At 35.4% G+C, this 243,793-nt stretch overlaps 1 pseudogene across 1 annotated transcript; it reads right to left on the bottom strand.

Moving 5' to 3' along the window:
- Positions 1–113,841: 113,841 nt before the first annotated feature.
- On the bottom strand, positions 113,842–243,454 carry LOC308501871 (serine/threonine-protein phosphatase 4 catalytic subunit-like; annotated as a pseudogene). The gene is made up of 3 exons: positions 243,396–243,454; positions 242,525–242,720; positions 113,842–114,687 (listed from the first exon to the last, which is right to left on the bottom strand). The product of its transcript is annotated as a serine/threonine-protein phosphatase 4 catalytic subunit-like (transcript).
- Between the last annotated feature and the right edge of the window lie 339 nt (positions 243,455–243,793).

A 243,793-nucleotide genomic window follows, 5' to 3' on the forward strand; every position in this document is an offset into this window, starting at 1 on the left:
TGCAGTCAGTGGAAAATTGAGTGGTTGGCACTAAGGGAACAGAGCAGGTGGCCATTTAAAAAGCACTTCACAAATAGGCCTTCATTCAACCTGAAGTGAAACATATAGAGTATCCAAACTCCTGTCTGTGGATCACGTTGCTGAAAAAGTCAAAACTGAGGGTTGGGATCTGCAGGTGTTTCCTTTTAGTTTTTTGCCTTCAGGAAGAAACCAAAAGTAAGAAAAAATATGGTTATTTCACTGGCAACAGAATAACATGTATATATTTTTAGATTGCTGCATTTTAGTTAAAGCAATAAAGGATAAAGGTAGGAGTGAAGAGACCTATCCTTTCTGCATTTCCTGATTATTTTAATAGCTATCACCAATGTGAATTTAATATTCAGAATTCTAATTCTTTTAACAGAAATTCAGTAAAGGGAGAGTGGACTCTCGTATTTCAAATAGCTTTGGGGTAGCTGGTCTTGAAATTTTGTTAGCTTTCTTTTTCAAGGTAAGGGATCTGTTTTTGTTCTGTTTATTTTGTTTTAGTCATGCCATGAGGAAACGACATATATAAGTTAATTATTTTAATCCCAATAAAATGATAACAAACTGTAACTACATAATACCCTCCCCAACTGGTCAATTTATTTAAACAGTATGTAAATTAGAATTTCTTTTTGGTGATCTGTAAACAAAGGGTTTCAATGTTCCTCCTGGAAATGCTATCCTAGAAAATCATGCTATCCTAGAAAAAAAATCTGGAAATGAATAAGATAAAAAAAATCTCATTCTATTTTATCCCAGAAATCTTGTCTACATTAGTATAATTTCAAAAGATTTAAAACAGTTGTTGAGACCCACAAAAAACTATGCTAAGTTATTATGGCATTACCATTTTTACCCCTCAGGGACAATTTTCTTCATGAGCCTAAGATTTGGTGTAAAATCTCACAATTTTTCGAGAACCTCTTATGAAATAATTGTCATTGCTAGAGAACATGGGTTTCCAAATTAGTATCATGTATGTATCACAAAGAACATATTTATTTTTCCAAGTGTAAAATTAATAAATCAAATAAGCAAGGAAGCAAACAAACAAAAATTACTTTGCCTGTTTATTACTGTACTGGGTAGTGTCCCCCCAAAAGTCATGTCTATGGCAACCTAAGAATGAGACCTTACTTGGAAAAAGGGTCTTTGCAAATGTAATTAGTTAGGTTCAAATGAGGTCGTAATAGATGTTATGGGCTAAATGTTTGTGTCCCCCTCCCCAAATTCATATGTTGAAACCTAATTCCCAGTTTGATGGTATTTCAAGGTGGGCTTTTGGTCATCGGGGGAGACATCAAGAGGGGACAATTAGGTCATCAAGGGAGAGCCGACATGAATGGGATCAGTGCCCTTGTAAGAAAAGGCCAGAGAGCTAGCTCACTCTCGTTCCACCATGTGAGGATACAAGGAGAACTGGCGGTCCACAACCCAGAAGAGGGCTCTCACCATAACACAACAAAGTTGGCACTGGATCTCAGGCTGTCAGCCTCTATAACTGTAAGAAGTAAATTTCTGTTGTTTAAGCCACCCACTTTATGGTATTTTGTTATGGCATCCTGAACTGACTAAGATACTGGATTAGATTGGACCCTAAATCCAATGACTGATGTTTTTACAAGAGAAACAAGAGGAAGACTCAGACACAGAGACACAGTACAGAGGGAAGAAGGACTTTTGAAGACAAAAGTAGAGATTGAATTGCCTCAGTTACTCGGCAAGGAATGCCAATCGTTGCCAGGAACCCCCAGAAGCTAGAGAGGCAAAGAAGGTTTCTTTCTTAGAATCTTCAGAAGGTCACTGGCCTTGTCAACACCTTGATTTCTGACTTCAAGCTTCCAGAACTGTGAGAGAATTAATGTCTTTTGTTTTAAGCCACCTAGTATGTAGTAATTTGTTACAGCAGCACTGGGAAACTAACACAATTTCTCAAACTCTTTTCCTATCTTCTGTACTTCTTGGTTAAATTTATTGAAAGACTGCCTTACGATTGCTGTTTCCTTTTCATGGCATGGCCGTAGCATGGCATTCACTCCTTGAGCACTGCCATCTGGGGTCTACCCACATCATTGCACAGAAATTACTTTTACGAAGTCTACCAATAGACCCTTGTGGCTGTATTCAGTGGATTATTTAGTCTTTGCATTATTTCCTCCTTATCAGCATTAGGTTCTCTTCATCACTTCTTCCCTGAGCTTCGTAAAGGCATACACAAAATTTTATTACTACCTTTATGGCCACTCTGTCTCAGTGATTGCTCAACCTCCTGTTCTCGTAGTTGTCTCTTACATGTTGGTGTTTCTCAGGATTCTGCAATGGATACTCTTTTCCCTCTAAGTACTCTGGGTCGTTTGATTCACATGCATCTAATTGCTAACGTTTACTCAATCTGTCTTCAGACCAGATCTCCCTCCTGAGCTTAGGACTGTTATCAGCTTCACAATATAAGTGGGACATCACAAGTTAAGTGCATCATGAGCCCCCCAAAATCAATGTGTTCACACCTGAAATTACCATTTTCTCACTCAAACCTGATTGTCCTCTTTTTTCTGTGCCTCAGATCATGGTACCTCCTTTCTCCCAGTTATTAAAGTCAGATCCCTGGGAGATATCCTTGATTCTCTCTGCCACTGTCACGCAGGGGACCCTGCTCGCTGCGCCATTTGTCGTGCAGGGTCTCAGCTCCCACTCCCCGCCCAAGAACGCAGGACACGGTAAGGCCAAAAAGGAACACCCATGGAGCCATAAGTAGGGGAGTCAAACCAATATATTCTCGCTGGCGGCTGGGCTGAAGACACAGGAAGCAGGATCTACATAATCTGCCTAACAGCAGTCCGTGCTTGCCAGCCACCATCTTCTTGCTAGCCCCCATTCCTTTCCTGCTAGCGTAGCCACAGCCGTTATATTAGTGGCCAATGGCCTACGGGTTACAGCTGACGGCCAACTAGCCACAGCTGCTGGCATCTGATCACAGTTGATGGCCATTTACTACCCGAGCCAGCACCTTTCTATGTGAGGCCGAGAGCCTGGAAACTGTTTTTTGGGGTTTTGTCCCCACACTCCACTCCTACAGGGTCTCGCCTCACAATCTACGCGACAAGCGTCTTCTGCGAGGGGCCCTGTGCAAGGAGCCTGGAGGTGAATGCACTATCCTGAACACAGCCAGGCTCTCTGGGCACAGCCAGGGTTTCTCAGGGCACCACCAGTACTTCTGGGCACAGCCAGACATCCTGGGCTTCTTAGGGTACCACCGGTCTCCCCGGGCACAGCCAGGTTTTCTCAGGGGACCACCACAGTACTTCTGGTCACAGCCAGACTTCCTGGGCTTCTTAGGGTACCACCTGTCTCCCCGGGCACAGCCAGAGTTTCTCAGGGCACTGCCACTCTCTCTGGACACAGCCAGACTTCCTGGACTCAGCCAGGGCCTCTCAGGGCACTGCCACTCTCTCTGGGCACAGCCAGACTTCCTGGACACAGCCAGGGCTCTCAGGGCACTGCCACTCTCTCTGGGCCTCTTGGGGTACTGTGCTGGAACAACAGCGGCTCACATCAAGGTGCTTACATATTATCAATGGCGGCCAGTCAAGATACAAAAGCAAACATTCTCGCCAGTCCCACTACATGGTGGTATGTTCCCAAACAGTCAAGTGTCCAATAAATTAGGGATGGAAGGCAATTCCCCATAGTCCATAGTCATTCGCCAGGGCTGTCCTGGGGGTGAGGGATGACCTTGACCTCAGCCTCATCTCCCATGGAGGACTCAGCAAGCGTTTCCTCCTGGGACTAAAAGTCCTGCATCCGGGCTGCCTCAGCAAGCAGTTCCCAGCCCACAGGGCGGCAACAACCTTCGCTTTCTCCGCTTTCTCCGGCCTCTGCTGGTTGGGGAACCATCCACGTCTTTCCACTCCTCCACGGGAATTGAGCTCTCCAGCAGCTGCTCCTCCTGGTCTTCCTCAGACTGAGCTTTCATAGGCACAAACTGCTCCACTGCCCTTCGGAAAGCTTTGGCCAGCACTGTATCCTGCCGACTACGCCATGTGTCACGCAGGGGACCCTGCTCGCTGCGCCATTTGTCGTGCAGGGTCTCAGCTCCCACTCCCCGCCCAAGAACGCAGGACACGGTAAGGCCAAAAAGGAACACCCATGGAGCCATAAGTAGGGGAGTCAAACCAATATATTCTCGCTGGCGGCTGGGCTGAAGACACAGGAAGCAGGATCTACATAATCTGCCTAACAGCAGTCCGTGCTTGCCAGCCACCATCTTCTTGCTAGCCCCCATTCCTTTCCTGCTAGCGTAGCCACAGCCGTTATATTAGTGGCCAATGGCCTACGGGTTACAGCTGACGGCCAACTAGCCACAGCTGCTGGCATCTGATCACAGTTGATGGCCATTTACTACCCGAGCCAGCACCTTTCTATGTGAGGCCGAGAGCCTGGAAACTGTTTTTTGGGGTTTTGTCCCCACAGCCACTCATAACCTGAATCTCGTCTCTCTTTTCATCTTCACAGACAAAACTTTATGTCCATCTGCTGGCATCTTTCCCCTGACTTTCTGCAAGAGTGCACTGGTTGGTCCTCTCTCATATGCTTCGAGTGATCTTTGTAAAAATATGAATTCGATTGTATGACCCTCTTGCGTAACAGCCTGCAATGTCTTCTCAATCCTTATAGGATAAAGTTCAGAATGGCTGTCAAGGCTCACATGACATGTCCCTCTATGCTCAGGAGAAACAAAAAACCCTCCTCTCTGTCCTTCAGATGTGCCCAAGTGTTCTTTGGTGGTGAATGAGATGCCACTCTTGGGACGCTTCTTAACCCTTTGTGGCACTTGTCCCACTGCTTTGTAATTCTCTGCTTCCCCCCATGGTCCTCTGAATGTGAGGCGCTCATCCATCTATTTGTCCCCCCATGGTCCTCTGAATGTGAGGAGCTCATCCATCTATTTGTTTCCATATATTTTAATTTTATATCTATTTGTCATGTATCTCTGATGCCAGCTACAGTGTCTGGAATAGAGAGGTGCAATAAATACTGACTGAATGAACTACCCAGTAAAATTACCCATAAAAAGGAAACCAAGTCTCGTAATAATTAACCCATTCGGCCAAGCCAGGGTCAGATTTTTCTAGTGCCTTTTCCATTGTTGTTTACTTCCTAAAAAGAAGAGAAGAAGGAAGAGGAGGGAAGAAAACAGCTTGCATTATGTAAAATTAAGTCATAGTTGTTAGGAAAAAAAATCACTTTTAAATTACAACACACAAAATTGTGAACCAATAATAAAAACGAAGAAAGGCTTTGTTGTACATGCTATCCCCAGTTACCAATTTCAATTCTTCCTTCTAACCACTGCCCTGTATCCTTTGCCTTTTCATTGGCTAATAGAGCCACTTTCGCAGCTTTGAACTTTTCTCCTTTAGCTTGTACTCCGCTGCAGGTTAGTCCACAGGTGTCAAATGCCATATTCTCGTGAGCACTGGTAGTGCCCTTAAGATGCCTCCCATGCATTTTTAGCTTAATCCACCCATTTGGAAACTCTGACTTTGCTCTGAACTCTCGCTCACCTTGCTTGCCTCTGAGCTGTCTTTGAAGGGGGCATGGATGTCATGGTTCTGAATCTGCCCCAGCTGTTCCTAATTCTTTCATTCCTAAAGCTCTCCTGCCTCAGAGCTGTGTTTGCTTCTCAAAGGAGGGGCTATGCTGGGGAGAAGTAAGGGGGCACATGAGCTCCACTCTGCTCAGGAGTCTTCCCCTCAGAAAATTGTACGTGATGCAAATTTGTTGCCTTTGTTTGGCTTTTGTTTTGTTTCATTGCAAATAAAATTTTTCATGTTCATTAAAGAAAACTATGACAATAGAAAAAATGAGAAAATAATTCCACATTACATGTAGTTTCATCAACCAATCATCACTGTCATTAAGATTTTGATATATTCCTTTTCAGTCTTTTTATCTAGGTATAAATCTTTAATTTTGACATAGTTATTCTATTGTGCATGTAGTTTTATTTTTTAATTTTCACTTAACATGATTACAGTCTATTTTGCATAATATTTTGCTGAGTGCATATGCCAGAAAATAATTGTTCTCCTAGGGTTACACTTTTAAAGTGTTTCCAGTGTCACTGAAAAATAACAGAATGCATCTGATTTAAGCATAGAGAAGGAAAAAAAAACAATAACCTCGAGAAGAACCTCTTCATGCCTAACACCTTGTCTCTATTTAAAATGTTTTCCTTAAGATTTATATCCAGAAGTGAAATTACTGGGTAAAAGGGAATGCATATTTCCAAAGATCATATTTCATTTGCTCAAATTGCTTTTCAAACATGTACCAATTTCTACTGTAACTGAGTATATATGAGTGGCCATTTCATTCACCCTTGCCAGACTGTTATACATTTTTTTTCTCACTAATTTCATAGATCAGTAATGAAACCATTTCTTTGATTCCTAAAGAACTGAACATTTTCGCAAATGTTAGTTATATTAATTGTATTTCTTCTGCAAATTTCTTTTAAATCCTTTGTTCATTAATGTATTTGAGACTCTGTACTTATCTTTCATATAGCTCTCTATTTAATAACAAAATTAACTGTCATGTTTGGTGCATTGCATATATGTTTACCCTTCAGTTGTTTATGTATTGAATGTTTACCTATATATTTTAAAAATTTTATGTAATCAAATCCATTTATCTGTTTAATTTATAATTTTATTAAAGTTAAAAAAATACTTCTCATTCCCTGTCTGCTTCCCTATTCCACCCAAATATTAAATAATATTTACTTTCATATTATCATCTAAGATTTTGTTTTAATATTTTTTTGCATATAACTCTTTAATTCATATGGGATTTTATTTTAGTTTGTGAAGTAAAGGGCAAAATCTGTATACTTCTTCTTCTACATTTTTAACCAAATATCCCCAAGCCATTTCTGAAACATTTCTTTTTTGTCCATTGTATTATGATTCTTTGTTAATCATACTTTCAATTCTCCAATCTACTGGGGCTTATCATTGGGCAGTTTACTATGTTTCATTCACCTGTGGCCATTTTTATGCCAGTAGTCAATCTTTAATATACTTAAACTTTATAATATGTTTAACATTTTGGGTAAAGTTTATATTTATTTTACAAAGTTTGCAAAAAGCTCCTCTTTAGTTTGCAATAGAATTAAATCTATGTGTTTATTGGAGATGGTGAAGTTACCATGTTTAAAATAGTTTGTCTTTTCTTTCAGAGCATAAAAAGTCTTATGGTTTCATTTCTGTTAATGTCATTACTGGATTTTTACTATGTATTTTTTGTGGATAGTGTAAATGTAGCCTCTTTTTGACATTATATTTTAAATAGTTATATCAGTTTTCTACAAAGACCATAAAATTTTATGTATTTATTTTGAATTGGCCTCACTTCACAAAATTAATTTTAGAAGTTTTTCTCATTGATTCTTTATCCAGATATACAATCATGTCACCTGAAAACGACAACTTTGTCTCTCTCTACTAGTATTTTTCCTTTTTTTTCTTTGCATCTAATAGCATTTTCCAGGTCTTTCATATTAAAAATGACAATAATAGCATTACTTCATTTCTCATTTTAGTAAAATGACTGTACATTTTTATAACTAGTATTTTATTGACTAGTGGTTTAAATTAAATACTACTTATCATTTTAAGAGAATATCCATCTACTTTAATATTTTTAATTTTAAATGAGGGATAGATTTTAAAACTAAGTTTTAGGATTCATTAAATAATATTAGTTTAGAAATTGTTCATATATTTAATGTTTTAATTGCTATGTACTTTAGTTTACATATAATTTAATTTTATTTGTTTGCTTTTTTCTATTTTCTCTCTAGATTTGCTATTTAGCTACTTGAAAAAAATCATTTATTTTGTTTAATTATTCCACATTTACTCATTTCAATATAGTCATTTCTCTTTTTTACACACTGTCATTTATTTCTGCTTTCCTTAGGATTGTTAATTCTAACAGCTTGATTAAATGTTTATTTCATTTATTTCTTCCTTATCTCTTTTGAGATAAAAGATTATCTTTGAATTGCAATTGTTGTCGAAGTGTGCCATTCTACTTTTTATTTCTTATGTGAATCAATTATTAATTGAATCTTCTCCATAGTTTTGATTAGAATTTTTGTTATTGTTAGTTTGAATTTTTATTTATAATTTCTACTTTTTCTTGCATTGTGGTCAGAACATGTAAAGTTCAAATTTTCCTGTTTTCTGGAATTACTTTATAGTTGTTCATAAACATAAACCTGATTTTAAATGAAGATTGCATAGTTTTTTTTTAAATTCGTAATTTTTTATTTATATTTTACATCAAATTTTAGATTAAATACATTTAATCATGTTCTGTATCTTTAAATCATTTATATTGTCTCTGGTTCTACCATAAACTGACTAGCAAGATAGAGCTGAACTTCCTACAATTACTTTTTGTCAATTTCTTATTGACTTTGAAACTCATTTCACCAGTTATTGGTGCCTTAAAGTTCTCCATTGTTATGCTTTTTTTGTACATTTTATCTCTATAAAATGATTTTATTCATTCCATTTAATATTTTCCCCTGTAAATTCTTCCTTTCCAAGTATCTCTCTAGACATTCTTGCTTTTTTATATATGTTTTACATATCTTATATTTTGCTAATAATTTAACTTTTTACCTTTCTGTTTGTATATATATATACCCTTGACCTTATATTTATCCCCTAATATGCAATCTGTTTCATTGACTTTTATCTTTAAAAATTTACAAAGCAGATAGCTTTAGTTTAAAGCTATTTTAGTGTAATTATGATTCTTAAAACTATGAAAATTAAACTATGAAAATAGAAAAACTTTAACACTCCATTCAGAAAAACTGTGACATTAATTGCATGATTATTTAAACTAAGATAAAACTATTTGCAGAACTAGTTGAATGCTCCATATTAGGTTATTTTCTACCCCAAATTTACCATTCCCACAGACCCAGTTCCTTCAAGGTTCCTCCTATCCTCTGGCCACTTCTCAGTTTCCATTGCCAGCTCCTTCTTGGCTCCAGAACCTTGAAGCGAGTGGAATTCCTAAGGGCTCAGTCTTGGCTCCTTTCCTTGTAAGAATTAGGTTGTGCGTATTCCCTTACCATCCACTAGATTGCTAGTGAGATTAAAAAGTCTTCCAGCATATTTATTAGTTAGTTAACATTTTTGCGTTCATTTTTAAATACTGTTTTTCTATTTCTATGCTCATTATTCCTTATTGACTATCTAGAGCTCTTTGTATATTAAAAGAAAAAATTAACTTTTCAAAAAATTGTCATTGTATACGATTGAATTATATCTGGTGTTTAGAGTCCCTGTTAAATTTGTTACTTCTCATTTAGATATCTACTATAGTCAAGAAACTTGTTTCAAGGACAGACAGCTCATTTGGGACAATGAGATTTGCATTTTATTCTGGTAACATTATTACTGTAGTGCATTTCTAAAAAGGCCAGCGTGTATGTAAATGTAATCGTTAGAGTGGGATAATAAAGTCATTAGTGTAGTTCTCTTATTACTTGCTTCTACACAGCATTATAACTTACTTGAAGATAAATATTAAGCTTGGAAATAAAATTTTGGACTGTGGAATTCTTACTAGTAGCTTGATTCTTTAGAATTGCAAACTTCAGAAAATCACATTTGATGAATAATTATAAAAATTGTATTCTAGTTTTTATACTTTTTTTCTACTTGTCTTTGAATATTATTTCTCCCTGGTGACATTCATCTATTGTTAGAATGATAACCAAGAAAATAATCCCATAGAATAAACAGATTAAATCAAGATAATGTAGAATATACTAGCTCACCCCCCATTCTTTTTTCAGGGGTCTGTAATGAGCACAAATTGTATACAGTGTGAGTTGGGCTCCTTTTACCTTTGAGATTTTTTTTTCATAGAGACAGTCTTAGTGATTACAGTATCTTTTAGTGACATTGAACTAGTAGTAAATCCCAATATTAAATTGCAAGAATCCGAAAGACAAGATACGTGAAATCTAGGCTTCACTTGCAAAATTTGCATTACCTATTCCTTAAAAGGAGCCATTTATACACTCTGTTCTCAATTTTCTATCTGTGGAAGTAGTAACTACCTCACAAGTTGGTGCCAGATCAAATGTGCAGACCTCTAGAAAATATTAAAACCAGTCAAATGTAAACTTTGTTGCTGTCATTATTTTAAAATTATAGGGATATATTTGAAATCTGTACCATAAAAATTAAGCACTTTAGAAAAAAATGAGTTAAATAAATCCAAGGCACAGCTATTCCCCAATCATCCCATTTTCCAATAGGAAACCAGAAGTGAAACCTTTATGCTTGGACTAGGCCCAAAGTTCCATTTTGATTCTTTCTGGAATCAAGAGATCTGGTGGCAAGGGATCACTTGAGCATCTTTGGCAGGTCAGCCTTTCCTTTGTATTCTGCCTGTTTCCCAACTTTGTAAAGTCCTATGAGCATAACAATGATAATAATAATAATAATAATAATAATAATAATAATAATAATAGTAATAATAATGATAATACAAAAAATAGATGATTATATTCTCTTTTTAAAATTTTGTGTCCTTTGAAGGGAATGAGAAAATGACTAGCGGCATGTATGTTCTGTGTGAGGCTAAGACTATACATCCTCCAGCAATCTTACTGGCCCACAAATCCCTCATTGTTAAAGCCAAATTTTCTGCCTAAGAAAGTCCCTTGTTATTTAGTTCAGGCTGGAGTATTCAGCAGAACCTTGCCATAATTATTAATTAACTTTTGTAATCTGACTAAGTGAGAAGATGAAATAATATAATCTTTCAAATTGGGTTAGTCTTTACTGTAGCTGAAGCCACATTTTTAGTTCTAACATACCTTGTATGAAATAACTGTTAACACAGACACATAAGGGAAAACAAATCATAGTAATCACAGCTTGAGATGCATTATGCTTAAAATAAGAAACTTAATGGCATAGGTTTGACATCAGTGGGTTTGGATGTAGATGGGCATATGACAATAATTCTGATGTTTATATTAACAAAGAATGTTCTGATCAACAATTAATTTATATAGTATATTTTCATTGATAAAAGTGATTTTCTCTGTGTTCACCCTGGCTGGAAAGACTATAATTGTTTTTCTGGAAACATATATAAAGCAAAATGCTGTTTGGAACAGAAATGAATTTTCCAGGGAAATTCATCTAGAAATGCATAGATAATTTTCAAATGAAAAAAGTTAAACCTATCAAATTAAAGGGTCATTAGGCAATGTTTTCTTGTGTTGTTTTTGCTTGCTTATTTTTACAATTTTGAGGTAAATGCTCCATTTCAAGTCATAGGTCCATTTCAGTGTGAGGCATGGTACAAAACACGATAGAGAGTGCAAAGACAAAGACCAAGCATTTGTTATATTCTATTGCATTTGCAGCTTATTGCACACTTTAATATTTATAATTCATTCTGACCTTTCAACTGCCCTGATAGGTACACCTAACAGGTATATTTATCATCTCTTTTGGATACAGAAGAAGAAACAAGACCAGACAAAGCAATGACCTTGACCAAGGTCAAACAGCTATTTTGTCAGTGTCTTAAGTGAATAATGCTTGCTGTAAATGGTTTTTAAGGGGACCCTGACAAAAGAAAGACCAGTTCCTGTTGGAGAAAATGAAGAAACCAGTTCCAGGTGGGAGAAATAATATGGGCCTTGTCAATGGTTTAAGTGTCAAAGATTTGACATTTTAGACAGGGGAAATGGTGTGAAATAAAAGCATGGATTTGCAAAACTGAGGAGACTGGATAATGGAGGGTCTGCTGCAGAATTGTTAGAGGAGGTGGAGCCATCAAGTATTTTTGAGATAGCTTCTTGTTTATGCAATGAGACTCAGTCTGCCAGGGTTCAAATCTTAGGTCTACCACTTAGAAATTGTTTCATCTTGGGCTTTGTCTAAACCTTAGTTTCCTCAATAGTAAGATAAGTGTAAGACTTATTATTTTAAAGGATGGATATGGGGATTTAAGTGGGTAACGGGCATATACCTGAAACATAGCAACTGAAAATAATTATTAGTCATAGATATGACATCATAAGAGGTGTACTTTAGGAAAGCTATTATGGTGTGGACTGAGAAGCAAGGACAGGGTGGAGGACTGTGTAACACCTGGAGGCATGGGAGTCAAGTTGAAGTTCAAACAGGAAGTAGGAGCCTATAGCATGGGTCCAAGTGAGATGCCGTGAGGGCTTGACTTGGGATGCCAGCATTGGGAATGTCAGGTGGAAAGCATTTTCAAACCTTCTACTGGTGAGAAATAAAAGGTGAAATATGTTTTTTAACTGTACGAAAATTAAAACTCCCCCCTGTTGACTGGCTAGGTTTAAAAGTTTGATGACGCAATTTATAATGGTTTGTTCCAGGTCAAATAACCCTATAACTGCATCAGATAATTCTGTTTTTCACACCTTTTTAAACAGCAACAAAGATAAAATAAACTACCGGAAAGACCAACCCCTTCCTTTCCTTGGTTAGGCTCTATTGATATTTTGGAAACAAATGAAAGGCAATAAATTACCCCAAATGTCTCTCTCTTTTTTTGTTTTTTGTTTTTTCCAATCCCGACCTATAGGACTGATTTGGGTGTTCCTAGTGGACTCAAGGCTATAAGGTCTCACCGCTGGACCATAAAATGCTTTTGCAGCTCTGAGGATATTCCCTAAGTCCCTTTGTCCCCACCAGAGCATTAGGCATTTGGGAGTATATCCTGTTGGTCCCAAGACTAATTTTTTTGTTTGTTTGTTTCACAGATCAATGACCAAAACCTCTAAATAGTCACAAAGAAAAAGTCCACAAGGAGTTCAGAGGCTGCCTGAAAGGCATTTGGTTTCTGCCCCAGGAACTCAGTACAGACTTGTGATCTGTCTTAGCAACTCATCATTACCTATAAGAATAGTGAGTTGGCTTCCTTCCAGTGGCTTCTGTTTTATATATTCGGTTCTGCCCAGAAGACTGAGGTCTTCTGCTGTTCAGTGTGGAAGCCATGAGCTACATGTAGCTACTGAGCATTCGAAAAGTGGCTAGAATTGAAATGTGCTATAAGTATAAATTACACACCAGATTTCAGAGACTTATTAAAAATGATAAAAAAAAATATCTCAATATTATTGATTATATTTTCAAGTGATAACATTATAAAATTAATTTCCCTGCTTTCTTTTTTACTTTTCCTAATGTGGCTACTAGACAACTTACAATTACATATGTAACTCACACCGCAGGTCTATTGGAAAATGCCACTATAAAGGTAGGATGCCATTAGTCTCCGAGATTATTTTAATCAATTTAAAACATTTAGTAATTCAAAACATTTAGTGACTATTTTGTTAACTCCCTTTGGTTGGACATAAAACTTTACTGTTATAGGAGCTGATTTTTTTTCTCTCTATTTACATTTGTCTTATATTAATAATTTGTGTTTGTCTTGTAAATCTGACGTAAGTGCAAAACAACTTTTATTTTTGTCTTAATAAAAGCTGAAGGGGCCAAATTATTTACAGGATAAATAAATAAAGGTAGATGGAAAAAAAGAAGGAAAGAAAATGCACTATATTGGGAAATTTCTACTCAAAACACCTCTGCAGGATGTGCGTTATTTTCTCTGGTTTTACAGAGGAAGAACAGTGCGTAAGAGAGGTTAAGTAACTTTCCCAAAGTAATACAGTTCATACCTGTCAGAGGGTTCAAAAGATCTAACAAACTCCAAAGTACCAACTCTTTCTATATCATAATGCCTCTCCACTACTGCTAACTTTTGAGAAAATTAAACAGTAATAAATGATTTTGGAGATATTTCTTTCATTAATCACAGATGTCCTTATTTAAGCTTGTGCCGTGCTTGTCAAATTATTTTAACATCGACTGATTTGAGTATGTAGAAAAAACATTCTTCATGGGAGTTTTTATTCATGAGAAGTCAGTAAGCATTACATGTGCCCTCTTCTTTCTCTTCTGGTTGTATCACCTTAAATAGCTATTTAAGCAATATGGGGTTAACAACACCAAACTCGTAGGGCTGTTGAGGGACTCAGAGAAGGCTGGAGGCAGAAAGTGCTCTGTAGAACATAAACCTGCCAGAGTGAACGTCTCCAAATCCTCCGCTCACCCCTGGAATGGAGATAAGATAATGTTTTCACCTTGTTCTGCTACATTTATATTATATTGCCAGACATTTGGGGCCACTTTTCCTCTCTGAAAATGAGATACAATATGAAAAAGCTAGACATTATCAGGACCTTATGGGTCACCTCCTTGATCCCTCTCTTAACATAAGAGTGTTTTTCAGAAACCACAGGCAAGTCTCATAAAGTTTTCTTCCAATAATCCATTCTAGCCCGTTTGATCTTTTCACTCAAGAAGTGTTTCCCCCCACCTCACCCCCCCACCCCCACCCCTGTTAACTTAAAGTTTCCTTGTTAATTACCTCGGATGTAAATGAGAAAGGTATTGAAAGATTCATGTCACCTCATAACTTCCTCTTCTCTAGAGTTAAGTTATTCTAAGGTCTTTAACTTTTCTTCTTTTCTTCATATTCACTACTATCTCCTGAAACCCATTGACAAGAATTTTCATTCAACTGGTTCTTATTTGTTAAGTATATAGAAATCCTGCTTATAAAATGATGCATTGCTACTATTATTTTAGAAAGGTTTCCTCTAAAGTTAGTATTTGTTTTCTTGCTTAAGCTAGATTCTAGGAGAATGGTTTAAGGATTTCAGGGACAATAATCAATGGTTTGTTGTTTGCTGCTCTTCACTTGATTAGTTTCCTATTTTAAGAATTGAGACTAAAAGTAAGATAATGGAGAGTGGAGCAAAAGGATCAACAGAAAAGATGCCATTATTTGTTCTTCAGGACTTGACATGGAGTCAATGCACTGTAGAGGTAGTTGTGGAACCAAACCGAGGCAAAGTGCAGCATCAGGTCCCTTAGGCTAAAAGTGTTGTGCCCATGCAAATTTCCTCTCATTACAGGAGTTGGAAGCATTGCCAAGGTGTTAATAACCAAAGAGAACAACATGTGGAAAAAAATGAGAGTGACTCCTCAATATTTATCTTATTGATATACTATCACGACACTTCATCTGTTCTTTTTAAAAAAAATTATTTTCAGTTGAATGAAGGATAGTTGCAATAGATTATGTAGAAAGATAATGTTTTTGTCTTTAGAAGTTAAATATGGGTAAAGGAATGTTTTTGGATGTTGAGTTGACCCAACCACCAAAACTTCTAAGGCTAGTAACTATATTTCTAAGAATTTGCTTCCCTGCATGGTTCTGGCATAGAGTTTGACAATGAAAAGTTCAACTGAGGGATTTTGAAGTTGGAAATAATGCAGAGGCCACTATTGTTGGTGGCAGGATGTTGGGCAGATGTGGTAGCTCAATAGACCAGTCCAGGAGCTTGACTTTACAGCTGTGATTGCCAGACATGGTAGCATCACAGATCTCTCCACGATCCCTTCCTCCACAGTTATGGCAGCCAGATGTGGTGACTCCTTGACTTTCTCAATGACTCTGATTTGACTACCTCCTCTAGTGCTGTGGGCTGAAGTCACAAATTAATTGTTTCTCTGATGTTCTAGCTGCAGCCTTTCAGGTGTTTACTGCTCAGTTCTTTCCACATTCATAAAACCTCTAATTCCTATGTTATTTATATCACTTCATTTTCAACATATGTAATGGCTCCATTTCCCTAACTGAACCCAGACAAAGATAGTGTATGATCAAGTGATCATTGGGCTGTATAACCCATTATTATTGCCTTATTTTGATTCCTTCAATTTTAATTACCATGAATCTTGGGACCTAATATTTTCTCATAATCATTATGCTTATAATTTATGGATGTTATATATTTGTAAACAAGTAGACAAATGCAACTTTGGTTGCTAGAACATTGAACTGGAGATATTTTAAAACAGGCTGATTAGCATTTAGCTCTTTATGCATCTGAATGAGTTATTAAAAAATGGTAATGGGACAAAAACCATATTTTATACTCATAGCTTGCTTCCAGGTAAAATAATGTTCAGTAGGCAGTAGTTCTGCTGATGTTGACACCAAAACATCTAGATAAATACTGAAGAAATCAACCATAATCTGATGTTTGGGTACATCATGTCCAACATTTTGATGTTTTACTATTTTAGAGTTTTGACATTTTGTAGGTAAAATGCAGAAATCGTTCATTTAGCTTTTAACTTTTGATCCAGAGATTTGTCATAGCACTCTTAGAGTAGAATAGGAAAAACTTAACTGTCATGTGTTTTAATTCCCACATTAATGCAAAAGAAATATAACTAAACAGTCAAAATACTGAGCCACTGAATTAAGCACTACTTCTGTAATTCAGAAGTTTCATCAAATGCTCTTGCATTTGACTCACATCAAATCACTTTGGTTTAATGCCAGTTTCATGAATTTCATGGCAAGAGAATGACTAGTTAAAATGTAATTAAACATGAATTATTTCCCATTGCAATTTTGCAAGCTAAAACATATTTAGGTGTGAGTTGGTAATAAATCATAAACAAATATGTTTTCAAACACAAACCTCTCCCAAATCAACCAAGAACATTCTGGCTTTGCTAAATATGTCTATTTCAGTTGCAAGTGACTACATATCTAATTGAACCTGGCTTAAACAATGAAGATAATTTAGTATTTTACAAAATATGGATTCTGAAGTCTCCATAAACCAAATTATGCTAATTTTTAGCCATGTTTAGAAAATATATGGGCAAAGCCTCAAAAACAAACATTTTAAACTACGTGGTAGGAATAATTTGACAATGAATTGATCTGTTTGAGGTATCTTTGAACTTTTTAAAAGCAAATCATAAGATTCTTTAAATCACAGTGATTTCTGGAACTGTGTTCACATATATTCAATAAAAATAGATTTTTACAGCAAAACTTCTGTTGCAATTATTCTGAATATTCTAGTTAAAATAGATTTATCATATGTCAAATATGATAAATTCTTACACTGATAGAATCTCAAGATTGGAGTAGATCTTAACATTCATCTATTGAATGAAATATACAGAGAGTACCAAAAAAATGTACATACATTTAAAGAAAAGAAAAAACTGTATTAAAATTACACTGATGGCAACTACTCTGAGCACCTCCTGTAATTCCAGAAGTTAAATGTGACTTGTATTCATCTTTTGTTATTAGTATATATTATTACAATTTTAATACAGTTTTTTTCTTTAAAATGTGTATATATTTTTTTGTCTCTCTCTCTCTCTTTCTTTCTCTCTCTCTTTCTCTCTCTCTCTCTCTCTCTACACACACACACAGACACACATATTCAGAGAATCAAAGTTTAGTAAACTATAGGTAACAAACTGTATCAGGCATTATTTAATTTTTGTTGTTGGCAATAGAGTAGTTAAGGATATTGTTGCATGGTCTTACTGTGATTACCAATTATACTCTAAAAATGCAAAAGTTTCAGTTAATTCAGTGTGTAGATAGTAGAACGTCATATAAACCAACTCCATCCATAAATCTAAATTATTTTTAAACGATCGATAAAATAAAATAATTATCATTATATCTGGAACTGTGTTCACATATATTCAATAAAAATAGATTTTTACAGCAAAACCTCTGTCGCAATTATTCTGAATATTCTAGTTAAAATAGATTTATCATATGTCAAATATGATAAAATAATATTTGATAAATATGATAAAAATAATAATTATTTTTAAAGTATTTCAGTGATATCATAACCCTAGACCTTTGCTGGCAATATTAATCTACCAAATGTTAAATTTCCAAAGGAATTTGCTGAATTGCTAATTTAGTCATAATGATGCTCTAATATGTGTAGTGTTAGTAAATTACATTAAATATTTAGTAAACATCAAGACAAGCTGAGTGAGAGTACTAAATCACTTTATGCCAAATCTTAGAACAAGAGAATAAGCCTTTCAGTTGTATGATATACAACATCCAGAACAGTATTAAACTTTAGGAAAATGTTTTGAAAAAAATGAGTTATCTAACTTTAATAATAAATAATAATAATAATAATAATAATAATATATTTCTGATTATAAAAGCAATGCATGCTCATTATTATATAAAATTTTGAAAACACGAACAGCCTAAAGTATGAAGAAAAAATGTTTCTTAATCTCACAATCCATAATCACTGTTTTTTATTTTTTAAATATTTATGTATATAAATTTATATAAATTCAGAGGTTACATACAGCTTTGTATATTACATTCTAACATTTTTCTATTTCTAAATATTTTTTAAAAGTATGATCTTTAATTCTTCAATGTTGTTAAATCATTTGGATGTATTATAATAATAATTTAACCAATTTCATGTAGCTGAAAAATTAGGTTGTTTATATTTTTGTTACTACAAATAATTATTTGATGACAATCTCTGTACATAATTTTTGAGAGTATAACAGATTTTTTTCTTAGATTAATTCCTCAAATGAGGCATTGCTAAGTCAAATGGTATGAACATTTTTAAGATTTCAGATTTATATTTCCTATTGTCTTTACTCAGATTCTCGGAGATTAGCCTCTGCAACTTCTAGTATGATAAGATTGTTCCATGGTGGCTGGTTCTCAGCCCTCAGCCTCTTGATATTTCTTGATCATTTCTGCCGGCTCAGGTCCCTTGAACCTGTTTGGGGACATTCTTAAAGCACTCGAGATTGACCCTCTGGGGCTAGCTTCTATTGGTCCATGAGGCTCTTCTGACCTTGAGTATCTGTTTCTGCTTATTCCTCACTTTGCTGTCCTTGTTTTAGAAATCTGCTTCACCTCACATTCTTTTCTCAGGTTATTTTCTTGCCTAAATCTGATGGACCCTAAATCACTGTAAGCTACTTGCCAAGAGATTGGAGTCTGATTTTTGGATTCCAGACTAATGGCTAAGGGCCTATTATTGATAACTTCCTGGAAGTAAGCCTTAACAGTGACCACTAAGATGATCATGTAATTTATTGTCCAAATAATAATGCATTTGAAAGTGGTAGGGGACACTATCAATAGTTATGCCAGTAGGACAGGCATAAACTGGGATTGCCCAAGGCAACTCAGGATGTCTGGTTACTCCTGGATTCCTTATCTCCATGTATGCCCACCAACTGGGACATCCATGACTGATTGACTGCTTAGGAGAATTAAGTTTGTGAACTTGCCACCATGAGCTTACAAACAGCTTGGTAAGTTTTCGTAACCTTGGTATATCAGTGTCTCGCAGCTGTGTTCGTGTCAACGAATGGGGGTGTCTTGCTGAGTGGCATTCATTATTGTTGTTGCATATTTTTGTGTGCCGTCTCAAGAATGTCTGAGCTTGAATTAGAACAATGAACAAACATCAAATTTCTTGTTAAATTTGGAAAGAGTGGAAGTGAAATCAGGGACATGTTAGTTCGAGTTTATGGGGATAATGCCATGAAGAAAACGGGAGTGTACAAGTGGATTAAACATTTTTCTCAGGGGAAAGAACACGTCACTGATGAAGAGAGTTCAAGTGGCCAGTAACGACCAGCATTGATGAAATCATTGCAAAAACTCATTGAATTGTGTGTCAGAATCATCGGCTGACTGTGAGGAGCATAGCAGACAAAGTAAACATCAATAGAGAAACAGTTAGGAAAATCTTAACTGAAAATCTTGGCATGAGAAAGGTGTGTGCAAAAATGGTCCCGAAGCTTCTGGTGTACAATGCCATGATCAGGTATCCACAGTATCCCTGAGGTGGTCTCCCAAATAGGACGCATGTCCATCGGATACCCAACAAAATCTTTGGAGGGATATAAATGATGAACGTCTAAGTATTACCTTGTCTTGTACACCTGAAACTAATAAATAAATAAATTAATTAAAAAAATGATCCCGAAGGAGGTTACTGCCTGATGAACAAAAGCAAAGGAGAGTGGAAGTTTGCCAAGACCTTTTGGAGAGGCAAGATGATGTTTTGGGCCATGTTATCACTGGTGGTGAAACATGGGTGTAACAATATGATCCTGAAACAAAGCATCAAAGTGCACAATGGAAGTCAGCCAATTCTCCACGACCAAAACAATTCTGTCAGTCTAAATCTAGAGTCAAAATGATGTTGCTAACCTTTTTTGATATCAGAGGGATTATTCTTCATGAATTTGTACCAACTGGACAAACAGTTAACCAAGTTTACTCTTTGAAAGTGATGAAAAGGCTTCATGAAAAAGTTAGACAAAAATGACCTGAACTTTTGGCCAACAGTTCATGGCTCTTGCATCATGACAATGCACCAGCTCACACAGCACTGTCTGTGAGGGAGTTTTTAGCCAGTAAACAAATAAATGCATTTGCACACCCTCCCTACTCACCTAATCTGGCCCCCGATGATTTCTTTCTTTACTCGAAGATAAAGGAAATATTGAAATGAAGACATTTTGATGATATTCAGGCCATCAAGGGTAATAATGACGACAGCTCTGATGGCCATTCCAGAAAAAGAGTTCCAAAATGGCTTTGAAGGGTGGACTAGGTGCTGGTATTGGTGCATAGCCTCCCAAAGGGAGTACTTCGAAGGTGACTGTAGTGATATTCAGCAAAGAGGTATGAAGCACTTTTATCTAGGATGAGTTTGCAAACTTAATTGTCTGACCTTCATACATTTGTGGTCGGGCTCAAGGTTCTTGCCATAAAATCAAACATTAAATTCTCTGCTGTATAAACCTTATTATAATCTTAGTTGAGAGAAATGCTATTTAATAATATTTATGAATGAATAGTTGCAGGGTATGCAGCCTTTTTATTCCTCTAAGATATTCTAAATTAGGCCATCTATCAAACCAGGTGTTAGAGTTCTGCATTCTTAGAACCCAAACTAATTGCCATCTGGTATCATTCTCTTTAGGATATATTGGGGCACATTTTAAGAAACAGGTGTTAGAAATTCGTTGCTTTATCAGTTGTGGACATGTTGTAAGGAAGGCATTTTTTTCCCCCTCACTGTGTTATCTTTGTGAGAACGAGAACAAATAAACTATTCTCTGGGCTTAATTTAAGAAGCAGCAGCTATGTCTCTTCTGGGCCACTGGTTTGTCTTTATTTTTCAGACCCTAAACCTTGTAACATTTTATGTTACTCTCTTTGCTTTGGTCACTAGTAAACTCAGGGCCAAGTTTTGCCACGTTTCTAGCAAACGTACAAGACTTTGTATACATTTCTTAAACCTGGTTTTATTATGTTTTCACCCTTATTCCTCCTAGCCCAAATCTTTACATGTGGTTTGTAATTTTGTAATATGCGTGGTCTGATAATTAAGTTTGAGAATTCATCGTAGAAAAAGTGCTACATACCTCGTTGCTGAATATCAGTAGTGTCACCTTTGAAGTACTCCCTTTGGGAAGCTATGCACCGATGCCAGCGCCTAGTCCATCCTACAAAGCAATTTGGAACTCTTTTTCTGGAAGGATCATCAGAGCTGTCGTCGTATTACCCGTGATGTCCTGAATGTCATCAACATGTCTTCCTTTCAATATTTCCTTTCTCTTCAGGTAAAGAAAGAAGTCATTGGGGGCCAGATAAGGTGAGTAGGGAGGGTGTTCCAATACAGTTATTTGTTTACTGGCTAAAAACTCCCTCACAGACAGTGCCATGTGAGCTGGTGCATTGTCGTGATGCAAGAGCCATGAACTTCTGGTGAAAAGTTCAGGTCGTCTAACTTTTTCACGCAGCCTTTTCAGCACTTCCAAATAGTAAACTTGGTTAATTGTTTGTGAAGTTAGTACAAATTCATAATGAATAATGCCTCTGATGTCAAAAATGATTAGCAAATCGGTGCAACAAGTTCACGAACTTAATTGTCAGACCGTGTGGTTTTAATTTTGTTATTGTTTTGTTTGCTACCTCAAGCACTTTGGGGAAAGAGGTGGTACTTAAGTATACAGTTGACCCTTGAACAATGACCTGTTAGGGGTGCAGAACTATGCCCTTTGTTTCCAAATGAAAAACAGTATTTTCCACCCGTTTGGGAATCCACAGTTGGGAAATTGCAGTTGGGAGTGCAAAAATACTGTTTCAATCCATGGTTGGTTGTTTGAATCTTTGCATGCAAAACCCATGCATCGGAAAAACCAACTGTATTGACAAAAAAATCCACATGTAATTGGACCCGCACATTCCAAACCCGTGTTTCTCAAAGGTCAATTGTATTAGTAAGTAAATAATTGACTAGAAAGTAGTAGTTATACAGAGAGACAGTAATGCAGATTTGGGGGTTTTAAAAAAATTATTTATAAGTAAATCTTATCCAAGTTATTTCTGGAAATATTTCTTTTTTTATGTGAGGTCAGTGATACCATCTCTTTCATGCTTTTATCTCTATGTTCTTCTTTTCCACAGTTTCCTTTCCAAGTACAATTAAATAGTTTCAAGTCTGACATTCCTTTTTTTTTAATTGAATTAATGTTGGTTTATAACGTTACACAAGTCTCAGGATTACCTTATACTTTGATATCTGTGTACACTATAGAGTACTCACTACCAAAAGTCTAGTTTCAATCTATCATCATACATCTGACACTTTTTGCATTTTTGCCTTCCTCCCAGTCTCCTTCTCCTCTGGTAACCACCAATCTGTTGTTTGTATCTATGAATTTGTTTTGTTTTGTTTTGTTTTGTTTGTTTCTGTCTCTTTAATATTTCCATGTGAGTGAAGTCATATAATTTTGTTCCTTTTCCATCTGACTTATTTCACTTATAATAATACACTCAAGGTCCATCCATACTATTGCAAATGGCAATAGTTCATCTTTTCTAATGACCTGGTAGTATTCTATTTTATATAATATATACTGCTTCTTTATCCATTCATTTGTCGATGAGCATTTAGGTCATTTCCATATATTGGCTGTTGTAACTTTTGTACAAAACTCAAATCCTTCCTCTAGGGTTTTAAAACTAAAACATCAGATATTCACTATTCTCTGCTGTCTCTTTCTCTCCTCGTTTAAACTAGGGTCTGCAGTCAGTCTCCATTACTTCCCTTTCACTTCCCTACCCACTGAAGCTGTCCATTTGAAAGTCAGCCCACTTTCCTCAATGTTCAGTGTAAGCAATGTGTCTCAGTACTGGACTTACTCAGCTCTTAATTTCTTTTTTTCTCAGAATGTGCTGTTCCCATGGAGTCCCTGACAGCATGTGCTTCAGGAAAATTTTTTTCTCACTTTTTCTGGCCACTCCTTCCTCAGCCCCTTTTTCAGGCTCCTCTAACTCCATCTTCCCCTTAAAAAGTTAGTGTTTCTCCTCTTTTCACTCTGCCCACATACCCTGAGCAGTCTCATTAATCTCCTATCTTTTATCTTTAGCCTGATAACTTTCCTGTTCTCAGTTGCCTATTAGACACAGATGTCTGGATATCTTGCATGCACGTCACACTCAGCAGCTTTTCATCTTGGTTCTTCTCTCCTAGACCTATTCCTTTTTCTGTTTTTCCTAGCTTTGAGAATGGAACCAGATGCCTTCTTGTCAGCTGTGAAAGTCTAGGTGTCTTCTTTGACTCCTCTGTGTCCCTGCCCCCACCCAAGCTATAACCAAGAGCTGATGATGTATTTCCTAAACATCTCTTAAATCATCACTATTACAGCCTGACCCCGCCACAGGCTTTCTATTCTCATGCTCACCTTAATGTCTCCTGCGCTTTACATGGTGCCAGGGACATAATAAGTGCTCAAAATATTTCTTGAATGGATAATTAATTTTAGAAAACTAAGAAATATTAAGAATAACAGAAGTGGAGTAATGAATTTTTAAAAATACTCTTCATGTTATTAGCACGCAATTTGTTTTAACAAGCCAAATGAGTCCAATATTTTTTACACTGAATTGCTTTTTGGAGCATCTATATCAAAAATATATACTTAGAAATGCATTTTTAATGACTTCCAGGAGGTTGTTTCTCCACATTTTAAGTAGGAAAACGCTATACAGTGAGTAATTTAGTCATATGAGCCTTTGGCTGAGATTTAACATATAAACATTTAATGTAAGAAATGAAGAAATGAAGAAGCAGTATATAAATGGAAAGTTGCTACAATGAAATTTCATGTATTATTTGTTTTTAGGGAAGCAAGCACCACATTTCTAACTGTCTTTGAAAACTACTTATAAAATTCATGCTGAGAGAGGCTTTTTCATGTAGTCTAATTCATAAAAGTAAGTTCAGCTTCGGTTTGGTGATAAAATTCTAATTGTTCAACATACATGTGTTCATAATGAGGTTGCAAAGAGTTTGGGTAATTGGGTAGCTCTTTCGAAAATTGAATTCTGGTAATTTATCTGGTAATTAGTAACTGGATGCTTCAATTTTTCATGGCACTACTTTTAAAGATTTTGCTGAAACCTTCTGCAAAGCAATATTCACATCTAATATTCCATCTTTCTGGGCATCAAACACTACAGATATTTGAGGAACGAGAAAAGAAAAAGATGACTTATGAGAGGCTGTACATGGAGGAGCAGAATTGCTTCTTGAAATTGTGCTGACACTACAGGTGGGTCCAGTTTCACCTGATTGGCACGAGAATCTTGGAGGTTCTTTTCTGCTACTCTGGATGCATTATGCTCTGGAAGAGCATTATGTTGAGAAGCTCTATCGTCAGGAGGGTAGGGTGTGTTGGAGGCGAATTAGAGACTCTTTAACCTGGATGCTGTGTAGAAATCAATGTTTAGAGATTGCTCACCCCATATGATGGTCACCCCTGTGCTATCCCTGGAGACCGAACGAAAAGGAGATACCTTAGCTAAAGTCATCACAGTTCATAACATCTTTAATAAATCATGGTCTTGCTCTTCACCATTAGAATTTTGATGTTGACTTGGTAGTACTAAATGAACTCGTTCCCTTTAAAGTTAGGGTTGCTGAGACACTGGATGGGCAGATTTCCAGTACACGACTGGACGCTTGCATTTTTTATTTGCTGGAGATTCCTTTGACCTTGGTGAAAGCCAAAAGAGAGGAAATAACATTCAAGGAGGCAGAACTTAAAATGAAAAACACATGAAATAAGAGCTCTCTGTGGAATTGAAGCATGGAACACTGATTAGGAATGTGGTGGTGTTTGCCCTTGCACAGTTTGGCCTGATCACTCAGAGGAATGCCTGACATTAGATTGTCCACATGCAACAGGCACAATGAAAAAGGGGTAATGATCAGGCAGTGGAATTTCTTATATAGTTTCTCCAAAATATCAGCATTTTTTGAACACATATGTAAGTCTGAAGTGTTCTGTGAATTTGTGAAGTTCACGTGTCTTTCACTTTGTTCACTTCAAGATATCAAATTGAAGGGAGTTCTATGATCCTTCCATATTATATAAAGGAGCTTGCATAATAAAAGGCATGTATTTACAATCTAAACATGGAAGATTTGTTACAGGTGGCTCTGACTGCCTTGTAGCAGATGCTATTCTGTATTAGAATTACTTACATTGTTAACTAACATTTAATGTCTCATATAATGATAGCATTGGCATTTAAAAAGGAAAACACTTACATACACAAAAATTAACTGCTGAAATTAGATTTAAAATGTAAATCCAACAACAAATTTCTGGAACTCTGCAGGTGGAACTGAGCATTGAATCTCACACACATTTCTAAAAATTTCATTATATAATAGCAAATTTTTTTCTTTCAGTGTGCATGTATTATGATCTTTTCCATTAACATTTTTTACCATAAAGCTTTTAATCAAAGAATATGATTTTTATAATAATAAACTTAATAAGTTAGATTCATTGCCCTTTATAAAGTATATATAAATGAACAAATGAACTGCTGGGTTCTTATTAAAGGATGAGTCAGGTCTGTGTATAAAAGGAAATTCTAGTTCTTTTATCTCTTGCCTCCTCCTCCAGTCAAAAATGATGATGAGATTTTAAAAACTGTACTTCACATGTCCTTATCCTGTTTTCAATGTTGATTGCTCTTTCCCTCTATTCTGTTTGGTGAAACCCTACCCATCCATCAAAGACAGTAGAAATGTCATTTTCCCCAGGACTCTTCACAGAAGGAATTAACTTGTCTTCCTCTGATTTCCCTTTGCCCTGGGCCATTGGGCCGGGCAGCACCTATGACAAAGATACATTGTCTGCTGTGGTTTTCAATGAAGATGAGGATGGTGTTTCATATTTGTGGCCCACTTGGTGGCATGACACCTGTTACACAATAATGTTTGACTTAAATGACAAAGTATAAAATAAATTGATGGTCTTTAGATATATTAAATAAAAGTACAGTTATTTCTGACTAACTCAAGGAAATAAAAATTTTACATCAAAGAAATAAACATTTATTATCTTTATGTCCTGAGTGATGGGATTTAGACTTAAAGTCTTTTATTTTTTTTTCTCTTGCTGTACTGGTTTTGGGAATAGATAAAAGATCAAATAGCTAAATAACAGCAATGTTTATGAAAAAAATTACCTACTTAATTTGCCTAAAATGGCTCTATTGTCTCCAATTTTGCTTAAGAATCATCTCTTATTACGTGGCTCCAGATATACTACAGCTCAAGGCAATTGTAACAATTAACAGTAAAATATCTGTTACCTGTAGCATGATATAACAACTGTTAAGATTAGCTTTGCAAAGTTTCATGAAAGGCTTTTATTGTGCTATTTGTCCTTATTTTACTTTTGATGTAAAAGATGATATAACACATGAATAAAATTTTGAAAATAATGATAAGTATAATATAATAAATCCTAGTACGGCTATTTTTATTTTTTGCCAGTGAATTTTTATACGCGCACATGCACGTACACACACAGACACACACACATTTTATATACCTGTAATTGTATTGAAACTACCATTTTGTGTTATACTTTTTTAACTGAACGCCATATCATAATATTTCCTCATGTTTCAGCATGGTCTTTATTATAATTTTAAGAAAAGTATATTTTTTATTACGTCATTGTGCCATAATGTATTCATCAATATATAAATACCATATACTACATAATGCATATATACATACTTTATAATATGAATGTAAATTAAGTTTATTATTTATATAACATACATTTAAATAAATTTATATATTTGCCTAGCTCTGTATCTATCACCTAGCTAGCTAGCTAAATATCTGTCCAAAATCCAATGTCTTTCAGGCAACCTAAATGAAATATAAAATCCTCTCTATTTTCTTCTGATGATTTTGTTTAATTTTCCTGAAGATCTGTGTCAAAATTCAAAATATTTTTGTCGGAGAAATGGGCTGTTGGTCTAGTGACATAAAGAATAGTAGGATAAGAGCTTGAAGCTAAGGAACCTTCTTTATTTAGATAAATGGAACAATTTCCTCTAAAATAAAGTTTTGAATGTTTACTATGTTTCAGGAATTGGAATTTTGCTGGTATCACAGGAATGAACATAGTTGACATATCCATCAACAAAAAGAACTTATATTCCAGTAGAGGTAAAAATCTAAAAACAGATAAGTGGACAAGTAAGTAAAAATATTTACAATTTGTAATACATCAAGGAAGGAATTTTTTTTTTTAATGCATCTTAGAAAATGTCTGTTTAGGGTGAAAGGTTGGTGAACTCTTTATTGGACTTCTGATTAAATGACAGTTAAAGGAGTCAGGATGTATGGGGGAAACTTTCAGCATCAGATAAAGCTTATTTTGAAAACAACCCGTTTGAAAAACTAGGGGTATGGGAAGGTGAGCCTCAGATAGTAAGCAGAGGGTAAGTGGCATGAGACAAGATTGAAAAGATAGACATGATCAGACTGAGGGACAAGACAGAGTTGGACGTGTCTGGCATTAGTAATGTGGACTTTGTATGTAATTTGGACTTTGTATATAATGTGGACATTGAATATAATTTGAATCCTTTAAATAATAAATACATACAGTAACATTGTTCAATTTCCATATTAAGAAGTTGACTTCTCACACAATGTGGATAATGAATGGAGGGGCAAGAATGGCAAAGGAAACTATGTAGGAGGCAGTTGCAATTGCCCAGGTCAGATATATTGGCATCACCCAGTAGGGTGATAACAGAGGAAATGGAGAGTAATGGACAAAAAAAGAGGTGTTTTTCGGGGAGGAACAAGGTATAAGGTGATGTTCGGATGTGGGAAATAAAAGAGAACTCAAAACGACTGAAATTTTTGGCTTAAGCAACCAAGTCACTGGTGGTAATATTCACTGAGATGTGGGAGACATACAGGTTGGCAGGGTGGGTAGCAGTAGTGATGTTAGTCAGTTGGATACAATGTATCCAAGAAGTGACCAGGCTGGAGAGGCAGTTAGACAGACTTCTTTGGTGGTGGGGCGAGGCCCTATGACTGAGACCCTCTGACAATGTGTGGGTCTTCATCTTAACTATACCCTAAAGACTAAGAAAATTATATATTCCTAAAGACTAAGGAAATGGATGAAATCATATAGAGAGAAAGAGTAGTGAAGGAAGAAAAGTCATCTGGAGACCAAGCTTGGGAATACCAACATTTAAAGTTTGTGTAAAGTTGGAGAAACCGGCAAAGAAGATTTGACAGGTGAAACTTTAGCTGTATCTGTGTTTTATCTCTAAACAGTCTTGAGAAAAAAATTACAATATGCATTAATAAATCTGGATGACAGGTACTTAGATATCTGTTTATTATATTCTGCAATTTTTAAAATGCATTTGAAATAGTGTTTAATTGAAAACATTTAAATTAAATTATGGAATGCTTTGCAAAAGTTATTCATAACATGGTAACATTAGGTAATACAAATCTCACAAACTCACTCATTTCTTTATTAGTTAATGACTTTAATAAGCTACCACTATAAATCTTGGAATTAACTAGAACACTGAGGTTCTTGTGATGTTAAATGATATAGATAATACAACATAATATGTAGGGTCACTTATTAGAGAAGTTTTAAAGTGAGCTGAAAAGGTAAGTCTCTGAAATGAAATTGTCTTCAATCCACATTCTCCATCTGCTATGAACCACTGGTCCCAAAGCAGGAAAGGATTATAAAGTCATCTAACCCATCACATCATTTTCTTTTTTTTTTTTTTTTTTTTTTTAATTAATTTTATTGGGGTGACAATTGTTAGTAAATTTACATAGATTTCAGGTGTACAATTCTGTATTACATCGTCTATAAATCCCATTGTGTGTTCACCACCCAGAGTCAGTTCTGCTTCCATCACCATATATTTGATCCCCTTTACCCTCATCACCCACCCCCCACCCCCTTACCCTCTGGTAACCACTAAATTATTGTCTGTGTCTATGAGTTTTTGTTTCTCATTTGTTTGTCTTGTTCTTTTTGGTTTATATACCACATATCAGTGAAATCATAGGGTTCTCTGCTTTTTCTGTCTGACTTGTTTCACTTAGCATTATTCTCTCGAGATCCATCCATGTTGTCACAAATGTTCCTATATCATCTTTCCTTAACGCCGAATAGTATTCCATTGTGTATATGTACCACAACTTCTTTATCCATTCATCTATCGAAGGACATTTTGGTTGTTTCCATGTCTTGGCCACCGTAAACAAAGCTGCAATGAACATTGGCGTACACGTGTCTCTATAGAGAAATGCTTTTATATTTTTGGGGTAGATACCCAGGAGAGCGATTGCTGGGTCATATGGTAATTCTATTCGTAATTTCTTGAGGAACCTCCACACTGCCTTCCATAGCGGCTGCACCAGTCTGCATTCCCACCAACAGTGTATGAGAGTTCCTTTTTCTCCACAGCCTCTCCAACACTTGTTACTATTTGTTTTGTTGATGAAAGCCATTCTGACTGGGGTGAGGTGATATCTCATTGTGGTTTTCATTTGCATTTCTCTGATGATTAGCGATGTTGAGCATTTTTTCATATGTCTATTTGCCATTTGTATATCCTCTTTGGAGAAATGTCTCTTCAGGTCCTCTGTCCATTTTTCAATTGGGTTGTTTGTTTTTTTGTTGTTGAGTTTCATGAGTTCCTTGTATATTTTGGATATTAGCCCCTTATCAGAGGAACTGTTTGCGAAAATCTTCTCCCATTCAGTTGGTTGCCTCATTATTTTGTCAATAGTTTCTTTTGCTGTGCAGAAGCTTTTCAGTTTCATATAATCCCATTTGTTTATTTTAGTTTTTACTTCCATTGCCTTTGGAGTCAAATTCATAAAATGCTCTTTGAACCCAAGGTCCATAAGTTTAGTACCTATGTTTTCTTCAATGCAGTTTATTGTGTCAGGTCTTATGCTTAAGTCTTTGATCCATTTTGAATTAATTTTGGTACATGGTGACAGATAGCAGTCCAGTTTCATTCTTTTGCACGTAGCTATCCAATTCTGCCAGCACCATTTATTGAAGAGGCTGTCTTTCCTCCATTGTATGTTTTTAGCTTCTTTGTCAAAAATTATCTGTCCATATTTATGTGGTTTTATTTCTGGGTTCTCAATTCTATTCCATTGGTCTATGTGTCTGTTTTTCCGCCAATACCAAGCTGTTTTGATTATTGTAGCCCTGTAGTACAAGGAAAAATCAGGGAGTGTGATACCTCCAGTATTGTTCTTTTTTTTTAATATTGCTTTGGCTATTCGGGGTCTTTTGTGGTTCCAAACAAATCTGATGATTTTTTGTTCTATTTCTTTAAAAAATGCCATTGGGATTTTAATGGGGATTGCATTAAATCTGTATATGGCTTTGGGTAATATGGCCATTTTAACTATGTTGATTCTTCCAATCCATGAGCACGGAATGTCTTTCCATTTCTTTGTGTCTTCTTCAATTTCTTTCAAAAATGTCTTATAGTTTTCAGCATATAAATCCTTCACATCCTTGGTTAAGTTTATTCCTAGGTATTTTATTCTTTTTGCTGCAATTGCAAAAGGAATCGTTTTTTCTATCTCTTTTTCTGAGATTTCATTGTTGGTATATAGGAAAGCAATGGACTTTTGTACATTGATTTTGTAGCCAGCAACTTTACTATATTCATTGATTGTTTCTAATAGCTTTTTGGTGGAGTCTTTAGGGTTTTCTATGTATAGCATCATGTCATCTGCAAAGAGTGACAATTTAACTTCTTCATTCCCAATTTGGATGCCTTTTATTTCTTTCTCTTGCCTGATAGCTCTGGCGAGGACTTCCAACACTATGTTGAAAAGCAGAGGTGATAGGGGACAACCTTGTCGTGTTCCTGAACGTAGAGCAAAGGGCTTCAGCTTTTCACCATTAATTATGAGGTTAGCTGAGGGCTTGTCGTATATGGCCTTTATTATGTTGAGGTATTTTCCTTCTATACCAATTTTAGTAAGTGTTTTAATCATAAATGGATGTTGTATCTTATCAAATGCTTTTTCTGCATCAATTGATATAATCATATGATTTTTGTCCTTTATTTTGTTTATGTGATGTATCACATTGATGGATTTGCGAATGTTGAACCATCCTTGTGCCCCGGGGATGAACCCCACTTGGTCGTGATGAATAATCTTTTTAATGCATTGTTGTATTCGATTTGCTAGAATTTTGTTTAGGATTTTAGCATCTGTATTCATCAGAGATATAGGTCTGTAGTTTTCTTTTTTTGTGTTGTCCTTACCAGGTTTTGGTATCAGGGTAATGTTGGCCTCATAAAATGAGTTAGGGAGTACTGACTCTTCCTCAATTTTTTGGAAGAGTTTGAGCAGGATTGGTATTAGATCCTCTTTGAAGGTTTGGTAGAATTCACTGGTGAAGCCATCTGGTCCAGGACTTTTGATTTTGGGAAGGTTTTTGATGACTGATTCAATTTCGTTACTGGTGATCGGCCTGTTAAGATTTTCCAGTTCTTCATGATTCAGCCTTGGAAGGCTATATGTTTCTAAGAACTTGTCCATTTCTTCTAAGTTATTAAATTTGGTGGCATATAGTCCTTCATAGTATTCTTGGATAATCCTTTGTATTTCTGTGGTGTCCGTGATAACTTCCCCTTTTTCATTTCTGATTTTGTTAATTAGTGTCTTCTCTCTTTTTATCTTAGTGAGTCTAGCCAAGGGTTTGTCGATTTTGTTAATCTTTTCAAAGAACCAGCTTTTTGTCACATTAATTTTTTCTATTGTCTTTTTGTTCTCTATTTCATTTAGTTCTGCTCTGATTTTTGTTATTTCCTTTCTTCTGCTGACCTTGGGTTTCGCTTGTTCTTCTTTTTCTAGTTTTTTAAGGTGTAACATGAGGTTATTTATTTGGGATTTTTCTTGTTTCTTGAGATAGGCCTGTAATGATATAAATTTCCCTCTTAAAACTGCTTTCGCGGCATCCCAAAAATTTTGGTAGGATGTATTTTCATTGTCATTTGTTTCTATGTATCTTTTGAGCTCTCCTCTAATTTCTTCTTTGATCCAGTCGTTCTTTAAAAGTATGTTGTTTAATGTCCATGTATTTGTGTTTTTTCCTGCTTTCTTTTTGCAGTTGATATCCAATTTCAAAGCTTTGTGATCAGAGAATATGCTTGGTATGATTTCAATCTTCTTAAATTTGCTGAGGCTGATTTTGTGTCCCAATATATGGTCTATCCTTGAGAATGTTCCATGTACACTAGAAAAGAATGTATAGTCTGATGTTTTAGGATGAAGTGCTCTATATATGTCAATTATGTCCAATTCATCTAATGTGTCATTTAGGGCTGCGATTTCGTTATTTATCTTCTGTTTGGATGATCTATCCATAGCTGTCAATGATGTATTTAAGTCCCCTAGTATAATTGTGTTTTGGTCAATTTCTCCCTTTAGTTCTGTTAGTAGTTGCTTGGTATATTTCGGTGCTCCCTGATTGGGGGCATAAATATTGATGACTGTTATGTCTTCTTGTTGTATAGTCCCCTTTACCATTATGAAGTGTCCATCTTTGTCTCTTGTTATCTTTTTCACCCTGAAGTCTGTTTCATCGGAAATCATTATGGCTACACCTGATTTTTTCTGGGTACCATTTGCTTGAAGTGTCAGTTTCCACCCTTTCACTTTGAGTCTATGCTTGTCCTTGTAGCTGAGATGTGTCTCTTGTAGGCAGCATATGGTTGGGTTTAGTTTTTTGATCCAATCTGCTACTCTGTGTCTCTTTATTGGTGAGTTCAGTCCATTTACATTCAGGGTGATTATTGATATGTGAGGATTTCCTGTCATTCTGTCTTTAGTTTTCTGGTAAGGCTGTGTCTCCATTGTTTCTTTGCCTTTTTGTTGTTGTCTGTTATTTCTGTGTGGTAGTATTCTATGATGTTTCCCTCTGTTTCTTCTTTTATTACAGTATATATTTCAGATTTGGATGTTTTTTGAGTGGTTACCCTTAAGTTTATGTAAAAGAAAGTTTGATATTTAGAGTATTCCAGTTTTTTCAGTACGCTTACTTTCTCTATTCCCATATTCCAGTTCAGGCCTTTACGCTCCCCCTTTTTATGTTTCGGTTGCCACAAGTTGTCCCTGTTGATGGTGGTCTAATAGCCTCCTTTAGTATTTCTTGTAGTGCAGGTCGTGTATTAGAAAATTCCCTCAGCTTCTGGATGTCTGGAAAGATCTTTATTCCTCCTTCATATCTAAAGGAGATCTTTGCTGGATATATTATTCTTGGCTCATGATTTCTCTCTTTCAAGAGTTTGAATATTTGGTTCCATTCCCTCCTAGCTTGTAGAGTTTCTGCTGAAAAATCTGATGATAATCTAATGGGCTTTCCTTTGTAAGTTACCGTCTTCTTTTCCCTGGCTGCCTTGAGGATTCTTTCTTTATCATTGATTTTAGACAGCTTCAATACAATGTGCCTTGGTGAAGGCCTGTTGGGATTGAGGTAATTAGGTGTTCTATTTGCTTCTTGGATTCGAGGATCCAGTTCTGTCCACAAGTTTGGGAAGTTCTCATCAACGATTTGTTTGAATATATTCTCTGTTCCCTTCCCTCTTTCTTCTCCTTCTGGTATGCCCATTATTCTTATATTGCTCTTTCTGATGGAGTCAGAAAGTTCTTGTAGAGTTCTTTCATTTCTTTTAAGTCTCAAGTCTCTTTCTTCTTCCCTCTGTGTAAATTCCAGGTTCCTATCTTCGATGTCACTGATTCTTTCCTCCATCTGGTCAACTCTACTACCTAAGCTGGATATTTTATTGTTAATTTCTTCTATTGAGTTCTTAATCTCCAGAAATTCTATTTGGTTCTTTTTCAAGATTTCAATCTCTTTTGTAAAATGCTCATGGTGTTCTTTGATTGTGTTTCTGAGTTCATTAAACTGCCTTTCTGTGTTTTCTTGCATCTCGTTCAGTTTTTTCAGAATTGCGATCTTGAATTCTCTGTCATTTAAATCACAAAGGTCCATATCTCTAAGTTCCTTTTCTGGAGACTTTTCACTTTCTTTCTGAGCTATCTTGTTGCCTTGGTTATTCATGGCAATCACTGATTTACTATTTCTCTTCCTAGACATCTACAGGAGTGTCTTCTGCAACAGGTTGATAGGTATGCGAAGAGCTTTTGGAGTTCCAAAGCTCTTTCTGCACCAGATTCAGAGCCCGTTTGTTTCAGCAGTTCTGTTTACTCCTGCAGGGATCCGCCCAGATAGGTGGGGCCAGGGGCGGGGTGAGTTGTGAGAGGTGGCCCAGAGCAATGGCGGCGACCACCGCCACAGCCAGTCCTGCTTCCACAGCTCCCTCCCCTTTGCCGGAACTAGTTGAGCTGCGAATCTGTGTCTGCGGTCCACAGTTCTCAGAGCAGCAAATATTCTGTCCTTTGATCCGACACTGCTACTTTATCGCTTCTAGCACCGGGCAGGTGGGGGCGGGGCGAGCTCTGGGAGGGTAGGGAGGGGGCGGCTAGTCTCCGTGCCTAGGGCTTCCGTTCTCCGCTCGGCAGTGAGGGCTTAAACCACCGATTTCAGCCCTCTTCCCTCAGTCTTTGCTCCGAGGTCTGCCGTGAGCGAGCGTTGGGTTCAGCGGTTTTGTATGCTGCCCCCTCAGCCCTGTGGGCCGTAAGCGGAGCCCTAGCAGTCCGAGTCCTTCCCTCTCCCGCAGTTGCGGAAGATCCGGGTGCAGCGGGCTCCGAGCACTGAGCTAGGTCTGTGTCCTGCGCCCGCGGGGCTCCGTCTCCTCACTTCTCTCCCTCCTCCCCTGCTCGCGCGATTCACCCACCTGGAGGTGAATTCCGTAGTCGGCCTCTTCGTCTTGCCTGTCTGCTGTGCAAGGAGTCCTTTGTGGAGTTATTGTTGTCCGATTCGTTGTAAATTTCAGGGGAGCGTTACAGAGGCTCACCTCACGCCGCCATTTTTTTTTCCAACATCACATCATTTTCAAAAGAAGAAACTGACTCTCAGATGCTGAAGGGCTTGCTCACAGTCCCAACCACGTCTTCCAAATTCTCACCCAAGACTTGTGACATGGTTCCATGTAAAGACACATTTAGATGACATGTATCCAGGGACGGCTTTATGCTATAATAGAAATACACATTTTAGACTATATGTTTAGCTTACATGAAGTTTGGAAAAGCTCAAGTAGATTGTTTATAATACAAACTTTAGTTTTAACCCCTCTCTGTGCTTTTTGTCCTTACTGGTAAGCTGTGAGAAACTTTTCTACACTATGGGAATGACAAAGAGCTGTGAGATATTTTGAATTAAGCAAGATGATTAAAAATAACAAATAAAATATAACTAAAAAACAAAGGTTCTTAAACACATTGAAAAAAGAATTTTTACTTTAAACTAGTATTCCTTGTGCTGTTTCCCTAAATATCAAGATCACCTAATATAGAAATGGTAAATAGATTTACTTAAGTGTGTCATCTCTAACTGACTAGTCAGTGGTGGCTGCCTAGAGCAAATGTCAGAAAAAACCATGACTGGAATTACTGGGTATATTAGTCAGAGTTCTCTAGAATCAATAAGATATTATATATGTTGTATATATAATATATCATATATTTTATATATATGATATATATCAGAGATATATGAGATGTATATATATTCATCTTAAGGAATTGGCTCATGTGATTGTGGGGGATGAGAAGAAGTGTAGAATTTGTACGTCAGGCCTGCAGGCTAGAAATTCAGGTAAGAGTTGATGCTGCAGTCTTGAGGCAGAATTGCTTCTTCTTACAGAAATCTCAGTCTTTCCTCTTAGGTCTTCAACTCTTTGGATGAGTATCACAAGAATGAACACGATCGACATATCCATCAACTACAAGAACTTATATTTCAGTAGAGGTAAGAAATACCGAAATATAAGTTCTTGTAGTTGGATGAGGCCTACTCATATTATGAAAGATAATCTGCTTTACTCGAAGTCTACTGGTTGTAAATGTTAATCACATCTAAACAATATCTTCACAGCAACAGCTAGACTGTTGTTTGACCAAACAACTGTGCTCCGTAGCCTAGCCAAGTTGACATATGAAATGAGCCATCACACTGGGGAGGAGTGCAGTGAGCTCCTCACTTTGCGGGGAGTGAGGACAGGCATCATTCCAACCATGTTTGTCACCATTATCCTGGTTGTAGTTAAATGTTCTTGTAGTGTAAGAAAATCTCCTTTATTGGCAAAATTTCAAGAATATTATTGTAGTAAATGAAATAACTTAAGTCCTAACGATTTTTTAATTTGAAAGTCAGGAGGTTAAAGACTTTATGTCTCATAACAGAGTTTTCAATAAATGTACCTTTTATTTTATTGTTGCTTCATTTTCTAAAGAAGGTGTTTCAAGTCTATCCCATCCCTTTCCATCATATTATAAAATCCAGAGTTTCAGCCCACATTCACTATGTATCCCTCACTCACCCATCTATGCTGTAGAGAGGTCTTCAGTGATTACACTTTTACATAGAGAAGTGACTGTCTGGATTTTCAGTAACTAACCACTATGTACAGTCTCAAGATTAAAATACGAACTGTCAAAAATATTTAATAATCATTTGATGGATCTCCTTCAGTCTGTTATCTTAGTTTTAATCCTCTGAATGATGTGACGCGTCGTAAACTTCTGGTGACTTCATCAGTGTCTCATCTAATGTGATGTGCTGCAGCTCACACAATTGTACTATTGTATCAAATAATTCTTATAGTTTCAGAAAATGGTGGGGGGAAATCTCATTTGAGGAGTGACTTCAGCTATACATTTTTGTTAGAGGAGATCTGAAATAAGACTTAAAACAATAACCTTTGTTGTAAAAAAATCTTAATATAAAAGCATTCAAAGAATGTCTCAGAAAAAATAAATCCTTAGAAGTGAAACAATGATTACCAAAGGAACAATACTTGGATAATATTTGAGTTAAACCAAATCCAACAAGTATTTTTATTAGAGTGTTCTTTGTTCCCCTTGAAAATGTTTTATTGAATATCACATGTCTCTCTGAATTTCTGTTTTCAGGCACGTTTCCTGCTAGGAACATATGGGAAGGGTAAATGTCTAGAGTAAAATTTGAATGATATTATAAACTATGAGAGGATTTTGAAGGATTAATGCAGTTAAAAGAGCTAAAAGTATGTCTGCAGTTAGATTTAGACAACCATTTTGCTTATCCTATACTCTTTTTTATAGAATACGAAAAAGAAAATGTGAAAAACAGATCTTTTAAAATCCTTTTACTTTATCTGTTTACATTTTGATGTTGGTATTGATTTACCCTCCTACAGGTGCTTAGTACTATTATGTTATGAACACAGGGAAATTTCATGTGTGTAAAACTGCAGAGAATTCTAGAGATAGACATTTATAAACCAGGAAAATGTCTTTTTCCATGGAGAACCTCACTCAGAACTCAGTGCTGACACAAGCCTAGGGCTTGTGTCCTGAATAACCTGAAGTATTGTGATTCTTAGATGTTAGAGGTGAAGTTAAGAGTCATGGCCCACAGTAATGGTAGATATGGGCAATTAATTTAGTAAACCAAGCGTAAAATGTGCTGTTAGTATTTGGCTCGTTTAGTCTTCAGTTCTCTTCTTTGCTGTGGTTGTAAAGACATGGCCTTTCTTTCCTGTCACATTTTATAATTTGGACCTCCAGAGAAGTGTGCACCAATCTATTGCCTTTCTGTGACTGCTCTCGTCTCAGAACCGTGGTTGAGGCACAGTAAGTGAATCAGCCAATGCAGGACTTCGAGGCCAGGGCAGATTGCACACTGGCATGCCCTGGCCATGCTGGGGAGGTAATGACATTGGCTGCACATTTTGTCACATGCCAGACCAATGCCAGACCAATACATGCTTTCAGGGGGCCTCCCAACAAATCTAGAAGGTAGGCTTATTACTCCTATTTTACAAATAAGTCAGCTCATTTACGATTTACTTGCTGAAGACTTCAGAAGTTCAGACCTAGGATTAGACTATGGCTGTTTCCAAACCCTCCTTTATTTTTGTTGTACTTTTGTTCTTATTTTCATGACTGAACCCAGTCTTATACATTTTGAGCTTACTCATCCAATTTGTTAGTGACTTGCTCCATAAAAAATATGACCAATAATACTGATTCATGCTAGGAGACATTTAATATTTTACAAGATTTCAAAAGCAGATCATCAAAGCATTTGAATTCTTGTCATAGCATTATCTCGCAAAGCTGAAATAGATAGGGTATGCTGATAGTGGAATTGAGCAGTCCTTTAAGTAAGAACCCACAATGCTCTAAATTGATGTGGTTGTCATGTAGGCCTGAAATTGGTAGTCATTTAAAATTCAGGGCAGATGGTCTGTGGTGCTTTTGTGTACTCCTGGGTATTTATCAATTAGGATTCAGCAGCATTTTGCCTGTTCTCATTAGGTAATTACATAAAAATATGCCTTATCACAGGAAAGAAAAACCCAATTACTAAATCTTGATTAAACCTTGTGCCAGAGGCTAACCTCTTGACCAGTGACATATGACCATGATAAAAGAAAGGCAAGTCAGAAAATCCCTTAGGGGCACTAACGATGACCAGCAATACCCAGGAACTGATTTAGGAAATGTGCTTGCTCACTCTTTGTTTTGCTCTTTCCTAGTATCAATGATTGTAAATAATGTTAGTATCATTGAAACCACATGTATTGTTGACAACTACAACATTTTTTTCCTACACATGTATCTTGATTTTGCCATAAATCCAAAACTCTTCAAACTGCATTCTTGAAGAAAGGCTTTGGTGGCCCACAAATGGGTACCAACACATTATCTTTCTTCTGGTTCCTCTTCATAGGTAGAGGGCATAAGATTGCACTGATAGAGAATAAGAGCGTAACTTGCATTTCCATTTTTATTGAATCATACTCGTATATAACAAACTGAAACCTGGACTCTTAGTTTTTGACACTTTTATATTTTAAATTCTGTCATTCTCAGGCTAATATCACCAGGCTAGATATTGCTCACATTTTTTTTTTAAAGTTTATTATTAGGCATTTTGTACTAGTGTGCCATGGTTACATTTATAATGATAACTCTGGGATTTAATGTGGTAGATATTTTTATTATCTTTACTACCTTTAGAAGGATTTGAGACCTAGGGAGGGAAGGGGAGTTTTCCAGTTTTTTTAACCGTCCAGTATCTAAACCTTTGTCCCTTTTTGCTGTTGATAATGTATACTTTTGGGGAATCAAGTTTGGTAAACAACATCATTCCTATAACAATTCCTGTTGTTAGCGCACATTCAAATAAATTAAAAAACAAATTGGTTACAAGAAACTGTGATCCACCTGACCCTAATGTGTTTTTCTTCCACGTGAAAGTACACAACTTCCTCTCCTAGGGATGTACTTAAGTTGAAAGGTCCTTTCTAGTTTCAGCTCTTGTGAAGGCACATGGGACTAAGACTCCTGTACTGAAAGTCTTTTGGTGACCATCTCCCCTCCCTGCTCTGACAGTTCTTTTGTTTACTTATTTTGGCTTGTGTTTCATCCCACAAGAAAGAAAACTCTACAAGACTACGGGTCATGTCTGTCTTATTTACCATTGCTTCCTCAGTGATCATGTTCAATGCCTGGCACAGAGTGGGCGATTGAGAAATATTTGAAGATGGAATGAATGCATGAGTGAGATGTATACATGAATCCTGACTGAGGAGGAAGTGGTAGAATAATGTGAACAGTAGTGTATTTCACCTGTTTCACTTCCGATGGGATTCCAGCCTATTTAATTCTGTAACCATCAGCAGCTGCAGGCTGAGTGATAGTCAAAATCAACAACAAAAATCCAACAAGCAGATTTGCTAGCGCTACTATAGCTACTTCTATTTATTAAACTTGTACTCTATGCCAGATATTTTTATTGCCTTTACTATCTTTAGAAAGATCTGAGGCCTAGGAAGGTAAAGGAAGTTTTTCATTCAGTATCTAAAACTTTGCCCCTTTTTGCCATTTGTAATGTATACTTTTGGGGAATCAACTTTGCTAAACAATATCATTTCTATAACAATATCATTTCTGTGCTGCATTTCATTTTTCAGTCTTCTCTATAGCACTTGAACGGTCAGCACAGGCCTCACTATGGAGGTGATGTCTGAATAGGGGAGGAGGCAGAGAAGGAAAAGGAGAGGGGGAGAGCTCTCATGCAGGGAATTCAGGCATAAATTATGCGATCACCATTTGGAAGATTTAGACCTATCATTGTGTTTATTTGACTGTGGAGAAGTAGTGTTCTTTATCTTTTTTCCTATTTTGAATTTGGTCCCTAAGAGGATAAAAGGCACAAAGTCACTGTCCTATGTTGAATCTCTTTCTACAAAGCTATCCTGCTGCCATCATCCATGTGAGTGGTATTGGGAGATGGCACTCATGCTCACAGTTTAACTGGCAGAGGAAAGGGGCAGGTCAACGACATCCATGCATGTCTACAAGGTGGACCAGGCCAATCGCAACTTGTGTTAATCAGCTGGCAGCCCTGTGTGGTGTGTACTATTAGTCAATGTGATGAGAATCAGTGTTCACAGAGAATATCCAAAAGGGTAAAAATGTATGCAACTTACAGGCAAAAGCCACTGCAAAGAGCCTTGTCAGAAAGAACTTTACCACTTCCCTTCCCTCTCCCCCCCCTCATACACCACCATGTATAAGGGCAGGAGAAAATTCAGAGGTAAATTACTTGTGATGGGAAGTAAGTGCAAATAGATGGGTTTTGAAATGCTAGATAAAGTGACTCTATCCTTTTGATTGTGTAACAAACCGTAAGAACCAGATGCGCCTTAGCATGCAATTCTGACATTTGAAGTATATTGATACATTTTTTTTCCCCCATCAAGTAGTATAAAGACCAGAGACAAATACTGATTGTACTCTGTTTCTTAGCTAATTACTTTTGTTTGAACGCAGTAGATTAACAGGCGACTTTTATATCCTGAATTAATTTACCTATAGTTCCCGGTACTAGTTTGAAGAAAGGTGGATATTGAGATTAAGACTAAGAGACTTATAATATTTCATCTTGCTGTCAAAACCAATTATTTAAATAATTGGAAACTTCTGAAATGTTAAAATAAAAGTAGTCCTAGAGGGAATAGAAAGGACTTAAAAAAAAAAAAAGGAGGAAGAGAGACAGAAAAAGAAGAAGGAAATTGGACTTCGGGTGATAATGACGTGTCAATGTATGTTCATTCCTTGTCACACATGTACAGCTGTGCTGGGGGTTTGTAAGGTGGAGGAGGCTGCACATGTGTGGGAAAAGGGAGTGCGTGGGTATACTTTTTGCTTAATTTTGCTGCGAACTTAAAACTGCTCTAAAAAATAAAGTCTATTTAAAAATATAAATGGGTAAGGTTAAAAAGATCTCTGCATTCAGTTGTGATACTGCAGTTTGCAGGACTTAAGTGTTCCCATCGATGACCACACTCATGTTAATGACCATGCAGAGTGGGGAAGCCTGAACATTCAGTTATATCTGCTTCCTCCTTGGGCTTCCTCCCTCACGAGGCAGGGACCTTATCACTTCTTCTATGATCTATATTCCCATATCAAAATTTCATTTTGCTTGTATATATATAAATATACTACTTTTGAGAGACATCTGAAAGCCTTATGCTTGTGAGTTCTGAAAGAATTTCTCCCAGACCAAAAAAAAAGTATGTTACATACAGAAGGTGCCCAAAAAATGTATACACATTTTAAGAAAGAAAAAAACTATATCAAGATTATGCTGATGGTAACCACTTTGAGCACCCCTTGTGATTGCAGAAGTCAAACGTGACTTGTATTCATCTTTGTTATTGGTATATATTATTACAATTTTAATACACTTTTTTCCTTTCATAAAATATGTATAAATTTTTTTGGCTCTGTATATACATATATATATATGAAAATCCAAAGGTCTAAAGATCACAGTGAATTCAAAGCTAAGTAAGCTGGACCACCATCATGGGGAACTCTGACGCAAGCCTTGGGAAGCTCGATTCCTGGGTTGCCATAATTGGTGGGATATTCTCACCAATTATGGCGATTCTATCGCCATAATCTAGAGGAAACTTTCAAGGCCTCATTGCCTTGGTTCCACGGAATTTAGAGAGTAGGACTATGTTTGCTGTATTAACTTGTAAAGTTCTTGCTTTGTCTGAGTTTTCTCTGAATGAGTTTGGTAAGGTGAGAAAATTTATTGTCTTCTTATCAATTGATTTTAATGCTTGTTTCCAACTATATATCTTACAACCACTGCTTTCCTTTTTCTATAAATTCTACACTCCTCACTGCTTGTTACCATGAAGAAATCTTCTGTCCATTGGGCAGAGTTTGGAATGACATTCACTAGATGTAAAATTGCAAATCAGGAGGTACAATAGTTTTACCCTTTTAAATTGGCCAAGGTTTCTGGAAAAGGATATAACAAATGGCTACAAAACATTACAACCATAACTTTAGATCTGGAATATTTAAAAAAGGGGGAAAGAAGATGAATGAATATGTGCCACCCTATGGAAACTACATAACTCATACTTGGGGAATTGTGATGTACAGCTCTTCATGTGAGTTCAGAAATCCAGTTACTGTACATATTGTTAAATAATTCCATTCCTGGTATTTTTAAGAACTCTTTAAACATTTATCAGTGAATAGTTTTTCAAATATATGAGGATACCTTTCTAAATTATCTGTTCTTTATGAATTTGAAAATTATATGCTAGTCTGTTGAATATATATATTGTAGGATATATTAAAATTGCTTTGGGAACTCTTTCTTGGATACCAGGAAACATTAGTGTAATAAAAAACCCAACTCTGTACTAAAGGCACTGATTAATACAGTTTTTTATTCCTTAGCTACTGAATGATTCATCAACAACTTATCAGGCTTCAGAAAGAAGTTCATAAAAATGGAAAATGACAATTAAAACCTCCTGAGGGTTATTAATTATGATCTGACTTTCTTGAACCCATTACCTTACATAATAAAAATGATTTCTACACAGTAGGTATGTCTCTTTGTAATCTGTGTGAATGCACACACTTAAACATCATTATCTTTTCTAAGTAACGGTCTTGTGGGTGTGGAACAAACTTTCCTCTGTCTTCAGGGTTCTTCTGGCTGGTCTAATAATCAAATAGACATGAGACAGATTAGCAAGAGAAAATAACCAAATTTAATACATACGTATGCATGTGAAGCCCACATACTTGAGAAAGTCAGAGACCCCTCATGCAAGAGAGGTTCAGAGATAGGGGGATTGAGGTATGTAAGATATCCTGAGCTAGGGATGAGGTAATGCACCTTGGGGCCTTCAGTGGGTCATTTCAGGGTAAAAATAAACATTTAGTTTAGTAAATAGAAGGCCAAAGACCTTTTTACTTAGCTATATATAGATAGGTCAAAAGGAGTTAGTCTGATAATCTCTTATGGGCAAGGTCCCTAATTCCAATTCTCCTAGGTAGTTAAAAGGAGGGGCAGAAGTTCCTCTTTAGCCTGAGGCTAAAGTTGCCTTTAGTTCAAAATAATCTGCATACCCCTGAGGCACTAGTTGGGGTGGTTTGTCCTGAACCCCCACAGTTTCATGTTATGTTTTTATTCTACTATTATTCTCAAAAATAGAGCTGAGAGCAGGAAGCTTCCAATTCTGAATCTGTTATTACATAGAACCATTTATAAGCCTTTTTCAGTTAATGCTGTTTTTATTTAATTAATAGTAAGTATTTCCTATGGAAAATGTTAACTAAATATTACAAACATTCAGATAACATTATTTTAATTCCCTTATATTTGGGTTAAATCTTTGTAAAACAGTCTTTTCAGCATAGCTTCTAGTGGGAGATATACAATTTCAACACAGTGAGATCTGTATAAAATTGTCTTCCTGTAATGTTTTCCTATGTAATTTTTATCCTTTGGAAATCCATTTTCATGCATATACCTGACACTTCTTCCTGGTTTCAAGCTTAAGATATTCTTTGTTTTAATTGGAAAACATTATGAGAAAATTTCCTCTTATTTTAATTCTTTTGTTCAACAACAGTAAAACTCGCTTATATCTGGTGTTCATGAAATGAGTCTAGAAAGCAATATTCTGAAACTTAGAATATTTATTACGGTTTTAAAGTTCCTGTCACTTAAACGGAGTGACACCTAGGCATCAGGGTGCTTACAATTACAACAAGACCACTTCTTTAAGCAAAATAATCTGTAATAACAAAGTAAATAATCTATTGAGGCAGAAAATCAAATCATTTGATTTTGTGTCTAGAATCAAGTTTTCCTCCACTCAGGTTTGCAAAAATAGTTCAAGGTATTATTGTTCAGTGTTCTCTGAAGTCATCCTGCATGCAAATCACCTGAGGTTCTTGTTAAAGATCCAGATGCTTGGACCCAGAACTCGGTTGAAATAGCTCTCACCAAATTTCACAATGACTCCTGTCTTGTCGAACACAATTATCATCTGACTACTCACTAGCACTCAGCCACCGTTGCCCATTTCTCCTCTTGACGCACTTTCTTTTCTAGGCATTTGTGAAAAGGCTTTCTTTCTACGTCATAGCAACAGCTTAATATCCTTGCCTAGTTTTTCCTCTTTTGAGAATCTGCTGTACTAACAGGCATCGCATACAACATCCCTGCAAGATATGGCACAATAAACTCTCTGATTTCTTTGTTATTTTAATTGCTTATTATTAGGACATTTCACCTTCCAGATGAGCTGATGTATCATGACTGCATTCATTCTTTCTTTGAAAAATTATGTCTGCGTATTCAAAGAAGCAAAATATATAGTCACTGCTTTTTGGGAGATAGGCCCACATCATAGCAAAAAGTGCATCTCAATTAAGAGGTATGAATTCAGAGGAAAAATGGGTCTCTGTAAATTTCTTGGAGAAGGTAAGGATTGAGTTGGGTCCTTATGGGTAGGTTCTGTTTTACAAGTAGGGAACCATAATGGCAAAAGAAATCTCAGGTCTTGGATTCAGTCTAGAAGTCCAAGCTGTATTATGTTTTAATTTATAGCTATTGAATGAATAGGACACATTAGATTTAGAAACTACATTGAATTTAGATGTAAATGGCTTTTCAAGGGGATTCCCATTCATAAGTAAAATTCATATGAAGTTATCAGTTTAGGAAAGTAAGTAAAAAGCTCTAAGCAGACTGAAAAAATCATCAAGGCAAAAGCAAATAGCAAGCCATTAACAATTTACAAAAGGCAATAGGGATTTCACCCACCAAAGAGAATAAAGAATTACATATGTGATTGATAAAATTATACAACTATCACAGCAAAGCAGTTTGGATGCTCCATAGGGCTGGCTCTGATTCTTTGATCTTATTACATTAATCACAAATAATGTTCTTTATTAAGTAGTTCATGTTGCATTTTATTATGATGGCCATGACTATTGTATAGCAGTACAAGGGAGAAAATTGAGTGAGAATATGAAAAGAGGAGGAGAAAATTCTGGAGCAAAAAGAAGCTTGATAGGCTTAAAAACCATCATTCATCTTTCCAGGAAACAATAATCATTTCAGTAAATCATCTTGGGATTGGAAGATTTTTTTTATAACATTTATGCAATATATATATATATGTGTGTTTTTTTTCAGCACCTATTTTATATACAGAAGGTAAACAGTTCAGAACTCCTAAGACACTGCAGGTGCAAATATAAATCAGACCTAGACTCTGCCTCAGGAATCCTACAATCTAATAGGGGAAATCTGACAAGAATATGGGTACTTACGATCATGGTTCAGTTAAATACTATGGGAGTTCAGAAAGGGCAGTCATCTTCCTAATAGTTTTATATTGGCAAGAAATAAGTGACCTTTTAAGAGCAACAACATGATTAAGTGTCTCTCATCCCAAAATATAGTGATATTTTGCAACAAATACTTGGTCTTTCTGTTACAAAACTTTTCACAACAAACCCAATAATACACCCCTTCACTTAACTCTGTGTATTTTTCAAGATTGTTCTACATCCTTATCTAAAACCCATGTGTTCCACAGTCAACTTCAAACTGACTTCCGTACTCACCACTTCACTTCATGGGCTATCAATGCCAAATACAACAAACTATTTTAAGTCCCTTTATTACCTTACACATCTTTTGCATTTAGCTCTTGATTTCTTTTTCCTTAAAACTGTGTCCTTCCAGAGCATCTTAGATTTTGCATTCCGGTTGATGATTCCAAGTCGTTTTCCCAAGGTTATCTTCCTCAGCCGGTCTCTTAAATGTTGGTTTGCTCTAGAGATTCATCCTTGGCTCTTTCAATTATTTCTCTCCTCACATTTCTTCTGGCTGAAATCCTCCATCCTTATGGCTTTTTTTCTACAAATAACTTATGTCTTCTACAAAATATTCATGTTCTGTCTTCTATAATGTAGAGAGAGACTTCCCTATCAGGGACTATATTTTCCAGACAAAACCCCCTTGTATCCAGGAGATGGCAAAAGACCAATTCATGACAATAGAATATAAGGAGAAATGACAAGTCATTTCTAGGCCAAGCAGCATACAAAAAAAACTATTAATAGTCTTCTGACTTTTCCCATCTGTTTGCCCTGGGAGAAAGGGGAACAACACAATGATAATAGCCTGGGACCCATCATTAGGATGTGACGAACCACCAGCCAGGAACATTTATAATTGATGTTTATGTGAGTCAAAAATAAATTTAGATTACACTAAGCTACTAGATTTGGGGATTTACTTGTCACAGTAGCTAACATTAATATAGAAATTGGTAATTTGAAGTATGATGCTGTAATTAAGAAATACCTTGAAATATGTGGAATTGGATTAGTATTTGGGTAGCAGGCAATATGGATATCAATATCAAAGAGTGGAAAGACGATGACAAGGTGACACAGTGGTAAAATATTTGGTAAACTATTGCCTGTAATAATTTGGAAGGCATCCAAGACTCCTGTCTGTAGTTGAAGGAGCAAAAATGGAAAAACAGAATTTTAGTACTGTTTGTTGATTGTTACTGGTTAAGTTTAACAAGGTTTGAGAAGAAAAAGATGAAGTCAGGCAAGAAAGAAACATTATACAAGCAATAAATGAAAGAAGTAGAGAGAGTTCTGAAATATGAAACCTCTCAAGGTGATAAAACTTTACAACTTTTAGAGCCAAATCTAATAGAAATGAGACTTAAAAAGACTTTGAGGACATGCAACACCAAAGGCACAATCCATGAAAGAAATAATTGATAAGGTGGACTTTGTTAAAATTAAAAACTTATGCTCTTTGAAAGACAGTTAAGCAAATAAGAAGACAAATCACAAATTGGGAAAAAATATTTGCAAAAGATATAGCTGATAAAGGACTGTTAACCAAAATATACGAAAAAAATCCTTAAAAACTCAACAATAAGAAAATGAACACCCTGATTAAAAAGTGGGCAAAAGATCCGAAAGACATCTCACCAAAGATATGCAGATGGAAAATAAACATATAAAAAGATGCTCGACATCATACATTATTAGGGAATTGTAAATGAAAATGATGAGATGACACTACACACCTATTTAAATGGTGAAAATCCAAAATACTGACAACACCAAATGCTGGAGACGATGTGGAGCAGTGGGGGCTGTCATTAAGTGCTGGCGGGAATGAAAATGGGTACAGCCACTTCGGAGGATAGTTTGGCAGTCTCTCACAAAACTAAACATACTCTTACCATATAATCCACTAATATTACTCCTTGGTATTTACCCACATGAACTGAAAACTTCCTGAATGCAATGTTTATAGCAGCTTTATTTATAACTGCCAAAACTTAAAAGCAACCAAAATGTCTTTCAGCAGGGGAATGGGTAAATAAATTGTGGTACAGACAGTGGAATATTATTCAATGCTAAAAAGGAATGTGCTATCTAGCTATGAAAAGATATGGAGGTGAAAGTGGAGACATTGTAAGTGATACCACAGAAATACAAAGAATCATAACAGAATGCTACCAACAATTATACACCAATGCATTGGATACTCTAGAAAAAATTTAATAGAGTCCTAGAAACATACAACCTACCAAAACTGAATCTTGAGGAAATAGAAACTATGACAGACTAATAACAAGTAAGGAGATTGAGCAATAATAAAAAAATCTTCCAACAAAGAAATGCCCAAGACTGTATAGCTTCATGGGGGTGGATTCTTCCAAACATTTACAGAAGAATTAATGCCAATCCTTCTCAAATGCTTCCAAACAATTGAACAGGAGGACATACTTCCAAACTCATTTTATAAGGCCATCATTATCCTCATACTAAAGCCAGATAAGGACACTACAAGAAAATTACATGGCACTATCCCCCATGAATATTGATGCAAAAAAATCCTCAACAGAATAATGGGAAACTCAATTCAACAGCACAGTCAAAGGGTCACAAACCACAGTCAAGTAGATTTCATCCCTGAAATTTGTTATAGGCTACAAAATCCATATACAAAATCAATTGTTTGTATAGACAGAAGATGGCACCTGACCATGTTTTTTATCTTTAGTAGCAGTCAAGTCAATGGTTGTGTGATTGTTTCTCCTGAGAGGGAGGGAGCAAAGTAGAGAGGGGAGGGATAGAGTGAGAGAAGATACTGTGGTTGGCTAAGCACTATACTGCAGTGGTCAAAGGGATGGCTAACGGTCAATTTTAACTTGATTGCACTTCTGCAATGCAAAGGTCCTCTGTCACCCAGGTCATCAGTCGCTTCTACGCTCACAGGACTTTTCATGGGTGTTTCCTGTCGATTTACTTGTTTCTGTGTATGCATGTCTATTTTTGATGAAAATTGAGTAAAGGTGCTGAGTTTAGGGAATGCCTTCAAGTCATAGAGTAGAAAACAAAAATTCAGTGGAAGCTGTAAGAGGCAGCTGGAAGGTACCATGAGACTCCCCAGCCTTTCTCTCTCCCATGACAAATTTGGATTCTACTATCAATGTTATAACCATTTGATACCTTTTAACTATGTGCAAAGTTGGATTATATTCATTAGAGGGGTTGAAGAAGATTTGGAAGATTTGATTTTAATCTAACTGAGGACAGGGATTACATATCTTTGTAGCTTTGTATTTTATGAATTAAAAGTTTAACAAATAGAGGATGTAACTTGACAGGCTTAATGAAATTAAGGAAAACACTAGATCTGCCTCCAAGATATTGATAAAGAAGGTACTTAAAATTGAGCTGAATAAAACCTAATAAATTTTTTATTGTATTATGAGCACTTTGTTAAAATGTACCTATGCTTTCCAAGGTCAAAACCACCGACTGTGCAAAGGTCTTGATGTCAGCAGTTCTTGTCAAAGCCAGATGGGTCGCTTTAAAGAACTTATCTACTCTCTCTTGTATTAAGCATTGTGGGCTGCTTATGACATATTTTAAGTTCTGTAGTTATTTTTCAGGGCATCCATATACACAAGATACATTTTAAATCCTTTAACACATTTTCCTCATATGGATGTTACTGTTACAGTCCCTTGTGAGAACATGTGTTGGTTATGTTAGAATAAGATTTAAAGTAACAAATTTACTTCCTTTCAAATGCGTTAGACAATTTTTACCCTCAGGAATAAATCCCTAATTAGGTGGTTAAGACTTAGGGAATAAGTGAAAATAGACCAGGGAAACTTTTCTAGCAGGTCTTCCCCTCTGAAAGCCCGTCCTGGGGAGTGTCAGGAAAGCACTGTTGTCCTCTCACACTCCTCCCAGTTCCCTGCCACCAACTGGTGGCTGTGCTTAGGTAAGCAGATTCTTAGATGAGTTGTAAAGGAAAGAGGGCAGTGGGCCAATAATTCCGGGAAGCAGAGTGTAGAAGTAAATGTAGGATTGCCTGTTTGTAAGAAGGAGACATTTAGAGGAGACAAACTCTACAGCCATTGTAAGCAAGGGCAAAGAATTAGCTTACTCAAAATACATTTTCTTTTTTTGGAACTGAAAGATATCATAAACTCAGATTCATTTTCTACTCTTGCTCTGTCCCTCTTCAAACTGGACTCTCTTTGACCTACTCCAGGGCATGCTTCTATATTCATAACATACTTTTATATGTGTAATTTCTCATGCATTCTTTGATTTTATCCTGACACTAGCCATGTAAGTAGGAGATATCATCAGTTTATATATCAGGAGAGTGAGGTTCAGAGGGCTTCTAGGTATATTTTGAATGTCTTACAACTGGAACGTCTCAAGTTTGGGTTATTTATTTCTAAACCTTATGATGATTCATAGTATGTTCTCTACTAGCCTACAAGTCTTTTCATAATCTGGTTCTCCTTTCCTTCTCAAGCTCCGTGTCTTATCGCTTTCTCATTTTGCAATCTGTAATTCAGTATGGTTGAACATCTTTAAGTTCCTCACTTTTGCCATAGCCTTTTTCACGCCGGAATATTTACTTGTGTCTTCTGCTTCTGCCTTTAATGTTATGGTCACGATTTTGTCTGATTCACTCTTAGTCAGTCTTCACATTGCATCACATATCTCATCACACTCAGGAAATCATTATTGACCAGTCTACGCTGTAATATCCTTCATAGTACCTTGCTTGCCCTCCATCTTCATATTTTTTATGCCTAACATATTGTAATTGTACCACCCAGTGGTCCGTCAACTATGTGAGAGGAGCAGACCACATCTGTTTTATTCAGTGGCTGGCTCATAGTAGGTGCTCAGTATTTATTCGTTCACTGACTGAAAGGATGAATGAATGAATAAATATTCCTTATTCAAGTTTACCCTTTCTTCCAGCCACTTTCCAAGTCTCCCTTATTATTTTCTCAAATGTTCTAGTATACTAAGAATAACAGTTAATTATTGTTAAAGGCTACATTTACAAATATCAAGCCTCTCTAGTCATTCTAAGGCCTACTGAGAGTAGTAGAAAACCAGACATCATTTTGAGAAGAAAGAATATATCAAAAATCCTACTTTCCTACTTTTCTGTTTCCCTTTTTCCCACCACCTACTTTCCAGGGGAGGATTCCAGTAAGTTCTATTTTTAGCCCATCCATCAAAATTTTCTGTGAGTCATTTGCTACCTATACAGAGATAAATCATAGGTCAAAATGACAATAAAAATGCAAATTTATAGGAGTTTCCCATTATGCAGGACATATTGTACTCTTAGACCTTGGTGAAATCAATTCCCTTGAGATTTTCTATCCATAAGTTTAGTAATTGCCTTCTTGCAATTCTTTGTTAGATTTCTCAGTTCTGTCTTACAACTTTGAAAGCTTGGGCATACTCTGGTAGGGGATTTTTAATCTAAAGGCATAGAAGCTTCTCAGACGTTATGTGTATTGAATTATGTCCAAGTTTTCCACGAACGAACTACATAAAATCTTGCCATATGTTCCTCTTCATATTGGTACATCTGAATAGATATTTATGAAATGATCTAGGTATATTCAGTGATTGTTGAAAGTCATTAGTTTCTGAATATTTAGATAATTCAATATTTGGTGTTGTTTGATTTACCTAGACAAGTGAAATGTGGTTAAAACTAACCTTTGGGTTTTATACCATGGGGCCTCCCCTTTCTTGCATGGAAAAGGTCTGGGGAGCAGCTGGCTACCAGCTGGAACCTCATGCTGTTTTATTGAAGTGGAATTGGGGCTTTAACAAGCTTAATTATAACAAGACTTCACCTGCATCACAGAACCCATTACCATCCCCCCCTTTTCTTCTTCCTTTTTTTTTTTTTTTAACACATTGCTGGTTGTTTTGAAGCCTGTTTTCAATATTTTCATCCAAACCTTATTTGATCTGAAAGCTTTTTAGTGATACTCTTGATTTAGTTACAATAGCATAAAAGGGTAAATTAAATGTAGCTACTTTTGAGTAGGTAAGATCAGGAATGGGGTGAAGGAAGTTGGAGATAATGGTGTTATCTATGAACTTGATTTAAGTGATAGATCTGGCTAGATCATCTGTTTCAATGAGTTGATGAGGGCACCATGTGCTCATATCATTAGTACATGTATCCTGAAGGGTTACCTTTATTTTGCTTTATGATCCCCTTAAGCACATTCTATAATGTAAGCCTCACATGTGATTGTAAGCACTTCGAAGTGCTTCCTACTGTAGCTGATAATAGTTCCCAGCACGAAACTGACACTTAGGAAATACCATCAATAGCTTGATTTATTGGAAGTCTATATGAATTTGCAAAAGAGATTAATGATCATGTATTTAAATATTATGTTATAAACTCTTGTGTTTTCTTTTAGCATGAACTGCTAAATGATGATTAACAGCTGCTATTTCCTTTGTGTCCTGTTTTTCCTACACGAAAAAATGATTGTTAACCTCTCTAAGATGATGGCTTGGGGGAGGGATTAGGGAGATTTGAAATTACCTTTTCAACGTGAAGAGAAAAAAAGTGATGAGAATCTCTGTTTGGTGACAATAGTAATAATACAAAGTGAAAATGTTGGTTAAAAGCACTAATCCCTGTTGCTTTTTGTGCTAAGGGATTTCTAGATCCTGGCAACCTCCAAAGGCACAAGGCTACATCAATAAATTAAACGTTAGAATGAAATAACTGGGGTTGATCCTTTTGGGCTTATATTTATAGTTTTCTTGTCTTCAATAAGGTAATTACATTTCTATGTCTTGTAACACTTGGGATTAGAGGTACTAATCGGTCTTGGAAATGGAATTGGACACAGTTGGTTCATTGGAAAACAACAATTTTCCAATAGACAGGGTTTTCTAAACTGAAAATTGGATGAAAGAATCACCTATGATATTTCCTATGTATCCTATTTTAGAGGTTTAGCTGATGCGTGATATTTAATGGGAGACAGGGAAATGACACATTATTTAGAAAATCTTATGGGGGAACAGGGTCCTGTAAATAGAAGAAAAGAAACTATGCTTCTTAAAATTATTATAGGTATTATATTATTTAGTCTGTTGTTCAAATATTTTAATGGTTAAATTCAATTTCTCTCAAGCCCTAGGCTGAAACATGATCTCTTCCTTGTAATCTTTTCTAACTTTCTTTCTTACTCACCCCCACCGGGCCCCTCCAGCAGGATTACCATGTCCTTCATCTCTGCTAACAGTGCATTCCTCTTCTCTTATAGCACTTCTCAAATTTCATTGTAATTATTTGTTTACATATCTCTCATCTCTCACCAGACGTGAGCTCTTCAAGGACTGAGACAGCATTTTATTTAATTCACTTGGTATACTCACAGTCTGTCAGTGCCTGGCACATAACAGGCACATAATAAATGGTGAAAGAAATGAAAAAAAGGGTGGGGATAAATGGATGAATGTAAATTATTGTCATCTCTGATGTATCTGGCAGTCATATCATAGTGTGCAAAAAAGAAACGCCCATCTTATTACTCCTTCGATGTCGTGTAGTCTTTTCAAGAAAACTGCAGAGTGCTTAACAGGTCCTCTCAACTCATGTTGCATGAGTTGAGAAAGCCTATTGGATTGTGTTACCACAATAGTGATAACAGTGCTACAATTAAAGTGTAATTGCTACCAAATCATTCAAATTATACTGAGTCGCAGTCCTAGAATATACAGATGTGGATTTTTTGTTTCAATTGTAATTCACTCATCAAAAAAACAAAAACAAAAGCACATGATGTTTGGTTTGGTCTATAAAACTTGATAACTAATCGTCAGACTTTTAAAATTCATTTGTATTTACAAATAGTTTAAATTAGAATTTATTCTTAGGACAATAAATAGAGGTTTTATTAAGCAGTCATTGACACAATCCAATAGGCTAACTGGTAAATGGTACTCTTGCTTAAAGACCAAAGTTAACATGCTTGCTGAGTAAGTAGGATGGTAGCTGAAAAGCCTGCTGGGTATTGAGTTCATCTTTTGCACAAATGTTTTGGTTTCATTAAAAATGAAAATGCATTCCACCCAGATTTTCCTGTTATTATGTAAATTTATGTGTATTTAAGAGAATTGTAATTATTCTATTTCATTCATTTACACTCGCATCATTAAAAAGACACTTGGTAATGAATAAGAGGGTCTTCATTCTTGGCTTTACTTTTTATTATTTTAAACCCCCTAAGACTTATTTCCCCTCACATCAACAAACAACCAGTTAGCTGATCTAACAGTAGCACAATCACCTCCAGTACCAATTTTGGCTGAAGAAACGGAAAAAAAATAATTCATTCACTATCCTTATTAAATGATGCCTGATAGGTTGGTTATGTTGTTTTTATAAACAAACTTATGTAAAATTAAACAAACACATAAAATTGCAGCCTGAACATTTATAGATCTTTAAGAACAGGGCTTATGATTTCTTATTCATATATCCATAAATTATCAGGTCCCAGAAGAATGCCTGGGAGAAAACAGAAAGTCAATACATATTGAATATAGGTTAATTAATGAATGCATCAACAAATGTTATAGGATAATATACATTTCTGTGTTTCTCACAAAGGTCATTTTTGTATTTGAGGCATGTGAAGAATTTCAGTTATGGTGGGAGGCTTGCAGAGAGAGAAAACTTGATTTATATGCAATGCATATCTTGTACCCTGGAGAGCAAATAGGAGGGTTGGTCTTAAACAGAACAAAGCAAAGATTTAATTAAACTGACAAAGTTTCTGATTAGCCAATATAGGGACCAGACAAAGGCTGGCATGGGACGATGAGAAATGCTTGCTCTTTTCCTTGTCCCAGTATTCCTGAAATGACTAACACGATTGTGGTCCCTAAGGCGTGGGCAACAGCTAGTTTCTATATTCCCTGAATCAGCATCCTGCGCCCCTCCACCCCTGGGCTAGAATTTTTTTAACTCTCTAGAACTAGATGGGATGGAATCTGTTTACTTACCATGCTCTGGCTGCAGACTGGTGGTGTCCAAAGGGTTGTGCATGCTCCACTGTAACTCACTGAATCATTGAGTAGTGTGTGAAGAGACAAAACTGTAATTTATTTTTATCTAAAAAGTAAGAAGGTGAGTTAAATTTTATTTGTTCTTTGGGTTTTTTAAATTGTTTAAGTATAACATACATACAGAAAAGTGAACAAAAGGGGAAGGGGATTAAGAAGTACAAACTTCCAGTTATAAAAGAAATGATGGGGTTGTAATGTACGGCATAGGCAATAGAGAAAAAAAAAGTGAACAATGGAAAATGTACAGTTAAGTTGATTTTCATAAAATGAACACATGCATGTAACACCAACACAGGTCAAAAAACAGGCTTTATCAACACCACAGACGACCCCCTCATGTTTCCATCCCATGACTACCCCTCAAGGAAAATCACTACCTTGACTTCTAATACCATGTGCTAGCTTTGCCTTTAAGTTTTTTTCATATAAATGGAATCGTTTGTGTATCATTGTGTATCTGACATTATTCTACTTATCAGTATGTTTATGAGATTTATCTCTGTTGTTACTTGTAGTTGTAGTTCATTTATTTTCAATGTTGCATATTACTCCATTACAGGAATGTACCACAATTTATCCATTTTAGTATTGTAGTATTGATGAACATTTGGATGGTTTCATTGTTGCCAGTTTTGGGCTTTCATATGTAGTGCTATATAGCATATAATCTACCAACATTTCTGTTGAATGAATACCTAGGAGTGGAATTCCTGGTTTTAAGGGTATGAATATATTAGGCATGAATAGATAGTGCAAAATATTAATAGTTTTCCAATATAATTATACCAATTTATACTCCCAACAGCCATTGTATGAGAATTCTATTTGCTTCATATCCTGACCAACACATGATATAGTTAATTTTTACAGCAATTCTTTTGTATGTATAGTGACACTGTACTGCAGTTTTAATTTCTAATTCCCCCATAACTAATGACTTTTAGCATTTTTCTTTTAAATGCTTAATGACCATTTAGGCATTCTCTTCTGATCTAAGTCATTGGCCCAAGTTTTGCTAGGTTGTTGGCCCCTCTTCTTACTGATTTGTAAGATTTCTTTACACCAGTTTTTGGCTGGTATACGTATTACAAATGTCTTCTCCATGTCTGGGGCTTATCTTTTCACCCTCTTACTGGTGTAACTACTAATTTGTTATATGGAATAACACTGGTATCCTTATTGCACATGTGTCTCAGATGGTCACTTACCACATACAGATCACGTGAGTGTGTGTGTGTAGGGGGATTGGGAGGAGGAGTTGGATGGTATGGTTCCCAGGGGTGCACTCACTTGAACCTTTTCTTTCAAAATATTGTTATGCATTATAGTTTAATATGTGCATGATTAAATTGGTTGAATGGTTTATTACCCAGTTTTCACTAAATTAATCTTAACAAAATGGATAAATGGCTTTAAAATATTCTTGCAAAGCTAATGTAAAGTGAAGATAATCTTAAGAGAAGCACTCAGTAAAGCACTGAGCAAGCAAGCACTCAGGCACCACAAGAAAATGTTGACCTGATACTTCTTCCCCAAATAAGAGCTATTCTTCAGCTTGATAAAGAACCTAATAATATCCGGAAAGCTAGTCAAAAAAAAAAATAAAATGATCAGAAAAGCTGTTTAAAATAAAGAGTTATGTCTACTTTAGTTAACAATCAGCCTTGTCCTAATATATTTTACCTTGGTATATTAATGTATAAAGCCACTACAATTAACAAAACATTAAGTATGTTTATTTCAATCTCCTCCAAATTCGCTAGCTTTTGTATATGCACATATAATTTATAAACAAATTAATAAACATCTATGTGGGTCATAATCAAAATAGTTTGGAGCACTGCTCTAGAAAATTTAAAACTATCGAGGCACTGCTAAGTAGAAGCACTACCATACAAACTTCTAGGCAACTTTTGAAATGGAAATGTACAAAGCACCTTTTCCATCTTAATTTAGACCTGGCTATTTGAAAACCAGGGCAGAGTGCTATATAGTAGTACACGCGGGAGAGTGGAGGTGCCTGGAACAAAATTCTGCTAGGTTTGTAAATAATAGAAGCCTTTGTTCTGAGCACTCAATTTTCAATGAAAGCAGTCCTGGACCTCCTCGTATTGTCAGATAAGGGCTGATTCCTGAAAATGGAATATGCCTACTGAGGATGGTAGATTTCGCTTCAGTATGTGGGATTCAGAGCCCACGTCTGGATGCCTGGGGGTATCTACCAGTGCCTTAACTATGGCAGCAAATCAGCAGGTAGAAGCAGTTGCTGCAGTAGCAGGTGCAGCTTCTTGGGAAGAAGCCAGCTTCTTCAAAGCCACCTTAACGGCTTAAGTAAGCTAAGACAGTCAGATAAGTATTTATTTTCTACTAAAGAGTCTAAATATAAATAATGTAAAGAGAAAATGATAATGGATATACATTTATTATTTTCCTCATATTCTAGAGATTTTGTAAGATTTGGTGACACGGACTGGGCGAACAGTTTTGTTTGTGGGTATTCATTACAAATGTCTCCTTTCACCCGATGAATGAAAATAGCCTCAAGAATCACCTCATCCATTGTGCGTGTCGTTGGCAAGCCTGAGAGAAGCCACCCTGGGTGGACGAGTCTTCAGGCTCTCCAGGAGAGGCGTTCCCAGATCCTGTCAACAACCCACTGCCGTTGTTTTTGGCTGCACTCAGTGGACACTTTTCTTTCAGCTGAGTCTCACATCATATACTTGGAATGATATGCCCTCCCCCAACACCCACCTCAAATGCTGTGAACACGTTGGAAGAAAAAAGCTGTGGAAATGCGAAGCATTATTTTAGGAAAAGAATCTGTTGTTGTGAAGCTTTATGCAAAGCACTGTATTTATCTGCGATGTATCTGCCACATCTGTTTTTGTGTGTAGGAGACACACTATATTTATCATCTGAGATGAGTCACCTCGTAAAGGAGCATAATCTACTTGAGCTTTTGTGTTGAAGCTGCTCTCTGGTCGAGTGAGCTGTAATGTTTAAGCTTTAAGTGGTACATATCTCGGCCTTCTGGTAGCACCCTGCCAAAAGCAACAATAGCTACAGAGGAGAAAAATCTCCTTCCTTCCATTTCCTCTCCATCTGTCATCCTTTTAATAATATTCCTGCGGAGGAAAGGCAGTAAGGATCCTCAAGGGGTGCTGCCGTGAACCACCAAGCCTTCCCACACCTGTTCTGGAATTAGAACCGCTGAATTTTGGCAAGGCAAGAAGACACAAAAACAAGGGATACAAAGAACCAAAAGTATCATGAAAGAGCAGTGAAATATCTCTAACCAATCATGAAACATCCATAGTAGTCGACAACAGGGTTTCTGAGATGGGGTTCTCAGATAGGGTCTTCAGTATGTAACCCTCCGTATATATTATTGACTACCTAAAGATTTTTCTTTAGTTTCCCAAAGTCTAAACAAAAAACAGGGGCTTTAACCTTCTTTGCAGTTCTCCCTTGGGGCCTCTCAAACAAATTCTTTTTAATTGTAGATCTTTCACTTGTACAACGAATAGTGTTTTCTTTAACTCTAAAATATGAGTAATGTATTTCAGTAGCTATTGATAAATTGTATCTATAAGGTTTGCTCATCTTTCATGAGAAAACATGTAGCTTGATAATTTTAGTGGAACATCTACTGGCTTCCATTCTGTAGAGTATGTCTCAGGTTTGCCTTCTCTGTCCCAATACTTGGGTAAGACTCATCACCTAGACAAACATAGCTACATGACCTACATCATTAATCAGATAATGATGGGTCTGGGAGTGCAACAGAACATGTAACATTGCCTCACATATTAACTCACTGTTTTACCCCCAGGACCAACCTTTGTATCTGGTTCAAAAAGAGAAAGAGATGGAATGCAAGTGAGAAGCATGTCTGCTTCTCTTTAGACAGAGTTGCACAGTCAGTATACAGACACAGGATTTAGCTGACACCTTGTTATAGCTTTTATTTTTTGTCATTAAAATTGAATGCTAAAGAGGTCTGAGTCATTTGTTTAGTCCTTACTGTTGTCCAGTTATTTTTAATAATGTGGAGATAAATTTTTTTCATAGCCTTATTGGCTTTATGATGAGGTAATTGTATGACCCTGTCTAGTTGATTTGAGAGGCAAAGAAATGTTCTCTCTATTTCATCCCAAGAAATGAATAAGCAACATTGTCTTTATTCTTGTTCTATTCTTGTTTCTGACAGTCTCACCTCAGTCTTGCCTCTGGGTTTAAGTAATAGAGTTCCTCCTAAATTGTGAACATAATTTGGAAGACATCATATTTTAGAGTACCACCAACACACAGAGTTTTCTACCAGACTTTTTTTCCATGGTATGGAAAAGTGAGGGAATGCGACTCTGGAGAGGCAAGTTGTGGGAAAAAGGGAGCATGCCAGGAACAAAGAAATATAGTACAGTCTCTAAAGAGAAAAACAGCGGTTCTCTTACAAGGCCCAGGGAAGCAAATGGGCACTTGGTTTCTGATGGCAGGAAGGTACAAATAATGAAAAAAAGAGCACAGAAGAGTGTAAAGAAGAAGGACGCCTACTTCCCAGTTGCGCTCACCCTTTCTTTTATTTATTATTCTTGTGAGTGGGTGGTGCTGGGTGTAAAGGGGGCCAATGAAAAGATTATGGATATCTCAACGAATAATATCACCACTAGTGAAAAAATGCTGAAGAATGTCTGATTGTAGGTCAAGAAACTTAAGATGAAAGTGTTCAGAACATGTCACACATATTATAGATTATATAATACACGCAGCATTTTTTTTTCTAGAGCAAGTAGTATATATAAGTGATATATATACATCAGTCAATATAAGTTCTCCTCTCTCCTCTACTTCCTCTTCCTTCTTGGTCATCATATTCCTTGTCTTCTTTTTTCCTTCTGCTTCTTCCTTTTCCTTTTTGTCTGTTCCTTTGTGTTCTTATTGTTTTCATTGTTGTGTTTGTTACTTATTTTCATCACCTTCTTCTGGCTTCACTTCTAATCCAGACTATACTGGTCTTTCCCAACCATGAAGATCATTTCTCTAGTATGTAAGTTCTATCTCCTTTATTAAGCTTTCTGTGACTTAATCCTAACCCACACTGACTTTCCATTTGGGGGTTAGTACTTAGTTTCACACTGTTTTAAATTATTCTTTGTTATTTCAAGTATTATTTAATCTTTTTAGCTGAACAAAGTGAAAAATACTTTGAAGTTTAAAATCATATCCCTGTTTATTTTTTTGTACTCACCACAATAATTAGAACAACGTTGAGCATATAGAATGTTCTAAATAGCTGTCAAATAAATTATAGGTATTTAATAACTACTCTTTGATTGACTGACTGACTCTCTTTCCTCTGCGTGTTCAGAAAAGCATACGCATGTTCCTGTACTGTGAGGAGAAGGGAGAAAAGGATTTATTAATGCTCACAATTTACTTGGCATACTCATTTTTCTATCATGCCAGGTTAAAATCTATCCTTTACTCACCACTCTGGCCAAAAGAAACAAAAATACAGGAACAAAGAACAGTTCTCAAGAGAAAAACATGAAACAATAAAAAATACAAATACAAAGCCAAAAAAACAACAACAAACAAATCCAAATACTCATGAAATGAATAAAAATAATACATTTATAAGGTCAACATAGGTAATTAGAGTACAGATTACAACTGGGAAAGAATTACTCAGTCAAGATTATGTTTATTATCCTGGAATTGAAGCAAATATTTGAAATGAATTTAATAATGGATAGTGCAGCATCTGATTTTTTTCCACATAATCCATTTTAGATCAAGAGTACTTTGTGGCAAGAACATGAAATCAGTCGAGACCAGCTGACCTTTGCAAAGAATTGTGGCTGGTTAACTTCATAGTTCACTTCATATTGTATTTGAGACATGAAAGAAAAATCTTCCAGTCTCCATCTGCTGAATGATTTCCCTCCCCTCCTTCAAAGCCCAAGCAGAAAACCACCTCTACCACAAAGCCTTCAAATGGAAGACGCATGTGAATACCCTGCTCTGTCGCATTAGAGCAGTGAAACAGCCATTTTAACTCTTGATTAATTCAAGCAAACACAACAGTTCAGTTAAATATGACGAAATATGCAGCAGGACTCTTTTCCCCCGCCTTTTCTTTAAAAAAAAATTTTGCTCTCATACTTTGTCAAGTCAGCTTGGCCTTAGATATACGATAAACAGCGATTGATTTTTTTTCTTTTTTTTTTTTAGTCATGTTTAAATTTTATGGGTTACGGATATAAACTCCACACAGTGTCTGCTAAGATTACAACATATTCAGCCAGATTCTTTTTTAATTATAGCTTCTCTTTGGCTAAAGCTAAAACTTTTTCCAAATGCTTGATAGCAGAATGCTTCCAAGCACTGCTATAGTCATAACTCCGTGCAGGCTGAGTCGTACAGACTTCTCGAAAGCTGAAAAAAGGATTGTTAAGAGAGCCATTTCTCCTTCCACCAGGTCCTGTTTCTCAATGCTAACCAGGCAGGCTGTAGCTGGATGAACAGCAACACCATATACTCCAAATACTTGGCTAAATGAGATAGTTTATGGAAATTCCACCACAGAGACATTCCATTTGCATGGTGGAGTTTGGGCTTGGCACTGTGGGTTGTGTTTTTATTTCTGCATCTGCGCCTACTTCTTTGCATCTGTGAATTTGAACTGTTCTTCCTTCAACTGTTCTGCTCCAATGTGCCTAGTAGGATATTACCTCCTCTCTATTTAAGACAAAAAGTAACCTTTTTGCAAACCTTTTTCTAATCTAAGGGAAACATTCCTCTCTCACTAAGAATCTGAATTCCCATTATTCTTTTCCATAGAGGTCTTACCTCCCACTGGCTCTCATTAAATGGGTTGAAGTGAGAATCGACTTTTTCCGTGTACACCATTTCTCATCAATGACCCAGCTGGGTAAGCAAGTAGGGTGTAAACCAAAAAGACATTATTTTATTTTACTTTATTTTCACATGTTCTGCTTTCACATGTTAATAGTTGGAGTGATAGAATCTTGCCTTCTGAAGCACCTCACATTTCCATCACTTTAAGTTCATTATTTCTTTCTGTGTGACCTTCCTTAAAACATCACTGCTGTTGTTTACCACACCCTTGAATTTATTTCAGGTTATGTAAGTGATTTGGCGCAAAACCTTCCTTCGTGTGTTTCCTGCAAGTTTCCTCAGCAAGTTCAATACTTAACTTTCGACCCTGATGAATCCTTGATCTGATTGCTTTCCATTTCTGACCCTGTGGACTCGTAACTCAGCGCTTCCTGAGACACACAGCCTGAAATTTGTCATCATGGGTCAATATTTTTTCTTCTGAGATCTTTAATTCAGCACTTCCCTGCCTCTTGTCTCTCCTTTCTGACCCAGCCTTATATGCACAGCCAAGTTTTTCAGTTGGCCTCTCTGATCCCTCTCTCTGCCTAACTCATCAACTCTCAACCCTCTACCAGTTGTGGTCCCTGCCTTTTTTTTTTTTTTTTTCCTGAGACTGCAGAATGTTTTTGGAGAAAGAGGAAACAGTATACGAAGTCTTGCCTGACTATTAAAGACACTCTACTTTCATTTCCAATGTTCCCTAATGTTCCAAATTCATTAGTTCAGCTTTCCCATCCAATTTAGTAGTATTGTTTCCTTTCACCTTCCAACACCATCATGATACCCCACTATTTTGGGGAGAAAACATCGGGTTGGCCCACTTTTGCCTACTCCAGTCTTCATTCCCCCATGTCCCTCTCTCTTTCACTCTTTTCCAGTTTAGATTCATACCTCTCTCAATATTCTGGCTCCAAACATTACCAGTGTTTTCAGGCTATTATCGCAAGTATCTAATTGGTATCTAACATCTTTGTGCTGTCGCAATCTGTAGACACATGCATTTTAAATAATCAAAGCAAGAGCAGAGCTCATTTATTCAACAAATATTTGTTGGACACCTGCTCTGTATGGGCACTTTTGAAGGCATATGGGATACAAGAAAATAAAAATCAATAAACACAGACTTTCGTGTACTCGGTACCTTTTCTGTATACCAGCTAAATACTTTCTTCAGACACTATTCTTAAACTCACTTTCTCTACTTTATTCTAACCATTTCCTTCAGAAGTCTCTTACTTGGATTTTGCCCCAATTGATACTATTCTCTCATGAATTTTTTTTTAAAAAGATGTTTTTTTCTGTCTTTTTAGAAGATCTTTTCTGTGTCCTTATTCTCCTTGTTCCCTTCACTTTGTCTTATTTTCTGTTTTTGACTTTTCAGGTTCTTCTCTCATGTCTCAGACTTTTTCTTCTTTACTTCCTCTCACACCTTAAGTCTGATTGTCCTTTAAATTGTTGTCATAAACCCTATAATATTTTCTCTTTAGTCACTTTATCAAGGAGCACTTGTATTGTAAGTATTTCTCATTGTCATCCCTTTGTACCTCTCCCACAATTATAGATCAACTCTGGCCTTGTACCTCCTCTGCAGCCCATATTTAAAATGGCATATCCAATACATCTATTTGAATACCCTGCTACACCTCAAATTCAACATGATCATAGCTATGATGTAGGGTCTGGGACATGTTGAATGATAGAAGGGCAGGAACTCTAACTGGGATGAGGGCACACAGAGAGTCCATTTTTCTGTAAAGTCAGCCCCAGACAGATCAGCTAGAAACATCCCAAGGCATGAGTCCAATGATATGGCCATTTTTCATATAGCTCAGGCAAAGCCAAATCAGTAGGTTCAACACATCATTAGGGACATGGTTTCATGGATTTGGAGGCAAGGGTAGAAGTCAGGGAGCTGTTTATACTTAGCAAGCCCTTAATTCATGGTTGGACATATGGAAAATATAAAACATATATAGAGAAATGGACAAGACACATGAAAGTTATTTGGAATGCAATCATTGGGCGAAATTCATGGGAGGGTTCTAGAACAAAAAGCATTGTCACAAAACAGACTACATAGAGACTGAAAGGGAAAAACCTACCTAGTTACATGGATGGTGATAATCACATTCTATGGTGCTGAAAAGAAAGAGAAAAGATCAAGGAAAAAATGTCTTTTAACAGAATGACAGCGTAGGCTACTAGGTTAGTTTATGATACCTGTATGGCGAAGGCCAAATTGTTGATAAATTTCCTGCCCAATTATTGCAATTTCTGTCTTACTGGACATCTCTTCAACACTGCCAATATCAACCAGGCATTGGTTCTTTAAAATCTGTACTGTGCTAATATCTTTGAAGTTGTTCTTTTTTTTGATTCTTTTCATTTCCCTGAATATTTCTTGTTAACAATCCTTAAGTGCCCCTCCTTTTTTTGCACTCTCCAATATTGGTTGTTCCCTTGGATTCTGTCTTTCGCCCTCTTCCATTCTCTCTTCACTTTCCTTGGGCAAACTCATTTAATGTCTTGATTTTAACTACCACTCTACTCTTTTGCTTTGTAATCCAGGTCTACAGTTTTGGTATCTCCCTGGAGTTTCAAATGCATGTATTTAACTGCCTTCAAGTTAAATCCATTTAGATGTCTTACTCATCATGTTCAAACACAACATGTTCAAAGTGAATCTGAATTTTTTTTTCTCTCTCTTCAAACCCACTCTTCCTTCTGCTGTTTCTTATATAAATTAATTGCAACATTATTCACCTTGTCCCTGGAGCCAGAAATTTGGAGTCATCCTAAACCACTTCCTTTCCCTCATCCCCCACATACAATCAACCAGCCAATCCTACCAATTTTACCTCATGATCATTTCTCAATCTCTTCTTATATACTCTCCTGGTCCAGTTCGTCATAATTATTCACCTGGAATGCTTCACTAACCAAGTCCCTGCACTCCTTAATTGCTGACTGGTTTCTCAACATTACATTGCTCTTCAGACAGTCTGGGTGCTGTATCTGAAATTCAAATCTGGCCAGATCTCTTTCCTGCTTCTACCTTTGCCAAGGTTCTTCATTGTTTATTGACTAAACAGAAGCTTCTTTAGTACAACCTAAAGATCCTTCAGGTTCTGACCCCTAACTGGACCCTTAGGATCACCTCCTATTATACCTGCCTTTAATCTACTTGCCTAAAACTGGACTCATGATATATATTTACCTACTTTTCATCCCCCAAACATATCCCTCCTCCTCGATTATCATTTTATTCAATCTTCTACACTAAAAAGAAGTCAACATATAGCCTTTGCCTTTCTCATTAATAATTCCAAAATACTGATGATCAAATTTGATTAATTTTATGCCACAAAGTATCTCTCAAATCTGGACCCTCCATTCTATTCCTCTTTTAGTATTTCTTCTCTGCACTACAAAAGCATCTTGATACCACAGAGATCAGCTTTCTTAACATTTGATGGCCCCATTCTGTGTTGTGGGTTTGGGCATTCCTGAAAATGTTCTAAAATTATTGAACATTTCTGAAGGAAAAAACATATTACACATGTATCATATACGCCACCACTAGGTCCAAAGTAGGTACTTGATTAACATATAATTAGCAGAAATTACCTAGACAGATAGATAAGTGGTCAAAATCAGTCAACCATTGTTAATGGATACAGGGTGACATGCATTTCCCAGGGTTTTTTTGTTTTGTTTTGTTTTATGTTTCGTTTTGTTTTTTAATTTTTTTGGTAGTAGAAGGCAACATAAAAATGAAACAATTTGTTTTTCCTTCTAAGAGAAAATCATAAGAATTTATTATAAAACAGAGGTACATGGCAAAATATTCATCATCTAAATAATCTCAATGTCATTTACACTCACCTTGCCCTCACAGTAGTGTGAATATGTAGAAAACGTTTTGAAGACATCTAGACTTTTAGAAAAAATACAAACAGTTGACTCTACAACATTTAGGAGAAAACTCATTCAAGAGACTCTTTCTTTCTGGAGATTTGGTGCTGCCTATTTTTGATTTGACCAAAAATAGTATTAAAAAACAACTTTCTGGGAAATAGTTTCCATGAAAATTCTTTTGCTTTCCTTTTCCTCCTGCCAATTCAGTAACAACAGCTACAAATTCAAGTCTTAAATTGAGTCCTGCTGAAAAACTACATGCTTTTAATAATTCAATAGCTTCACAAATGGTCCCTCAAGGCATGAACCTAAGTTCAATATATACTGTTAATGAGAAGGGGAAACTTAGAAATAGAGTGGAGAAGTAAGTCTGCTTAGAAATTGAAGATGGTATAAAGATGCCCTCTGCTTCACTGTTTTAAGTAACAATTATAAAAAGTGACCGCCTGCAACGTTCAGAAGAACGTTTTCTGGTTATGTTGTTCCAAGGTACAGATAATTCACACCTTTCACCAGTTCATTTTGGGGGTCCTGCTTTTCACCACACCTCTTACTGGACATTTAATCATAAAGACTCATGTTTCACGTTTCACCAACCATAGCTACTCATTTGGTGGCTTCCACTCACATCTGACAGCACATGCATAATCAAGATGTAATACAAGACCAGCCAGGCTTGGTCTTGCAGTAATCTTCTTTAAGTTGCATTTGCATCCAACACTGTGTCTAAAAGTGGGGGCAGCCTTTAATGTTGGCAAGTTGATGATGGGGAAGAAAAAAGTGTCTGAGTTCTCTGTGACGATAAGCTTATCTTGAGTGTAAGTTTGTTTGGAATGTCAGTAGCCAATCTGAACAAAGAATTCCTTGTATGGTGAAGACGCCTTTCAAATTTATTTTTCCATTGAAGAACTGAATTGAAGACAATAGTCTCTGGGGAGAAAACAGAGTGAAACCACACTTTAGAGCACTGACATTTACAATTAATATGATTTGTATTTTTCCTGGCAACTCAAATGGCAGGTATATGCCATTTTGATTCAATTATCTTCTTTCAGCATTTTTCCCATACCACCAATTTAGGCAGTCTAGACAGTGTGGTTGCTCTCTGGTAAGTGGGCTTCTTTCTGGGAATTGATTTCTTTTGGATCATTGAGGAAGTCTCAGCAGACCTAGATAAGTCTTTCCACACACTTCCTTTGCCAATATATTTCAATATCTAGGAGGCCATAATAAATTAATACATCTGTATCATATTAATACTACATTAGAGCAATGCAACAGTAACATGATACAATAGAAACATTGCTAACCCCCTAAGACTTTCACATGGCTCTGCTGGGCTAAAACCATTACTGTCATTTCCAGCTCACAGACCTTCTATCTGTGAAAAGGCAAAATAGACAGTGTCCTGGGTGCCTTTGAGTAGTATAAACTGTCTTGTTATCAACACTAACACTGCTGTCCAGAGATAAGGAAAGCAGACACTCAGACTAGTTACTCTGTGAGCTCTGCATGTTTTATAACCCTAGGCACTCTCCTCTTTAGCATTGTTGGTTTGTCATTCTCTGGGTAATTGTTCATAAATCATTGCTTAAATTACTCATGTCTCCATAATTTTTCTTGCCAAAAAGTATTTCACTGAATATTTGATAGATTTTCCAAAATAATTTACTTGTAAAATGCTTGGATTTCAAATTTTCAAAAGCTAGGGAGAAAAAAACAGAGAAAAAAATTAAGACTTTTTCTAAAAGCCAAATTTGCTGGATGGATATAATTTTTATTTCCAAAGTGTAGAACACAGATGCATTCATCTTAGCTAGATCCTTTCTTTCCAACCACATTCCTAAATATTTATCTCTTCTTTCTAGTCATGTCTAGGTACAGTACATTTCTTTTCTATGGAAGAGGTCTCTTTTCATGAAAATTCCCAAAGAAGGAAATACCATAACCTTTTGGGTTAATTAAGTCTATTGTTTTATAAGGACTTGATAAAGACTAACCTGAACCTTTATGCTGCATTTAAAGTCCATTGTCCTCTACTTTTACCATCATAAATAAAAATCAAAAACAGCTGCTTACCTCTCCTTATTCCTTTTCACGTCCCTGAAATATGTTGATAGTTCTGCCGCTTCATATTTCTACACTAAATAGGCCCAGTTCCAGTGACCTTTCTTCAGAGAGACAATTTTCCAACCATTTAATCACTTTCATTGCTCTTCTTTGGACCTGCTCCAAATTCTCTTTCCTTGGGTGGGCCCCCAGATATCACAGTGTTGTGGTGCTGACTAAATGGAAAGTTACTTTATTGGAGGCACATAGCGTAAAACTGATGTCATTCTATCCACGTCACTACATATTATTTGGGGCTCTTCCACTCTGTGAAAATCTAGAAACAGTTTAAAAATAAACTTCACAAGAAGATTCCCCATGGGAGAAGTTCTAGAAAAATAATCTAATATATTTAAAAAATATAAAATATATATATATATATATACCGATTTATTTTCCAAAATTTATGTATGTGCATCTTTTCAGAGAATACCTATCATGTGAGAGGAAGTAATAATATCCATCTATTTATTCACTCATCCCTTCATTTATTCAAGAACATACGTCAAATATCCAATATATTGTGATAGCCATGTGAGATATAAAAATACCTTATCCCACTTATTTTGGCTCCTTATCTTGAGGCGTGTGTAGCCCAGAGAGGTAGTGTGTAACTAGTTTGGCCTTTGGAATAGGTCAAATCTGTGTGAAAGCTCCGGTCCCACCATTCACTAGCTGCAAATCATTTGCACGTACTTTCTCCAAATCTAATTTCCTCATCTTTAAAGTGAACATTGCAACAATTTCTATCCATGGGGAGTGGTAAAGTTTAAATAAGAAATACATGTGTATGTGTGATAGACAGCTTGTCTTTATTATATTTCAAGACTATCACCCTGTCACTTCTAGTGTTCCTGAAATCAAAATATATTCCAAACCCACCTCCTTTGTCTTCTGAGCCCTAGTGAAGTTATCCTACTTAATTTGTGAGTGTTGGAATGCCTGTCCGGTTGTCGTCCTCTGCCACAAATCCTTTCTTTAGCAGTCATATGACTGTGCAGCCAAAGAAACTCAGAGCCATTATAAGCTGTTGACTTCTGTTAATCACTTATAATCATGCATCGAATTCTTCAAATGACACCAGTTCTCAATTATCAATACTGAATGTTTAGAATGTTAATTTTAAAATTTTATACATTTTCTTGCATTTCTCAAATTTAAATAAATATGCTTTCTAAGACTTTCTGGAATTAAAGATATATTTTAATTGTGATTGGAGTCCTTTCACAGAATAAGAGAACTTCTTATTTATATCTCACTTCTACTTTTTTCTAGCCACTGGGTAGAGAACAAGAAAAAAAACTTTTCTGCAATTAGAGATAAAGTTCTAAGGCTATGTCTAAAAATTATAATTAAAAAAAATTAAAACTAAAGATTGGTCTCATCAGGCAAGACTCTGAAGAAAGGATGTTTTTATAGTTCTAAACTTTCTTCCTAATATCCTGTTGCCCCCATACTCTACACATTCACAATACTTTCACAACAAGGTATGAACACTTATTTGTACCTTTCTCTAATTAAAAAAAACTCAATCTCTATAAAGATAATCCTTTTCATAGTAAGTAGTATGTGAGTTGTTTACTTCTTGAGTGACACTTATTGTTTGAAAATAATTTCTCACATTAAAATATTTTTATTTCTCTGGCTTTTCTTTTTCCAGTAGTCCAATTACTCTTTTCTGCTAGCCTCATTCTCAGCAAGTAAGAGCTAAAATCACCAAACTTATGTAAATGTGTATGGATGCCCGTGCACAAACATGAGAAAGAAAATGATTTCACACAAAAGAGGGATATCAAAAGTGCAAGTGTCATGCCACTTAGCTCATTTACAATAAAGCTAATTCATGAGATGAAGGATCATTGATCAGCTTTTCAATCAGATCACAGTGGTGCACACTAATAGGTATAATTGTTCATTGACCAATGCAGCATGGCTGTAATCAGGCATGCTGAAGATCCAGTCTTCTCTCATAGCTTCCTTTCATTTTGTACTTTTCTACCATTTCTTTTTCTAAAGCAAATCAGTTTGGACAGTTTTTATGAAAATATTCTTTTTGAATGGTATTTTCAGAAATAAGTACACAATGAAACAAAAGAAAAAGGAAAACAAAATGGTTTTTTTCTACCACAAATAAGGGCCTGTAATTTCTCTTTTACTAGACTTCTCATTTCACAGAAAACCCAAACTTTTATTTCACTGGAGGTATTTCTAATAAAGGTAGAGCTATTTGAAGGTTTTAAATAAATTGACATATTCCATCTTTTTGGTAATTATACATATATTCCTCATTGCAGGTCTTCTTCAATCTCTAACAACAATCTCTGCACAATTATTTATTAACTTCAAGTATATTCTTTGTAGAGAACAGATACCAAATAGTCATTTAAATTTTATGTTTGTAAAATCTTACTATTTGTCCGAGTTTAGTAACCTAATTATTCAGCTCATGATGCTTCCGTGGATTAACTCACATGTATTTTCATAAATCTAGAAAGTTTCCTGAGGATTATTCAATATTTTTATGGAAATACATAATAGACTAAGCCCAAGTCTTTTCTTGTATACATGTATTTGCATGATACATACAGGAATACCTCCAAGATATTGCGGGTTTTGTTCCAGACCACAGCAATAAAGTGAGTACTGTGAGGCACATACATTTTTTGGTTTTCCTGTGCATATAAAAGTTACCTTTACACTACACTGTAGTCTATTAAGTGTGAAATAGCATTGTGTCTAAAAGCGTACTATACAGACGTTAATTAAAAGTACTTTATTGCTAAGAATGCTAACCATCATCTGAGCCTTCAGCGAAGTGTAAACTTTTTGCCAGTGGAGGGTCTTGCCTCAATGGTGATGGCTGCAGACTGATCAGGGTACTGGTTGCTGATAGTGGAGGTGTCTGTGGCAATTTGTTAAAGTAAGAAAAATGAAGTTTGCTGCATCAATTGATGCATCCTTTCACAAATGATTTCTCTGTAGTATGCAATTTTGTTTGATAGCATTTTACCCACAGAATTTCTTTCAAAATTGAGGTCTGTCCTCTCAACCCCTGCTGCTGCTTTATCTGTTTATGTAATATGCTAAATGCTTTGCTGTCATTTCAGTAATCTTCATAGCATCTTCACTGGAAGAAGATTCCATCTCAAGAAGCAGCTCATCCATAAAAAGGAACTTCTCATTTGTTAAGCTTTTATCATGGGACTGTAGCCGTTCAGTCACACCTTCAGGCTCCATTTCTAATTCTAATTCTCTTGCTAGTTCCACTGCACCTGCAATTACTTCCTCCACTGAAGTCTTGAACCCCTCAAAGTCATCCACCAGGGTTAGAACCATATTGTTCCAAACTCCTGTTAAGGTTGGTATTTTGACTTCCCATGAGTCACAAGTGTTCTGAATGGCATCTAGAATGGTGAATCCTTTCCAGAAGTTTTTCAATTTATTTTGGCCAGATCCATCAGAGAAATCACTATCTATGGCAGCGATAGCCTTACAAAATGTGTTTCTTAAATAATGAGGCTGGAAAGTCAAAGGGCTGCAGAATAGATGTTGTGTTAGCAGGCATGAAAACAACGTGAATCTCATTGTACGTCTCCATCAGAGCTCTTGGGTAACCAGGTGCATTATCATTGAGCAGTCATATTTTGAGAGCAATCTATTTTACTGAGCAGGAGGTATTAACAGTGAGTTTAAAATACTCAGTAAACCATGTTATAAACAGATGTTCTGTCATCCAGGCTTTGTTGTTCCATTTATAGGGCACAGGCAGAGTAGATTGAGCATCATTCTTAAGGGCCCTCGGATTTTCAGAATGGTAAATGAGCACTGGCTTCAACTGAAAGTCACCAGCCGCATAGTAAGCATATACAGAGGGTGCCAAAAAAATGTGTACCTATTTAAGAAAGGAAAACTGTATTAAAATTGTAATACTCAATATATACCAATAACAAAAGATGAATACAAGTCACGTTTGACTTCTGCAATTGCAAGAGGTGCTCAAAGTGGCGACCATCAGCATTTGAAGCCAGGCATTGACTTCTCATCTTTAGCTATGAAAAAATCCTAGCTGGCATCTTCTGCTACTAGAAAGCTGTTTTGTCTATATTGAAAATGTGTTGTTTGGTGTAGCTACCTTCATTGATGATCTTACCTCGACCTTCTGGATAACTTGCTGCAACTGCTATGTCAGCACTTGCTTCTTTACCTTGCATTTTTATATTATGGAGACAGATTCTTTCCTTACACCTCATGAACCAACCTCTGCTAGCTTCAAACTTCTCTTCTGCAGCTTCTTCCCCTCTCTCAGACTTCATAGAATTGAAGACAGTTAGGACCTTGCTCTGGATTAGGCTTTGGCTTAAGGGAATGTTGTGGATGGTTTGATCTATCTAGACCACTAAAACTTTCTCCAGATCAGCAATAAGGCTGTTTCACTTCTTATCATTCATGTGTTAATGGGAGTAGCACTTTTAATGTCCTTCAAGAACTTTTCCTCTGCACTCACAGCTCGGCTAACTGTTTGGCGTAAGAGGACTAGACTTTTGCCTATTGTGGCTTTCAGCATGTCTTCCTCAGTAAGTTTGCTCATTTCTAGCATTTGATTTAAAATGAGAAAATTCTTCCTTTCGCTTGAACACTTAGAGGCCATTTTAGGGTTACTAATTGGCCTAACTTCAGTATTGTTGTGGCTCAGGGAATAAGGAAGCCCAAGGAGAGGAAGAGAGATAAGAGAACAGTGGAGTAGTGTGAACACATACAACATTTATTAACTAAGTTTGCCCCCTTATATGGGCATGGTTCGTGATGCCCCAAAACAATTATAATACTGTATTTCCCCGAAAATAAGACCAGCTCTTATATTAATTTTTGCTCCAAAAGACGCATTAGGGCTTATTTTCAGGGGAGGTCTTATTTTTTTCATGTACAACAATCTACATTTATTTATTCATGTACAAAAAATCTACATTTATTCAAATACAGTCATGTCATCTTCTTCTGGAACATCGTCATAACTCTCCAAACCCCAAATTTCGGCTTGAATTTCTTGAGACTCCATTTCCTGTAGAACTATTGGCCCCAATCTCTCATGTCCAGAAGTAGAGCTCTCCTTAAACGAGAATTTCTGGTCCATGTAGCCTGCTCCTAGTGCATTGGCAACACAGCTGTCAGTGATTTTATCCCATGAATTCTTCTCCCAAATCATGACCTCTTGCAGGCTAGGCTTCACAAAGTTTCCATGCTGATTTCTCTCCATTCTATTTTCAATGTAGTCATTGATTTCCATGTTCAAATGGTCCTTGAATGGCTTTATTACAATCTCAAGAGTCTGGAGATAGGCAGTCATTCCTGTGGGAATCATTACTTGATCTATTCTTCTCTCTGCAAGGAAGTTCTTCATGTCTTTAGCGCATTGAGTGCTGGCTGAATCCCAGACTAGCAGACTTCTTTGGCCACCTCGCAAAACAATGGCAGCATTAAATCGACCCACTTCCTTATAACTGCTTGTGTGCATCAGGCTTTTTCGCTGTTAAGAACATAAATGCCTGAAACATGTTCAACCTTATTTTTCTTGCCCTTAGTGATGATTAGAGGTGGGGTTTTCTTTCCATCCAGATGAATTGCCGAAATACACGTAACACGTGCACTTTTATAACCAGTGGAGGGAATGTAGATTGACGAGGCACCCCTCTGATCAATTGTCGTTTGAGATCCTTGGCCCATAAACACTGCAGTTTCATCCATAGCAATCATGTTGGAGACTTGATATTTAGAAAAGTTGATCCCATCAACAAAGGACTTGAATGCAAGTGCACGTTTAATAACTTCAGCATCTTCCAGCTTGAACAGTGTTGTGGATCTTAGAGACAGTTCATATCGCTGAAGGAAACCATCCAACTAGTGTTGTGCTGCTTGGAATTCTTCTGGGGATATTTCTAACTGTGGAGCCACTGCAAGGGCAAATGCTTGAATATCAGCCCCTGCGCACAACCAAAGCCTTTGCTCTCCTGTCAGCAATCCATTCACAGATGATGTCTTTCAGCTCAGGAAATCATGGTTGCCAACCTAATCAACAATTGCACTTCTTAACATTTCTCTCGTCCACCTGTTGACTGAGATTATCATACTCTGCTCACCATTTTCAGACCATTCAGAGATCCAACTTCTCTTTACAGAAAGCCATAAGATTCTTGCCCAGGGAGTGCTTCACGATTCCTTTCTTGTACTCGACGGAATAGCTCTTTCTTTTTGCATTCATCTGGTCTGGGGTTAAAAATATTATTCCCTTTAAATCTACCATTAAATCAAGTGTTAACTGAAGACTTACAAGACAGGAGTGGCAACAAAAATGATGACAGTTAAGAATGATGGTCCACACAAAAGCGACAAGAATTGTAGTCACCAAAATTCAGAAAACGTTTCTTTATTTCACATGAGTGTGTTAAGTACATCTGTTACAACACACAATGTATTGAATTATGAAGATTCATATTAGACGCAACCATGTTCATTCGTTATCAAGTGCGCACGTTATTCATGCGTTATGTCTGTCCTCCAATTGGTCATTCGGCAGTAAGTCTAGAGTTCATCTGTTTACATAGGTGTTTACCTCTTGTCCAAAGGCACCCACTTGGGTATTTACAAATTCTTAATTATAATTTATATTATCATTTATTTTAAGTATTAATGTTAATAATATTATTTATATTTAATTATATATTAATATTATTATTTTATAATTCAATACATCTGTTATGTGTTGCAACAGGTGTACTAAATGTGTCCGTCTGGCCGAGGATCTTAACTGGGGCTTCTTTTTGGGGTAGGGCTTATATTACGAGCATCCTGAAAAATCGTAAGGGTTTATTTTCTGGTTAGGTCTTATTTTCGGGCAAATACGGTAGTAATATCAAAAACGACTGATCACAGGTCAGTCATTGTGGGAATTAGCTAAATGTGACACAAAGACATGAAGTGAGCAAATGCTATTGGAAAAATGGCACCGGTAGACTTGCTCAACACAGGGTTGCCGCAAACCTTCAATTTGTGAAAAATACCATATTTGTGAAGCACAACAAAGTAAGGTATGTCTGTATCATCTTTTCTGGAAGGATCTGTTGTATCTGGCAAAGTGATTATAATCAGAAATCTAAAAAAGGGTAATCAGAGAAATCAACAGTTAAATTTGTGCTAATACTCAATACCTATTCAATTTACCTCCGGCCTGACTCAGTGAGATATAAGGAAAACATCAGGGACTTTAAGTCAGAAGATATGGGTTAAATATTTCAGATATGATATTACTTTTATTCATTCACCCATTAACAGATATTTATTGAACACTTATTATGTGCTAAGTACTATAGTAAATGATAAATACTGGGGGTGCCAAAAAAATGTACACAAGTGAACACTTGGGTCAACATTGCTCAAGCAGTACTTCACTGTAATCAGAAGTGTCTGGATGCCGATGATAACAACTTTGAGCACCTCTTGTGATTGCAGAAGTCAAATGTGACTTGTATTCATCTTTTGTTATCAGTATATATTGAGTATTACAATTTTAATAGTTTTCCTTTCTTAAAATGTGTATACATTTTTGGGGGGGGCACCATCTGTATATGCTTACTATATGTGTAGCACTGAGCAAGATATTTAACTGAGAATTTCAGTTTTTGAATCTGTAAAATAGGGAAAATAATGCCTTCATAATAGGGTTGGGAGAAGACTGAACATGACAATACAGAACCATACATGTGCCCATTGGTTCCCAATTCATGAGCCGGGGTGATTTTCTGAAGTAGGGAACACTATATGAAAATCTTGTAGGCCAGATCATAAAGAGAAAGCAGTTGATATTAGACTTTGGAGTTATGGTCGTCTGTATCTATGCAATAAAAAAGACAGGAAGGTGGCATGAGGAATGAAAACACAGCAGGGTTGTCTCAAGGAACTTTGGACAGATCTATGTTCAAATCCTGGACCCACCTAATTATGAGCTGATTGTATGTTAGGTACTGGCCCTCTCTGAGACTCAGCTACCTCATCTGCTAATTTAGGATAATAATGTTGATGACATGAAATTGTTGAATTAAATGTAATGATCCTTATAAGGAATGTAGCACGGGAGATGGTGGTTATTATTATTGTTGTTGTTATTTTTATTAATGAGGATTTCTTGGAAACTTTACTAAGTTTGTCATTTATGTTGCCATCTGGTCTTTTTAATCATGCTTTTCCTGAGTTAGTGATGAAATCAGGAAATTGCAGGGAAATTTGAGCAGTTCATCTTTAATAAAAATTATTTTCCAGAAAATTCTTCCTTTTTTAAATGAAAAGTAGCTATAAAAATAATCCCTGAATGGAACTATTATGCATTTGGATATGCAGGCAAGGTGACACACAGACTTAATGGTGGACCTCTAGATAGAAAATAATAAACACTTTTCTATAAGATTGTTTAAGTCTTTTTTTGAACAAGTTCATGCCATCTCATAAACTAAAGGAAATGTTATTTCTTCTGAATTAAAAAAAAAAAAAAACACCACACCTCAAAATGTTCTATTTTATGTTCTTAATTGTTACTTGTTCATATCCTCACATTTCAAACTCATTTTAGAAAAGGACTATTTATTTTCCTCTGTCAGCATTCTGTTCTTCCTCATGTGTGCCTTGCTTATCCACAGAAAATGATAGAAAATCCTTCATCTGAAAGGTTTAGTGAAAGTAACAGCACCAATATTCTTTTATCTGTGATGATGGAAAGATAATCCACATGTGAAAGCACTTGGTGCTTCAGCTTATTCTGAGTGACAGAAGCATAATAGAATCTCCCCAGCATTGACATTCTACAAAAACACAGTACTGTCATCCTTTGTCTGATCCTGGCTCACACTAATCTCACTCAGTGTTTCAAATTCCTAACAAAAACGAGAGAAATACACCTCAAAGCTATTATGTGGAAACGGATAGGTATAGCTCTAAATCTTTAAACAAACTCTTAATGATATAAAAGCCCTATTTATATACTTCTCAAGGGATGTTTACGGACAGGATAAAAATTAAGGACCTAGACCTCACAAGCAATTTGCATGCCTAATTCCTGTATGTATTTTGCTTCTCAAAGTGTTATCCTTTTCTGTCCTTTCTCCACATTTGATATTTTGGCTTCGTAATCGTGTTCTGCAAACTGTTTGCAGAATGCTGAGAGGAAAATTCTATATCCATTTAAATTTGAATTAAGGACATCATGTAATCTATTGTCTCCTGATTTTTTAATGTAGAAAACCCAAAGCTATTACTTTTTATTATGATCCAAATATGACAATCCTTTGGCAATTCTTTTAAATAGGAGGAATTTGCAGCCATTTTCTCCCACATCTGTTTCAGTGCCCACCTTCTAGGAGCTGAGAACTCCTGTATTGCTCCTTGGCTGTCCTGAACTCGTCATATGCACTAAAATAAATCTGAAACTTCCTCCTGAGGCAGTACTCTTGCCTCCCAAGTTCCCTTCCTTTCCTTGTACCTACTGAATCTTAACCGTCTTGGTTTTTGTTCTCTTAGCTTTCTACTCCAAACCAGCACTCAAGGAGGCAGCATGGTAAGAGTAGAAAGAACACTGGGCTGGGGATAAGAGATTTGAATCAAAATTCTGGTCAATACTTGCGATGTGCTCACTTGTGCTAAGCACTATTTTAAGTGTCTGCCATGTGATAACTCCTTCAGTTCTCACAAACTATGAAAGCAAGTACAGTAAGGGTAAATCACTTGCCTACCTTCATAAAGCTGGCAAGAGGGGGAACCAGGATTCTAGTCCAAATGGCTTGGCTCCAGAGTCAATGTGCTTAATCACTATGCTATCATGCCAGCAATTCACCCCGTGGACTTCTCATGTCCTCAGTTTATTCTGTCAAATAGGAGAGTTTAGACAATAGCAAACATCACTTTCCACTATAAACTGTATAACTCTAAGGAGGAGCTCAATTGAATGAACCAAGTTACATTTAAGCCTAGACCTACAAGTACTTTTTACACATTTTAAGCTTTTTTATTACATTTTTATTGAGGTATAATCGACATGAAACATTATATCAGTTTCAGGTGTACAACATGATGATTCGATAATTGTATATATTGTGAAATGATCACTATAGTAAGTTTAGTTAATACTTGTCACCATACATAGTTACAATGTTTTTCTTGTGACAAGGAGTTTTAAGGTCTACTCTCTTAGCAACTGTCAAATATTACAGTATTATTAACTATACCCACCCTGCTATTCATTATATCTCCATGACTTATTTATTTTATACTGGAATTTTGTACCTTTTGACCCCCTTCACCTATTTCACCCCCTGTCCCAACTCCACCACTGGCAACCCCCAGTCTGTTCTCTGTATCTGTGAGTTTGGGTTTTTTGTTTTGTTTTTTTTAGATTCCATGTACAAGTGAGATCAAATGGCATTTGTCATTCCCTGTCTGACTTATTTCGCTTAGTGTAATGCCCTCAAGGTTTATCCAAGTTGCAAATGACGCAATCTCATTATTTTTTATGGCTGAATAATACACACACACACACACACACACACATATATTTTTTTTCTTTATTCATTCAAACATTGATGAACACTTAGGTTGTTTCTACATCTTGGTTATAGTAAATAATTCTGCAATGAACATGGGAGTGTCTATCTTTTCAAGTTAGTGTGTTTTTGTTTCATTTAGAGGAGTGCCCATGAGTGGAATTGCTGAATCATGGTAGTTCTGCTTTTAAACTTTTGGGGAACCTCCATACTGTTTTCCAGAGTGGCTGAACCAGTTTATGTTTCCAATAATAGTGCTTTTTGACTGATGATAGAAGGCACCAAATAAAATTGTTTGCTAACAGCAAATACAGGTGATATGGATAACATTCTTTTCTTGTATCACCCTCAGAGAGTGTGTAATTAACAGCTATAGACACACCTACAATTATGCAACTTAATCTAATATATTGTATCAGTTAGAATTTGATTTTGCTGCATATAGGGAAAACCCAGAACATTAATGTCTTGCACAAAACAATTTATTTCTCCCATATAAAAGGATTCAGGAAGAAAGTGTTTCAGAAGCTAAGGTACCTTAATTATACAGGTTCCTTTTATATTCCCACTCTATAATCTTAGCACATAGCTTTCATCCTTGAGATTAGCTCATGGTCCAAGATGGCTGCATTCCATACAGAAGGAAAGAGAAAATAAATAAATAAATAAATAAATAAATAAATAAATAAATAAATAAATAAATCAAGCCTTTCTCCAGTATGAGTCAGCTATCTCTAAATGGCTTTCATTGAAGACCCATCAAATACTTCCACTTATGTATCTCTGGCCAGACTGTATGGCCAACTTAGTGCCAAAGTAGGCTGGGACATGTTATCTCTTAGCTTGGTGTTTTGCAGTCCAAAATAAAATCATCATTTTATTATGAATAAAGAAGGTAAGAATGGACATTGAGTGACAAAATGGAGTCTTGGTAACCATTTGTGCGATAGTTATAGAAATTTATGAAAGAATAATACCAGTGACATTGAGAGGACACACTTGGAAGGTATTTGAGGTAGAATTAATAGAACTTGGTGATTGTTTGGATGTGGGGGATGAAAAATATGGAAGAGTCAAAGTCAATGTTACTAAACTGAATTGTCAAAGTGGATGGAGATACCATTCTTGGATAAAGAAGAACATAATACATGGAAAAGGTGATCCAAAAACTTACTTTTTTTAAAAATGCAAGTATATGTAGAAGAATCAAAAAGGGAAATGCCAGGAGGAAGTTGGATATTCAGGCCTGAAGCTCAGTAAATTTATCTAGGTTAGATATATGTAGACGTGTGAGCAGCTGGCATTATAGGCAATAACTGAAGTAATTGGAATTGGTAAGTTCACCCATAAAGAGTGTGAACAAGAAGAGAATAAAGATTAGGACTCTGCTGTTGAGAAGCAACTACATTTAAAGGTGAGGAAAGAAAGAAGAGCTATTAAAGATGCAGAGAAGTGGGAGGAAAGCCAGGAGCATTTTGATCATTCAAGCCAAACTAAGAATTTCAAGTAGAAGAGAATGGATAATGGCATTACATGTACTGAGGTGCCAAGTAAAATAAGGACTAAAAAGATATTTTAAAAATTTAGTTTCAATGAAGTTCTCAGTGGCCTTGAAGAAAGACATTTTGTCGCTTCTTAGGAAATAAGTAAACAGTGAAATAAGTGTACGAGAGGTAAGGAAATGGAGATAGTATGTGCAGATCACTTTTTCAAAAAGTTTGTTGTGAAGGAGAGAAAAAGAGGATGATAGCTAGAAGAAAATATGGAATGAAGGAAGGAGAAAATGAAACCAGTAAGGTTCTCCAAGGCTATTACACAGTTAGACATTCCTCTTTGGCAAGAGGGAAGGCATCTGATTGATTATAGTAGGAAGAAAGGAAGAGTTAAAAGCAGCTCCGTTTATTTGCAGGTGATAGGAATTTAAAGGAGTTCCAATCTGATGGCTTTATTTTCTCTGTGAAATAGGAGTCAAGCTCATCTTCTGAGAGAAAGGGGACAGGATTAAGAATGATGGAGCAGTTTGAAATGACTCTGGAGGGTGTGTGGGAATACTGACCAACAAAGCATAAGGGAGAGATTAAAGCTGAAAACCTTAGGATTGTGGTCGTCTTCCTCTCCTTCTTAACATAAACATATTTCTATTTTTTTGTTCGTTTTTTCTTAGGTGTTTCATATTTTTATTTCTACAAAGAGATTTTTAAAATAATATTTTGCTAACTAGTTATTGCCAACGTAAAATACATCATTTCAATTTTATGTCTTAATTTCCATACTTTCATGTTGATATTTGTTATCTGGAATTATTCAGGTAAAAAATACTTCTACAAATAATCCTTCTTTTCTAAAACATATTTCTCATTCTTTCCCCTCTTTATTCAGTGACTACAACTTCTGAATAATGATGAATAACAAAGGTTACAGAAATAATCCTGTTCTTTTTCCTGGCTTTAATGGGAATGTCTCTGGTGTTTCACCATTTATTAGGATTCCTTTATCCCATAAGTATTTATTGAGCACCTTGCATGTATAGTCATTATGTTAGATCCTGCTTCTATTGTGGTAAATAATTTGGCACTGTTTTACATGTCATAGAATTTCAAGTCAGTGGAGAGACAAAGATTTTAAAAGATTATGAAGATGTGGTCTCATAATTATAACTTGTGATAGAGTTACGAATGAAAAAAAAGGATAGTATGAGAGAAAAATATGCAAGTCTGATTTAGATTGGAGGGTCAAGTAATTCTACTCTGTAAAAGTTACATTTAAGTTAAAACATAAAAATGGAGGCAGAATTAAAGAAAAATCAGGTCAAGTTGTCAAGATAGTGTTGAGTAACAGGAGTGGAGAGTTAATTAATGTAAAAACATTAAATGAGATTACAGATTGAGATTACTTTGTACAATGGAAAATGTATAGAGCATATACTAAGTGCTTAATAAATGTTAACACCACATAAATTTTACATGATAATTAAAACCTTTCTTATATTAGTAAAATAAACTTTTATGCTTAGTTCACTAAGAAGAGGTTTTTTTTTTAAATGGGAACACAATTAGAATGGTACTAATAGGCTGTACAGTCATATCTGGAGGTCGTCATGTGGTTTTTCTTCTTTTACTTACGAATGTGATAAATTATGTGAACTATCTATGTATTCCAAAAGTAAATCTCACTAGGCCATGATGTTTTTCAAAATTAAATTTTCATTGAATTGGCTTATAACTCATCAGAGTTTTTGTAAATATATTAGTAAATCGATTTTTGAGATTTTTGGAGGTTAATATTATTTGGGTTCATTTGGTATAATTCTTAGATATATCATTATCAATGTTAAGCTAACTTCATAAAATAAACTAGAATTTTTCTATTCTTTTAATGTTTGGAAATAGTTTCACCTGCATAGGAATTTTTCAAATAAAATTCCCATGAAACCACTTGAGTTTTATAATATTTGGGAGCACACATGTCTTTGACATTTTTATCAATCATTTCTGTTTATATGTCCATTAAGATTTTATGTCTCTTTCAGAGTCAGTTTGGTCATTAATGTTGTCCTACTTTAGGGGACCATTTGTTCTACATGGAACTGTTTTGTTTACAACTGTATTCTAACAAGTCTTGATCAATTCCGGGTTATTCTTCTCGTAGTCAGTATAGTTGGTGTGATCTCTCAAAACTGTCATTCTAATGAATTTACTTCTCCTCTGAAATCCCTCAACAACTCTCCATTTCTCTCAAGATAAAATGCAAACTCCTTACACAAGATATGAATCATGAGTCTTTTTATTGTTTCTAAAACTAAATCAATTCTCTTTCTCTCCCTTTATTTCAATTCCCACAATCTGTTAGGTTTACCCTCCCTTTTCATCAGCCTGCATTATTTCTTTCAGCTGAAATTCCCTTCTCTTTCTGCTTTCCAAACTCTGTAGAACTCTCCTTGTTCTTCATGTTTTTGTTCAGATACACCCTTTTCCAGGAAGTCTTCCCTACCCTTTAAGAGTATATCGTGTGTCCCTCTTATGGGGGACCGGTACTTACAGAAGGGCAATAAGAGAGTATTTGGCTACCTGCATCTGTCTCACACAAGGGACTATAAGCAAATTGAGAGGGGAAACATTGTTTTACTCATCTTTGTATTTTCAATGACTGGAACAAAGGCTGGCGTATAGAAAGTACTCAATAAATATTCATTGAATGTTGAATGAATGACAGGTGTGAATAGCCTCTAATTACACTGAAATTTTAGGCAACTCCCATTTATTTCGCCTTTCCAAAGTTTTCAATTTAGTCACCATAGAAATAACACATTTTTTTCTTTTCCCACTTGCATGTCATCAGTCTATATAATATTTAATTTAATTATGTAATTACAAAAATTAGTGCAACTGGCGTAAGAGAAGCTTGACTATTGCTAAGCACATAGCTGAAGCCCTGACAGCAAACATCATTTACTAGCCATGAGCACAGAGATGGGCAACATTTGCTTATCTCTGAATTAAATGGAAGTCTCTTAGAGTTTCTATGAGACAGAAATAGCTCACATATAAGAAGTTGTTGAAGTTTCTTATAAATTTGAAGAATTGGATCCTAAAACATATTTTGTCATGCAACTCAAGAAATAGGTAAGGCTCTCAAGATTGAGGAAAAAGTTCTCATTAGCATGAAAGTTGAACTAATAGTACATTATTGGAGCCTGATTTTTACGTCAGAGGAGCTAGGTACTGTATACTACAGAAGGAAGAAGAAGAAATCATGTAAAGAGGACGTCATTTTCTCTTGGTACTGGAAAGCCTCTGGGAAAATTTCCACAATGCATAAAAAAGATTTTATTTGTGAGCCCAGATGCTTCTGCACATTTCTCCCATCTCCTATTCAATTTCTGCCTTGGATATTCCAAAATATTTTATTTTCTAAGCTTATTTGGAAGGGCCTGGTTTTTGGAATGATTTATTTTTCTTGCGTTTTGTTTTTCACTTATTGGCAAAGCACCACAAATTGGCAAAGCATAATTCCACAGATGTAAGTCAAAGAAACACATTTTTATACCTAAGCTGGGTGTAAGCACAAAACTTCTGTCTTCGAAAATATTTGGCCTACACATTTTTGGACTTATCTTTGGAATCATTCACTTCATTATTGCGACTAGGGTCACGCACATTTTATTTGGAGGATTCAGAACTCAAGTCATCTGCAAAGGAATGAGGAAAACTAGATGGAGCTGATTCACAGTTTTCTTAACCCCTTTTTTGTTTATCCATCTGTCCCTGTGATATTAATTTATTAGAAATACCTAGTCAATATCTCCATTTTCACATATTGCTGTAAGGTAATTTATTTTCTATTAAATGTCTGCTTAACCTTGGTATGCAGATATCCACCAAAGAACTCTTTTATGGCCAGTTGTGGAAACCTCATTCAAGTTGGGGTTTCCCTCTTTCTCTCTCTCTCTCTCTCTCTCTCTCTCTCTCTCTCTCTCTCTCCATATATATATATATATATATATATATATATATATATATATATATATATATATATCTCACCCAGGAATTGAGGGTTAACATATTGGGTCATTTTTTTGTGGACAAAACTAAACAAGTTAAAAACAAAGCAGACATGCAGAGAGAAGTAGAGATGGGATGTGGTTACAGGGACAAAGAGGCAAGTGTCTGCCTGGTGACTTTTTGGACCAACTGAAACCCAGGTATACTGCAAGCACTTTATTTTCTTGAGATTCTCTAATGTCTTTTCAGTAAACTTGCTAATTTGCATAGTTTAAGAAGTTGTACTTTTATTGCAACCAAATGATTTCTGGCTCATTTTTTTGTACCATACTGAGAATTTGTAAACAAATAAGTAAACTTTCAGGTGGAAAATGGGACTCATTGAAGAGATATGGTAAAGAACAAGAAGAACATCACCCCCTCCACCCTCATTCCTTCTTTTGATATCTTTTTCATTATAAATTGTAGGGGCTCATGCCCAACAGGCAGATATCAAAATCAAAAGTTTGCCTTTGATGCTCTCATTTTTTCTTTTTATCCACTCTCTATCTATAGAGGTACTACCTTTTCTTCTTGGTATTCTCATCTTTCTCCCTTTTATAAGTGATTTCAGAAAAACATCTGATACATTTATTTGTATAAAGGGAAATATAGTTTAAAGGCTATCTCTCCCTCCCTCATGTTTCCTGCCTGTATGTCAGAGAATTTCCCTTTTAACAGTATTCAAAATGTTAAGATACAAAATAAATCTCAAATTTGGAACTTTGAGCTGGCAAAAGAGCTTGTGTTTCATGGACAACCTGAATATGTTTGAAATCACACTGCAGAGATGGTTGTCTCCTCTGTTTCCGTGTTAAGCCTTGCTCTGATTTGGGTATGTCTGTGACAGTGTGTGGAATGTGAATATTTGAGAAGAGACCACCCTGCCTGTTTGGATTAGTGTCTGTATCTATTTTAACAAGTATGGTGCCTGGGAGTTCAATTATTATGAGTTCAACTCTAGTTTGGGGTTCTGCATATATTTCAAGGGTAAAGGGCAAAGTACTTGTAGTCTTTTCTCTGTCCTTCGTAAGGCTCTTTGAAATATAATATTTTCTCTTAAGTGGACATGTCTTCAAAATGAGCCAGCTAGTTGACAGATAGCTTGCATATGCTTATGGATAAGTACATTCATAACATACAAGCATTCAAAAATACCAGAATTGTTTTCTCAAAATTCAATTTTGCGTAGTTCTGGTAATTAACTCACTGTCAAACTCTGCATAAATTTGAATTGCTTCAGTCTGCAATTTCCAAGCTTCTGAAAAGCTTGAATGGAGATCAAACAAAAACTTTCAGCCTTATTAATGCCAATGACAATATAAGACTAACTCCAAATTTTTTTTTCCATCATGCAATTGCTAAAATCATATGAATTTGTAAATAGTCCTGTCAAATCTCTAAACACGTAGATCCTTAAACTTGAGGTAACCTGCAAGGTCACAGGAAAATGTCTGATGAAATTTGGTTTTCTGTTAAACTCATCCAGACTCAACCTAAACCTGGTGTGCTTAGATTTGTTTATTTTAAGGTATCGTGTCACAATTTCCTGCTACTGAATAATGATGCCAAAGAAGTTTTGCTAGAGTCTTTATTCTGGAAAAGGGTGCAAAGTAGAGTCACAGAAACCCAAGTGAGGTAATTAGAGATGTGGGCTTTATTTCAAGACAGATTCTTGATTCATGATAGAATTATATATTTTATTCCTAAATCTTTTCATTTGAAAAACAGGATAATGTATTAGCAGTATCCAGAACTGCCCAAGGAATTGCAATCCTGGGTGATCTGATGGGTGCTGACGTGAACCCGAAGTCAGTTATTTTGGTCCCTAATGCTTCTGTCTTAGTTTGGGCTGCTGTAACAAAACGTCATACACCTAGTGGCTAATAAACAACACACATATATTGCTCATAGTGGTGCAGGCTGGGAAGTCCAAGATCAAGGTGCCAGCAGATTCAGAGTCTGGTGAGGATTGGCTTTCTGGTTCATGGATGGCTGTCTTTTTGCCATCCACACATGGCAGAAGGGGTGAAGGGGCTCTCTGGGGCCTCTTTTATGAGGGTGCTAATCCCATTCACAAGTCGTCTGTCCTCATGACCTAATCACCTCCCAGAGGCCGTACCCCCAAATATCCTCACATTGGGGATTAAGTTTCAATATATGAATTTTGGGGGAACACGTTCAGTGTACAGCAGCTACTATTGAATTGTTTTCTGACATGAGGTCACTAATCCATTCATTTTATCCCACTAATCTTTTTTCAGTTTCTATTAGATGCCTGGCTCTGTGCTGGGAAGCAGAAATTCAGAGATGAATACGTTACAGTGTAAAGAGTTTATAATTGTTGGAGTGCCTGCTTAGCTCTGTTGGTTAGAGTGTGGTGCTAATAACACCTAGGTTGCTGGTTCAATCTCCACATGGGCCACTGTGAGCTGTGAGCTGCGCCCTCCTTAAAAAAATTAAAAATAAATACATACATACTCACATACATACATACATACATAAAATAGATTTTTTTTAAAAAGAGTTTATGATTGTCAAACAATGTGAAATTATAGTTTCAGGAATATGCAGCAGTATTATGTGAATCCCAAGAGTGGCAAATGTCCCATTTGATGGGAGTTCATGAGATGGGAGAGGAGGAGAAGGGAAGATGAATGGAGAAGGTCATGATGCTTGGGTTGAATCTTCAAGGATATCCAGGTGGAAACCAGACTTAGAAGACAGCTTGAGCAGATGAACCTATAAAAGAAATAGCAGCGAGCAAACTTTTGGTGTTCTGGAGTTAAGGGTGAGGCAAGAACATTGAGGCACTGGTAAAACTGGAGAGCCTGATCCTGAAGGGCCACAGGTGCCATCAAGTCACATTAAATCCACAACCCAAATATCTTTCATCAGATTATGAAGAGATTAGTCCTTTCTTAATCATCTTTACAGCTCCTACATGTAACTCAAACCTACTACTGAGTATATGCTTAATACATATTGCCTGGTATGATTCTCAATCTTTAGTTCTTTTTATTTTGTTGTTCTGTTAAAAACAATAGGCATTTTTTGCTTCATAGTTTATATCTCAGATTTTAGATAATCATTAAAACTGGCTAAAAATTTTGAGTATGTAAATAATGTGCAAACATAACTTTGTCCATTGTGTCATGTCTTACAGAGGGCAAAACATTTAAGGTAGCACAAATTGATGAACAAAAATGAAAAATAACCACTGGATGAGTGGTGCCTACATGCTACAACTTGGTATGTGAGTTATTTTATATGTATAAGAACCTCATGAAATAGGTTCTACTATCCTCTCTTTACATATGGGGAAGTGAGTGTCAGAGACGTGAAATGATTGCCCATGTTCAGTTAATACATACAAAGCAGGATTTGAACTTCAGTCCACCAGCTTCTGTATACCCTAGCACTTATAACACTAGGTGCACAAACAGGAAAGTACTTCTATATAGGTTAATGAAAAAAGTTTACACAGAAAAAAAGGTAGATTTTTTTTTCTCTTCACTTGGTGATATTTGAATTTAGATTACTAAATAGTTTTAGGAAATTGTTGACCAAAAAGTGTAACTAACATTATATTTTATATTGCTTTAGTAGATCAGGACCTTCCGATTTGGAATAATTAAAAAAAAACACACCTCAATACATCACTCCAAAATCTTTTGAAAATACCTCTTGGTTGAAGCTACTCTAAATTGAGTTGAGAGAAGGAATCTTGTCTTTCCTCCTGTAGTTCTTGGAAGGCTTATGCTCTGTTTGTGGTTAAATATGCCTGTGGCAGTTTTTCCTTCCAGGGAGACTGAATAGCAGCATTCAGGTTGTTGGTACCTCCCCCCTGCCTGAAACCATAGAGTCAGGGCTTATAATGGACAGTTTGTTATTTATGATGATAATAGTAATGGTTTGTTATTTAGAATGAACAACCAATGTCCATTCTGAATAGAAACGAAAGGAAGAATACATGGAGCATATCCCATCAATATAGGAAAATAATGTCAGCCAGATGAGATTTATATTTGGAATAAATGTATGTAGGGCAGTTGTATACACACCTTGGGTTTTTATAACGTCTGTGGTTTTTTGTTTTTTTTTTGCTAAAAAAGATAAAAACAACTCTAACCTCTTTGCATAGTGCTCAATAGATTTCCAATTTTGAGTAATTCTTCCACTAAAATTCTTGAATAAAGGCTTGGAAAGAAAGATAACAATCAATTTTTTAACCTACCAGTTAAAAACTTTCTCTTTAGTGATTTTTCCCAGTATGTTAGCTAAAAAATGATTTATTCCCATTTGCCTATCTCTTTCCAAAAGTTTTTCTACCTTTCTAAAAAGTCATTCTTTTCTCTGTCTCTGTCTCTGTCTCTGTCTCTGTCTCTCTCTCTCTCTCTCTTTGCATTCGAACATTCTCAACATTCCTCTATTGAGAAGTACAACCGCAAGTTTCAGAGCCTCAGTAGGAGGCCCACACTCCACACATGATGAATTAGAAGCTGGAGAATGTGATGGTTAATTTTTTGTGTTAACTTGATGGGATTCTGGGTGTTTTTGAAGGTGTTCCCAGAAGAGATTAGTATTTGAATTGGTGTACTGAGTTTTTAAAGCAGTTTGCTTTCCCCAATGTCCATAGGTATCACCAAATCTATTGAGGACCTGAAGAGAACAAAACAGTTGAGGGAGGATGAAATTAGTCTCTACCTGACTGCATGAGCTGAGTCATTGGTTTTCTCCTGTCCTTGGACTGGGACTTATACCTTTGTCATTCCTGGTTGTCAGGCTTTCGTTCTTAGACTGGATTTACATCACTGGCTTTCCTGAGTCTCCAGCTTGCAGATGGAAGACCATGGGACTTCTCAGCCTCCATAATCACATGAGCCAATGCTTATAATACATTTCATTTTATATATATGTACATATAGAAGGTGCGATCACAAAATGTGGTGAATGTTTTTGTAAAATAAGTTATTACAGAAAAAAACACATTGCCATTACTCCTCAAAATACTCCCCCTAGCTTTGAACACACTTATCCTATCATTCCTGCCACTTTCTGAAGCAGTGCTGGAAGTCCTGTTTTGTGAATGTCTTTACTTCATCCCCTATAATGCAACACTCCATGTCACACATTGCTTCTGGTACAACTATTTCTGTCAAATAAAAACATTATGGTATGTCCTCATTCAACTTATTCACCGGATCTGGCACTGTGCAACTTCTGTCTCTTCCACAACGTCAAAATGACCATGAAGGGTAAATGTTTTGAATCAATTCAGGACATTGAGGCAGCCACGACATCATAACTAATGACACTCAGAAAAGAGGACTTCCAGAACTACTTCAGAAAGTGGCAGGAATGATGGAATAAGTGTGTTTGAAGCAAGGGGGAGTATTTTGAAGGGGATTAATGGCAATGTGTCTTTTACTGTAATTTTTTATTAACCATTCACCATATTTTTTATCACACCTTGTATATATATCTTATAAGACATATTCTATTGATTATGTTTTTCTGGAGAACCATGACTAGTACAGAGGGTTTGCACATCTTTATAGCCTTCTCAAGAATATATTATTCTCTTTTCCCCAATATTTGGTTTTGAGTCTTGTGTGCACAGGCCCAAAATGGCACACAGTCTGACAGGCCCCTACTCTTGAAGCCTTTAGCATTCTTTCTTCTACCTGTCTCCTTTCTCCTTTGGAAGTTCAAACATGACTAGAACGTAAGCCAATTCTGTTACCAGCTCTCTCCTCCTTCTTTTTTTCCTTCAGCTTTCCTTCCTTTAAAATGTCCCCATTCTGACAGCCCCTTAGGACTCTGTGTCTTTCTTTCCCCATCATCATCATCATCATCATCATGATCATCATCATCATAAGGTGCATTCTCTCAAGTTCAAGGGTAGTTCATTCACAAAATAATTTAAAATACATTATTGATGTCTGATAATAAAAGACAATATAATATAATAATATATTAAAATTGCTGAATTTTTCTAAAGGAGTAAGTGATATGAAATTTTGTCACCCTTTCACAAGTGAAAGAGAAGGACCTTCTAAGAGGCATCCATTTTGCACCATAAAGAATCATGTCCTCACTCTAGGAGCTGGCCTCCTCCAGACCACCATGGGGTAGTCTTGCCATTTAAATACCTCAGGCCTCAAATGATTTCTCCCCGTCTCATCTTTAATACTGAAAAGTACTCATCAACTTTTTTCATGTTAATGAAAAGTATTCATCAACATGTTGTTATATCGAATTTTTGTTCTTTTTTTCTTTTAGAGCTAGGAAATATTAAATTAAATTTAAAGATTCTATTATCAGATAGCATCTATCAATGTGCCATAATATTTTTTTGCATAAACAATGAAACACTGTAATCAAAAGTATAAATTGCGAAAGGAACCATAGAGGAATATGTGGCTCTCACATTAAGGAAAGAATGAGGGATTCAGATTGAACTATGGTATATTATCACAAAACACATAAGATCCTAGCATTAACTTGGTCCAAGTGGCCATTGTCCAATGTGTATATTTATATTGGCATCTCTTTTTGAATTTTTAATAAACAATTGACCTCTCACCATAACTTTGCTCTTAACATGTTCTCAAAGAGCTATGAGCCATAATTACATTGCTTATAATATGAATATGAAGAACATTCTTTTTCTTGTAATTTGGTAAGAGTCTTAGATTTACCAAAAAAACATACAGTTTCAAGAACATAAATATGTAAGATAAGAGCTAAAACAAACATTTAAACACTTATAGTATTTTCTCTCTTAAAAAAGGATATACTTTTTAAATGTTGTTAGAATGCCTTAAAAATCCTGGCCCCTTCAGGATGGCCAGTTAGCTTAGTTGGTTAGAGCGTGATATTGGTAGCATCAAGGTTGTCAGTTCAAGCCCTGCATAGGTCACTGTGAGCTGCGCCCTCCTTAAAAAAAAATAAAGAAAATAAAAATCATGGCCCCTTGGATTTAAACTTACTCAACAGGCTGGGTGTGTCCTTGAAAAGTATAGTTTAGCAATTAACAGTAATAGGAATGCAAAAAAGCTTGTCCAAACAATTTTAGGGTTTCTGATAGCAATTTCAAATGATACCACAGTTTGTGTATGAAGTCATTTAGGGCACAGAAATTGAGAAAGTAATTTATGCACCAGAGCCACAACTTACTTCCCACCTAATAATAGACTGAGGTTAGACATAATGTTGTCTGTAATCCTCACAGCAATCCTGGAGGGAAGGGATTCTTGCTGTGCTTTTACAGAAGGGGAAACAGGTAGAGAGTTAAAGCAAGTGGGTTAAGGATACACATTTCCCAAGGTTCAGAGCAGTGGTTTAAATCTTAGTCTGTTGGCTCCCAAACCCATGTTCTTGCCATCAAACTTCCTGCCCCCTTATGATTAAGAAAGATGTGCTCCTAAAGTAATATTTGGTTTTTCAAACAAAGAGATCTGCTTTAATATTTATACCATATAATTTCTGGAATAAGTTAAAAAATAATGGTATCTGGGATAATGTTCCAGATTCCCAGTGAAACATGTTAAAAGTCTTGTCTTGGTGAAAATATTTTTCAACATAGTATGTAAAGGTTTATACAAGAGTCATCATACTATCTATATTGTTTTGCAACTTGATTTTTGTTGTTGTTTAAAAAAATTTTTAAAGCATTTTTGAAATTTGTCCACATTGATATCAGTAGCCTTAGTTCATTCATTTTTCTCCAACATTTGTATTTACAGGTAAATTATTCTTTAAAGGCATTGTGCCAAACTATACTCCTAGCAAGAGTGTATGAGTATTCCCATTTTTCCACAGTCTTGGTGTGGTAGACACTCCTAGCTTTCTATTCAATACCCATTTGCCATGATTTTCTTATTAATAGAATTCTGATTTTTTTTTTCAGCAGCAGCATGCACAACTTCCAAAAGTATATTTACCAGGCTCCTTTGGTAACTAGAGGTGACTATTTATAGTTCTGAACAAGGAGACATAATCAGAATCTGTTAGAGGTTTCTACAAAATTTTTCACCTGTCATGTAGGTCCCAGTCCTTCTTCTACTGCTTCCCTGTTTTTAAACTGTCCTGAAGTACAGATATGAGGTTAGAAATGGAACAGTGATCTTGAATTCATGAAGTATCAGTATGAGGGTGATATACCTACAATGAGAATGACATAACGGAGAGACAAAGGGATTCAGAAACACTAATGGAGTTGCTGTATTGGTAACAGGCTGCCAATCTCTGTACTTCTGGTTAATGAAAAAACCAGATGTTACCTTATTTGGTAACATCATTGTTCAGAAACAATTATGAAGAAAAATATATCACTCTGCCTATTTCCATTACATTCTTGGAAGGTTATTGATATATTTAAATAGATGATTTTTACATTTTATCCAGCATTTTTCGATGTTTTATCCTTAAAGATGTCATAGTATCTAAACACCATTTTTTTTCCCCAGAAAAGAAAGCCTTTTAATCTCTTGAAACCTTGAACTTTTAGTTAAATCAATACTTTGCATGCTCATTTAAAAAAAATAACTAAACTTTGTAGTAACTTGAATAAGGACTCTTTTCAGTTCTTCATTTCATAGAGACTGATCTGCTTTGTGGTCCATTTTGTGGTAATATAGTACTAAAATTTTCTGTGATTTTAGTAGTAAAAAAAGCTGGGAGGAGAAGCACTTCTGGAGCGACAGCATGAGGGGTCCTGCTGACCCTCTCACAGTATAGTATGAAACAGCCATGCTAGTGAAAAATCATAAGAAACCACCATTTAAAGTCTCTGGAAATTGTCCTAAGGGTACATAGCAAGTGAAGAAATATTTATTTAGGAAACCCTATTAAATCTGAGAAGAGTGAGAGTCTGTGTCATTTGAGTCATGACCCACTCCATCCCCCACCAGTTCTATGTGGCGGAAGCTCTCCTCTGGGCTTGTGCCACCAAAAAGATGGGGGCTCCCTATTCCCTCAGCTCCCAGTCTAGGATTCCATTTTCTCTCAGTGAGGGGCAGGCCACCAGCATTTTTCATCCTTCTCAGTCTGTGTGGCAGAAACTCTGTTCAGGCAAGCATTGAAGTCTGGGACTCTCGAATTCCACCAAATTTCCAACTATAGAGTCAGGGATTGCCTTTACCCCAGTTTGCTCACAGGGCAGAGATTCCACATGGGGAGAGGAAATCCGGGAAGACCAAGGCTACCACGCCCACTCGGTACCCTACTCATAGAGTAGAAATATGCCTCTGACACAAACAGACCATTTTATAGGTTCTGTACAGGCAGGCTATAAGCACAGAAAGCTCTGTGGCTCACATAAAGGGAATTTAAACAGAGTTTAAATTTTAAACAGAGTGCCGGGAAGTTTAAGCCTAAGGATTCTGTGGGGAAAAATAAAAAGGGTATGTTGGTGGTGAGCAGTGAAGGGAAGGCTGGTAGCTCCATGATAGGGACAAATGAGATGGTCGGTTAGCTAAAAGTTTAGTATAGAGAACCAGGGAAGGAGAAGCCAAGAAGCTCTACTGGGGGTGTGATCAAGCCAGAGAGGCTGGCATCAAAGACTAGTGCTGAAAAAAAAACAGACTTTAATTGGTTCCTAAGGTGGAGTGCTCTATACCCTCAGGCATTTTCCAAAAAACAATAAAAGCAATCAGCTAACATTTATTAAAGTTTAACTGTCAAATGATAATACTATAGGCAGACAAGTTAGAATCTTAGGATGATAATGGGGCAAGACAGCCAGCTAAAACCACTGTCATCTCTGAACAAAATGGACGTCAGCGTGACTATGCATATGCCCAAGGCTATGCTATCTGAGGAGTGACATTAGAGGCTTCACACTAAAGTAGGAATAGAATTCACTGAAATAGCCTGCAAGGTCACTAAGCAACCAAACATGGCACAAGTACAATAAGCCCCAGGTTGGCAGGAAATCACTATCCAGAGTTGTTACGTCAAGTTTTCAACAAAAAATTGCAATATAGGCAAAGAAACAGGGAGGTATGAACCATATATAGGAAAAAAACAAACAAGCAACAGAAACTACATTAGATAAGGTTGGATTTAGCGAAGACTTCAAAGCAGCTATTATAAATGTGTTAAAAGAAGTAAAGTAAACCATCCTTAAAGAGTTAAAGAAAGATATGATGAAAATGTCTTATGGAATAGAGAATATCAATAAAGAGAGATAGAAATCATTAAAAAAGTTATATAAAATTTTGCATTTGAAAAGTATAATAAGCAACATGAAAAATAAAACTAACTCGAGGGGCTCAATGGTAGCTTTGAATTGGCAGAAGAAAGAATCAATGAACTTTAAGATAGACCAATAGAGATTACGTAATCTCAAGAACAGAGAGGGGACAAAACACAAACCGAGTCTCAGAAAAATGTGGGATACTATAAACTATAATAGAAGTACTAAAAAACATTTTAAAGAGAAAGGAGCAGAAAAGTTTATTCGAAAAAATAATGGCTGGAATCTCCCAAATTTGATGGGAAACATTAATTTACATATCCAAGAATCTTAAGGACTTTTAAGTAGTGTAAACATAAAACGATACACATCTAGACACATCATAGTCAATAAAAGATTGAAAAACAGAGGCAAAAGAGAAACCGTGAAAACAGCAAGAGGAAAACAACTCGCCAAGAACTTGGGGTTCTCCAATAACACCAACAGCTGACTTATCCAAAAGAAATGAGGCTGCAAGAGTGGGATGACATATTTAAAGTGCTGAAAGAAAACACTAAAATTCTTATGTCAAGTAAAAGTATCTTCCAAAAATAATGGCAAAACAAAGACATTCCCATATACATTATACTAAAGCATACATTACATTTTAAAAATTAGGTAACTTATTATCTAGTATATATTGATAAAATTTCTCCATCTCATGACTGATATGCTGTAACAGAGTAGAAATGAGATGGTAGTTTACATGATGAATTCTGAAATACTGATAGCGTTTTGTTCCTGTAGATTACTCAGACACAATGGACCGCTTAAGATTCAGAGGACTTTAAAGATCATCTATTCAAGTCATCACTCCCTTCTAAAAGTAGATATAGAAAGTATGAGGCCTTTTGTATGATAAAGTGATTTACACAAAGCCTTGTGGTGTTGACACCTGAACTGTAACACAGGTCTTTTGTTTCCTAGACTTGCTTAGTTTAGATTATTGGAGTTGTGATACATCATATTCAACTCCTTGTTATTTATTTCTACTTGAATTCACCCTAATTCAAAATACCTGCATCTGAGAACCATAGCTTCACCCCTAACGACAGAATTTGATCCCCACTCCTTTACTTTTAGAACCAAAATTCCTATTTGTCAGTGAAACCATGACATTTATGCATGCATTCATACATCTTATTTAAAAGCATTGTTGAGCCCATACTGTGTATCAATTTCTGGGCTCTGAAATTGCTGTCTCTACATGGGACCACAAATACAAATAAAACAGATACTCTACATACAACCTGGGATACTAAGGTAGAATACAAAATGTTACATAATAACATAAAACAGATTAATGAGTAAAGTGATATGGGAACATAGACTAGGAAACAAGTAACATTGTTTAAAGTTAAGGCTGTTCTTAATAGAGTTACCAGGTGGAAAAGGCAGAAAAAAATGTTCCAAGGAGAGAGAATAGCATGTGCTAAAAGAATCATGTTACAAAAGTAGCCGGAAGTACAGTATAGGGGAGGAGGTAGGGAAGGACTTGATGAGGAGTTACCAGTTTTAACTTTCTAATTTATAACATACAAATAGTAGTAGGCACATATCAAAAGGTAGTCCTTGGTGAATTTTCACGCAGAGAGCAGACCTATGCAGCCAACAGACAGAAAAAGAAACTAACATTATCAACCACCCAGAAATCTCCCTCTGCACCTCCAGATACTACCTTCCTGCAAAAGTAAACACAACCCTATTAAAAGGTTTAAAAAGAGAGTGAGACAGTCAGTGTAGAGGATCAACCAAAATATACAGGGATTAATGGAGTAGCAGGGAAAACATTTAGCAAACTGTTGAAATAGAATAGGTAGGAGATAAGAATTTCACGTAAAGCAATTCCAGTAGGAAGGGAGAGAATGAAAGAAATTAGAAATTTCTTTCTCAGACCTGACTGTGCATCACAATTATCTGGAAGCTTTAAACAGAATATAGATTCAACACTCACTGAATGGCCAGGTTTGAGTAGCAGGAATAAGCATTTTCAAAACTCTCCTTATGTGTTTTCTCTTGTGCAAGCAAATTTAGGAACCACCGACTTCAGAGACAGAACACACAGGTCACAGAGACTAATAACTATAGGAAATGAGGAAAAGGGACAAATTAATAGAGACTGAAATTTCTGTCTTGGGCATCTGGGAGAATGTGAACAAGAAATTTGTTGAGTTTGAAGTGACTCTGGAGAATCAGAAGTAAATAGATGATAAGCTACTGAATTTATTGCTTTTGAATTAAGAGTAAACTGATACAAATTGGGGAAATTTTTAATATATGTAGTAGTTGATCCAATTGTATTGAAAAGATTATTTACTTATTTGAACCATTTCTCAATTTCGTTGGCATGCATGACAGAGAAGTGACTACAGTTTTGTTATTTTGAACTAGCTACCTTCTCTTCCAATGGAATGTTAGGTGACATAAAATAGTTTAGCGAGTATGGATTTCTCAGACATCGTTGAATCTAATTAGTAGCCATGCGTAATCTGAATTTATTAACCTCGTGCTATATCTGTCTTTAATGTTTTGAGATGAAGGGAGAGGTAATTGGAGAAAAATATAAATGTCATAGCAATGTTATATACCCTGATAACATTTTAACTTGAACCATTGCTGACCCTGTATAATTAAGTAGTAGAATGAGATAGACAATTGGTATAACTGCTGCTCCTGTATATGTTAGGAAGGAATATTATCAACTCATTTTAAGAAAAAAGATTTAAAGGAAGGTTGCTTTATTCAAAATAAGAGACAGGAATTTCTTGGTCCCCTTGGTATGTGACCCGGAGGCTTCTTTCATATTTGCAAATATGCTTTGTTTAACCATGTATAATTAATATAACACTGAAATGAACACGATCACAAGAAAAAAGAATGCAATCCACTTCTAAATATCTTTGTTTTAGAATTGTATTAAGATATTTGAATAAGCTTAGTCCTAGAGTTTTCCATTTGTTGGTTTACACTGAAAAACTAAACACTGCATTGAAGAATCCAATCCTGTTTCACATTTATTGCTAAACCAATAAAAACCTGAAAATAAGACCAGCTCTACCAAAGATTCATAAATCTGATAGAGTAGATCTATGGTTTGTCTCATGAGACTCAATTCTCCAACTTATGTAGCCCTTAGGTGCTGACTGTGTATGTAAGCCATCTTCAAAGGAAGAACACATAAATGAAAGAATAGTATAGGAATTAGGTGGAAATAACTAGGCCCTGACCAACCAGATATTTATTCCTACTCCTTTATTGAGTCAGTTGAGTTCTATTACTTTCATTACTATTGGAATTCTATTACTTTCTATTACTTTCTATTTCTATTCTATTTCTAAGAAATAGAAATTCTTAGAAATTTCTATTTCTTAGAATTTCTATTTCTGTCTGTTTCTATTTCTAAGTTCTATTACTTTCTACTACCATTGGAATTCAAACTGATAATTGAGCTCTTCAACTATTAGTGGGTTTTCTTCACAATTAGCATGATGTAATATTTTGCCTGTGGTCAATACAGTTTTCACTAAGAACAATCACCTGAAATTACAATACAATCACTATGAAAGTATGGTTTGAATTTTTTCAAAGGTGTTCTACAAACAAAAATTAAGCTCTTTTTTATTACTTGATAGAGTTTTCCATGTGTGTTAAAGTGGATATATGAAAATGTGTGTTCAGTAATGATTTAAATTAATTATTTAAGCCCATGTGTATTGTATCCATTAGGATAAATGTCATCATTCCTAAACTATTTTATCAAAATCAATACATTTCACTGGGCTCATTAATTCCTATGTCTTGAATGTATAAAGATGTGGTATATATACTGGGTGCCAAAAAATATGTGCACATTTTGAGAAAATTGTAATACTAAATATATACCGATAACAAAGGATGAATACAAGTCACATTTGACTTCTGCAATTACAAGAGGTGCTCAAAATGGTTATCATTAGCATCCAGAAACTTCTGATTAGTTGACCAAAGTGCCCACTTGTATAGATTTTTTGGGCACACCCGGTACATACATATGGAATATTACTCAGCCATAAAAAAAGAAAGAAATCTTGCCATTTTCGACAATATGGATGGACCTAGAGAATATCATCCTAAGTGAAATACATCAGATGGAAAAAGACAAATACCATATGATTTCACTTTTTTTGTGGAATCTAAAAAACAAAATAACTGAACAAACAGAACAGAAACAAACTCAAATACAGACAACATTGTGATGGTTGCCAGATTGGAGGGGGTTTGAGACGATGGGTGAAAGAGGGACGGGATTAAGAAGTATAAATGACCAATTATAAAAACAGTCATGGGGATGTAAAGTAAAGCACAGGGAATACAGTCAATAATATTGTAATTACTCTGTATGGTGTCAGATGGGTACTAGACTTATTGGGGGTGATTATAAGTTATAAATGTATAATCACTGTGTTGTACACCTGAAACTAGAATTATATTGTATGTTAACTGTAGTTGAAAACAATTCAATATATATATTGACACTTTATGTCTTAGTAGTAGGGAAAAAGAGAAAACAAACAAACAAAAAAAAAAACTCCAGATGAAATTCATCATTTTCTGTCTCCCTTCAGTGCTTCTCTAGCACTTTGCATACTTCTAGACTAAGGCTTATTACCAGGGCCTCCATGCTGCCCAACTTTAGGGAGACATTCACTCTGTGGCTTTTTGAGTAGCTCTGTGTGTTCAACTCCAGTGGGCATTGTTCACATAAGCTGCAGTGGAAATGTATTCCTGGAGTTGTACGCCATGGTGGCCTGGCTTATACCATGAAACTAAAACTACTAACTCAGTTTTCTGTTTGCCCCACTACAGAGAAAGCTACTGAAGGACAAAGAAGCATGTCATGCTCAAATTTGCATCCCGATCTCTAGAAAACTTCCTGGCATATTAATAGTGCTGAAAAACGTGTTTGTTGTGCAAATGAAAGGGCATATGCACTTGATTCATGGATAGTTCTCCGGAAAGCAGCCACATTGTGAAGTGTGACATGTGATTCAGATGTTGTTCCAATTATCTTTTGTTTTTAGCCCAAAATTTAGTTGCCTAGAATAAGAACTTTTTATTATATCATGGGATATTTGTGAGTTAGGAATTCAGGCAGGGTTCATCTGGGTGGTTCCTTTGTTCCACATGGCATCACCTGGGGCCATAGGTAGCTAGTCGGATCTTGAGGTCCACGATGACTTCAGCCACACACCTGGACGCTGCACTGGGCCGGCTGCATCCGCTGGGGGTTGGCCAGCATTGCTTTTTCTGTTCACATGGCTAGCTTGGGGTTCCTCACAGCACGGTGGTTTCAGGGTAGTTAGGTTTTTACATGGCAGCTCAGGGCTTTAAAAGCAAGTGCTACAAAAACAAACAAACAAACAAAAAACAATAAATAAAAAAAAGGCAAAGATTGCAAAGTTTCGTTCCATGGCATTGTTTTTGGTGAAGCAAGTGGCTAAGCCTGCCTGAGATTCAAAGGGAAGATCATTAGATTCTCCCTCTCAGTAGGAGGAAAAGCAAAGAATTTTTTGCCATTTTTAATCTACCACAGATATTTGCCTCCAACCTCTATTTTTCAAGAAAGAAGTTAAGTTGATAAAATGATATTAGGAATATTTATAAGTTTCGTGATTTCTACTAGGATCAGCACCTCTTCTACCCAATGTCCCAAGCCATCTACGTCTGCATCTATGGCTGTGTATTTGTAAAGTTTAGAATATAAATAAAGAAAGGAATCTTAGTAATCTTTGAGGTCTTTTCACCATTATGTTTTCTTTACAAGTTTTTTGAAAACCGAAACGTTTAAAATATGTTTTATGCATTCTGTTGAATAATGCTGGAGACAAGTAGCACAGTTCATAAATATTTTCATTAAAATGCAGGGAAAAATATCCAAGATAATCTCCCACTGTCCATACATAGAATTTCTACGGTGTACTTTGGGGAATTTTTACATATTACCTGGCTAAAAGTACTGCGGCGATACTTTATGGAGTAAAGTGGCGTTGTGGTTGGTTCATCTGTCTCTGTTAGAGTGCTACAAATAAGACTTTCTGAGGGCAATCCTGCCCTGCCTATTTATTTCCCTAACTCACCATAAAGTGGTTCTATGGTGGTCTTCTACTCAGGGGCCTATACTTGTTTGTTTTCTCAGCTTTAGAAGAGAATATCAATCTTACCCACAGCTCAGCTGCGAAAGCCTGAACTCAACTGGCAACAGAATGCAGCTGTTTGCCAGCTACTTGCAAAGAACTCTAATCTCTTGCCCCTAAATACCTTTGAAATCTCAGCTGAAAGAAATGGTATTTGCGGAGGATGTCCTGGAAAACAGCATCCCATCATGCAGAAACTCACATCTCTCCCCTTTGGTGAAGCCAGAAAATCTTGGAATTATATCTTAGAATGTATCATATTGAATTCTGATAGATCTGCCTATCGTAAGAGACAATCTAAGGAAACTTCTTGCAACAAAATAAGAAAGCTGAGAACAGAACTTACACAAAGTTCTCACTGCACATATCAAACAAAAAGTTCTCATTTCATTTCAGTATCAGGATTAATGGTGAGCCCTGGAGTGTCTGGTTTGTTATTGTACTGTGGACAACATGAACCATATAATTGATCGAATTTCTTTCTTCTGCTGGCTAGCAGGTTTACAGACAGTGGCCCAACTCCAGCAAGTGTAAGAGGCATTCGATGACATGCCCTGAGCTGATTCCTTGTCCTATTAAGCTTTTCTAACCTTATTTTCCTTTTACCCACTTTTCATTAAGTTTAAAAATGCGGACTATGTAGCTCTGTTTTAAGTAATTCCATGACTTGCTTTAAACCATTTGAGAACAACAATTGGGTACAAATGAATAAAAATTCAAATGAACAGGAGCTGAGGACCAATTGGCCTATTTTTCACCTACATGGGATAAGGTGGCTGCTTCTAGAATTGAATTTAAAACCTTTGATAAAATGGCTTTATACTTTTGTAAATAGAAAAAACAGCTATGTCTAAGGAGAACTTGTGGAGAAAGATACTTGGATTAGGGGCAATTATGCTGCCTCAGAGAGTTAGCAAGTTTGGGGAGTGAGGAGGACACTTCTCTTGTTCGCAAACCCACACCGTGCTATGCTATTGCTGGGCTTGCTGAAACAGCGTCTGGTTCTACTGCCTTGGCCAGGGGCAAAGGATTCCTGGCAACCCGGCCTGGCACAGGAGTTTAATTCCCACAGATACAGTGTTCTAACTTGTAGCTATGTGTGTGTATACCTGGGGTGCCAAAAAAAATGTATACAAATGGACCCTTGGGTCTACGTTGCTCAAGCAGTAGTTCACCATAATCAGAAGTATCTGGATGTTGATGGTAACTACTTTGAGCACCTCTTGTAATTGCAGAAGTCAAACGTGACTTGCATTCATCTTTTGTTGTCGGTCTATATTGAATGTTACAATTTTAATACAGTTTTCCTTTCTTAAAATGTGTATACATGTTTTTGGCACCCTCTGTATATGATACGTATAAAGTGCATATAATTTTTTTTAGCTTATCTGAATATCTAATCACAATTTTTCAGCATTGTTTCTATGAAAAAATGTAATCCTAATACCAAATAGCCTTATAAGTAAATTTTATATTGTGCAAATTATATGTTGAGCAAAATTTGTTTGTGATCTGGGGACTTCCTTTGCCTATATTTGTGCTTAGATTGAATACATTTTTGTGGGATGAGAAAATGGACATAGGCCACAGCTTCATTTAACACAATGAAGGAAGGATAATTAACATTAAAAGAATGCTAGTTGCAATTGCTTACTCAGTAAAGGAATTTTCCTGCTTGGTATTTGGCATTTATGTTTCTTGATAAAACAAACTCTAAATCTTTATGTGTAATTTTCTTTCTACAGTATGCCAAAGAAATGTATAGTAATTGAATTAGAGAGGAGTTGAAAAATACTTAAACCATTATCTATTTAACAAATGTTCAACTAGAAACTGCTCAGTAGTGAAATCAGTACTGTGTAAAGTTATATTTGGGACTACAATTAAACAAGTGGAAAAAAAAGAAAATGGGAATGATTAAAAAATTAAAATTCATGAGCAGAGTGGAACTTTCCAGAGAAATGTCTCTTAGTTATGTCTATTTTGAACAAAGAATGAAGTCAAATTAAATGCTCTTCTTCATATGATAACTCTATCTATATTGTGACAACTGCTTTGCCACTCATGAGATCAGAGTGGATGTTTAAAAAGTTCCATAATAGCCCCACAAAGGGGTAAGGCCCTGGAGAAACGAGGCAGTGGGGCACTGCAGTGATTTTTCTGGATATATTTGAGCAAGGGGAGAGAAAGAGAGAGAGAGACACAACTGAACATTTATCTATTAATCCTTTATGGGCAGGGCATTATTCCAAGAAATCCAGAGTGAGAGAAAAAGCACAATGTGAGATAGAGAAGAAGGAGGGAGAACAAAAGCAAGGAGATTCATTACCAGGCTGACTACAGCACCACAAAAGGCACAGCTGACTGCTTTGTCTGATGAGGCATCTGAGAGGCTATATACTGCACCTCAGAACAGTCCGTTATAGGAGTAGAAGGTAAACCATTTATCTGTTGGTTCTTCCCAGTCTCATAACTCTCATTGTTTGGCCCCGTGGAGCACTATCACCCCTAAACCTTTGCCTTATGTTGTTGTATGGCTCTAGAGAGCTCATGATGACAGCTGCCTGTGAGGGCCTTCTCAGTGGGTGGCAGTGAAGACAGCAGGGGCTTTGGGGGATGATATGAGCTGGCCACTCTCACCGGGAAGCAGGCAGGGCTCAGCCCACCTGATGTGGTGCATAAACTGAGGTCACCACACACTTCAGATAATCTCTACTCTTCGATTCTGCACAACCACTGACAATAACTTCTAACATGTATTTGCTGCTTACTATATTCCAGGTTCGACTCTACGCATTTGATTTACATTATCTTTTCTGATGCTCAAATAAAGACATAAGAAAGGCAGAATCGTCGTTGGTACTTTATAGATAAGTGAACTAAGGTGTAGAAGGTGCAAGAGTTGTCTAATAAATCTTGATCACAAAATTTCTAAGCTTTACTATACCAAAGTTGTATAGAGCAAATTAAATCCATTGAATGAGGATACATTTGAATTGCATTACTTTTCAAATGGTTGACTCAGGTAATTTTAGATTTCATAACAACTTTACAGAGAACAATTAATTTTTAAGAACAATTTCTGGTTGTACAGCTTTTTGGAAATTGTTACAGTATCTCGTTGACCAGAGCCTTTTGTATTTACTCCTCTCTTCAAATGTTTTCCTTTTGATCACTTCATTGTAAGTCAGCATCTCTTTCAAGAGGAAAAAGAAAAACAGAGAAGAAATTCAGTAAGCGTTTGTGTATTAGCAGATCCCAAAAATGGCTGGAGGCAAGTGGTTTAAATAAAACCCGTAGGAAATCTAAAATCTCTATTTGGCGACCATCTTCCATTGCCACAAATAATTTAGTGTTGAGAGTATAAAAGAATCCTTGAGTAGGGTGAGCCTGGAATGACTCAACTGATAATTACTGCACCCTGATCATTCATCAGTAACTTTTAAAAGAATAAACCACTATGAATAACTTAGCAGGCAACTGCAAGAAACAATGCCTTGAGCAGAGCTGATTATTTTATTGTCATTCAATTGATGAATAAAATGGACGTGGGCTTGTTGTTATGATTAATAATAGGTCACTCGGTTAAGCATTTTGTGCACAAAGAAAATTGCACATCTTGACCGTGAGAGAAAATAGTCTTGTAATTTGGGAGGTAGTCTTAATGTAATTATTACCATCTGGGCCTTCCATTGACTTTTCCCCTCATTTCTAATACTTCTAGCAGCAATATCCTTGATTCTGTTATCGAGGATCCCTTGGAATAATAGTGACCTCACAAAAATGATTAATGACTCTTAATCAGAGAAAGGGGAAGAGGCTTCCAAGCACCAATTCAAACACTGAATATAATTAGCATATTCACTCTTCAGAAGCCAGTCACTTTTTATTATAGTTGGTGCTGTAGTTCTTTGACCAAAAATTTAAAGTAATTATTTCACATCCCTTTATTTATGGCAGTGACCTCTAATGCTAAGCATGCTTTTAATTTTGGGAGAAGACTGCCTGTTGTGTAACTTCTTAGGGTCTATGCTTTTGATGTTTGATAGTTTGTCCATAGTAATAGTCTAATTATCCCTCTGGAGGAGATGTTTTGTTTTCAAAGGGAATTATTCATGGTTTAAATAGGATACCCCAAAGCTGCCAAGTAATAAAAGAGATGGTTAACATTCTAAATTATCTTGCCTAACTACTAACTAAAAGCCAGAAGTGTTGGTATTATTTTGGTGACCACACTATTGCATTCTTCTTGCAGAATTGCATAATTGAAGGGGTGCGGTCTGGTTTGCATTCCATCTGAAGGGGCTTTCATAGCCTATAGAAAGCTAGAAATCTGCTTCATGGTTCATATCTCTTTCCACAACGAATTCAGGTCATCGTCCTTTTTTCACTTAAATCATGGCAAAACTTCAATGTTCAGTTTTTTTTTAGCCTCAAAGTGATATCTTTTTATGTCGAAATACATTCTAATACAATCAATCCTTTATTGTTTTTATATTACTTTTATAGTCACTCTTAATGTGCCAAGTAATTTAGTTCCAACTTAATTTTTTTAATAAGTAGTAAATAACATTTCAATGCTGAGCAAATGCAACTCCAACATCTGCTTTGGTGAGTTGGAAATTTCCCACCTTGTGGGAAGCACTTGTCTTTCTTATTTTTTCATGTAGCATGGTAAAAGGTTCTTGATTCCAGCATACAGTTTCTGTCCCCACTTCCTCCTTTCCCTCACCTAGAGTTAATATTAGATGGGAACAAAAGAAAAATCAAACAATGATTCCCAATGAAGGGCCAGAAATATCTGAGCTAAAAACTCAAGTTAGGGAAAGCATTGATAGAGTAATTGATGGAAAGAGGAATTAAAGAGCAATAGCATATGCGACTAAGTCCTCTGGACAGTCTACCATAGCACATGACTGACAGTGCTGCCAACGTCTCTGATTCTGTCCCCTGAACCATTCCATATGGAGGTCTAGCTTATTCTTGAAGGAAGCAGATTTTCACAGCTGCCTTCGTGAATACTTCTGGGTCTCACTTATCTCTGTTCTTATCTAAACTAAGAACCTCTGCCACCATTGAAGGTTACTCTTTTTTTTCTCCAGGTGAAATAAAGAATGACTAATTACTAATTATGATATACCGGTAATGGTTGTTTCAAGCTGAGGGCAGTGACTAAGTTACCTTTCAAATATCTTCCAATCATAATACACTCATTTTCAAAACAATATTCCTAGGCCTTATGGGCTGTGTTTCTGTACAGGCAACAGAGCTATCATTATGCAGCCAAGTATTATGTAAAATTAATGTGACTTCCAATCTTAGTCAAATACAGACAAAAGTGCTTCAGGCTTTGCGCCTTTTTCCCATTAGCAGTATCTTTTAATTATTTTCCTTTGTTCTTAAAATATGGGAAAATTTTTTCTTGTAGTTGTATTTCAAAATGATCCAAATATCCTTGTCCAAATAAATACTCTAGGCTTATTTTCATTATAAGTGCCTTTCTCTTAGTCCCCATTTTTTTTAACGATGTTGTAGGGACAGAGCCCCAGAAAGCAGTTTCCAGGCTCTCAGCCTCATGTGGAGAGGGGCTGGCTCGGATAGTGGATGGCCGTCAGCTGTGGCTGGTTGGCCATCAGCTGTAGCCATTAAACCACTGATATAACTGCGGTGGCTACGGAGGGGAGCCGAGGAGACTGAAGGAGAGTGAAGGAGAGTCGAGGAGAGTTGGTCGGTTGGCAGCAAAGCGGACAGCAGGTGGCACGTTGTGTAAACCCAGCCTCCAGTGAGACCATAGTGGTATGACTTCCCTACCTATGGCTCTGTGGGTGTTCCTTTTTGGCCTCACCATGTCCTGCGTTCTTATGTGGGGAGCGGGAGCAGAGACCCCGCCGGACGCCCCGCACGACAGATGTTTCGGCTCTATTTTTTTTTGTTTTATATTGAATTTTCTCGCTTTTAATTTTTTATATCTTACTGGGGTCTGTAGACTCTTTCATGCTACTATGCAGTGAATACTCCCTGAATTCTAAAAACAAAGTCACTGTCCACTTTTAAATTAGTATTTCATTCAAGCTTCGGAAATCTTGTTTACCTTTTATTAACAAGTAGATAATTACAAAGTCCTGGCCAAAAAAAAGGAGGGGAAAAAAATTTTGCTTACTTAAAAGAAAAAAACCTTTTTTTCTGTACAATGTAATTTTTACTTTAGTTTTATACGTTGTAGTGAAATTAACCTATTCCCACCCAATAAGTTACTTCATACTGGGAAATGTCACACATCAGGCATCTGGCTTTTAGGAAGGAGCCATTGCCCAATACCATTGCCAAGAGTAAGTGTGGGTTTAAGAACAATTGACAGAGCCTTGGAGGAATGAACAGGACAGACACAAATGCCTGCCTCCTGAGAGTTAATTCATGGTTCCGAGGTCCTTTCACTTACTCATAGTAACAAGGTACTTTGCGAGGAATAGAAGTCTATCAATGTAAATTATTTCCTTTTCTTTTTGATAATTTATAATGATAATGAGAATTATTTTCATTATTGATAACAGTTTGGTGTAACAGAAAAGGTTTTGGAGCCAGATAGACGTGGGTTTGAATTTCCAACTCCATCATTGTGTAGCCTTGGACAAGAAACTTGGACTCTTTATCTAGAAAACAGCAGATAACAAAACATAGTTATTGTGAGGATATAATTATAAACTTTAAGTGTTCTGCTCTCTGACACATAATATATGCTCAAAAATCCTAGTTTTCGTACTTTCAAGTTCTTTTTTAAAAAATTATAATGGATACCTCATCTACTTCAAAAAGTGTTTAGTAATATGGAATCAAAGTCGGAGAGCTAGAAGAACCTTGAGAACCATTGATCATGAAAGTGTTCCCAGTTTTATAAGCAACAGAAATGGTCTTCAATGTTTTCAGAAACTTGAGGTTACGAGGGAGACATGGTGCTTGAGACATTTCTGTAAACTCAGGAACTATGGAGAAGGCAGCTTTCAGGGAGGACTTTGAGTGCTCTACAAGATTTGTATCAAATCGTTGAAAAACCCTACTCATCCTTACTTTAGACACGAGGAATTGGGACCTCAGAGAGTTTATGCCTTAGCTGATTGTTGTTACTGCTGAGAACTCAAAACGTATTTGCTCCTCAGTTGAATGCTCTTTCCATGTGGAGTTATTTTGAGTCAAATAGAAAATATGCAAGAACATCAAAATAATGTTCTTTCTCCCTCTGACCTCAGTAATAACTGGTTAAGGATTTAGAATGCTTTGGAGCAAATCCTCAAAGCAGCTGCAGGTCCTCAGTATTCCAGAATAGATATTTTAAGTTCTTCAAGCAAAAATTCCTGATAAAGACCTTCTTTTCACAGTAACTAAAAAAGCTTCCAGCTCTCTTGTAACAAAGTGGTTATTGAGACCTCAAATACAAGATGGTCTCCTTTGAAGTTCCAGGAAAAAAATGGACAGAACTCCAGAAAGGACATTAAAAAATACCTTGATCCCAGTTCTAACTCAAATTTACCTTTTATGTAGCTGGAGATGAGCTTTATATATCTCTGAATTTGAAGTTATTTTTGACTCTTCCTTTTCTCACACACCTCATAGATAGTCTAACAGCAAAACTTGATAATGTTATCTTCAAAATATATCCCAAATCTGACCAGTACTTACCATTTCCACTGCTGTCACCTTCATCCAAACCACCGTCATCTCTTCTTTGGGCAATTGAAGAAGTCTCCTCACAGGTCTCTCTTCTTCTATCCTTGACTCTTCGACACATTAGTAAAAGTAATCTCACACCTTGCTAGCCAAGCTTCCCTAATGGAACTGTCCCTTGTTTAACAACCTTAATTGGTTCCTAAAAATCTTTCCATGAAGTGAAACACCATCATATCAGAAAGTACTTTCAATGATTGTCATGGAAAAAAAATTAATGCCTTTCACCCCAACCCAAGATAATCCAAATTAATTTTACAGATGGGAAAATATTTTAATGGAACAATAAAATATTGCTCAGTTATCATGACATTGTATACATAATTAACACCAAATTAAAAATAAATGAAACAGTTTGCACGTAAAATGTAATGACATGAGGTTTATTTCACTCCCCAAAGGAGGAAGAGAAGAACTGATAGCAGGTGCCGCTTGGTGGAGGAGTGTTGAAGGCAGTCGTCCTTTGTAAGGTATATTCTTCCCTCTGAACAATTTATTTTATTAATGTTCTCAACTATTTGGAGGATTATGGTTATCTTGCACTCAAAGTGCAATTAAAATTTAAAGTTATAGCATAGAAAGATATCTTTCGTCAAAAAAAAAATACAGCTAAAGATGAGTGCATGAGAGCATTTGGAAAAATGAGAAATTTATTTAGCGCATAGAGAATGAAAAGTTACAAAAAAATGTTATGTCTTCATCCTTCTGACTAGGCATACTTAGGCAAAACAAAATGCGTTTAGTTTATTCAAATATGGCACATATGATGTGTTCCCTCTGATATCTGATAACCAATAACTGTTGACTCACATAAAATAACATGCTTTTCCCAAAATATACAATGTGTAAATATAATTTCTGTGGTGTGTGTGTGTGTGTCTGTGTGTGCAGTTACTGGTTTTTTTGTTAAGGTTCCCAATCTTTGTGTGGCACTGTAGAACATTGCTGATTTGTGCATAAACCAGGAATCAGAATGTAAAAAAGCGTTTCCACATAACATATTTCATGAATAATTAACCCAACATGAATTTTGTTTAGTACTAGTTTTCTACCAGGTACCCAGATAAAACAGGTAAGTCAAAGAAGAAAAGGGTTACCTAATCCTCAAGGAGTCCATAGACTAGTTGGGGAGAGGACAGGGAAGATGTATAAATTATATTATAATATTATGAGCTCTATAATGCATAGGATTTTTGGGAGCAGAGAGGAGGGAGCCATTAATTCTGCGTCGGAGGAGGGAGGGAGGAAGAAACATCTAAGGTGAACCTTCAAAGATCAGATGACTGGAGGTAGATGTGGAGGTGAGGTTTTGGCAGTCATGTGGAAAGATAAAATTTACAATGGCAGAGAGTCATTAAAAAGAACCGTTTTTCAATAAGTAGCACCTCTCCATTTATAAGCTTTCATAACCATTGTGCTTTGTTTCACATCAAGGCAACAAAATCTCCTGAAACGTTTAATAAGGGGAAAAAAATGATAATCATCTGTATGCATAAGGATGTTGTGAAAATATTTACTGCTCAAGTTGCCTATTGACTCCAAACTTAAAGGCATAAAACAACAGCCATTTTATTATGTTTATGAATTATGTGGGCCAAGAGTTTGAACAAAGAATAGCAGGAAGGGTTTGATGACATCTGCTTACTACCGGAGGAAGATCAGAATAGCTGGGGGTAACTCGAATGGCTAGACGTGACTGAAATAGCTGGGGGTTGATGTCATCTGGAGGCTTCTTCATGTACGTGTGTTGCACCAAGGGCTGAAATAATTTGAAAGCTGGGTTCAACCAGAGTATCTATATACATGAGTTTTCTAGATTGCCTGGTCTTCTCCCAAAATACATACTGGGTTTCTAGAGGGTGTGTCCTAAGAAGAAACAACCCCCAAAAATGCGTTTCAAAAAAATAGTTGGAAACTGCATGGTCTTTATTGAACTAGTCTCAAAGGTCACAGAATGTCACTTTCTTTATATTCTATTGGTTGACATAGTCCCAACTGAAGGAAAAAGGTTATAAGTTCCTATCTCCATGTCAGGAATGTCAAAGAATGTGTAGCCATTTATTTAAATCTCCATATTAAACACGTTACAAAATGTTTAATGATTATACTATAGTATTTTCTCTGTAGGTTATAATGGGAGAAAGATCTTTGTGGTGTACTTGTCAGGTACAATCTGTCTTCTGAGCACTTAGTGTATTTTTACTTTGTGGTTACTTTAAACTGATAACTGACTGTATTTCTCTCTTAAGTTTGGGGAACTTTGATATTTTTATTTTTATTTTTTTTAAAAGGCACAGAGTAGACAACTAAAATATGTTTGTAGTTGACTATAGTTTGGGTTCTATGTGCATAATGGAGTAAGGGCAGGGGATGAAGATGGAAAGATAGGGACTAAATCAGAAAGGCCATATATGTCCTGCTGAGGACTGAAGCACTTTATATTATTTGATTTAATCTTCATGTCCATTCTGTGGTGTAGGCATTAACATTTAAATTTTATAAAGAAAATAATCAGGATAAATTATTTTTTGACTTTAAAGTCCAAAAGCAGATAAGAGTGAATCAATTTAAAGAAAAATCAAGGAAAATACAACTAGAAAAAAAATGCCATGAAGTTAATATTCTATTTACAGAAAGACTAATTCAATATTTCCATAGTGTTGAAAGAAATTTTCCAGAAAATTTTTGTTTTAATTTTAATAGATTATATGGTACAGTAGCAAAATTAATTTCAATGTTGTTAGAAACACATCGTTTTGATTTTGTATTTTTCCAATCCTTGTTCCCATCTTAACATATTTTTTTCTCCAAAATAGAATTACTTAAGATTTTAAAAGATATCTTCATCTTCAAGGATATTTTTGAAGAATCATTTCAAAATTATCATTCATTGTACCAAACCATATTTAGTTTAAGGAACACATATTTCCTTATTAATATTCTAAAATAAGTTTCTCAGGCTCATTGTTCAGTAAGTTATAGAAAATATTATTTAGTGATTTGTTAATAAGAATGGGTCCAAATAGTGCCTTAATTTCTTTTCCTAGCAATGGGCTCATTTACTTAAAACCAGACAAGATTTCATTTATTTTTGCACACATTCACCACAAAACTGCACATTTTTAGGCTTACCACAAAACAGACTACAGTAATATTTTCAAAGCAGAGATGTACAATCATGAATACACAGGCCTCAGAATGTCTCTTACAGAAGATGCCTGTTAGTGAGGCCAACTAAGCTAACCAGATTCTTGGCTTTCTATCACAAACACATAAAAAATAAATAGAAGAAAAGAAAAATGATTTAAATTAAAAATATTTTAATTACATAGGTTAACTCAAAAGAAAGTTATTAAGTAAAAAATCCTAAGCCAAAGAGTAAGTACGTTTACATTTTAGCTGCTTCCAGATGAGTCAGGACCTATAGTAGGTCTTGGACCCTAGAGTTATAATATTCCCAAAGGCACAGGAAATGATTCATCTAACTCGTGGAGGCAGAAGCTGAAACAGTCCTTTACATGAAATCTAGAGCCTTATAGAGCTGTCCTGGCCCTCATAGGAGAGTAGGAAAAATGAAACACAACATCTGGTAAGCAGCAATACAGCTCATCTTGGTCAAGGAGTTTTTCAAAAAGAGAAAAAAATAAGACTCCTAGTTGAAATCAAAATTCCAGTTAAAATGTGAGCCCAGGGTTGTCTTATTCCAAAATTTTACTCTTTGCTTTGGTTTGTGCTGGTTTTCTTTTCTCTGAATTGTCTAGATACCTATGTAGAGTAATAGACAGTTTTTCTCTTGAACACAGAACCAAAGCTTAGGATTCTCCATGTACAAACTATTCCTACAACATTTTTATGCATATCACCCTACCATCCTTTTTAAACTCTTTTTTGTTTTGAAGGATATGCTGTTTCTCCTATTTCTTTTTCCCTGAAATTATTTTGTCGCATAAATCTCAAAGTTCTGCAAACTAGCGGATATCACACTAAGGAAGGAAACTGCCTCCAAGCTTAAGTGGGAAAACGAATCCCATTCTACCCTAGTGTAAGCTCCAGAGCAGAATTTCACTGATTTGCTGCCCCCACCCTCACCCCCCCAGAGCATTTAAGCTAAAAGGCATCACTGCAACCACAAACCCTCCCAGCCAGGAGAAAACTATATTTTGAGAAAGAATGCAGGTAGATATGAATATTGGATTTGCGTATTGAAATTATCTTAAGAACAATATTGATGTTGTATTTGTGTTTTTAAAAATGGGCAGTTGGAGACCAACTTGCTGCTCATGGAATTCTGGAATACTTTTTGTCTGACCAACCCTGTACCACATAAGCAGAGTCATGTGTGAAACCGTACATTCAAGCATCAAACATATATTAAAAGTAAGGAGATTATTCATTATTTTTTGTGCACACATTTTTATGAGCTTCAAAGATGAGAATGTGATAAATGTCATAATACAGTCATCAAATCTGTGGTTGTAGGGGTAAAGTTCAGTGGAGGTAGTGGAGGTAGACACTGGAATTGATTCTAGCAAGAATTTGTAAGTAGATGTAAGTACTGTAGAGATCCTCTTATTTTTTTCTCTGCTAACTGGTACCCTTTCCACCACAGTTTATCATGAAGTTAATAACCAAAATATTTATCCCAAAATATAAGGTAAATGTTCAATAATTCCGTCTGACAGACTGATTGAGACATGATAGCACAGTACACAGGAATTAACACTAGAGGAATTTACAAGCTAGGGAAGCTTAAAGCAGGGCCCCTGATAAGAAAGAAGTATGAAATAGAATGATGTTTTTTAAATTGTAGTCATCAGTCACATTTTTATGATTTTCCATATCTATATAACTCTTGAACTATTATTGTTATTACTACTTTTACTATAAATATCATTATTACTATTAATAGTTTCCTCTAAATCTGCTCACTGTTTTTTTTTGAAATTTACTAAATCAATACATTTTTCTTTTTTTCTCTCAAATTTTTTTATCTGAAAAAAATGAAAAAAGAAAAAAATGTTGGAAACTTAATGGTTCAAGTGGGGAGAAAGGTTCTGGAGCTGAGGTTCTGAGCTTCTCCAGTAAAGTTGTCATCCTTGAAGTGCCTTCCCGGAGTGGGAGAGCAGAGCCGGGGACAGTCCCCCACCACCAATGCTTAGTCTCTGCCTGGAGAAGAGGGCATAGTCATAGTGGTCTGAGTGCCAGAGGGGCTGGATGGGGACAGAGGCCAAAAGGGTCACAGGAAATGGTCAGCCATGGGTTTCTTGAAAAGGATGCCCCTTGTCTCTTAAGGAGCAGCCTCGAAGATGATGAAATCTTTCTGGAGATGCTCATCTAGCTCCAAGATGGTTGCCACATTCCCATAGCAGTAGCAGTAGTTGGGTGACAACAGCATAATGAGCAGTTTCATTGAAGTGCCACTTATAACCTTCCATCACCAGTTGGTGGGGTGGAAGATTGTGTCAATATGGTTGCTCGCATGGAACTGAGCCACAATGTGACTGCAAAATAGGTAGCCAGTTTCACAGGGGCTCACACCCCGGCCTCCTGTGTCTTCAGAGTTGGACAAGAGTAGGTCACACATGCGCCCATTGTGAGGCACCTCTTGCTTTTGGTCAATCATCTGGATCTGATCTATGGTCTGGATGGAGCTGGGGACATCTAGGTCATGCAAAAGGTCTTGCCAGTGATGATGGCCAACAGGCTGTGGTCATCAAAGATCTCAGGGCAGTAGAGCCATATGGTCACCAAACATATTTGTGCAGGCACTCATGATAGGAGCAGTAGACTTGGGTAATCTGGCAGCTATTCTGATTGCCCAGGATCAGGGTGAGAGCAAACTTTTAGTGCTAGCAGCAGAAGGAATATTTCAATGCCAGAGAAACCATAAAGTCTCCCACAAAGAGGTAGTTGATCTGAGGGATGTCACCATCCACTCTGAATAGCTCTTTGAGGTCATAGAATTGTCCATGGATGTTGTCACATACTGTGTGACTGGCGAGTCCACTCTGCACGTTGCTCTCCTCTACCAAGATCTCTCCCGCCTAGAACACAGAACCTTGACTTCCCTCTCCCTGATGGGCTTGCAATCAGGGAGATGCTAAATCTGCTGGTCTAGGTTGGTGATCTTCACCATGCTCCATCCCTCACTACTGTGTGGATCAGAACTGGGGCACTGGCTGCTGTGCACTGCACAGTGTCCCCACTGCTGTGATGGACTCCAGCTCTCGGGCTCCCTGCCTTCCTCCTTCCCTCCTCTTTGGTCCCCTGCCACGCTACTTACGCTTCCATCCTGTATCTTTTCTCCCTTCCTACCTCAAGTCTTTCCCACCCCACTTCTATTGATTTCCATTCATTTCTTCTTCAGAATTTGTTTAGCTGTTTCTTAGTTTTTCCCTTTTAAAAATTCTGTTAGTCCATATTCAATGTCTTACATTCCATCTCTTGTTCATCAAGCTGTTTCTCTAAATGAAAACAGTTAACTCTCTAAAAACTGTTTACAAACGTCTGCCTATATCAGAATACTATATTTTTTTATAAAGGCAATAATAATATAAATAGGAAAAATATGACATTTATTGAGAACTTACTATATGCTAAGTAAGTACTTTTCTCTATATGAATGAATTTATTTAATGCTCCCCAAAAATATCTTGATCTAGATATTATTTTATTCAGTTTATAAATAAGGAAATTGAAGCCCAGACACATTAAATATATTGTCTGAAACTATTTAGCTGATAAATATTGGCGCCAAGATTCAAACTGTGACATTTTTACTCCAGAATTTATATTCTTATTATACTATAATGCTTCCCAAACATGTGAAAACCTCCCCTATTAAATCTCAGGAACACATGTTATACATTCTCTCAAAGCAAATACTGTGGAGAATTATATTCCATGAAAAATGACTTCATGTAAGTAACACGAAAACAAAAAGTGCATAGATGAGCCTAGGCAGGTAATAAAGCAATACATTATAGTAAGAAATATGAATATAATGGATGAAACTTCATTTTATGTTATTGTCTTTTGAATTGAAATGGAGGTTTTGAGTTCTTTTGGAAATAAACAATGGCATGGAAAATTTCCTTTCGTTTAAATTAATGAGTTTGACCATGTTTTTCAATGAATGTTAAAAATAGAGAGTATGACACATTGTATATACATTCTTCTTTTTCCTAATTACTAGTTTGCAAAGGAACAGTGTTTAATAATAGGTAATTTAAAATGCCAGAGAATTGAAATTGATTCTGGAATGTAATTTTGTACAATTATGATTAAGTTTTACAACAGGGTGTATGAGTGTGTATATGTGTGTCTATCATGTATAATCCCCTGGACCAGATGGGAGTACCTACCATTTGTCTAATCTGGTCTACATTCAATGTCAATAAATGTTGACAGTGGTAGTCAAATATAGACGAAACAATTCAGTAAATTCCAATAGTAGCCCATGTTTTGTGCATTTTAACTTGCAAATTGGATAGACAGCTTCCTGAGTGTTTTTAAAATGACAAAATCATCTATGCAGACACTAGAAATGGTGTTAAAAAGCTGAGTTAAAGGAGGGAAAAGGTGAGAACAGTTATCTATCTTTAGAGAATAACAAATAATCATGATGTAAATTAGATTCTTTAGATAGGGAATAAATTATCACTCAACTTTACGTAATAGCTTAAACAGAAACTACCCTCATTAATATCAGAAGTAAGAGAAAATGAACAAATCTCTTTGCTTGGTCATCTTGGCCAGATCTGAGTACAGACAGTGGTGAAAAAAAATTGATGGTAGTTAGATCTTAAATTTGTTTTTCCACCTTCTTTTCCAATACCGTCTTCATAGGAGAGTGTCAATATGCATTGATTTTTCTTCACTAGTGTGTTTTCTTCTTAACTGCTCTGCCTTGACTGGCCTTAATTCTTTGATATGTTATCATATTCCAACAAAAGAACAGCCTAACCAAAGTCTAATTATTCTGCAATATGTGGGAAAGTATGCTGGCTTTAAAAAAAAATTCTTCCTAGTCTACCAGAAAGTATTTCTTACAAAAGTGAAAGTTGTTTCTATCAGGGTGTGTTTGTGTTTTTATCTTATTTTTCTAGACCATGTGATTTTAGGCAGCTTTCTGGAACTTTGAATTTCCTGAATTATGTATGATTCAGGCAAATAAACAAGGTTTTTCTGGTTCGAATGTACAGATGCAATTAATTTCAGAGAACTCTGACATTTTCAATGTGCACATCAAGGATTGGGAGATATATAAAGTAGGAAGCAAATGTCAAAGAGACAACAATTGTGGTTTGCTAAACACTGAATAAAAGATAGGTTTTTATGCTATTCATACATTTGTAAACTGCTAGGTTTTGAAGCTCATATAAAACCATGAGATGTCCCGAGCTGAATTAATAAGTTTCATATGTGGATATAAGGAAGTCATTTTTAAAGCAACATCTTGAAAGAAGTTTAGTTTTTAATTATCAGTGGCAAGGAAGAATAGTGACAAAAAAAAAAAATTACCTCCTTCCTGACTAGGTAAACTTTCATTTTAATAAATTTGAAATAAGCATTGAACATCTAAAGCCAGACTATATAACAGGCATCTATATAGGGTGAGTAGATTCAAAAGCTGAGACATCTATATTTTCAGCACTGGAATGTTACAGTACCCAAATTTAAGCTGATTTTATAATACTGAATGGTATTACATGCCTGGCAGTGAACACTCTTGTAATTTAATAAAGTGTCTTTCCACTATAGAAACCTATTACTAGGGAGTTAAATTTCCCATGGAATTCTGCACAAACACCCTTTTTAAATGTTACTTCTTGCCTTTTTTGAGAGGATTAAATGTATTATAAAATGTAATCTGATTCTGCCAGAGTATATGAGCCTGCTCTCACTTGTTTCAAACTTTGATAAAATTGTTTCTCCTTTTAAGCTCTTTTTTACTGTAATATGATGCTCATAATAAAAAAAAAATAACAGCTGAATTTCTATGCAGCAAAAAAATTCCATTATTACTTAACTCTAGTTTGTTGCTTACTGTTCTACTGATAATTCATGTTTTACTTTTTTATAGTTCATTCTTTTTAATGACTGTGTAATCTGCCATCATATCAATATATTATATATTATTTATCTAACTATTTGTATTTAGGTTTTCCTAATTTTTTTGCAGCTTCACTGAGATATAGTTGACATATAATATCGTGTAAGATAAAGGTTTAGAATGTTTTATATATTATATATATATTTTTTCATATATGTTTATGTATATTATAAAATGATTACCACCATAGTGTTTGCTAACAACTCCATCATGTCTCATGTTTTCATTTCCTTTTTTCTTTCATTTTTTTTTTTTTGTGGTGAGAACATTTAAGATATACTCTCTTAAGTAGATAGTACCATATTGTTAATTATAGTCACCATAATATATATTAGGTCCTCAGAACTTATTCTTCTTGTAACTGGATATTTGTACCTTTTGACCAATATCTCCCCATTCCCTCTATCGCTCAGGCCCTGGTAACCACCATTCTATTCTCTGTTTCTGTGAGTTCACCTTTTTAGATTTCACATGTAAGTGATATCATAAAGTATTTGTCTTTCTCTGTCTGACTCATTTCATTTGGCATAATGCCCTCGAGGTCCATCCATGTTGTTGCATACGGCAGGGTTTTCTTCTTTCTTGTAGCTGAGTAATATTCCATTGTCTGTTTAAATACAATGGACTACTATTATACATACCACGTGGTATACATATATATATATTTCAAGTCTTTATCATTCATCCATGGAAGGTGAATGGTAGGGAAATGAGAGAATGGAGCAGGAATTACAACTAGACCCTCTATGTATGAACATTTGAGAGTATACTAGAAATTTAGGGGGGTTAACTATTTCCATTTTACTCATCAGGAAATCTTCATTTAGATTTAGGATTTATGAGCTCTTTTTCTCATTATATATTTTATAGACTTCCAGTAGCTCCAGTTAAATTTCTTCAGGAATTGAGAATTTTCTTTAGGACCTCTTACATAATTAGTTGGCTGCTTATTAAATGTAATACTAATTTAAGAGACTAGTAGTAGCTCCAGAATTTTATAAGAAATGGGCATAAAAATGTAGGTGTGAGTGCAAATGGCATAATTAAATATATGGGAATTCTAGGGGTACTGCCATCTTGGTTGGAGGATTTATAGGATTTTTAAATATGTGTTTGAAACTGTACCTATTATCTAATTCTACCGCAAATAATTAATTAACATTGACTCTTTTGTGTTACTGTTAAAGGGGAGGATGTTAGTAAAAAGATTGGATTGGAGGAACGTAGCAGGCATAGAATTTTAGGTAAGATGGATTCAGGGCCTGAAAAACTAAGAATGCCTGGCACATACTACTTCATTCTCAACAGTGTATTTTATAAATATGAATAACTATCTTCCTTGAGGAGACAAACCAGTTAAATCCCTCACTTTCTTCCTTCCACCCCCTTGTATCTCTATTCCCCACTGTCTTTTCTCTCCCCACCATAGACAAAAACTTTTAAAAGTTTAATATACATCCTTTTGTTTGGGGGCTTTTTAATAAAATGTATATTATTTTTGTGTGTGCCTGTATTTTAATTTAAATAAATAATAGTGCATATGTATTCACTTACATTTATATATGTGTATAAATTTATACATATATCATGTTCCTGTCTTTTTATGCAAAACAATATTTTCTGAAATTGTATCAAACTATAACATATATACAGGAAAGCATGCAAAATGTACAACTTGACAAATGTTTACAAAATAAACAAACATTCATTACCAGCATCCAGATCAAAAACTATAACATTATCAGTACCCTAACTGCACCATAATGCCCCCTCCCAGTCACTTTCTCCCATAAAAGGATCTATCATCATGAGTTCTAACACCTCAATTCATTTTGCTTATTTTGAACTTTATGTAGTTCACTACATGGGGAAATTTACTGGAGCTCTTCCTGGTATCTCTTCAGTCATAGCATAATCACATCATCTCCTTTGCTGCTGCTGGGATGGATTGGTCCTGTTGTAGAAAAGCAAGGACATGCTTTCCCTGTGACATGTGTTTGCCTAGAAGGAGCTCTATAGATACCATTAAAAAAAAAAAAAAAATATATATATATATATATATATATATATATATATATATATATATATACATATATATATATATATCTCGAGATCATTCACCAAGAAACATCATAAAATAAATGCACCAGTCTTTCTTTTTATTAAAAAAAAATCCTTTTGAAGATTAACATTTATTCAGAGATGAAAATGCTCATAAGAATATTTTCCTAGAAATATGAATCACCTAGTGCTTTGGCTTTTTATGAAAAAAAAGAAAGAAAATGAATCTTCCTACTTAAATGCATCTAAATGAGAACTTGTTGCATCAGCTATTTGTGTTTCAAAAGGAAAGGGGTTAATTAAACAGCTCCAATTTAATCACCGTAAATTAGGTAATTTCCATATCTTTGTCCAAATAATTTCCAAATATTCATTATTCCCGAATCATAATGACTGGGGAATTGACCTCCTCATTTTCCTTCCTTCCGTTCCAGATAACGTTAATTCATTTATCTTTTCAGATATAATTGCCTACTATGATACAAGACACACTAAACTAGACACTAACTCTCCCCAGAAGGAGTTTATAATCTCAATGGAAGATATGAATAAATAGGCGACAAAGACCAGTACAGTCATTCACCCCCAGGTACCGGCAATCTACCTTGTTAGGGACTGATGCCTTGGGGAAGAGACATCCACGTTGACTTTTGCGTAAGATTTTAAAATGTTATATCTTAGCACGTAATGAAGTCAGTGGAGTCTCTCTAAGTCAGGACATGGTTGTCTTTTCCAAGTAAATGAATATTGCAGGTCTTTAAGTATTTCTGATGTATGTTTAAGGGGGAATGAAAGAGGGAAAAGAGTAGGAGGACGGAGGTAATCTGTACAGAAGCAACGAGGTCCTTCTAAAGAGAACTGTATAAAACAGAAGAGTATATTATCATTAGTCATCATTCATCATCATCATCATCATCATCATCAAAACTACCATTTAGTGAGCCTCAACTCTGCCTGGGTGGCCTACATGCGTTGAAGCCTAGTGTTCATAATGACCTGTTTAAGGTCTTGCTGTTAGTAACTTGCAGAGCAAGGACTGGATTCAAAGTCTGTTTCTTAAAGACATGCACTTTTTACTTCACTAGGGTTTCTCAACGAACAGCTGTATCATACATTCTAATCCAGTAAACTGGGAAGAAGGGAACCATTTAATTGGAGAACTTGAGGGCACAGGAACATAAGAGATATGTATGAGGCTCAGTTGAGTCTTTTTCTGTCGAGAAACTAAAAGAGATGCTAATAATATTAGATAACTTTAAAAAGACTGGTAAAGCTGTAATGTAGAAACTTCAAGGGGCAGGGCCTAGACAGAACACCCAGAAGTTAAACAGAGGGGTTGGAGTGGTGTCTGGTGAATTTGCCTGGGAAGATTGTTTAGTGCCTTCATTAAATTAGCTAAGCAGTGTAAAACCAAGTTGTTATATCCTCACTCTCTATAGTTTGAAAGGGGGCAGGATACATCACCCAAAATATGCTATTTTGGCGTAAGGATTATTTGAGCTGAAGGCAACTGAGAATCAACAGATGCAGGAATAGTTCTCTGCTCTCTCCTTATCTGCATAAAATCAGGGCAAACATTTTCCTTTGAGGAAGAGGCCCAGGAAAAAGAGAACAACTCTTATCACTGGTGACTGGGGTCACACTGAGATGAATCTGCGTTAACAAATATTACTAAAATAATCATTAGCATCCATTGTATTTATTCCCCATGTATTTCCTAGTCATTTTCCCACAATCTATTGCCACCAGAAGCCTAGACTCCCTTTTTCTAGTCACTTCCCCACAATTTATTGCCCTTTGTTAAGATGGTATATAAGCCCCAAAGTCTCACCACTTCTTTAAGGTGCCACTTCTCTGTGAAGCTCCTATGCACATAAAAATATTCACATCAATAAAAAATTGTACCTCTTCTCCTGTTAATCTTTTGTCAGTTTAATTTAATTTGCAAACTGCAGCTACTTAACATAAGAAGGTAGAAGAAAATTAATTTTCCTCGCCATCATTCTGTATCCTAGGCTTTTTTTTACTCAGAATGTAACATAATGTGGTGGGGAAAATATCTGGCTAGGAGTTGAGATACTTATTAACATTGGCCTGGGTGTTGCTTACTTCTGTGACTAAGTTAAAGGACTCTACTATAAGTCTCTGTGCCTTAATTTCCATATCAATATAATAAAAAGGTTAGATTAGAAGACTAGGACTCACTTTATGACTGAAGAGTTTTGTCAAGAAGATTGAGAAGCCACGTGTAACGTGATCGATTACTAATGTCTACAAGAGGTACTGGAGCAGAGTTATTCCAGTATATGTGCAGAAATATGTCATTTCTAGAATAACAGAGGGATAAAACTTCTTCCCTTTCTAACACTCAGTGAATTAGTTTGTACTCTTTAATGGGTTGTTGATATAGGGTGGGAAAATTCAGCATGTTTCAAATCCCAATAGAGGAAAAAGTGGGCAGATTTCTGAAGCAATAGTACAATGTTTAGGGGAGAATTGAAATCCCTTTTGAGTCTTGGGTGGTAAGAGCAGCAGCAATCCAAGATGTACCAAGAATGCAGTATTGTATATTATCCTATGTTGTCCAAAAATTGGGTGCTTCAGATGCCTATAATAATATATAATTAATATATACAGATAGACACCCCTCTGCCCTAGTTCTAACGTTCAGGTCAATTGGCTGTCCTGGAAAGATAACTGATATATCTAGGAGGAATCTATTTAATATTATCAAGGATTTGGTTTCAGCAAACTGATAACAAACATTAAGTTTTCTCACTGTGAAACAAATTGCATTTTTTAAAATATGACTATTGTTGTAACATGTTGCATTCAAAGTTTCAGAAACTTGTTCCCACATAATTTAAGTATACTCCCACCTCTTTCTCCCAGATGCAGATGTAATTTATGTAGAAGCAGACATTAAAATAAGTCACTCAGGGCAGACTCGCTTTCATTTACATAGTGTTCTTTTGAGGGAAAGTATTAAATCAGTTTTAACCTGTTTGGGCCTGCATCCAAATAATGTGCAGGCCTGTTTGAAGAGAATCAGTTTTGAAATTTGTAAAAGAGATCATATGAAATGCATTACTCAATTAAGTAAAGGAATTTATACTTTATTATAGAATACTGTACTATCTGCCGGATGAATATAACTAATTGAATTTGACTTGGTATGTGATTTTAACAAACAGTTGAAACATGAAAATTCTACAATGAATTCTTCAGCAGCACCTGAAATGATAGATACCCACTGGGAAAGATTGCATCCAGCCCTGCTCAGGTTGCAAACAGACTTTCCATTGTCTGGCGGTAGTCTGCATAATGTTTGCATTAAAAAGCAGGTCAATTTCAGCAAGTGCTCACAAGCAACACAGAAAGCCCAAATGTAGTGTTTGTCTGCTATTGTCAAAGAACTAACAAGGGAACATGAATCAAAATGGTTGCAAAGTTTCCCTGGCCACAGAACAGAAATGACAACTTTGCTCTGAAGTGTATTGCCAAAATCTCCTTTAAAAAGGGGCAACTAAAACAACCTTGTACAAAATACCCATTGTTTGTAATACTGCAACTGAGTTGAAATGCCTCAGTGACAAATCAGGCTAAAGACACACTACTCTTTAGTCTTGAATCTGAGTAAATGAAACCTAGCTGTCTCTATACAGGTCAGTCGCATCTGTCAAATGGGAATAGTATTATGTCATTTTGTCAGGAGAGCTGTTAGGGGGACCAATGGATTAAAAATGTGCTTTATAGCAAATGTGTAAAATCTCAATGTGGATGCTAGGCTAGGACAATAAACTAATTGGTTAAAAGAGAAGCATTTCTATTTGAAACGTGACTACTCAGTGTCAACTACTGAAACATTATGATGTTTGTCTTTTTCACTCTTCACCCAAATATTCTTATTCTGTGTGCACACAGCTTTGGTACTTTGTATCAGCTAAACAAATGCATCCCTCACTCAGTGCCTACAAGGGTGCTAAGCTTTCTATCTTTTATGAAAACGAAGTCTTTGGAAGACAAGTCATTATTTCTCCAGGAAACTTTGGTAAAATTAATACATTTTCATATTTAAATGATACTGTGTCTTTTTTTTCCCCCCAAAATAAATAACAACATATTTTGTTCTTAAAGAAAGGAGCATATCAAAACATTTCTTCATTTGTTCAAACAGTTGAACAGTAGTCCTTAATAGGAAAAAGGAGATGAATAAACTCAGCTGGCTCTGGGATCCACAGACATAAGAGAATAGTGTGGAGAAGCTGATCTATAAAATTTGGTGATAAAGACTTCTGAGTAGCACATGCTTCCACTTTGGGTTAATGGTGTTTATGAAACACTCAGCATCATCACTCTTCAGAAGAGAGCTGAACAGAAAAGCAAACAGATTTCTCTGAGCCACAGGAGTTGATACCATTAGGGTCCATAGGAGGAGAGAGGTTTCTCAAGTTTCATTTGTGCAAGAATTAAGAATCCATGGGAAATGAGCATTATGGAATTAACTAGCTCATTCAAAAACTGAGGTTATTTTCCTGTAACTATTTTTTTTTTTTCTGGTAGGAAAATCATGGTTATCGTGGGGGCTGCATAAGACAGCTAAATTCAACGTAACCTGTTGACATATGGGAATGATAGGAACAAATGCCAAATTGAAATAAGCAGAAGAAACATATGAAATAAATCACTTCAGAGCTGAACACATGTAGGTGGAGCTGGCCAAATTGGATTTTGGGAAAACCAAGAAAAACAATGAGATAAATGCTTGGGGTTGCCGTTGGGGAATACAGTAAATTCTCCTGAGCTCAGAAGAAGCTTCAACATACAGACCTGAGCTCTAGGATCTATCGGTAGCTACAGCAAAAGTCCATCTAGAAACGCCATCAAGCCTTATCCTTTAATTGTGTATTCATCAAAGACATTTTACAGGATATCCCTGTTAAGCTGACCTGCCTGTTTACAATATGTGTTCACTTAAGACTGGATTTATAAACATATATTATTTGCCAAGTTTGAAAATCTCAAACATCTTTTATAAATACATTATCCAGGCATTATGAAAAAACCTGGAGTTATAGTCCTGGTGAGGTGATTGCTGGCAGGTCTCTGTGGGATTTCCTGTTCTAATGTCGTCTGAGTAGGTGATGACCACACGTCAGTCAGGAAGAATGGTGACTTGCACCTGTGCTCATTGGGAAAAAGCATCCTATCGAATCGGGGTACGGGGCCTTCCTTTCAGTAGCCTGCGTGAGGTGGCTCTGGCCTGAGAAGGATCTTGTCTTACTTTTGAAGTTTCCTTTTAAAATTGTTTTGAGCCAATCTGTCAACAGGTGTATGCTTTTTCTGCCAGATAGCAGCAATTAAGATATCAACTGCTATTTCCCTGATTGCAGAGGGGAAGCAGGAGGCTGAGACATACTCCATGCAGTTTAGGTTAGAGCCAGCATCTGGGTTTCTGTAAGGAATGGTTTTATCCAGTTTGGCAGTTGACTTGATTGAGAAAATGGCATCAAGTGACATTTTTCAGGTCACAGAAAGGTAATGTGAAACAGAACCTTCGAAAGCACTGTCATTATGACCCATTGTCCCCACAGTGACTGGATACAGCAACTCCTCTCTGATTAAGAGGAGGTTTTGAATTTAAATAATGGAGATGTTTTAAATGAGTTTCTCAGAGACAGATCTTTGGTGTACATATTTAATTTTAGAAAAATATACATTTTTTTGAGTTGACACAATTCTGCTTTTCTTCTCTTAATTTGATGTGTCTCACCCAGTGCCATTCAGGAAGCACTAGCAGCTGTTACACCTCCCTGACGTATACTGCTTGGTTCCTTAAAAGCAAGAACTGAGACAATAATATTATTAATAATAATAATTATAGCTATTATTTATGAAGTGCTTACTACTGTGTTTCCCTGAAAATAAGACCTAGCCAGACAATCAGCTCTAATGCGTCTTTTGGGGCAAAAATTAACATAAGACCCAGTCTTATTTTACTATAAGACCCGGTCTTATATAATATGACCGGGTGTTATATTAATATAATAAGAGTGGGTCTTACATTAATTTTTGCTCCAAAAGACGCATAGAGCTGATGGTCCAGCTGGGTTTTATTTTCAGGGAAACACGGTATGGACCTGGCACTGTTTCAAGTACTTTATTATCTCATTTAGTCTTCACAAAACCCACTGTGAGATTAGGTATTATTATTATTTTCATTGTACAGGTAAGGAAACTGAGGTGTAGAATGTATATTTGATATAAGAGTATTTCTATTCATCTTTCTAACTTCAGCTAACATATTTCCTAGCACAGAGTATATGTGGTAGGATTATGTTGTAACCTGCCTCTGGTATCCTGCTTTCAGCCCTGCCTTGGGTCATAACCTATTGATTTCAAAACTTGTTATGAATTAATTGCTTTAATGTCAATACTGTGTTTAACGCCTAGCAAAAGTAACTCCTATTACTCAAATCTAATAAAGATGTATGATATTAGCATATTTCTTAACATTCACTCTTAAAATTAATCAAGTATATGACACTTTAAACAACACTGGTTGATTGATTGATTGATCACTTCAGTTATTCTTTCTTAAACTCAACAACTATTTATTGAGTGGTGAAAACCCAAATGTGGGAGTCTAGACCTACTTTAAATCTGGTTTCTGCCACGTATTTATCTGATCCGAGGCAGGATCCTCTAGCCAAAAGAAGTGGGTTTGGAATCAGAAAGACCTCAGTTCTTAATTAATTGCATGGATACATTCTCTGGGCCTCAGTTTCCTCATCAGTAAAAATCGCAGGATTATTGTGAGAAGAATTAACATAAGCAGAGTACCTAGCCTTGTGCTGAGGACAGGGAATGTACAAGTGAAATTGCACTGATTATTAGCATAACTTGTTAGGGAGAAAATATCTGTTGTGTCCAGGTAGATGCAAGTCGATTCCCAGGGAAAAGCAGGCATAGTGTGACGAGGATTCCAAGGTTCACATCACCTCTCTGCCCACCCTGCATTCTGTCCTGGAGAGCCACTCCGTCTCCAAGGTCCAGAGCCAGAAGTGAACAAACACTGGGGAAGGTATGAGTTAGAAGGAAACCGCTCAGGACTCCTCCCTCATTTTCTCATCCCCTTTCAACTTCAAAATGGATAGCATGGATTTCTTCCCACAAAGCAGTTGTGTGGGGCATTTATGGAAGGTGTAATCCAACTCTAAGTGTAAAGTAGGCCCTGCAATCCTCAAAGATCATTCATATGGATTTGACTGATTATGAAGATGATTGTTGACAAGCACAGATGTAGAATTATTGGTGCTTCTTACTTAAAGAGAGCCAGGTGTCTGAAAAGCTAACCACAAATAGTCATGTGTATAAAGGTAGGAGAAGTTTTAAGGAAAGAAAAAGAAATGTGATACTGCTCCTTTCCCCCCCTTTTTAATGGTCTCTGCTTTGGGAGACATTTAACTGATCAAAAAGGAGGCTTAATTTCTCTCTCACTTTAGAAATATTGTATTGCTCTGTGTATGTACATTACACAATAATTTCTCCTCATTATTCAAAGCTGTAAGTATTTGGGGAATGGAAGAGGGAACTAGACTAGAAGCATAAATGAAATGCTAAAAAAGACATCAACCACATCTCCAGATTCAGCTGTAAGAGGGGGTTTGAGAGAGGAAAGAATCACCATTTAAGACTGTGGGAAAACAATATCCTTGGGCGAGATCTAAACTTTAGTTAGAGCCTGAAGGTGAAGGGAAAGCATAGCAAAAATAGTCAAGAACATGAGCAATTTGCTGATAACTGATTGTGACATCTGGGGGGCCCAGTGGAAAGGTTATGGGACTTAGGAAAGGGTAGAAGATAGAGTAGAGATGGGGGTATAAAGAGATATAAACTGTATGAGGAGATATGGAGTGACCGGAAAGTCCCAGACTTTTTTATAGTGGCCAATATAAACAAGATAAATGGCATAATGAGATTAGTCCCCATATTCTCAAGGTTAGATGGGGGTGACATGAATGGTGAGGGAAGGCATAGAAAAAGGAGGGAGATCTCCTAAAGGTGGGAGAGTCTGCAAAAAGCCTACAGGATCCAAAGTCTCCTTCAGATTACTGATGTCCTTTATGTGCTTGTTTACTATACTTATTTAAAAGTTTTATGTGTTTCAATAATTCTGCTTCAAGGCTCACATGTTGTTTAACTCTTGCTGTTTAAATAAGAGTTACTCTCATCAGAGAAGGAACAAAGTTCAGGTCTGTCTTGGTGAATTTCAGGGAGGACCCAGGCAGTGAGTCCCCAGGCACAGGGCAACTCCACTTGCTCACTCCAACCAGAAATTTCCTTATCCTGGATTCAGCCTTAAACCCTTGAATAGCAGCACTCTCCTTTGGCTGTAATCCATCAGCCCTGGGGGCTTGGATGAGAGGAATTAGAGGAATGGCTTAGAGCTTCCTCTGGCCAATTGGCCTATAATACACTAGCTGGTTCCCCTGTCTGGAATGCTCTCCCTTCCTCCTTTCTTCTCTTCTCCCCATTAACTATAGCTCAGGGACACTTTACCAGGGAAACTCTCCCTTCCTCCCCAGTCTAGACCTCCTTGTTTTATGCTCTCCTACAACCTTGTTCTTTTCTTTCAGAGCATTTATCTCAATTTGTAATTAAATACTCATTATCATGATTATTTGATTTATGACTGTGTTCCCACAAGCCAGGAAATTTCATGAGAGCGGAAATGGTGTCTCTTTATATTTATCATATTATCTCCAACATTTTGTGCAGTGCTTGTCTTGTATACAATTAATACACGAATGAATGAATGGAAAGATGAATGAATGAATTATTTAAAAGAAGAGCTGATGATGCTGAGAACAGTTTCCAATGAAGACAAGCAGTTAATAATTTTTTGAAAAAGGACGGGGGTGGTCTTGAGAATAGCTTGTTAGAACTAGTACTGTCTATGTTGGGTAGCATTCCAAGACAAAGCACTCATAAATTTCTATACTTTTTACTTTTGTATCAAATTTCTAATTTAATACTTGGGGGTGGGAAAGTACAAACCAATAAAAATTTAAAAACTGTTCTAGATAGGTGATAGATAGAAATTGTGTGTGTGTGTGTGTGTGTGTGTGTGTGTGTGTGTGTAATTTAAAACTTTCATGTGGAAAAATCACAGGATTCTAGCTCATCAAAATATTTTGGAAACGGCTGAATTAACTTTATTGATATGATTGATTACAGATGGTGACATAGACAAATACAAGACATAGTGGTATTTCAATTAAATTGTGGATCAAAAGGGAACATCCTCCTTTGAATTCTCTGAAGTATCAGGTTTCATATACCCTAAACAGCTTTCTCCATAAGACAGTCTTGCTGAGAGAATGCTTTGCAAGGGTAAAAGTGAATCGTTTATGATTAGGTAGTAGTGAAAACATTGATTAATCTATAGCGTTGAACGACTGTTTGTACTAAACTGATTCCTTGTCTCTGTCAGTGGTATAGTTTGCTTGCCAAACACACTTTGGTTTTACACACACACCTGATCCCCATCTCCTTCCATTCTCCTAATCTGATATTCTGTAATGTCATCTTTATTAGCTTGTTGATAATATTGTACTGCTAACTAAATGGCACTTTTACCCAGTTCTGTCAGAGTCCAATCAACATAGTAGTTAGGCTAATATTTAGGGATCGTAATAGTATGTTACCAGTGAATAATTTTAATGTATTAATTGTTTATTCCTCTGGTTGTGAGGCCCTGAAGAAACTAATGACAGTAGCCTTTATTAATTTTATATTTCTCTTGGTTGAGATCACTAGTACTACACTTGTGTTAAAATGTCACTTCTGACATTTTCTTTATAATTAAACTCAGTTTATCTCAAATTTTTTTTTAAAAAAACTTAGGAAGTGAGTACTTTTGTTCATTCAGTTTCCCCATTATGAAACATTCATCTTTATATTAAAAATATTTGAATTATTATAGTAGCAGTTTCATCAAAATCAATTGGCATATCAAATCAATATATATAATATATATTAATATAAACTCTTAATGTTGTAATTCTATCTTAACACCCTCTCAGAGAAGTTTTAAATGAAAATTTTAGATCAGTTTTTAGGACACTAAAATGCTTTCAGAACAGCCTATGTCATGTGGAAAGAATTTCATCCATTTCCAGCATTTTCCATAGTCAGCAGTCAGTAGGAAGACACACACACACACACACACACACACACACACACTGTTATGTATACATACATATATATATAAACATAAATAAGCATATATATAATAAAGATTATAAAATTATAAAATTCTTTAAACATGGAGGATGTAATACAGGTTAAGAGAATAAAATACAAGTTAAAAGGTACAAAGTATAATTGAAACCATAATTAAAAAACAAAGATCTGGAGAAAATAATGATTCAAATATGATAGACAAAGGTTTAATATATTTAATATATGAATAGTTTATGTTAATTCATGAGAAAAATACCAAGATGCTAAGAAAAAATACAGTGGGGAAAGGATACAAAAAACTTGAGCAGACAGTTCAAGGAAGTGATACATACATTGAAGATAATATTCACTTTCAATAATAACCAAAGAAATGCAAATTATAGTATCAAGGAAACTTTTTCCCAGCAAGAGCAAAGATGTACAATTTTTTTAAAAAGTGAGAATTTCAGGTCAAAACTGCCCACTAATTAGAAAGTATTTCTCCAAACAGGGAGCAGTGTTAGATTATGTCTAGAAAGAGAAAACCAGAAAGACATATGAGGGTTCAAAAAGAAGATAAATCCACATATCTCTAAGAAAATGCAATTTTTTAGAAGGTCATAACAAACCACTATAAACTTCATGCTAATGTATTCTTCAAAGAGATAAATAATTTTCCAGCTAAATTAAAAAGCACAAAATTAATATAAGAAGAAATTTTTGAAAACCTGGAAAGATAACCATTAAATATACTTACTCATGCATCAAAAGACTGTCTCTAATAGTCACTTATGTATAAAAACTTACATAACTAAATGCGGAAATGATGAACTATTCAATAAGTAGTGTTCGGTAATAGGTTATTTATATGGAAAATAATATTCTTACCTCATTTCATACACAGAAGTTAATTCCAATAGGAATAAAGATCTAAATAAAGAAAACTTTAAATGTTTTTTAAAAACATATATAAAATATCTTTATAAACTCGTGACAGGTTATTACTTTTTAATTGTGAGCAAAAAGCCCAAAAAATGAAAAATAACTTTGAATACCTTGAAAATAAAATTTTCTGTATTAAAACGATATTGTAAATAGAACAAAATGATGATCTTGTAGATAAGTTAAACCAAATGCTTGTAACTGACCAAGATATTGTACATAAAATGTAGAAAGTACTCTTTATTTATCGACTTCTATTACTGGCAATATGGCAAACCAGAGACCCTGAAAGCCTCCTGGTATAAACATGTAAAAGTGTTTGATAAAACATACTTAAAAGTCTATACTTCCAAGTGAATAAACAAACCTGTGAGATAATAATAAAATGTGCCAGTGTCTGGATCAAAACCACAGCAGAACTGCAGAAAGATAAGGAGGCTCTAAAGCTTCTGGACGTACTGGTCTCCTAGCGCAAAGCATTCTGGACATAAAGCCCTGGACTTAGCAGGACCCATGTTGGAAACTCTCCTTTCCAGAGATGCTGCACCTTCAGTGAAGTGAGCTAAAGCACAGAACTGCAAGGAAACTGGTCCCTCATCTTTGACTCTAGGGAGAGACTTTAAAACGTCTCCTGATCTATTTTAGACCACCAGCTGGCCTTACAGGTTGGTGCCTGCATCAATGCAATTTACATAATTTAAAATACATGAATCCAAAAAGTATAATGGAAAGTAGATTCAGGTCTGTACTGCCCTTCAATACATAGTACAAGTGAATGCAATTTATCCTTGGAGGAAGTATTATTCAATGTATGCCCCCAAAATTTCTTACAAAAAAAACCAATTGCAGAACAGACCTTCCAATATTGAAATGATCAGTTATACCGTACGATATAATTATGCTTAATACATTTAATGAAATAAAGGATGAAAATCAAAATATGAGCAATAAGAGATTATAAAAATAAGTAGTACAATTTGGAAGGAAACCTAATAAAAATCCTAGAAATAAGACATATAATTAACTAAAGTCAAAAACACAGTTGAAGGGTTAAGCATAACTAAAGAGAAAATTAGTTAGCTGTATCATTAATCACAAGAAATTACTAAGAATGCAGCAAAGAGAAATAAAATAAGGGAAATACTATGAAAGAAAGATTTATCAACATGGGAAAAGGACTGATAGGAATCTAAGACACAAATAAAAGAGATGAGAGAAAAGGAAATATTTGAAAGGAAAATGGGAGAAACTTGATTCAGAATTAATAAAAGGCAAAGATGGAAGCCAGAAGTCACTGCAATAATATCTCAAAAGTCTTGAAATAAAATAAAATTGAAAATCTAGAATTCGTTGCTTAGCAACTCTAGTTTTCAACAGTAAGTGAAAAATTAAGACATTTTTAAATATGCAAAAAACAAGAAGTATCTATTACCAAAATAGAGACCTGAATGATTTCTTCTGTCTCAGAAGAAATTTCTGAGAAATAACTAAAGATGTTAAACATGTGGGTAAATCTAAACAAACAAAAATGAATCTATAAAGCTATATATATATGTACATACATATGCAATATATAAAGCAGTGTTTAATTTAAATGACATTAAAATTAAGCAAACATATTAGATACTAATTATATTAAACCAGAAAGGGAGTGGTTATAACTAAAGTATTCTAGACACCTTATATTATTTAGAATAAGGGTCAATAGACTAACTTTAGTTTTTGTTAAGTATGCATGTCAACATTTACACTGTAACACTTAAAGGAAGAGAAAATAATATTCTTACCCCATTTCATACACAGAAGTCAATTCCAATGGGAAACCCCTTTTCTCTCTGTCTTCCTTTGAGTGATGTTATTTGATGTATTGTATAACTTTCAATATGATGTTTCCAGATGTGAAGTTTTATTTATACATCTTGGTTGATATTCTTGGCCTTCTCAACTCTAAGGGTACATACCTCATATAAGTGGAATCATACCGTGTTTGTCTTTTGGTGGCTGGCTTATTTCACCTAGCACAATGTCCTCAAGGTTTATTCAGTTTTTATAGCATGTGTCAGGATTTCCTTCTTTTTAAAGGCTGAATAATATTCCATTGTATACATATACCACATTTTGTTTATCCATTCATCCACAGATAGACGTCTGGGTTGCTTTAACATCTTTCTGGCTATTGTTTATAGTGCTGCTATGAACATGGGTGTGCAAATGTTTCTTCAAGACCCGACTTTCAGTTCTTTTGCACATATACTCAGAAGTGGGATTGCCAGATCATTTGGTAGTTCTATCTTTAAGATAGAAACCTCCATACTGTTTTCCAGAGTGGCTGCACCATTTAACAATCCCACCAATACAAATATTCCAATTTCTCCCCATCCCCACCAACATGTTATTTTCTGTTTCTTAGCCATCCTTACAGGTGTGAGATATTTCACTGTGGTTTTGACTTGCATTTCTCTGATGATTACTGACGTTGAGCCTCTCTTCATGTGCCTGTTGTCCATTGTATGCTCGTATTTTCTTTGGGGGAAAAAAAGTATATTCAGGTCCTTTACCCATGTTTTGATCAGATTATTATCATTTTTTGCTATGAGTTTCTTATATGTGAACCCCTTATAAAATATATGTTTTGCAAATATTTTCTCCCAATCCATAAGTTGCCTTTTCATTTCGTTGATTTCTTTTGCTTTTTAGTTTGATGTAGTCCAATTTATTTATTTTTATTTTTGTTGCTTGTGCTTTTGGTGTCATTGACAAGAAATCATTACCAATTCTCACATTTGTTTTTTCCAAAAGTCTGAGTGTTTAGGAGCTAAATGTTCAACATAAGAAACTAGAAAAACAGAGTAAACCCAAAGGAAGTAGTACAAAGAAAATTAGAAAGATAAGAGGAAGAATTAAACAGAAAATATAATGCACAAGATTTAAAAAATATGAAAATTGATTATCTGAAAAGACTAATAAAATGTACAAGTCTCTAGCAAATGTAATAAAGAAACAAAGGGAGTCACAATAATGAACAATGTTGATAATGAAAAAGGAAAATAACAAATACAACAGAATCTAGATTTGAATGGTTTAATGTGAAAGGAGTGTAACTGTGACTCTATCTGACCAGAGAATCATATCCTTCTTGGCTGTTTAAAAGTAATGGTATATGGTGAAGAGCCAGTATAGCTTTGTGTATATTATTTAACCTCTCTGTGTCTCAGTTTTCTCATCTTTAAGTAGAGATAATGGTCGTACTTTCCCCATTTCCCCATAGGGTTGTTAAGTTAATTAAAATAAATTAATGAATATATTTTACCTGTCCTTCACAGAGGATGTTCTAAATAGTTGTTTGCTGCTACTTCTGCTAGAGGATTAATTTGGGATAACTCCAGAGGAACAGTATTTTTGTGACTCTTTTTCTGCTGTTGCACTCTTCTGAGCTTTTCAATGCTTATTAACATGTCCAAGTAAAGCATAATGAAAGGAAGAGAAAATGAAATAAAAATCGGAAGTTACTTTACAGCAGTGCTTGTTAGAGTGCTTGGAGGAGAAAAAGGTGGAAGTTAATAAATGAAGTAAAGTAATTTAGAAATTTATATCTCTGTATTGCATACCTCATTAAGATTTGACTGTAGTGGGGCTAAATTTATACAACTAAATGTAAGCAATTTCTCAGTTTAAATCATGCTGTTTACATCAAGTTTCAGTTTCAAAAAATCACATTAATTTAATAAATTGTGCTGAGTTCTTCAAATGCAATCCAACATATTCTATTTTAATAACTGGCTTCATAGTTTATGTCCTTGCCAGAAAGTAAAGTCCTTGAGGGTGTGACTGTGTTTTGTCCAATATTACACTGCTATTTCTAGGATACAGTATGTCATGTATTAATGCATCATAAATATTGGGTCAATGAATAAAATAAGTGCTAATCAATAATAGACTTCTATGAAGCATCTTAGCAAATGCCCCATAACTTCCTTCCTTATACTTCTTCCTTCATGCACTTATTCTAATCATATTTATATTTTACTTCTAATTTTTATCTACATCTCCCACTTACTATTTTATCCTTGCTTATAGGACTTGGACTGGGAGGCAACACAGCAGAGGGATTAAAAGCACTCGGTTTGAATTCTGGCTTTGGTACTTACCTCCTGCATCATTTTGGGCAAGTCAGTTAACTCAGAGTTTCCTTTTTTTCATCTATAAAAGTGTGGAGTTTTAGGTATAGAAATAATATTGAACTTGCTTACAATCCTGACTATATCATTTCATAGTTTAGGTAAAGTCAATAGTGTCATTTTAAATTAACATTAGTTTTCTACAGTATGTATTGGTGTTATATTTACACTACAAAACTTACACAACACTATGAGACAGGTATTACCATTACTCCCACTTAATAGTTGAAGAAACTAAGGCCAAGAGATCTCAGTCTGCTGCCCAGAGATCTGGTCTGTCCTGCCTTATCTCCTTAAAGGTTAAGATCTAAACGTTGTCTCTTAAATTCCGGGTTTGGTTCCACAGACACATCTTGCTGCATCAACACTGACAATTGATATTCCATCTTTGTACCTAGAAAATAGGTGGTGAACAGAGGAGAATTCTGATCCCTGTGGGTTGACCCAGCCTTCATGGATGTGTCAGTTGACTGTCTTTGGAGGTAAGCACTCAGTGAAGTCTACTTTAACTTCTGGAATTCCCAGTTTCCCTACGCAGTTAGAAATTTCTGTGGAAACCATAGGAAGTCACCTGAAATGGTGAACTTTTGGGGTAGTTTAGTGAGTCAAGTAGCTGAAATAATATACACTCTCTCATAAACAACTTTAAAACTTCTTCAGGCCATTGCTTTAGATTTCCAACAGTATTTTGAGTCAACTCTCATAGACCAGTTTTATTTTTATTTATTTATTTTTTTAAATTTATTGGGGTGACAATTGTTAGTGAAATTACGTTGATTTCAGGTGTACAATTCTGTATTACACCACCTATAAATCCCATTGTGTGTTCACCACCCAGAGTCAGTTCTCCTTCCATCATCATATATTTGATGCCCCTTATCCTCATCTCCCTCCCCCCACACCCTTTACCCTCTGGTAACCACTAAAATCATAGACCAGTTTTAAACGCAGGCTGCTAAGTTTCATTTCTGGTTAGGTTATAGAAAATCACAAGTCTGTTGCTCCCACACTTACAACAACAGCAAAAGCCAGATAAGTTCTAGTGCCATAGTTTTTTAAAACTCATCAGAGAACTAAGAAAGGGGTGAATTTGTTGTAGTAGAGAAGAGACCTCCTTATATGCATGGCAGGAGAAGGAGCAAAACTGGCACAGATTAGGAAAGAAAAAGCAGGCAAATTTCAAACTTTTCATATCCACATGCATACTGGCATGACAAATTTTGATCCAATGAAGCAAGAGACACAGAGTGAATCTGTACCCATCTATCAATTCTTTCCATGGTGCCTTCACCCAGTGCTTAATGGCAGCCTGTCAAAGGCTAGGGCCAGTGTAGGAGGACTGAGAAAATACCTCCACGTTGCATGGAACCTTTACTGAGTGACAGACTATATTCTGACAAAGTCGAAGGCAGAGCATTAAAGCTTAGAGAAAGTCCCCAAAATGCACACAGCTATTACTCATTGCTTGGCACCAGGCCCATCAGAAAGTAAAGGCAGGGCAGGAAAGCAAAGAGAAATTCCCTCCAGAGGTACATAGGGCCTTCCTCAGTCAGTACACGGCAGGGGTCCATCACCTGTTAGGGCAGATATGAGAAATGCAATAAATCCCACCTTCATCCCTGAGGTACACCAGGCCTTTACCAAGTGGGACATGGTAAACCATAAGTGGATATAGAGAGATCTCCTGAAAGTAAGTGGCAATGGTTGTGGAGGAGGGCGAAGGTGCAAAGAAAACTCCCTAGAAACACCAAAGCTATCTGCTGGATAATAAAGCAAAAACAGATTTCTCACAGGTCAGAAAGATGATAATTAGGCTGTAAAACATAGGGAGATCTTCAGATTTCTGCTGGTGAATAGATCTCAAGCACTGCAGATCCCATCCTCAAAACTTCTAAACCTAGAGATAAATTGAATCTAAGTAAAGCGTTAACAAAACAAGGACCAATATAACTAATGATTAGAATGCCTGAATACCCCACAATAACACATGACAGAGGGAGGACAAGACATTTTCTAAAGGTAAATATTATGTATGCAAAGTCTGGGATGCAATGAAAACATTACAAAACACAAAAAGGAGCAAGAAAATGTGACTCAATAGAAAAAAAAAATCAATAGAAGCAAACCACAGATGACCCAGATGTTGCAATTAACAGTCAGAATCTTTAGTATAACGGCAGTGAATATGTGCAAAGGTCTAATGGAAAAGATAGGCAATATGTGTGAAAAAAATGGGAATGTCAGCAAAGAAATGGAACCTACAAAAAGAAAACTGAATAGAAATTCTAGCACTGAAGAAGTGTAATACCAGAATTGAATAGTTCACCGGATATGCTTAACAGAAAACTGGATACAATTTAAGAGTAGACTAGTGAATTTAAAAGGAAGTCAATGGAAATTATCCATACTGAAACTAGAAGAGAAAAAAAGTAATAAGGAGAAAAAATTTAAAATATCCTCTAAGTCTTCTGAGGCCATATAAAACACTTTAACAATGCATAATTGGAAACCAAGAAGGAAAGAGAGAGTGAATGGTGCAGAATAAATATTTGAAGAGAAAAAACCTAAGATTTTTAAAAATTAATGAAACATATCAGCCTAGGGACCCATAAAGCTCAGCCTAATCTCCAAATACACACACAAACAAAATCACAACTAGAGATTCCTAGTCAAACTTCTGATAATGATAGATAGGTAGAAAAATCTTAAAAGCATCCAGAGAAGAATGATGCATTACATTGAAGGGAACAACAATAAGAACCATGGTTACCTTGTTATCAAAAACAGTGAAGAATAGACAACAATGGGATGAAATCTTTAAGGTGCTGGGCAAATATCTGTTAACTTAGAATACCCAGTGAAAAAAACCTTCAAAAGAAAAGACATTTTCTGGCATTCAAAGGCTGAATATGTCTCTACGTAGTAGCCCTGCATTGAAAGAAAGGCTGCCTTTAGGCAGAAGGAAAATGGTAGCAGATGAAAGATTGGATGTGCAGGAAAGGAATGAAGAGCAATGGAATGTGTAAATATGTGGGTAAATTTAGAAGATCGTTTTCATTATCTTTATTATATGTGTTTGTATACGTAATTGCTTTAAAAACTATTGACTATTTAGAGAAAAATTAATAATCATATACTATGGGTTTTATAATATATGCAGATATAGAAAATGATATAACAAGAAGCACAAAGGACCAGAAAAGGAGGCAAATGAATTATATCATTAGATGGTTATTGTATTGTTCACAAAGCAGGATATTATTAGAAGGTAAACTGATATGTATGCATACTTTAATCTCTAAAATATTAGTAAAAAATCCAAAGAGGTAAAGCTAAAAAGTTAATAGAGAAGATAAAATGGAATAAAGTATTTAATTGATCAAAAAGAAAGCAGAAAAGAGGAACAGCTAAACAAATAACAGATGGGACAAATAGGAAACAAGTAATATTTGTAAGACTTACACTCAACCATAAAATAATTACATTAAATAAAATGACCTCAACAGTCCATTTAAAAGGCAAAGATTGTTAGACTGCATACAAAAAGTAAGACCCAACTATAAACTGTCTACAAGAAATGCACTTCAATTATGTAGACACAGCATGATGAAAGTAAAATTGTGGGAAAGATATATTATGCAAACAATAAACACAGGAAAACATATTGGACAGAATAGAATTCAGAGCAAGATGTATTTTATTACTGCTTAAATTGGAGTAACCTGTGATGACAGAAACTTAATTCCTTAAAAAGTGTTCTCTAGAATTGTTCTCTAACAATTTTAAATATGTGTGTACCTAAAAAACAGAGCAAACTGTGTGGTGAAAAAGAAAGTAAAGGCAGATATACGCAAATCCACAATAATGGCTGGGGTTTTTGATGGTCTCTCAATAATTGATAGAACAAGTGGACAAAAATGAATAAGGACATAGAATATTTGAACACTATAAACCAACATGACCTAGTTAACATTTATAGACTACCACATTCAAGAATCACAGAATACAGTTCTTTTTAAGTGCACATGAAACATTCACCAAGATAGACCATATGATAGGCCATTAAACAAGTCACAAAAAATTTCAAAAGTTTGAAATCATACAGGGTATGTTTCTCAATGGAGTTTAACTAGAAATCAGTAACAACAAAATATCTAGAAAATACTAAAACTTTGAAAATTAAGTAATGCACTTCTAAAGAACCATGGATTAGGAAAACAATGCAATAAAATTAGAATGTATTTTGAGCTGAATGATATTTCAGAATTTGTGAAGTGTACCTATTTTGTGCCTAGAGAAAAATTTTCTCTCTAAGCTTCCATTTTAAGAAACTTTGTGAACAATGTAAGAACCTTTAAGAAACTAACAGAGAAAAGCAAATTAATCCCAATTACATGGAGAAAATGAAATAAACATCAGAACGGAAATCAAAATGAAATAGAAAATAGACAAAGAAAACCAACAAAGCTCAAATTTACTTTTTGGAAATATTAACACAACCGATGAACCTCTGTCAAGACTGATCAAGGAAAAGCCATGTACCAACATCAGGAATGAAAGAGGGGGCAGCTGACCCTACACATATTAAAAATATAATTTAAAGATATGAAAAACTTATGGCAATAAACTCAACAATCTACGAGTACCTACCAGAATGTCTCCTGCATCCTTGCCTGTGGCCGTGCCCTCCTCTCTAGCTGGAATACCCTCTCTCCATCAACAGCCATTCTTCTGACCAACTTGTCTTTTTTTTTAGGCATCCCTTCCACCTGATCTTCCCTGATCCCTTGGTCCCAGCAGTGTAAACTGCTCCTCTCCTGGGTGTCTGTAATATCATACATCCTTTCCTGAAGCTGTTTTATCATATTATCTCATCTGTATTATCATATTATCTTCATCTGTACAACATTATGTATCTGTCTCTTTCATTAGACTATGAACCTTATTAAGCACGAAGAATTATTGACCTGTACATCTCCAAAACACCCGGCAGGTGCTTCATTCACGTGATTTGAAGGAATGAACTCCATCAAATGCTGGGTTCACTCACAAAGTGCCTACAGCCTTTCACACATTGCCAGCCCAGTAATGTTAGGAAGGATGTGAGATCATATCTTCTTTGGAGTGATTACTCACTCATTTTTTAAGTAAGAAACTCTAGAGCTTTGGGAGTGGAATTGACATTAAAATCACCAAAGTCTCTGAATCTTTTCACTTTTGTGGGGAGTCTAGTCCTCTGCACGAAGATAGCAGCTGGGAGCATGGAAAGGAGGGGATAGCTATGAACAATACTCAAATGAGCAGCAGCACTGCTTATGCGGGAGGATGAAGAAGAGGCAAGCAGGAGCCACACATGGTTGCCAACCATCGAGCCTGACAACTTTCCGGGATGAGGAGACTGACCGACGTTACCCAGAGGGTAGTTTTGGCTCACGGAGACACAGGGATGTTATTTCAGGCGGAGGCCAGAAGAGCAGCATGAACATCATATGGTGACTTAGCTCAGAAAGAACTGGCCAGGAAACACGAAGGCCTGAGAGCTGAGGTTGATCACTTCCCTCTCTTTCATGTGCTGCCCAGACTCCCCTTTTCTTCTCTGAAGCTTTCATCTAGCTGACTGCTACTCACTCTTTAAGGGCCAACCAAATATTTGTATAGAGCTTGACAGTTCATGAAGCCTTTTCACATACATTGTCTCATCAATCCTGTGCAAAAGATATGCATTTCCTTTTCATAGTCAAAGAATCTAAATGGTACTAAGGGGCAGAATTGGGGGCCAAACAGAGTTACTGGAATGCTACATTGATTCAGTTTCTACCGTTCAACACTATGTCAGGTTCTCTAAGAGACAGAAGGTTAAGTCATGGCCTTCTGAGCATCTTATTGGGGAAACAAACATAAAATACATCAAATGATTAGAGGCTCCGTTAAGTGAGTGCATCAAATAATCACATATTAGTAAGTACATAACAATATGTTAATATGGAAAATTATGTATGTAACAACCTGCCTTATTAAATCTAGCATTTCATTTGGGAGAAGAATCTTTGAAATATTTATTTAGGCTTAGTGGCCAAAGACACAGAACAATACAGAATTGGAACATGTATAGAGATTTTATGGGACCTCTAGGTTCTATTTATTTGATTATATGGGACCAGTATCTTGAGAAACTGAATCTCTTCACTTATAAAAACGTAATATTTTCTTGACTATTGCCAAGTAAAATAAAGCACACACATAAAAGAAAAGCCCCATAAAATCAGCATAGTTATATAAAGAAAAAAAGAAAAAAAGCATATTTTAAAAATAATATATTTTACGCAGTTTAGACTAAATGGGAAGATGAAGCTCCTGGTATGCCTGGTGGAAATATAAGTTTAATATATGAGCTTCACATTCATTGACTTTTGTATTTTCAATAATTGAAGAGAATAAAAAATTGATTGCAAAAGGGAGTAATTTAGTTCTCCTAGAGAAAATAATTTTGACCCTGATTTAAAATAATTTATAGAACATGGTCCCCTAAAAAAATCATCTTTTTTTGAACAGGAGGTAATTATAATTTTTAGAAAACAGTATTTGTGGCCCCACAAAGGTGCAGTTGGGATTCTTCTCGCATCAAGTTTGCATTCCCACTCCAGTACCTTAGTCCTCAACAAGAATGCCTAAAAACAGGTTTCATAATGTTAAAGAAATTTTACCAAATTCCACTTTGTTAACAAACAAAATAATTTTTTTCTTATGTTGTCCTCAAAAAACAAAGAAAAAAATGAAAAAAATAGCTTCATTTCCCTCTTTTTAGGTTATTTGTATTTTAGCTTTTTGCCCCACAGGAGATGAGTTCTGTATTTTAGTTGAATAGCAGACTCTTAATTAGAAGAGCTCCACTACAAACAAGAACAAAGAAAGGAGAGAATGCTCTTTAAAAATTAGTCTTAAGTCAGAGAGGGAGCAGATAATTCATTTGATTTCATTTGTTAAATTAAGCAATTCTTTTCTTCCACGGAGGCAGTAATGCAGAATGTAGGAAATGCACAAATGTCTGGAGGCCTATCTCTAAGAGGAGAAGAGTGAGTCATCAAAGACACCCAGTTGTGTGTGGGAGTCATCACTGGGGGTTAAATTATCAGGCCAAAAACAACTGGGCATGGCTCAGTTTCTGGAGCTGTTTCATATCAGGGTTAACTCCCACTTCAAAGAAACCCAGCAGACGGGAAATGAAAGTTCAGGACATCTTCCTTTGAATCTGTTTTCAAAATGGCTCATGCAGTTCGCTGCCTGGTATCTTCGAAAGGCGTATTTCAGGGTTTATCATTACTATTTGCCTTTTATCGAGAGCCAATAATATGCACTGAAGATGTGCATGTACATATAAATTATTATTCTTCATTTATGAGGTTGGCGATGATTACATTGCTATTCTTCTGGGAGAGTATAGCTAGAAATCTTAAAGAGTGACTCCACACATCTTCAATAAGAAGACCAAGTCCAAATCAAGCAGTTGGAAAATGATTAATAAGAGATGAGAAGACTTTCAAGGAAAGATATTACACCCGGATCTGGATACAAGTTTCACAGAAGGAAGCACATTATCATTCGAAGGAAAAAGAGAATAACAAGAACCACTCTCCCCTTCCTACTCTTGTTTAGTCAAATAGAAATAAGCAGATTGTCCCAATTGAATCATTTGTGCTTTCTTGGTAAATAGATCTTCATCTTGTAAAGAAAACAAGTATCACTCTGAGCAGCTTCAGACTCTGATCCTTGGACTTTGTTTGATGCTCAGACTTATCAAGGTCTGAGCTTGATTTCTTTGTGCTGCCACAGATAGTGTCAGTATCTGCTAATCCAGATTGAACTAGGTCAAGTAAAAACATGAGAATAAAAGAGGAGTTGCCATAATTGTAAACAAATTGGTTTTGCCTCGTCCTCTACCCTAAACCAACAAATTTAGAAGAAGATGATACAATGAAGTATCTCATAGCTTGGTAAAACAAAACAATTTCATAAAACAGCTCTCTTAGCACTTTCTGGGAGCGGACACCCTCTTACTCTTTATTTGCTGGTATTCTGATCTTGTGACACTTCTTTCTTAACATAAACTCTGGCGCTGTTTACAAACTGCCTCTCCATCTGGGCTCCAGCAGCCACTGGACCAAAATGGGGAAAACCGTGACCAAGGAGATTCTAGCACTAACAAGGTCACAGGCAGGCTCCTTGATGACACCACTTGGACTCATCAAAAGGGTCTTGCTATTACTATTTTGTACAAGTGAGTAAAAATGTTCTTTCCTTGTCACATTCTTTCCTTTATGTTAAGTATTTGATAATGTGATTCATTTCTCATCTAAGTTTTTGAATAGTTAATACATACACATGGGTCAAAAGTAAAAACATAATAAAAAATCTATAGTATTCTATTAAAAAAAAAATCTATGAAAATTCTCACTCTGATCTGAGGCTCTCAATGCTTCCTAGTTCTTTCCCCTCTGTCAGCCCCACCAAAGTAACTTTGTTATTTAATTTCTTCAGTGTTCATACAGACTTTCATTACACAGTAAATATAAATATTTATTATTGTTATCCATATTATAGTATACTTGAAAGAGTGTTTATATCTTGCTTTTTTAATGTGAGTATGTAAATTAGATATATTTCATATCAAAATATAGAGAATTCCTGTATTCTTTTTTATACCTCCATTGTACTTTTATTACAATGGGTACTATCTCACTAATCACCTAGATAGAGACATTTATATGGATTACAGTCTAAACTGTTATTGCAATGAATAATCTTGCATATGCATTATTTTGCAGTGATTTAGGTACATCAATAGCCCAAATATATCAAATAGAATTTTTTGGACTAATGAGCACATGCATTTGCAATGTCTATTAATATTGTCAAATGGTTTATCATTGGAGTTGAACTAGTTTACACACTCATCAGATATATAGCAAAATACCTATTTGTCCACAATCTCACCATCAGAATGTGGTCAACTTTTGGATTTTTTTTAAATCTGAAAAAGTCAAAATACATATTTCATTACAATTTTAATTTTCATGTCTCTTATTATGAGTGAGGTTGAGTTTAAAGTTGAAAAGTCATTTGTTTGGATATCTGGTAATATATTTTTGTCCTTTAGGAGAAGAGGTAGTATTTTTCATTTGGATTTTTACACTGTTTTAAGTATTATGGAAATTAGCTTTTTTGATCAGTAATATTGGTTGTAAGTATTATTCCTCAGTTTATCATTTGCTTCTGGTGTGTTTTTCCTCATGAATTTTTTAAATTTTATTTCCATTTTTTGAATATGTCAATTTTTTCTCTTATCTGGATTTTGATTCAGAAGTAGGAAAGCTATCTCCATTATAGGGTTATAAAGGAATTTTCAGATTTTTTTTTTATAATACTCTATTGTACATCTATTTAGACTTTTTCCTAGTGTGTAATGTGAGATATGGATCTAATTTTATTTTGTTACCTTTGTTGCTTCATTTTGAAATGCTAAATTCTCATACAAATGCCAGTTTATTTTTAGACTTTTTTTTCCCCATTGTCTGTCTAGTCATGTCTTAGATTTTAATATCTGATAAGGCTAGTCCATATTCATTGGTGCTTTTTTAAAAGTATATTTTCCTGGCTAATTGTTTATCTTTCCATATAATCTTTGGAGTCCGATTATATCATTCCAAACAAATAAACAAATGAACAAAAATAATTGAAAAAGTAATACATTTCTTGCATGTGGATATCCAGTTTTCCAGGTACCATTTATTGAAGTCTAATCTTTCCCCATTATGTGTTCTTGGTGCTTTTATCAAAGATTAGTTGACAGTGTATATATGTATGTGTTTATTACTGGGCTCTCAGTTCTGACCATTGGTCTATGTATCTGTTTTTATGCCAGTACCATACTGTTTCAATTACTGTAGCTTTGTATAATAATATAGTCTGAAATCAGGAAGTGTGTTGCCACCAGTTTTGTTCTTTTTTCACAAGTTTGCTTTGGCTATTCAGGGTCTTTTGTGCTTCCCTAGACATTTTAGGATTGTTTTTACTATTTCTATAGCAATGCCATTGTAGTTTTGATAGGGATTTCATTGAACCTGTACATTTCTTTGGGTAAGATAGGAATTTTGACAATATTTATTCTTCCAATCCATGACTACAGGATATTTTTCCATTTATTGGCTTATTCTTCAATTGCTTTCATCAACATTTTATACTTTTCAGTATATTGGTCTTCCACTTCCTTGGTTAAATTTATTCCTAAGAATTTTATTATTTTTAATACTATTGTAAATGCAATTGTTTTCTCAATTTCTCTTTTTGATAGTTCATTATTAGTGCATAGAAATGCAACTAATTTGTATGTTGATTTTGTATCCTGCAACCTTACTGAATTTATTTATTAGTTTTAACAGATTTGGTAGTTTTTAGGGTTTTCTATATATAAGATCATGTCATCTGCAGAGACAATTTTACTTCTTCCTTTTCAATTTGGATGCATTTTATTTCTTTTTCATACCTAATTGCTCTGATTAGAACTTCCAGTACTATGTTGAACAGAAGTGGATAATAATGGGCATCCTTATTGTCTTCCTGATCTTAGAGGAAAGCTTTTAGATTTTCACCATTATGATGTTAGCTGTGGGTTTGTACTATGTAGCCTTTATTATGTTGAGATACATTCTTTATATACCTAATTTGTTGAGAGTTTTTATCATGAAGGATGTTGATTTTTGTCAAATGATTTTACTGCATCTGTTGAGATGATCAAGTGATTTTCATTCTTCATTCTGTTAATGTGGTATAGCACATTGATTGATTTCATATTTTAAACCATCTTGCATTCCAGGAATAAGTCCCACTTGATCATGGTGTACGATTCTTTTAACATGCTATTGAATTAATGAAGTTGGATTCCCATTTATACCACTCACAAATTAGCTCAAAATGAATTAAAGACTTAAATATAAGACCTGAAAGTGAAAAACTCCTAGAATAAAACAGGGAAAAAGCTCCTTGACATTGTTCTTAGCAATCCTTTCTTTTGGATGTGGCATGAAATGCACAGACAACAAAAACAAAGATAAATAAATTGGACTACATCAAACTAAAAAGCTTCTGCCCAGCAAAGCAAACAATCAATAAAATAAAAAGACAACCTATAGAATGGGAGAAAATATTTCTAAACCATATATCTCATAAAGGTTAATGTCCAAAACACGTATATAAGGAACATATATACAACTCAATAGAAAAATAAAACTAAAATAAAAAACCCAAATAGCAAAATAAAACCAAAACAAATAATTTGTTTTAAAAAAATGGGCAAATGACGTGACTAGACATTTTCCAAAGGAGAACAACAAATGGCCAACAGGTACAAGAAAAGATGCTCCACATCATTAATCATCAGGAAAATGCAAATCAAAACCACAATGAAATATCACCTCACACCTGTTAGGATGGTTATTATCAAAAAGACAAGAGATGACAAGTGTTAGTGAGGATGTGAAATAAAGGGAACACTTCTATGCTATTGGTAGGAGTGTAAATTGGTACAGTCTTTATGTAAAACAATATGAAGGTCCTCAAAATTTAAAAATAGAATTACCATATGATCCAGCAATCCCACTTTTGGCTTTAAATTCAAAGGAAATTAAATTAGTATCTCAAAGAGGTATTGGAACTCCCATGTTTCTTGCAGCTTTATCAGAATAGCCAAGATATGAAAATAACCTGTGTCTGTAGACAGACAAATGGATGAAGAAAATATATATGTCATGGAATATTATTCAGTCAACAACAAGGTTTAATCTGGGGAACATTATGCTAAGTAAAATAAGTTAGAGAAAGACAAATACTGCACGAGGTCACTCATATGTGGAATCTAAAGAAAGGTAAAATTCATAGAAACACAGAGTAGCATGGTGGTTGTCCGGTGCTGTGTGGTGGGGGAAATGGAGAAATGTTGGCCGAAGGGTATAAACTTTCAATTAGAAAAGAAATAAGTTTTGGGGTTCTAATATACAGCATGGTAATACTATGCTGTATACTTGAAATTTGCTAAGAGAGTGGACTTTTACTGTTCTCACCACAGAAATAATGGTAGCTATGTGAGGTAATGAATGAGTTAATTAACTTAATTGTAATAATAATTTCAAAATATATGTCAAATCATCACTCTGTACATTTTTAATATGCACAATTTTGTTAATTATACCTCAAGAAACCTGGAAAAAATCAATAATTACAGTGATCATATACATGTATGAAATAATATATAGAGAAATGACAGTTACTGGATATCCAAGAGTGATTTTTTTTCATTTTCCAGTCTTCTGTGTCCTTTAATAGCACGTTAAAGTTATCTTCAGATATAGATACAATATTTTTCCAAGGTTGTCTTTTTAACATACTTGTTGCTTTCATAAACAGGATATTAAGTTCTTTTCCATATATTTATCTCACATTGGTGGGCAATAGATGTCCCGAAAATTTTTATGTTCCCAAATTGAAATGCAATCTCATTATCTTCCATTATGTTATAAATTTTATATTGTTTGTGTATATGAACAATTGTTTTGTTTTATTTTCTGTTTCACACGCTTTCTAAATTCTTTTGTTTTACACAATTTTAAATTGATTGTCTTTGGCTGTCTATATATGTTGTATCTGCAAATAGTGAGAGTTTTATCTCCTCCGTTAAAATTTGTTTCCCTCGGATTGTTTTCTCTTGTCTTTGCCTTTGCTATTATCTTCAGTAAAATGTTAAATAGCAGTGGTGATAGTTCCTGACTTTAGTGAAAAGTTCATTATCTTATTCCTGACTTTAGTGAAAAGTTCATTAAGGAAATATGTATTTTATTATGTTCACTATATTTAGTTTAGTCTTATTGAGGGTTTTAAAAAGTTTTGTAATTAAGAAAGATAACCATTTCTCAGTATCATAAGTTATTTCTTTTTAGCATAATGATAGATTATGTTAATAAGTTTTTTAATATCAAACCATCCTTACTTTCTGGTAATAAATTCTTCATGGTCCCAAAGTGGTATTCTTTTAATGTGCTTATGGATTCTGTGCCTATTTTGAATATTCGTATCTATGTTAAAAAATGAAATTGACTTGCAAATTTCTATTTTATTCAGTCTTTATTAAACCTAAGGGAATCTTCCTTATTTTTCTATATTCTGGAACAGTTAGAAAAGCATTGAAATATCTACCCTTTAAAGGTTTGGTTGAATTACCCTGTAAAATCTATAACGTCATCTGAGCCTGGTGCTTTAGTGAGACTTCTCAATGAAAACTCTTATCTTTTTTGTTTTTCTTGTTAAAAGGAGTCTGTTTCAATTTTTCTCTTTCTTAGAGTCAGTTTCAGTAATTTATTGTCTTAGAAAATTATCTGCTTCCCTTAGGTTTTATTCCCATGTTTCAGATAAAGAAATAGAAGTTACATGACATGCATTGATACAGTGAGGATTTCAGGCCAGATCTCTCTTCCTCCTAGGCGTTGGTTATATTGCTGATGTTTTAAAATATACCACACTGTTTCCATTGTAATGGTGCATGGGAGAGACTATTGGGGATGGGGGAAGTTTAGAAGAATGGTGAGAAAAACGGGCATTCTAGGTAAAGCAGTGAGCAGGAACACATATGATACTGATAGTGATTAGAAAAGGACACAAAATTAACTTTGGTATAAATGTAATCAAGTAATAGAAATATGAACAGCTGGAAACAGATTCCTGAAGTCAAAAAAGCATGGGCATATTGGAAATAGAATTACATGTCAGAAAAGGAAATAATTAAAATTAATTTTGGTTTAAATGTAGTCATTCATAATAGGAATATGAGAAGGTGAAGACATTGTCTTTTCTCCCCATAATTTCAATAATCTTTTTTTCTCTTTCAAAAGCTAAAATGATTTTTGAAAATATAATTTAATTAACAAGTTTCTTCAGTAATTTATATTTCTAATGAAGAGAGATAAATAAGTATGCCCAATAAACAAACTTTTCCAAACCTCAGGAAGTCCTTATAGGGAAACATCCTTACATTAGACCATATGCTAAATTCTTCATTAGTCATGTGTTTTGTTGTTTTGTTTTTGGAGGCAATTTAAATTTTTCACATAGCAAAAACCTCAGAATTGAAGAAAAGTTCTCAAACCTACAGAATGACTCAGCAAATACAGGAAGAGACGTGATTTCCTTCAAAACAAAAAAAGCTGCTAAACACCAAAATCAAAACAACCACAATAGAAACATAGATATGCTCCCAGGAGAAACAACTAAGGAATTCTGCAGCATAAATCATAAATGAAAAAGTAACTGTTCATGGGAATGAGGAAATCAAATCCATACAAAGCCAGAATAATTAAAATCTACCTGATTAAGACAGTCAGAAGAGAAGAAATAGTAAATTATATAAGTTATACAATTTTGAAGTACTGCTCTCATTTCTAATACTTTGGTGCATTTATAGAGGTCTATTTTCCTTTGCTATTCTCCTTTCCTCTACTCCACCACACTTCTTTCCTTAGAGCACAGATATTCTTTACCTTATAAGATTTAAACTCAAAAAGACAATCCAAGAACATAATCCCTTTTCAGCTATAGTTCAAAATCATTGTTAAAGAACAATTTTCTAGAACTACAAATGCTTGGAAAAAGCCTCTAGAAAGAAGCCAATTCAAATAGTTAAGCATAAAGAATAATGTGACATATAGAAAATAATGAGTTAATCTTCTACAAAGAAGTAAAATATAGCATAAAGGATCCAGAATGCAACCAGGTAAAGACAAGGCACCTAAAACTGAAATCAGATTAGAAGTTACTATTTCATTTTTATCCATTTATCAAATCAAGTCAGTTCTACAGCTCTGATTCCAGGACATAAGTAAAATGCAGGACAAGTTAGAATGATTTCCTTTGGGAGAGAAAATTGTCTAGCAAGAACATAGTTAGCCAAGGGCATATTTTTAGTCCCAAGATCTGGCACTTACAGCGATACATAGTTCTAGTTACATGCATGCTAATAACAAGGAAGGGACTCAGTCACTATTTCTTAATAACGGTAATATATGTTATTGATTGTTTCCTGATGAAATAGCCTACAATATTTTCCTTTCTCTCCATTGGAAAGGATTGTAATTATATGGAAATTCATGATAATGTATTAGAGATCTCATGTTTCTACTCAACAGAGCACTTAGAATGGAGTAACATTACTCCATACATAGCAATTAGAGTGCAACTAATTAGTGTCACTTAGTGTGAGAAGCAACTGATTAATTATGTTTAGACATTGCTGCTGAGAGAAAACTCAGAGCCTACAGCTTCTAAATTGGGTACTCTGCCTTTCAGCTAATAGAACACCTCTGCTAGCTCATAGTTACTTTGTATTTAATTCAGCATCACGCTCTCCTAATACAGCCTCCCCTGAAGTTTTACACTAATGCTATGCTCATGAAAGTACTGTACATCAGAATTACAGTGTACCTTTCCCTCTGTCGCATTAGGAGAGTAATTAGTGTGGCAGCTGTGCAACTAAAACGTCTAGGCTCAACTCAGGGGGCAGTAATCTATTTCATTGGCATAGAAACAATATCCTAGCACCTCCAGCACCTCAGCAGCCTTCTTCAACGTGGAAAATGAGAATTGCTCAAAATAATCACACGAAGAGATGAATGCCTTTGTCACTCTGTGAAGCCGTTGTGTCAAGAATGCAATTTTAAAGGGGCCCAACCCTCATGCCCCAATTTTACCAAATTCTCATTTACCCTCAAATGTCCGGTCCTGCTTTCCTAAATTCAATCTGATAATCACCCTGCTTCTGTCATCTCCATGTTTATGCTACAGCAGGGTGGGAAGTGAGGCCAGATGGTTATTTGAAAGTGTCTCAGCCTGCTTTACAGCTGTTCTAAAATTTGTTCCTCAGGCTGCTAGGGAAACTGTTTAACTCCATGTCTGCTTTGTGTAGGGCCAGCAGAGGAGAATCCAAAGTGAGCATGTATTCCTTCTTACAAATCCACTTAGTTCTGCCTACAAAGCATGGGGGGAGTTCCTGATTGTGTTGTGAAAAATGACCTCTATCATAAACAAGGCCTGACCCACTGGAGTTATGGAGACGGAGGGCCTCCCTAGCCTGAGATTTTAGGTTTACAATTTATAAAGTCAACTCGTATGACCCCTCTCTTTTAATGCTTCCTTTTTCTCCCTCTGCCTCTGCCCAATTCCAGGCTATTCCTGGCTTTCATCTGCACTATCAGTTATTATACATCAGTCACCTCATATTTCAATATGTAGGGAATTACCTGTGAATCTTATTAAACTGCAATGTGACTATAGTTAACAATCCTGTATTGTATACTTGAAATTTGCTAAGAGGGTATATCTTAATATTGTAAGTGTTCTTACCACACACCAGAAAAAAAAAAAGAAAAAGAAAAAGAAAAAGAAAGTAAAAGGAGAAGGAGGAGGAGGCAGAAGAAGAAGTAGAAGAGGAGGAGAAGAAGAAAGAAAGAAGTAACGACAGGAAGTAATGGATAGATGAGTTAATTAGCTTAATTATAATGATTATTTTGTGCTGCATATTAAACATCAAGTTGTACACCTTAAACATGTACAATTTTTAGTCAATTATATCTCAGTAAAGCCGAAAAAATGTACATTCTGACTTGGTAGGTTTTGTGTTTGGCCCAAGGTTCTGTTTTTTTACCAAGTGCCCAGGTCATCTCAGTGCTGCTAGTTGGCCAACCATGCTTTGAGTAGCAAGTTTCAAAGTGACCTCCTGTGTCCAGTTTGTCCCATTCGAAAACACCCTGAATATTGCATCCAAATTCATTTTTCTAAAGCCACATTTCATGAAATGTGACCCCAGGACTTCCTGTAACAACATCAGTGGGATCCCAGAACAGACCTGATTAGCCATAACTTAACTTCTCAGAGTGAGGTCCCTAAATCTGCATTTTTAACAATCACCCCCACTGTTCTCATGCACGCTCAAATTTGAGGACTACTATTGTAAAGCAGTCTAAACCAGGTTAATTTTTCTTCCCAAACCATTTTTAATGGTGTCTTACTTACGATTGAATACAATTGCAAATTTCTTACCCTGGCATTTAACTTTTTGCATTTTCTACTTCCCTTGCCTTTTCTTGCTGGTTCCATATACCTAAAAGGAGAGAAACTGAAATACTAAAATTGGTAAGAACTGTCATTACTGAGGACCGACTTATATGTCTTTAAATCTATTGAAGTTTCTCTAGTCATGTATAATAATTTATCTCATTTCACTATTTTTTAACCCTGTGAGGTAGGTGATATTTCCTCTTCTTTGCAGATGACGAATCTGAATATTAGAGATGGAGGCAGGATTGTTAGTGTGATAGATTTAAAAGCTAATGTTATTTTTAGTCTCCCATGTATCTAAACCTGAAAATGCACTTGAATTTGCTTTATTAATGTTTCACTTTCAAACAATTGTTTGTATAGTAAAAAATCATCAAAATATATGGCATTTTCTAGTGCATGCAATGAATATTGGACATATGTGCTAGAAAAGATTAATAGAATTTTGCTGTACTGATGAAACAAAATGTTTCTACTTCTCCCTTTTACTTTCTAGAGTTCTATTAAATTTTGCTTGCAATATTCTATATCTGAGAATAACTCTGCAGTCTAGTTACAATAAGTAATCCTAACAAAATATACAGGCCATAAATCCATTGTAAAAATTTAAACCATCTGTGCATTATTCACCTAACACAGAACATATTTATTTGTACATTTCATGTACATTCTGCTGTCATAGAATATCAACTAATCATAAAGAACTGTTGATGAATTTGAAGTAATATTTAGTATTATTTACAAAAGACATTACTGGAAAAATGTAAAACTATTTTAATTTGAGACATGAGACTGAATTTTTACATTAACACCTTGTAAATGGAGTGTATAAATCAATCATCAAATAGCATGTATTAAGAATTCACAAACATATGGTGCTATCTGAGGCACTACATGAATAAAGCAAACACATCTCCCTGATCTCCACTCCTAAAATAGAAACTGATATAGCAGATAGTGCACGGGAATAATTTTGTATCTTTTAGTGCAATTGTCCCATTTGTCATAGGATTAAGCTAAAGAGTGATGACAATTTAGCACGTTACTTTTTATGGGATATAGTGGTTGGGAGATTCAAAGAAAAATGTTTTTTCTACTGGTGACGCATCTCCATTAATTTTGGAAAAGATGAATGAGCGAATACTAATTGGGTATCATCAGTATCAAGTTAAGGATTTTGTCTGATTTTCAGACGAAAGGAAAGCAAATCAGTAAGATGATCTTAAATGACTTCTCTAACATCGCACAAGTAAAACCAAATAATTTCATGTAAACCAAGAGGAAATTATCCGCTCAAGTATTTTAATGCCAAGTCTCATCAAATAAGTCAGAGTCCAGTTATGGAGGTCTATACATGAAAAATTACAAGTTATATGTAATATCATAGACATATGAGGCACAGACGCAAATTAAAAGTAACAACAATGACAAAACCCAGAAGAGCAGTTGCTATACTAATGCTATAATTTCTGGTTTAAATTATTTTCCATCTTTTTATTAGCTACATTGCATAGCACAATGAATGCTGAGAGACAATATGCTCATTTCTTAAAATATGTTGTTCCTTGCAGTTCTAATATTACATACTTCAGTTTTCCACAGGATCTTCTCTCATGAGTCTTTCACCTTAGTGAAAAAAAGCAAGAGTTTAAGCTGCTACTTTAACGGCTGTGACACAGTTCATTATTTTAAAACTGCAGAGTAAAACTTTCCAGATAAAAATAATTTTTAGACATTTTACAAATACCTTAAACTCAGGGTTTTCTTAGTCAGAAACACGTGACAAATCCCTACGTGGCTATGCCCTCTATAATAGTGCATATCTCCTCTAGAAATTGTCCTCTAGAAATGTATGTTCTCTAGAAACTGAGAGATTTATTGGCTTCCAAAGTTTCAGTGACTAAATTCAAATGTTCAAATATGTGAGTGAAAAAAACATTGACTATTATAAATTGAAGCTTATTAAGATTCTTGTTATCCAAGAATAGGCTATTGGAATAGGTTATCTGAGCATGAATAGTAACCTTCTTTGGAGGATACCCACTCCCTCTTTTTCTGTTCCAGAACTGGCTATTTTTGTAACTCATTCCTGATAATTAGGAATATGTCTGTCAAGTCATGACAGAGATGATCCAGCCCCGACATTCCTTCATATTCAAAGTAGTAGATTTCCTCTGGATGCAGATATTAAATTTCAAAAACCAATAAAAATGTAGAGGTATTCTAATAATACCTTTAATATCTGTTTTTCTAACTGTATGTGCCCTACTGAAGCCAGGTGCTCCCTTTGTCCCCCAACCCCAATTCTTAGATGGACATCCATCAATGGCTTTCTAAATCTTCAGTCTTTTTCTCTTCCTCACCTTACTTCCTTCCCTCCTCCCTTTTTCCATTCTCTCTCTCTTTTCTTCCTTCCTCCCATATATCGGTTCATATTTCCTTTAGGTTTGACATTCTTTACGACATCTTTGTGTGGAAACTGTTCACCACTAATAATTTCATAACTGGTTGTGGTAGTCTCCTGATTGTACAAGGACGAATAAGAAATTCTATGTTAAAGAACAGATTTTTAATACATTGACTCTTCATCCTGAAGGGTATGGGCCATCAAAATTTATTTTTGGTCTGAGGAATCATTCTTAAGCGCGAGATCATTCAGGAACTTACTATTTAAAGAAAAAAGAGAATTAAGAAGTCATGTTAACGTGGGAAAGGAAACCAGGAAACTGTTCTCTTTGAAATTCTTTCCACTTTACCATAGATGTATGTGTATATATCCATGAATATAATGACATGTACAGTGACCCGCGTGACAGTAGTCATGAAATTAACAATCAACCTAAGATATTGGAAACTTGGTGGCCATTTAATAGATTCTAACAGGAAGAATAATGGTCTCCACGCCTTTACTCAGTTCTCATTCAGCTTGGACCGATTTGGAAGTTGCTCTTTTCATACAAAATGGAAAGTAGCTTGCAAAGTAGCATGGGAGGCCTGTCTTGCTGTTCATGAGTAATTTGCAGCACTGATTTTGCACTGCTTAGTTCCAGTTCTTTAGGACTGGGACTGAGAAAGCCTAAAAAGTTTTGCAACTACCAGAAATAAAACCTTTTATAAAGATAAATGATTCCCTGCTCTACTCTACAACAGAGGGGGACACAAAAAATGCATAAGTAATTTGGAAAATAAAAGATAAAAAATTTGCACTGCACCAGCATAGAGAATGCAAATTCATATCAAAACCCTACTGTATATTACTTATAAGTTGTTTTATTTATTTGTGGTTCCATGGAACCTACGAGCAGATGGCCTTGATTAAAATAGTTTCTCCATCACTCACCACTCTGTGACCTTGGGAAAATTACTTAACTTCTCTGAGCTTCCATTTCCTTATCTTTAAAATGGGGATCATAATAGTAGCTATAAAATCTGGACACACATATGCTATTATGTTATTGAATTTTATGTTTTATATTTTGAACACTTCTGGTTTACTTCTCCTGGGGTTTGCTACAAATACAAGTTTATTCAGTTAAAAAGCAGAAACCAACTGAAACAACACATCACAGATGCATACACAGGGATTGATGGGAATAAATAAATGCACCTTATTCAGTGACTTGGCACAGCACATTGGACATATCATACCGTAATACAAGATCTATAAGTCATTTATAATGTCTGTTGTCAGTGTTTCCAGACGTTAAGGCCCACTGTCTGTCTCATAGGGTTTTCATAAGGATTGAATGGGTTCAGGTGTCAACAGTGCTTAGACATTTAGGCCATGATGAGCAGTATGTGAGTGTAAGATGTTATTGTTTTTTATACAGAAAACTGAACTTAGTCTTTACTCTTCATTGTGGTCTTAATAATTGTTGTATAATCTTTTTTTTATATGAAGTCTTATATTAAAAAACCTTTCAGGAATAGTTACAGGAAGATTTTTGGACTGGCATATCTACCTGACTTTAGCAGTTGTCATTCTAGGGACCGGAATGGGAAGATCAAAATTTCCAGTAAGATGATAACCATTCATAAGTTCTGTTCCTTTCAGTAATATTCTTTCCAAGAGGCATGTAGTTGTGTATTCAAGGGAAGTACCTCTTAGTCCCCGAAATAAAGGACCCAATGAATTATCTATCATTTGTAGACTCTGTACATTAATGGTATAGAGTGTCATTAAACAATCCAGTTATGTATAGCTTAACACATGATTCTGGAATTGCTTAACTCACACATTTTTCAGGTTCCTGAAGCAATAAAACACGTAAAGAATGACCAGGACTTTAACAAGTGACCTTTATAGCTGCAAAAATGACTCCACCCTGAATCATTGGAGGCAAAGAGGACTGAAAGGCAAAATGGACAAAAGTATGATTGAACTAAAGGGCAATCTGGCATGTGTAAGACTCCACTTTAACTAACATGGTCTTTAATCATCAGGGGTGGGCAGTTTGTAGTGAGTTTTATAGTAACTGGAGAATAATTTTTTTGCTTACTTTATATCTCAAGAGACTTGTCATAAAATATAGTGAAAAGGTTAAGACTAGATAAATCTAAAGAAGCTTTTCTTCCAAAGCATGTGCTGTGGATTATCTCATTATCCCTTCTGAGGAAACAGTGACCTAAATTCAAAGAAGTCTGAAAATCTAAACACTCTGCATTTTAAACACTCATCTTAGAGATTTATAGGGTATATTGATATAGCAGAGTCTGATAAAATCTATTGTGAAGAAACCTAATTTTGTTTCACCCAGCAGTTTCCAATCATATTTGACAATGGAACTTTTTGTTCATTTGACGAAGATCTTTATTCATTCCAGAATATTCCCTGGAATAGGTTTGGGAAATGTTCTGTAAATGAACTTTGAGAATTCCCTTTTTATCACCTATGGAACACCAGTGTTCACAGAAGCAGGAGCTAAATTAAATCTTCCTTCACTGCCTGCCCTTCAGTTTAGAAGTGATTCCAGAATCACTGACCATGTCTAATTTTCCCTCCTTTCGATTGCTACCCTCTGGCACATTTAGCTTTGTGCCCAGATGCCACAATTTTTGCTCAGCCCTTGTGGGACTGAAAACTGGACTTCAGACTTCTGGCTTCCAGTTCTGCTTATAAAGAACTTGGAAATCACCACTCTGTCCAACAACAAGTTAAAAGCTGAACAGATTGAAAAATCAACTCTTTTTGGATCCATAAGAGAGGAGAGGACACAGGGAAAACTGCTCCGAAGACTCGAGAGTCAGAAAGGCAAATACAGAATCATGGCTTACCAGAGCAGAGACTCAGGAGTGGAAACCTTCGCAGGAACAAGTGCTGGGATAAGAAAGCCTGAACTGTAATTGACGAATTGCTGGTGGCTCAGTGTGGACAAGTCTCAGACTACAAATTCCAGGGGGACCCAGTGATAGGTGAGCCCTCAAAATATTGTGAGATTTACCTCCAGGAATTCGACCAGATTCCCACAGTAAACATCAAAGAAAAATCACCTCCTGCTTCTGGATGATGAGTTGGACTTCACTAAAATTTAAAAAAATTCAGCTCTGCGACAAACATTGTCTACAAAATGAAGAGACAGGCCAGGGACTAGGAGAAAAATATTTGCAAAAGATACATCTGCTGAATGATTGTTTTCCAAAATATGCAAAGAACTCTTAAAACTCAACAATAAGAAAACAAAAAAGTCAGTTTAACAAGTGAACCAAAGATCTTAACAGACACCTCATCAAAGAAGACATACAACTGGCAAATAAGCATATGGAAAAATGCTCCACATCATATGTAAGCAGGGAAATGCAAATAACAACAATGAGCTACCAGTGTGCACCTATTAGATGAGACTAAATCTAAACACTGACAACATCAAATGTTGACAGAGATGTGGAGCAACAGGAACTCTCCTACATTGCTGATGGAAATGCAAAATTGCACATCCACTTTGAAAGACAGGTTGATAGCTTCTTACAATCCTAAATATACTCTTACCATATGATCCAGCAGTCACATTTCCTGATATTTGCCCAAAGGAATTGAAAACACATCCACACAAAAACCTACACACAGATATTTATTGCAACTATGTTCATAATTATAGAAATTTGGAAACAACCAAGATGTCTTTCAGCAAGTAAACAGATAAACTGTTGTACTTCCAGATAATGGAATTATTATTTAGTGCTAAAAAGAAATGAATTGTGAAGCCATGAAAAAATATGGAATAACCTTAAATGCATATTACTATGTGAAAGAAGCTACCAAGAATGTACCCTAAAATAAACTATAGGCATTGCGTGATTGTGAGGTATCAGTGTATATTTGTCCTTGGTAAAAAATGTACCATCCTAGTGAATGATGTTGATAATTGAGGTGATGCATGTGTGAGGGCAGGGAATATATTCGCAATCTCTGTATTTTCATTTTTATTGTAAACCTAAACTGCTCTGAAAATGAAGTCACGAATAATAATAATAATAGTAATAATAAATTAAAACTTGACTTCAGACTACTTTTGAGATATATTTTGGTGTATGAGAAATCTGCTGTCAGTCTAATTTGACCCTCTATAGGCCACCTGCTTTCTCTCTGGTAGCTTTCAAGATTGTCTCTTAATGCTTGATGTTCTGCCATTTCATTATGATATATCTGGGTGTAGACTTTATTCATTTTACCCAGCTTTTAATGTACTATTTCAGCCTGAGGAGTTTTTTGTGTTTTTTTTTTTTTTCTTCCAGTTCTGGATATTCTCAGCCATTATCTCTTGACAGTTTCTTCACAATTTCCTTTATTCTCTACTTCTGGAACTTTTATTAAAGCTATCCTGGAGCTTTTCCATCTGACCATCATTTATACAAATTTCTTCCCCACCCCCACCCCCTTATCTCTCTGTGTTTTATTTTAGCTGAATTTTAAGAACGATCACATTTTTTCTGTAATTAGGTCCAATCTAGAATTCCTATTCATTGAACTCTTCAATCTGATGGCTGTGTTTTTCATTTCAAAGATTGCCCACTGGTCATTTTGATATTCATTTGACGTTAATTTATATCTATCTACCTGTATTTTAGAATTTATTTTTATTGTTATTTTTTTTTCTTTACCTGTTTGAGGATTGTTAACATACCTTTAAGTCATTTTAAGATTCCATATTATTTGCATTTTGCCAAGTGTGAATGTAACTCCTTTTTATTAATTTTGTTGCTTTTTTAATGTTACATTTTCTGTGTGTGATTGGAAGATTCACATTTGAGCTCATGATAGGTGGAAGTTACTTACCATTCCTTTCTCCCCATCCCCTTTTGTGCCCACTGGTGGACTTCGGTTTCATGGCAACTCTGGGGAAATTACGAACTTAGTCATTGAATCAGCATGTGGTTTGGCTCAGGTGCTGCTTCTTTAAGCTGGTTCTGCTCTCTCCAGTAGCTTTCAAAAGCCACAGCCCCCGGCAGCAGTTGGAGAATGATCAGATCTCTTTTTAAGGGTAGAAAAGTCCTACCTCAACCCCACATTTCCTGTCATAAACTTGGATCCAGTTTCTCAATCTGTATATGTGCTATTTGTCCTTGTTACCCTGTAGGAATTCAGCTCCCAGCCCCTTTTAGACCTAGTGTCTAGCAGAGCCATAACCTCATTCTCCCTGCAGCTTGTCACTGGTTCACAGAAATTTTAACTTAAAATACAGCTATATATTTTTATCTAGTATTTTACTTATTGTTATATATTTGAATTGGAATGGAGAGTTTTAAAGCATAAAGTCGTAGTACCACCATGATGAGAAATCTTTGAAAAATTATTTAAACTCAATTTAAGTAAATGCAAGTCTATTGCCCCAAATAAGATAGTTTGATAATCCATGTAATATAAATAATTTGTTGAACCTATGATTGTTGCTATCAGACTTACAATGGATGGTAGGTGGTATCTGTAATAATAATAGTTTTTTCTTTGGAACAATCTAAGACAAATCAAAGTTGTTGACCAATATTTCTTTATTCAGGGTCTTCATGTGGCAAATACTACAAATGTTTACATTACTTTTAATGTCATAACCTATTTTATGTCATACTTAATTCTTAATCAATGCTTTAATGCAAAGACTTTCCAAAAATGTTGTTTGAATATATCCAAGCTAACATAAAAAATCATCTCTTATAACAACACAAGAAGACTTCCCAAGAAACAAGAGTCAATTATGAGTGGAAACATAAGGTTGAAAATTTATAATGTGCTTGAATCCCTTGGGTAGTTGATGTACTGGTCATTTCATCATCATGAAATAGTGTGAAAAAGTTATCTTCTACCATATCATGACGAAGAACAATGTAATCAGAAACTAATAGCTGGCGACCCAAAGCAGCAGCATTTGAAATTATAGTCTTCTAAGCTTGGAGGTGGGTGGCAGAAAAGTTCAAAGCTGCCTCTATCGTTACATAATTAAGGGTGTATGGTTATCCTTAGAAAGGAATCTCCAAAGAATATTCCAAGGGGTCTGTACTCCATTAATTTTAAAAACCTGACAAAAGTGATTATGGGAATTTTTGGCTCCCTTGTAACTGCTGGAACTTTGTCAGTTTATGTGTAACGTATATGTCATTGTTCTTGCATAGTGAGCAATTGTTTTCTCAATGCCATCTGGCATTTTTTTGGCGAAACACAGATGCAACACCATAATGTGAAATACCAGCAGTAAGAAATAATAGTTTATATTTATCATACTGTACTAGCACAGAGCCAGAAGCCAGTAACTACTTGATGTTCCCCAAATCTGTCTTAATGTTTATTGTTTTTGTTGTTTTGCTTTGTCTTTGTTCCGGTGTCAGTAGGCAATGAAGTGGTGCAGCAATAATTGGAGTTTGAGGAAAAAGAAATAGCAGAATTTTAGTAGGCCTGTTTTTCTTTTTGGAATCAGTACACCTTCTTGAATAGGGTTAAGGCATGGATGTAGGATAAAAAAAATGGTTTTGGAAACTTTTAGTTCACTTTTTGATCCCATAGCCAAGAGCTCATTATTGGCATCAGAGACAATGATGAACAACATCGACATGAAAACTCACAGATGTGGCATCCAGTCAAACACACTGAAGGTATTTTTGGAGGCGACCCTCACTTGACAGCATGATCAGCACATGTTAAAAAATACAGCATTACAATTTTAGTTCTGAGGAAGCAGAAATTCATTTTCATTTTCCAGAGTCAATTGGAGTTCTATACTGAAAGAATTTGGGTTATTGCTTTAGTGTGTGTGTGTGTGTGTGTGTGTGTGGAAAATAATGAATGAATGTAATCATATATTAAAAACCAATTTTAAATAAATTTGGCCATTTAACATTTTTCTCTCAAAAAAAATGGCAACACACTGATTGATAGGTAGATAGGTACAGAAGATGTAACTGTTCTTATTCACTAGACATTTATGTTTTCACAGTCGTACTTTCCATGAAGCTTTTGTGTTGACAGCAGTAACACAACTCTCCAGATATGTGCAAATGCTTAGAGAGCATTTCTATAAATTAAAATCTGAAGTTTTACTACAATATTTTCCTTATAACAAAATGTGAATTTATAAGTTTGAAGTGATTACAGCTAAATGAAATGACAGTTGTAATCTTTAGTTCACAAAAGAAAACCTTGAAAAACCTGCGAAAAAAAAATTCCCTATGTGTACACAGACTCTTTTACTGCTACAAATATCATGAAGATAAACTATATAGGTAGAAACAAAGCCCTTTTTCAATAGCCCTCTAAATGACCAGGAGGCATACCTGATTGTCCTAATCTCCTCACTTTCTTTGGGTCATCAAAATCTTTGGTATCTGGTTCAGTCTTCTTGTATGATACCGGATGAGTTCCATCCATCAAGATTCAAGGAGGTTTTAGCAACTATGTGTTGAACACATCTCATCCCCGAACTTCACTATTACATGATTTCCTTAGTTCTAGATCTATTTATCCAAAGTGGTAACCACTAGTCACATCTGGCTATTAAGCATTAGAAAGGAGACTGACTCTAACCATAATGTGCTAAGTGTAAAATACACTCCTGATTGCAAAGATTTAATATGATAAATGAATGTAAAATGCCTCGTTATTGTTATACATTGTATATATTGTTATATCTTGATTACACATTGAAATGATAATATTTTGGATATATTGCATGAAATGAAATACATTATCAAATTTCACCTTGTTTCTTTTTACTTTTTTATAATGTGGCTAGTAAGAAAATTTAAAATTAGATATGTGACAAATTATATTTCTTATGACTGGTGCTATTCTAGAGTTTTGCTTCCATTCTTCTCTCAGAGCCACCCTCTCGACCTTGTCATAGTATTTAGGGTAATCGTTTCTCCAGAGAAAGCTTAAACTATAGAGAGCTAGTTATTACTGAGGAAAAATGAAAAAGACTGATGATTAGACACAAGTTACATGATTTCCAGGCAGCATGAAAGTCCAGTCATGTTAGTGCTCTGATTTAGTAGAAGTTCCAGTTTGTATAGTTATGTGATGTTCTCTGAGAAAAGAAATTAATCAGTGTAGTGTTGATTTAAAGTTACATTTTGTAGAGGACATGTGGTGGAAAGATAGTTACACCCAGGAAGAAAGGGAACTGGAAGAAGTGGAGATCGGATCACCATTTTTGACTCCAAGCTGGGTGGAAAGGAACCTTTAAGATGACTGATAAAGAAGAAATAAAGAGAATTAAGAGAAATGCAAGAACTAAGACTATGAGATAAGAATAGAATTAGGAGAACTAAAGAAATGTGAAACGTGTATAAGTATACACATGAACACATTGTTAGAACAGCACCATCCATAAGAAATATAATGCGTCACATATCTAATTAAAATTTTTCTACTAGTTATGTCAAAAAAAGTAAAAAAAGATATGAAACTTGATAGTATATTTTATTTATCTCAATGTTACATTCCTTATTAACTTTTCGTAGTTACATTTATTGTATTCATTTATTAATTTATTGATTTATTATTTCCTTTTTTTCCTCACCTAACATTTACTGAATGTCCTTCATATGCTAAGAGCAGGAGATAAAGAGATTTAAAAGCATAGGCCCTTGTTTCAATAAATATGCAATCTCATACGTATTTGTAAAGCATTTGGAATAGTTTCAGGCACATAATGAGAACAACAAAAGTGTAAATTAAAATAAAATAGTTCATGCAATATAATTATTACTATAATTAAAAAAAGAGAGAAACTTAAGGATGAGGTAAATAAGTTAATTTGAGCCTTCTTGAAGTATGTAGTTCTTGTGAACTTTCCAGGCGGAGATGGTTGTTTCTAGATAATTGGAATCATGGGTCTAGAGCTCAGGACAGAGCACTGGATTCAAAAAAAAAAAATCTGGAATTCTCAAAGTTTAAGTCATAGTTAAATTTTTGATACAATTCTCAAAAAAGAATGAAAATGAGAAGACAAGGGAAAACGCTGGGGATATTAACAAGTCAATGCAAAGAAAGGGTCTTCCAATGGAGACTAAAAACAACAGCAATAGTATGCAAAAAGATGGTCCAGAAAGGAAAGAGAATGTCTTTACAGGACTGGCTCCTTCTCATCACTAAAGACTTTGGCAAAGGTCCCCCTTCTTCAAGGTCCTATCACATCATCAAAAATAATACAAAAATAATACATAGCATTTTCCACTTTTGAAATTATCACACTATTGATTTACTCACTTATCGTCTATCTTTCCTAGAGGAGAGGTAAGCTTTTTGAAGATCAGAATGTTGCCTGTGTCATGAACTAATGTTTTCTTAAATCCGAGGATGATGCCTTGCTCTTAGTAGACACAAAATGAATACGTGTGGAATTACTGACAGAAAAGGGAAGCGGAAGCGAGGAAAGGATACCAAATGGAGCAGTCACTACTTGACAGAAACTATTGTTACTGTGGATTCACAGCCCTACTGGTCAAATATTTCAACTTGCTGAAAGAAGCCAGACATTCTGATATGTATTTACCATATTTCATCATTTCTAAAATTTATTTTTCACATTTTAACAACTCTGAAATAAGGATGTGTCTTATAAATGATTGGCATATTACATTTAATGTAATTAGGAATGTGAGATTTTCTATTTTAAAATCACCAAGACTGCTTGGGTCAAGCAAAACACTCTATTTTAGCTAACATGTTCCCAGTTGGGATCTGAGAAGTTTTCTTACAACACATTCCTTGCATCCCTCCATCCTCCAATGTTTTTCTGTTTTATTCCTCCCAACAATGAAAATGTTAAAACATGAACATTGGGCAGTCATTATCATGGCAGTTTACTTAAGGGTAGTATTAAGTAGAAAACAAAATAACATCTCATTATTCTTGACTTTGGGACAGCATACAGCGTGTGCCAAAGCTACGTATTGCACAGATGCAAATGTTTGGTCTTTGACTTTAGTTCTAATCGTGGGAGGGAAAAATGAAAAATAGGCGAAAAAAAGAAGAAAAAGGGAAAATATCACCAAGGTGATTTTGTCTGGCATTCATATCTTTGGTTGGTGAATACAGTCCTAGTTTATTCTCAGTCTATTTCCTTTGAGGATTATATAAACTATTTCTTTATAGCCTTTACCAGATGTCATAAAACTACATAAATGAAAACATATATAAATAAATTCCTCTATGCTGAAAAAGCAAGTAATTGGGAGAAAGTTAAAGTGTACTTTAGATATTTCAAGATTTAAGGGGAAGGATACAAAATATACCTGTTTCTCCCTATACTTAGGACAAAGGTGTTCAAGAAATGTAATTTTTCTATAAGAGGAAAGAACTGTTGTTTCTTCTTTGCTTCTTTCCTTTTCATATTGAGATCTATTTTTAGTAGGAAATACTAGTTGAGCTCTAACTGATATAGTGTGCTTAGAAAACTTGCAAAATGCTTGTTATTACCTTCTTAAATACAGGCAACAGCTTCATATTTCCATTTAATATGAAAGAACGAAGTATTCTAACTGCCATTTTGATCTCATGATGTGTTTAATAAAAAGAATGGAACAGTAAATGGTAGTGTTTGGTTCATGTGTTGACATAAATCAATTTATAAACTCTAGGTTACATTTAATGAGTATTTTACATTTTGCAAATAGCACACTGAGAACAGTTCAAACGTTACTGTTTTTTATTTCATCACATTAATGTCAACAATAAGCTTTGATGTTCTATGATGTTAAATCATCTCTCAGACCTTATCATAGAACTGTCTAGAAACCCATTTATATATAGAAGGCAAACAAATCTGAAAATAATTTACTGAGTATCAAGTTCTATTTTCTAAATAAAAAATTATAGAACAATATAGAAAGTAAGGGTGAAAATGCAGTGTTTAGTGTATATATTTTAAACATAAATACATTTTAGGAATTAAAATTTTAAGGAATTGACATTTTATGTTTTTCTTTTAACAGGTGCAACTTTTAAAATAATTATTTTTTAAGCAATATTTTAATGTCAATATGGAGGATGACATATTGAATGTCATCAATATGACATATTGATGTCATATTCAATTGATGTCATATTCAATGTCATATTCAATGTCATTCAATATGTCATTCAATAATCTTCATCAATATAGGATGAAGATTAAATATTTTAGTTCATAAATTTATGTGTACTCTTCACACATGACATCTCTAGACAATGAAAGGTGAATTTCAGGGATAAATGGGAACTATATTACCTGAAAAAGAGAAAATTAGACAAGACTAGGACTTTTAATGAAATGAATATAGAGTTTATATCTAATATAGCATGGAGTTTAGATTACAGAATTTGGAGTAGGACGTGTCTGGATTCAAAAACCACATTTGCTATTCACTTGCTGTGTGACATTCAACAAAACACTTCACCTATCTCAGACTTATCTTTCTCACCAACAAAAGAAAGACACTACTACTCAATTCACAGGGTTGTTGTGTGGATAAGTGGAATAACTCTATGATCAGTTTGTACCTGGTTAGCACACGATAGAACTAATTGATTGTTGTGGTTCAGTAATTTATTTTTCAACCATGTGGTGCTTCCTTTTTGTGAAAATAAATAGAATATAGCCTTTTATTTTGAGGAGATCAGGGTCTGAAAGGAATAAGATGTAAATAATTATAGCACAATATACAGAAGTATGGACAAAGTATGTGAGCCACAGAAGACTCCAATCAGTCTTGAAGCATTAAAGCTGTTTGAGGCACTACCATTTATAGCAATCTTAAAAGAAACAAAGAGTCTGTCCAATACCTAAGAAAAGGAGAAGATACCCAATGGGGATAAAGGAGAGATAGTGGGGAAATTTTCCAATGGGACAGTACATAGAGGCTTAAACTCATGGGCTTTACGTAAAAGGTGAATAGTTCAGAAAGATTAGAGTCTCCTGAGGTCGGTCATTCCTAGACCCTATTATTAAGTGGTATATTTCTTTTACAAAGTAGTAACGTAGGGATCACTGTTTCATTTGCCAAGTCAGCAGATATTTCTTGAGCAACAATTCTGAGAATGCTAGGATCTTAGAATACAACGGTGATCAAAATGCACATTTCCTGCTCTGGGGAAACTTAAAGTAAAGGAGATGGATGTTGGTTTGATTCAAACAATTTTAATATCTTCAAAGGAGAAACGTTTGGAGCTAGAAGAATCTGACCTACTTACATTGATTTGACCTAGTTGGTACCCTGTAGAAGGGGCCGTGAAGCTAAGATCTGAAGTGTGAGTGGTAGGTAACTCGGCAAGGAGGGGAGGGAAGAGAGAGAGACTTCCACACACATAGATTAAGGTATAAAGGCCCAGTTGAAGAATGAGCAGGCACTGTAAGAACTGGAGTGGAAATGATAACAGAACATGTGGAAATAAATGAAGAACAACCAGAGGAGAGCAAACAAAGGCTATTTATTCCAAGCTTACTATATAGCAAGAGAGTCTACTACCGGTATTTATGTCTTGGCAGAAACTCAAAGGCAGGCACAAGAGTGAGAAAGCTTTAGCGTGAGAAAAGGGAAGGCTTGAGGTATGCCCTGTAGACTGTTGGCATGAGGAAGCTGAAACAGGTGAACTAGAAGCAGGCGTCCTATATAATTGATTAGAGGTATATATTTGGCTTTCTCTGGTTGGTCCTAAGTTGGAAGTGGAGACAAAAATTAGGGAAATTAAGTCAGTTCTTAATCAAGTCCTGGCCATTTGGGTCAGATTGTTACAGGAGTTATTGTTTGGTTTTCTGGACTAGTAGCTATAGATAGCAATCTGACATTCTACAAGTCTGATTTAGAGTTAGTTGGGCTGGTTACAGTAGATAATAGGTTGATTTCCTGGGCTGGTCACTGAAGGTTGTGCATCAGAGTTCTATTTTAATATGTAATTTGGCCATTGCCTGTTTGTATATTCACTCTCCCACATCTATGGTTTTTCAAAACTATAAGCACGTCAAAACAGATGTCAGTTATGAATCTACTCAAGTAAATGAGCATGGTAAAATGAATATGTAATTTTATTGATATTAAGCGACTCAAAAACTTGCCTTGCTAAATATGCAATTGCTTGAATATGTAATTTGCTTGACTATGCCATTTGGTTGATATCAAGCAACTCAAAAACTCAAAACATCAGGAAGCAAGAAGATCCTTTCAGTCCTACTAGTTCTAACTGACAAGGTGCAACAAAAATGTAGGAAGATATAGTATTTTGTTCCCAGGAAGAACAAAATGTTTAAAACAAAACATAATTTTTTTTCTACTGTGTTTCTCAAAAATTAGTTTATTAATAAAAAGTTGATGGAAACTTTTTATAAATATAGTGCATAAGGACGTAAGAACAACATATAATTACTGGATTCTGTCTCAATTTTAATGCACTAATTTATAAGGCTTTTTTTTCTATGCAGAGTGATAATTTCTGAATATTTTGTGCATATTTTAAAACTTCCAACTTTATTCCATACTCATCCTCCAAACCAACCAGCACACAGATTTTCAAATTGTTGCTGAGTTCTGTTTTAACACCTCTGGAATGGAAAAAAATAAAAACGGAGTCATTTTAGCCCCCCCCCCTTTTTTTTTTGATGGATGGATTTGTGCTTTGAAATAGCTCTTTTCCTTTCTTTTGAAAATCTGTGTGCTGGTTGCTTTGGAGGATGCTGGTTGGTTTTGTGGACATCTCTCCTTCAGCCTTCCTCCTACCCTTTCTTAGGGCTCTTCCATATCTGTTTTCCAGGTTGGGGTGGGGCTCTCTAATTCCTTAGCTGTGGAGCCACATTCATGAGGAGCTACCTGTTTTATAAATGGTTCCTTTCAGTAGCATCTTGTCTAAGAGAAATTCAGGAGTTTCTACAAAGTGAGTCATTTACCTTTTTTTATTTTATTTTCTTAAAGAACTGAATGATTACATTTGAAATTCCTAACAAGGACATTACTTGGATTGTAGCCAGCTAAAATCTAAATTCCATCAAAAATAAAAAACTGAAATAATTATCATGGAAAGATCATTATTGTGATGATAAAATCTGCATGTCCCAAAACTCATTCAACTATATCATTAAAGATGAAAATAGATTTTCTAACATTCGTTATGAGTTTTGTCTTGTTGGGTGGTAACTGAAAAAAATCCAGTTTCTTGAGCCTGAGCTATTTGAAGTACACAATTTATAAACATGTTATTGCTGCTTCTGTGTGTGACACATCATCGCTACCATGGCAAGAATGAATTCCAGACCAACTTTAGGTTGGCACCAATATAATGAGGTTTGAGTTCCCCAAAGAACAAATTCTCAGTGCTGGGTAGATGAATGAACTCATGCACTATTCTTCCCTCAAATCTGGAGAATAATTCTCTATTTTTCTCCCATTGGAAAGACAGCTTAAAGAAAAATGTTATTTTGTTTTCTGAGGTTTTCTTTTTGCTTCTTTGTTTGTTTGTTTTTCTGTAGCAGTTTACAAATTTACTCAAGGGCCACAATTAGGGCCACGTGTAAATTTTATATTTTCAGAACACTATTGGCAGTTTGTTTCTTCCCTTCATCCTCATACCAGTTAAATATACATACCCACACATATCTGCACTTTTTCTTCTCTTAAATCAAAGAAGTTTCCCTATTCTATTCAAAGGCCCATTCTTTCCCTTGTGAGTGAGGTCCCACCAACTCTGACTTCTCAGTTACCTCACTCCATTGCTGATCTGTAACTCATATTTCTTCCACTTCTCCCTCTCTAAAAGATCCTTTCCATGAGCATTTAAACAAGAATTAGTGTTCCCCATATATATTTTTAAAAAATAAGTCCTGGTCCACCATCATTCCTTTACTAACCCTACTCTACTTTATAACCAAAAATTTTAAAGTATTTTTTCATTCACTCAAAAAAATTTTATTGAGTGCCTTCTCTGTTCTACCATGTTTCCCCAAAAATATGACCGATCTGGATAATCAGCTCTAATGAGTCTTTTGGAGCAAAAATTAATATAAGACCCGGTCTTATAGACCGGGTATAATATAATATAATATAATATAATATAATATAATATATAATACAATATAATATAATAAATACTGGGTCTCATATTAATTTTTGCTCCAAAAGACCCATTAGAGCTGATTGTCCGGCTAGGTCTTATTTTCGGGGAAACATGGTAGGTACTATTTATTGTCTACAATGTGCCAGGTAGTGTTCAATGCACTCAGTGAGAAAAAACTAGCAGAAACTATTGCCTTAGAAAGGAAAAGAAAAAAAAAAAACAAGAAGAGGAAAAGAAAATGATGAAAAATGGGACAAGGTGAGTAGAGCACAGTGATTGATAGAGGATTTAAATTACAATTTAAATAGGCTGGTTACGTAAGGGTTCATTAGAAGGAAATTTCTTAAATTCTTATTCCTATCTAATTTCTTTTGAATTTTCTCTTTCTTTATGTTTTCCTGAATCACAACGACTGAGGGTTCATTTATAAGTATTCCTCACTTTATAATACAATATCATTAGGGGTTCTTGCTCCCATTATTATTGGCTTATTTCACTTTGTTTTCTTCTCTGTGTCCCTGATTCTCGGCTCCACTGGAAATAGACATTCACTGTGTTTGAAATGTACCATTGGGTGTGTGTGTGTGTGTGTGTGTGTGTGTGTATGAGAGAGAGAGAGAGAGAGAGAGAGAGAGAGAGAGAGAGACAGAGAATGATAAATGGAAATTTGAAATTTTTGTGATTTTTTTAAACACATAAGATCATTACCTTTATGTATAATCTCTAAATCAAAGGTCAACGGTGTCAACTTTCATCTTAAAATCTAGATATAATTGATTCACTTTTTATTCCACAAATTGTAAGAAACTCAGTGCCTTTCCAAAGATTTCTATGTATTCATATGAAGTACTTGTTTTTATCATAACTAGTGGGTTGAATCCCTGCTTCCACTGACTTTAATGATAATTTCATCTTTCTGCTCATGTTATCCCTTGTCTACTCAGCTCAGAACTCAAGTCTTCCTGAATATCCTCAAAAATCTACAAATGATGATGGATCATTTGTGTGAGGCACTGAAGATTTGGGGAGATGAAGGAAGTTGTATCATAGCAAGAGAAACAAGTTTACATTTTATGTTATGGATTCATTTTGCTATAAATTCTTTAGTCATTCTTAAACTCATGTTCCGGCTTCTCATCATGCTTCTCCTTCAATTCTTTTGTGTTTTGTTCCTCATCCCTAAATTACTGTTGTGTCACAATGTGACAGATGACTTTCTTATTGTGACCTTGCACCCCTCCAACTCAACTTGAATAAATTATTATGGTATTTTCTATTAGAAGGTATTTTCTATCCTTTATTTTTTTAAAGGATAGGAGATTACTTTCCAAATTGGTATTGGTATGTCCCTTGGATTAACAAATATCCTTTTTTTTTTTTTTTTTGGCTGTTGTAATGCTTAACTTCTTTGGGAAATTTCTTAGAATGAAATTGTTGTGTAAATGAATATTCATCTTTTATATTTTGATGCACATTACCAAACTCCATTCTGAAAATTGGAGCTATTTTTCATAATCCTTGTTTTTCAGGTGAGCTTCAAAGAAGTAGGCTCCTTTGCCCTAGTCATGAAGCTAGTGACTTAGTAGATGGGATATTCAAAATCAGTCTTTTTGATTTCCCTTACACCTGTAGACATTGTTGATACTTATAACCAACTTAGATGGTTGTAAGGATTCATGTAGAACAGCCTCAATAATGTATCTGAATACTAAGGGGAAGTTTATATGTTTTCAACGTCATTACTACAAACTGTGTGTCTGCACTAGGGTATTCTTATTTTCTACTTGCAGTGCTTAATTTCAGCATTCTTAAACCATCTATCCATTGGGCCAAAAGTGTTCTAGACACCCGGATAAAATCTATTGAATACCCTATGAGCTTATTTTGATCCTCTCCTAAAAATCTATTTATTTTCTTTAACATCTTGAAGATATATTTGTGAGCAAGTTACTTCATTTCTCTATACACTGGTATTGTACCACTTCCTGTGCAAAATTATTCTTCCATTTGCTATCGAAAAATTAATGAAAACATTATTATTAGTGGAAAGAGCTCAGTCTTTATGGTTCAAACACACAAGGTTCAAATTATGAGTTTCCTACTTATTAGTTATATAATATTGTGAAAGTAACTTTAACTCTCAGAACCCAGTTTCCCCATCTATAAAATAATGTAATTATGTCTATCATATAGCACTTTTGTGAAGATTAAATTAGGCAAGCAACAGATTGTACCATCAAAATGTCTTCAGTTTTTGTTCTCTCCTCTCCCCCAATGTTTAACACCTCTCCCCCAATTCAGTCCTCACTTATCAAATTACTGAAATAACAAGATTTTAAAAATCACTGTGTATATCAAAAGTGAGGAAGGCTATTGTAATGGTGAAGAATGTAGATACTAAAATGCCTATTAGCAAAATTCAAAAAAATGTGGAGAGGTGAAATCTCAAAGTAATTTAATTATATCTTTCTAAAATTTATTGGGATTTGAGCTCCTTTCATAACAGTTAGCAGAAAAACATTTAGTTGCACTGATTTACTTAAATTCATTCTCATTTTAAGTTCTTAATCTGCATGAAGTTTCCAAAGATCAGTAAGTAATTTCAGTCTGGAAGAAGTTCAGAATGATTGAATCATCTCTGCCCTGAATGGTCAGCCTGAATAGTTATAGTATGGCTTTACAAGGAAATGAGTAACTTAGCAGTGGAGAAAGGGAATATTAAAACTTAATATATATAGCATGTTCAAGGACTTGTTGTTAATTCTCATGGCTAGTGTCCAGAAGAACAGTAGTAGACTATCAAATGTGCATGGGGTTTAATTACTTATCCCATTTAAAAAATATATTATTGACCTCTGGGTACTGGGACAACATGAAGTTTAATTGGATCTTTCCTCAGATTATATTTTTCCAGACTACATTCCTAATAACTTTAGCTGGACTTCATAGGGAAGCCTGCATTGCCTACTAAAATAATTTTTACTTTTTCTAGCATATTTTCCTACCTTATTACATTTTTCTCGAGTAGGGCAGCTATTTCAGTATTTCTCAGAGAACAGGCCAAGGACTGCCTACATCAGAAACATCTGCAGTGCTTTTAAAATTAAACACTTGTAGGCTTAGCAAAAGATTCTAGTGGAGAACATGTATTTCCAATAAGAAACTTAGATGATATTGACACCCAGTAGAACTTGAGACTCATTGAACTATTCGGTAATACTGAAGAGGCAACTAGACAGTAATTATTGACCTTGACTTGTCCAGAAAAATAATAGTCCCCTTCTTCATCCCAAGGCAGATTTTCGAGTTCTTGAGAGTCAGAATAACAGAGTTAAGGCACTGGATAAGCTTTAGAGTAGGGCTGCCTGTCAAAACATGGAATGCCCAGATCAAAATTTCAGATAAACAACAAATAATTTCTAATACATGCAGAAAGCCAAAACCATGTGTACACACTTTAAGAAAGGAAAAAACTGTATGACTATTGTAATAATATAAACCAATAACAAAAGGTGACTACAAGTCATATGTATACATTTTGGGGCACCCCTGGTGTATATCCCAAATATTGGATGACACATACATATACAAAAGAATTACTTGTCGTTTATCTGAACTTCAAAATAACTATTTTTCCTACATAACTGTATTTGTTAAATTTGACAACCCTATTTCAGAATCAGATAGGTCTGGGTATGGATCTGCCACTTATTAATTGAGTTACCTTGGAAAATTTTCTTCACCTCTCTAAACTTCAATTTCCTAAACTGTAAGATGAAGCAGCAACTACAACAAAAAGCAAAAAGAATGAAAAACCAACCAAACAACAAAGAAAAAAAATCCCACAAAAATCTACCTTAATGGATTATCAAGAAAATTATACATTTATTATACAATGCAATCATTCTATGTATAGTATGCTATTTATACACTATGTATAGTATCTGTCATATATTAAAAGTTTAATAACATATAACTTTTATTCTTATTGCCATTGCTAATAATACATTAAGTGTTAAAGGGAACTTCTAAGCCTCGGTAACAAATATTGGTTGAAAATTGACAATGTATAAGTTTTTTAGTACATTAATTAAACATATAAAATAGTTGATTCAATATTCTACTTTCTGTCCACACTTCCTTCTTATGTTTGCTTCATTACTATCCTTTCACTAATTTAAGGAACAAAGCATGTGAATCTGTGTGGATTTTTCACTCAAGACTCCCTCTTGTGGTTTTTAAGTCTTACAATTGATTTAAGAAATCTAAGCTGTTTGCTCCCTATTTAAAAAATAACAATATTAGATATAATTTTTCATAAACTGAGGTAAGTTCATTATATTTTTTCTATGTCAGACAGCATTTCAATAATTAAAATTAATGCTGTCATGTTTTTCATTCAGAATATTATTAGCATAATTGTGTTTGCATATTTTTTGGTTTCTGTTTTTCCTGTTTGCTTAACAAAATAATTTTTGTTGAAGAAAACTCTTCTTTATAAATTATCCTGGTGGATATTTGCAGTTATCCAGAATCTAAGTAGCTCACAAGTAAGGAAAGAATATGTCATGCAGTGTCATATGTCAACTTATTCGTTCATTCTTGAGGAAATCTATCATGTAATTGCACGTCTACTGGGAAAATGTGGGGTTTAATTTGGCAATTTTGTAATAAGGCATATTTTTGAAGTGCTTTTGTAGTTCTATACAATATTTTGGGAAATTTTTTAGTTATTTACAATGAAAATATTCCTTCTAGAATGCATAAACATTATAAAGAGCACATTTTAGGTTCTAAATTATTTATACACTTCTGAGTACAAACATTGAGATTACTCAAAATCAACATTTATAAATTTCAACCATATGATGTTGAAGGAAAAAGAATTGTAGAATTAAATTTAAAATACGATACTAATATACGTGTGCAAAACAAGCAGGCCAATATTACACAATGTTTATGGATGTATTTAGATATAGCAAAGGTACAGAGCCATGCAAGGGAACAAAACCCACCAAATACGGATTGTGTTGACCTTCATATATGTCTTGGGCAGGGGTGGAATGATTCAAAGTGGGTGACATAATGAACTTAACCATATCAACTCTATGTTTTAAAATAGATCGAAAGAAAATATGGCAAAATATTGAGAGTTAATCGGGCTGGGTAGTGATTATAGATAGATATTCATATCGTTATCTGTAATTTTCTGTATGCTTGGAATATTTTAGTTAAAGTAAGATAGGCACAGCTCTTGATCACTCTCTCCTACCACACTAACATCTCATTAGTCAGGAGCCGGATGATCAAGCCACTGAGGGGTTGTGGCAGGAAAGCAGCCCCTTGACAGGAGACAAAAAAGACAAATGCACCAATTGGTGGGCTTCAGAGAGGCTGCTCAGGCCCAATGGGAAGAAGTCTGTGCCTAATCTAGTTATTCTGCTCAGTGACTTAGAAACCATAGAGTGAATGGTGTGTGTGTGTGTGTGTGTGTGTGTGTGTGTGTTGGGGTGAACAACACAGGGAGGGACTAAAGAAGACAATCTCTTTGTGACATGCATATTTATGGAAACAGGATGGCGTGATGATGCTCTTGTGATACCAAGAAGACGTTGAGACTGCCTGAGTCTTAGGGCTACGCATGTAACCCCCTCAGGTGCGGTGACACCAACAGATGGAATAGCATGTGTTTTTCTTATTTTCCATGTGAGAGAACTGGCTCTTTTTTCTATAAAACTAACATTGTCTAAGTGTGTGGCATAAAAGAATGACTTAAGATATGGTCCTGTCTTCCCTTGTGGAGCTCACAGTCCAGAAGGGGTGGGGTAGCGCCAGACAAGAAAATATCCAGAGGGTCAAGGGGGGTGGGGGGAGGGAGATGAGGGTAAGGGGAATCACATATATAGTGATGGAAGGAGAACTGACTCTGGGTGGTGAACACACAATGGGATTTATAGATGATGTAATACAGAATTGTACACCTGAAATCTATGTAATTTTACTAACAATTATCACCCCAATAAATTAAAAAAAAAGAAAAAGAAAATATGCCCATGTTATCCAATGTTGTAGGTGTTATGCAGGTGGGCATGGGCATGCATTAAGCAGGTGCTGGGAACAACGTTTGTATCACTAGATATTGCATAATTTTTCTTGTGACTGGCAACAGTGTTTTACTTTGTAAGTCTGCATATTTTCTTTCAGCCTTCAGTCTTTATTCTTGACTCAATACTCTGAGTGAAAATAGATCGAGAATAAAATAATCAAATCAGAAAATGAACACTTTAAAGAATTTATACAAAATATAATTTAATTTGAAAAACTTCCTCTTGAAAATATGCAACTTTAGGGTACCTTTCCCCCTCTAAATGATCACACTACCATACATATCTATGGCAATAAAAAGCACATTTTATTTTATAGTATAAACTTCTTTGTAACACTGCTTTATGTATTAATTTCAAGTATATGAGAAGAATGAAAAGGATTTTTCATTGCCTCATAATGTTGTTCTCTTTCCATTGTTTTCCTGTTACATTTTTCTGTACATATGACACAAAATATATAATATAAAAATTATGTTAAATAGTGCTATATACAGAATACATATCAAAGAGATTTTACAATTTTTGAAGACCTATAAAAATCTTCACAAATATATCCACTTTTAAATACAGTGTGGAATACTTAGTAGTATAGGCAGAGATTGCAACAGCAAATTCTATGTTTTAGTCCTCTGTCATCATGTGACTTAAGCTAATAATGGCCCAGTTACCAGGGTGGAGGTTAAAAGGACAGACTACTCTAAGTTGTCTTCTTCAGGTCTTGAACATTGTAAGTCACCCACGGTTCCCAATATGATTTATTGGGTTGACAAGGAAACAAAACAAAACACTTCTTCAAAGTCCAAACTTATGTAAATAAAGTGTAGCATTTCAGTTTTATGGATATCTCTGTGTCTTGCATTCTTTTAAACAAACCCTTTAAAGGAGTTGTTTTAGGATTTTCATCAAAACAAGAGTACCTTCTAAACAAAGCATGTAGTTACTTTGAAGGCCCGCTCTGAACTTTTAAAGGGATTTTTCTTGGAGGGAAGACCTGGGGAGAGGTAAAGGAGGGTTTGAGATGTGAAAATCTTGGCAGAGATAGTGCGAAAATGAGTATTTATTTATACCATCTATTGTAAAAATTTATTTGAATAAATTTTGCTTTATAAATAAATTATCCAGATAGCACATAATCCAAATGATTTTTCTTAATTGGATTTGGCTGAAGAGATAGTATAAAAATAAATAAAGGAATTAGCAAAATTCCCAGTTAGTCTTTTTCCTGAGGCACTTCTCAAACTTCTAGGCCATCATAGCAATACAATTCAAAGACTCTCTCCAAGAATCTCTGTGACCTTGGGTCTCACTTTTGTCAATTTTTATTCTGTGCTTTTGGTATCAAGCAGAGAAAAAGATCTTTCTGGGAATAATTTTACCGTTGAAATGTACTACAAAAGTGGCAGTTTTGTTTCAATATAAGGTTTTTTTCATAGAAAAGAAAAGGGTTGCTAGTCTGCCTTGGCCAGGGGAGGGAACTTAATGGAAAAGACAGCAGTGGTACTCTATCATGAAGCATTCTTTTCTAGTGTTACTAGCTTTAAACATTACAGCAATTCTGATAGTGACAGACAAGCCAGAAAAATCTACCTCTGCTCTTGAATTTCATAGAAGACAGTACTATCTGACTTTGGGGAAATATCTGACAATATTTTTATGAATAAATAAGGTGGTTTTCTTTTGCACAATGAAGTTTATTTTACAAGACCATAGCTTGATAGGCCCATATTGGTTTTGTTTATCCTGGCTCTGGGGAAGGGGTCTGTGCTCTGTTTCTGATAAATTTCCCCTTGTTTTCAGTTATGACAGATATTCCTTTGAATATGGTGTATGAAAATATTCTAGCATCAAACCAAGGATATCTAACCTTATTTATGTCTGTATTCTGTCCTTAAACACAAACAGCTGTGCACACATACATCTGTCTCACGTCTGACCAAGTACTGCTGTCCAGGACTTCATATACACAAATAAATGTTCCCCCTTTTATGAGAAATCGTGGCTGGCGCAGCAGGAGTTTCGAAACCCACATGCATTTTTCAAGTCTTACTTGCACAAACAAAATGAGAAAAAATACAGACAAAACAGGTTTGGAATTGCTGACTTTTCAACTCAGCACAGAATGGCTGAATAATCCCTATTTTGACCCCCCCCCAAAAAAAATTAAAAAGTAAAGAGAGCACGTATGAAAAAACATAGCAATTTGTCAAATATTTTAGAGCCTAAATTATGCATTGGAAAAGAAATAGTAATTCTAAATTTTTCATTAGGGCAGCTTTCTGTATGCCTTGAGAAAGCAACTTACTAACTGATCATTAATAAGACCAGATGAACAAAATGTTTGATACCTTTCTTGGTTCCATTATTAAACACTTTAAGATTCAAGAAATTCCTCTTTCTTATGAGAGGATTAGAGGATATGTTTATTTTTATTTCATTCATTATGTTTGTATGTGTGACCCAATTTTCTGTAATGAGTATAAACCACTTTACCATCAGTAAACAGAAGTTATTAAGAAGTAATTTCCCATACTTTCTCTTGAGATTGATAGATCAAATTAGCTACATTACAGGCTATGGATATATATATATATATATATATATATTGGTATATTTTTATAAAAAAAATGTTGTTTCACGTTATCTGGAAAAAAAATTACACTACCATGGAGAATTGATTTCACCATGAAATCAGCAAATGAGAACAAATGACAGAATGTATCACCCGGAAGTGAGAAATCAAGAAAATCTCCTGCAAAATACTACCCAGTTCTTAATCTTTGGCATACTTCTAGATATGTTACAGTAGATGGCTCTGTGTGGGGTAGTCATTTATAAATTAATTTTTCTATACGTATAAAATTCATGTAACATATCTGGGGAAATTTGAAATCTTTCTTAAGAATTCATAAATTATTTCCATTCTGACTGGCAGTTCAACATGACAAATACAGCACATGTACTTCACTTACCTTCCCCCTCAACCTCATGAAATGACAGCAAAGGTGTACTAAAGAAAATAAGTCCATAACACCACAGGGATATCAGTGCCACAGAGACTATGAGGAATCTCAGCTGAAAGATAGATATGAAATTTAAATTTTTCTAAAGGACGAATAAGTGGGAACCCTCTCTTTCTGACAGAGCCTGTAACTAGTTTGGGTAGTAAGAGAAGACTGTAATTTGTTTGATTAAGAGACTGTATGCTTAAAAACAGGAAGTTATTAAATACAACACCAACTCTCATTGTACAAAGACCTTAAGAGCAGGCTAAAAAATCTATCTTCTAAAAGAGATTCACAGCTATGCTAAAGGCAGACAAGTTTGTTAGTGGGGTTAGCAGTGGTAGCTGATTCTTCTGATTTCATCTGCTGGCTCCCAGCACATAGAATGCAAAAGGAAGCTTTCCTGTTGGACACTTGAGAACATCCAACTCTGGAGAAAACTGTTAATTCAGAGAAGAAATGGTAACTTGTTTCTGTACCTGTGTGAGTGTGACACCTTTAATACATAGATCCTAAAAGAGAGAGGATCTTTCTTCCTTTAGGATTTCTCTGCAGGCTTGGAAGGGCCAACTCTACAATTTCCACAAATGAAGCAAGACCTACCCCCAAATATCCCCTTATGTGATTACGGCTGGTGACCACAGGATGGCCTCAGGGTTTTTTGAGAATTACTTTGGGGAACTTATTCAATAGTGTTTGGGGATTTTGTTGGGTGTCCGATGGACATGTGTCCTGTTTGGGAGACCACCTCAGGGATGCTGTGGATGCCTGGTCATGGCATTGTACACCAGAGACTGGACATTAATGAATGCCAACTATAATTTTATGTGTATAATGTGATGGCTCAGTGTGAGGTTGGGGTGGTGGTGGATGGGGGGAGGGGTGTTCACGGTGTGAGGGATGTAAAAATAAAATAAAATAAAATAAAATAAAATATAAATAAATAAATAAATAAATAAATAAATAAATAAATAAATTACCTTTATAAAAATAATATGATTAGAAGTATAATGTGAAATATAGAATTGGCAATTATCTATATAAGATAAGCTATAAACATAGATATTTAAATTCTCTCCTTCCCTCCAAATTATGAACCCTACTGGTTTTAACCACATACTAGCTGAGTGATCTTAAGAGAACTGCTTAAACTCTCTGTATCTCTGTTTCCTCATCTTTAAACAGCTATAAGAGCATGTACCCCACAGGATATTTGGAGAATTAGTTGACCTAATATGAAGTACTTATAGATTATACCCTGGCCCATAGAACTCACTATATAAGCATTTACTAGTAACATTAATATTATGAAAAAAAGGAAAAAGTTGATGCAACTATTGGAAAAAACTTTGAAGGGTATGAAATGAAAAATAACAAGGAAATCTTCACTTGTATGAAAATTTAAGCATTTCTGTTTGATAAAATGCAGATGGGAGGAGATGCAAATAAAGTGGTAAGAGTAGACTTACAATTCTTTCCTTTCTAGAAATAGCAAAAACAGGAAGAAGTAAGTCAAGAAGACCGACCTTTATAGAACCTTAATAATCTGCCCAAATTAAAAGAGTTGAGATCTGGACATGCAGGAGGCCACAGGCAGTTAAAGGTGTGATCATTTAACTTGATATTATGGTTGTAGCATTAATTTATTCTTCTGCTCATTAATCCATTCATTTAACAAATTTATATTGAGTCCCTACTGTGTGTTAAGCACTATGCAAAACACTAAGCCTACCATATAGAACATACAGTGCAATGAGAAAGTTAGCCTTTACAGAAAGACACATTTAATTACCAACAATAAGCATTATGATGGAAAAGAATAGGACACAGTAGTAACTAAAACAGTGTATATTGGTGTGCGGATAGAGAAAACAATGGGTCGAAATAGAATCAGGAATCAGGTCCACACATATTTGGAAACACAAACTTGATAAATGTCAGGTATAGCTTTATAAATGGATGGGGAAAGGAAAGATACTCCAATATATTTTATCAGAATAGTTTGCTTTCCAGACTGGGATAAATATGGAATATATGAATACCTCTTACCATGCACTAAATAAATCCTAGGAGATCAGTACCCAAAGTATAAAAAAAGCAAAACTTCAATATGAGAAATAGAATAAAAATAGAAAGAAAACAGGATGTATTTATGATGTTTATATAAGAAAAAAGTTACTTAGGTCACAAAGATCACAAACCCTTAAAAAAAATCAATGAAGATGATTATATAAAAATACCAATTTCTAGTAAAATCTATAAAGTTTTTATATACAGAAAATATAAAGAACTATACGTATATAACAGAATGAAAAACAATGCAGTAGAAAAATGGACACAAACAAGTAATGCAGAAATAAATAAAACAAAACATGAGGAGATCACAGAAAGCTTCGGCCTCTCTGAATATCTTGGAGACAAAATTAATGTGTACTCTCAATGGTTATTCTGACCAATGTCCATGAGAAAAGTTGTTCAACTTCATTAGTGTCCATGCTCTCTAGCCACCAGGAGCACATCTAAGTTTGAACGATTTGGGTTTCTTGTTGCACTGAAGGAAAATACTCACTATGGTGAACTGTGAGGCATGTCAGTGAGAGGGGATCAGAAAGAACTTGTTACGAATTTGGGCTTCTGGGGGCAATTTGGAGGATGATATAAGAAGTGTGCTCTGCTCTGAATTGGATGTTGTCTGGAAGTGGGCTAATTGTATGATTATTTTATTAAAGCTTATATAGAAAGAGAGAAGTCTAGAATAACTTTAAAGCTATAATTGGTAAAGAAGAAGCAGTCACTCATATTAACCAGGATAGATGGATGTTTTTGGTCATTTTTGTTGTTTGAACGATGTTCATGGTTTTGTCTATATTCAGACATGATTACATTGTACCCCTGGTTTTTGTCCCGATCAGTCACAGAATGGCCTTGTTTGATGTTGATGTTCCGTGAAATTGTTTATGTTCAACTTGAGAACACCAAGGTCCAACTATTTATAATAGGAAAAAGTTGAAAAAAAGACTAAATATCCATCATCAAGAGAAAAATGGATATGAAACACCATGAAACATTATATATACAGCATATAATTGTTTAAATGGACAAAAATTATGTGTACAAAATAGAATTTTTAAAATGCAAAAGACACAATACATTGTTAACCAACATATCATTTGTGATGAAAGTATAATATATTTATGGATATAATAAGCTACAAATTTAAGGTAATGTTACATCTGGGAAGAAAAGAAAGTGAACTAAGGAAAGCGTACACTGTGAGCTTCAACAATATGAAACACTTTATTACAGAAAAAGTTTTTAATAATTATGGTAAATTGCCAACATCCGATACATTTGAGTTATGAGTGCATGGGTGATCGTTATTCTTTATATTTGATACTTGATTTTTTCATAATTATAGAAACATTAAATTATAATTTTAGGAAGTTACACACCAAAATCTTTTGGAATGTTTTTTCTGTATCCTCTGCTTACCTGGAGAAAATCTACTCACTGCTCCCTGCAGTGCAAGTTGGAATCACCCCTAAAATAATATCCTTGAAAGAGAGGTCTGCCCAACTTATGCCAGCAGTACAGGGAAAGTTTAGAGAGAGTTTGTATAGAATGAGTTTGCTCCTATTCATGAGGTTCTTGAAAAAGAAGAGGTGGCAGAGAAGGCGGGTGGGGCAGGAGAGGGGTCTAATCCTAAAGTCTAAAAACTGTTTGGTAAGCTAACTGCCAGAAATCATAGTTAAGTTATGCAAGCCTTTTAGAATTACAACTAACATATCCTGTTTATCTCATTAGCCTTAAGAAATGCCCTCCAGGTAATAATTTTACTGTGGTTTAGGATCTTTGTATGAATGATCTAAATGATAAAATGAAGGCTGGAGGATGGAATGTTAACAATTCAACTGATCTACATTCTCTAGGTTTAGTCCATCCCGGTTATAATCTACCAACATGTATATTCAGAAAGTGAGAAAAAAAGGCAACATGAAAATACCTTCTAGTAACAAGAAATCGTACTTCTTAGGATAATTATAATAAATCTCACTTTCTGGAGTGAAATATAACTTTCAAAACATCTTTAATATGTGAAATATTCTCAAATTTAAAAGATTTTAAAACTATTTTCCTTCAACAGTAACATGGTTAAGAACATTGGTGTAAGGTTACACGTTGATCTGAGCCCTAATGGTTACTGATCACTTGTTTCTTATTTCTTTTTCAAAATTAAAGCTGCTTCGCTCTTTTACTTGATTTTAATTAAATTACTTATAGACTGATTTTTTTTTATACCATTGAGTATTATTTCTCTATCAAAGAAAACTGAGAATCATTATGAGTTCATTTACAAGTTTCATTCCAGGGTAGATTTCAGGCCATATATTTATAAAATGTTTTGAGATGCTTTGCTAAGAATACAAATAGTTCCTGACTTATGATGGTTCAAGCCACAGGATCACAAGGTTAAACAGCCAATACTCTATAGTATTAAGTGAATTTTTGACTTACGATATCTTCAACTTACAATGGGGTTATCTGGATATAACTCCATTGTAAATCATGGAGCATCTGTAATTCTACTGAGTCAGTATTTTTTAAAGTCGACTTTTTTGGTTTTTGTGAATACTTGAAAAAGTAATGGCATGAAGTTTTAAAATTCTGTGGAAACACATGGCATATCTGTCGTGAACAACCAAAAATTCACAAAAATCAGCTGATTCCAAAAGATAGTTTTAATGAAACAGAAAAGAAGGCGTTAAAAAGTGTTAAAGAAAAAAATTTCATGATGCTAGTTAAAGATGGTAAGGAAAAGTTTTTTTCAAGAGGAACTACCACAGTGGGGGTTTTGCAGTAGGGGAGAGAGATGGGGCTGAACTCTGAATACAACAAAGACAAGTGGAGATTTATAGCCAAGAAAGAGGGTGGGAGTGAGTAGATGGAAAATTACTATGAGGAAATATCAAAGCTAAGGGATTCTAGTTAACCTGACAGGATTTTTGCTGAAGGTAGGCCAGAGTAGTAAGATAGAAAGAGTGGGGGTTTTCATTAAACTGACTCAGCAGGATTCTTGTTAAAACTGAACAGCAGGTCAAGGACTGAACCCAAGTTGGGGTCTAGTCAAAAAAGAATCAGAGGAACCTGACTCAAGTTTGGTAAAGGAGAGAGTCTTTATCAAATGTTAGTATAAGTGCGTGGCTAGGCCTTGGAAAGAAATCATATTAGGACTAGGAGCATTTGGGATGGAATAATATAAAATATAAAGTCTAAACTTTTTAGCATGTCCCACAAGGCTCTATTATCTGTACATGATTCTAGCCTTTAACTTTCTAGTGTCAACACAAAAATGCCCAAACCTGTAGAGAATTTTTATAAGAGTTAAATTGAGTTTATTTGAGCCAATCTGACAATGCTGGGAAGCAAGATCTCAAATGTTCCCCTGAGGGTGGTTACACCTTCGAGGAGTCTGAAAAGAAGATTACTCTGGAAGGACTGAGTAATTGCTAAAAATGGCTATTATTCTCTGAGAAGAAGTACAGTGAGATAGCTAAAGTTGTGGTCTCAGGAGCCAAGCAGTGTGGATTTAGATCCTGGCCCTGTAAGTTGCTAGCTGTGTGAGGACAGCTACTTAAATTCCATGTACTTCCATTTACTCAGCTGTATAAATATACCTACATTATAGAACTGTCATGAGGATTGAATGAGTTATCCACAACATTTTAAAATGTCTTGCTTGGCATAGAGAAAGTACTCAGTATCAACTCTATTATTATTATTATCATTATCAGAGAAAATCAAGAAGTTTTACGATACTCCAGGCATGTAGTATTGCAATTTTTTTTTAAATCAATATTTATCTAGAAGCTCTTAAAAACAGTGTTGGAGGCTGATGTTCTGAACTACCTACTTGCGTTTCTCAATGTGATTCCATATGTATCTGGCTTTTGTCCCAATTTCTTTCACATTTATAAATGTATTTCTCCTCTACAAATGAAGTTAAATAGCCAAACAAACAATCATTTCAAATCACTCATATAGTCTTGGTAGACTAGACTAATAGTGCCAGATTATTTCAGATTCTCATTTTTCTGAGGTTTTGATTTTGACATCTTCAGGTTCATAACTGTTAGAAATTTAACATTATTCTGGGTCTTGTATTGGATATGAAAGAGTGTCCAGCATAGAAAATCCTTTTTAAAATTTTAAATCTTTCACAAGTCTCCAATGTGAGCTCTGTTGATAAAGGATGACACTTATGGGGAATTAATGTTGTTTTAACAGGTTTCAGGTCTCGTTTTATTTCCTCTTTCCCTTCCCCCAGATCCTGAATGTTGAATCTACTAATGGGCTCTTTAGCAGGCTTTGGCCTGTTTCATTTGTTGAGCCAAGTCTGACTGGGGCAGGAAGTAACTTTAGCCAAGTCTTCTGAGGGGGCTTGAAACTGAGTCATGCTGGAGGCCAGCCCAGTGTACTGGGCCAAAGTAGGGCTCTGGAGGTCTGTGGAGCTGCATCACCTCTGGGACTTTCCCTCCTCCCTCAAACCCTCTCCTGTGTTAGATCAGGCTTCTGCCTCTTACTCCAATCCATACAACACTTTGAGAGAGAAACAGATACTTAAAAGTCTTATAACTTCTGCTAGTATATTCATGTTAATTAATATATTGGTATAATATGCTCTACTGGATGATAAATTGTCTCAGGTTGTGTGTGTGTGTACGCGCGTGCGCTGCATGTTGTGGTGAGTGCATTGAAGGGAAGATAGAAAACATTAATGGCTAAAGAAAGTTTTCATCTTTGGTTTGATTCGTAATAGGCTCATCAGGGTGAATACCTAACTTACCATAAGTAGGAAGATATAATAGCAAAATAATAATAATAATAATAATAACAACAACAACAATCAAATTTGATTACACATGGGCCTATTTTTCTCTGTGGAATAACTGGCAGCTTGATATAATGTAAGCTTTCCTGAAATCTTTGTGATCATTCACTGTCAGTGTCATACTCAGGATATTAATCATTCACTCAACTTTATTTACTTATTCATTGAGCATATCCTGTGTGCTAGGTATCAGGGACATAAGAATGAGTGAGGTTAACAGCACGTACAGTCTAGAGCCCAGACTGATGGACAAAGTGCTCTTGAAATACAGAACTGGTGTACCTCACTTTTCCCAGCCAGGGAGCACCAGAGAACATTTTTCACACTAAAGCCTGAATAACAGAAGTGGAACATCATCCATTCATTCAGTAAATATTTATAGAGCATCCATTTGTGCTGGACATTATTCTGGCACTAGGGTCATGAAGTAAAACCCCTGATCTCATAGTGCTTAGAGTCTAGTGATGGAAACAGAATGAAAAATAAATAAAAAAGAATAAAAAAACATAGGTATTTTAGATGGTGATAAAGGCTCTGGAGAAAAATCAAGCAGGGAAGAGGGTACAGGAGCTCTGGGGTAGATGCAAAAGAAATAGGCTGTCCAGGAAAGCATTCACTGAAGGTAATTTGAGTACCTACCTGAAGGAGAAGAAGTAGTGAGCCTCATGCCTGTCTGAGGGAAGCGTGCTCCAGGCAGAGGGAGACCAGAACCAGGACTGGCATGTTAGAGGACAGTGAAGAGGCCAGATAGCAGAATAAAGAGAGGGTAGGACATGAGGACAGAGAGGTAATGAGGAGACCAGACTGTGAAGGGCTCTATGAGCCATTTGCAATAAATCTGACTTTTATTTGGCAGGAACGGAAAAGACACTGAGATTGACATTGTCTGACTTAAACCCTTAAAAGATTACTTTGGCTGCTGGGTTAAGAAGAAAGCAAAGAGGAACAAAGCCTGCTGAAACACTGTTTGAATGTCTTTCATGTCAGGGGCTGTGATGGGAACCCTGCCCTTGCGAAGTGACCATCTAGTCATGGGAGAGAAATTTTAACTGGTTTCATACATAGTATGAATGCTCAATGATAGACATTGATTATTGGGCAACCTGGGGCCTTTACTCATCGTCTGGCCGTCACCCGTAGTTTTGGTTTAGGGATCCAACTCTTTGCCACTCTCTGACCATGTGGTTTGATGGTCCCCATTGCCCAGTTAAGAATGGAGTTGTAACCTAGGCCTAAACCAGTGAGCCAAGTCCATCCCTCCAGCACAAGTTCAGGAATGAGCATGTGACTTAACCCCATAAATAAAGCCCTGATCTAAGTGTATGTAGGGACCTTTTGCATTGGGAACACTCTTCTGGATGGACATGAAAGATCTGGATCTGCTGTCGCCTTCTTGTGTCCACATAGGGACCAACAAGAAAACCATACCAGCTTGCATGTATGTTTTGTTTGCTTAAATTTTGGGAGGACATAGATAGACTTTTTATAAGTTAAAAAGATAGATTTTTAGAAGTTAAATTTTTAATATCTTTCCTATAGTCTTTAACAACCTAGCAAGCTTTTAAAAATAGTTTCTCACAATCAGAGGGTGCTTATTGCCAAACAACATTGTGTTGAGGAGGAGTAAAACCAAAACAAGACAAGAAAGACTTCCAGAAATCCTCCTTTACTGGAGTCATTGTAATATTGACCATAGCTCAAAGGGACAAAAGCAAGAAAAGGAATTCAAAAGAGAACATCCAGAATATACAAATATGAAAATTGCTTTTCAAATCATAAAGTGTTCTGCTTGACTAACTCAGCACCGAAAAGGAGGAGTTTGTGCCTCTTCTATAATGTGGAATTTCTAAAGATACTAAAGAAATAATTGGATGGCTCACCTTCGAAAACAGCTTCTAGTCTGGGACTACAGTTTGATTGCATCTGAACAAATTTAAGCTAAAATTACAGGATTTATTTAACTATGTTCCTCATTGAAATACCCATCAACATCATAGAGGTACAAGTTATTCATCCCTCTTCATCAGAGCCTTGTCAACAACTCCTTTAAAAATCGTAGAGCAAAATTTAAAGATAGCACAAGATAACATACATATGTTGCAGAACTGAGACAATACTAATTACAATTCCCATTTATTAAGTACTTTCTAAATGTTAGAAACTTTGCACATTTCATAATTCTCATAACTAACCTTCAAAATTGTATTATATTTTCTACTTTCACATGAGAAGTAAAGTTGAGGCACAGCAAAGTAAGTGAATTACCCCATATCAGTCAGCTGGCAAACAGAAGATTTAGGGGGAGAGTTTTTGGCCAGGCACTGTGCTAAGTACTTCACATACGTTACTTCATTTAATCTTTACAGCAGTCGTTTGAAGATGAGGCCATTTAAGAGGAGAGTCAATAAAGATGGCGGCAGGACTCATTCCAGGACTGTCTGACTCCAGAACCCATGATCTTACCAGGCTGTGATTTATGGTCTTTCAAAAAAACTTCTGAATTTAACACTTGAGAGCATTTCTGAAGTTTAAAATAGGTTGTACTTAGTGTCTCATTTGTTAACTCTGAAACAAGTTTAAGATGATATCCTTCACCCTAGAGTTGAAAATTAGACCTAAAGATCAAGCACTTTCTACATCTCTCCTGAAGAACTTTTACTTTGAAAATTGATGTATGTATGCCAACTTCCAAGTTTTTAGTATGTTAAGGCTTGACTGTCTTCAGAGCCTCCCCTATTTCACAAAACATTTTTTGCATAGTTTGATACTTGGCTGTATGTATAGTAATTAATATTTCCAGAGTCGATTGAGATGGCCTTGAGATGACTCTTAGCTTCCCAAATTACTTGTTATGTGGCTTTGTTCCATTAAGCAATCTCTTAGGTCTCAAAGGAATTCTTTGCACCATACAGCATGATATAGTTAAACTTATTTCCATTTGTCAGGTTTATGTTTTCCCAACACAGTAAATGTGAGAAAATATAGTTGTAAATTCATTGCATGGAATTATTTCACTGATAATATCAATAAAGGAGAGAAAATAAATCTCACCAGGGAAACTTTATCTCTTAAAATCATTGAAGATATTTAGCAGTTTGCTTTGAACTTACACTTTTTGTTTAAATTTTTAAAAGAAATAATGGAGATTAAACAATAGTACTAAAAAGAGGTTTTGTTTTTGAGGAGAACTAAGTTTATTAGTATTTGTGTCTAACAGTTTTCAGATGGCCTACTTGTACAATAACATATATACAAATTCTAAGCTGACAGTAATTTGAAGGACACCTGAGAAGAACTATTCAAAAGTACTTTTTTAATAAAAGAGGATTTTCTTTTTCTAAGAGTAGCATAAGATTTTTTAAAATTTATTGATGTTTGATGTGTCCTTGAGATAATTCAAATCAAAAGATGAATCACAATTGAATTATTTTCTGCTTTGTGTTTTATTTTATTCATTTGCTGAAAACTTTTGTAAATGTCTATAAAGAAGTACTATTTTTGCCTTTTATTCCAATCCTGGAAAAATGAGTATAGTTCTTTTTTTTCCAATTAAACAGATTATATCTGAGCCTGATTACATAATAAGTATTAGAGTCTAAGGAGGTTGATGGGATTGTAACCCAAATTTGGAGTTTCATGTTTAGTATAGCTTCTTACTGGGTCTTTTCCATAGTCATTTTTGTTGTTTGTCATTTTCTTTCTCCTGATAAAATATGTTATCCTTAAAGAACCAATAAACAAATTCATAAAAGTTCAATTGAAAAAATTATAGCAGTCTGCCATTAAGTTTCATATTTCTTAGAGATCAGAAGGTTTGAAGCTAACAAAAGAAATAATAATTGTGGCATTTCAGGAATTAGCATTCCTCTACTAATATTTACTAAAACCACAATAAATGCTTACAAAGAACTTGGCGGCTAAGAGCACAAACTCTGGAGCCAGGCACCTGGGTGAAACCCAGGCTTGACCACTTGTTCTCTGTGGGTGACCTGGAACAAGTTACCTAATGTTCTTGTTCCTCTTTCCTCACCTATAAAATGGGGATAATTGTGCTCACTTTGGCAGTACAGAAACTAAAATGGAGATGATAATAGTACCACTCTCATGTATATTGAAGATAGTTGAGATAATTTAATGAATTAATGTAGGGTAAAGATTGAGAACGTGCATGCCACATTATGAGTGTTACATATTTAGTAGTTAGTGAGAATGATTATCGTTATAATTATGACAATCAACCAGATCTGTCCAATGCCCTCATAGTGCCGAGAGGCATAAAGAACACAAACTGATATTCATCAAAGACTTACTTGTTCCAGATACAGCAGTAATCATTTTATTTTTATTATTTAATTCTTATAACAACTGTTTCAATGAAGGTTTTAATCTCTTCAATTTAAAGGTGAGAATATTGAAGTTCACAGTGATAAAATAATCTTGCTAAAGGTTCAACTAGTAAGTGATGAAACCAGAATTCAAACCAACATTCTGTTCATTTCACTACATGAGACTGGTCATTTACAGACAATACATCAATCATTTACTTAATCAGAAGAGAGTATAGCATGATGGTTAAAAGTACAGACTCTGAAGACACATGGTGAGGATTTGAATTCTGTCTTTTCCACTTTCAGAGTACTGTTTCTTGGACAATTTGTTTAATTTTTCTCTGATTTAGCTTTCCCACCTATACTATGATGCTAATACCTCAAAATAGACTTGACACAAGGATTGAATGAAATAAAATATACCGAGTGTTTGATTTGTACTAAATGATCATTTTTATTTGATTCATGAAAACTGAACAATATAAACAGTTGTCTATTTCACCTTCTCATTTCATATTCATGAGTGTCAAAGACAAGTTTCTAGAAATTATGATGTAGGCTCTACATGATTGGCCAATTTAAAGGAAATAGAGTTCATCGTCGAGTCCGGTGATCAATAAAGACCAGAATGTTCTAGTCAGGGCTAATATTCAGCTGGTAACCACCACTATATATATACTGGCCATTAAAATATTGAAAAATAAGGCTTCCATACCAGATGGTAAATGATTAAAATACTGAACCCATATGTTACCTAATGAGATGCAGAATGGCACCTGGGAGCGGTAGGTGAGGGTGACCCTCAGTACCTGCAGAGCGGACTGAAATGAACAGTGATAGAGAATGTGCAGTGCTCATCTCCTGCTCTAGAGTGGCCTGGCATTAACAGGGTGGTAAGGCATATGATAGGGCAGGTGATATTGATAACAGTGATGCTGGTGGGGTTGAAGTGCAGATTGTCTGGATCTAGACAAAGCGTGCTCAGCCTCTCATTGGCAGCGGTGGTTTACCAGAGTAAACCTAATGCTATCTATTTAAAGGAGAGAAATCAGGTTTCCTATGTCCAATCGTAGTTCAGATGGGGCCTCTTTTAACTAATAACAATAATATCTAACAAAAGAGTACACCGATCATACTTAAAATTTAACAAATGATTTGAAATTATTAGAATATTTTGATAAACTATGGGAACTACAACTGGTATCACTGGCTAGGCAATTCTGTTACCTATAGCTCAGTTTATTCAGACAGTAAAAGAGATTTAATTTTTTAATTTTTTCCATTGATTTTTGTATTAATTACTATTTTTTCATTTTCAGTTGTTAAATATGTTTAATTACATGTAATTATAGGCATAGAGAGACCCTGGTGCAAAGGTAGCAATACCCCATACAGGTGTTTAAAATATATTTCTACAAAAAAAGATGGAATAATCTCAAAGACTTTATAAATAAACCCAAAGACTTTGATCATTTTTTCTAGGCAATTTGCAGATTCAGTGAATGAAGGGATAAATGTGGATGGGGAAATCTGTTATCCTCACAAGATATTCTAAAAATGACAGCTTATTGTGAGTTTATTAAAATTTTTCACATTACTGCTTTTTGTTTGATGATGTTATTCCCTCCTTCCTTTTCCAGTTCACTTTCTTTAGTTATTAGTCATCTCTTCTGTTTCTAAGAAACCTTTGCAGTTTTGAAGTGGTTACCATTCCCCATTCAGAGTAGACAACTTTGTACTCACTTTACAGTGCTAAGTGCAGAAAATGGATCATCATCGGGAGACATTAGAACAACCATTATAGGCATCCGTTTTCTGAATTTAAGTTTGGCTGCATGGTGAGACCATGACTCCCCAGTTCATCAAATACAAATTCAGGCCTACCATATGCTGTGCACAAAGCATGAAGAATAGCAAGGATGTCTCTGCCCTCACAGAACTCACACTCTAATCTAATCTGATGGCCAGGTTGCTACACAATGATACTATACTGCACAATTGTTACAAAGGTTTTAAGAAGGAAGCTGATCCTCTGTTTTTTTAGGAGAAGAGAATCAAATTCGGGGAGGCTCAGTCCAGTCATAGAAGAAAGAGCACTGGACAATTTCACCTTCTATACTTTAAAAGAAAACAAAAATCATTTGGAATCCTTGGGTTCTGGTGCATCTTGATGTTTTGTTGCATAAGTGCTTTGGATCTCCTAAGTGATAGGATGATGTCTCCAATACAGCATAGTGGTACAACTGAAGGAGCTTCAGATGAGGAAGGAAAGTGACTTTGTCCTTTTGTTTTAATATAATTGCAAACTTTGCTTCATTTGCAGCAGCAACCTGCTTTAATGTATCTTGGGTTAGATACTGGAGGATTTTCTCAGTAGGCTACCTTTGGAAATAAGCTTGGGGCTGAATTGCAGCAATTACAAGCCTGAGATGAAAGGAGCCACGTGTATACAGAAGTCTCTTAAAGATCCAGCCAGCCTTCATTTCCTCTCACAATGGGAAGCTTTGAGCTTCTACTGACTAGGATATAACCACAACAAAACAATATCTCTCTGTTTGGGTTTTAAAAATAAACTCAAATGATTTGTATGTACAAATGGCATCTTAGAAAAAGGAGTGTAGAAAAGCCAAGTTAAAAAAGAAAACAAATAATACTTGAAATCCTTCTCTCTTTTCTTTTCCAACAGGTTTTCTTCCTTAGAACTGTAGTCTGGAAAACTCATCTATTATTGCATTGCATACCAAGCAGTTCATCCACCCCAGGTTTTGCTTTGGGATTCTAATGATATTATTATAAATAGTATTATAGATAGGCTATAATCTGGGGTCTTTGAAAGATTAACTAAAAGCCTCTAGGCTTTTAAAAGGAAATGCAGAGAATATGCATTTGTTGTCTTGGCTACATTATTGACAATTTGAATGATTCTTTGGAGACTTGAAAAGTGGGGTCAACCAAGTCAGCTTGCATTTTAGGAGAGTTTAATCAACTGATTAATGACATAAAAGAATATATCCACTCACTCATGTTTCATTTACATAGATTATCGGTAGGAGATTTTTCTACTAATTTGTATATCTACTGCTTTCACAATTATGATAACAAGGAGAAATCATCAAACTCTATAAACAATGACTAGCAACTAAATCTAAGTATAGAAAGAAAATTATAATTTACCTAGAATATTATTATTGATAAATAAATATACATATATATATTTAATTATTATAACTACTGTCCAGCAGAAATTGACAAAGTTATACGGGCTTCACATTTTAAATTATTTAGATCTTATAATTATCTTTAAGTGAAATCAGTATTCTTAGTAACTTATGGAGATTAAAAACTAGGTTAAAAAACTAATTAAGATATACTTTACATTCAAATTATATTTATATCTGAAAGTGCTTTTTACTTATAAAAATCTCCAAGTACATGAAAAGGTACAATGACAAGGCATTTATATTCAGATGATATATTTAGAGAGCATTGTACTGCACAATACTAAAATATCGAATTCAAGAATAAAAGCTTCAGTCAATTGCAAATTATTCTGTCTATACAAATATCATAACTCTGACAAGCAGATAAATATCTCTCCAAATATGTAGATAATTAAATTCATAATTGTCAAATAATTACTTTGGGGTAGTTTTAAGGTAACAAATAATGACTTTTAAACTCAATGCATCTTTAAAACTCTGCTATATTTCTGATGTTCTGAAGTAGTCCTAAAACTAGGAGAGCAAAGGTACTGTGATAAACATCAACAAAACATCAAGTTGTATCAGCTGCCAATGCTTTCAAATGGTTTTTTTTTTCCTTAAGGTGCATATACCTGGAGAATGTGAAATTGTCCAGTCATATGGCAGATTATGTTCTCAGAAAACCCAACCTGTTTGTGCCTGTTGGCCCAGAATACCCTTCCCACAACGCTAAAATTTGCCTGCTACAGAAACCCTATTTCTTCTAAGAGTGGGATAAGAGATTTGACTCCTTTCCACACAAAAAATAGATAATTCTTTCTTCTTGCCACCTTTGTAGCAATTATTAGATTGCAATAATGTAACAGTGATATTGTTTCTTCCAGAACTGACTTTATAAGCTATTGCATTTTTAAATGAAAAAAATTTACTAATTCATAATTTTCCTGAAGTCCAAGGAATATAAGCCCATGAAAAAATAATTCTATTATGGTCATTTATGTGCCCTTTTGAATGGATCCAACAGAAAACTGAATTTTGAGCACAAACTTTCTTTTAAAAATATGTTTAGCAATACAATTGAATAGCTTAAAAATACTCTCTAGAGTCTGAAAAAGTAGAAATGACATTTCCAAAGATTTCTGTTTTCCTTGATTAGAATTGGTAAAATAGAGCTAAATTTAAAAGAAAAATTATAAACATTTCTTGTATTTTTTGGTTTCAAAATGGAAATATTTGACGGGTTTACTAAATATATAAAATTTCATATCAAATCACCAGAATTAAGATATTTTAGTTTGAGTCTACCTGGTAAAAGGAAGCATTATAGAAAAGCCTTTGGAAATTGAATATCATTCTTGATTTCCCCTCACGCAATTTGCCTCTTTCAAGTCTTCCAGTCTCAGTAAATGGTCAAAACCTAACTCTGAGAAGCATCTTCTATTCTCCATTACCCATTCGCTATGAGGTTCCTTTGCTTGGCACTCTCTCCTCACAGATCTCGATGGTTTGTTGGCCTTCATCTCTTAGTTCACAGGCCATCTTCTCAGAGAGTACTCCCTAACAACTCAGTCTAAATGAAAGCCCCTGCCCTTCAGACCATATCTCTTGCATTCTACTGTCTTTATATCTCCCAGCACCATCTGGAATTATATTGGTCATTGCTGTGCTTCGCTTTTCTGTCTTTTCCACCAGAATATGAGCCCTCCTAGGCATGGATCTTTTCTTTCTTGTTTGCCCCAGTGTTCCAGTACTGAAGATAATGTTTGCACATAATATACACTCAAAGTTATATTTCAAATGAATATCTTGAGAACAGATATTTAAAAATTTATTTCATTGAATAAACACCTCATTTATGCTTAGTATTGTGCTAGGTGAAGGGATATACATTGAAAGGCAAACATTGTATCACTTTATCACTTTCTACTAACCAGATAAAGTCAGACAACTTGGCATTCTTCCCCACCCTGCTCTACTTCCTTTCCACATTTCTCTCTCTCTCTCTCTCTCTCTCTCTCTCTCTCTCTCTCTCTCTCTCTCTCTCTCTCTCCCTCCTTCCCTTCTTCTCTCTCTCCTTCCCTCCTTTTTTCTCTCCCTCTCTCCCTCCATCACTCCCTCTCTCCTTCCCTCCTTTCTGCCTCCCTCCCTTCTGAGGGACCTTAGTCACAGGAAGAGGGAATGGAGACATGGAAATAGCACAGACTACGGAGTTAGGTGGGCTTGTGACTTCCAAACTCTATGATCTTAGACTAGCTATTTAGGTGCATAGAGGTTATGTTTCTTCACTTAAAAAGCAAGAATTATTGCTTCTATTTTACTGGTTATTATGAAAACTGAATATAACAATGACTGTGTGTAATAAATATCTTAGTACATTATTGGCTTTCAATAAATGGAAGCTTTTATTACTACTATATCATGAAATAATCTGAGGTCAGTCATGCCCCCAAGCCAGTTTTCTTTCGATTAGTGCTTGTGTAAGACCCATTTTTGAGAGGATAATTGGCAACTAGCTAGCATACTAAAATACCATGTGTATCATATTTTTAATGGTCTGGTTCCTTTCCTTTCCTTAGAAATAAAGCAAGAGATAATTGTGACTCTGATTCCTGTTTCTTCCTGATGCGGCTGCCAGATCCCAAGGCAGGTTTGTCAGTAATGGCTTGAGTGAGTAATACAATGCAGTCATGTCAGAATCATTGTGTACCATCTTATAGTTAGGGGGTATGAGATCAAGTGGCTGGCTAACGAAGAAGCATCCAGGAGATCCAAAGCATATCCAAGAGGAAATAGGAAGTACATCTGACCATGTGGTATTAAAAGAAAAATAGTCTGTAGCTGAAAGATTATGTCTCTGAGGCCAAGAGACCTACCAAATATGAGAGCTGAAGTCAGCAGCAATGTAGTAAATTTTATCATAAATAAATATCTGATGGGACTGATTGTATTTATTGTTTGATAGATAGCATTTTCTTACTTAAAACAAGCTCAGTTAATAAGCTACATGCTTTGACATAAATATCTAAAGTAATTTCAATTCCGTTTCTATTTAGACTTAAATCACCCTCTCTATTACGTCATTCGCTGATTAGAACTCTTAACAAAATAATCACATCAAGCATGCATTGGTCACCAAGTCTGATAGAGACACAAACACCCAAAAGCATTTGTGTGTGTGTGTGTGTGTGTGCCTGTGTGTATACCTGTGTGTGTGTGTGTGTGTGCACGCCTGTGTGTACATGTATGTGTGATGTTTCCTAGTCACTGCTCTGACCCTGGGAAGGGGAGGGGAGGGATTTGAATCCTCTTCTCCTGCAGATAACTGAGATAGCCAGAGGTTAATCTGCCTTTCCATCTCTTACTCTATCTCTAGGACTCTAGCAGGTCTTGGGACCCACTATATGTGAGTGGTTGCAGGGGAACTTGGAGTTTTGCTCTTGCCTACAATGGCCCAGTGCTGTATTATCTCTAGATTGACTGACCTCAGTAGAATAGTTTGGTTTCATAACTAATCCAGGTCTCTTAGGAGTTGTACCTAACTGGAGTCTTGATTATAGTTGGTTTCTTAAAGCTACCTACATCTTCATCAGTCAATCCAGAAATATTCTATAGATTAGAGGAGTCTCAATCTGACTCTAGCAGAAACAAATTCCTTTAAGCTTCTTACACTGATTGATGCCCAGATCTCTCCAAAAGCGATAGTAGAGGGTGCACATTTTGGCCCCATGGCAATTACCTGTAACTATGCTGTCAACTATGGTAGCTACTAACCCAGTATCACTATTAAAGTTAAAATTTAAATGAATTAAAATTTAAAAACTCAGCCCCTCCATTCCATGAAGCTCAGTAGCCATGTGCCCATGTATAATACTAACACAGATGTAGAACATTTCCGTAAGAGCACGACTTGGTTTTCTAAGCTGGAAGTCTTCAGTTGACTTCAAAGTTAGTATAACCTGTGGTCTTCCAATAATCATGGACTCAGTGGTTGAGTAAATAATCTCCCTGTTTTCCATACCTGCTTAAGAACCTGAAGCTGACCTTCTGTACTGCTTATCAGGCTTGTATATAGTACTTCTATGATATCTATCTAGCATCCCCATGAAACTCTGAGCTCTGTGAAGGCAAGAACTTGTCTACTTTATCATTGTATCCCCAGTATCTAGTACCATGCCTGGGACATAGTGCACTAAATATTTGTTGAATGAATAAATAGATAAATGAACCCTAATTTTATGTATTCACTCATGAATAAAAATGTCAAATTTTTGGAGTGTGGGGATTAAATAAAATAGTGTAAATAGAGGACCCGACAAGTGCCTGACATATAATAGATGCTTGAATATCCACTTCCGCTTCTGCCCTCTGATTAATAGAAGCCTGTGTCACTTGGATCTACAAGTCACAGAGACTTCTGGTCAAGCTGACAATTTTCCTAGGTCTTAGCTGTTGTACTTCCTTCCCTTTGATCAAAAGATTGGCTTAGGTTATTAACTACAAGGGGAAAAGACCAGAGTTCAGTTCTGCTCTTTGGCATGGAGTCAGCAGTTCTCCAAGGGAGCAAAGTACTAACTCAGAGCAGTTAGTTTCATAATTCACTCTAGAAATCTCTTCAAGACTAAATTCTGGCCTTTTAACAACCATCCGGTTCATTAAGCCTTCTTTTCTCCTATCAGAATCCCGAATAGCAAAACGATGCCAACAATTAAGTGTCAAAACCATTCCTAGAGATTCTGAGACAAGAATTAGTAGTGCAGAGGCAGTCTGAGGGAGAGCTTTGGAACCACAGCACTGTAGGATGAGCATTTCAAGGATTTTTCTTTGCCCTTGCTCTGTGCTTTCAACTCTCCCCTAAAATGTTACCTTTGTATATTTTAGAGGTGGGGAGGAATGGCAAATTTTTGCTTAGCTTAGAGGCTGTTATTGTAAAAGCCAATTCTAAGATGTACAGAGAAAAAAAAAAAAAGAAAGGAAAAGGCCCTGAGTGTTTTCCAGGGTGGTTCTAAGTATTATGGAGCCTGTTGTGGAAAAGTTTTAGCCATCTGCTAACGGATATTATAAAAGTGGAGACTGTGCTAAAAAATAAAGTGCCGGGTTGTCCTTTACAGAAAGTTAATAAAAAGAAGGAAGTGAAAGACTGCTCATTATTTTTAATGACCCTGCTTTCCAGCGGAGTGCCTGTATCTCCCTGCCTTTACTTTCTGCCTTCTTTCAGTTCATTATCACACACTAAACTGTTCCTTAGAATGATGGCTTTGTTCTAAAGCAGAAAGTTCATCAGGAGGCTCACAGTCCCAGGCTGCCCAGTTGTTAACCACAGTCCAAACGCCTAGGTGAGGATTTAAAGATGAGCCCAGGATGTAGTCTACGGAATAGTCATCAGCCCTGACTACCCTGGCCTTTCTTCTGAGCATGTCCATGTAGTTACAGCGATTCAGTTCTCAAATGCTCCATTGTACGTAGTGAGTGATACAAGTTTCAGTCATCCCTAAATGCAGTAGTTATTAAGTAGCCCCTCCTACTTTGTAAACCAGAGGGCATGATGGGGGTGGTTAGAAGTGGCCTTCATTTTTGAAAATTCCCCATGTAATATATACATATTTATATCACACTCGCCTTTCTAGTTTTATTAGTTCCATATACACTATTTGAGTGTATAAACTTCGTGTTGTACATTTAGAATAAGTAGCTTTCTGTGCTAATGTCCTTGCCTATCAATGGCCTCAGATATCCCAGATAAATTATGAAAATGTGGATAATAAAGTCATTAATCGTGAGACCAAAAAAATGATAATCTTCAATTTCTCCTGATGCCAAAAGAAGGTAAACTCTTTCATTTAGGCATGTATTTTTTTCACAAAGCAGTAAAACAATGTGAACCTACAAATACAAAATAAGGATAATTACACACACACACACACACACACACACACACACACACGGAATGAAAATTCTACCTCCAAACTCTATATTGGGTTTACCTGCTGTCTTGGTTTGTTAGGTTTTTTAAATCATGTATCTCTTTCCAAATAAACCTTAAACTGGCTGTGCTTTGGAAAAAGCCCTTTGAGCTTTGTATTCACAAATCCCTGTGTTTTGAAAAAGAGAGAAGTGCTCTGGAGAGTGCCTGAAATGGGCAGATGACACCAGGCTCCCAAGTGTGGGCTTGAAGCTAGAAATGTGGCAGCAGCATTTTCTCTGAACTGAATGGGGCTGAGTCCCTTTGACATTCGTCAGGCAAAATCATCACAGATTTACTTATTCATAAACTCAAAAATTGGAGTGACACTCTGCCTGGTTTACTTGCATTTCTATGTGAGCATATATGTTATTTAAACAAAATAAATGGATCTTTTTTTTCCAAAAGTACTCAGGCACCATACTCTTAAAGAAAAAAAAAAAAGCCTTGCTAGAAATAAAGTATATGTTTATTCATTAGCTGTCAGGCACTTCTGGGCTCAGTACCCACACACACAGGCTGTTTAATAACATTTATGTAGAACCAACCTGGGGACTATCTTGGTAGAGAAAAATCCTTACTGACAAAACATACTGTTTTGCTTGTCTTCATCCAGGAGAGGAAAAGCCTGACTAGGATTGCCCTGCTTTATCTAAACACTGCCTCACTGTTGATAAAAAAAATAATGTAGTTTGCTGTCATGCTAGAAAGGAAGAATGGAGTCAGCCAGCCAATTTGAAAGAAAAAGGAACATATTTTAGTTTTCCCCAAAGCCCAGTAGAGATTCAGTTAGAGCTATTTTTACCCTCTCCCTCCTCTTTAATTTTATTGTCTCTTGAGTTGTTTGATCTATTTAGTTTGAAAAAGATAGTTGATAAACTGCTGAACAGAAAACAAATTAGGAAAGAAAGAGTTCATTGGATTGCAGGAAAAATAACAAAATGAACAAAGAAAAGAAAGCAAATGTTCTGTTCATCAACTTGAGCTCATACTGTGCAGTGGGTAGTTACTAAGGTCATTTCCCTGAGGCCCGACCTGCTCTAATTGACTTATTACATATTAGAATCCATAGGAACATCATCAAATTTGGCCACGACAACTCATTCAAAGAATTGGTGTGAGAGGGGTAGGGATGGGTGGGTGGAACTGTGAAAAATAATGGGAACAACACCTAGCCTTAGAGTGTGAAGAAATACCATTTAGGGGCAGGTAAGTGATTAATCTTGTTGATAGCTAAACTACGCTATTAAGGGTTACTAGCTTGGATGCTTAACTGTATTTCCATTTCAAGACAGAAGGCTTTCCTGAGCTTTGTCTTATATGTATACAATTTACTAAGTGTGTGTGTGTGTGTGTGTGTTGTGTGTGTGTGTGTGTGTGTGTGTCTTTGTGCATATGTGCGGGGGTTATGGTGATTTAAGGACAGGGTAGAGTGGAGAAGAAAACAGTTTCTACTTCATAAATCACTGCTTAGAACTGTAGCATTTAAACGGGTAAAACTACTAATGGTGGATTGCGATATATTATCCTCTTGAAGACTCAGTTTGTTTATTTACAAGAGGCGATACTAACCAATTCGCAGGTAAGAGGATAGATGTAAGAAACATTTTATTATCTATATAGGAACAAGTAAATGTTAATTCCTTTTTCATCTCTCTATGCTGAGACCTACTCTGAATAGCCATCCCTTTCTGCAACCTATCTTGGACAAAATCAACAAGAAAATAATAGACAGTAACCTACTGAACAGGAGAACTAAATGCTTATTGTACCTGCACCTGAATAGATGAAGAGCGTTGGGATAGGGTAAAGTGATAGAAAAATGCATTATGTATTTAGCAGATTGTTGGTTTTCAATTTAATTTCCTATCTATTCCACTTCAATTATATTGGATGCCCTTGGGTGGCACAATAGGAATATACTGCTAGTAATAAATCTAGATTTGAAGTAAAAATAACTTTTAAAAAGCTCTACCTCTTTCATCATTTTTCTTGTTAAGACTATTGAGCTAATTAGTTTAGAGCATCAGCATAGAGAGAGAATTTCTAAAAATAGATGTTATTAAGAGCCTTGGGGAAATATTCTACTATAATTTGCTTTCCAGATAAAGTTTTAAAATAGGTATACAAGAATTATTGCTCAATTATAATAAAATTCCTATGGAATTACACACACTATGTTAATCAGTGTGAGCTCATTTTGGCCCACATGTTATTACAATGAATACCACAGTGTTCTGGTGAGGAGTCAGACAAGACAGAGAAACAGATGATGTAGGTAACCGGGAAGCCAAAACTGAGAGCAGAGAAGCTACAGACAACAGTGGGTCTCAACTGAGAAAAACGAGGGAGGCTGGGGGTTTGTGCAATTAATCTTCCTTGTACTTTAAAGCTTTACTTCCTGAAAATGTTGCAATACCATTTCCATCTCCAAAAGAGTAAAGTCCTAGCCTTGGTAAGGAAGGAGTAAATGGAAATTTCAGAAAGATCGCTTTCTTCCCGGAATGATATAAAAATTTTGGCTGTCTTTTCTGGCAGAGAAATGTTGAATTACGGTATATTTCTTTTTTGTATAATATATGGCCTTTCTATGAGATAAGTCTTTAGGGAAATGAACCAACATCCTTTCCCACCCTTACAAACGGTCAGATTATTTTGTTTGTTTTGCAAATTTAAATTTGCCAGAAGTTATCCATTGAGATGGGCCCAGGAGAAGAAATCAAAGTGGTGTACCACACAAAATCACAATCAACTCAACATAACTGCAATTTCTCATGACTCCAGACTGTCATTTCCAAATCTCATCAATCAGTAGTCAAAACAACTTGAGGTTATTTTGGTTTAATTTAAGCTGATGAACAAATTTGTCACGTATGGACAGCACCTTTCAAAAAAGAGAGTTTTTCAGGGGGAAAAAAAAAATCTTAACCCAGAAAGTAATGATGTTAAATAAGTTTCACCTTTCCCAGTCAAGTTGAACTCATGGAGGAAGATATTTGATCTACTGGATGAATGAAACAGAACTGGATTCTGGTTCATTTTTAAGAACTCCATGTCTCTGCATGCTTTCTGCCAGTTTTTTTTTTTTTTTTTTTTTTTTTTTTGCAATATTATCTGAAACTGAATCCAAGTGGTTACCCATATTCAAACATCCAAGAATTCAATATTCTTTGCACTATGAGTCCATTGCTATTATACAAATTATTTGTTTCCCTTTCCTGTCTGTAATGCCTCTACATTTTATACTAAAATGCTCCTCAGAAAGCTCCTTATTTACAGTAGTCTCTGAGTTATTCTGTCAGTAATGATGTAAAGAAGATCAGCAAACTACATTTCTATTAATAACTGACCATTAATAATCAGAACATGCATTAATGGAAGACTCGTGACTAGAAATCTCATAACATTTAATCCATTAGTTATATCATAAAAATTTGTCTGGCGTTTGAATTATCACACTAACCCCTACAAAGAGGTCTGCCATATCATTGGATCTTACTAATATTAGTAGAATGGATGAATTCATTGCTGAGAGCTTGTAAGTCTAATAAATTTAAAATGCTGTTTTGTGAAATACTGCCAAATTTGTAAGCGCCCTTTCCTACAAAAGCTAATTACATATGAATACCACTCTGGTGACCTTACAGTTTAGGTGGAGGAAAACAACGTAAATAATAAAAACACGAGCAGCAAGTTGGCATTAGAGAAAAACTAAAGATAGTGTATGAGAAATCAGAAGAGAGAGATTATGATCAGTGAAGAGAATCAAGAAAGAGAGGATGTGGTTTATGAACAGAACCTTGAAGAACAGGTAAATGTGGTGAGAAGGCTAGAATAAGGTGTAGCCTAGATTCTGGAGCTGGACACCTAAGTTCAAATTGTAGCTCAATCTAGTCATTTTAACCATTGACCACTGGTGAAGTTACTTAATTACTTTTGGTAAAATGGAGGTGACAATAGATTCTGTTTTGCAGGGTAGTTGTAATTATAACTCTACTTACTACATGGATTTTCCTGATAAAGGCACACAATCAGGTTCACTTCCTCTAAATGGTGATCTCATACACACAATATTTGGCAGAGCTTCTTTAATGAAATGAAATATTGAAATTATTCAGATAACATCACTAATGATATATCTTAGAAGGAAATGAACACCAGATCACCTTTGCCCATGTGATCCTGGACTCTGCAAACAGCCAGAGCCTCCTTTTGAGGGACTCTCTTTCTATACGCAGTGTGGCCAGATCTGATTCTTGGTAGTATTTCTATCACCTGTTGGAAGTCATTGCAGTGTTTGCGGTGGTAGTAGCACTAAAATACTTCATTTGGCAACCAGCACATTTGACAAGAATATAAAATCCTGGTGAGGTGGGAGATGGGAGGTGGGGGCCAGGGCACTGTTTAGATTTAGAAACCTGTGCTGCTCTTTTAAAAAATCCTTCTATAAATGATAACTTCCCTTCATGCCTTCAGGAAACGGATGTGAAAGATGTGAAAGATTTATGGTGAAAACCACTTCATTTGAGATTCCAGGAGGCAACTACGCAGGGTCCAGTGCTTTTTACTTACTTAAAACTTTCAAGGAACTGCAACTGGAATGGCATAAGAATCCTGAAGTCATAGCAGAGTATTCCTCCCTACCTTCATTGACTATGGGATGAATGATAGTGTGTTCATTGAATTTCTTCCGATCTACCAGAAATCTCTACTGCAATTTGGCGTTTCGTACCAAGCACAAAGACCTATGTACATTCTGTCCAGTTCAGTAACCTCTTGAGGAAGAGAGTAAGGCTAGAGAAATGGAAAGTAAATGTTCTTTAAAATGAATAGCACAATAGTATGTCCCGTGTGCAGCTCCATTACTGAGCAGCAATACGACAAATTATTGGCTCCAAACAGTAGTCATATTTGTTGCTTTTTCTTCAGTCGTTTAAATAAAAAGGTGCAAATCAGAATATTGGTGTTTATAGAGTTAGTTCTCTGAGAAATTAGAACTTGTTTACAGAATAATCATTTCAGTCAAAATAAAAATAAAACTCATTTCCAAAGCCAGGTTTACTTGAATTCAATGTACCCTCTGAGATGAAAAAAAAAAATGAATACTGGTATCACTGTTGTAAAGGCTATCATTTTAACTTATAAAAGTTCTGTTCACTTTAAAATTGATTTTCTCCCAGTAAATTCCTCTCTTCTTAATGAAATGTCATGTATTTATATATCAAATTTTCAAGGAGAGAAGACAAACAATTTATGTTATTAGAGGTGGCTAACTTTGTTTCCTACCACTACAGAGAGAAAATTCTTTTATTATTAAAACTGTTTTACTTTGAAGTGGACAAGAGAGGGCACTCATGTATTTTATATATAATTGTGCATAATTTTTTCAGTTGTTAAAGGATTGGTTTTAAAAATCTTTAATTTATTTTTTTAAAATGCCTTTTAAAAAGGATTTTTAAAATCCTTTTTAAAAAATCCTTTTAAAAAATCCTTTAAAAATGTTTTTAAAAGGTATTTTTTAATGTAAAATTAATAAATAGCATTGTAAAATCATACCATTTTGTAATCAATAAAAGCGGGTAGGAGAACAGAATTTTTGGAAGATTACTATGTATACTTTGTATATCACTTTAAAGGAATTTGACAAGAAAATTCAAATGAGAACAAATTAAAAAACTTTTTTGCTAAACTTGATTTTAATTCAACCTGAAATGAGCAAGCATTTTAAAATAATACTATTTGAAAAGAACGAGAAAGACTTCTTTTTAATCAAAATTTGGCAGAAGTTAGATTTGACTTGAAAAGAATGTTCTCTGACTAATAACATGGAATCATAATTGCCAGCATATATAACTGAAAAGAATGATGTCATCTCAACTCGGTTCTAAGGCGAGGACTTTACCCTTTCTAAAGGGTAACCTAATGCTTCCGTTGAAGCAGCCCACTGAGGGGAGGCTAGAACCTGGAAGAACAGTGATGCCACAGATCAGGAGGAAGATGAGAGGCAGAGCCTTCTTTGTTTTCTTGCTGCAGCTGTCACTTCCTGCTCCCAGCGCCACTCTATTTCCTGTCAAGGCCATCTTCCTGCAGAGGATTGTAGATTGTAGAGCTTTACATCTGAGCAAATGCTTACACTTTTCCTGAAATCTTTCAGCCACCAATTATTAAATATAAAATTCCAGTAAAAGCCTTCAGAATATATTCCTGGTGGACCTCACAAGGAAAGGAGCCTGGGAAACAGCATCCTTATCCAAAGATCAAAATATGTTGGTAAACAGCCAGAACTAATCAGAAACTTCAAAGCAAAGAAACAAATCAGGCATTTCCCCCTCCCCCAAAGATAAAGGATTATTCATTATAACATATTCCACAAGTACGTGGTTCAGAGTTGCTACTTTCAAATATTCGAATGTTTTTATATTTTAAAGTCTTACCTTTTATAATGTAAGACACTCAAAGCTGCAGGGAAACAGCACTGTCTCCCCAGTCAATTTAAGTATTTATCAAGACTGAACTGAATGCTCTTCAGAGATGTAGATACATTTGTGAGTTTGATCTTGTTGCTTATTGATTTTTACATGATTTTCTTAAATTGCCCTAGCAGCAACTATTACTTCTGACATATTATCAATGGGAAATGAGGATTCAGGACAAAAAGAAGCTGGTAGTGATATGAAAACAAGATCCATTTAGCCATTCAGGCTTACAACAATGGGCAGTTGGAGACAGTAAGTGAAGGGAAGTGGAGGTGACTCAACATTTATTGAGGGAGCTCACTGAGTATTCACCAGTCACACAAGGTCAAGAAAAGAAGAGATTTAAAAAGAGTTAAGAAACAGAATCCCTATGTCACTTTTTGTGGCCATTATTATCAAATGTTTGGTCTCAGAATCCCTTTATACTCTTAAAAGTTATGAAGACACTAAAGAGCTTCTGTGAGTCCTATGTCTATATTTACTATAATAAAAATTAAAACTGAAAAATATTAAAATATTTATTAATTTATTTTTAAATAACAGTAATACACATTTTCTTATGCAAGATAACTATATTCTCCCCCCATCCCCCCACGCCCCCCAAAAATATTATTTGTAAGAGTGGAATTGTTTCACACTTTTTGAACATCTTTAAAGGTCTGGCTTAACAAAAGTTATCAAAAAAAGTTATCAATATTGTCATATCTGCTTCTACATTCAATCTGTTGAGGTTATTGTTGGTAGAAGTATATGAAGAAAATCTAGTTTCACACATATACAGAGTTGGAAAAGGGAGAAGTATTTTAATAGCCATTTTAGATAATTATGAATATCGGTTTATCCTACATCAAAGTTCAAAATATGGTAGATTCTTAAAAATTAGTTTCCCTGTGGAATCTGAAATCATATTCATGAACTTTTCTGTAGCCTGTTACAATGGCCTATCGTGCACGTTGCATGTGTTTTTTTTTTTTTTTACCAATGTATGATTTTTATGACATCTTGATTTGTTATTTAGAATGCATTGGTTAATTTTTTACGTAGGTCTCCCAAATGTACAGTGGAAAAATCCTCTATACTCATAAGAAAATGAGCTTTCAAAGGCAAATAATATGCTAGCATTATTACAAAAATTATTTTACTTCACAGACTCTCTAAAAGTGTATCAAAGAGCCCCAGAGGTCTATCTATGCTCTTGGAGAAAATCTGCTCAATGCCTTTTTTTCCTCTTCATAGTTTAATCTCATCTGTTGCATCTTCCATTCTTTGGACTTCTTTAGATTTACAACATACCTGTCATACTTTTTCTCATTTCAGAATCTTTGGTAACTTCCACTCAGCCTTTAATAAGGTTTTAGTTTAGATGCCAGCTTTTCTAAAAATCCTGCTCTGACTTTCCTTAACTTGGGTTCGGTGCCTTACTCAAAACTGGCTTGATTACTTTCCTGAAACTTCTAAATTGATTAAAACCCCTAATGGACAAGAATCATGGCAGTACATATCAGTATGTCATTTTTAATAATAAATATCAAGAAATAATGATATGGTGGGTGGAGATAAAGAGATGGTTTTCTGCCGCATTAAATTTTACTTCTTTTAGTCTAGTATTGGGCTCTTGTTATAGCCCAGGTATGTTATGTTGAATTTTCTCTTTGTAGGCAAGATTATCTCTCTTCTTAATCTTCCCATTCTTTATGGTACAGGTCAGATTACATTTCCTCTAAAAAAAGAAAAGAAAAGTGTTCCTAATCACCTAATCACCTCCATCCAACAGCTCATTTTTTTAAACATATGTAGCCCTAAAATATTTTGGTAGTGCCCATTGAGCAACTTAACATATATTCATTACCGTATAGCATTGGTTATTTTGGGTCTATATTTTTCCAACAAGTAGTGGCCATGTTCCCTTTATCTTGGAGCCTCCTTGAATTTTCATATTTCTTGATACACAGCAGATGATTAGTAATTGGTTTTGACTAATTAATTTGTCATTGAGATCCCAGTCTTTTTCTCTAAAGGACCATTCTAAAATAATACATTATTGATTTTGAACTTGCAATACAGCCTTATTTTACATTTTGATGTGGAGAACTTACACACTGTAAAGCAACATTTGTCCATATAAGAAGAAAAGTACACCCTAGTTCAAATTATTCTTGTGTATACATTCGTTAAATGGAACAGGCCTGTGCCCCCCAAAATGTGTACTTTTTGGAGACATCTGATTGTGTAAGTGACAGTTACAAGTGACAGCAACCCCATTCAAAACATCTTAAGTAAAAGGGAAATTTATTGGCTCATAACAATTGTTAAGTCCATGGGTGGAGATGTTTGCATTTAAATAGTCTGATTAAATCCAGAAGCTCAAACAATAATAGAAGCTTTTCCATCTCTTGGATCTATCTAAACATCTATTTGTGTTTTTGTCTCTGTTCCTGTTGGCTTCTTTTATGCCTTAGTTTGGCAAAGAATCTCAGGTCATTATACTTATAGCATGCAATCCATAAGGAATAGACACACTCCTCAGAATCTATATTTGGAATCTCAGTGGATGCGCTCTGATTGGCCCAACTTAGTTCATGTGACCATCCCTTAGCCCAATCATTATAGATAAAATATCAGAGTACCATGGTTGAATCACCCCTAGTTCTATGCCTACACTGTCATTCCCAGAATAGCCATAACCAGATCAGATGGGTGTGAGACAAAAGCCAAACAGAAATTGAGATGCTGGACAGAAAAAGATTATAAACATAACTATGTGAGGATTCACATATTTCTACACAAGTGTAATAAATTGGTATTTGGTCAAGGCAAGAAGGATTTGAAGTTGGATACAAAGGAAAAATTTTATAGGAAAAATATTGGTTACCTGGGGAGGAAAAAGTTTTTCCTCTATAAAAAATAACTAGATTCTAATTTGGAAGAGACGATATATGTATTTTATCAATATATTAGCTGTGGATTGTAGGCAAAGCATTTACCCTTTCTGACTTTCAATTTTTTTGCAGTAAAGTTAAGGAATTTTTTATTATATTTTTCTCTTATGGTTCTACAGAAAAAAATTAGATAATGTATTTGAAGTATCTAAAATGGACCTGATGTGTAACAAATACTCAATACATGTTAGATGCATTATTCTTTATTTTATTATTATTATTCTCCCCTCGTTTCCGTCCTCTCTATTATAGAAAAGGAGGCATAAACTGGCTAGTTCTAGAGCATTCAAGATCCAAATATGCCTGTCCTCACGGGTCCTTCCTGCTTACTCTTGTTCTAAGTCAGTGGTCTTTAACCTGGGCTGCACATTAAAATCACCTGGGGAGATCTTAAAAATTCTGATGTTCTTCTGCACCCTAGACAAATTAAGTCAGAATCTGCTATGGGGCCTCATGAGCAGTACTTTTATAATTCCCCAGGTGATTCCAATGTATAGCCAAGGTTGAGAACCATTTCTCTAAATCTGTCAATTCTTTTGGTATATAACACAGATATTAGTGGTAAACTTTGTTGTTAATATGTACCAAGTTTTGCATTGTTTCTGCATTAACTATGTCTTTTATTTTCTATTTTCTGGTACTTTGACATCTGGGGCCTGTTGACCCTGGAGGGACTACCCCTCCCAAGGTTTAACCAATTCCTTTAGATAGTATAAGACTGACCTACAAGAGTGCTTTTTAAAGACAACCCAACCAATCCAGAGCCCACACCCCAACCACCTCCTGTATCAGGTTCTCACACTACAACCACTATCCACTTGCCCTAATTGTCCCCAGGCAAGGTACCAGACTATAAGGCACAGCTCTTGTCTTAAATATGCTAATTAGTCAATCCTAAATCTGCTATCCGTGCCTCACCTGTTCCTTCCCAAGCAAACCACGATAAAGGCTCTTACCCACAACCCCCCTGGCTCTGCCTCCTTACAGATGCTTCCCTGGGTGAGCTCTCCTGGCGTGGTGTGTCCCTTCTGCTTGGGAACTGTGAGTAACATCTATCTTTTTTAATTTCAATAGTCTCCTGATCTGTTAGCCTTACTACACCTCAAAATTTCTAGTAATACAGTATCTTTTAAAACAGTTTCTGTCAAGCCTACGGTAAGCACTTTACGGGAAGGGACTACATTTCAAATTGTCTTGGTATCCTCCTAGTACTTAATGTGGTTAGTGTTAGTTTTTCAATAATCACTTGTTACATGATTCAATTTAGGACCTATGGATTAAGAATATTGTGCTAAATTGAAAATAATTCACTGAAAAGGCGCCGATGTTTGCTTAAATAATGTGAATTGCAATCCACTGTAGTTCTTCACGAAAATCGGTATAGGATAATGGGGAAATTTAATACTATGGGTTTCTAGTTCTTTCCTTTATATTTCTCATTCATGTTACTTGAAAAAGAAGAGAACACAGCTAGGCTCATGAGTTGATGTTTTAATAGCCTTTTAAAAACAGGTTCTCACCTGCTTTGAAAACCAGCATATACATGAGGCCAAGAACAGGTTAAAACCTGGTCACCTCATTAATATCTTTAGTGGGGGCCAAAATCAGGTTAGGACTCAGTCACCTCATTAGTACCTTATTTAGGTACCTCCAGTTTAGTAGCCAGACAAGGTATTAATGAGGTGACTGAGTTCTCATTCACTTTTGGCTCTAGCAAAGACCCAGCGCTCAGGCAGATTAGGCCATGTGAAAAATCCTCGTTAGATATCAGCAATGCACCCCAACTATAGAAATAGAATGGTTGCAAGATTATTAAGAATAACAGTAATGCCTTCTTACCATGTTTCAGACTTAAATCAAAATGTTTTGCTGCTATTATATCATTTCATGCACACAACTCTGTATGGAAAATTCTATTATCATTTGACAGGTGAGGAAACTGAAACTCAGACAGGTTAAGTAATTTATCCAAAGTCATAAAGTAAATAATGAGGGAAAACGCGCCCTTCGTTTAGTAGAACTTTCCATTTCCCACTCCCAGTCTTGGCTTCTTGTTTTGAAAACGTTTTTGATGCACAGATGAACATGAAAAGTACTGACCTCTGGCAGTGTTTCGTAAACTATGTGTAACGACGTATTTCTGCATAATGAAGTCAATTTGGTGATGTGCAGAAACCATAAAAAAATTAAACAAAACAGAATGAAATAGAAACTATCCGAGTGTATCACATGTAGTAAGGGTAAATATTTTTCATGAAACGTTTGTGTATAACTATACTGAATCGAGATGAAAATGGATTTTTTGCTGTGGTTATGAGTTCAAAACAATTTGAGCAACACTAGTCTAGAGGTTATGAATTAGCAGTAGATGCTGAAGAAGTGCAGATGGCAGTGGTCGTAGAGGAGAGACCGATATTGTCAGAAGAATCTCCGTACCCGTTTCTCACTGGAGAATCTGTGATGGGGGGTGAGGAGGCAATTGAGAGTTGCAGGAATGGGACAGGCATCTGTAGTAGGGACTGCTCTGTGAGAAGAGAATGCCTCACTCATTTGTCCTTTAAATGCAGGAAGTCTCTTGGTTTTTGTGGTTACATTTTTCTGCTTATTAGGCTGGAAGTTTTTCTGCTAATATGGCTCATGTAGAGACATGTGACTTTGATTCTTACATGATAAACCTGAGGTAGGCTGCATAAAGCTGGCTTGCTCTGAGTTACGCTTTAATCCTCTCATGGCAACAGACAAGATGTTTCCTTATTTTTGCAGCTGCCACTGAATCTGGTTTGAACCAAACCACTATCAGCTGCAGAACTGACACAACCATAATTTTTAATACTAATAAAACTAATATGGTTCAAGAAGATGGACAAAGTAAGTTGTACCAAATGTTGCAGTTTTATTTTTTCAGAGTGATATTTCTTGGTACTTTGGGAAGTTGGTTTCACTTTGAGCTTTACCTCTGGGATTTTCTTCGAATTATTCCCATTTAAAAGGGATAAAGCTGACTGGTATCACCTGACATACAACCCACACTGTCAAACTTGAGGTTTAACAAGGTAGTTCCTTTAAAACAAAACAAATACCAAATACCTTTATTTACCTCTTCTTAGATGAAAGGAGAAATTTAAAAGAGTTAAAAACAATTCGGGGCAAATATTGCAATTGGTGTTTTCCTGGAGGCTCTGTTGCAAGTTCTAAAAACACGTTGCCCAATACTTACTTTACCACCTTGTCAAAAACTATTTTCTACCTTGGTGCATACACATATACCCAAGATTGCCTACACATGTCCATTCTGACCTAATAGTTTTATTAGTGCTTGTGACTGGTACACTTCTTGTTTCTCCAGCAATGCTCCTCCTTGCAAAATACGTACCCATCAAACTAGGGTTTTCAAGAGGTAACCACAATAGACGAAATACACCTTTTTTCATATTTTAGAAATTATTATTAAATTCAAGGTATTAGATTAAGGATTGTGGAGGTCAAAATTTGTCTAATCTCCTCCCAAACTCCTTAAACCCACTCCAAATAATATCATACAATCTCTGAAGTTCATTAAGTTATTTATTCGATTCAAAATTGTATTCAAGTTCTGCCCAATTAACATGTAGTCATTTAAACATTGTTTTTAAACGTAAAGACCTGTTAATGTAGTGATTCCAGACACACTTATACCCAGACACACTCACACAAAATTGCATAAAACAAGAGCGGGGCTAAACAGCTTCCACAGTATTTCTGGTCTTGCTCAGTATCTGATGAAGTGAAATCCCCTAGTACAACCTAACAGCCACGGCCGATAACTTTTGGTGACTTACGAACTAACAAATTATAAACTGCTTTTTCCTACCATTTCTCTCTTCTCCCCTTTTAATTTAAATATTCATAATAAAAATCCAAAATAAAATAAAACATTTAAAAGCAACAAGAATTTGCTGCTAAAAATATTAATTAAAACACATCAAGCTTTCCAATTTTTGTCAAAATTTCAGTGTCAAAATATCCCAATAATAGCCAAAATTTGTTGATCCATTTGCATGTCAGTGTGTGGAGAGGACTGACATCATTTGGATCTTCTGCTGCGGTTGCCACTATGAGTGTGTTATGTAGAATTATGGATGTAGTATGGAAGAAAAAAGAAAGAATAGATAAGCTTACTTCTCGATGCTTGTTATTACAAAGCCACATGACACTTCATATTTTTAAGTAGAGGTCAGCCCATGAATTGACAAGTGATCTTTGTTGAGGATAACAAATAGTGCCAGAAGTTTTAATTAAATCGAACACGCTTAGATCAAAATGCCTCTACCAAAATATACAGGTTCCCTCACCATCATGACCAAAAATGCCATTTGTCCGTTCATTCAAGCTTTATAAAATACATGCTTATTGAAATTATATTGTATGTATTTCTCTATATCTGGAATGTAATGTGTGTTGTCAGAAATAAAACTTAAAAATAACAAACACAAAACAACTTTGGGTATATCAGCAATCCAAGACAAAATTATGGCCTAATTATGGACAAAAATCTGCTGATAGTTACATGATTCAATTGAATTTGCCCCTCCATTGTAACATTTGTCCTTGAGTGTTGCCCAAAATGTCTATATTTTATGCATAACTCTGAAACAGTACTTAACACATGGTTTCATGTTTGCTTGTTAGATTCCTTAATTTCTTTGAGAGATTATACCTTATTATTCTTTGTATTCAGTAGCTGGTAATATAATTATTTTTAATGAGTAGTTTTAGTCAATCAGTGAGCTTAAACCAACACACAATGTAGACTATATACAAACATATTATACATATGTATGTGCATATATACAAATATACCGGGGGTGCCAAAAAAAATGTATACAAGTGGACACTTTGGTCTACGTTGCTCAAGCAGTAGTTCGCCATAATCAGAAGTGTCTGGATGCTGATGGTAACCACTTTGAGTACCTCTTGTAATTACAGAAATCAAACATACTTGTATTCATCTTTTGTATCAGTATATACCTCCATAATACCTTACCATTTACAAATAATGAGAAATCCCATCCAAGGCATTGATTGTCCCAGCAGCAATTAAATGTGTGTGTGTGTGTGTGTGTGTGTGTGTGTGTTTCTCAATCAGAACAAATCCCAGCAATATTAAGGTGCAGAGGAGGATAGGAAGTCACCTCGGGATTGCTGAAGGCAGTATCCTTTTGAAGGGGAGTTAGTTTTGGGTATGAGGATTCGCCCTGGTGGAATGCATGTGATTGCCAGAAAGAAAATGTGTTTGGTGATGCCAGGTTTAGGAGGTGGGATCTGATGGAAATTTGAACTAAAAGAGATGAGTGTTTAAAGCTGCACCCTTGGGAGATCATGTGTGAGATATCCTTTACTAATTTACTAATCAAACAGAGTCATCCTTCAGGGCAGAGGACAAGGACTATCTGTCAGGATATTTGGGAGAATAAAACAGCACGTGGTATGAGAGACAATAAAATGGAGTAAGCCCTCTACAGCAGTCCCTAGAAGTTTTGGAACATTAAGTAGGAGTTCCTGCTAATATGGCTTGTAAGGATCAAAGAAATTACAAAATAAAAGCACTGTGACTGAATTTGGAGGTCAAGATATGAAGCTATTCATGTTGAAGATAAATGTGTGTATGTAAATTTACTTACCAATAGTCAGAAATATACAAAACATATATGACATAATTTCATTTGAACAAAGAGAAAAAAGAATAATAGTTTCAAAAGTGTCTTTCTATGTTACATTTGTAAGGAAGATAGACAACACTTTATGGCTAAAATAAAGGATTTAAAAAATACTTTCTATGTGAATTGACGTGGTTGCATCACTCAACTACTTGAGAAAAGTTAAATTTGCCAAAGGTGAGAGCAAGTAGGGAAGAAGTCTGTAGCCTGCTAGGAATCTCCGTTGCCTATGAGGATGTAAAAAGCTTGTGCTCCTCAATACAGTTGACATTCCAAGAAATTTTATAATGAAAGAGGAAGGAATTAATCTATGACAGTTATTTCATGAAGAGAAAGGTACTTCTACTTTTCTCTGGGGGCCAGGGAAAGCTGTTAGACTCAATAGTAGAGTCTCTGTGGATGGAATAGTACACCTGATCAGGGAAGGAGAGAAAGGGGGAGAGAGCTGGGAGTAGTGGTCAAAGAGAATGCCCAAAGAGCCCAAAGAAAGAGCCCAAAGAAAGGACTCTAAGGCAGCACGGTGACAGCCAGTGTCAAGGGCATTCTCCCCAAGGAAGGGAACTGAGTGATAATGTCAACTAAATATTATCACCATGGCCAATTGCTGCCTATGAAAAACCAAAGCAAGTAGAGATGTTTACATCCAAGAGCAAAACCAAAGCAAGTAGAGATGTTTACATCCAAGAGCAAAATAATTGTCTTGTGTCTTATTCCCATTTTCACTCTCCTGTTAGTTGTGTCCTATTAAATGAGAGGTAAGGGTGACATGTTTCAACTAATAACAGGAGTTCCAACTAATTTCAGAGAAAATAAAATATTTGCAAGAAATCAGTGCTCAAATGGGGCATATTGCTCCATTTAACACATGGACAGTTACATAGAGTCAAGAGCATCTGAACTGAATCCACGGATGGCTAAATATTTATTGAGTTACCTAGGAAAATGGAGAATGGGCTAAGGTTATATCCCAACTGCGTCTACTACCCTCACACTGTACTCCCAAATATTTTTAGCATTCACCCTCCTGGTAAACAATTATTTGTTTATGGGTCTGTTTTTCACCTAAAACTTGAGGTATAGGAAAGTAAATGCTATTATTGATTAATTATTATACTCCATTATCTTATATATTGTTATACATACATAGTAGCTACTCAATAAATATTTGGTAAATTTATTAGATATTAATAAATTAGTTTATTTCTATTTCCTAGTCCTGCTTCTATTATAGTATTATTTAAAGTTACTTAAGTTTGAAGTAGTCAAAATAATACCATATTTCTGCACCCTCGCCCCCTCTTCTCCCTCCCAATTTTTGCTAGTACCTAAAAAAAAGGATTTTATATTTATTTTACATTCTATGAACTTGCTAAATTCTCTATTTCAAGTAGTTTTTTGAATTCCTTAGGGTTTTCTATTTAGATTATTAATTGCCTATGAATAAAGATAGATGTGGAAGGTAGAAGTAAAAGTAGGACTTCCAGTACAATATTGAATAAAAGGGACGAGAGCCAACTTTCTTTATTTGTTTCTGATAATAGAAAGAAACCATGAAGTGTGATGCTGCAAGTTTATGTTAGATGGCCTTTATTAGGACGAGGAAGTTCCCTTGTATTCCCAGTTTACTAAGAATTTTTATCGTGAACGAGTGTTGAATTTTGCCAATGGTTTTTCTGCATCTACTGAGGGCATACTTATGTTTTTTCTTCTTTATTTTGTTAACATAGTAAATTGCACTGATTGGTTTTCAAATAATAAGGTTAACTTGTATTCTTGAGATGACCCCTACTTAGTAATTATGTATCATCTGATCAAACGTATTTCTGGATTCCATTTGATAAATTTCTTAAGAATTTCTCATTTAAGTTCATGAAGTATATTGGTCTGTAGCTTTCTTTTCTTGTAATGTCTTTAAGTGGCTTTGGTAACTGGATATTTCTGGCCTCACAGAATGAGTAGGGAAGTGTCTCCTTCTCTTACAGTTTTTCATAGGATCATTTGAAGAAAATAAATTCTATTAGTGCTATAGATTTAGAAATAAACAATATAAAATGATGTTGGAGTTCTGTGTCTTATAGTATAATGCTTTACAATATACACATACTAATGTTTCATATAAAAATATATGTCATAATGTAAAATTACGATGAACATTAAAATCAATAAAACATGTTATCTAGACATGTTTATTATACCGTCTACAGAAATGCATTTAAATCAAAACAACCTGAAGAGAAGCTCTCTTGTGTAAACAATTTAATAACAATGTTTTGAAACCAAACCCTATATTACATCAACAGATAATAGTAAATGGGCAGGGTGTGGACAGGAAAGTAATGTTGAATTTCTCATCTTATATTGGGTAGTTAAGCTAAACCTTTTCATTCCTGGCTTTCAAATATAGAAATGAGGTTAAAGAATGTTTTTGTAGTACTTAAATTTTATTACTAGTTGAACTAAAAGCAGTTTATGTAACTACCAAATTTCTGCCGTATTTTAAAGAAAATAAAAATCGTCCATATGTTTGTACATGTGTGTATATGTGTGTATTCATCCACACATACTAGTGAGTAAAAAAAAAATAAATTCAGGATGAGAACTATAATTTTAAACATAGAATTTATGAAATAAAACAGTAATTGATTTTACTCTTCAATTAAATAAAGATAATTCATTTTTTAAAAGTCTAAATGCTTCTTAAGTAAATATTCTACAGACAGAATGCCAGAGAATGTTCAACAACCATCACCACCAGCAGAACAACAAAGGTATGTTCAAAAATTATCATGTAAGACAAAAAACTTAAGTGGGACTAGAGAGACATGTCAATAAAATGTAAACACATCAATGAAAGAATGACATATATTAATATAATGAATAACCTAATTCCAGGATAAAAAACATAGAAAAAAATTAACCAAACACAATTGTTTGAGTAATATTACACATCTATTTCAGCTTTCAAGTCAGACTGACATAAAAATAAATGAATTTAGAAAATTTAAGTTATATAATTAGTGAAGTTAAAGGTGTTTATGAATGTGTATATAACCTTTGTACCACAAATTGTTACCCTGTAGCCTTTCATTTAAAATATTTTAAACATTTCATTAAAGAATAATATAATAAATCTCCACGTATCCATCACTCCTCTTCAATAGTTAACTCATAGTGTATATTACTTCATCCCAGTGTGGATTATTTTAAAGCAAAGCCAAGACATCATATCATTCCAAGTACTAGCATTTACTTTTTACCTCTAAAACATAATTTCAATAACATTATTATACTTAAAGTAATTAGTAAATGTGATCAAATACCTTTCCAGTGATTAAATTTACTAATTGACTCAAACATTAAAATACAAATTTATTTGTTCAAACCAAGATAATGCAAATCCAAAAAAAATAATAACAATAGCTACAATCAGAAGACCAACTGTACACTCAAACTCACAGGAAAAATTTTAGAAGAAAATACATCAAAATGTTAACAATATTTTGTGTGGTGAAATTAAAGCTTTTCAAATTGTCTTTTTATGTCATCTAACAATTTTCTAAATTTCCAAATAATATCCAAGAGACCATTGCAATCATTCATTATCATGATTAAGCTAACAATGTGTTTGTTAAACAAGATCAGTTTAATAAGGTTAAGAATGGTAACCAAGTTTAGTTAACTATTGCTGTTTTCCTTATTATATTAATTTGTGAAGGAATTGTCTGTGTGTAAAATACAAATAAAAATATAAGGGATTATTAATTAAAAACATTCTTTTTCAATATTATTTTGTATCTAAATGGAATTTTAAAGCATTGTCCCATTCACATAATGCTCATTAAGCTTCCAAAAGTAACTCTCCTTAACCAAATACATTGCACTTTCAAATTCATTTCAAAGTGGAGTCCACTTTGACATTAGTAAACAGTATGCAAACAGTGCCATTAGTAAAAAGTATGTATATTTGTATTACTGTGCTATTTATACCCTAGAAATTTAGGAAATAGTCTAGATATTCAGTGCTGTGTTCGAACCACAGGTCTGTTCCCTATCTTGCTGAACTAACGTTCTGCATAAAACTAACTGCACTTAAACTAATGTTTATTTTTCTACTCTTGGGCCCCGTGTGAGGCTTCCTAAGATATTGTTACAAGGATCTTCTGTGCGGACTGTCTAGAGGTGTCTCTTGTTTCTGTGGCATTAAGGAGGCAAACGACTTGGTGAATAGCAGAAATTCAAACATATATGCTGTGCCATTCCTCCTCTCCCTACTTGTGCACGCACGCACAAACACACACACACACAAACACACACACTGCCTTCTCTAAGAATTTCTGATGACTCCAGAGACCTAAGGACATTTCATCTTATATTGGGCTCAAAGTTTAGGCTAAGGCGAAATACCGGAAAGGAAAGTAGAGACATATCCCACATACCCCAAATTCTTTTCTAGATACCTAATTTTCTCACAATACTACACTGTTGTTAGTAATCTAATATGCTGTCTCTCCCAGATGTTTACAAATTTAAAATTTGGATTTGAATTTTCATTGCAAAGATGAGTATTTAATGAAACTTCTGTGCTAGAATTTGAGATTCGGTCACAAACAAGTTGGGGAAGGAGTGTAGGGTGGGGTGGAATGTATGTAATTTGGGACCAGCTGGAGGGGGTGTTTACATAGTTTCCCATAAATCATGCCATGCCAGTAGTAGTCAGTTGTCCTGGATGTGGGCAGGGAAATAGTTTAGCTAGCAGATCCTCTGGAACACTACTCTCTATCTCCAGTGTATTACTCATCCAAGGGCACACAGCTAGTATATGGCAGAGGTCTTTGAACAAAAAAGTGTGGGTGACTTTCCAAACATAGGCTGCTTAAGCAATTGATTATGTGTGTGATTTAAGGGTCACCGATGAACACTGAAGGCCCCAATCACCCTTCTGGCCTGCCACAGTTCTCCAATAAGCACCATTAGAGTAACTTGTTTGAATTATGGCAGTTCAGTCCGAATGAGCGAAATATTAATCTATTAGAAACAGCTAAAATATTTATATTGTTTAGTGTAAAAGACTAGCAGACAGCCATACAGAATAAATGGGCACAAAACATACTGAGGAAGAAAAGGAAGGTATTTGGGACATTATTATCAGAAGGAGTATTGCAAGGAGAAGCTCTGTTCAACCCAGAAAGCATGAGGGTGGTGAATTTCTTCAGATACTCATGCCTAATTCACTCAATGTTTTGCTACCGTGTTTCCCAGAAAATAAGACCGGGTCTTATATTAATTTTTGCTCCAAAAGACGCATTAGGGCTTATATTCAGGGATGTCATCCTGAAAAATCATGCTACGTCTTATTTTCCAGGTAGGTCTTATTCTCGAGGAAACACTGGTAGCCTTCTTTTGGAGAATTTAATTCAGTGTTGCATTTCCCTTCAAAATAACTTTAAAGTTTGGTTATGTTGCTCTAGTCCCATTTTCCTTCTGCCCCCCTTTTTTTTCAGTTATGTTTTTCTAATGCAGGTTCTCTTTATGTTCTGGTGAGTTTAAACGTTAGAAAATAATTTGAACATAGAACAAAGTAAGTTACTTTGGTTTTACAGATTGTAAATATTTCCACATAAAAATATAAGATGCTTTCATGTTTTGAGTTCAAGGTAGATGTGTAAGCAATATAATAAAATATAATAACCTGAATGTGTAACATCCTTGTTTATAAACGTGAGCTGTAAAGTTTGATGTGTACAGAAACATAGTTAGGTCTTAGCTGAGCAAAGACTTATATTGGCTTTTTTATGGAATATGATTCTCTCCAGTCTGTGTACCCTGACAGCCTGGATATGACTCTCAAACCCCAAAGAGAGAAATGTGGTGAGAGAAGAAAGTTAACTTCCCTGGAACCATTACCTTGAACACTTTTCTTTGAGTACGACTTAATACATGATTACCAAAGACTTTAAAACTGCTATAGGTCTTTGAAACCATGACGATTTCTAGTTTAATATGGAGAATCGGAGAATCAGACCCCACTTCTGTAACCTAACTTTTCCCCTTGATTTCCAGTTAAAATGTTCACCAATGTACACATTAAAGACCAAAACTGGCATCAATTCTAAGAAGTAAACAGAGAACAATGTGTCAAAAATCCAGGTGAAATGGGCAGTAATTGTAATTTTCTAATTTTTTTCTTCTAGAATTTTTATCCACTTATATGCCCACACTTCATGATTCTGAATAAGAAAAACAATCCCAAAAGGCAGCATGACTCTAATGTATCCACTGTCTATGCTTGACTCTGAAAAGACTGGCAGATTCCAGGTCACACAGGCTTTAATTTAGGTCATTTTATGGATTTTGATCTTTATTTCAAATGCAGTGTGAATATATTGAAGGGATTTAAGCAAGAGCTGCAGTGTAGAGAGTGGTTTGTAAAATAGCAAGAACATATTCAAGACTAAGAGTAGATTGGGGAAGAGGATAGAATTGAAGACTGGGACAAATGGAGAGCTTTAGGAGAAAATCGAGGAAGAGCTAAAATTGGGAAGCCATGACTGATTGACTGTAAGGGGTGGCAGGATAGCAGAAGTAAAAGAAAATAATAAATACATGCTTATCTAAAAGTTGTAATAAAATTGTGTAATCCAATCTAACATCTCTTCCTATTTAAAAACAAAAATAGAAAAAAAAATCTATTAGGCAAGGAATAAAAGGAAACTTCCTTCTGGTGACAGACTATATCAAACTGAAAATAATAGTCAACCTCATATAATATAGTTTTGTAAAACATAGTTTGATGCAATACAGTTTCAATTCTTGGGTGCCTATTTCAGGATTTAATGTTTCCAGTTACTGGAAAACCTTGACTACTTACTGGCCATCAATCAGAAGACTATGTCATGCCTATTTTAACTTTATAGAACAAATCTATCTTTCAGGAGAATTACTTAGTCTGTTATTTCTCTTATTTCCTTTACTAGCTTAGGTAAAATCCCCTGTATAAAGGCAATTGCTCCTCTTAGTCTCCCAAGACTATCTTTTTTCCATCACATTTTTGGTCAAATCAAACAGACATAGATTAAATTTCACATTTCTTCCTTAGTTCATAGGTTAATCAATAGGTTACTAATTTAACCTATCAGAATTTCAGTTTCATCATTGTAAAATGGGGATAGGTGAACACGTATTCCAGAGTTGTTTCAGTGTTTAGGAGAGATGCATTTGTAAAACATCTTGTATTATAATTGATGAATTACAGCCACTCAATAAATGGTACCATGTTTTCCCAAAAATAAGACCTAGCCCAACCATCAGCTCTAATGTGTCTTTTGGAGCAAAAATTAATATAAGACCCGGTCTTATTTTAGTATAAGACCAAGTCTTATATAATATAACATAACATATAACATAACATAATATAACATAACATAACATAACATAACATAACATAACATAACAACATAATATAATATAATATGTAATACTGGATCTTATGTAATATAAGACCTGGTCTTATATTAATATTAAATGTAATATAAGACCTGGTCTCCAAAAGACGCATTAGAGCTGATGGTCCGGCTAGGTCTTATTTTCAGGGAAACACGGTAGATATTACTATTTCACCAGCTATTCCTCTATCATGATGTGCTACAAATAAGGGAATGGTGCTAAATCATATTAAAATCAACTTAACCAAACTCTACTCATCATATGATCCTCAGTATTTTTCCATGACAGCTTATCCTGATTGCTTTATTCCACTTAACATTGTAAACTTTCCATTCTTTGATTTCCCCATCCCACTAGAATTCCAACATCTACTCCGTTACTAAGTCTTAATTCTTCTTTCTTCAAAACATTGCTTATATTTGTCTCTGTTTTCATTTATTTTTATGCAAGTTATCACCATCTCTTTACCATCCACAACTTTAAAGCATTGCAGTAGCCACCTAATGAGGTGTCCACTTCTGTTCTCTCATCCCTTGCCAGCATCTCTTCTTCCACCTGTGGCCACACTACGGTATAGTGTCTCAAAAATTTTAGAACTTTCCCAATAAATAGTCAAACTCACCATTTATGCCCTTTCATGTCCTGTTAACATTTGACCCTTACAATTTTATTTTCCGTTATTCTCCTACAAGGACTTCATAACTCAACAACACTAGACTACCAGCTATTTTACAGACATCCTGAATTTTCTTCTGAGTCTTAGCTCTTATTTTTCTTCTATCTGGACATCTCTTCTCACTAAAATTAATGATTGAAATCCTGTTTCTTATTTAAGGTTTACCCAAAATGACCAGTGTTCTATAATGCATTTTCCTTAGTTCAGCCTATTTGACCAACTGAATAAAAGTCTGCTTTCCTCTAAAACTCCATAGCACTTTAGGCCTCACATATACCCCTTAGCCTATAGGGACTTGCGCTATAACTTTACAATTCATGTCTCTCAGAGCTGGGTTATTATGAAACCTCTAAGTACCCTGGGAAGCTAACCATTTTGTTCTTGTTCAAAGATATATTCTTTAGGTAAGTTTTTACCATTTTATTTGGAGAAGAACATGAGTGTTGCATGGAGAATGAACAGAAATAAACTACCATCATTCAAGCTGTTACCTTTAAAAACTCAGGCTTGGATTTAAATCATATCTCACTCTATAAACAAAAGCCAATAGACTTACCTTAGAAATCACTTTAATAGGAGTCTATTGTTTAAGCATGCCTCTTAAATGTTCCTCACTTTACACTTAAACTGTCACATCAAAGGAGTCCTTTCTATCACTTATACTCTGTATAAGGATTTCTGGTGTATACATTTAAATTTTTTTATTACCTGTACTATGCCCCAATGATATTTTAGTACCCTGTGTAGGCCTGTGTCCTAGGCAGATACCTGGCTATCTTATTTCTCTTATATTTTGATGTTGGGGGGAAATTTCAGGTGCTGAAAAGAATCATTGCAAAAAAGGATTCCAACTCTTTGAAGCAAAACTAATTGTCATAAGTAATTGCGTGGTTTTTAGTTTATACAAACTCAATACCTATTTTGGGGACACCATGGGAGTTCAGTGAACATCTGAATAAGATAAGGAGTGATGGAGGAGAAAACTCGTTTAACTGGGTGCCAATTTATCACCTCCCTTAACAAGGTGTAACCCAACCTTGGCACATCTGTCTCTATTTGACCAACTCGCTGGTGGCTACCATTTCAACTTTATTATTTTAGTGTGATATTTAAGTTTCTGGACATGAACTATTAAAGCCAATGTAATATCTAAATGATCAGCTCTTCTGAAGAATTGTTAACATGCACATATACAAAATATGTTTGTTTTGGTGTAGTTCAGTATTTGTGGTGCAACATAAAGATGAACAGTTCACCTTAATGACACTTTCATCTCCCATTTTGACAGCCCCTTTTCCAAAGCACTAGTATTACCCACTTAGAAAGTGGATTGATGCCAATGCTCAGAGCATTACTTCAGTGCACCAGATGGCACTAAACATTCAAACTATTTCCTACAACAGCTGTATCTTTGACAACAAAATTAATACCAGCTGAAATATCACTGCTATGCGAAGGGCATAATGATCAGGCTCTTCAGTCTAATGTAGTAGCCACATTCTAGGGTATAGTAAGAAACAAACACAAAACCCAAAAAACATGATCTGATTACTTCTTGCTATATGTCAATCAGGTGTTCTGTCTGGTATCAAAAGCCAGAAGCGTAACCCCCAGTACATTCATCATGGAACAGCTGCTCCTCTCAGAAGGTGAATTACACCTTTCCCTGGAGCAACCATTAATCCGTTAACACATTTTCATCATGAATCTTTCCCAAAGAGCATAGAATTTTTATTTTAAGCTCTGTATTTGTTTGAGGAAATAAATCTTTTAAGAATTTGACCAGAAGTGAATCTTAAATTCTTTAGGTTAAAATAATACCATCATTTTTATTATAAGATTTAAAAGATCTTGTTTTGGTACACACAAAAGGAAATGAGAAAGGAACTGAAACATTTTACTACCAAAAAAAATAAGAAAAATACCCCAACTAAACACAAAAGACAATAATGCAGGAAATGAGGGACAAAACTATAAGGTGTATAAAAATTTGCACAATGGCAAGGATAAGTCCCTTTATATAAGTAATTACTTTAAATGTAGATGGATTAAACTCTCCTATCAAAAGACAGAGATTGGCAGAATGGATAAAAACATATGATCCAACTGTATGATGTCTATGAGAGACTCACTGGATACCCAAGGATTACATAGTGATATAGACTACCATGTTTCCCCCAAAATAAGGCCGGGTTTTATATTAATTTTTGCTCCAAAAGACATATTAGGGCTTATGTTCAAGGGATGTCCTCCTGAAAAATCATTCTAGAGCTTATTTTCTGGTTACGTTTTATTTTTGGGAAAACATGGTAGTGGCTGGCAAACTATAGCCTGCAGATTAAATCTAGACTGTCACCTATTTTTTTCTTTTTAAACAGCCTGTTACCACTGCATGAAAGGCTATGGACATGGGGATACATACATCTTTTTGAGTTAGTGTTTTTGTGTTCTTCAGATGTGGAATTGCTGGATTATATGGTAGTTCTACTTTTAGTTTTTTAAGGAACCTCCATACTCTTTTCCATAGTGGTTGCAGTAATTTACAATCCCACCAACAGTGCACAGGGTTCCCTTTTCTCCACGTCCTCACCTACACTTGTTATTTGTTAACTTATTGATGATAGCCATTCTGACAGGTATGAAGTAATATCTCATTGTGGTTTTAAGTTGCATTTCCCTGATAATTAGTGATGTTGAGTATCATCTTTTTATATGTCTGTTGGCCACCTCGATGTATTTGAGGAAATGTCTATTCAGTTCCTCTGACCATTTTTTAAATGGATTGTTTGATTTTTTTGTGTTAAGTTGTGTGAATTCCTTACCTAGTTTAAATAGTAACCCTTTAGCAGACGGATCATTGTTGAGTATCTTCTCCCATGCAGTAGATTGTCTTTTCATTTTGTTGATGGCTTTCTTCTCTGTGAAAAAACTTTTTAGTTTGATGTAGTCCCACTTGTTTATTTTATTGGTTTTTGTCTCCCTTTCCCAAAGAGACATATTAAAAAATATGTACTGCTAAAAGTGATGTCAAAATGTTTATTGCCTGTGTTTTCTTCTAGGAGTTTTATGATTTCAGGTCTTACATTTAAGTCTGATTCATTTTGAGTTTATTCTTGTATATGGTGTAAGAAAGTGATCTAATGTCATTCTTTCACATATATTTGTCCAATTTTCTCCGGACCACTTATTGAAAAGACTGTCTTTAACTGATTGTATATTCTTGCTTCATAGATTAATTGACCATATAAGTGTGGGTTTATTTCTGGGCTCTCTTTTGTGTTCCATTGATCTATGTGTTTGTTTTTATGCTGGTACCATGCTGTTTTGATTACTATGTATAGTGTTATGGTACAGTTTGATATGAGGTTATGTGATACCTCCAACTTGGTCCTTCTTTCTCAAGATTGCTTTGGCTAATTGGAGGTCTTTTGTGATTCCGTATAAGTTTTATGATTATTTATTTTAGTTTTATTAAAAATGCCATTGGTATTTTGATAGGGATTACATTGAATCTGTAGATTCCTTGGGATAGTATGGACATTTTAAGAATGTTGATTCTTACTGTCCATGAGCATAGTATATCCTTCCATTTATTTGTATCTTCATCAATTTCTTTCTTTAATGTCTTACAGTTTTCCATCTACAAGTCTTTTACTACTTTGGTTAAATTTATTCCTAGGTATTTTACTCTTTTTGATACAATTGTAAATGAGATTGTTTTCTTAAATTCTCTTTCTGCCAGTTCATTATTTGTGTGTAAAAATGGAACTGATTTCTGTATAATAATCTTATATCCTGCTATTTTACTGAATTGATTTATTCTAGTAGTTTTTTGTTTATTTGTTTGTTTTTGGTGGAATCGTTAGGGTCTCTCTGTATAGTATTATGTCATCTGCAAACGATGACAGTTTTACTTCTTCCTTTCCAGTTCAGACGCCTTTTTTTTCTTGTCTAATTGCTGTGGCTAAAACTTCCAATACTATGTTGAATAGAAGTTGTAAAAGTGGACATCCTTGAATTCTTCCTGATCTTAAAGAAAAAGCTTTCCAGTTTTCACCATTGAGTATGATGTTAGCTGTGGGTTTGTCATATATGGCCTTTATTATGTTCAGGTAAGTTCTGTCAATCTCCACTTTGCTGAGAGTTTTTATCATAAGTGAATGTTGGATTTTTTCAAATGCTTTTTCTGCATTTATTGAGATGATTGTGTGATTTCCATCCTTTATTTTGTTTATGTGTCTTATCACATTGATTGATTTGAGGTTATTGAACCAACCCTGCATCCTGGGGAAAAAATTCCACATGATCATAATATATGACCATTTTTATTGTATTACTGAATTCAATTTCCTAATATTTATTGAAGATTTTTGCCTCATCAGGGATATTGGCCTATAATTTTCTTATTTTGTAGTGTCTAATTTGAGTATTGGTAATGCTAGCCTTGTAAAATGAGTTTGGGAGCTTTCCCTCCTCTTCAATTATTTTGGAATAGTTTGAGAAAGATAGGTATTCTTTTTGAATGTTTAGTAAAATTCACCTGTGAAGCCATCTGATCCAGGGCTATTGGTTGTTTGGAATTTTTGGGTACTGATTTGTTCTCATTAGTAGTTACCATTGTGCAATTTTTCTATTTGCTACTGATTCAGCCTTGGAAGATTGTATGTTTCTAAGAATTTAACGATTTTTTTCTAGGTTGTTTAATTTGCTGGCATATAATTTATTCATTGTATGTCCTTGTAGTCCTTTGTAGTTTTGTGGTATCTGTTGTCACTTATCCTTTTTCAGTTCTGGTTTTATTTTTTGATAAGTCTGGCTAAAGGTTTATCAATTTTGTTTATTCTTTCGAAGACTCAGCTCTTGGTTTCATTGATCTTTTCTATTTTTTTTAGACTGTTTATTTTCTATTTTAGACTTCATTTTTTTCTTTCTGATCTTTATTATTTCCTTCTTTCTACTCATTTTAGGCTTTGTTTTTCTTTGTCTAGTTCCTTTAGGTGTAAGGTTACACTGCTTATTTGAGATATTTCTTGTTTCTTGAGGTTGGCTCATATTGCTATCCATTTCCCTTTTAGAACTGCTTTGGAAGTATCACATAAATTTTGGAGTCATTGTGTTTTCATTTTCATTTACCTCAAGGTACCTTTTGATTTCTTCCTTGATCTCCTGGTTAACCCATTCATTGTTTAGTAACATATCATTTTCCTCCACATGTTTGTGTTTTACAATTTTCTTCTTGTAATTTATTTCTAGTTTCTTACCACTGTGATTGGAGACAATGCTTGATACTGTTTCAGTCTTTTTTAATTTATTGGGACTTGTTTTGTGGCCCAACAGATGGTCTTTCCTGGGAAATATGCACTTGAAAAGAATGAATATTCTGTTACTTTTGTGTGAAATGTCCTAAAAGTATCACGTCCATCTTGTCTAGCATGTAATTTAAGGCCACTGTTTTCTTGTTTTTCTGTCTGGATGATCTATCCATTGATATCAATGGGATATTAAAGTCCACTATTATGACTATATTATTATTGATCTCTCCCTTTATGTCCACCTGCTTTAAATGTTTAGGTGCTCTTACACTGGTGCATAGATATTTACAAGAGTTATTAGGTTGGTGCAAAATTAATTGCAGTTTAAAAGATTAAAAAAATTGCAAAAACCACAATTACTTTTACACCAACCTAACATATCTTCTCATTGCATAGATCCCTTTATCATTATGAAATGCCTTTCCTTGTCTCTTATTACAGTCATTGTTTAATGTACATTTTGTCTGATATAAGTATTGCAACCCAAGCTTATTTTTTATTTCCATTTTCAAAAAATATCTTTTTACATCCATTTACTTTATTTCTGTGTGTGTCTTTTGATCTAAAGTGGGTCTCTTATAGGCAGCACATGTATGATTCTTGTTTTTTATCTACTTATCCATCCTATGTCTTTTGATTGGAACATTTAGTCAATTTACATTTAAAGTAATTATTGATAGTTATGCAGTTATTGACATTTTATTGTTTTCTGATTGTTTTATAGTTCTTCTCTGTTCCTTTCTTTTTTTTCTCCTCTCTGGTGTATTGATGACTTTCTATAGTGCTGTGTTTGGATTTCTTTCTCTTTATTTCTTGTATCTCTCTTGTAGATTTTTGGTTTATGGTTATCATATGCTTCATATGTACCAAGCTATGTTGATAGCAGTCTTTTTTAAGTCTGTTTTTCCATGTTAGTGTTATGTGTATCCCTTAATTTATTGTTGTAATTACATGTGGTCTTCCAACTTTTGCCTTTTACCTTTAAACTAACTTTATAGTTAGTTGATCAATTGCTTTCACTAAGTGTTTTTATTTGTCAGTGAGCTTTTTTTCTTTCTTATATTTTCTTATTCATATTTTTAATCTTTTTTTTTTTTTTTTTTTTTTTTTACTTAAAGGAGTCCCTTTAACGTTTCTTCTAATACTGTTTTAGTGGTGATGAACTCCTTTAGCTTTGCCTTGTCTGGGAAATTCTTCACCTCTCCTATGATTCTAAATGATAGCCTTTCAGGGTAGAGCAATCTTGGTTGTAGGTCATTACCTTTTATCACTTTGAATATTTCATGTAGCTCCCTTTTGGCCTGCAAAGTTTCTGTTGAGAAATCAGCTGAGAGTCTAATGGGCACTCCCTTTGTATGAAATTAACTGCTTTTCTCTTGCTACTTTTAAGATTCTTTGTCATTAAGCTTTGACATTTTAATTATGATGTTTCTTGGTGTGGACCTCTTTGAGTTCATCTTGTTTGAAACTCTATGCTTTCTGAACTTGTGTGTCTATTTCCTTTGCCAGGACAGGGAAAATTGCAGTCATTATTTCTTCAAATATGTTTTCAATCCCTTGCCTTCTCCATTATCCTTCTGGACCCCTATGATGCAAATGTAACCCTTGATGTTGTCCCAGAGGCCTGTTAAATGATCCTCATTTTTAATTTTTTTTTTCATTTTGTTGTTCCAATTGAGTGTTTTCCACCATCTTGTTTTCCATATTGCTGATCCAATCCTCTGCTTCATCTAATTTGCTATTGATTCCCTCTAATGTAATCTTCATTTCAATTATTGTATTCTTCATTTTAGCTATGGTAGTCTTCATTTCTGATTGGTTGTTTTTTATGGTTTCTACCTCTTTGTTGGTGTTCTCACTGAGTTCATCTAGTTTTCCTCTAAGTTCATTGAGCACTTTTATAAACAATGTTTTGAACTCTGTATCTGGTAGATTGTTTGTCTCCATTTTGTTTAATTGTTTCTCTGGAGTTTGTCCTGTTTTTTTCATTTGGAACATGTTTCTTTGTCTCCTCATTTTGACTGACTTGCTGTGGTTGTCTGTGTACAAAGTAGATCAGCTACATCTCCCAGTCTTGGCAAAGTAGCCTTATGTATTAGGTGTCCTGTGAGGCCCAGTGGTGCAGTCTCCCTGGTCACTTGAGCCAGATGTTCCAAGGGTGTCCCTTGTGTGTGTGTGTGTGTGTTCCCTCCTGTTGTCATTGAGCTTTGATTGTTGTTGGTACATCAGTGAGTGGGATTGACCCTCAGGCTGGGAGAGAGAGACATGACTACAGTGGACTAGTTGTTGTGTGGGGGCTGAATCCATGAAGCGAGAGTTGCTTTAGTGGAGTTCTGGTGCCAGTTGAGTCTGCCTTTCATTTGTGGAGCTGAATAGGTGGTGGTCTCATGTGAGCTGAAACTGGCCATATGTGTGTTTGTTCTGGAGCTTCTCTCCAGGTCTCCAGTGTAGGCCAAGTTCAGCCACCATTTATGCCTGACTTGAGGCCACCCAATGAAAACTTCAGAGTGATCTGTGATTGGCTGCCACTTGTGCTGGGCTTGGAGGCACTTGGGAGAGTATATGCTATGAACTAAGGCTGGCGATCACTAATGACAGGCTGGGGACCCTTTGGTGTGAACTGATGCTAGCCACCACTTGTGACAGGCTTGTGGTCACTTAGTTGATGTTCCATTCCAAGCCAACACTGGCCACAGCTTCTGCCAGTCTTTGGGCCACCTAATGGGTGTTACAATGCAAGTTGAGACTAGCTGCCACTTGTGTCAGGCTTGGGGCTGCTCAGCAAGAGGTGCAGGGCACAGTGATGCCAGTCGCTAATTGTTTGGGTTTTTGGACCTTTGAGAGATTTTAGGAGAGTCTGCAGTGTGAGTCAAGGCAGTCCACTGCTTGTGTAGAAAAACTGCTGAAAGAGGTTTGAGTATGGCAGGTAAGTTGGGTGGGGCAGGGCGAGGTCTCAGAGAATCACCAGAGTGGGACTGTTTAGCCAGATTAATGGAAAGCACAGACTTGCCTGCACCGGTAGACTTGGTGGGAGGAACACTTAACAAGGGAACAATGGGACCTGCCAGCACTTTTATGCCCAGAAAGAGCTCCCTGGCCCCTGACTCTCCCACCTTTGCACTGAAGCTAGTCAATTTAGTTCCTCTTCATATGTCCCTGGCACTTTTCAAGCTACCACCCCTATGCTGGAGCCCAGAGTGAGTGTTTGTGAGCAAGCAAGTTTATGAATGGAGTCCTCAAGAGAAGCACTTGGGAATCTAGCAGTCTTCGTCTTACTCCATTGCAATCGCCACTAGTTTTCACAGCCACATGTTATGGGCACACTTCTTCTTGACACTGGTGTCCCAGACTAGGGAGCCTGGCATGGGTCTGTGACCCCTTGCTCCTCAGGGGGGCTCTGCAACTGAGATTCCCTCTTGATTCGTCATCCTCACACCATGGATTTGTGACCTGCTGTTCTATGTCTCTGCTCCTCCTATCAGTCTCATTGTAGCTGCTGCTTTATATCTGTAGTTATAGGACCTATGTTTATCTAGTCTTCAGGTGGTTCTCACTGATGATAGTTTTATAATTTAGTTGTAATTTTGATGTGGTCATGAGGGGAAGTGAGCACAACCTTTACTAGTCTGCCATCTTGACTAAAAGCCTGCTCTGTTTTATTTTTTACCAAGTGACACACAATGACTATTGAATAGGAAAATAAAGCTGCCAGGTTATCATTTGGGGATTTTCACACCATTAACTGAATGGGCAAATGCAGATTTATAATGTTGATTGGGGGAATTGACCCCCACTATCAGGGACAGATGGGATTGCTGGTATTCAGTGAGGGATAGGAGGATTTGGACGGAACGTGAGTAATTTCTGGGGATACTTCCTTTTACTGCCATGTCTGGTATTAAAATTTGAAACATACTACAAGAGGCTTAGAGCCTCAACCAACTGAAAAGTATATCAAGTTTAAAGGAACCTGGAATACAAAGAAGAAAAGAGAAGTCAAATATGCTGTGAAGATCCATGACATACTGTGGAAATGACAACTATAGTCACTTCTATGTGTGTGTGTATATGTTTACATGCATATATATACTTGCAGATGTATCTAGATAGTCACATCCTTAGGTGTGTGTATATAAGTTTATATACAACATATGTGTATGTATGCATGTATATATATACACACATATGTATTGTGTGTGTGTGCATGTGTGTTTATGCATGCATGCATATAACTTCATAATATTTCCTCTGTCAATATTTGTATATGGTACATTTTAGGATAGTTATTAACTTTATAATTTTGTTCCTAGCTGGTATGATATTGAATCAGTACCTTGATTAGACTACTGTAAGAATAGCTATCACCCTCAAATTCTGAACATGGAATTGAATGCATCCCCTAATGAGAAATTGAGATGCTCCATTTGTTGAGAAGGTGAGAGTGGTTGGGTTTGTATGAGCAATGGTGCATTTTGTTTACAAAAGAGTAATTTTTTAAAAACGATGTATAAAAAAAGGATGCTCTCAATATTGTGCTAGAATTGACTGAAGTAGATATTTGTTGGCTTTTTTATGGGGAGAAAGGAATTAATTTTCTCCTACTATAGAATCTAAAAGAGCTACATACTCACTCAGGCCCCCGTGAAGAGATAGTGGCAAATTCCTTTGGAGGCAGTAATGTTAGAAGCAGTGAGTGTTCAATTTCTAGGAGTGAAGTAAGAGGAGTGTCCTAAGTTACAGGGGTGATGTCCAGGGTTCAACATAACTGAGGCAAGCCGGCATCCAGTGCTCTGTGTTGTACTCCTGCTATCTTATTGGCCTAGTGACATGACATGGTTTGCCTGGGGTTCTAGCTCTCGAGCCTCCCTTTCCTTTTGGGGCCCAGTTCTCTACTCTTCCACATGATGCTTGGTATCTCTCAAAATATTTTAAATTGTTTTCACTGCTTTAACAGACCTGAATCAATTTGTGATGATTGTTTTAGGACCCTAATGAGCCTAACAACTTTTTATTCAACAGATTTTTTCCCCAAATGTTCTTTCATAAAAAGTAAATCACAAAAGAATGTATTTGGGTTATTTTCCAATTTTCTAAAATACACTCTTATTGTCTGCCCAGCTGTACTGATATACTGGTAAATAGAAATGTAATGTTTCAATTCAAGCTGCATTTTGCCTCACAGTAAAAAATTCTTCAAAGAGGGAGGGATTTATATAGTTCAACTTAGATTTTCTGTGTCACAAAACAAGAAATGTTTGTGACAGCTATTGAAGTCAAATAATCTACTTAGTATATCTGGCAAAACATAAATCCACTTGAAGTAAAAGTAATTATTAAATTATATTTGATAAACATTGTATTATTAGTCATTTTTCTCTGGTTTCTGAAAGTCTTGTAGTCCTCATTAAAAGGGAAACAAAAATGAGTAAAAATAAATTAATTCTATAATTTAGTAATTAAAAAACATGCACTGTTTCAGTAGGTGGTCTGAAATTAAGCAAAACAAACTACTCATATCTGGAAATCCATGGCAGCGTTTTTCTTTGACTATGGCTTAGAAACACATAGGAGGAGCTCTTCCTGTCCTCTACTTTCCAGGGTCACTTTGTTGTTTTCATTGAGGCCCTAACTAGTTTGTTGTCATCGAAGGGGAGGAAGTTGTCAACATAAACCTATCTTTAATATTAATGACTGTCAACTTTGTGAGGACCTCACAGCTGATAGCAGACCAATTTTGAGATCCAGGCTATTGTCTTTACTCCAGACCTAATTGCTTGGTCTAAATCATTTTCCATGAATGTGTAGGACCGCCATTCCCAGGTTTTATGGGTTTGTATCAGTGACACAAGAACAGGTTGAGTACTTTTCAGCTGGAGGATAAAGTGCCCATGAGAATAACACTTGTACACCTGTTCTACATCCATCCAATGGGCACTCTTTATAGGCTCACTGGGCATTCAAGACAGAGTCCCAAAGGCTAAGGCAAAGATGAAGACATTATTGTTTTTCGCAGTGAATGATATTTAACAGTGGAGGTTCACGTGAAAGATGAAACACACACCCTCTTAAAACACCTCAATAATAAAGGTATGCTCTCTGTATACCAATCATTTTTAGCTTTATTCGTTTAATAGGTTATGCCTCTCATAACAAAAACAAAAAAGAAAGTCCTCTTGGTCCCATAAGAATGTGACTTTTAAGTGAGCAGATGGTGAAGAGAACTCCATACGTGGCATCACTGGAAATAATTTGTTTTATTTCAACAAATACAGTAAAGGGGAAGAAATTTTACCCAGAAACTTGCTTTTCAAATAGTTTATTTTACCCTGTTATTTCCTATTTTTAATCAGCTTGGAAATCACTTGCCTTGACTACTTTTGTAACTCGGGTAAGGGACTATACCGTATCTTGGCCAGTATATCAGAGGATAGGTTCCAAAACAAAATGTTTATGTCACTGCATAGTTCATCATTCATTGACTCTTCTGTAATTGTATACGAATATCTTTACTGTGAAATAAAACTTTTGAGGGATTTTAGTTTTCTATTCCTGAGACACATATACAATCAAATGAATATTGAAAGTAGGTGTTTTAAAGAGTTAATATTTTAATGACTAATTTGATATTGCTAGGTGTGCGTTGACAACCACTTTAAACACAACAGAGCAAAATCTATATCATCCATTCAGTTAGGTAGGTAGGACTGGTAGTATTGGTAATAATCAAGCAACTATGATAAGTTTTTTAATTGGCTTAACAGTTCATCCAAAAATGCCTGTTAGAATTTTGAATGGAATTGCATTAAATCTATAGATTGGTTCAGGGAAGATTATCAGATTAACAAAGTTGAATATTCCAGTTCACGAAAATAATCTTGCAATTCAAGAAAATATCCCTCCATTTGTTTAGTTCATCTTTATTTCATAACGTATATTTTTCTGTTCTAGAGTTTAAACTTGGTTCTGTTTATGGTTTCTATTGTTTTGCTAAATTGCCATTTCTCCATTGAGATTTCCATCCACTGAAAACATGTCTTCCTGGTTTTTCCATTCCTTTTGTTTTTCTTTTCCTTTATTAAGGATAATTATAATATCACTTTAAAATCCTGGTCTTATACTTCCAACATGTAATTAATCTTAGGCTCAGACTGGATAATTTTTTTTTCTCTTGAGATTGTTTTTCTTGGGTTTTCATATTTTATGAAATCTTGGATTGTATCGTAGACATTATGAAATTTAAGTTAAGATTCTGGATTTTGGTATTTTTCTTTGATGAGCATTGTTTTGTTTTAAGAAGTAATTTTTTCAACTGGTCTTGAACTTCAAATGCTTCTGGATTTCTTGATTGGCCTCTCCGTTCTCAGTTCTTTTTCCTTTAGCTGGACTGTTTTGAGTCTGCTTTATGCATGCATGGTTCAGGGGCCAGTCAAAAACTGGGCAGAAAGAATTTGGAAATCCCATTTTTTGGCTTTACCCTTGTGAGGTTTTCCTGCTCTCTTCAGTGGGTCAGGTTTTGTGACTACATGTTTCTAATTCCCCTGGCCAGGAGGTCTTTCTATGTGAACCCCTTCTGTGTGTAGCCCTTGGACTGCAGTTAACTCAGGATAAAAGCTGTAGAGAGGGGAATTTATGTGGGGAGCTCCCTATGTTCTTTACTCCAATTGAGCATGAGCTCCCCAGAGTGTCTTCTGTTCACTGCCCAGTATCTTCAGGTAATTGTTTCATGTGTTACTCCAGGTTTTATTATTAATTTCTGCAGATGTTTTGTTGTTGTTTTTCCCCTAGGTAGAATCTTATTCCATCATTCCAAGAAATAGAACTCCCTACCTAAAAAACTGATCTTCCAAAGTACAAAGATATCATTGAATCTATGAATTCAACTTGGACTTGTTTGAAATACGTACCATCTTTCCCTCAATAGAGACAACTCCCTTAATTATTAGTGAGTCCAACACGACTAGACTCTCTCAATTATTCAGTGTTGGTCATTCATGAATATACATTCCAAGAATTCTTTATGTTGCCATTACACCATATTCTTTCCTTCATCAGTACAGCCATTAACTTACAACATCAAATGGTAAAATTGAAAGAATAAACTACTAGTCATCGCTTTCAAAAACAAAACAAAACCCAGAAACTAGACAGTTTTAAATGCAGTGAGATTTTTAAAATTCTACACAATCTGTTTTCCCATGGTAGCTTTGCCCCTGCCTCTGTTTTAAGGATACAACTTATTCCAAGTTTTCTCTTGAAACTAATTTTAATCTCTCTTTTATTTGGTGGATTTACCAATTTACTCATTATATATTTTCTAAACTTACTCATTATATATTTTCTAAACTTTTACTTCTTCCAAATTGTACTTTTTCTCTGCTACTTATCTCTATTTCTGATGTTTACTTCTCCTTTAATAGACCACCCACCAAGCCTATAGTCTATCCTTAATATAACTTCTTGAGAGAGCAGTCCTTGTATCGTTCTTTTATTCTCAAGTTTCTTCTTTTATTCTCAAATTCCTACCCATTTATGGCAGAGACAACTTACAAAAGCCTAAACTTCTTTCCTTTCTTTATATCATCCATTTTCCCCCAACAACTGATTTAGAGTTGTTCTTCAAATAGTGTAAATATTTGCCTAGGATTTCATCCTAATACCCCACTCAGTGAGACATCAGTGCTAATAAAACAGCACGAACATGTCACAGAGAATTTTCTACATTCTACAACTTAACTACTACAGGGAATCTTTATTTAATTAAAATTTTATATCTGGCTTATTTCCACTCATAAACAATACTGAGTTTCTCAGGGTGCTTATTTGCATTTTCCATTTCCTTTACGTTAATGATGTTTTGAATTCTTGGTTAGACCTCATTTTCCCTTGAGTATGAATAATAAATGGAGCATACCTCTTAGACATACTCTAGATTTCCCAATGGTTTCAGAAGAAGTGGGTCACTGCAGGACCATTATCCCTGAATATCTAAAATCTCACAGGTCTAGACATCTCATCAGAGAATTCAGACAAGGTACAGATAAGCTGTCAATATTTTTAAAACTATGTAAAACTGTAGGTTAAAAAAAAAGATAATTTGCTTTTCCATATGCATATAAAGTAGTTGTGCAGTACTTATTCTGTGTCACACATTGTTCAAGGGCTTCAGCAATATTTACCCAAAGGTGGTGGATTCTATTATTATCCTCATTCTACTAAAGTTCAGGAACTTGTAGTATATCATACACTTAGATATTGGCAAAGCTGGGATTTGAACCCTGGTTTTTGGTGCTAGAGTCTGTGTCCTCAACCACTACATAACAATGTCCTGTCTTAGTAAATGTCATTTATGTCCTATTAGAGGAGAGTACTCCAAGAAAGGACTGAAATAAAAAAATAAAGAGATGTCAGACTAAAATAAGTTGCTCAAAATATCTTAGATTATGTAGCTAAATATAAGTAAATGGTAAAGTGAATGGGAATGCCTAATGCAAATGTTAGATTAAACCATATGAAATTGTCATCTTTGTATATCAATATGTCTGAATATCAACCATTTCAAGTGGTTCAATCAAATATTAAATCATAATACTTGAAACAGGTACTCAAAGGGAAATCCTGGTAGTAGGTTGAAATGAAAAACATCAGCTGGTTTACTAAGATCTATAAGTTGCTGGGATATGGCTGGGTGAGAAGGCAGAAGTAAAATAGACTTACAGGTCTCCTCTGTCAATGAGGGTACATGGGGAAGTAAAAATGTGCTCGAAGTCTCATTGTCATGAGGAGACACACAGCTGGGAAGAAGACTGCCTTAGTGCGATGGGCAGTGGGTCAATATCTTATTTTTGTAGAAGAGTGGAGAAATATGTGTTTGATTACAAACGTCAAAAAAAGAAGCATGTTTCTGGGAAACTGACCTTCACTGCAGGCATGTGGCCAGAGTCTACAGAACAGGCAGATCAGGAAGGGTGGTGGGTGTTCAGGACCCCACCCATTTACATCCCCTTTGGGAATGGCAAAAAGGAATTTCTCACACCTGGTCAGATCCTCACTCTGTGGGTGGTATCATCCACAGCTGTACGTAATCTAAATATGCTAGTGTCTTTTATGAGCTGCCTCTGGTGGAACACAACATAAAAACATTGTGACCTAAAGAAATTGCCCTCCTTTGAACTCTAGGCAAAGTTGTAAACATTGCTGACATTTCTTGATGTCAATTTGGTTGTACTTTCTAGCATTCTTTCATAATTGGTTTTGACTGAACTGAGGCATACTTATGATTAAAGTATTCTTAATAATTACAACTACAAGTGTACAAAAGTCTTTAAGAAACTAGAGCACACTACTAAAACTGCGTAAGATAAAAGTTAAAAAAAATGACTTTTATGCTCGTGAACATGAATGATTGGGGAGAGGTTTAGGTAAAATCTGAAGAACTGTGTTTTTTGTAATATCCATTTCATTTCCTCAGTCTATTGAACAGAATCTTCTCTGAGATACGATGCATTCTACACTTGTGTAGTATTTGGAGTGCCCTTGGAGAGGGTTGAGATTTCTTTTTCACTTTTCACACAGAATTAACATACTTAATGGAAACAACATACTTAGATCCAACTCCAGGGTCATTGAAAAGGGAAATGGAAATTGATTATTCAAAATTGGGGAAAACATTGCTTTCAACACATTGTTTGATAGTTCTAACATACCAAGTTTAGTGGAAAGAGGAAAAATGTATTAATGAACTCTTATATTAGAGCAAGGTAAAAAGGAAACTTACCTGAATTAGAAGTAGTAACATGACTTATGACCTTCTGGAAAAGGGAGCTAATTGGCATCGGTTGAGCCTGTAATAAGCTACATGTCCACGAGGATGCTTGGAAAGACAAAATGTAAAATATGCTAGAGAAAAGTCGTACTTACTGATGAGAGTCAAGAGATCAGTGCCCAACTTCTAAAAATACATGTGGCTCAGCGAAGACAAATCTTTCCATTAATAACAGTGATCAAATACTTTCCTATGTTTAATTGATTATATCCGCCTCCCTATATTCTTGCTGAGATGTGAAAAATATTAAGGAAACAAAGGGAAAAGTATTAAGGAAACAAAGAACAAAGAGAAGAAAAGTCCTGCTAAGTTGACACAGGTGGAATTTTCGGTCCTGGAATGAGTAGAAAGAGCTGACTTCAGACATACCGAAGCCTGAGTCTGCTGAGGAGTGCTCTGGGTTTTTGAGAAATTGATCTTTGTTTTACCCCAAATTTCAGTAAACATTCAGGAATGTGCTGGAATTGTTTATATCATCCATTTGCCTCTGATGAGTGGGCCAGTCTTCAGAATAGCCAGATGTGAGGGAGAACAAGCAAGAAAGCCCTCCCTTGATAAGAATTACAAAAGGAGGATCTATGCCAAGTGGAATCCTTACTCCTTGTTAGTGATATCTTTCATATTCCATATTCTTTGTCATTAAAGACATTTTGTATCTTCTTCTGCTGGCATCTCTCCAGCAATAACAGCATCACCCATTATAACAAACATGATAAAGATTACTAGTAGAATGAATAGAAGAATTCTAATGCTGCTAAAAAAAAATAGTAAAGTCAAATATATAGCAATGTAAAGAGGATAGAAATAAAACCAAATATATTATTTGAAAAACTAAAAGTGATCAATATTCATTCCCCTCATAAAAGACTGAGACTGGGAAATTGGGTTTAAAAAAGAAATCACATATTTTTTCAGGTGAAATGACCTGAAAGCTAATAACAAAATGATGAAAATAATGGAATGGGGGAAAAAAAACCTATCTAACAAGTATTAACAAAAAGAAATAGAAATAGCAATACTGATAACAGACAAGGTGGAATTTAAAGTTAAAGTTATGAAATAGGACAGTGACATCTTGTACTAACTAAAACTCAAAACCCATATATATCTTCCCAAAATGCAGATAAGTATGCAAAACAAAAATATCAGAAATATGTGTAGAACTTGACAGAAAATGAACTTACAGTGACAGATATCATACAACTCTTTCAGAATCAGATATACTTAGTAGAATTCAACAAAGAAAGCAATGATAGAAAATAACTTTTTTAAAAAAACAACCTACTTGATTTAATGTCTGTGTGTAGAGAGTGAGCATGAGAGGGAATACTGCTTCCTGATACTGGGCAATTTGTAGTTCTTACATTTTACTGATATAGGTGCAAAGTCAATTACTTTGTCACAAAGGAAGCCTACATAAAATCAAAATAGTAGAGCTTTTACAGGCTACATTTTTTATTATAATTTAATAAAATAAAATGTAAAAATGTTCATGGAAACTGACTTATATGGAACTATCCAGAAGTTAAGAATTATCTTTCCAAAGAACCTTTAAATCACAAGCTAAAAACTAAAATTATAAAACTATATGCAGTAAAAAGAGATACCAAAGTTTGTGAGATATAGCTAAACCTGGGATACCTTCAAGTTTAAAGAAGAAATACAGTGTAAAAATTAGAAAAAGACTGGCAAAATTAAGCAAAATAAAATACATAGACAAGATTAATAGCAAAAATTGAAAAAAGAGAAATAGAAAACAAAATATTTAAGCATAGATATTATACATAAATTATATTATTTGAAAGGCCAATAAGAAAAGAACAAATCCTAGCAAGCTTGAGTAAAGGAAAAACACAGAAAGAAAAATGATACAACTTTGGAAATGAGCAGAATTATAAAAGAATGCCATTTACATTTTTTTTAATTAATTAGATTTATTGGGGTGACAATTGTTAGTAAATTTACATAGATTTCAGGTGTACAATTCTGTATTATATCATCTATAAATCCCATTGTGTGTTCACCACCCAGAGTCAGTTCTCCTTCCATCACCAAATATTTGATCCCCCTTACCCTCATCACCCACCCCCCACCCCCTTACCCTCTGGTAACCACTAAATTACTGTCTCTGTCTATGAGTTTTGGTTTCTCATTTGTTTGTCTTGTTCTTTTGACATTTTTGATAGTCATTTTTAAGACCCAGAGCAAATTAAAGATTTCTTTGCAAAATATAAAAATTTACCCAAGAAAGAGTAGAATGCTTAAATAAACTGATTACAAAAGAAGGGATTTTAAATGTGATGTAGATTCCTCATGCTACACACATCCACACCCTAATCATTGTGGTTTTTTTGTTTGATTTTTTTTTTCACCTGTTGTCTTTGAGGTTGGCCATGAGACTTGCTTTAACCAATACAACATGGATGAAAGGAGTGTGCTGGTCAGAGCCTTGCCCTTCAAAAGCTTTGGGTGGTTCTGCTGCCTCTCTTTACCTCTGCCATAACCATGAAACACACACACACACACACACACAGAGACACACTCTCCCTTGCTCGCCACCTCTCTAAGGAGCCCTGTGAGAGACACACGTGATGGTGCAGAGGTGCCAGCTGAGGCCAGCAGACATCAGTGATCCTCAGCAAAAATGTGTAGATGAATAAGCAAGATCAACTGAGATAAGCAGAACTTCCCCAGATGTTCTGCAGACTCATGAGAATAAAACATTGTTTTAAATCTTTAAATGTGGGGTTGGTTTCTTATGTAAGCATTAAAAGCAAACACCGACATTATTCAAGTTCCTCTATCATAAAGGACACACATACAAGAAGGCTTCACAGCTGATTTTTCTCTCATCTTATATGCAGATGATTTCAGGATAAATTAAGCTTTTCCCAGATGATAGTGAAACAATGTAAAGCTTCTTAGTTTATTTGATCAAACTAGACTCTTTAATACCAAAACCTGATACAGTACCAAAAAAAGTGGAAGAAGGAGAAGAAGAGAGAGAGAAGAAGGAGGGAGGGACAGAGAGGCAGAGAGAGAAAGGGAAGGGGAGAAAGAAAACTGTAGGCCAACCTCATAGTTTAATACAGGGAAAAATTTATAAATACAATATTTGTTTAAAAAATCTTATTAGTAACTCAAAAAATTAACACTTTGTGACCAAGAATAGTTTGCTAATGAATGCAATATTATTTCAACTTTTTCTCTTCTCCTTCTGGCATACCAATTCCATGTTTATTAGACTGACTAATGTCCCACAGATTTTGAATGCTCTGGTCTATTCTTTTCAATCCTTTTTCTCTTTGTGTTTCCGTTTGGGTAATGTCTTTACCTATCTGTTACTAATACTTTCCTTAGCTACTTGAGTCTACCCATCAAGGCAATCTTCTTTTCTGTTATCCCACTTTATATTTCTAGCATTTCCATTAGATTTTATTCTGATAAATGTACGTGTACTTCAAAAAAAATGTCATTTTATTGTTTTGGGATGTTGTCTTCTATGTGTGTAAATTACATGTTCTATACCTTCCATATCTAATCGAGAAAGGTATGTGAAAGTGTCCCACTACGATTGCAAATTTGTGTATTCATATTTTGAAACTGTTATTGCGTGTATACAGATTTGTGATTGAAACATAATTCTGCTATAAGATATCTTTATGAAATATTCTTATTAACCTCTAATCACACTTTATGCCTTAAAAATCTACATTTTCTCTTATAAGTATAGTCACGTCAGATTTTTTTGGTTAGTGTTTGTATGGTATAGTTTTTTCCCCATCATTTTCTTTTTGAACTTTTCTGTGTACACATATTTTAAGAGGTCATGTATACGCTGCCTACAATTATCATTTGATTCTTTATCCAACCTACAATCTTACTCTTTTACTTGAGGTACTTAGTCCATTTATTGGTGGACACATAGATGCATTGACCAGACCTTCAGAAAGGTCTGGCCCTGCTGTGGGAGCATTATCAGCAGACTGCCTGCTTCTGTCAGCTCCTTCAGCATCTGCCTCAACTGCAAAGAGGCAGTTCAGCTCCAAGCCTTTCTGCTTTTTCCAGTGCAGTAGGCACCTGGAGATCGAGCAAGTTTTAAAGACCTGGCCATTTCAATGCAACACAAGACAGCTCTGATAACACCTGCTCTAGCCTCCCTGCCGGGTTGCCAGATAATGTATTGGGCTGAAATTTCAACCTCTAGTTCTCCCAGATTCACCTATCTCTCTGGTTCTCCCCTGTCCTAAGAATTGGCCTATGATGGAAGCCTAACGTGTCTGTCACCTCAACCCTGACTGTGGGACATCCAGCTCTGCTGCTCAGTGTTTGCAGCCCCTTTCCCAGAGTAGCTTCAAAATCTGTCCAATGTCTTGAGGAGGAGGCCTGTGGAGTGGTTTGAAGCAAGTCTTTGTTTCCTGAGAACTAAGATCCTGTAATATATTCCTTCCACCTTGAAAGTCTATAGGCCTACCCCCTGGCCTCCTAAACAGAGCAGGATTCAGCAAATATACTCTCTGCTTGGGTAAGCCCTGACCGAGTATGCCTACAGCCATGCTCAGAAACCCCAGAATCTCCTAGCAGAAACAAAGAAAGCAATTAGAGATCTTCAGCTCACTTTAGGAAAGTTCTTCTTTGAAATTCTTACTTATATAGCTATCTGATGTCTGATGTCTTGAAAAAATAGGCTTTAAAAAAGTTGTCCAGCTTTTCTTGTTGTTACAGTAGGAGCATTGGTTTGCTGTGACGTCCTACGTCCTATTTCGACCAGGATTCTCAGTTATCTGGGAATCCTCCCTTTCTTCTTCATCCATTCAGCCGCCAGCTCTCATTGTTGCTATTTCTGCAAAGTTGCTTGGATCTTGTTCTGTCTTTTTCTTTCCATGGCCACATTGCACCACTTTAGAGTGGTTATTCTAGGGTGATGACAATTGCATTGGTTTCTCTCCTGGACATCCCACTAGACGCCTATGGAGACTAACCATGCATGATTCCAGCTAGAATGTTTCTGTGGCTTTTGCCACAGTTTCATGTCAAATATTTGTCCCAAGTTATCTCTTGTTTTATGATTCCTATTGCTTATGCTTCACCCAAACCAAACTGTTTAGTGCTTCACGAACATATTTCACAAATTGCCACTATCTGCCCTTGGT

The sequence above is a fragment of the Rhinolophus hipposideros genome (assembly GCF_964194185.1).
Source record: "Rhinolophus hipposideros genome assembly, chromosome: 9".
Taxonomy (NCBI): Eukaryota; Metazoa; Chordata; class Mammalia; order Chiroptera; family Rhinolophidae; genus Rhinolophus; species Rhinolophus hipposideros.